Genomic DNA, 256,293 nt, shown 5'->3' with positions numbered 1-256,293 from the left:
TCGGCAAGCTGCCTCCTGATCCCACGTCTTCACGGCCACACACTGAAGTTCAGTTGCGCCAAATTCCAGGCGTCTCTGGGCAGGCTCACTGGACCAGAGCCTCCTTTCAGAATGTGCTGCTGTCTGTTCAGCACAGACAGGGTCTGAGTACCCAGGTGCTGCCCCTAGGAGGCCTGTGTCTGGCACCTGAAGCCCAGGCCACCACCTCCCCCCATCACAGCTTCGTACACGAAGCAGCCGTGGGCTGGCCTGGCCCTGGCTGCTGCAGTGCGGATTCAAATGCAAGCAGGTTCCAGGTGCTCATTCCTTTGTGTCCTATAATCTCCTGTGACCCTCACACGGAGCTAGGGAACCACCTTTCCTCAGGGAACAAAGTGACAAGCTTTGGAAATGGAGCAAAAGGTTGTCCAAACCTTTGCGCTTTCTCTGTCTCCTTTCAGAGGAGCAGCGTCGGTGGCCCGGCTGAGGGGCTCTGCTGTCTCACTGCCTGTGCTCAGGGCTAGGAGTGGCTGCAGGCAGAGGCTTGGCGTAGGTAGTGCAGCCACTTGCTGGCACCTCCAGTCACAGTAGCATCAGGTTGCACTTAGAGTGGCTCCCCATCACTGACCTGCAGGCTCCAGTGGCACAAAGGCCACTCGGTCAGTTTAGGGTGGTCCTGGCCCAGGAGGCGCCACAACAGCAGGGCTGGGGCTCTCGCGCAGACCCCAGCAGAGCCCCTGCATGCTCTGAATTCACGGCTGGGCTCAGTGTCATCAGAGCATCCTCGAGCACATCCTGAAGGATCCTGAAGCCAGGACAGGGCAAGAGGCCAGTACTCCCAGGCTGTGCTTAGAGTGAAGACACACAGCACTCTCAGAATGCCCCCTTTCCCCACAGATGCACCCCACGTTCAAAAAAGGGAATTAAACCCCCAAAGAGACTGGGGTAGACGCAGGGCAGGGTTCCAGGAGGCCAACACGAAGGGAACCACCAGCCATCTGAGCTGAATCAGGACCTGAGCCCAGCACCATGCGGGACACTCCCAGCTCTCAGTTGCCCAAAGTCTATCAGCCTGTGCAGTGGGTGGCTCCCACTCCAAACCCGCCCTCTAGGCCAAGCCAGGAGTCCCTGCTGCCCACAGGCCAGTGCCTCAGGCCTCGCCTAGAAGACTATCCTGGATGCTGTAGGCACTTGAAGACATCAGTGAGTGCTTTCTGCTTGTGCTTTTAATTCTGTCCAATATTTACACTTCTAAACACCCATAAAACCAGCCTTCATCCCACAACTGGAGAGTGTCACCCACTAACGTGTCTCCTTAAACATGAACCATTTAAAGCCAAGTGGCAGCCAGTTGAGAAGGAACATCCCCGTGACGCTTCTCAGTGTTCTCTCCGGAGCTCTCAGAAGTCGACCAGCCCACACACCTCCAAAAGGAAACGTAACAAACATGTAAATGCAACGTCCAATTAGGGTAATTTGTGCTCCGAATGAATAAATTACTTATCTTTTCCTCTGCCTTTCCCCTGGGAACACTTTGATGAAAGGTTGACAGATCAATAAGCTGCAATTATCATTAGAAAAGCAACAAGGGACACCAGGCGCTAATGAAACAGTCTCGGCTGGTACAGAACCACGAGGAAGGACGGCCCGCGTGCCCCCGGCCTGTGGCCACCTCGCCTCGAGGACAGGATGCACGCACGGTCTGCGCGCGCACACGCCTGCGTCCTGGGCTCGCACTGGCCCCTTTGCCACGTGTCACCCTCAGCTAAAGGGTGATGTTCTGATCAGACAAGTGACACGTGACCTGACTCCCTCCTCCTTTCCTCCTGTTCTTGATGTTCTGGTGTATTTGGTTTGCAGAACATGCCAAAAGGACACATGCAACTAAAATAATATAATGTAAAAGGAAGTTATGCCTCAGGAAACAGGAAATGCAAACAAACCTGCACCCCAGGCCTGCTCTCAGGCCTTGGGTATCACAGAGAACAGAGGCCCCCTGGTAGGATGGAAACCAGGTGTCCCAGGAGGAGGAGACAGCTTCCCGGTCCCACAGTCCCTGAGGTGAACAGGAATTGAAAGCCCGGCCTCCAGAGGGGTCAGAGGGTGGGGCCCCTCATCTTCCCCTCCCAGCTCCCCAGCCTTTCTGCTGCGAGGTCCAGGCTCCGCCCGTAGTTGCTGGTCATGCCGAGGGGGACTTGTCCAGAGACGTCCGTCCAGCTCTGTTGACCACACACCAACAATTGTAAAGATTTGCTCGTGGAACGCTTGCAAAGTAGATTCTTCCAAAAGGAACTTATACATGTGTGAACTTTAAAATATAAAATATGTCTTCGTTTTGCATTGCCTACTTTGAATTTTAAATGTCACCTCTAAAAATGTAGAAAGGCACCCATGATAAGTCTGATTTGGAGAAAGAAAGAACAGGAGGCCAAAGGGAACTAGATGTTTCTTATTAAACATCCACTGTGGATGAAACTGCCTCAGCCCTCAGAGAAGGAGGAAGCGCCCAAAGGCGGGGTGACCTCCCAGCCAGTGAACCCAGCCTGGGCGCGTCCTCGCTAAACTCTGAGTCTTAAACCAACGCCTGAGGTGTCTGCGCATCGCAGGGAACCCCATTCTGATGTGTTATTTGGCTTAATGTGGGAGCGGGGATGTATGTGTGAATAAAAACCGACAGATAAGACGCGTCTGAACGGAATCTGCCTGACCGAGGTCCTGGGGACTAATGTACTGTGACTCGGAGCAGGGACACGGGGCACAGGGCGTCGCTGCAGATGGCACTGCCTTACGATGCGGTTCTCGGCTCATGCTGCTCACGTTGCTCTGTGCTCCTTCCAGGATTTGAAGACTGTCCTCTCCCTGTCCCAGCACCCAGGGGAGTTCCTGCACCCCGTGGTGTACGCCTGCACGGCCGTCATGCTGCTCTGTCTCCTCGCCTCGGTCATCACCTACCTCATGCACCAGAGGTGAGGCCCCGCTTTGCCCGGAGACTTCCTGCTTCCCCACCAAGAGCAAACCCCAAAGTGAGACCTCCTACCCTCATGTAGCACGAATCCCTGGAAGGCACTTCACAGACCGCCGGCCAGCTTGAGCCTGCCCAGCCTGGATGGCCCTGGGGGTGGCCGAGGCTGGCTGAGTGACAGGGTCAGCCATGCCCCTCCATTCCGGGCGTCCGTGTTCTTATCAAATCGGGTGAAATGAGTTCTTCCTCCAACGGCACAGTGTCTGCTCAGCACCCGAGGGCCCATGTCCTGGCGAAATTGGAGCAGCCAGCAGACCCTAAGGCATGTCTGCATTTGTTTTCTAGAGAGAGGAGTCTAGTTGGTTCTCTGCTGAGCTGGTTTCCTGGCCACCTCTTCCTGGGAGTGGGGAGATGGCCTGGCTGTGTCCCCATCACTTGACAATGCCCTGGGGAATATGTGGAGGGGTCCCGGCCATGGTCAGGGTCTAGCCCACAAAGCAAGTCATGGGCAGAGCCCAGGCCACGGCATAACCACCTAACCACGGCCACGGGAAGAGGCGTGGGTGGGTACACAGCACGGAGAGGCTGTGGCCACAGGCACAGCTGTCAGCATAGGCTAGGCAATCTAGTCGTGGCCGTAGCCAGGGGCGAAGCGTGGTCACAGCCATAGGCAGCATCCGAGTCCAGGTGCCAGCGTGGCAATAGGGGTCACCGTGTAGTCAGTCACTGTCACAGCCTCCTCTCAAGGGACCAAACATCTGCACAGAGAGGGACAAGCTCTGTCCTGGGAACAGGAGACCAGGAATTTCTGCATCCTCACCCCCCATCTCTGTGACTAGACAGGTGTCACCTGTCAATGGCCAGGTTGTTGGAGATTTCTCAAAAACCTTCCCAGTCCTCATGTTCCAGGGGGGATTTAACACCAAACCCCACGAGCCACACACTAAGGGTGGATTCCACGCAGCCCATCCATCCTTCCCTTGATCTGGTCCTTGGGGTGTGTCTCCCTGCCCGGAGGCCTTCAGCCAGGTTCCCACACGAACAGATGCAGGGGAAGGGCTCTCGCCACTCTGCTGAGGAGCGGGTTCCTGACGGGACACCTGTGTTTCCTCAGCGCCATCCGGATCAGCCGCAAGGGGAGGCACACGCTCCTGAACTTCTGCCTGCACGCGGCCCTGACCTTCACGGTGTTCGCGGGCGGCATCAATCGTACCAAGTACCCCGTCCTGTGCCAGGCGGTGAGTGCTGCTTGCGTCTTCCTTCTGCTACAGATTTTAAAGGGTTTATCAGCTCTCCTGCCAAAGGGGAAATCTGTGATCCTTGTGTCATTTATGAAATCTCATTTGAGTATCTGTTCAGGTGTTTCTCCTGAAAGAACAGTTAGGTGTCCAGAGTGTCCGTGTTGCAGACCCAAGTGAGTCTGCTTACGTTGCTCCATTTGATCATGTAAATAGTCTATTTTTCATTTCAACCAACTTGCTCCAAGGCCTGTGGTGACAAGACTAGAAGTTCACTGCCCCACAAACAGTGCTCTTCCGAAAGTAGGGATGCACCCTGCGAAGGCTGGTGGGGCAGGAGCAGGGGACGAGCAGGTAAGAATCCCAGGACGCTGATGCAGAGACTCATCAACAGGCAGCAGAAACTGTCACCAGCAGGCTACCATGGAGTCTAGGTCACAGAGACCCGTGTAGAGGCCACAGAGGAGTCCGTCCTGCCCCCTCTTGGGTGAAAAGAGAGAAGCTTAAACTACCCTTCAGCTCCTGACAGGGCTCAGAAGAGGCCCTTCCACATCCACAGACCATATCCCCAAGGACTCACCCCTTTGGTTTCTGTCACTTTGTGGGCACGTCCGCCTGGGCTCTATGGAGAGAACTCTCGCAGCCGACACCCTCGAGGATGTCACGCTGATCTCCTTACAGCCTTGTTGCTGGGAATTCATTCATTGGTGGTTGTGGGGGCTGCCACAGTCTCGCCACCTGGGACCGAGTACTGGCGCTGACCTCGGTGGCCATCTGTCCACAAGAGACCTGTCCACCTGCACAGTCAGCAGCGACTGGTGACTTACCCTGAGGATCAGTGGACAACATGCTGCTCCCGCAGGGCTAGCTCGGGGAATAATGGGGCTCTGAGCTCCCACTCCCCACACCCGCCCATTCGCATTAGGCCCATGAGAGAGCCCCCTGCTCCAGAGCCCTGGCACCCCAGGACCCAGCCCCCAGGCTCCTGATGCAGGAGAAGTCACTTTTCTGTGACTCCACATCAGGACCAGCCATCCAGCACAAACCCGAAAACCACGATGAGGGGCAGACCCTCCTCCTCACACCTTTTCACGGGCGTGGAAACCGCTGAGGCAAGTGCCCCAGGAAATCCAATTTATGATCCGCCTGCAATGCTGCCAAGGAGCAGAGATCCAGACGCATGACTGGGGTTGTTAACTTTATGTCCACACTTCTCCATGCGAGTGCCCTTGAGCTGGGCCCAGCAGGGCGTAGCTGCCAGAATCACGGTGGTGCAGTCCCCCCACCCACCTCAGAGACCCGGTAATCATGGCACTGGGAAGCCCATGCCCTCCCGAAAACCCGGGAGGTGTCTGTGTCTGCCAGGTGTTCTCATGGCACCTGAGGCCTGGCCTGTTCAGCAGGGTGGACGGCCAGGGTGCATGGTGAGTGTGGGGCAGGCGTGACCCAGAAGCTACCATAGAGGTAAGATCTGTAGAAATCATGTTAGTCTGAGAAATGCCCGATTCTCTCGTGGTGACAACCTCAGGACTCCGACAGAGGCAGTCAGCCCTGTGCTCTGAGCAGACACTGTCCTGACCTCCCCACAACCTTTCCAGAAGGTAGCAGGGCACCATTCATTCATTCACTCATTTACTCACAAAAATGCATTGGGGGCCTGAGGGTGCTGCGGGTGCAGCTGAGAACAAACCCACTGGTTGCCCTGCTGTGTGGACCTGCCTTCCAGTGGGGAGGGATAGTAACCTGCCCAGCGCTTCAGGGAAAACGAGCTGCAGAGCAGAGGTGAAGCCAGGTGCTCCTGGCCCGAGTCCCTCCTCCACTCACTGCAGGAGACCGGGAGGCACAGGAAGGAGTGGTGGCTACTTCATGTGTCCCTTTGATGGGGTCACAGGGCACCCACACACATCAAATATGATTCTGGGTGTGTCTGTGATGGTGTTTGGGGTGAGATGAGTGAAGTGGAGGGCCTGGTGTCGGTGGCATCCAATCCTCCAGGGCCTGAATAGAATAAAAGTCTGAGTGAGAAAGAGCCTGTCTGTCGCCAGCTGCCACATCCAACTCCTGCTCTTGGATGCAGACAGGGACTGAAATTACACTGTCATTTTCCTGGGTCTCCAGCTTGCCGACTGTAGATCTGGGGTTTCCTCAGACTCCCTCATTGCATGAGCCGATTCATTATAGGTACCCAGGCTGGCCCCCACTTTGACCAGTGACACCTGTGCATGGCCCTGGTGCCTGACACAGGACCCTCTGGCCAGCTTTTCCTGTCCAGTGTTGCTCCTGGTGATTATGAGTGATGTATGAGAAGTGGTCCAAGCTCCGGATAAAGAGAACAGACGGTTGTCATGGCAACAAAAAATGACCGTGCGCCTCATTAAAGTACAAAGTGACATCATGAACACAGAAGGACAGCCAGCATTGTCCTGGGCCCGGAAGCATGGGATGGCAGTAGAGTGCTGTCTGAAAACCAGGGCGGGGTCCCTGTGACCTCTCCGTGTGTCCAGCCTGCGTCGTGTTTGGGAGACAGAGTTCTGCGTTTACATGCTCTCAGAATCCCCACACGTGTGGTCTGTCCGGGGCTCAGCCCCACCCCTCCCCCACATTCTCCTCCCTGCTCTGGGTGCTCCCTGCCCTCCTCGCCTCTGAGGATGTGTCTCTGACTATTTCTTCTTGAAAAGAAAGTCAGACCATCCTTCAACCAAGGGCCAGGTGACACAGTCCCCCATTCTGCTCCTCCTGGTGCCAAGTTTGTTCCCTGGATTCCTAGCGCCTCCTCCATCATGGGGTGGGGTAAAGCTGTGCGCGTGGGATGGAACTCAAGCCCCGGGGAGGCCAGGCCAAGGAAAAGGCTGGACGGGCCCAGGTGCAGGAGCCCATCCAAAACCCTAAATACTATTCTGGGATTTACCCCCCATCCTGATGTTCTCATCAATTATTATGGAGTTTTCTCATAGGTAAAACTGAACTCCGCACTTGATAAATCATTATAATGGTGCAATGCTCACTTTATTCAGAGAATCTCTGTGTTCCTTAAACATTTATGTCCTTTCCAATTATAGCCATATTTTACTTGTCGTTGCAAAATGTCAGGTTATTACTTCAAAGGTAACCTCATTCTCTAGAACCACATGGAGACAGAGTGCAGAATGCGTGATTAGCTAATGCAGTAAGTGCTGGCGATGGGATGGACCTGGCACTGTTTTCATAGTAACAAGCAACTCTGACTTACGGGGAGCGGACTTGCGAGTCTGATCCAGAAGGTGGTGCTGATCTCACAGGCAGGGCCCAAAACATGGGCACCTGGGAAACTGCTGCTGCACCTCCCACCACCTTCACCTGGTAGGAAGCACCGTGCGGGGAGGGCCTGGCACATGCGCTCCCTGGAGCCCTCTGGGTCCGTGCCTGGGCCACACCCACCACAGGGACTTGTGCAGGGTGGTGTGCATCCTGCCCTTGTAGCCGGCCCCACGTGGACCACGCCCAGGGGCAACATGCGCCCAGGCCCACGGACTCCCAGCCCATCGCTCTGCAGGAGAGCAAAGCTGCTCAAAGACACCTGCAAAGCGTCTTTGCAGCCCAGGCATCTCCCTTGCGCTCAGAGGCCCCTGTGAAGTGCAGTGTTGCTGGAGCCTGGAGCCTTTAGTTGCCTTATTTCCTGTCACTGCTGAGATGCCTCCTGAGGACGCAGGGGAGTGGGAGGGCTAGATGCTCTGGGACATGGAGTTGGGAGGTCAGTGTGCTGGTGGGCAACCGCTGACCTGTCTCCCCCGCCAGGTGGGCATCGTGCTGCATTACTGCTCGCTCTGCACCATGTTGTGGATCGCCGTGACCGCCAGGAACATCTACAAGCAGGTGACCAAGAAGGCCCCACCGTGCCCAGGGGCAGACCAGCCTCCATACTCCCAGCAGCCCCTGCTCAGGTACCAGAGTGTGTGCATGTCCCCTCCACCCCCCAGGCCTGCTGCAGGGGTCTAGGCAAAGTGGCTCACAAGGAAACTCGGAGCCTAAGGATGAGGTGGCTGGGGGTTGGGGGTGCTGGGGGTGTCAGGGGTGGGCAGTGAGCTAGGGTTAGAGCCTGGTCAGCTGGTCTGGGGGCCAGGGTGTCCAGCCAGTGCTGCTGAGCTCCATGCTGTGGGTGGGCCATGGTGCAGATGGCTCCAGTGGGGATCAGTAAGTGGCTTCAGTTATTCAGGGATCTCTGAGTTAAGATGCCTACTCATTAGCTGGGGAAACCAAGGCAGCTCAGTTGCTGGAGTTGCTGGCTTCAAGATGATTGTGCCTTTGTCTGGGGCTCACAGTGGTTTTGGGAATAGGCCCCAGCTGTAGCCAGACACCCTGTTACTTCCTCAGGCCAGGACACTTCAGGGTGCGCGGGTGGTCCCATGAGGGACCGTGGCTTGTTAGGGGTCCCCGTTACAGCCCCACCCAGGTGGTCCTGTAAGAGGTAGCTGCTGCCACTGTGAGGTTGTGGCCCATGTTTGGGGACCGTGGACACCCAGCCCCTGGGACTGAGCTCCATTTGACTCCAAATTTGAAGGGCTACCCAGCAACACCTCCAGGTGCCTGAAAGTCCTCAGAAGAACTCTTTTTGAGGCAGTGCTCTGTGTTGTTTGCGACACTGAGGTGACCTCCCCCAGAGGTTTTCCAACATTGGTTGGTTTTCAGATACAAGCAGACGTGCTAACCAGGGCCCATGGTCCATGGGCCACCAACACAAGCCAGGGAGGCAGGATTTCATTATCTTGTCTGTCCTCCCGGAGGTCCCACGTCCCGTATCTTGGTCTGTAATTGATGATTGAAGGGTGCCTGGTTTTTTGACGAATGAGATGAAGGCCATGGAACATTTTGATCATTTCCTCTGACGGCTTCAAAATGCCCCTAACCAAGCCACGTGCCCAGGCCCTGCCAGACTCAGGGCCGCAGTGTCATAACTGCAGGTCACTCTGGGACTTGCAGCTACTCTTGCACTGCCTGGAGGTCACTGCCACCTGCTCCTCCCTCTGTGTCTCATCCCTTTGTACAAAAAGACCTGGATGTAGGTTGGGGGTGGGGAACACATGGTGCTGAGACCCCAGCAACATTGCCCTTGGTCTCCAGTGTGCACACCCCTCCCACAGGCGCAGACTCGTGTTGGGGGGTCAGCTCAGGGCTCCAGTGTGGGCCTCCTCTCCAGCCCCTCCCAGCTTTCCCCCAGCCTCTGGGGTCCTGAGGTTGGAGGTGACCATGCTGGGCCTGGGATTTCCCCAAGGAGACCAGAGGCTGATCATATTGTAGTAGGAGGTGGCACCCCACTGGCCGGACCCCTTCAAGGAGGGTGTCCGAGCAGACAGACCTTCCCTCTGGCTCCCACTGGCTCCATGAACGTTGTAGTTTGAGCTAAAAGAAAATACCTCGGACTGAGGGCTTATAAACAGCAGACATTTATTCCCCATAGTTCTAGAAGCTGGAAGTCTGAGGTCAGGGCCCTAGTGCAGCCAAGTGAGGGCCCTCCTCTGGGTTGCACATTTGTCACTGTGTCCTCACATGGTGGAGGGGCAAGGAGCTCTCAGTGTCTCTGTCACAAGGGCACTGATCCCATCAAGGGGCTCCACCTTGTGACATGATCACCTCCTGAAGGCCCCACCTACCACCCTCACTTTCGGAGTTAAGGCTTCACCATATGGACTTGGGGGTACACATTCAGACCACAGCCTTTGGACAGAGAGAACCACTTCAGAATCAAAATAGACTTTCCTGCTGTGGTTTTATAGGTGCTCAGAGGCTAATTCCCAATTTAGCTTCATGTAATTATATCCTAATTTTGCAATCTGTTCTGCCCTTTCCAACAAGTACCCCTAACTACTTCCTAGTGTTTAAGGTCTGCTGGTGGCTTTTCCGTTAGAAAAATGCACTCGCATTAACACCAAGGTACTTACATGAGTCCAGCGTGACCTGAGTGCTGAAGGGCCCTTGCTGTCCCTTCGTCCAACTTGCCCAGGGGGAGGAAGCTCTTTGGGGCTCCCTCTGCAGGAACCTTCTCAGCAGGAGGACAATTCTGATGAGAAACCTAAGCTTGGCATTCACGGCCACTCCTCGGGACAGGAGGCACCACAGCCCCTTCAGTGTGGCACCCAGGTGCACTACTGCCCTGTGCAGGGGCACAGGGCTCCAGGGCCACTGGTGAACCAAGCAGGATGCACAGGGGCCAACGCCGGTGTCCTCCAGTGACCCCACAAAGCCATACCTGGGAACAGATGTCCTGGTTTACAGTCTAGGTTCCGGAACGCAGAGCTCTTCTTAAAGCAAAAGTGATCACGCAGCCCTATGTGCTGGCCCCTGTCCCTGAGTGAGCCATGGCAGACGGTGCTGGGTCATGAAGTGTCCAGTTACATTTGAAATACCAGGACACAGTTCTGGACAGGACACCGCATTGCAGCCTCCCTCACGTCACTGTGGGCACGCAGGACAGACGCCGTTCACCTTCTCTGTGTGAGTCCCGAGGACTTTGTCCACCAGCTCTTCTCCCTGAGGACCATCACCTCCACCCACCGTGGTCAGTGCAACCTGGAGAAGGGAGGTCAGGAGCGAGCTGTGATCTCAGAGGCCCGTGTGCCCTTACAGGCCGAGTGCTCACACAGGGTGCAAACGGCTCTTTTACTGGACTCACCAGGCTGATTTCCTGGAATTCACAAGTCCTGGTCACACAGAGAAGCAGCTGGGCCAGGAGATGGATGCCCCTTAGGTGGATCCCCTGTGCGAGGGGTGGGCACACTCGCTGAGCCTCACGTCTACACATGCATCCTCATGGCTCCTTATGCTCCACTGCACTTTGTCCTTACCTTACCTAGACTGGCCGTCTCTCCTGTGACAAACGGTCCTTGTACATGGTCGCCTCTCCAGGGGCTTTGCCTCCTCCATGGGGGGGATGCTGGTGGGCAGCAAGGCCGGGCAGTCAGAGAGGTGGCTTCCAGGTATCGGGTGGCTTAGGTGAGGGGTCCCTAAAGGCTGCTTGGTCGACTTCAGAAGTGCTCCTGGGCCTTATCACCCTCAGGCAGCAATCTCATTCCCAAGCTCCCCGCACCATCCAGGGCCCCTCAGCTCCCCAGGCCCGGATGGATGTCACCTTGGGCAAGGTGGTCACATGCACGGTCTGCCTGGGTGTTCAGTGGCAGGTGGAAGATGGGACTCCAGAGCAGAGAGAAGTGGCCAAAGGCTTTGATGGCTCAGCCCCTTGGGGACATTTGGATAAAGGCAACCATAGGTGGCCAGCACTGAGGCTGAAGGACACGCAGCTTCCTCCATGAAGACTTATCACCAGTCTAGGCAGGTACCATCATTACAAGCCATCGAGGGAATCTGAGGGGACATGCGGTGAAGATATCAGAGTGAGACCACAGTAGCGGGATAGCTTCAAAGTCAAGGGTGAAAGGCTCATCACAGGGTGTCTACAGACTGCAGGGGACAGTGGTGCTCACAGCAGGGACCGAATCCACATTCTCACACGTGAACATCACTTACCCCACCCCACTTACTGATCAGACTCTCCGTGTCTCAAGACCAAGAGTCCCTGTGCTCAGGGCCATCCCTGGTTCCCGTGCTGCCCCTCGGTGACCCCAAGGCCAGGTGGTCTCCTGGCTGGGTTGTGCAGGGACACAGGAGTGCAGGGAGCACATGGTCCTAATGGGTCTGGAGTCTGCTAGGGGCTGTGTCAGTGGAAACAAAACAGAAACTCCACTGTCGCACAGAGATCCACGACAACGGATCCTTGTACGACAGTACAGTCCCCGATAGGGATTGCATGACAACGACAGGAGAGGGGCTGTGACCTGGAAGTCCCCAAAGTTGGTTCAGACCTCACTGCAGAGGATGTGGCTGGAGCCACTGGGCAAGTGAGGCTGGTGCAGAGGGGTAGCTTCGGGCTGGGAAAGGATCACTGGCCTGGGCAGGGCTCCACACCACTGACTGCCCAGCAGCTGCAGCAAGAATAGCTGTCTAAGCCTCCAGCGCCCTCTGCTGACTGTGCCATGCCCCTGAGCTGTGCCCAGGAGCCACGCTTGGCCACTGTCCCCTCCCACCATCCTTATGCAGCAGACTCCAGATAGATTACCCCTACATAAGTCATAAGTGCCACAGGCAGAGGTAACATTTTTTCTTTAAACAGTCATACATATTTTGAAGAAGTTAAGAGGAAACAAAATCTTTTATATTTACCCTAATACTTAGCATTTTTATATCCTTCCTTCCTCCAAGTGTCCCTCTGGTACAAGATCCCTTCAGCCTGAAGCATTTCATTTAGCATTTCTTGAAGTGCAGGTCAGCTGGTGGCCAATTCTCTTAGTTTTATTTCTGTTACAATATGTCTTTATTTCTCCTGCATTCTGAAGGGTGTGTTCTCTGGGTATAGAATTCTGGGAGGCACAGTCCCCAGAGGTCACCAAAAGTGACCATAGGCAGGGTCATCCTGCTCCCACCCAAGGACCTAGGACCTGTGTCATTCTTCTCATTGGGGATGTGGCACTGGGGCCTGGCCAGGGCCATCTCTGCAGCGGGACAGCAGCCAGCGAGCTGGGAGTGCAGGAAGGGGGCAGAGGAGAGGCCAGGCCCTGGCAGTGGCTCCCTGGTCAGGGAGGCTGGTGCTGCCCATGACTGACAGCTACTTGGCCAGGACCCCTGGGCCATGCCTCCCTCCTTTGCCCCGAAGGTGGTGCTGTCCTTAGGTGATCCAGTTGGGTTCAAAGGGCAGTGAGCGGCCTCCTGATCTCCGGCAGGTTCTACCTCATCAGTGGAGGGGTTCCTTTCATCATCTGCGGGGTCACGGCTGCCACAAACATCAGGAATTACGGGACGGAGGACTCAGACTCGGCATAGTGAGTACAAGCACTGAGGGGTGAGGGTGGCCGTTGATGAGGCTCCTGTGCAGGAGCGCCGCCCGGGGCCAGTCCCCCTGGCTGCGCGCTATCCAGCGGCAGCACCTCCGCTGGTCACAGACGCTCATAGACAACAGACTGAAACAGTCTGGAAATGAGGTGCAGCCTTGCTGAGACCACGCAGGGCAAGGGTCCTGGGGCTGCCCAGGGACTGTCCCCAGGTGTCCATGAGGTGACAGCACAAGCCCTGGTTGCCCAAAGCTGCCCTCCTCCCTGATGGACTCAGTTTCCCCCTCGCTCTTTCCCTGGGTACTGAGGGTTGGTTTGTGGAGATGGAGAGGCCCGGGGAACCAATACACCTGGGCAGCATGCCCGAGGCCAGCAGAGTGGACCCAGCTGTGATAGGAGCTGAGTCAGACCCGCAGGCCCTCCCTGCCCTGCCCAGGCCTGGGGACCTCACTGACTCTCCCCACTCTCATTCCCCACAGGACGCGCACCCCCAGCTCCACAGGCCCCAGTGCCCCAGGACACTTTCTGATCACCTCTCAGCCTTGGGCCGCCAAAGTAGCCTGAGTGCATCAGGGTGGCCCTGGTGGGCAGGGTGGGGCCCCTTCCTCATCACCCGACCATGAGGCCACTTGCTGGCCATGCCCAGTAATGATTTCCACGGGCACCTCAGGGTGCAGGTGGTAGTCAGCACTGGGCTCTCTCCCCACAGCTAACCCCTCCTGCCCCCAGGAAGGCTAGTGTCACCCCCATGTTCACAGAAGCCCCACTCTGGGCCCAGGTCACAGCACAGCCCTCAGGCACCCCCTCGGGGCCCTCGAGCTATGCCTACCACCCCCCACACCTTCACTGGCTCCTACTCCTCCCTCAGTTTCCCCCAAAACTAAGCCCCACAGGGCACAGGGTCCTGTTGCCTCCATGGTCACCCATTCCGGGGCCTATCTGGGGAGGGAGGAAGGGACACAAGAAAAGTGGTGGCACAAAAAGTGGCAAGCAGAGAACATAGAGCAGCTCCACATGTGCTCCTCACACCCCAGACCCCCTCCGCACTGTCCTGGTGACTCATGCCAGTGCCGGCGGGCCTCTGATCTGCACCACGCTTCAGTCTGTGTTTGTTTGTGTCCTGATCACACAACTGCACTCACTGACACTAGGAAATGGCAGCATCCCCATGAGCTGAGGGGGACAGTGGCCTCACTTCACTGGTGCTCTATGCAGTGTGACTCACACTCACCCACTCTCCCCCCGCAGCTGCTGGATGGCCTGGGAGCCCAGCCTGGGCGCATTCTACGGGCCAGTGGCCTTCATTGCCCTGGTCACCTGCGTGTACTTCCTGGGCACCTATGTCCAGCTGCGGCGTCACCCGGAGCGTAGATACGAGCTCAGGGAGCGGACGGAGGAGCAGCATCGGCTGGCAGGGCCGGAGGCTGGCCACAGCCCCAGGGCCCCCCGGGGTATGCCGTCCACCTGCGCCACCCTGGCCGCCTCGCTGCTGCAGAATGAGCACTCGCTCAAGGCCCAGCTGCGGGCTGCTGCCTTCACACTCTTCCTGTTCACGGCCACGTGGACCTTCGGGGCCCTGGCTGTGACACAGGGCCACTTCCTAGACATGGTCTTCAGCTGCCTGTACGGCGCCTTCTGTGTGACGCTGGGGCTCTTCGTGCTCATCCACCACTGCGCCAAGCGGGACGACGTGTGGCACTGCTGGTGGTCTTGCTGCCCTTCCCGCCGGGACACTCAGGCCTCGAAGCTCAGTGCCCACCCTACGCTTGATGCCAATGGGGACGCACTGGGACATGCCACCTGCCTGCAGGATTCGCCTTGTGTTGGCAAGCCACGGGGTTTTGGGCACCCATCGGCCAGCCACTGCAAGATGACCAACCTGCAGGCCACCCAGAGCCATGTCAGCTGCCTGTCGCCAGCCACACCCTGCTGTGCCAAAATGCACTGTGAGCAGCTGATGGAGGACATGGCCCATGTCCACCTGCACGAGGAAGACGAATTTGGGCACGACCCACACCTGCACAGGTGCCTCCAGGGCAGAACTAAGCCTCACTACTTCAGCCGGCACCGGGCAGCCGCGGCCGAGCAGGAGTATGCCTATCACATCCCATCCAGCCTGGACGGCAGCCCCCGCAGCTCACGCACAGGCAGCCCCCCCAGCTCGCTCGAAGGCCCGGCGGGGATGCACACGCTGGCCTGCTGCGCCCAGGGCGACCCCTTCCCCTTGGTCAGTCAGCCCGAGAGCGGCAACATCAGTCCCACACTCTATAGCTGCGCCCCACGGGCCAGCAGGGAGGTAGGCCGCGGCCCAGCCCACTTTGAGATGCTCCGGAGGACACAGTCCCTGTCCTTTGGTGGCCCGGAGAATGGGCTGCTCAAGGGTGACATGTGCGAAGCCGTGCCTTATGGTGCTGACATCACAGGCAACATCCGAACCGGGCCCTGGAAGAATGAGACGACTGTGTAGTTGCCACGGCACCTGCCCCGGGAGAGCATCAGAGCAGAGCAGGGACCCTCTGCCACGTGAGGTCGGTGGGGTCACCAAGTGACAGAGCCTCTCAGAAGCACCTGGCACCCCAACTGACCCCCTCATTATGAAGGGACTCAAGTGGGAAGACGCTTTGAGCCATGTTGCCTCCCTAACCCCGAGGTCAGACAAGCTGTCCATGTCCACTCACCGCTTTCCAACCTGAAGCACCCGGTTCCCGGACAGCCCGGCCACGCAGCAGGCAGAGGAAACAGCCTCAGCGTGGGGAGCCCTGCCCGCCTGTGATGGCCACAGCAGGAGGCACCACTGATATTTTCTCGTGTTCAATGTGTGTGTTAAGTTTTGCTCCAAGGGGCCGGCAGCCTGCTGGTCAGTCCAGTGCGCTCTGGACCTGAGGACCCATGTTCGATCCTGCGCCCGATGCCATCTCCACCTTCAGCCTCCGTCCTGGATGCAGCCCAGCCCTGCAGGCCCGAGAGCCTCACAGACGTGGGGGCACCCAGCTGTGCTCTGGGAGCACATGGCCTTCAGAGGGGTTGGAGGGGGCCACACAGCTCTGTAAATGCCCAAATGTCCTTTAATGAATATTCAATTTCCAAAGCCAACCACTGTCATGGGCATTTGCGGAAAATAAAGTTCCCTGCCCCCAAAAGAGGAGGGGCTGGCATTTCCATGAACACAAAGCCCTGACTCAGAGGACAAAAGTGCCCCATCCCACGGGCTGGGTCAGTGGGTCCTCTCAAAGGCAGAAGCCTGGACATCCAGAGGGACGTGATGTGCGTGTGAGACTGTGCCCGGGAGCCCCTCCCTTTCTCCCTCCCTCCTCCAGGAACTATGACACGTGTGCAGACACACACACATGCACACTCACACACGTACATATACACACGTGTACGTGCACGCACCACCTGCGTGCACATGCCATATGTGTGCATCACATGTTCACCCCATCCATGCACAGTACACCATACCTGTGTACGCATCACCACCACACGTGCACACAGCACATCGCTCACAGGCAGCAGAGCCAAGCAGTCAGGGCTCTGCACAGCTGTCACGGCTGTGACTTGCTGGTGTGCTCTGCCGTCTGGGCGGGAGGCCATCACCCAGGGCAGCTCCTTCCTTCACACACACCGGGAGGGGCAAGGAGTGTGTCGGGTGCCCCAGGTCCCACGCTCAGTATCTGAGCACAAGGAGCCTCACTTCCCGGGATTCCTGCAAACCTGACCGTGAAGTTGTAACTTCCCAGTGTCCATACTTGCCACAAACCCCATGTGTCCTCACTGGTCAACCAGACAGGCAACCAGATGACCGCTGGGCGGTTCCTGTCTCCGGCGCTGCCCGGCTGTTCACCTGCTTCTGTAGCTGATATGAACCGAGACCCGACGCTGTGCTGTGTACACACTGTAGATGCAGAACCGTCAGGTGAAATACAGTGGTTTACATTGTTTGTCCTTTGTGAGGCTGGTTAATGGCATCCACGTGCATCTCTGACCCTCAAGGGGAGAGGCCCTGTCTGTGCCCCGGGGCCTGGGGCAGGGCTGCTCTTCCCCGGCACCCCCCACCCCACCCTCCCGGGTGGCCAGCATCCCTCCCACCCTCAGCAGCCCTGGCAGAACAGACAGCACACCTCACTCTTCAGACCAAAGCAGCCCAGCGCTGAATAAACCTCGGGAGTTACAGTATTGACACAGCCTCCTGGGCCCAGCTGGGAGCAGTGTTGCGACATGTCCCACTGGCATGTAATGTTTCCACAGCACAAAAGTCCACCGCACGACTGCAGTCTGGTGCTCCGTGTGGAATGAGCTTCCAGAACAGCAGGGAGCTGGACAGAGCTCAGGCTGCCGGTGGCCTGACATTCTCTGTCCCTTCCTTGCTCTGTGCATATGTGTCTGCATGTGTACACATGTGTGGGTGATGAAGAGGAAGAGTTACATGTGAGTGTGTGAGTGTACGGCTAGAGTAAGTGAATAAAGGTGAGTGTGCATGTGTGTGAGAGGCGAATGTGTGTGTTTACATGTGTGCTGCATGTTTGTGCACTGCATGGCTGTGCGTATGTGTGAGTCCATGCACATGTGAGTGTGAGTTTGTGAGTGGGGGGGTGTGGGTGTCTGAGTTGTATTGTGTGTGTGCAGTGAGAGCGCATGTGTGTACATGAGTGTGTGCATGTGTGTGTACGTGAGTGTATGTGCATGTGTATACATGAGAGAGTGTGTGCATGCGTGTGTGTGCTCTTCAGATAGTTGGAAGGTCAAAGCTGAGAGCCCTGGCCATCAGGGGGCAGGTGGAGCAGGAAGGGGCCTGAGAGGTGCATCCCTCAGACACGCCCCGCAGCTGCAGGGTCCATCCCAGAGTGGAAGTCGGGCTACAGGATGGGGGTCGGTGACAGGGTGAGTTCCCAAGCTCCACCGTGCCAGCTCCTGTGGGACATGAGGGAGGGGGTGCTGGTGGACACACAGACACATGTGACAGAAATAAACCACCTGAGAAACAGTCCTCCAAGGGCACCAGGCAGCAGCCCCTGCCAGGCTGTGAATCCAAAGGTGTTGGCCTGACATCACAGAGGTCATATCAGTTCGAGGACCAGAAACCCCTGAGCCCGGACAGGGAAGGTGCAACAAGGTGGGGGGAACCTCTCCAGAGCACCTCTGTGTAATGGCGCCCACCGTCCTCCACCCTCCCTCCGCCTTCACACCCACCAGCTGGCAGGTGTCAGCACTACAGGGTCCTACCCACGGCCTTCCTCACCCAGGGGGGCAGCCTTGGCTGCCAGAGGGTCCCCGCTTCCTGTGCTCAGGGGTTCTGGCATCAGAATTTGGGGGTTAGAGACTCCTTCCCGATCAGCCCCAGCTGGGCACTGGTTTGTCCTCAGGGGCATGGGGACAGCAGCCCCCTTCCCCACTCTGCCCACCTCTGTTGCAGCGCTGTGCACGCTTCACCTCATGGACAGTTTCTCATGGAGCAGGAAACCCCAGTCTTTCTCCAGCTACCCCAGAGTGAGAAGTCACATTTGGGGTCTTTGAGTTCCCAATTCAGGCACGTTCTAGAGCAGGGCAGCTGGACTGGGGACCGTGGCCACGGTGACCTCATGCCTTCATCCCCCAAGCTCTGTGAAGAAGCACCATGAGTCCCCAGGAAGGCAACTTGAGCCGGGCAAGCCCACACTCCCCCAGCAGCGGCAGGCCAGTGGTCTACCGTCCAGTTTGTTCCCATCTCTAAGAGAAACAGCGTCACTTACTTTACCCAAAGACCTCAGTCATGTGAAAGGAGTCGAATGGTCACTGGAAACAGAACAAAAAGAATTCTTTTATTTATTAAATATTCAATTTATTACAACTTACATGGGTATTTGTTGCCAAAAAGTGTGATGGGGCCCTGGCTGGGGGACTCAGTTGGTGGGAGCATCCTCCCACACACAGAAAGGTTGCAGGTTCAATTCCCAGTCAGGGCATGTACCTGGGTTGCGGGTTCAATCCCAGATTGGGGTGAGTACAGGAAGCAAACGATCGATGTTTCTATACCATCGATGTTTCTCTCTCTCTTTCTCTCCCCCTTCCTCTCTCTCTAAAATTGATTTTTAAAAATGAAAAAACATATCTTCTAGTGAGGATTTTTTTAAAAGTGTAATGGGATGATCTATAGAAACTTTCAAGCATAAAAATATGTCACGGTAGAATAAAATTCTGCGCAAAACTGGATGACCAGAATGAGTTTAATGAAAAATGCCATGATGAGGATTTCTGACTGTTGAAGAAAAATGTGTGTATGTGTTTTTTGTAAATGATTGATGGTGGTTCCAAAACCACTTTGGTATTGAGCTTCTCTCATACATTTACAAGAGTGACTAACAGCTTTATTTCAAAGTGTCAATATTTACACCACACCAGATATTACATTCATTGCAATTATTTACCTTTTTTTTTAATTTGGATGTCAACTTCAAAATGTGCAAAGGGCTTCACAGCTCTTCAAATTGTTTTAGAGAAAATGAGAGCCATGGCTTTGAAGACCCTGCTCCATTGGCCTCACATCAGCCTCGCCAAGCTGAGCATCAGCTGCATGCCCTGAGACAGGAGGGAGCCCCCACCTGCGGAGAGACAGGGCTCAGAGAACAGGAACAAGTCCTGGCAATGTCCAAATGTGACAATGACCAGGGACCAGCAGGGAGGAGGCTTTGCAGGAGACTCCGTCCATGGGGCCTCCTGTCCTGGGCACTGACCAGGAGGAAGGTCAGTGGGAGAGTGGGTCAGGCCAGGTGCTACAGCAGAGGCAGAAGTGGCCACGTGGAGGGAAGGTCCTGCAGGAAAGGGGTGGGGCAGAGATTGAGTAGACCGGTCATTGAAGACCAGTAAGAAGATTGAGCACCACCCGCCATGGCCTTGCAGGATTCAGACAGCCAAGAAGAAAGTGTGCTGCTGGGCGTGTCCTGGACACTGGGGCACGGTGCAGAGGCAGGTGCAGAGGCCAGGCCAGGAGGCCAGTCTAGTGGTCTGCTCATAAGGATACGTGACCCTGTTTGGAACTGCGCTTGGGATGAGCTCTCAGTGGACATCTGGGGCTTCTTGGATGTCTTTGTACATGCCAATGCTGTTCCATCGGCTCTGGGAAGATTTGGAGTGCCTAATCTAGATGGCTCTGATCTCAAGAATCAGGCCCTCGTTCAACAACATCAATCAACCATCTACTACATTCAAAGACCCAGGACCCAGGGCCCCTCTCTTGGAGTGAAGCTTGCTATAAAACCAGGCAGGTGTGCAATGCTCAGAAAGGCGAACACACTTCCAGCAGGAGTTTCACATTACTCCACAAACAGAAAGACCTTGACCACAAACTCTGAAATGAAGGCAGGCAGATAGGGAGAAGGACCTGCAGTGTGCCCTGCCCCAGGCCCCTCCCCGAGGCCCATGCGCCCTGGTTCCTGGTCACCAAGCAGCAGTCCTCGAAGTGCTTTCAGGCTGCAACAGCCAAAGCTGATTCAGCTGATGTCAGCAGCCTATTTGTTTCGTATTTCACCCAAATTGGATGCATCTTTTCCCAAAATAGACAATGTTTCATTACACCCAGGAGCACATGTGATGTCACTGCTCCCTCAGCTATGGGGTGACCTTTGCCCTGTCCCATTCAGTCCTCACCCTAAACCTTGGGCTCTTGGTCAGCTGCACAGTGATCTGAGAACCAGGTGACAAAGCCCCACACCCTCCTCCATGAGGCCCCTGCAGCACACCCTTTGTGCCCAAGGCTCCCCCAGAGGGCCACACCCTATGTGGTGTCCACAGAGAGATCTCAGGGACAGCAGGCCCAAGTCACACATCTGTGAGAAGCCTTTTCTCCAATTCCTGCTGCCTCTACCCCATTCCACCCACCCTGGCTGCTGCTCTGAGCTTCCAAATATCCCAGGATGGGAGGAAGCTGCCCCTGATTTCTGCTCCAGTTGAGCTGGGTGGGCCTAAGGATCAGCACTTGGCACAAGGCTGCCTGGTACCCATCTCGGCCGCCAGCCTCAGGCTTCATTACCCGTCTGTTTCTCCTGTGACTCGAGAGCCCCTCACATCCTTGGGTGTCACATCCAGGGCCCGGGGCCACAGCGATCTGACCCAAAGACAGAACGGTAGGAATTCGTGTCCCTGCCCACTGCACCCTTGGACTTTGAAGAGCCTGTCACAAGCCCTGCCTCACTCACACAAGGAGCATTTATGCAGTGCCTGCTGTGAGCCTGGCCAGGCGAGGCTGTGGGGACAGGGCTGGCCACATGGGGGAGCTCTTCTGTGGGGGACCGCAGCCACAGCTCTGCTCTCTAGGGGGTTGGGGTGGGGGACACCTATGTCAACTCAGGGTGGTGTGATTTCCATCCACCCTTCTGTGGGAAATGTGGGTGGGGGCATTCTGGCCCTTTGCCCAACTCCAGGCCCCAGCTTGGGGCAAGGCTCACGTTGGTGCTGAGCAAAGCCCAGCTGGCGGAGCCTAATGGGCAGTGAAGGGCTGAATCGTGAGCAGGCAGGACTGCCCAAGGGGGAGGGGCTGGCTGGTCTTCGGGCTTCTGTTCCACACCCAGAAGGCTGGCTCGCAAGGTGCGGGGAAAGCTGTAGCTGTTGGTCCCCACGAGGCGTCCATGGGACCCTAACTCGAGCGAGGGGCTGGCCACCCTCCAGCCGCTCGGCGGGTCCCCGCCCGCCCCGCCCGCCTGCGCGCCTCTGCGGCCACCACCCCAGCGGGGACTGCGGCAGCCACGCCCCGGGCCGGCGGCGGGGGCAGGGACCCGACGGAGGGTCGACGCCCCCCGCAGCGATGTCCTTGGGGTGCGCCACGGCCCTGGCCCGTCGTGCGCCCGGGTGGGCGCGGAGCCCGGCCGCAGCCTGCGCCGCCTCTAAGAACAAATCACCGGCCGCCCGCTTGGCCCCGCCCCGAAACGGCCCCGGCCCCTCCCCGACGGGCCGCCCCCTCCCCGCGGCGCACACCCACCCCGCCTCCCAAAAGCGGCCACCGTCCCCCCGGGAGTCTCGCGCCCGCCACACTGAGCGGGGCCGTTCGAGTGCCGGGCCCCGCAGCGCTGCCCCAGGTGTCCCTCCTCCCGCGTCCGGGCGACACTGCGGCAGACGCACGGGCGGGGCGCACCGAGGACCCGGCGGGCAGGGGCCGCGGGGCGGGGCGGCGCGGGGCCCGTTGCCATGGCGCCCGGGCGCGCGTAGCCAGACCCGCTCGGGAGCCCGCTGGGCAGACCTGGGCGCGGAGGCCGGGGGAGGCCGGGCCGGGGCGGGGCGCGGGGGCGGGGGGCGCCTGCGGGGCGCGGGCGCGGAGGCCAGCGGGGGCCGGGGCCGCAGCGCGGCCGGCGCGCTCGCAGGATGCAGGCCATGGACCCGGCCGCGGCGGATTTCTACGAGGTGGACGGCAAGGACCTGGACTTCTACGACTTCGAGCCGCTCCCCACTCTGCCCGAGGACGAGGTGAGACCCCGGCCCCACGGTGGGACCCCCCCCTTCCCTGGCGGAGGGATCCGCGGAGAGTCCCGGGGAAAGGTACCTCGCGCCCCCCGCGCCCCGCCCCTGGTACAGGTGGGGCAGTAGGGGGATCCCCCCCCCCCCCCCCCCCCCCCGCCTCCCTGCCTTCCACCGACCGGCCTTAAACATTTTCCGCTGGAGGGGGCAGGACCCCTGGAATGCCGCATGGGACAGCCATGGGTGGACTGTCGCTGAAGTTGCTGCTCTGTGGGAGGTGGGCTCAGGGGCTGTGGGGGCACATTTGGGGGGTAGAACACTGTTTTCTCTTTGCAGCTGACCTAGGGGGTCAGCAGGAGGCGCCGGCAGAGCCCAGTGAGGCCTGACCATTGATGTGCTTGGGCGGGGGGGGGTCAGACTGAGGGCTGCTTCCTGCTCACAGAGGACAGAGTGAGCCCCCACCCAAGGTGCATAGGGGTATCTGTCACATGGGGTTTCTGGCCATTAACCCAGTCAGATGCCCACAGAGCCAGGTTGCCTGTGACTGTGGCAAACAAGCCAGACTCCTGTGCATGACAGATAATCCCAGAAGTTGCAGCTGCTCCCAGAATGACCCTCTTGTCTCCAAAGGCTGTAGGGCCTGGGCAGAGGGCCTTCCGAGCCTCCAGCAGGCAAATGCCCTGGGCTTCCCTGCTGGCTGTTGAGGACCATGCAGCCAGTAGTGAGATGCCTTCCCTCCACACACTGGTGCTGATGGAGACCCCCCATGTGCCTGTCCGAGTGAGTCAGACTGGCTGGTGCTGCCAGGAGTACAGAAGGGGTTCATTGCACCTGCAGTCTCCCGGGCCTTCTGCCCTTGGCCCACCCCCCAGCCTGTCCCCCCAGAGCTCAGGCTGCAGGAGCTCAGGCTGAAACAGCTCAGTCCTTTCTGGGCAGCAGAGTCTGTCTCAGGAAGCCGCTGCTGGCCAGGAGGGACCACTGAGCCAGTGCCCCGGGGGTTGGTGCTGCCCCCCCTTCCCCCATGGTGACCTGGATTTGGTGAGAGAAGCTGCAGAGAAGAGAGGCAAGGTAATAAATAAACCTTTGGACATCTCCATGGCTTTGATGGAAGAAGAAAGGGTGCCCCTCGCCCCAGCCTTCAAAGCTCCCCAGAGGACGCATTCCAGTGCATCCTGAGAAGACTCGCCTCCTGAACCCCCACAGCAGACACGGAAAGAGCCGCCCACACTCAGCCTGCCTCCTCTGTGCCGCCCACGCTCAGCCGGCCTCCTCTGTGCACCACGCACTGAGCAGTACTGGGCCAAGTAAACAGGCCGGGAGCCAGGATTGGACCCAAAGTCGCCACAGTCTGTCCTCCCACCGTGTCCTGGCACCTTCTCTTGGGAGGTGTCCCTTGTGCCCCTCTGTGCACAGTGCATGGGGTCAGGGATCCCCATCATTCTGTAACCAAGGCCTCAGGTGAAGTGGCATGTCGCCTTGTCCTGCTTTTGAGCATCCAGCAGGAAGGTTCAGGGGGCTCCTCAGACTTCTCGCCACTCTGGAGAGACAGGTGCTGCCTTCGGGTGTGCTCTCAGAACAGGAGGCCAGTGCCCAGGGCCTGAGCCCTGGAGCAGGCATGACCTGTTCCTGAGAACACACCAGGTCCAGACTTTGACTCCACACACACTCGGCTTGGCCAGCGTTGAAGGTTTTAAATCTACATCAGGGACACATGACTCTGCCTGTTAAAGCGATACGTAGTCAGGTGGCATCCCGAAAGCCATTTTGTGCAAGGCGAGGGAGGAGCCAGGCTGTGTGTCACCTGGGCAGGCTTGCTGAAGGAGCCTGGAGAGCCAGGACAGCGAGGACATGAGCAGCCCCAGTGAGGGACAGCAGGCACCAGGCCCAGGACATGTACAAACCTCCAGAGACACAGGAGTTGGCCACTTACAACTGACTGTTCAATGAGGTCAAGAAATAGAAGCCTATGGACCCCCCAGGAGCTCCTGGAATGTCGCTCCCCAGTGTCACCTGAGAAAATCCAAATAGCCCATGAATGTATGAAAAGATGTTTGACGTCATTATAATAGGGGATAGAAAATACTCCCACTGTGAATACCTCTCCAGGTTGGCAAGACCCAAAAAGCTGGACGGCGGCCTGCCCTCCCTGCTGGAAGAATGAAGGGACCAGTCTTTGGAAAAAACTTGGCTTTCATTGTGAAGTGGAGGCTGCCACAGCCTGTGTCCCAGCAGTTTTACTCTGGCGTGTGCCCTGTGGATGCCAACACGTGGGAGAGCTCTGCTGGAAACCCCCAGGGCACATGGTTAGGGGCTGGCACCACCCAGCAACGCCCTGGGGGTTGCAGCCCAGGCGGTCTCTGGTCACCTGCAGGCACCACCACGTACAAGCAGAGGATAGGGTTTTGGGATCAGGCAGAGCAGCCAGTCAGGCAGGACAGTGGCTGCCAGAGGGGCAGATGCCAGCCATCGAGAGGCAGGTGGTGCCATTGTCCGTCAGGGACATTGGGGCGGAGAGAACGAAGGCAGGCTTGGACAGAAGATGGCGTACCAGTTTGGGCATGGAGGACAGGGTGTCTCCTGGTCCCCAGACTCCGTTGAGGGGTAAGGAGCTTTCTTATCCTTCCCCAGTTCAGCAAGAACCTCCCAGCATTTGTGGGCTGAGTACTGAGCTTTAGGATTTGAAGGCAGATGGGGACCTTGTCACTGGGAATGCCCTAGGAAGGAGGGACATTCCTGCTGTGCCCTAGAGGATACATGTGAAGTCTGTAAAGAAACGAGCTCAGAGAAGCAGGCAGCTGGAGAACCAAGGGGGAGTGATAGTTAAGAGTGGGAGAGGCTCTTTAGGGTAAGTAGGCAGACCCCCAGCGGGGCGCCGTGCAGAGCTCCCCAGGCCTGGGGGTCTGGCAACTAGAGGGACCTCAGCAGGCATGGGGACTGTTGACAAACCTCAGCAGTGACTGGGTTTTGTGTTGGCAGGCCCCATTCCAAGGTTAAAAAAGTAATTGGTTATAAGAGAGTACATTTAAAATGCCCAAAAGGACCCCTGGGTCCCCATGGAACCCTGGCTCATGTCTGTGTCTGTGTCTTTGAGACACAGAAGCCCCTGAATGGGCACTTTTTTGCAGCCAGAAAACAGCCCTGGGTGGGAAGCCAGCCCTGCCCAGGGTCCCAGGGACTGATCAACAACGGGCTGTCCTGGGGAGCAGCCTGCCCTGGGGAGTCACCTCCACCTGCCTTCCTGCACCCCTCCTCCCAGCCTGGAAGGGTTGACTTTGTGTCTGTGCAGTCGCAGGGTGGGGACCACTCTTTCCTGCCCCACAAGGAACAGGACTTAGGTGGTCCCGCCCTCACACCTACCCCATGGCCCACTCAAGCACTGCCTTGCTGAGGGATGGTGAGGGGTGGGGCACAAGACCCAGTGGGGCCCAAGGATCAGGACCCCTCAGCATGCGGGAGACCCCCTCTCAGGCGAGCCAGCAGCGCCCCTGGGCTGTCCTGGCCTAGGCTTCCAACTGTTCCCCCTTCCTGTTGCAACAGCAGAGTGTCGGGGGCTCAGCCACAGGGAAGCAATGACTCGAATCCATGGATGTCACCTCATAAAATCATGCAGACAAGCCCCCGATTAGCTGCTCCCACTATGAATAGGTGCAGGGACTATAGGGCAGGGGGTGGGCAGGGCCTGGACCTGAGCAGGAGACAGAGCAGTGGGCAAAGAGATGCCCCGTGGGCACAACTGGCCTGGGCTCCCCTCTCTTGACAGCACACTCAGTCACCAGCTATGTGAGCCGTTGGGTGTGCTGGCCACACGGGCACACTAGTGGATGTGCGCAGGGCCCTGTGGGGGGCTGGCACAGACTCACACACGGATTAGCCTCGTTCTCCTAAGGCACAAACCCACGTGGCCTTTGGATAGTGTATTAGTGTGTGCGTCTTGTGTAGATGTGTGTGTAAGTGGGTGCTATTGCGTGTCCCTCGATTGTGCTGTTGGACCCGCACATTAGCCCTGTGTTAATGGCTCCCGGTGCATAGAAGTGCCTTCCTAGGCATCGACTCCATCCTCAGTTCCCACGTCTCTCTCTTCTGCTCACGGCCTAAAACAGCTAGCATCTCCGTGTCCCCGAGCTGTGGGTGATGATCTGTGGGTCAGTGATGTCTCAGCAAGTGGGTGACCAGCTCATGGGACTGCAGGGACAAAGGCCCAGGTCCCGGCCACAGGTGCAAACACCTGCCCCTGGCAGCACCTAATCATCTCACCAAATGTTCTGTGTCTTCTGACATCCCGGAAACATGAGGTGGCTTCTGTTGGCTTTTGTTAAAGAAAGCCTCACCTAAAACCTTGTTCCTGACATAAAATGAAATTGCCATGCGTTGTCTGCCTCCCCAGAATTAGTCTCAATGCTGGGGGCCGGTCCTCCTGGGGAGGGAGGCCTGTGCCCACAGCCATGTCAGCGAGGCCTGTGTTGGCAGGAGAATGTGTCCCTGGCCGACATCCTGTCCCTGCGGGACAGTGGCCTCAGCGAGCAAGAGGCCTGGGCCGTGTGCCTGGAGTGCAGCTTGTCCATGAGGAGCGTCGCCCACTCGGCCATCTTCCAGACCCTCTGCATCACTCCAGACACCCTGGCCTTCAACACCAGCGGGAACGTGTGCTTCATGGAGCAGCTCAGCGGTGAGGCCCAGTGAGGAGCGGGTGCAGAGCGGATGGAGGGGCCCCTCCCTTGGCTAGGGATAGTCACACCACCCAGGTTTCCATGGTAGCCTGATGGCATCTCCAGCCCTGTGGTCTCAGGCCCTGCTGGTGGGTGCTGGTATCTGCAGCTCCATCACACAGCCCCTCAAAGGACCAGGGGGAGGCCCCACAAGCCCTGAGAGCAACTAGGATGGGCCTGGCACCTCAGCCGGCCCCCTGGGTCTGGCTGACCCTGCAGCCAATGGGTACAGGGCCGCCCCTACCCCAGGGTGGGTCTGAGTGGAGAGGCCTGGTGCCATCAGCTCTCTCCTCTGGGAAGACAGCACCCTTTTCTTCCTCTTTGGAACCATGTTCCCACACTTGCAGGGAAGGAGGTGGTTTCCCTTTCTTCAGGGACCAGGACAGGGAAGGGGCAGGAGGCAGAACTGCCCTGGGAGAGCTCAGGGCTGGAGTCTGTTCCTCACCCCAAGCCGTCTCCTGGCCGGCCTGTGATCACAGCATCTTCTCTTTCCTTCCCCAGATGACCCCGAGGGTGCCTTTGTTCCCCCGGAGTTCGATGTGACTGGGAACACTTTTGAGGTAAGTGGCTGCGTGTGGTTAACAGGGAAAGCGCTTCAGTGGAGACTGTGTGCCAGGGGCGGTCCTGCTTGGCTAGCTTTGGGCACACCCACCCTGTCATTCCCTCTGGCAGCTCGGCTCCAGTGACAGCTTGGTGTGCAGACACATGGTTGTCATTACAGTTTGTGTGTTTTCTAGAGTGTGAATTTTCTATATTTAACATGTTAAAAGTGCCTAAAATTACTAGTGGTGGCTGGCGGGAACTGGCATGTCTGTGAGGACTCGCAGATGGGTCACAGCCTCTGGATAATAATTCACAAGGCAGCCACAGCGACTCACTCTAGGGGTCACACATGGCTTCGGCCACCAAGGCCTCTGGGAGGCCCCTCCTCAGCGGAGTGGACCCTGAATCCCCTCAGTGCATGGCCGCAGGGCTCCCTCTGCACATGGCCCTGCAGCACCACAGGGGGCACTGTCTGTCTATCCACTCAGCACTGTCTGTCCACCGAGTCCCATGCTGGGCTCTGGCCCACGGTGGAGAATGGCCATAGAAACCAGTATTCGTGGTTTCTCTCTTCAAGGTGCCCACAGTCTCCTAAGATGGTGGAGAAAAAATAAATTCATCGTTAATAAAGAAATGAGGAATTACAAACTCAAAAATCTTCCCAGTAAAAGCCTCATTAGCTTAGTGACATGAGTTTAAATTTTTACCCCAAGTAAGAGTTTAGGATTGGCCCCTCCTATACTTAATTTTACTTTAAAAGAAGCCAGTCTCAGGCCCCTGGCCCTCAGAGGCTGCACCCCAGCTCCGTGGACCACAGGACCCGGGCCCATGAGTCTCCGGTAGACCCCACTGTCAGGTCTTAGGGATTTGGGGGCCTCATGGGTCAGAACTATTCGGTGTATACAGTTCCCATTACTGGCCCGTGCACGGACTTCTTTATTTTTTCATTGCATTTTTGGTGAGGGAACCGAGCTGCAACAGAAACGCCCTGGAACCAGTCCTGTCCTGTGTTCCTCCCATCCCCTTCCCCACCCCTGCCCACAGTGACCAGCACCCAGCACTGCCCCCTGAGTTCCTTTTGTCTTCATCTCACAAGTATGGAGCCCTGAAGTCATTGTTATTTCACTTGTGCTGTTTTTAACTTTATAAAATGTTATCCTGCTGCATGGAATGTTCTGGAACTTCCTTTTATGGTTTTGCTGAGACTCATTCGCATGATCCTGGGCAAAACAGCAAAGCTAACCTGCCACTCATGGGAGCCCGAGGTGCCCTGGCCCTGCCGGGGTCAGGCTGCCCTGCAGGCTCTTGGTGGATCCTGGGCACGAAGGGGTGGTGGGCTCACCTTGTGTCCACAGGGAGCCCAAGTGGCAGAGGACACCACTGAATACTGTGTGAGGTGGGGACAGGATTGTGCTGTCTGAGGTGACGAGTTTGTGAGCCTGACATCTAAACAACTTCAGTGAGAAATGATAGAATCAAAGACTTTAGGGGCTGAAAACAAGATACAACCCAAAAATAAATAGCTTCTGCCTGTGTTAGTAGTTACCAGTCAGAGATGGAAAATGTTCGGTTTATAATGGCAACTACCCTGGAAAGCCCGCGAGTAAAGACAGCAGGCGGGCTGGAGAGGTGGGGTGAGAAGACAAGCACACAGACCCTGTGCCCGCACCACGCTGCTTCCCAGCTTTGCTGAGACGTAACGACACAGCATCGTGTGAGCTTAAGGTGCACGGCCTCGTTTGCCCTGTGCAGTGATACCACTAGCAGGCTGTTAACACCTTCATCTCCTACTCGCCCTTTCTCTTGGTCTTGAGAACATTTCAGACCTCCTGTCTCAGCAACTTTGGAGTATTCAGTGCAGTGTTGTTCACTAGCGACTGTCCTACGTACGACATGCAAAGGACCGATTCCTCTTGTCACTTGAACTTTGTACCCTTGACCAGCGTCTCCCCATTTCCCCACCCCAGCTCCAGGCTACCTCCCTTCTACTCTGGGTCAGTGAGTTTGACTTTTTTCAAAGTCCACATCTAGGGGTATCAAACACTGTCTTTCTCTGTCTAACTTATGTCACTTAGCAGAATGCCCTCAGGGCCATCCTTTCTTGGGCTGAGTAATATCCCAGTGTGTACAGATACCACGCGATCTTTGTCCATTCACCCAAACACAAGTACTGAGGTTGTCTCCATTTCTTGGCTATTGTGAATAATGCTGCCCCATGACACTAATGGGCTCTGGTGCCACAGGCTCACATCTACTCTCTGGGGGCCACGCTGAAGGCTGCACTCGAGTATGTGGCAGAGCCAGGGCTGGAGCCCAAGCTGAGCCGAGATCTGGAGGTGCTGCTGGACCAGATGCAGGCTGAGGACCCCAGGGCCCGGCCAGACCTTGAGGTAACTTGCGGGCTTTCCCCTCATTTCACCCCAGAGGCTGTGCCCCAACACCCTCCATGTGGCCTGATGCCTTGGAGCCACATGCACGCACTCTCACAAATGCACACATGCACACTGCACACACACGGGGCCCTCCTGTCCTGCCCCATCACATGAGCTCCTCCCTGGGATTTAGTGGCATTGCATTTTATTTAAATAAGTTGATTTTTTGCCCTGGCCGGTGTGGCTCAGCTGGTTGGCATGTCGTCCTGTACACAAAAATGTGGCAGGTTCGATTCCTGGTCAGGGCATGTATTGGGGTTGTGGGTTTGATCCCCAGTTGGAAAATCAATAAGCAAATGTGCATTTGCGTCTAAGAGAAAAAAAAAAGCTTGGTTTTTTAACACATTTTGTGAAGAGGTTTGTCTTGAAGTTCTCATGGGCTGAACAGTGTCCTGAATATCTGTCATCCTGGACACGTTGCTTTTTGATACCAGAAAAGGGGCACGGAGGGCGGGCGGGTGGACATCTGACTCGCGTGTGTGTGCAGAGCGTCATCGCACTGTGTGAGGAGAAGATGCAGCTCATGTCCTCCTGGCGCCTGTGCCGCAGCCTCTCGGCCGTCGGGAGGAGGGTGCTCTCCATCGAGTCCTTCGGGGCATTCCAAGGTGAGCACTCCACACGCATGCGCGTGCTTGCATACGCACACGCTCCCAGGCGCGCATATGTTCACACGCACACGTGTATGCATGACTATGCAAAACATTAACACTGATCACACGTTCACACCGGGTACTCACACTCCACATAAACACCCACATTCGCGTGCACACACATTCCGTCACACACATGAACATACACGTGCAAACCCATACACACCCATTTATACTGCACACTCATGCACAAGCACTGTTCACCCACTCACACGCACAGCGTACACAAACGTGCACACACACATGCGACAGACTCGCTCTGTGCAGACAGCATGCTGGTAGAGGTGAGAAGCAAGGTCATGCTGAGAAACAGCTGAGCTTGGAGTGGGATGCCTGTCTCGGTCGCATGAGCATTTCAGCAGTGGGACAGGGTGAGACCATTTCCGGTCCCCACACCACACCTCGTCGGAGGACACATCACTTCCTGCCGCCGTGCAAGCTGTTGCTGTAGCGTCTGGGTTTCCACGGCTCATGTGAGATGCTAGTGTCAGATGGCGTTTTGAACAAATGCCAGCGTCTGCTCTGCCCTGTGCCTGCGGGGGAGGGGCGCGTGGCATCCTGCAGGTGACGGCTGTGACGCTGCAGCACCAGGTGCCGCTGGGTGGCTCTAACAGAGCCAAGGAAAGAGTCCCCTCGGGAGGGGCCGTGTGTGGGGCAGTTCACAGGGAGACGGGCGCGTGGAGGCTGCCGCCAGGACGGGTGGGGCCTCGGCCACAGTCTTTTCTCTCTGGAGAGTCTCACTTGCGTTCCCAAGCAGAGCTTGATGTGCTTTCTGGGCGAGATAATTAGGCGCCCCTCTGGGAAGCTGGCCTGGCCCAGGGGCCCCGGCAACCTGTTAATTAGTTGGGATTATGTAATTAACGAGGCATCGAGGATGTTTCTGGGCCAGTTCTGAGGGAAAAGGCAGCTGGTTGGGGGTGGCCGTCCAGGGCTGGGTCCCTGGCCAGAGGCAGTGCTCTGTCCTGCTTTTGCCCAGATGTCAGCGAGAGTGCCTGGAGGGGGAGACTTGCTCCAAGAAGTGTGGGGCCCAAGAGGCAGCCTGGGGACCACGGCGCTGACCTAGAGGCCCTACCCGCCCCTCAGGGCCGGCCCAAGACCCCCGCCTGCGACCCCAGGACCCTACTCTCCAAGCCTCTGCTGTCACCCCCTGTGAAAAACGGAGAAAGCCACAGCCGGGAGGGGCTGGCCAGCCTCTTCCTGGACACCCAGCGCCCCGCAGAGAGGGGCCGCCTGAGGAAAGTACAGACGGTGCCCCGGCTCCTGCCCGAGGGCCTCGAGGCCAGTGCCCTCTGCCTGCCGCAGGCCAGCGTGAAAAACCAGTTGCCCACATCTGAATTCTTCCCTGCAGGCCCCAGGAAGGCTTTTCCTGAGAGGAAAAATGGCCTTTCCAGCTTCAGAGCCCAGCCCAAGTCCAGACTGTGGCCGGAGCAGGAGCCTGAGCTCCAGGGGGAAGGGGCTCCAGGTGTGGGGGACGGGGACGGGGCGGCTGGGGTGCCTGACCAGAACCCTGGGCAGAAACACCACCCACCCTCTTCTGAGAACCCTCAAGATGCAGGCGGAGACCCAGGGACTTTGGGGGCCGATGAGCAGATTCCAGAAGGAGCCGGAGAGCCGGGAAGTGCAGCCTCAGAGCAGGTGGGTGAGGGTGTGTTCTGTGTGGCCCATGGCCCGGGAGGGTGTCCCTGCCTGGCGCTGCCCCTTCATCTGCAGTGAGGGACAGGGGACTCTGTTAGAGCCGTGTTCTGGGAGTTTGGGGTGTGCTTATCCCCACGGGCACTCTGAGTGGCCCTTTGTGGCCAAGGACACAGGGCAGAGCCCAGCCTAATACACTGTCCTGCTTGGCTCCCAGCAAGTCGCTCCCTGAAGTTCTGTGTCCCTGTGAACTCCTGGGACGAAGCCACCTGGAAGACCGGTGGCCCAAACCCAGTGTGTCCAAGGGCAGCACCGGGCCTGGCACAGTGGCCGACGGGGTGGCACGGAAACCCTCATTTCCCACTAGGCTTTGTTGACCCAAGGACCAGGGGGAGGAGCCTGCAGTTTACATTTTTATTCACATCCTGACAGCCCCGAGGGTGATTCACGTGACAAGCATGGTGGCTGAAAGACCAAGTCCACCCTGGACTCGCTCGCCTGCCCTGCCCGGCTGCCCCACCGAGCGCAGCGGCCCCCTTACCTTTTTTAGATCCATCAGCATCTGCCGCTGCTGTTGCTTTCGCCCCGTAGCTGTTGTGAATGACGCTGCTGTGAACTTGGGGGTGCAAATACCTGTTTCAGAGGCAGCTCTCAGTTCTTTGGGGGACGCACCCAGAAGTGGAGTGCCAGGTCCTATGGCAGCTCTGTGTTTAGTGCTTTCAGCCGCCCCATACCATGTTCCATGCGGCTGCTCCCAGTGCACGGGGCTGCACCTCTCCACAGCCTCCCAGCACCTGCTATTTTGACCTGGGGACGTTTCCCAGCTCATCTGTCAGGAGAGGGTCTCATGGGAGGCACATCCCACCGTGTTTGAAGTGGTTCTCACCCTGTCGCCTCCCCCAGGGTGTCTCCCTGCAGGACCTCCTGTCGAAGCTGGGCCGGCCCTTCAAGGAGTATGAATTATGGGCTCTGTCCCACGCCTGCCTCAGCGCTCTGGGCACCCACCGCTGGCACCCAGGTGATACTTGCTCTGAGGTTCCTTGTTCACCTATGTGGGCCGTAAACGGCAATGTCCACACAGCCAGGGGCACCCTAGGGGGTGTCTGCTCCAGACTCAGGACCCCGGGAGTCAGGGGACAGCAGGGGGCAGATGCTTAACTGTGGGCCTTAAAGCAGGCGACCCAGCTGGCCCACACCCTCTCAACAGGGAGACATGTCCCCAAGGAGGGAAATTACCTGCGGGAGATCTTGGACATTACACTGCTTTGTGGCCCCCAAATTCAGCCCTGTGGGACAGTGGGACAGGTCTGCAGCCCCTCTGCGGAATCAGCACTTCGTGGGGAGGACAAAAGCTGTCGTCTGGCTGCCCTCAAGTCCCAGGATCTGCAGGCCTTTGGAGTCCAGTCAGGCTGGGCCCCCAGCCTCCTGCAGGACCCCTCCAAGGGGCACAGGGTGTGGGCCATGTCCCCCCATCACCCTCCTCTTCCTTCAGCTCCTTTTTGTTTCCAGCTTCCCCCTTGCTGCATCTAGTGAGAGACCCAGTGTCCTTGCATCTCCTGGGTGACCCAGGGGGCCTTGGGGTGGTAAGGGAGCTGCCCAACCCAACCACATTTCTGAGGCTTCTTGGGAGCAGGTCTCTGCAGTGAGCCCGGCTACCCTGACCTCACTTTCTGTTGCAGCCTACCTGTGTCCAGACTCCGTGCTGGTGGCAGAGGATGGGGCTGTGCTTTTCGGGCCACCCCCTGCCAATGGTGGGTACATGGGCGGGCATGGACTCACCCTCTTGCTGTGTTCCCACATAGACCACCAACCACCGAGGTGGAAAGGAGAGCTCAGCTACATTTGGGATTTTCTCTCTTAGGCGTTTCCAACTCGTTCTTTCTGGCCCCCGAGGTTGCAGAGCAGAAGCTGGTGACTGAAAAGGTACCTGGCCCCACCCCCTTCCCCTGGCCTTCTGCCCACCCCACCCCACCCTCGGTGATGCCACCCCCTTCTGTCCAGAGAGCTTGAGGGGGGAGAAAGGAATAGGCATGGGCTCAGGGGGATGACAATTTGCAGATGACAATTTTCTATGTAGAAAATTCCAAAGAATCTACCAAAAAAACTTCTAGAACTTATAAGTGAGTTCTGAAAGATCATAGTATATAAACATTCAAAAATAAGTTGCATTTCTATACACTGGCAATGAACATGTGAACACCAAAATTAAAAATATATTGCATTTCCCTGGCTGGTGGCTCAGTTGGTTGAGTGTCCTCCCATGCACCAAAAGGTCGCCAGTCAGTCAGAAGACAACAGTCAGGGCACATGCCCGGGCTGGGGTCCGGTTTCCGGTCAGGAGGCAACCAATTGATGTTTCTCTCACATTGATGTTTCTCTCTTTCTCCCCATTCCTCTCTCTAAAATCAGTAAAATAATATTAAAATATATATATATTGCATTTAATATCACTCCAAAAAATGAAATGCGTGGATGTAAACCTAACAAAGCAGGTACAGGACTAAGGCTGAAAACTACAAAATGCTGATGAAAGAAATCAAAGAAAATCTTTGGGACAGAGGGCTAAGCAGAGAGATCCTAGGACACCAGAAGCACAATCCACAAATTTGTCCACAAAAGGAAAAATGGATAAATTGAACCTCATTGAAATTAAAGACTGACAACATGGGATTTATTCCATGTTTGGAAAGCTGACTCAACAATTGAAAATCTGTTAATGTAATTCATCACATTGATAAACCAAAGAAGAAAAATTGTGTGTTTATATCAATAGATGCCTACAATTTGACAGACTCCATCACCCATTCATGATAAAAACTCTCAACAAGCTATGAGTGGGGTGAACGTTGTCAACTTGCTAAAGAACATCCACAAAAAACCTACAGAGAACATGATTCATGGTGAGGAACTCGGATGTTTCCCCTTAAGATTGGGGAAAAGACGAAGATGTCCCCTTTCACAACCAAATACCACACTGGAAGTCCCAGCTAATGGAGTAAGTCAGTAAAAGGAAATGGAAGGTATACAGATTGAGAGGGAAGAAATAAAACTGTCTTTGTTCACAGGTGACATGATTGTCTCTAGAAAAATCCCATACAATCAGCAAAATCCTCCTAGAACTAATAAGCAATTACAGCACTGTCACAGGACACAAGATTAATATGCAAAAGTCAGTTGCCTTTCTATACACAAGCAATGAACAAATGGAATTTGAAATTAAAAACAATACCTTTACATTAGCACCCAAAAAAATCTTATGTGTAAATTTGACAAAATATGTACAAGGCCTATATGAGAAAAACTACAAAACTCAGGTGAAAAAAAAAAACAACAAAAACCTAAATAAATGGATAGTCCATGTTCATGGACAGGAAGACTCAATATTGTCAAGATGTCAGTTCTTCCCAATTTGATTTATGTAACCTCAATAAAAATCTGAACAGACACCTCCCCAAAGAAGATACCATGTAGCAAATAAGCATATGAGGAGAGGCTCATCACAGGCTGGCTGCACACACACAGTTCGGTGGTAATCAACCAAAATTCAGTGAGAATCGGTTGCTCTATGGAACTTACAAAAAAAAGAATACCTTTCGTTGTTTTTAAACTGCGTGCTACACATCCTTTATTTTTTTAATTAAATGTATTGGGATGACACTGGTCAACAGGATCACATAGGTTTCAAGTGCAGATTTCTATGGTACATGATCTGTATACTGCATTGTATGTCCACCACCCAAAATCAAATCATCTTCCATCGCCATATATTTGGCCCCTTTTACCCTTTACTACTCTCTGCCCCCTTCCTGCTGTAACCACCACACTATTGTCTGTCTATGAGTTTTAGTTTTATACCCCACATATGTGTGAAATCATATGGTTCTTAGCTTTTTCTGACTGATTTATTTCACTTTGCATAATATTCTCAAGGTCCAAACATGTTGTCGCAAATGGCAGTGTTTCATCTTTCCTTATGGCAAAGCAGTATTCCATAGTGTGTGTGTGTAGATAGATAGATAGATAGATAGACAGACAGACAGACAGACAGACACACACCACCTCTTCTTTATCCAGTCCTCCATTGAAGGACACATTGGTTGTCTCCCTCTCTTGGCCACCATGAATAATGCTGCATGCTGTGCATGCTTTATATTAGTAAAATTTAGAATACACTTACATGTGTACACAGAGGTGGTTTTGTTCAGAGAGCCTGTTGTTAACTACTTAGCAGCACAGCCCTGGTTCAGGGGATTCAGGCACCCAAGTTGCCGCCTCCCCTTGTGAGATGAAAGGTGTGAACGTCCTCGGAGGCCTCCAGTGACAGCTCACACCAGAGTGTTTAGGATCTGTGGGCACTTAAACATGAACCTGGGGACTCTGGGCTTCAAGTAGGCGTGGGTGGGGTCCCAACGGGCGGCTCTGTGGGAACAGGGACCAGTCTTCTGAGCACAGCTGGTTTCTCTCGTCCCCAGGCCTCAGTGTACTGTGTCGCCGCAGTGCTGTGGACAGCGGCCAAGTTCAGTGTCCCCCAAGACCACAAGCTGGCCCTGCCACACAGGCTCAAGACCCTTCTCCTGGAAATGGCCAGACGCAGTGCCCAGGAGCGGCCATCTGTGGCCGAGGCCATCAAGGTAAGACAGCGGTTGGGCATAGCTAACATCCAGGGCCTGGGTGGTGCCCACAGGAAAGAGGCTTCTTGTTTCCAGGAGAAGTCGGCATTGGGTGGGGAGGGCACGGGTTTCATTTGTGGAGGGCCCACCACCCCAGCATTGACCCCAGACCGCCTGGTCAGAGAGTGGGCACGGGCTATCCTGGGCCAGCCCAGACCCCTGCCCCGAGGCCCTGCCAGAGAGGAGGAGAGTGCTCCGTACACCCAATATCCCCACACCTCCTCTGAGTCCTCCTGCCTCCTCTCCCTGTCCAGGCTGGAGTTGGGGGCCTCGGGGCTGGGGAGACCACTTTGGAGCTGCGGCCTGGGTGCAAGGCCCTGTCTGCCCCTGACTACTGTCAAGTGAGGACAAGACCAATTTTCAGAAATAAACAAGGGAGGCGGGCTGTCCCCAAAGAGCAGTGTTTGAGTCTGTGAAGCGTGTAACTTGACTGAGAGGGACAAGTGTTTCTTCCTGCAAAGGCACAGATCCAGGGACAAGCGCCTGCTTAACACTCTGAGGGGCTCAGAGGCCAGGTCTGCATTTATCCTCCCAGGGCCCCTGCCTTGCTGTCAAGGTCATAAGGGACTCTGGTTTGCCTAGGTCAGATTACCTTCGTTGTGATTGCAGTTTTTCTCTGTCTTAGGTTTCGATCTTGGGGTTGTTTTGTGTGTGCGAACTGACTGGTTCTGCCCTGGTGGTCCTGTAACATCACCCTTTCTTGTAGCTTTTAGAGGGATGGCTGGGAAGGCTATGTGTCCTTGTGCCCCCATCTCAGCACTGGGCGCCTGGCAGCCGGCCCCTCCGTGCAGGTGGCCCTCAGCAAGGCAGGGTGGGGAGAAGCCATGGCCATTTCTGTCCAGTTTTTATTCCCAGCTCAGGACATCATGGAAGGACAGCCACTAGGTGTGTGGACCCAGACATTGATCACAGGCTGGCTGCCTCCAGGACATCGCTTAAAAAAGCCCCAAGACCCTCCGCAGCGTGCTCGCTGACGGACTCGTGTCCAGCCTGGCGGGAAATGGGGCTGGTGACTGAGCCGCCTGCATCTCCGTGTGTCATCTGTGTGGCCTGTGTCCTTGCTTTCAGATATGTGGCAGTTACCTCCTTCAGCGAGGCATGGACAGCAGAAAGATTTTAGCCCACCTGAGGGCATCTACCTATAAGGTAAGGTGGCACCTTCCAGGGCAGGTACAAACCCTGAACCTGCCCTGGGGCCTCAGGGAGACGAAGGTCATTGTTTCCACCGTTCGTTATATAGATGTACAGAGTGTAGGGAAGGGGATAGCTCTGACATATGTTCTTCTCAGCTTTTCCGATCATCTTGAATGGCAGCCCCACACCCTGGCCCCTGTTGACCCAGGGCAGGAGGCGGGGCACACCCCAAGTGTCCTGCAGCTGACCTTCAGGTAGCTGTATCATTTACACACATTCCTATTGGCTTCCTGGGCAGCTGACCGGGGTGGACCACATCAGGGTCCCTCAGTCAGCAGACAGGCACACGCCTGCCAGGGTCTTGGGTGGTGCGTAATCTTCCCGTGCCCCAGAAACCTACCCAACCTTGTTGAATCAGGATGCAAGTGCCCCGAGGGGCTCCTTCCCCCAAAGACAGGCAGGCCCAGCTCTGTGAGGTGGCGGGGGCTGGAGTGCGGTGTTGACTGTGGGCCCTGGGCCTGGTGTCACCGGGGGGCCCGTGTCCTTCTGCCCCAGGTTTACCAGGAGGAAGAGACCATCAGTCTCCAAAATGTGTTCTCAGTGGTTGAACTGACCCCCAGTGCAGCACCCACTCCCGGGTCCAGCTCAGGTGGGTTCCCCTGGTCCAGCCTATCCTGCCCCGTGGCCTCTGCTGTCCACCAGAGTGTGACATTGCACACGGACATCCCCAGGACCCCCGGCCAGCCTCCCCCTCTGCCTTAGTCTTTTCTAAATGCCCTGTCGCTCAGGCCTCGGCTCCAAAGTCTTTCCCATCTTACCAGCCAGCCACCAGAGCAGCAGCTCCAACCCTGCTTCCACTCCCACACCCTTCCGTGTCCGCCCTGCCGAACCCCTAGTTCTGGTCTTGCCCCAGGTCCCCTCCACAGAGCCCACTGTGCGCCGTCTCAGTGGCACCTACCCCATCCTGTCTGTGGACTCCATGAATTTTCCCTTCCCCTTGTGCTGGGAAGTCCCAGTGCGCTTGGGAATGGTGGAAGGGGTCACAGGATGCCCTTAGGGCTAGAGGAGTCCCCCCACCCACACTTACCCCAAGTTTGTCCAGGCTTTGTGCAGGTCGGCAGTGACACCAGACTCGTGGCTGTGCAGGGGCCTGTGCCTGGTCAACCCTCCTGCTGCGAGGGGCCCTTGGAGCTGCCCGAAGCATTCACCTCCCCAGCCACGCACTTCAAGCCCATCGTCCTCGCACCAGACGCAGGTGCGGCCAGGTGAGTCACACGTGTGGCCAGGAGCGGGCTGGGTCGAGGAGCCCCTCCTGAGTGCTCTCTCCTGCTCACAGGGAGGGACTTGCCAGGGCCTCAGGGCCAGCAGAGAGGCCAGAGGAGAGGAAAGGCAGGCTGGATGGGGACATCGATGGGCAGAAGGCTCCTGAGGCCCACACAGTGGCCACCAGCTTGGAGACACCTCACCAGCAGGCGCCTGGTCCCAGATCATGTGGCACAGCCCCAGGACCCTCCAGAGAGTTGGCGCCAAGAGGGTTGGCCCAGGAGTGCCCCCATACCCCAGCTCCCACCTCATCAGTGATACCCCAGTCTTCTGTCCCAGCCCCACCCCTGAAGGCACAGGAGCCACCCCAGGAACAAGAGCCAGAGGAGACAGTCCCACCTGCAGCTTCTTCCAAAGGCCTTGGGCCCCATACACCAGAGCCCACTACAGCCCGCCATGGCCTGCATCACCCGGCCAAGCCACCCAGGAGCAAGGCCACCAAGGGCCCAGGCCAGGAGCCCCAGGGCCCCCCACTCAACCCCTCCCTGGTCAAGGCGAGTCCAGACAGCCCCAAGGGTACCCCAGACAGTCACCCCGAGCAACCCCGGCCAGCAGACCGCAAGCTGTGTCTATCCAATGCGGACGCCTTGCTTGTCCCGAAGAGCACGTCCTGCCCATCCCTGCAGGAGGCCACACGCCTCATCCAGGAGGAGTTCGCCTTCGACGGCTACCTGGACAATGGGCTGGAGGCTCTGATCATGGGTACTGGGGGCCACCAGGGCTGAGAGACACCCCAGGACCGGGGAGAGGCTGGGGGGGACACAGTGCATGGGGAGGGTCAGCGTGAGGGGGACTTCAGTCACCACATAGAGGGGCCCCACTCCTCTGTCTGCACAAAGAGCCAGTGAGCAGAACCCAGCGCCCCCCATGGGTCCTCTGGCAACAAAGAAGGTCTCAAAGCTCAGCTGCCTTCCCACCCCAGCCCCTGAGACCAGCCTCATTCATGCAGAAAGTGAGGGAACCCCCAAAATTGCTCACCCACATTTTAACTTGCCCCAATCATTTTGTAAAACCAGGGGAATATATTTACGCCTTGAAAGATCTCACCTACGCCACTTTCTGTGGGGCCATCTCAGAGAAGTTTTGTGATCTCTACTGGGGGGAGAAGCTGCTGCAGAACCTTTTCAAAGTGGTGAACGAGAGGACGTCACCCCCCAAGAAGTGAGTGCCCCTCCTCAGGCCCCGGGCTGCCCCTACCCAGGCCCCCAAGGCAGACCCTCTGTGTTCACTGGCTGCTTTCTCCTCCTGCCCCCAGCATTCATCTCCACTGAGGGCCCCTCTCATGACTTGAAGCCCACCCTCCTTCCTTTAGGGAGGAAAGGGGGCCTGTGGAGTCGTGGGGCCGGAGGCACATCTCCCTGCTCAGGGACCCCCTGGAGGAGGCAAATAACCAGCAATCCCAGAGGGCGGTTCCCGCAGGGAACAGCATCTGCCCGTGTCTGACAGGCCATGCATTTTCATAGCATTGGGACAGGTGTCTAGAGCTCAGAGAAGAACACACAGGGAGCCAGAGGTCCCCTATGTACCCTGGGAGGAGGGTGCCCCGTGATGCCGGTGGCCTGCAGTTGGGTCGTCCTGGGAAGGGTGGGCATGGATGGAGCTGCCCACAGCAGAGCCTCAGTTAAGTGGGCGAGTGTCAGGGAGGTGCTGGGGGCAGGTGGGCAATGGGCTCCTACATCAGACCCCAGTGTATTCACACTGTGGGGGCTGTGGGATGGCGGCCGTTCCCTAGTAAGAGGGAGGTTTCCCTTGGAAGATGTTGCAGAGGGAACCTGCGGCATTGGGGGGTGGCCTTGGGGCAAGGTCATGGAGGCTGCAGTGTCCTCCATTCTGGCGGCAGCATTTCAGAAGAGGCCGGGTCACAGCCCGAGGGCGGCAGCCAGGCCAGTGCACGAATCGGTTGCTCACCATCCAGCAAACGGCCCTTGCTGCACGGAGCAGGTGAGGGATGCGGGCTGGGGGACGGGGCACTTTCCACAGCAGGTTCATCTCTGTGTGGCTGGACAGTTATGGGAAAGGCTTCCCTTTGCCCCCCTCCTCTGGGGAGTCTGTCCTGTGAAGGGGGCTTCTCCCCACCCAGCAGGCGGGTGGGGGGCAAGCAGGTGCCCAGGTGGCCTTGGGGCCCTCGCTCCCCTTTCACAGTGTGAACCCGGGGATGACGCGTCACCTGCTCTGGCCCCCCCTCTGCGGACTCAATCTTTATTGTGTCCGTCTATTTGCACACAGTCGAGGGTTCCCTCAAATCTCCAGTCAGCCTTGCCCCCACATGACAGCCCATGTTTTTGAGACCCCACTCCGGACCCTGAGGACCCTTGCGGCCCCTCTAGAGCTGAAATGGGACCACCTGGCCATCCCAAAGTAGCCTCTCTGTAAACAGTTCTTGTTGGACATTCTGTGTGACCTGCAGCTGCTGCCCCCAACTCTCTGTCCCCTGTCCAGGGAAGGACACACTGGCCACTCACAGCAGCAGAGCCCCCTGCCCAGCCCCCTCTCTGTCCGACGTGGACTCAGATGAGCTGTCCCGGGGCAACTTGGAGGTGGGATTTCGGCCTCAGAAGTCGGTAAAAGCCGAGAGGGAGCAGCCGCCAGAGACTGAAGCGGGCCAACCGCAGGCAGGAGGCCCAGAGCCAGCCAAAGGGACCTCAGACTTGGAGGCAGTGGCCCAGCTGGCCAGGCCTGAGGAGGGTGGCCTAATTGTGAACCCGGGCCCAGCGGAGTTCCAGAGCTGCAGCCCCGGCTGGAGCAGCGCCTTCTACGAGGCCGACTGCTTTGGCGCCGACGTCCACAACTTCGTGAAGGAGCTGGAGGGGCGGAAGGCCGATGGGGCCCCTGACACGTCAAGCCCAGTGAGTTCTGGGCCTCTGTCTACTGCAGGGCTGGGGGAGGGGGCCGTGTCCAAGCAGGAGTCCCAGTCTCTCCAGTGACAAAGGGTCCCTCCTTGTGTCTCCCATTCCCTGTGCCCTACTCACCCCCAGTGACCTCCATGCCGGCTGGGACACCCACCCCGTGCTCATCTGCACGTGTCCTCCACATTTTGGGATAGGAAACGGCTTTTCTCTCCTTGCTAGTGGAGCACATGGTTGCCAGGTGACAGTTGGCAGGAGGTCGCCTAGTCCTGGAGAGCTTGGTCAGGTTCAGGCCGTAGCTCTGGCTGTGGAGGCACAGCTCTCTCTGCCCCGTCAGCCCTCCACGCTCTTGTCCCTTTGGCAGCATCCCTTTGAGAAGTGCCTCTCAGTTCAGCCTGGGCCCCGGCAGTCCACCTGGTCTGGGTTTCCATGGTCCCTTAGGTGGAGGGCAGGAGGGTCAGCCTGGTCCCCTGTGCCTGCTGTTAAATATTAAATAGGCTTTGCTTCTAGGATTTGGGTGAATGGCCCTGACTCTGGACCACCTCTTTTCTCTCTAATTCCTGGTTCTGCCAACTTCCTTCTGACTTGTTTTTTTGCTCCCCAGTATTTGGCCACCTTCTAACCTTTGTATCTTGGCTTCAGTGTCCCTCCTAGGGTCACAACAGGGTCCTCGGAAGGCTTTGTGATAAGCCCTGTGTGCCCATGTGCTGGCATGTTTTCCATGCTTTCATTCTGTGTGGGTCCAGCTGAAGTGTGAATTCTGGGACAACAGAGGGAAGTGTGTCCTACGGGTGCTGAGGCCACACTGGCCCCACCCTGGGACCACCAGCTCTTTTCTCCCTAGGAGCTGGAGCAGCAGCTCATGATGGAGAAGAGAACCTACCGGAAGACCCTTAAGTTCTACCAGAAGCTCTTACAGAAAGAGAAGCGAAGCAAAGGTAGGGTCGTGTGTGCTCAGGGTCGCATAGGTGCCCCACAGGGCCAGGGCCTCTGGGTGCTGACTCTGCCCTGCCCCCAGGCTCCGAGGTGAAAATGATGCTGTCCAAACTCAAGGGGCAGCTGGAAGAAATGAAGTCGAAGGTGCAGTTCCTCGGACTGGTCAAGAAGTATCTACAGGCGAGTCGCCCTGCATTCCCACGCCCCTCTCTAGTGGGTTTCCTATGGTTACAACCTTGGGAATCCACTGTAAAAACAAACCCTGAGCCCCGGCCAGTTTGGCTCAGTGGTTAGAGCATCTGCCTGCAGACCGAAGGGTGCCGGGTTCCATTCCAGCCAAGGGCACGTACCTTGGTTGCAGGCTCGATCCCCTGGTCCCGGGTTGGGTAGCATGCAGGAGACAACCCATTGATGTTTCTCTCCCGGCCCCCCACTTCCACTCTTTCACTCTCTGAAAAGCAATGGAAAAATATCCTCTGGTGAGAATTTTTTAAAAACCCTGACTTTTGAGGGGCCATAAGCTGTGCCACCATCAGGGCTCAGTGACAGGGTGACGAGGAACCAGTGTCCCTCACACACCTGGTGGCAGCAGCTCAGCCAGGCAACAGAGACTCACCGCCCCTCAGGTCCTGTATGCGGAGCGGTGGGGCCTGGAGCCCTGTGCCCTGCCTGTGATCGTGAACATCTCCACGGCCCACTGCGACACACTGGACTTCAGCCCCCTTGATGAGTCTTCGTCTCTCATCTTCTACAACGTCAGCAAGCACCCACGCGGCAGCAGGCAGAGGAAGGCCCGCGTCCTGCAGGCCGGCACGCCTCTGGGGCTCATGGCCTACCTCTACTCCAGGTGCAGCCCTGCCCGAGGGAGCGGGCCCACTTTCCCGTCACCTGTCGCCTCTGAGGGTGGGAGGGAGACAGAAAGAAGCAGGCCCTTAGGAGGGGGGAGGGGAGTGGAAAGTCTTGCCTCCCCTCATCTGAGACGGGTTTGCACTGTTTTTACTTAGAAAGGAATTTCACCCAAGCTTTTTGACTTGCGGTAACTGCCACACGCCTCCTTTGCTGGGCTCCTGGTTTGAATGGCCTCAGAGCCACAGGTCCTACCAGGCGCAGATCTGTAGACCCAGGCGTCTGGATCTCCGGCGCCCCAGCGAGGCTTTGGAGGAGAGTGTGTGATTAACTGCCAAGCAGGTCTTCTCAAATTAAACACAGGATCCTCGGAGACACGCCTGAATCCTGTCCACTTTACCAAGTGAAAATGCCCCATGACTAATTGTCTGGCTCCCCAGGGGCTTCCGGTGCATTTGGGCTCAGGGCACTCATTGGAGTACTTATGCAGCTGCCACCAGTGGGTGTGAGCATTGCTTAGGTTCATCACACATCCCAATTAGTAAGCTTGCCCTGCAGCAGGAACATCTGTCCACTCACACCCAGTGTCACAGGAACCCCCTAGGTAATACCCAGTACCCCTCCACCCCTCTGCCCACCGTGTCCATAGACGCACCGTGTCCTGCATGGGCCCCTCAGTTCCACCTGGCCCCCAGGCTCAGGACCTCTTGGCTCACTTAAACCAGATAGCTTGGCTCACACCCAGGCACGGGGCCACCGCCCAGGCTTGGCTTTTGGAGACCCGTGACACACCTTGGAGCCCCCGAGGTCCTCTTTGAGCTGGAGGTTGTGGTGACCCCACAACTGATGGCCAGTGACGCCGCGGGAAGCTCTCAGGGTACAAAGGCTCTTGACAGCCAGTGAGAAAAAGAGAGATCCTTTCTGCAGGGGCTCCCAGGCTTCCTGGGACAGTCGCTGCTTCCCACTGACCCGGTTCTCCAAGATGCGCTGCCCTGGTTGTTCCAGGGTCCCCAGGCTGCCCCTCAGACTCTGGCCGTGGCCTCCTCTTCTGTAAAACAGTGCCTCACACGCCCCCCTCAGGCCCACTGTGCTAGTGCAGGAGACGTGTGCGTGCAAGCAAGAGAAAGACAGCATTTCACTGAGCCCTTTGCAGGGCACACTGGTCACCTGCAGCTCCTCTTGCAGCAGTAAGGAAGCAGCTTTGCCAGGACTCCACCTGTTTCTCACTCCCAGACTGTCACAGACACACATGGTGTCACCTGATTGAAGCTTTCTGGGGCACCCCTAAGGGGTGGGGTTACCCTTGAACACTCACCTGCCTGATTTCACCCTAACAACAGAGCTTCGGGGCACAAATTGTTGCTCTTCCCTAATGCAGTGACTTCCACTTTGGGGCTGGTGACTGCACATGCACAAGCGTGAGAATTAATAGGTTCTAGAAGGAGACTAATGGGGGCCTTAAAAAGTGATGGCCACTCACACATAGAACTCACGCACGTCACACTTATATTCACACACATCACACAAAACACACATCACACACCACACATACATCACACAAAATACACACATCACACACATCACATTCACACACACCACACGAAACACACACCATTCACATCACACGTTCACACTCACACCACACTTATATTCACACATCACACGTTCACTCACACGTCACACATATTCACACACACGTCACACTTATATCCACACACACATTCCTACTCACACTCACACACACATTACCCCAGAACCACTAGCGAGGGCTGTGGGTGGCAGCAGGGCGCCCTGCGTACCTGGAGCACAGGCAGGTGCGGCGGGAGGCCTGTGGCCGGCTCTGACGGGCCCCTCTGCGCAGCGACGCCTTCCTGGAGGGCTACGTGCAGCAGTTCCTGTACACCTTCCGCTACTTCTGCACACCCCACGACTTCCTGCACTTCCTTCTCGACCGCATCAGCAGCACCCTGTCCAGGTACGCCCACCCAATGGGCAGCATCCCACAGGGTGGGCCCCAAGCCCCTCGTCTGGTGACCTCGACAAGGAAAGAGGGCTGGAGAAGGTTGGGGGGGATGGAGGAGGCCAGGGGGGTCACTGCTGCAGAGAAGGGAGCCAGCATTGGCAGGAGGAGACTGTGACCTAGCCTGGAGAGGCCACTGGAGGGTAGGGATGGGGGAAGGCAGAGGGTGCATATAGAGACAAGTGGGGAGGGTCCTGCAGCCCACCCACAGCCAAGGGGCTGGGGTGCTGAGGGAAGGGGTGGTGGGCAGTGGGTGGATACACTCAGGCTGTTCTCTGAGCTGTGACTCCCCACCCCTGTGCACCCTCTCACCAGGCTGGGAGCCCTGGCAGTCTCGGTTCATCCTTGTGGGAGAGGGGTGCATGGGAGACCTCCCTCATTCCTTCCACAAGGGGAGCCAGGCTCCCACCCTGACTGTTGAGAAGTGCTCTCCCTCAGCTTCCTGCTCCCTGGTATCCTGGGCACTGGCTATGAGGGTGGCAGGTGCCCCAGGACAGGCACTAGGGCAGGTGCAGAAGAGGCCAGGTCCTGCCCTGTGACGCTGAGCCCTGGACCCCCTTGTGTGGTGGCTGCTGTCTCTCCCCTATTCCTGGTCGGGTAAGGGCTAAAATATCTCCTTGAAGACAGCTGCATTCAGACCCCACACACACACCCTTGCTTGGCCATCTGCCTCCAGGACCCACCAGGACCCCACCTCAACCTTCACCAAGATCTACAAGCGCAGCCTCTGCCTCCTGCAGGCCTGGGTGGAAGACTGCTACACTGTGGACTTCACCAGGAATGCCGGGCTGCTGGGGAGGCTCGAGGACTTCATCTCCTCCAAGGTGACCACTGGGCAGCACTCGGTAGTGGTAGCCACCACCCTACCCAGGACACAGCCATGACCCCTCTGCTTCTGTCCAGATCCTGCCCCTGGACGGCTCCGTGGAACACCTGCTGGGCCTCCTGGAGGTGGGCACAGACCGGAGGACTGAGGGTGCCCCACACAGCACAGACCTGGAGGACCCCAAGGAGACCGAGGAGGTCACTAGACCCCTCAACGCCCTCTGTAAGAGGCTTTCGGAAGACAGCATCTCCCGCAAGGTGGGGGCCTTTCCCAGGGGTGGGCCTCCCATGACAGGTGCTGCTCCCAGCCCAGAAGACCCCATGTGCTGTGCACCCACACGCAGACATGCACACACACATATGCACATTTGCATACACTCACGCATGTATGTGCTCATGTGGGCACATCACACGTGTGCCCTGTACATGCACACGCATGCATGCATGCAAATTCTTGCAGGCACGTGTGTGTGTGTGCATGCACACACAGGTACACAAGCATTCAGAGGCATACATGCACACACGTGCACACAAGCACATATGCACACATACTCCATACTGCCAGTCCTGGGGCTGGCACTTCCTGTCCCCCCTCACCCTGGGCAAGGACAGCAGAAGTGCTAAGATGACCTCACCTTCCTGAACCTTGGACCAGAGATCCAGGTAGAAGGAAGCATTGTCAGGAAAAGTCCTGAGCCAAGCGCAGCAACTGAGGGAACCTTTCCATAGATGTACTATGGAAAGTTTTGGGGCAATAGCCCCAAACTCAGTGGCTCTGTTTACAAGGGATCCCCTGAAATGACCAGGGAGAGTGTCCTCGAGCCTATACAGCTACAGGCAGGAGGGATGTGTTCTCTGGCTCTAGCTGAGCCAGGCTGAAGGGGCCTGGGCCTGGGTCCTCTCCCACCCCTGCCCCCCTGCAGAGCTTCCCCTGGAAGCTGCCCCGGGGCAATGGGCTGGCACTGCCACACCACAAGGAGCGCCAGTACACCATCGCATCCGCCCTGCCCAAGCCCTGCTTCTTCGAGGACTTCTGCGGCCCCTACGCCAAGGCCAGCGAGAAGGGGCCCTACTTCCTGACTGAGTACAGCACCCACCAGCTCTTCACCCAGCTGACACTGCTACAGCAGGTGAGGGGCCAGCTAGGCTGGAAGGCAGGACCCACGCAGCTCACCTGTGGGGCATCAGCAGGGATGCTTGGGTGCTTACAGGCCCCCACAGATGTTTGCTGGAGGGGCACACTGACACACAGTGAAGGGAGCCTGGTTGACGTGCACAGGCCAGGGTGGGATGCCCCCTAAAAGGGACCCAGGAGGGACTTTGGCTCTGGGCGCACAAAGGACACACCAGGCCTGCTGCCCACCCTCTTGTGTCCCTGACACTCCCACCTCTGAAGCACCACAGGGTGCTCTTCACACCACCATGGGTACCACCTCGAATACCACCACCTCCCTCCTGGATCTGGGCAGATGGTCATTCTTTGTGCCCTTGCACCCAGGAGCTCAGACATCTCTAGGCCCCTTTGCTCCCCACTGGGCCCAGCCCCCAAGCATCCCCTTCCCACCATCCTGATACCCCATGTCACTCAACAAGTGAAAGTAGTGACATCAACCCAGTACAATCACAACAGGGCAGGGGCCAGGCCCTACAGCACACAGGGCAAGCATTGCAGAAATGATCCCCACCCCCAGTGCCCAGGACAGTGCCTTGAGGGTGAGGTCCCTGGGAAAGGTACCCTGACTGTCTGTGTCCTTGTCTCCTCAGGACTTGTTTCAAAGGTGCCACCCTGTCCACTTCTTAAACTCGCGAGCCCTGGGCGTAATGGACAAAAGTGCGGCCATCCCTAAGTGAGTGTCTTCCCAGGGTGTCCTCCCGCAATCCTGGGATGGATGGTTGGCAGGAGGGTGTTGGCAGCTTCACCTAAGTGTCTCATGGACACTCTTGGCTGAAGAGAGATCCTGGTGTCAGGAACGGCCTGGGAGCTGGAGCCTCTACAGGTGCACAGCCCATCCTGGACCAGGCCCCAGCGTGGGTCCTTGCTGTGACACAGACCTGTGTCTCTTCCAGAGCCAGCTCCTCCGAGTCTCTGTCGGCCAAAACCTGCAGCTTATTTCTGCCCAATTACGTCCAGGACAAGTATCTGTTACAGCTGTTAAGAAATGCAGATGATGTCAGCAACTGGGTAGCCGCCGAGATTGTGACCAGCCACACCTCCAAGGTCGGCGCCTCTACAGCTGTGCGCTCAGAGCAGGGTGTGGGGTCTGGCTGCACAAGCGAGCAGCCTTCCTGAGGCGCCCATCGTTGGTCTCCCAGGGCAGGGGCTTCACAGGCCTTGCCCCAGGCCACGCCTTCTGTCAGCCATGACCTCAGACACACCATCCAGCCATCCAGTGGGCACGACCTGTCACACTCAAGCCTGGATGGCTCTTCACTCTCCTGGGGATGCACACTGGCTCTGGGCCGCCATGACAAGGCTCTGTCCTCCATGGAATCTGCACACGTCACACACACATACACTGCCTTATACATATAGTTCACACACAGACACACACACCCCCCATCCTGCTCGCACACACTCAGGGCTCAGAGAACACTCCCTGGGCTCCCTCCACACTCCTGCCTGAGCCATGTCCCGGGCTGAGTTGTAACTCCCAGCTGCCCCACTAACCTGAACTCTTCAAGGGTGGGGATTGACTTGGTCGCTGTCACATCCTTGCAGGCAGCACCTTGTATGTCCTAAGCCAGTTGGTAGAATAAATAAAACTCAGGTCTGTGGTCTGGTCAAGGTCAGCCTCCCACTTTCCAGGGGGCCAGGCCCAGCCTCTTCTAACCCCTGAGGCTTGGGCTAGACCAAGAGTATCTCAGCCTGAATTAACCCACCTGCTTCAGGCAGGGCACTGGGCAGGCCAAGGGGAAAAGTCACTGGGTCAAAGCCCCAGGAGCTGCCCCAGAGACCACCAAGGCCACTGCCTCCCCAAGGTAACATCCACTTCTGGCATTAACAGCCTCTGTAATTTGTTTTCCTTTCCCGATACTCCTTTGTGTCCCCCACCCTGAACCTGGCAGGGCAAACCCAAGTCCCATTAATAAATGTAGTTTTTTACTTCTTTCCCCTTTGGGGAGAATTTTCGAGCTTAGGAGTTTATTAGTTGACAGACTGATCCACCCTCACTTCTGCCAGAACATGGGAACAGGGAGCCTGGGCTCACCTGGTTTGTCCTAATTTACGATGTTACAAATATCATAGCATCAAGCGTAGCTTTGCTATGTGTCTGTTATAACCGGAAGACGCTGAATGCACCGTTTCCCATGTCAGTTGCAGGTAAATCTGCTTTCCAAATTTTTGCTGATTGCAAAATCATGCTACGAACAGAGGAACTTTGCAACCGCCATGCAGATCCTGGGTGGCCTGGAGCACCTTGCCGTGAGGCAGTCCCCGGTGAGTCCACAAGGGCTGCTGGCCTGGGCCGTGTGTCCTGGGGGCTATGGGCGCCAGCCCACTGCAGGGTCTCACTTGTGCTCTCATTCTAGGCCTGGAGACTTTTACCTGCAAAGATAGCAGAGGTCATGGAGGAGCTGAAAGCCGTGGAGGTACTCCTGCTTTGCGTGAGCTTCCTGCAGCTGTTTTCACCTGGGGCTCCTCCTTAATGATGCGATCTGCACAGCTTGGGGGTGGCACCTGTCAGAGCCAGCATCAGGGCCCCGGAGCAAACAGCTCCCTCAGAGTCACGCATGGAGCAGCCCAGCTTTGCCCACCTCCCCACGGGGCCTCTGCCACTTACCTGGACAGCTGGGAGTTCAGGGGCTCCAGAAGCCCACCTGCTAGGCCAGTGGCACAGGATACCGGTGCCCAGAGGACCAGAGCTTGGCTGGCTGGCCAGCCTCCTTGCCACCTGGCAAAGTGCAGAGGCGGCCTCACAAGATCATAAATGAGGAAACAGCATTTGGGGCAATGGGGCATTTCCCCCAAATAAGGCGGCAGAAGCAGGCCCCAGCCCGGACACAGCTCCCCGTGGATGAGAGGGCTGTGTGTGTCCTCGGCTGACACCAGACACGGGGGCCCCTGCAGCTGGCCAGCCCCATCTTGGTCTCATTTGGGGAGTTGGGTCACCAGGCTCTTTCCTGGAGCCCATGGGAGATTGAGTTAAGGAAGGAATTTGCCATTTCAGTAGTGGGAAGTGTCCAGCTTTCTGAGGGGGCCAGTGTTCCCTTTGTGGTGTCCAAGCTTAAGACATCTGGACTTTCGATCCCTGGTCTAATCTGAAGTGCATGTGGGCAGGTTGTAAGTCCCAAGGCTGTAGCGCCACGCTGCGGGAATACAGGCACCATCCGGGGTGGACTGGGCTGAGCCAGCCCCTGGCTGAGCACCCAGGGCTGACCTCTCGCCTGTCTCCCTTATCCACACCCCCGGCTGGGCCATCAGGTGTTCCTGAAGAGCGACAGCCTGTGTCTGATGGAAGGGCGACGCTTCCGGGCCCAGCCCACCCTGCCCTCAGCCCGCCTCCTGGCCATGCACATCCAACAGCTGGAGACCGGGGGCTTCACCATGACCAATGGGGCCCACAGGTGGAGCAAGCTCAGGTGAGGGGCCCATGGGTGCAGCAAGCTCAGGTGAAGGGGGCCCACAAGTGGAGAAACTCAGGAAAGGGGCTCACAGGTGCAGCAAGCTCAGGTGAGAGCCTCCCCCGTCCCCCTTGCTCCTCTGAGGCCTGGGCCCCCTGATCCTCACTCAATTCTCATCCCAGCCCAGGGCCTCCCAACCCCCTACCCCTTACCTGCTGCCACCTCTTGCTCTACAAACTAAGTGGTCTCAAAACATTGCGCCAAGGTCACTCCGACCTTCCGGTTGGGAGATCTAGGCCTACCTTGAGGCTCACCTTCAGTTGGCATGTGACTGCCCTCCCTGACCCGCAGGTGTCACATCTTCCCTCTCTCCCTGCCTCCACTGTCCCCTTTGGGCACCTCTCCCTAGAACTGTCCATGTAGGACTCATGGTCAGTCCCTCAGCCTGCTCCTGCAGTCCCACTGCTCACTGCCCAGCACAACTGGGGACTCACCTGGGAAAAGCAGACTGGAGGCCTGGCTGTAAAAACCACCACCATGACCCCAGCCCAAGAGGACATTGCTCCTTTCTGCCTCGGTAGGGGCCCTCAGAAGCTCCACCTCCAGCCCTACCTGTCCTCAGAGTTTCATGCCCATGTCTGATGCCACCCTGGGCCAGCCCAGTTCCAGGGGCATCCTCACTCCCACAACCTCCACCACACCCTGTTCTCTCCCTGCCTCTCCTCTCACCCTCCACACAGGCAAGTGGGGGCTGGTCAAGACACAGTCCATCCCCACATCCTCAGTAAATATTTGTGAAATGGAAAGTGGATGGATGGACGGATGGACGGATGGACAGATAACAGGCCTGAGTAATGAAATGAGGTTTGGCTTTGTCAATACAGACAGCTCAGAGTTTGTACTTTGAAGAGCTTTGGTCCAACCATTGTGGGCACGTCGGGAATTCAGGAGCCGCAGAAAGCTGCCCAGTGACCCATGCAGACTGGTGACTAATTTCTTTCCCCAACACAGAAACATAGCCAAGGTGGCGAGCCAGGTGCACGCGTTCCAGGAGAACCCCTACACCTTCGCTCCCGACCCCAAGCTGCAATCCTGCCTCAAGCAAAGAATCGCACGGTTCAGTGGGGCTGACGTGTCCATCTTAGCTGCAGACAGCAGGGCCAGCTTCCACCAGATGGTCAGCGAAAAGCATTCTCGGAAGATTCAGGACAAGTTACGGAAAATGAAAGCCACGTTCCAGTGACGGAGGACGGTGGGTCTGGATGTGAGATTCCACACCAAGGACAGAGCTGGGAAGAAAGGAGCCCACCTGCTCACTGCTCCAGGCCAAACGGCCCTGCGGGTGCAGCACCCGCCGCCTTAGACTAGGGACCCCCAACACGGGCCCAGCCTGGGCCTCTGGGTGCCAGGATGGGGGAGCATGAGGCTCAGACCACAACCAGGAGGGAATGAGCACCAGTGCAGGTCAGGGTGTTTCTGTTAGAAAATTTAAAAAATCTTTTTAATGAAAATAGAGTAAGTCAGGACCCCAGGATCAGAGAGAAACGGCTCTCACCACTTCTCCAGTGATCCACCCCACCCCCCAAACCCCACCCCCACCCACCCAGGCTCAGATTTTAACTCAGTTGCCCACTTCATGGGTCTGGCCTCCATGTGCCCAGCAGCAAAGACCAAGATTGACCTCTGACTCCCACACCAATCACAGGTTCCAAGGGGTTCTGAACCCTTCCATTGGGGCCCCTAACGCTTCCCAGTGGCCCCAGCCCCAACCTGGTTCACACCCCCACCCCCCCAGACCTTCCCCACACCAATTTCTGGCTCACCCTGTCCCAGCCGAGTGAGGGTCCCAGGCCCTACAGCCCTTCCTGCCACCCATCCCAACCGGCCTCCTGTTGCTGGCAAGCGCCTAGCAGCTCCACACTGGCAGCCTCCCCAAGTACCCTGTGGCCCCACATGCCTGCTACCCCCACCACTTAGAACAGCTCCTGGTGGGACAGGTAACGCCCTGGCGAAGTCTCTGCTTAGCAAAGCACGTAGGACACAACAGCTCCAAAGCAGAGGCAGCCTCAGGGGCCCTGAGAGGTCACAATCCTGTCTTGTGGCCTGGGGACCCCTGGGCTGTGGCCGCTGCCCACCTGCCTTCAGCAGCCGTGCATGCCACACACACACACACCTGGGCTCCCACAGCTTGCTGTCACCAGCAATTTGTCAGAACCAGCAAGGAAATGAAGTTTGCTGCCTCAATGGTGCCAAGCTCTTCAAGGCTGTTTCCAGGTGGCTGGTGCTGAGCATAGCTCTGTGAGTGGGGGATGCCCTCTGAGGGGGCCTGATATCACACCCCACACAGGGACTCTTCCCCACCACAGGAGGCCATACCCCCTGGCACCATCCCAGGCACCCACGTTTTTCCATTACAAGTCACTGCAAGACCCACTATAGCTCTTCTGAGTTTTAGAATTAGTAATTCTTGAGAGCAACCAGCTATATTTCTAGGAAAACTATTACTAGTGATAAAACGCTGCTCTTTCAATATCAAGATGTGTTTTCCCACATAAATTCATTTCAGACACCCAGGTCCTGCTTAAATGGAATACAGGGGACTCGGCATCTGTGGCCATGCAAATGTGGCTTTATTTGTATTTTTTTTTAGGCTTTTATATGAGGATTATGTTCTGCCAATCAACTCTTACATTTTCAGGTTTTGAATTTAACAAGATAGTGTCACAAAGCCTGAAGCAAAATTAGTGTCCAGCACAAATAAACATTCCAATTGTAACACTTTATTCAGGGGAACTGACGGGCTTTTGGCTTAAGCACGACGTTTGCATGGCGCCCCCATGTCATGTAGCACAGGTTTCTAAATAAAATCATTTCTACCAAGACAGCTTCCCTGTGGCTCATTTTGTTTGTCCCTAAAGTGACACTTGCTCTGTAGGTCAGGATAAGGTCTCCTTCATGGACAGATGGAGACAATCAGGGTGCTCATGAAGGGGTAAGGGTCAAGGGGTGCTTGGGCCACAGCCAAGTCCTAGGATGGCACAGAGAAAGGCAGGTCAGCCAACTCCTTTCTCATGCAGGCCCCCTACAGCATGAAGGTCTATGAAGAGCAAACTCATTCTGCAGTAAATACCTGCCTCTGGACAAGACTACAAACCACCCAAAATAACTGAGTCCTTAAGGCCTCCCAGTGCCACCACCCAAAGCTGCTCTGCCACAAACTGCCCAGCCCCAGCCACTCCCACCTGGGAAGCCCATGCGCACACGGGCACCCAAACCTCACTGCACCTTCGTGCGGGCAGGACAGTGGTGGAACGCTCCCAGGGCACAACCTCACCAGTGCCAGACTAGGCAGGGTACTCACGGAAGAGTTTGGGATTGGTGGACACCACAAAGATAGGGGTGGAAGGCCAAGAGCTCACAGAGTTTAGGGCATAAAGTGTTAGAGGAGACTAAGGACACCTTGGGACAGAAAAGGACATTGATGGAAAACCTGGTGCGACCCAAATAAAGCCTGTGATTTAGTCAATAGGGCTATACTGATGTTAATTTCTCAGCTCTGACAAAGCTACCATGGTCATCTGCAATGTTCACGGGAGGAAAGCACAGGAACTCTGTGCTGTTTGCAACCTGGCTGCAAATCTAAAATTTTCCCAAACTAAAATGTTGTAAAAACTATTGTAGTCCTGTCTGCATGGCTCAGTGGTTGAGAGTCGACTCATGAACCAGGAGATCATGGTTGGATTCCCAGTCAGGGTACATGCCCACATTGTAGGCTCGATCCCGGTATGAGTGTGCAGGAGGCAGCCAATCAATGATTCTCTCTCATCATTGATATTTCTATCTCTCTCTCCCTCTCCCATCTCGCTCTTAAATCAGTAACACTTTTTTTATATCTTGATTGATTTCAGAGAGACAATGGGAGAGGGAGAGGGAGAGACAGAAACACCAATGATGAGTCATCAATTGGCTGCCTCCTGCACACCCCCAGGCATGTGCCCTGACCGGGAATCAAACCGAGATCTCCTGGATCCTAGGTCAAAGTTCAATCACTGAGCCACGCCTGGCAGGGCCAATAACATTTTTTTAAAAAACTATTGCAGCTACTATACAGAAATAAAATTGATTTTTGTTTATTCATTCAATGACCTTGCTAAATTCAGTTATTAATTCTAATAATGTGCTTGTAGATTATTTTGTACTTTCCGTGTATACAATCATACAATCTGCAAATAAAGATGGTTTTACTCCTTCCTTTACAATCTCTATCCATCTTATTCATTTTTCTTGTCTTATTGCTCTGGCTAGAACTTTTAGAATAATGTTGAACAGAAGTGGTGGTGTTGGGCATTGTTGTTTTATTCCTAATCTCAGACAGTAATGCTCAAAACTTTACATTGACTATAATGTTGGCCAAAAGTTTCTTTTTCTGCAGTGTATGTGTGAATTATTATACTAATTCTGACCGCTGGTCGTATAGCTCTATTAGATCCAGCCCTAAGCCACCTGAACGCAGTGATGAACGCTACCTCCTGTGTCTCCTGTGCACATACTAAAACCACACCAGAAGGTGGGAGCAGAACCAGCGCACAAGACCTATCTGTAAGCACCACCCTGCGGCGCACCAAAGGCAAAAAGGAGGGGAATCGAGGCGGCCTTCCGGCCAGAACTTTCCAGAGCTGCTCCGCGCAGCGGCGAGCGGGCACGGCACATGCATAAACACGAGCTGAAACTTTGTGCCTAACGCACGTCGCGGTGTTAGTTTGCAACTCAATCAAACAGTTTAAAAAGTACTACCAATTGTTTGGCAAGTTCCTCCCCGTCGGGCCGGGGCGGAGCTTTGCTCTCGGCACTGGCGGCGTAGGGGCCCGGAAGGCTTTTGGAAAAATCTAGGCGCAAAAACAGACGGAGTTGAACTTGGCGGGGAGGGGGCGGGGAGGGGCGGGGCGGAGGGAGGGCCGCGTAGACCCGGCTGGGCTCGGACTCCGACGGAGGGCGGAAGAGCACAGAGTTCTCAGAAAGCGTGCGGGCAGCCTGGCGGGCTGCGGCCCGGACCCCGGCGCGCTTCCCCTCCCCACCCGGCCCCAAGATGCTCCTCCGACCCCGGCGGCCTCCCCCGACCACGCTGCCCGCACCGGACAGCCCAGACCTCGAGCTCGGGGCGGCCGGGGACTCCCCAGGAACTCCGCCCGGACGGCCCACCTCGCCAGGCGCGCCGGTGGCGCACGACCTCCCCGGGTCGCCAGTGTCCCCGGGCTCAGCGCAGCGCACGCCGTGGAGCGCGCACGAGACGGAGCTGTTGCTGGGCACGCTGCTGCAACCGGCCGTGTGGCGCGCGCTGCTGCTGGACCGCCGCCGAGCGCTGCCCACCTACCGGCGCGTGTCGGCGGAGCTGGCCCGCCAGCAGGTGCGGCGCACGCCCGCGCAGTGCCGCCGGCGCTACAAGTTCCTCAAGGACAAGCTCCGCGACGCGCACGACCAGCCGCCCGGGCCCTTCGACGCGCAGATCCGCGAGCTCATGGGGCTGCTTGGCGATACCGGGAGTAAGCGTGGCCGCCGCCGCTCTCCCGGACCCGGGCGCCCCCCGCGCGGTCGCCGCCCTGTCCCCAGTACGCCCGCTGAGCCCGGTAAGTGGGGTGGGGGAGGGGAGGGCTACGGGGGTGGGGGGAACCGGGTGGGTGGAGAGGGTACTGGAGGTGGGGGAGCGGCGGCAGCCCTAGTGCCCAACCCTACACTCGCCCCGGGTTGCAGACGCCCCGTTGCTGCCTGCCACCCGCGACCCCGACGTGGACCCCGCCTGGACGCTCAGATTCAGCTCGTCCCCGCCCAAGTCTTCGGAGGCCCCCTGCGATTCCGGCTCCCCGACGGCGCTCCCTTCCTTAACCCCCGCCCCCGGCCGCCCCGAGGACCACGCGCCCCTCCAGGCCCCCAGCTCCCCGCCGCCCCTCGACCCCGCCTGGGAAGAGCCCGACTCGCCGCCCAGCCGCCCCGAGAACCACGCGCCCCCACAGGCAGCGCCCCCGTCGCTGAACGCCGCCCTCCTGCAGACCCTGGGGCATTTGGGCGACATCGTGGCCATCCTGGGCCCCCTGCGCGACCAGCTGCTGACCCTGAACCAGCACGTGGAGCAGCTGCGCGGCTCTTTCGACCAGACCGTGTCGCTGGCGGTGGGCTTCATTCTGGGCAGCGCCGCCGCCGAGCGGGGCGTCCTGGGGGACCCGCGCCCCTGAGGCCTGGCCCGCGCCCGCCCTTTCTGTAGCGCCTCGGCTCCCTCGGCCCTGACCCCGTCCTGTTGCCCTTCCCCCCACACCTCTAGGTACGTTAAATAAAAAAGTTGCTTTTCCCAAATTAACCACGTGAATGTGTGCAGATCCCGCCTAAGGTAGGAACTGGTCCCCTGCCGGTAGGGCGAGGTTAAAATGGCCTTGGGGTCCTCGGGAGGGACAGGGGGACCCGAGGGGCCTCTGCCAGGGCGGGGTTGACTGGCCCCAGTCGGTGGGATTGCTAGCGGGGGCCTTACCTAGGCCAGTCTCCGGGGGGGGGGGGGGGGGGGGTGCTGCGGAATCTGAGGTTGGGGTCCTCCAGGTCTCTCCAGACTGCTCACGGGGTCTTGGCACCAACACAAACCAGCCTGAGGGCAAGCACTACCTCCATTCTCCCTTGCTGAGTAGAATATGGGGTACGCTGGGCCCGGCCCAGAGAATCCGAGGGCATGGGGAATGGCAGGAGCTCTGCCTGAGCCTGTGGGGGAGGGTGGAAGGTGTCAGCAGTCTCTGGCCCCACCACAGGCACCCAGACCTTTGTAGATGTGGTGTTCCCAGACTCCCACCTTTGTCAGCCCTGGGTCAATGGGCTGAGTTCCGTCTGGGAAAAGGGACTCCTTAAAGGCGCCTGGAACACAGGCCAGAGACCTGTGCACACCTAAGGAAGGGGCTGGTTCTGTCCCCAGGGAAGGTGACTGGCCTGGGTGGGGCCGGGTGGGAGGGGTTGAGGGGTCTGAGACTTGACATTGACTGAGGCCAGGCTCCCTGCAACTTTGAGAGGATTTTTATCAAAATTGTTGGGAATGTTTTCCCAAACAGTAATTGAGGACCCTGCTCTCGACCAGTGAGTCTGGCTGAGAGGAGACTGGGTGGAGCCAGAGGTGCCCCCTGCCCAGGCGAAGATAGGAAGTAGCCTGAGGCGCCTCACCAGCATAACAATACCCGCTGGAGCAGAATGTGGGGTGGGGAGCATTTCACCATCTAGGGGCTCATTCACAGAGACTTCAGCGAATTGCCTGGGGTCAGAAAGCTAAATGCAGGATAGGGGCTCCTGCTGGCTCTGCAGCTGGTTCTGACTGGTGGGGTTGCAGCCCCTCCCCCAGCCCTATTCAGGAGCCGCTGCAGAAGAGGCCACAGTTGCACCCTCAGTCAGCAGGGTCCCCTGGTGAACGAAGCTGAGCTGTGTTGATGGCAGGCCCTGAGGGCTCTGAGAGACCAAACCCATAGGACTAACTCCAAGGGTCACTTGTTTAAGACTTCCCTGCCTCAGCTCCAGGATCTCCAAGCTGCTGGAAGCCCGTTGTGTGAGGAGTCTGGCTTGCAAGTATACTCCCAACACCCTCCTGGGTGCAGAATCCCAGCGAACCTGCCCACCCCCAGGGGTGGGGACTTGTCGTTTGGTATGTTCATCACTCTAGTTGCTAGGTACCCTCTGCCCTGGAGAAGAGCTGTTTTGAGGCCAAGAAAAAATCAACCTAAGTCTGAGTTTGAGATTGCGAGGCCACCAGGAAAACCTCTTTCATGTTGACTGGGGCCAGGTCTGCAGGTTTAATCTGCAGAAGTAGATTACGCTGGAGTAATCTGCACACTCCTGCCTGGACAGCAGTAAATTCCTCCAACCTGGAGGGGAGAGATTTTGGCTGTTCATGGTTCCCTTGGCCCACTCCAGCTCTTGGCTAGTTTCTCTAACACCTTTGCCCTGGAGTTGCCCAAATCTCTTACTAGCCCGGCCTGTGATTCCCTTCACTCAGGGCTCTTGTGGGTCTGTGAGGGGAGGCATGTCCCCATTTTGCTCTGTGTCTCATATTGGGTGTCCTGGGTTTGGCTCTGGGCGTGTGAGGTAGACACACCCCAGTGGGATCAGTGTGTCCCCAGCCCTTGGCACGTCTCTCCCTATGCCTGACCACGAGTGCTGGGCAGTGTCTCCAGCAGGCCTCCCAGGGCCACTCTTCAGATTAGTCCCCCTTTCACCTCACTAAGGGGCTTCTTGGTCAGGTTCTCACCTTTTTCTTTCGTTGTGGGAAATACACGTACAGTTCACATTACCCATTTTCAAGTGTGCAGTTCAGTGGCAGTAAGGACATTCACACTGTCGTGCAATTGTCATCACCATCCATCCCCAGAATTCATATTCCCAAACTGAAACTATGTCCCCATTAGACACTAACTCCCCAGCCCCTGGGAACCATCATTCCACTGTTTCTGTGAACATGACTCCTCTAGGGACCTCGTGTAAGTGGAATCACACAGTACTTGTCCTTTTGTGACTTGGTTTATTGCACTGAGCATAATGTCCTCCAGGTCCATCTGTGCTGCGGCGTCAGAATTTCCTTCCTTCCTAAGGCTGAATAATACTCCAGTGTGTGTACAGACACTTGGGTTTCTTCTACCTCTTGGCAGCTGTGAACCACGCTGCTGTGAACATGGGTGCACAACCACCTGTTGAAGACCCAGCTTCCAGTTCTGGATAAGTACGCAGACGCGAGTTGCTGAACGGGGTGGTAGCTGTATGTCGAATGTTCTGAGGAAAGCCCCATGCTATCTTCGACAGCAACTGCACCGTTTTACATTCCCCCCAGCAGTGCACAGGGTTCCGATCTCTCCATGTCCTCGCCAACTGTGTTTTCTGTCTTTTTGACGGTGGCCGTTTTAGTGGGTGAAGTCGACACCCTTTGGTGACCCTTACGGCACCACACCTGATGACGCCCCCATCCCGCTGCTTGGTGGGCCCATCTAGCGAGTTTCTACCAGATGCTGTCAATTCCCTAGTGAGCGCGTCTGCGTCCCTACTCATCTGGGGTGTGCTGAGGCCCCGAAAGTATACACGTTGGCTGTGTCCCTCACCAGCTCAGATGACCAGCAGTGACCATGGGAGGGCACAGCTTCAGGGACGTGGGACTGGCTTTGCTTTTTTCCCTGTACCCCACGTTCTCTTAGTGCCACCCCACTGTGTTCAGGACTGAGTCAGGCCCTCACCTGGATCCTTGTCACCCTTCAACCTATCCTGCAGGGCTGTGGCACCAGCATATTCTCGGGCCACTTTGCTTCTGGGTGGGCAGCGAGCTCCAGCCTTTGCAAAGAGTCAAAGGTCCTGTGTCCCATGCCTGAGCTCCCGGCTTCACTTTCCACAGCCTCCTGTGTGGCAGCTCTGCCTTCCCAGAGTCAGGGCCACCAAGGCTGTCAGAGCTATGTGGATTCTCCCTCTTTCTGTATGTTCCTGACTGTGATATGACTCAGTCTGGTACTCACACATCTGTGTGTGGGCTGTCCCGTTTCCCTGTCACTACACATCTCTTCCCATGGCTGTTGCCGTCTGCACTAATTGTCATGTTTGTCACAAGAATCTCCCAGGGGTCACTGTCCTCACCTTATTTATCCAGAGGCGGCACTGCTCCTCCTGTTGTCTGAGTTGTCTGGTGCATGGCTGTTTTAATCTAAATTAATTTAAATCCCCACATATGCCTCAGATTCCACATTCAGTCTTTACGTAAAATTCTATTGTAGTTTAGTGTTACCTGTCCTTGGGCCCAGTCACCCTCTCCCAAGACAAGTGGGAGGCAACTTGAAATCCTGCAAGCAGGGGATTGGGACCAGCGGCCCACAATTGCTGGGTCTCCGAGGAGGGGCAGCCACCCCAGCGTGTTGCGGGTCCTAGAACCGGGAGGTGGGGGTGGAGGTCCGGACGTCCCCTAATGCTCCACCAAAGCCAAGTGAGGAAGCTGCAACCAGGCAGTGGTGGCACAGTTGTCACTGGCTCTAGTAGCTGAGGTTAGAGGGAGGGACCCCACTGGACAGAAGCCAGCCAGGTGTGGGGGACTGTGCGCAAGCAGGAGCCCAAGGCAGTGCTGAAGGGAACGATGGAGGGGCCGCTGGGAAGGGACAGAACCAGCCCAATGAGCGGCCAGGAAGGCGGGGCTCTCTGACCTGCTGAGGCGGGGTCACCTTTGGTCTGCGGAGGGGGGTTTGGATGGGGGGGTGTAGGCAAGGGAACCGGGAAGGGGAAGGTGGGGAAGGGGTGGGGGAGGGGTATTAGGGGGTCCCAGTTAGGGAGGAAGTCGGCCTGCAGAGGTGGGGGTGCTGGGGAAGGTGTGGGTATGCGGTCAGGAGGCCAAAGGACTGGCAGTGAAAGATCAGGAGTGAGGAGGTGCTAAGAGTGACTTTGGAAAGCTAAGGGCATGTAAATGGCTGACGTGTCATAAATTAGAGCTTTGGGCACACAGTGCGGTGATTCTCAGCAGGTGTTGCTCTTATCCCGAGGCCCGTCTGTGCCTGTGGCGCAGTCATGGGGCGGGGGATGACTTCCCTTCGCCGAGTTTGTGAGGCACCCCCACCCCGTCGGCCCCAGAGGATCTTCGCAGGCCCCTGCCGGCTCAGCCTTTGTCCCCACGCCCCTTGGGACACAGGCGAGTGATTCAGATCCTCAGGCTCACCCCGCAGGGTCTGGTGACCGGACACAGTCGGTACAGGGGTCCGAGGAAGACCTGGGTCAGCGCTGGCCGGTTCCTGCTGTGCTCATGAGGGTCTGGCTCCCACGTCCCTGGTCCCCAGAGGCCGGAGAGGCTGGGGAGGCGGGGCTCGGGTGTTAATCCCAGGGCAAGGACCACAAGCCCTTTGATTCCAAAGGTGGGGGTAGGGGCCCAGGACCACCGTCGGTGCCTGGCCCAGACTGGCGCCGGCACCCCAGGAGCTCAGGCTGCTAACCTGACAGTCGGCACTGAAGCCCTGACATTGGCTTGGGGGCTGGACCAGTGCCTGCACCCGACCCCCGAGCCCATTCTCGAGGGGCACTCAGGGCTGAGCAGTAGGTTTCGGTCTTGGACCCAACACTCATGAGTCTGCCCAGTGGCATCCAGGAAACAGATGCAGTAAGGCCAAGGTAGGAAAGGCCTAGGTGATGTGTGGTCTTAGGGTGGGGCCTGTGGTCAGAAGGGCAACACCTACGCTGGGCCCACCTGGCTGCACCCAAGGCCTCCCGGAGAGCACCAGCACCCTGGAAGCAGACCTGGTCAGGTCAGGAGTGAAGCAGCATTGGGAACAGAGTGACTGTCCCTAGGGTAACCCCCTGAAACTCGTGCTGCATACCCTCCCCTCCAGCCGCAAAAGAGGCAGCAGCTGAATCACGACCTTCAGAGGGTGATGGCTCTGCTGTCCTTCCTGCTTGGTTCCTCCTGGGAGCAGAGGGAGATGCCCACTCCCGAGCCAGCAGACCCCTCCTCCTTTGTGTCACGGGAATCCACAGGCAACTCCTAGGGCTCCATAAAGAGCCCCAGCCTAGAGGCTGGGTGGGGGCTGGTAATAGTGAGACAGAAGGGCCTCTGGACAGCCCCTCCCTGCCGTGTCTGGCTGGCCTTACATTCCCACCCAGCCAGACAGCCTGGATGCGACACGCGCTCATTCTCACTGGCCAGGCCCACCCTGTCATAGCAGCAGGATGCTGACTCCCTCAACGTGAAGCAACCTCTGTCAGTTGTACACCTGTCACCTCCAGCACTACAGACCCACAGGGCTGGCTGGAGAACGAACCAGGGGAGAGAAGGTGGACCCGGGACCCCACATGACAAGCCCCCAGCATGGATGCTGACATTGGAAGCGGCCATCCTCACCTTCCTGCAGCCTAGGCCAGCTGGGTGGGGGTGGGAGATGAAAGGATGTGACTAGTCCCCAGCCACACAGCCCCACCCCTCCCCCAGACATCTTGGAGCCAGGGGAGGTGTGAATGGCCTCCTTTGTGCCTCTGAATTGAAGGCAATTAGATGCTACTTATCTAGGGGGGATTTGAGCCATCCATGCAAATCCGATTCCCACCCCCTCTTCCTCCTGAGTTATAAATGCAGCCCAGCCCTACTAAACCTGAGGCAGACCCTGCCAAAACGGCGCCAGCCCCCACCGTCTGTCCTGTGGAAGACCCAGAGTCTGGCTCCACGTCTGTCCTGCAGAGGACCCCGAGCCCGGCCCCCACCTTCTATCCCGAGGCGGATCCTGAGCTGCCCCCGCGGTCCAGGCATGCCTCCCTCCTCTGACATGCCCCATAGCCAAAAGCCGACCTCCAGCTTTGGCTCTGTGGACTGGCTCTCTCAGAGCAGCCACGCAGGGCCCTTGCACACCTCCAGACCAACTGAGGTCTCCTGGGGGAGCCTCTCTGCCCCGGCCAGGGTGCCCAACAATGGGGAACCCCCTCAAACCGTGGGCATGGAGGAGGTGAAGTCCTCAGCTGTGTCTGCTCCAGGGACGTCCACGACTGGTAGGTCTAAGGGTGGGGAGAGGGATCTTTTCTTCCCAGACTGGGCTGAGAGCTGGGGAGGGTTCGGGAGGAGAGAAGCCAAACACACCCTGAAGCATCCTGTGTGCTGCGGTGGGAGGAGGGGCATTCTTACGAGGGCAGGGGTCTGGGTTTCTGCCTGATCCCTCTGGAAAGTGAACGCAAAAGCCGCCCTGGGAAGGGCGGGTCCCTCCTCTGGCCCCTTGAGTCTCCTCTTCTGCACCCTTCTCCTGGAGGGGCTGGCCCTTGCCCTCTTGCCCAGGCCTGGCTGCCCATGGACTGTGTCCAGGAGTCCCCACCCTCGTCCGGGTTCTCACTGAACCATCACGCCGACGTTAGCACTTTTGTGCACATGATTTTCTAGTCGTAAGAGTCCTGGGCCCATTTCTACGAGAGTCACAGGGTCTCGGATAAGTACCTCTTAAAGCTTGTGAAACCTGCCCAGGTCAGAGGGTGGTCGTCCCCCTGCACCGCCCCAAAGCCGAGTGCCCAGTTTGGCATCTAGACTGTCACAGTTTACCTAGAATCCTGCAGGTTTGGTTGGGGGCAACCACGACCCCGATTCCTGAAGACACAGCCTCTACTTTTCAGTACATGTAAATTGTACATGTGAATTCGCTGCCTTCGACCCATTCTGCTCTGGAAGGTCTAGGTGACTCCTGAGGCTTATCTAACCCTCTGTCATTTGCTGACTACATTTTCTAAGTTTGTCTTTCACTCGATGTGACTTTTAGGTTTAAAGTCTTATATGGTTGAAAGTGAGGGTTGATATTACCTGTATGTTTTTATTTTTAAAAAGTTTAAATAATCTTTATGGAGTAATTTTATACTTTGATCAGGTGAATTTTTAAATTCTCAGCAACCAGGAGCCCCCATCCCCCAAAAACAAAAAACTGCCAGTCACCCCGCATCAGAATCCTTCATGCTGGCTAATCATCCCCTCCACTCCCCAGAGCCCCCTCCAGAGTGAGTGTGTGCTCCTCTGGTGGATGCTCCAGGAAAGTGTTAAAACTAATTTTGAGCCTGGCTGGTGTGGCTCAGTGGGTGAACGTTGACCTATAAACCAGGAGGTCACAGTTCTAATCCCTGTCAGGGCACACGCCAGGGTTTCGGGCTGGGTCCCCAGTAGGGGGCGTGCAGGAAGCAGCTGATCAGTGACTCTCATTGATGCTTCTATCTCTCTCTCCTTCTCCCTCCCTCTCTCTGAAATCAATAAAATTAATTTTATTGATTAATTAGTTTAAAAGAAAACTAATGTTGTAAAATCTGCTTCTCCCAAAACAAATGATTGGCAAATTGTGCTCTATAAAGACCGTGTAAAGGATCTCCACCACACTGGCTGACCTTACCTCGTGGTGGGGTGCTGAGTGCCGTCCCCACCTCCTAACTTAGAAATTAGAAGACAGGCTTCCAGACACACGGTGCTCGCAGCCTGGTTTGTGGTGATGAAGGCTGCTTTCCCCTCAGCCCCTCATAGGCCTTGCATAGAGTGGACTCCCCCCGCCCTACCCCCACCTGCCTCTCTCACCTGGTGAACAGGAGTCCCTTGTCTGCAAGCAAAATAAACTGCTTTCTGGAAGGAGGTGGGTGGGTGGAAGTCATTCTTCTGGAAGGAACCAAGTGCCCTGGGATGGTGGGTCAGGTAAGGGTCTGTGTCACTACTGCTCCATCAGTAGTCATCTTTCTTCGGTTTCTGAGTCCCCGTGCTGTCCTGAGCCACAGCCTCCGGGCCCTGTTGCACACTTGACTGGGCAGAGGGGCTGTCACCAACACTGAGTAGGACAGCAGAACACTGGAGGTCTGTTATAAAAAGTGAGGCTGGAGAAGGCAGTCTGCCCTTCTTCAGGCGCCAGTCATATTTATCACCGTGTCTGTCATCTTCAGCCACGGAGCTTGTGGCACCTCCTGAGCAAGGGGAGTGTGTCTCTTGTGGGCCAATGTCCCTTGGAGCCAAATGGATTGCGTGCCCTTCCATCCTTCCCCAGGGTCCAGCAAGGAGGCGGACAGCACTCGGCCTCCCCGTGCCCGCACCGCCTTCACCGGGGAGCAGGTCAGCACCTTGGAGAGCTCGTTCCAGCACCACAGATACCTGGGCCCCCTGGAGCGCCGGAGGCTCGCCCAGAAGATGGGGCTTTCGGAGGTGCAGGTGGGGTCCCTGGGTTCAGCGAGCCAGGCAGGGCTAGGGAGGTGGCCTGTTCGTCTGCTCTGATCTTGCTTTTCCCACAGATAAAAACCTGGTTTCAAAATCGCCGAATGAAACACAAACGCCAACTGCAGGACTCACAGCTGAACATCCCCTTCTCTGGAGCTGTCTACACGCCCCTGGCTTTCTGCCCACCACCCTCTGCCCTGGGCAGCCACCTACAGCTGCTGCACCCTTGGGCATCCCTGCTTGGGCCCTTGGCACTAGCACAGCCCCCTGGATACTTCTGGGGCCCTTGCCATGTGGAACAAGCCTCGCTGGCCTCAACGTGGGTCTCTAGCAGCAGACGGCCTCTGATGTGCTGCCTCCCAGATCCTGGGAACCAGGCACACATGCTGGGCCCAGCCTTGTCCAGGGGAACCTGGGGCCTGTGTGTTCTGCCGGAGACCGGGGATGCCTTTTGAGGAAGCAAGAAGCCCAGTAGCCCGAAGCTGGGGCATGTCAGAAGCCAAGCCATCCCCCCACACACACACTGGGTGCGTGCAGAGCATGCCTGGCATCTACCTGCAGAGATAGTCCACATGTCTCTGTCTGTCACACTGACGCCCTGGTGTGGGCCTTGTGCTGATGCACAGAGGGGACCCGGACCCACCTTAAGATTCTGGAGGGTTTACAGTTTAAGACATTTTAAAACCACTCCTTCACTGAAAGCTGTTAAAAGGTCTGTGATGGCTCAGTGAACAGAATCAAAAGCCAGAGTGGACTTGTTCTGTGCTGGGCTGTTAGCATCTGATGAAAGGTAATCTACTCAATCTAAGGTGTTGGAAAAAATAAAGGTGAACCCTTTTTCTTCCAGGGCCAGGCACATGTCTCCAGCCTGAGCACCTCCCTCCCCCCAGTTTTTGGTGCCCAGGCTGTGATCTTGGGGGTGGGCAGGGAAAGTTGCTCAGGGGGTATGAACTCCTCCAGGCCCCCCTAAACCCCACAAGGAAAGTGGACATGGTGGGCTTCCTGAATAGATACAGCCCCTTAGGACACTTGGGGTGACACTGCACACCCCTTTCTACACTTAATTTTTTTTTTTTTTTACACTAATTTTTTTAATTGTACTCTCCAGGACACTGGGCTGCTCTGCCCAACCTCCTGGTTGGGACTCCAGTGCCTTTCTCGCTGCCCAAGAAGCTGTCAGAAGAGCCCCTACCCCTGGGTTGGGGTGCAGCATGTGACCCACAGGCCAGTCAGGGACCCAGGGGAGCGCTGTCAGGATAAAAGTGGAGAGCAGGGCAGAGCCTTTGGCATCCTGGACTCAGCCATGCCTACAGCCCACACAGGGGACACGGGCAGCTAGATCAGTGCAGCTGATGGATTGGGGTACAGTGATCTCTGCTTCCCTTCTTTTCAAGCGTCCCACCAGAGCCTCGTGGGGCTCAGCAGCAGAGCCCACCCCCAGCCCAGCTCCCTAGCCCGGAAGGATGGAATGAGGGGGCTGCTCTGCCCAGCATCCCTGCTGGCCCCCCCAGCCTGCGGTCCTTCGAGGGAGGAGCCAATTCTTATCAGTGAGATTAGAGGAGAGGCCGCCTGGGCAGGGCCTTGGCTGATAAAAGAGCTAATCGCTTCATTTGCTGGACGTGGCCGACCATTGTTTAAGCTCCCAATTCACAGGGTTCCCCTGTCGTTTTCCTAACCAGAAAGCTAAGACACGGGCCCAGGCTGCAGAGCTGGGGGTGCTGCGCTCTCCTGGTCTGGCCCCGGCATTCCTGGCCCGCCCATCGCCACCTTCTGCCACCAGGCCTCCTGGAAGTGTCCCGCTGCCAGTGACCCTGGTTATCAAGGTCAGGAACCACCCGGGCCCTGCGTGGGAGCCCTTTCTTCCCCTTCCTGTGTATTTTTGATTCCTTCCTCCACAGGACCACTCTGACCAGTGTGACCCCTCCCCCAACCAGCACTGACTAGAGGAAACCAGCGCACAGCAGTCGCAACTTTGTTTTAAACTCTTATTGTCAAAACAAGGCCACACTGAACTTCCCTTGCAAATAGCTTTATTGACATTTCTGGTCGGAACATCAACTCTGCTCATTATTACAAAAGTATAATGAAGGTGTAAGTAGGACCTGTTGACGTCCGTGTCACACCCTGGCCTGCACAGGAGACCCAGTCAGTCACCCCGTGTGGCCCCAGCCCCACACCCCCAGTGAGGCTTGTCTAGGAAGGGCTCTCAGCTCCTGGGCAAAGATCAGGCGGAGGGGAGGGGAGGGGAGGGGTGGGGGTTCCAGGACCATCCTTCCCACACCTTTAGGGCTGGTACAAAAACAAGCCTTTCAATTTCTCACCCAGCAATATCTGACCCACCCCCGAGGAGGAAGGCAAGGAAGCCCCCAGGGTCCCACAGCCTTCTGATTTGAGGGACGTTGAGGTGGGTCAGGATGTGGTGCAGCGGAAGGAGAACCTCGTCGCCCCATTTTCCCATGCCCTACACCTCTTTAGGCCAGACCCTCAAAGAAGTATATGCATAGGAAAAAGGAACCACGAGAGACTGTGGGCGGCTGCAGGGCACCGGGGTGGCCGTCCTGGCGAGGGTCCTGCGGGGTCGGCTGGAGGAGCTGCAGGAACTTGGCGAGTCCTGTGGGTGTGAGCTGATCCAGGCAGGGAGGCAGGGAGGCCTAGAGCCTCTACCTTACCTGGTCCAGCCTCCGATCTCAGGTCCTGGGTGGCCGGCGAGGCCAGCGGGGCCTGGGAGCACCGAGGAGAGCTGCCTGCTGATCACGGAGCTCTGCAGCTGCCGGCCTCTTGCCCCTTTTATGCAAGGCAGAGACCTTGGCGGCTGGGCACACCGGGCAGCGGCTGTCACATGTGGTTGCAGGCTGCGCCGGCCAAGGACCTGGCCACCCCCGCACCTGCGAGATCGGGGCACAAAGACCTGCTCTGAGCAGAGTGCTAAGTTGCACCCTACAGGCGGGCAAGCAGGAGGGCGGGCGGTGAGGCCCACGGATCCTGGAGGCAGCTCGCTGGGACCTGGGACGGGGCCAGCACTGGCCGGGCGCCCTCCTCGGGCACTTATCTCCTGAAGTGCGGCCGCTTGTGTCAGGGCCGGAAAATGCACACAGGCGTCCCTCCTCTCCCCTCCCCTCCCCGCTCCTGGCTCGGGGATGTCAGCACCCCTGCCCCAGGCACTGAGTCCCAGGACCACCGCTTCTCCCCCAGTCTACCCAAAAGATCAGGGGGCAGTTTTCCAAGGTCCACGGGCACCTGACGTCTGCTCAGTTCTGCTCCCAGAGCTCCTGGGGGTGTCCGGAGGGCAGGAGCTCTGCAGTCTTGGGGACACGCTAGACAGACAGCACCGAGGGGAGAGCTGATCAAAGACCCAAGGCTGCCAACAGACAGAGAGACACAAGCCCACGCCACCCCTCCTCCAGGCAGGTGCCCTCAGGCAGGGCAGCTCAGCCCCTGTTATGTGTGGAAGTATGTGTCCGTGTGTCTCGGTGAATGTACAGCAGCCCCTGGGGCTCTTACCCCACCTGTGGGGTTGGGAGCTCATCGGGCTGCTGCATCCATGTCCCCAACGGAGCTGGGTGGACAAAGACAGGCCCCTCAGGTGGAGGTATAGGTGGACAGGTGAAGGAAGTCAAGGGAGAGAGTGTTACCATCCATGTCCCTTGGGCACACCCAGGCCCTCGAGGCAGACCTCATGATGGCCTGGACCCCTGTTTGGGCCAAGGGGTGTGACTGAGAAGCTGCAGACCCTGGGCTGAGTGGGACAATGGGAAACTACCCCACCCGTGTCGGGCTTGTGTGCAGACCATGTCCTCTGGGAGAGATTGGTCTCCCCCAAACACTGGCTGGGACTTCAGGCCACTGTGCTGTGGGTGATGGGGGCAGAGGAGTAGAGACTAATGGGTCAGTGGGTCAGGAGCCTCCTGGGTCAGGTGGGACCTCTGGGCTGGATGCCCCCTGAGGCTTGGGGGTGGAGACAAAGGGGTGTCCCACTTCCGCTGTGGGTGATGGAGAGGAAAGCTCTCCAAGAGCTCCGACATGCTCACGCTCGCTCACTCACACTCACGCTCATACTCTTGCATTTGGGGACTCAGACACTCCCCACACTCACCTACTGACACACACACTCCTCACATTCATTGAAGCCCTAGAGGAGAACCACCTACTGAGTCTTAGGAAGCCCCCTCCCCCGGGGGGGGGCATGTAAGGGGAAGGGTCCACAGTCCCACCCACCCTCCCTTTCACAGCTGCCTCCAGGGCTTCTGGGAGAGCACTGTGGTTCATGACCTTGGGCTCCTGGGGCCAAGGGTCTGAGGGAGGGAAGGAGGCCAGAGGCAGAGGAGCAAAGAGACAGACCGGGAAAGGGGTGGGGAAGGGCCCTGGATTGCCCGAAGGCCTAGTCCTTCACTTCGTTTTCTTAAACTTCTGATTATAAAATTAATGAGCCTGGTTATAAACCACTTTTAAAATCAGAGAGGTGTAAAGATAAGGACCGGCACCCAACCCGCCCTCTGGGGTGTAGCTGCCCCTCACTGTACCCTGCCGCCTCCTTTCCCTTTGAAATTGAGGAGCCAAGGACTTGTCCAGGGGTGGGTGACCGATTCCCCACCAGCTGGGAGGAAGGGACCTGACCCACTGTGTCCAGGAGCCTCCCTCTGGCCGCCCAATGGAGCTGGTAAGAGGGAGGCGGTGGCTGTGGACCCAGGCACTCAATGCAGGGTTCCAATCCCAGCCATGTGGCTGGGGCCCCGGAGAGCCCTCACCCTCAGGGTCCGAGCCCCCTCACATGCCTGTTCTGCAGATGTGGGAGGTGAGGGATGGACTCAGGGACAGCTTCAGCGCTGGAGAGCTGAGGTCAGGATGCCCCAGCAGGTGGACACAGGGGCCACTCACTGCCCCACATGTGGCCCTGTATGCCCGCCCTACTCCAAGCTCAGTGCTCTGAGTGACACCCAACACTGAGCCACACAGCCTGGTTGTACCTGTCCAGGGACCCAGGCCAGACTTTTCCAGGAGCAGCGTGGAGCAGGAACACTGGGCAGAGCCCCCTCCTCACATAACGAGGACGGTCCTGCTAGGCAGACGTGGAGGCCAGATTCCAGAGGCGGGATGAGGGACAGTGCTCCAGCTCACATGGGGTCCTGCCCACCACTCCTGGGGCTTCCAAATGGGCCCCCACCCCCAGGAAGCTTGGCGTCTGTGCTGGTCCTAGTCACCTGGGGCAGGGCTCCCTGCAGGGTCCAGCCGAACCCTGGGCACTGTGGACTCCAAGAATGGCCCCTGTAACATCAGACATGCCAGGCCCAGCCCTCCCTTTGCCTATGAGACAGTATCCTTGTGCGCCCTGGGAGGACGTTCTTGGCACGAAGCTGTAGTGGACGGGTGATAAGGGGTGGCCTTCAGGACTCACACTCCCTCTCTGCTCCATTCCTAGGGGCGGGTGGGGGGTTCCCACAGCTGTCTGCTTAGCTCAGGCTGCAGCTGCCAGCCCCCCGAAAGGTACCCTGCTATTAACCCTTGGTGGATTCTCCAGGCCTGTTCCCAGAGTGTGGCCCGCCGATCTGTGGGACACGGGGACCTCGGTCTCTGCACTGGCTCTCAGGTTGCCCTGCACCCCCCTGGAATTCACTGCACCCTGGTTTACTGTCCACTGTGCTCTCCACCGGAGGGACAGGCCAGGCAGCTTCACGGGCCCTTCCACAGAGCAGCGGCTGAGGCCTGGATCGGGGCTCCTCACCAGGGCTGTGCTGTGCAGACCTCTCCTGACCTTAGTTTACCCACCTGTCAAAGCAGGCTCTGAAAATGGCCAGCCTCTTTGGAGCCATAAGATTAGATGTGTGTCTGCTCTGTGACTTGGCAATTCCACTCCCAGGTGTCTCCCCAAGAGAAACAAAAGCATTGACCCCAAGTGGACTGGACAAGAATGTTCTCAGGCCAAACGGCTCCCCAAGGCCCACTCTGAGCGAGTGGACTTCAATGTACATGACTTGCCATGGACAAAAAAGACATATTCACAGTAAATTATTGCTTATCTGAAATTAGAATTTAACTGGTATCCTGAATTTTTATTTGCTAAATCTAAAGAGGACTTGGGCCCGGCCGGGCGTGGCTCAGCGGTTGAGTGTCGACCTGGGATCCAGGCGATCAGGGTTCGATTCCTGGTCAGGGCACATGCCCGGGTTGGGGGCTGCAGCCGATCAGACTCTCTCATCATTGATGTTTCTTTCTCTCCCTCTCCCTTCCTCTCTCTGAAATCAATAAAGGTATTTTAAAAATAAATAAATAAATAAGAGGACTTGGGCTCGAAGAGGTGAAATGACAGGAAACCAGGTCTGGGCCTCAGGCCTCAGCATGTGGAAGGGGGCCTGTGGGCTGGGAGAAAGGAGAGGCGGCAGAGATCCCTGTGGCTCCTGGGCCACCTGGGCACTGGGCTTCCTCAGCAGGGGTCTGAACTGGGGAAGCAGGGACTTGAGCTGGGGGTGTCTCAGGAGGGCAGTACAGCCCGCGTGATGGGGTCAGAGGCTCCTGCGGCCCTGGGTACCCATGGAAGCCCCGTGGGTGCTGGGTCCCTGAGACCTGTGCTCCAGGCGGGGCCTGTGCCAGGGCCTCCGAGGTGGAACGTGATGGGCCTGTGGGAGGGGTGGGAGAGGAAGACAAGGAGTTAAGCCTGAGCCCTGGGAGGCCCCCGCCTCTGCGTCAGGGCCTCAAGGCTGGTCTGTGTGACTCCCTCTGGGGGAGATAATATTGGCTTCTTGATATTTTCTTTCTCTCTCTCTGGCCATATCAGGAACACTCACCGGCCCTGGGAACTTTCCTCTGCCCTCCAAGGCCATCGTGCGGTGCGGACGGCCATTCCCAGGGCACCCTTGGCCTTTCCGGGAGCCCCCACCCTGTGGAAGAACTGTAGCCACTTTGCTGACCTGGCAGCCCCGGCCCTGGTCTTCCAGGAGCCACCCTGGGCACCTGGCCCAGAAAGCCTGGACCACTGGCTTGTCACACAGGCTTGCGCGCCTGCGCGCGCACACACACACACACGCATACTCATGCTCGGCCTGCCCCTCTCCTACCCACCCCTGGGGTCCAGGCACCAGGCTTAGCCCAGGTCCTCGGCTGGCTGACCCACAGGGGGATGCTCTCCTTCGGGGCCCCAGGGTTTCCACAGCTGCCACAGGCCCCCCAGCAGTGGCCTGAGGAGTCAATTAGGGATTGGGAATGCTGGAGTGGGGCTCAGCCTGGGACCAGCCAACCTCTACCCACTTCAGCGCTTGGCCAGGCCTATGGGCCCTGGTCCCAACTCCCTCACTTTGCTGCAGAGGAAGCTAGGACCCAAGAGGAAGCTAGGACTCCTGGATCCTAGGTCAGTGCTCAACCACTGAGCCACGCCAGCCAGGTAGGAGTTTTTATCTTTTTGACGTGAGTGTCCTCAGAGTGCCCGAGAGACAGGCTCAGCTGAGCCAGATTCCAGAGATTGGTGGGGAAGCAGCAAGACTCCCACAGGCTTGAAGGAACACAATCCCCATTTTCCCCAATTACAGAACGTGTTGCTACCATGGAAATTGCAGGCAGTACAGAGAAGAAATGACCATTTTGCCTTCCAAGGGAACCTTGTTAACTATTTTGGTTTTCCGTCAGCCTGTTTTCTGGCATCATTTTACCAAGTGTCTACACAGGCGTGTACCCGCCACCCCCTCCTGTGACAGTGCTCTTCTGGGTGCCCACAGTACAGGGTATAGGTCTGCAGCAGCTGTGGGTTTCACAGAGATCCTCCTTCCTGGTCCTTGCCTGCCGGGTGTCTGTCTCCCTGTGCCCAGGCTGCCTCCACACAGTGGCCATGATGGCCCTGCCAAGCCTCTCACTTGCCCAGCCCCCTCCAAGCTCCCACCCTCCTCAGGGCAAAGTGCCCCCACCGTGACCACAGCCAGCACACCACCCCGTAAGCCCCCTGACCTCCGGCTTTCTGCCCCAGGCCCTTTGCACCTGTTGCTCCTCTGTCTGAACCCCCAGTCCCCTCATCAAGTCAGTCTTGGTGGGCACCCCAGCCACACACTCTGAAGTGTCAGGCTCTATTTTATTTCCCTCTCCCACCCCCACCCCCACCCCCACCTGGCGGTGCTTTCCACTTCTCCACGTGCCCTTTGTGTGCTCCGCCACTGGAGGGCGTGCGCCTCGAGCAGGCGCTATCATTAGGGTTTCCTGAGTCCAGAGCCAGGCAGAGGGTCCTGTTTCCACACCACTGGCCCCACACGGCCCATTTGAACTGACTTTTCTGCTATCCCTGAAGCCATTAAGGAGTCCACGGGCCAGCCCCGCCTGGAGCCCCTGGAGCAGACTGTGTCCAGCCCGGACAGGGTCGGCGCTTCCCCAGCCTCTGCTCTCTCAACACATCTGGCAATGAAAACTTGGATGCATGAGCACTAACAAGCTGAATCAGTTGTTTCAAAATTCATGAAGACCTGCAAACGCAGGAGCTGGGGTATTGGGTGGGGACCCCACAGAGCAGAGACTACCAAGGGTCCCGTGTGTGTGCCCACACTGGGGCCACCACCTGACCTCACGTGTTTCCGGCTGAAGTGGGAATCTCCAGTCCTTCCCCGCAGAGAGGGGCTGAGGGCAGGCCTGAGGGCCCAGGTGTTGCCAATTTCTCAAGCATCAAGGTGTGATTCACACACCGGCCACATGGGGCCACCCTTGGGCCAGCCTGTTGGGGCTCTGAGGGCAGAGTGGGTGCGGCCAGGCCCTGCCCAGCCAGGCGATGCAGGAGGCCCTGGGGCGCTTTTTTTCCCCATTTCACAAATAAGGAAGTGGCTTCCCACAGACCTGCCTTCCAGCTGAAGAAATACCTACTCTCACACCTCAGGGCTGGGGAGTGGGGGGAGCTGGTACTTTTTCTTAAACTTCTGTTCCTCTCTGGGTTTATAGCAAGAGGAAGTGGGAGTGACCTGAATCTGAGAGGACTGATTTGAGCCCATGGAAGCGGCTCTGTGGGTCTGAGCCGAGGAGGGATGACCACTGTGCCTCACGTTGCTCCAGGGCCTGCCAACCTCTCTTCCGGAGCAGCAGCCCCGGGTGCTGCAGGAGGAAGGGACCCAGGCCAGGGGGGAGACGACTCGTGGCTCCTGCACTCGCAGCGTCTTCACCCCCTTTGCACTGCTGCCTTAATCTTTGGAACAGGGACAAAGGTTTCTGTCACCGTGATTGCTTTCGCGGACACTCATTCGGTTCTAGTATTTTCCATGGTGCCTGAAAGGTTAACATGGTAGTGTGGGTAGGCTAAATAGCCGTCTCAGATGGATGAATAACAAAAATTTAAATTTATTAAAAGGGGATGGGATATCCAAAGGGAAGGGCTACACAGCACTGAGCCAAAGGGTATTGGGTCCATGATGGCAGCAAAAATATACTTGGGACAGTGAAGCGAGGAAGGGCACAGAAGCAACAGGAGACACTGGCTGGGCTGCTCTGGCTCGCTGAGAGGTCAGAGAAGGGGGCCTTGCAGACAGGTTCAGGGGGCAAGCCTGGGTTGAGGTGCCACTGCCCACTGCTCCTCTGGTTGCAAGTCCCGTAGGGGTCCCCTTGGAGGGATGGAGATGGCGCTGGCATGTTCCCCTGGTGGGGAGCACGCACTGGGGCCTTTGTCCCGAACGCATCTTTCTCTTGCAGGTGAGAATCTTAGGGGAGGGTCTCAATAGAATATTCATGAGCTCTCCAGGGCTGCTCTTTCAGGGTCGTGGTCTCCAATGATTGGTCAGCGCCAGGGCGGGGTCATTAGTCAGTGTAGCTGGCGGCACCACTTACCTGTTTTCACTGCTTTGCTGGGCCTGGAGCTGAAATACACCTGAGGCCTGGATGTTATCGTTAGAGAGGAACGCTCAAGGGGTGTAAACCACAGGATCAGTGATATGCTGGGGAGGACAGGTTCCCCTGGGGACAAGGTTCTTGTTTTCCCACAGGTTCCCCTGGGGACAAGGTTCTTGTTTTCCCAGTTTCGCCCCTTGCTAGGCATCAGGGCTTCCTGCCTGGTGAGTCTCCATACCCGGGTTTCTGTACCTGGCCATGTAACAGCACCTATGTCACCGAGCACGAATAATAGAGGGTCGGCCCTCACTGCCACTCCCTCCAAGGTCTGGGCACTTCTCTGCCTCAACACGAAGTAAATACTGAACCAAAGTGAGAACGAAGAGCAGAGCAGGCAGCACCTTCAACCCGCGGGACAGGCCTGGCCTGACTTCTCATTTTTTCCTAAGTTTGCCCTTGAGGCCAGGTTCTTTCTAGGGTGACACAGGAAAGGACGATGGGGAGTGTGACTCACCGCATGGTGATAAACACGGTGCCCGTTTCAGGGCTGTTTCCTCACTCAGGAGTCAGGCTTCTCCTGAGCAACTGAGGGACCGGCAGCAGCCCAGCTGGCCTCCTGGCAGGCTGGAGACCCAGGCCTGAGCCCCTTGAAGCTGGGGCGGAGCAGGACGGGGCTCTGGCTGAGATCTCAGAGGCCACCTGTGGGCTTGTCTGCAGCCAGCGAGCCAGAGCCTGAGTTTGGGGTGTGTTTGGGGTGCAGTGCTCCTAATCCTCAGCCTTCAGGCACCTCTTGCTCAGCACCTGCTCCCAGGTCCCTGCCAGGGACTTTCCGTCACCCCAGGTGGATTCCCCAAACTCCTTCTGTCTCCACCCCAAAGCCCGGCCCTCGGGGAATGGCAGGCAGGTGCTGGATGGAGGAGGGGACATGTGAGTCCTTCGCCAGCGCTGCTGCTCAGGGCACCTTCCCCACCTCCTCCCTACAGCCTCTGGGCCCTCCGTGCCCACCTCAACCCTCCCCTGGAGGCCACCCCCCTGGGGAACACACGGATGCACAGGCAGCCTCTGCTTGGCATAAGGCCCAGCAAATGTGGGCCATCCTGCTTCCACGTGTGTGCATGTGTGTCCATGCGTGTTTGGGCTCTGGAGCACAGTGCAGCCCCTTGAGGTACAAGGGACGCTGAAGGGAGAGTACAAGCTGTGCCTACCATGTCCTGGCTCCTCGGCTCCGCCCAAGTAGGCAGCCTGGCCTGGGTCGGAGGCGACCTGGGCCTGTCCTGATTCAGGCTCTAGGCCAGGCCCTCTCCAGCTATTTCCTGCCCCTCCCCCAGCTGCCAAGCTGCTGTGAGCTGAGCTGTGAGCTGTGGGAGCCCCCCTCCCTCATCTCTGTGTGGATCCTCCTGCTCCTGACACAGGGACCAGTGGTGCGGTGCTGCTTTTAGCACAGATTCCCACAACCAGATGGTCTAGACCCCCCACCAAGGCTTGCACACCCCACCCCACCACCACCTATTGAGGCTTGGTCCCCTCACTGAGGCCCATTGGAGCCTTCCTGACCCTTGAGTCTCAAGGTTGGGAGAGCAGATACTCTGCTCCAATCCTCTTAACAAGGGCTGGGATCCAGTCCTGGGAGCTGTGCAGCTCTGATCTGTGCTGTGGGGGGCAGGGGCTGCTGTGGGCCCCCCCACCCTGACAGACACACCATCTGACTCAGGGCACACATGGGCTGTGACTCAGGCAGAAACCCTGACGGAGGCTTGCGGTTCTGAGTCTGACGCTGCTTCTGCGGCCATGGAGTAGGAGCTGGAGGGGGGGGGGGGCACACTCAGCCCAGGAGCATGGGGGACAGGCAATGAGGCTGTGAAATCCCAGAACAGAACAAAGGCTAGGGTGGGCCCCAACCCCCCACTCTGGGTGAGAAAGCAGCAAGGAAGCTTGAATGCCAGGACAGAGAAGCCTTTGCCTGTCCCCCAGCCAAGCTCAGTGTCCGGGAACATCCTGGCTGCACCAACACACTGCCCTGAAGCCCCATCTCAGGGCTAGGAGCTGCTTGCCTGGCACCTTCCTGCTCACCCTCCAGGCAGGGCCCAAGGCAAGCTCCTTCCCAGGGGCCAGGGATGCCATGTGGACTGTGTGGGGCCTATGCTGTAGGCCTAGCTCCACCCTGACCACCCAAACCCCAGAGCAAAGCAGGGTGACCTCTCCATCTCAAGGGAATGCAGCAAGGTACCTAGGACCACCCAGCAAGGACAGCAAGCACAGCCCGCTGAGGGCTTTTCCAGTCTTCATGGCCCCCAGGCAAAGTGGACCACCCGAGGGACACAACTTCCCGTGAGCAGGTTCTCCCACAGGGATTCAGGTTGGTGGACACACGATACTGACAGCCACCCTGGGGGCAGGGGACATGTTCCATGTTCACAGACACTATGACAACAAGACCCCTCAAGGCTGAAGGCAACCAGACCCAAGATTCACCTCCAAACTTGGTGGTGGGGCAAACTTCAGGTGACACTGGCCAGGAGCCCATGAGCAGCCCCGAGTCCCTGGACTCCACCCTTGTGAACTCTTCATACTGATGCTACCCCAGCCTTTGTTAAAGTTGTCCCTCAGCCTGCTGGACAGTGTGCAGCCACATCTGCAAGAACCCTGGTCTGGGGGAGGTCCACGTGGGTTCAAGTTCAGGGTCTAGTTGACTTGGGAGCCTTTCCCTGTGGCCTCTTGCTCATTGGTGCTCAGCCCCACGTCTGGTCAGCTCCCTAATCCGCTGGTCCTTCAGCTTCACCAGGTGCTCCAGCCTGACCACCTTCATCTGCAAAACCTTAAAGAAAACACACATTTCTGAAAGATTTTAGCACAACCGATGCCCTGTCCCCCTGCCAGAGCCAGGCAGCTCCAGCCCCCGAGCTGAGTGTCCAGTCAGCCATACTACAAGGCCACATGGGACTGTCATACCCAAGGCCATTGAGTGGTACACCCGGAGGGAGTGCCTCGGGAAAGGTCCTGCAGAGTCACGGGAGGGCTGGCTTTCCCCCCACCTTGCCGCCTGTCCCTCTGCAGACCCAGGAGCAAGCCCGCGTTAGTGCTCTGCAGTCACTGTGGATGGATGGTGTGCGCCAGGGTTGCTTCTAAGTTAATAGTCAAGACAGCGTTAATGTGCAGGTGACGTGTTGTAGAATTGTACACGTGAAACCTCTATAATTTTATTGAGCAATGTAACCTCAAGTCAAATTTTTAAAAACCTGCCAATAAACCCAGTTTCATCAGAAAAACAAAAACCGTTTCATGAGGAATGAGGGCCTGGCCCGGCCTCCGTCAGGGACTCCACGTCATCGGCCTTCCCTCCTGGAGGCGCGGACCCACCACATGCCACCACGCAAGAAAAAGGGAAAAGGGGATTTGAAAAGCCTCATCTGCCCCCAACACCATGTCCAAGGTGACGTCAACAGCGTGACAGCCCACACTACAGGCTGCTCCAGCCAGCCAAAGCAGGGAGTCAGAGTTCCTCCATGAACCCCGGGCAGCTTGGGCCAGCAAGTGCCCATCCACACTGCCCAGATCCTGGCCACCCCCCAGGGCCCACTCCTCAGCAATAAGCTGTGAAGGGCAGGGGTGGCCCGAGGCTGCCCACTGTGCAGACTTCCTCCTTGGGCCAACACGGAAGGTGCCTATCTGCTCCCCATGCGCAGGCCCTCAGCTGCTGCCCCGCACGGCCCCTGGGCATCTGTCACCCCACCTGAAATATCCACACCAACAACAATCACTGAATGACAGGTAGAGCTGCTGTCCCCACTGGATTTCGTAAAATAAATAGTTAAAATCCACTTTGCTGGCACATGGACCAGAGAGCCAGGCTAGGACAGACCTTGCTGAGGCAGCAGCTTCATGTCTCATCACTTCCTCTCTGCTGTCCATCAGCAAAGGCAAACCACACGCTGATATCACTTTCCTGCTTTCTCAAGAAAACAGCTCACGAAGACCACGCACAACATACATCCGGGAACCACCCTGGCATCACAATTCCTGGTGGCCCCTCGACTCTGAACAGATTGGCGCGGTCTGCACCCCCACCCCACCCCTACTATCTCCAGTCGGAAGCTGCAGCCTGTGCTCCCACCAGGTGGTCATTCTCTGGCAGTGAGGGACCTGAGCACTTCCTGAACTCAGGACCACTGTAGACCCTTGGTGAAGGCACATGTCCTTAGAACCAGGTGTCTGTCCTTGGAATTAGGTGTGCACCCTCAGAACCAGGTGTGCGCCCTCAGAACCAGATGTGTGCCCTCAGAACCAGGTGTGCAACCTCAGAACCAGGTGTGTGCCCTCAGAACCAGGTGTGTGCTCTCAGACCAGGTGTGCACAAGAGAACCAGGTGTTTGCCCTCAGAACCAGGTTTGTGCCCCCAGAACCAGGTGTGTGCCCTCAGAACCAGATGTGTGCGACCTCAGAACCAGATGTGCGACCTCAGAACCAGGTGTGCAACCTCAGAACCAGGTGTGTGCCCTCAGAACCAGGTGTGTGCTCTCAGACCAGGTGTGCACAAGAGAACCAGGTGTTTGCCCTCAGAACCAAGTTTGTGCCCTCAGAACCAGGTGTGTGCCCTCAGAACCAGATGTGTGCGACCTCAGAACCAGATGTGCGACCTCAGAACCAGGTGTGTGCCCTCAGAACCAGGTATGTGCCCTCAAAACCAGGTGTGCGCTCTCAGAACCAGGTGTGGGGCATGGAGGGGCATCTGGTCACCGTACCTTGACAGTCTCCTGCAGAATGGCCAGCGCCTGCTCTTTTTCCTCTAGCAGCTGCTGCACCCCAGGGCCCGGGTGCTCCCAGGGCCCCCCTGGATGGGTCCCGACTGAAAGGCAAACACCTGGCCTTTAACCCGGCAGCTGGCAGGAAAGGGTAGCTGGGGTGCAATGGCAGAGTATTCAAGAGACAGGGGCCCACCCTCTGCACGCACAGTGTCCCATCTTCTCTACAGCCCGCTCAGTCTGAAGAGTCTTCACGCCAGAGGGCACTGGGAGGCTCGGCAGGCCTGCAAGACAAACAGACAGGGCTCAGGTCCCCACCTCAGAGAGAAACCTGGCCAGCAGTAGCACACAGGATGGGGATAGAGCCCACACAGACAGTGCCATGTGGGCATGGCACGGCCTAATGCCATCCCTGGGTGCCTCCAAAGGCTTCCACTTGGAGATGTGTCCACTGAACAGCGCCAGCCCTATGTGGCCCCTGGACAGCAGCTGTGAGCTCCCACTCAGGAGGCTTCAGCCCGGGAGGTGATGGTGTCAGGACTCTCCTCTCAGGCCCCTCAGAGTGAGGAGCTGCCCTCCTGGGGGGCGCTAGCCCCACTGGGCCAGTGTCACCTGAGCATACCTGCCCTCCCTTCCAGGTGTGTGAACACACCAGTCTCTGCGGTGCTGCCCCTTTCAGGAGGCTGTTTCCCACATCGGGTTTGGATATTACCAGCGTGGGGGGTAGTCGTGAGCCCCATCCACAGTCCATTGGCATCAGCACTGGAGACTCCTGGGTCCTGCAAAAATTTCAGTTTGACAGTGAGATGCAGCCCAGCAGTGCTCACACCAGACCTCGTAGCCAACTTGCCTCCCTGCATTTCCCAGTCACAGAGGGGAGGGGTGGGTGGAGGGGGTGTGACCTGCGGAGGCCTGGGAACAAGCATTGTGAAAAGTGAGTTTCACTGTCCCAGACGGGGGAGGACCAGGGGCTTCATCACCACTTATTTCCTGGTACCACTTTCTCATTGGCAGATCATGAGGCAATATCCAAACATGACACAGTGGTTCAAAGGTGGTACGTACAATTGCACGGCCAAGCACAGCTGCATTCGGTGGGTCCTCACAGACAGCGCCATCTACCACCTTTTCCCTTAGCAAACACAAGATGGGCTCGATGGCCCCAGGCGTGTTGGCCACCACCTTTCGGATATCCGCCTCTGAGACACAGAAACGCAGCTTGTGAAAGACTTTCCTGTGGAGAAAGCGGAACGGGGGGGGGGGGGGCCCTCAGAGTGGTGCGCCCTGGTTCTCCTTGGAGGGGACATTGGGCTAGGGCTCCTTCTTGACCTGCACCTCAGAGGCCTGGTGGCCATCTCGTTCCCACCCATCCCATCAGGGTCATCAGGGTCACAGAATACTGGGTGCCCTGTGTGGTCAGGCCTGGCGTTTCCTGCCTAGGTCACCATCTCCCTGATAAGTGGCTCCGGAACACTGAGAGATAGAAGTCACTTTCCTGCTTGAGTCACCCTTCACCCTGAGGAAGTCCTGCTGGCTCACCTCCAGTGCTCAGAATCTGATTTCTCACCACTGCTATGGCACACGCTGCCTGCAGCCGCCACCTCCCCCTGCATCAACCTGCCCTCTCAGCCCTCTGATATGAGGCCTCAACCCTGCAGTGCCTCTCAGCCCCAGGCTAGGAGCAGGGTCCTCAGCATGGTCTCCAGAGACTCTCGGTGGCTCCCAGTACCCTCCCCACCCAGCTCCTACCCCTCGGTTCACCACAAGGACTCGGGGACTCTGCACTCTGCTCCCCACTGCAGCCCCCTTCACACCCACAGGTCACCTCACTTCACTGACCTGTCATGTGCGCAGGAGTCCTGCCTCATCCTCCGCTGTACCCGTCACACCGGACACAACCCCTTCATCTGCCCTCCCTCTACTCTCAGCCCCATGAAGGCAGAGGTTGCTCACTGCCATGTCTGCTGTGCCTGGAGCAGAGCCCTGTACCCAGAATTACTGTTGAGTGAGTGAGAGGTGTGGTCAGCATAGGCTGGACACACAGAGAGCAGGACTGATACCCTGGAGAGTGAGTCTCAAGCTGACCAGTGCTGTCCTCTTGGTGGGGAACCCCCAGGAGCCCCAGGCTGATGGTGAGATTCTGATGGACAAGACCGCAGCCACTGACAGGTGTCAGGGAAACCCACAGCAAGGACACAGCCCGACAACTTGTCCTGGAGACCAGCGGGGGTGCAGGAGAGGCTGCCCACCCAGGGAGAGGCTAGCCTTCGAGGGAGGGCCCTCCGGGAGCGAGGGCTGGGGGCTCCAAGGAGAAAAGGCAGGGAGGTGGAGAGCCTGCCTGTTGAGAATGCTCCAGTTGCTGAGCTTCTGGTCCGTGTTGCAGGTGGGCACGTAGTTGTGCAGGTCCACGAGCCGGGGATGGAAGTGCTTCACAATCTCCGCCAGCATCACTGGGGGTGCAGGGCGAGAGGTGAGCCTGGCCTGTCGATCTAGGACCCCTATTTCCTCCCCCTTCCGTCTTCACGGCCCCGAGGTGGGTGAGGACACAGCGGAGTCCTGGGGGAGCGGTCGCTGGGGCCACGGTGTGGGAGACGGGCTGGGGTCGGAGGTGCTGGGGGGGCCGGGGTCCGCGCCACCCGCCCCAGGGGATGCGGGGGAGGGTAACTGCAGAGCAGCGGGGCTGAATGCACAACGCGGCCCCTCTCCGCTGCCACCTTCTTGTCTCCCCTCCTCTCTCGCGTCCGCAGCGCCCCTCACGCCCTGCTCGGGGGCTTCGACACTGCGCAGGGAGCCCGGGGAGCTGGGACACTTCGCGAGGCAGCGGCCCCTGCCCGGCCACGCCGCGTGGCCCGCCGCCCCCCGCTCCGCTCGGGGCCCGTGCCTCCCTCACCGCCGTCGCTGAAGTCCCGGGCCAGGTGGCGCTTGGGGCGGCTGAGCGGGAGCCGGTCCAGCCAGGCGTAGAGGCCGCGGAGCGCGCGCGGCGACAGCGGCGACCGGCCAGGGGCGCTCGCCCCCGCTGCACCTAGCATGGCTGCGGGGCTGGCAGCTGGCGCCGTTGCCTGGAGATGGCACCGGAAGGGGCGGGGGGCGGTTGCCAGGAGACAGGGGGCGGGACCGGAAGGACTGGCTTTTTGCGGGTGCAGGTGGAGTTCTACCCCTGGGCTGGGGCCTGGGGTCCCCGCGTGGGTGCGGCCAGGGTGCTCAGTTTAGGGGGTGTCTTTTTTGTTTTAAATGCCTTTACTGATTTCACAGAGAGGGAGAGAGAGAAACATCAATGATGAGAGAGTCATGGATCAGCTGCCTCCTGCACGCCCCCTGCTGGGGACCGAGGCGAAACCCTGGCAGGTGCCCTGACAGGGAATCCAACCGCGATCTCCTGGATCCTAGGTCGATGCTCAACCACTGAGCAACGCCAGCGGGCAGGAAGCAAAAACAAGTCAGCAAGGATGAAAAGTCGCCATCCTTGTACAGTGCACATTTTATTTTAACAAGCATTGGACCCTTAAATATTACAAACTGAATTTCACATTGGCTTGCTCCAAATTCCATCCAATAAAAATCTCCTGTCATTTAAAAGTTGATCAATAATTTAATCGTAAAAATAGCCTTTTTCTTCTTAACTATCAGGGAAACAGGCTCCGGAGATTGAGGGGCTTGCAGTCTGGGTGTACTAATCTGTGGTTGACAGCACTGGCAGGAGGGGCCTTCCTGGGACACACAACGCTCATAGGCCTTCCACCGGGAGGGCCTGGAGCAGCGAGAGTGCAGCAGGCCCGACAGCAGGTGCAGTTGGCCTGGAGGAGCCTCCTCAGCACCCTGGGGAAGGCCATCTGGAGACGTACACACAGTAGCTGACCCCTCTTCCCCAGCATGGCGTAGCTAACTGTGGCCAACGCGGGTGAGAGGTCGGGAACAGCAGCGCAGTCCTGACTGAGAGGCCCTTGGCTGTGACCGGAGGATGCTATAGTGAGGCCTGGGGATGAGGAGGTGGCTCTTCTGCTGGGACTTTTCACAGTGGACCCAGCCCAGCGGGGCACCAAGGGCCTGGGCAGAGGTGCTGCATCGGCTGGTGCAGGGCTCTTTCAACATGAACAACTCGCAGACAGGTGCGCAGATGCCCCCAGGGCACTGTGAGCTCGGACCCATCACCTCCTTTGGACAGGGGGTTTCAGAGCAACCTTTGGGCCAACAACTCCCTTGAAGGAGGAAAAAAGAGATGATAAAAACCACCCACTACAAAGAGTACAACTGAATCTTATTTCCTTTTACACTTACTAAAATTTAGATTCTTAGTTCAGCAAACAATACGATGGCCCTGTGCACACAATAACAGTGACAGCCACAGTGCTCACAGCTAACATTTTATAAAGGACAGACTTTCATACTTAGACCAGTAGGTGAAGACAAATTAATAGCCAGTAGAAGTAGCAATCCCTGAAAAGTCCTCTGGCTGAGTATAAAGCAGAGGTTAGAATATACCTTCAGCTAACATTTCTCCTTTCAGCCGACAATGTAACCCTTAGGGCAGTGCCCCAGTCAGCCTGCTGGAGGAAGACAGCTGGATCCACTGCCCCTGCAGGCAGACACTGCCCTGGGTGAGGGGCTCACCTCAGTGGGTCCAGGGTTGGCCCCTCCAGCCCTGGGCTTGACTGGTGGCATCGGGGGCACAGAAGTTGGCTTGACCACCTGGGAAGAAGCAGACACAGTGATAGTGGATGCCACCTAACCATCCTGGCCAGGGCAGAGCACTGTCTTCACAGCTGCTCTGCTCTGCTCCAGACAAGCCCACAGACTTCTCTGCTGAGCTCTCTACAGAAAAATCCCATCCAGCATCCTCCCTCTACCCATGGCCACCTGCAGAATGAAACCCAAACCAGCCAGACATGGTTGCTCTCTCCCCAAGGCCCCCACACCACTCCAAATTTTCAGTGAAAAGCTTTTAAACTGCCAGAAGTTCAAAACCAAGAATTAATGACTATAATTGGCATTTTTTTTTCATTTCAGCTTTCCCAGGGTGACCGGAGGGGGCACTCAGGATGGAGGTGAAGGCTGACTAGGCCTAACCCAACCATGCTCAGCCCTGGCCACGTACCCCAGCATCCAGGACGCCTGGGTGAGGCCCAGCATTTATAATTTTCGATAACCCAAAAGGACCCTACTGAGCAGTGGGGTTCCTCCTAGCCTATGCCTGGCTATCACCACTTCCCGGGCTAGAAATCTTTCTGCCCACCCTGCCCCCCCATCTGGCCTGTCAAAACCCCCCTTTAGACCATTTTTTTTAACTTCCTGTAAGTCTAAAATTAGTGCTAAATAAAAAGTTTAAAAAGGAAAGCAATAGAGAATGTCTGTTAAGCAAACACCACAGTAAATGTTGTTGCAGGGAGATCCATGTGGGTCAGTTTAAAAAGTAACAGGAGTCACATCTCTCAAAGTATCTCCAAGACAAGAGGCCACAGAGAGAAACCTGCATGAGTCAACATCACTGGTGACAGACAGGTGGATACCGGGAGCTCCCACAGACACCTGGTGGGTGGAGCCTTCCCCGGGGGGGGGGGGGGTGACAACTGGTTGAGAAGTCTGGCTGTTCCTGCCAACCCCACTTTGCCAGGAGCAGAGGCAGCCACCTGCTGCAGGCAGGTATTGGTCCAGGGCTAAGGTAGGCGGTGAGCAAGCCTCACCAGGGCCAGACCTCTGTGATCTGCAGAAGGGACTCCGGGGTAAGCCCAGAGGTGGTCAGGCCTGCAGGGGAGTACTCCACAGGAGCACCCCCCCTCCTGTGGAGTTTGGGTTGAGGGGGAGGCTGGGATCTGGCCTGAGGGGAAGGGAACAGGCATAGCCAAGGAAGTGTAAGTGTACTGAGTGGCCGAGTGGCCAGGTCCTCTCACCTGTCTGGGCTTCAGCTCCGGGAGGGGCTTAGTGGGAGGAGCAGGTCTGAGCTGGAGGAAGGAGGAATAGTCAGGAGCCCAGGCCCCTGAGTTAATGTCCTCACTGGGCCCGGGTGATCAGCCTTCTGAAAGTGCGGTGGTCCCACCCTGGGGTTCCCAGCCTACCAGATCCAACCCTTGGACCTTCCACCTCCTGGGGCCCAATTTTCGCCACCTAGACTGCCTGGTTGCAGGCGCACCACCACTCACCTGGGCTGGGGCCTGCTGGGTGTACACAGGAACTGGGAAGGGTGGGCTGGACATGGTGACCGGAGGCTGCAGGGAACAGGGCCATGAGCCTGGATCTCCCCTGGCTGTTCCCCCACCCCTGCCCCTCAGCTCACGACCCAAGGTTTCTGCCCCTCCCAGAACAAGAATAAAGCTCCAGGTGTGTGTATGGGGGCTCTGCCCCACCACCAGCAGGGCCCAGAGCCCGAATATGACCTGTACATTCCCTTCTCTTAGAATGTGACCCGCACATTCCCTCTTCTCAACCATGTGGACATTCTGAGGTGCTGGGTCACAGCAGAGGGAGTCTGGGCCTCAAAACTGTCCTCAGACCCTGCAGAGACCTCAAACCTCAGATTCAAGTTCAATTCTGTCATCAGTTCCTGTGGGTCTCAGACCGCCAATTCTGTCATCAGTTCCTGTGGGTCCTCAGACCGCCCATCATAAAGCCTCCTTCCTGCCTCCAAACAGGGTGATCGTGGCTGCTGCTCTAAGGCCCTGGAGGAGCACCCTGGTTCCAGGGATTAGGTGGCCTGGGAAGCCGGCTGGTGCTTACAGCAGGGAGTGGCTGTTTAGAGGTCACTGTGGAAGCTGTGGGCCTGGGGAGCTGGCCGGGGTGGATGGTATGCATGGTAGGGACTGGCGCTGGGGAGCCCACAGTGGGGGCCGGAGCCCTGCCCTTTGCCGCCCCAATGCCCCTCTCGTGGAACAGGGGGTTGGAGAGCCCCACAGCGGTCTTGGTTGCCACGTTCCTGCAAAGAAAGAAAGACGCATCAGTGTATCCTGGCTTCAGGGTTTGACCCAGGGACATGGGGTCCCCTGGGTATGAGGTCCTCTGACCCGGCCAGGGTACCTCACAGCTGCAGTGCCTGCCACCCCCCACATAGTGCCAGTCATAGCCATTCAAAAAGGAGAGGCAGCCTCGTGTTTTTCTGCGACTGGCACAGAAGGGGTCAAGTAGCTGACAGGGCAGGTGGCCAACGAGTGGATGGTGTGGGCGGCTTCTCTGAGCCCACATTATCCCAAGAGTGCCAACGCCTACCAGGGTCAGTTGTGCATGGGGGATGGGGGCCATCTCTCTGGGTTTACCACATCTCCAACCTGTCACCAAAGCTTGTTACCTGTTCCCACCCCAGCGAGAGGCCCTCGAGGACTGGCTGTGGATTTTCTTCTTCCTCCAGCAGCAGCAGGGTTATTTCCCAACAGTGCAAGGAGGGGATGTGCTTGTTGCACAGGGACGTTTTACAACCCCAGGGAACCCTCACCTCCGTTGGATGCGGCTCTCAGTCTTGCGGTAGATGACCACGCCTACCACGATGAGCGCCAGAGCCACCAGGAGCAACACAGGCACCAGCACACCCATCAGGAGGCTCCCAGATGCTGTGGGGCACATGAGGCCAGGTGTCAATGGGACAGTGGGGGCTGGGAGGGTGGCCAAGGGCCTTCCTGGGGCCCCTCCTGGGCTGGAGCCCTGGGCCTCTCCCCCACAGCCAAATACCCATCTGAGGACCCTTCTCCTGTGCATTCGAGGTGGGGTCACAGGCTCGTAGGCCCTACCCTACACCTGTGAGGTCAGGATACCCGGGACTGCAAGTCTGAATCTTTAATGATGCACCCATGGTTTGGGGGCACACAGCTTCCTTCTCACTGCCCAAGTGGTCCTGCTGGATCCCATCAGGCTGTGCGGGTGTGAAGGCCCTGGGGGCAGTCGGGCCCTACCTGTGCGCATGTTGGCCAGCTGGTCTGTGCAGTAGGGTGGGGCCCAGCCCGGCTGGCAGTGGCACTTTCCCTTGTGGTTGCACACCTGGGGGACAGCCAGGTGTTAGGAACGGGCCCCCGGACCCTTCCTATGCTGCATTGCCCGGTGCCCACATGGGAGTCACCAGGCCCAGTTTAGGCCTGCGAGGGGCTCTGTTATGACCCCTATTGACGGGGACAGGCTGGGCTCCCCCACTGGTCTGGCTCCTACTTCTAGGTGTTCAGAGCTGTAACACACGCTGACAGCAACAGCTCCTCCCCTCACCCAGGGGACCAAACACCAAAGCAAGGGTATGGTACCCTGCCCTCTCCAGGCGGCTCAGGAGGGATGCTCCAGCCCATTTCAAGCTCTCGGTGGTCTGACATCCCTTCATCGCAGATGCGGCAAGAAGAGCTGAGTGCTCTCTCCCATCTCAGAACAGAGCCGCCCCAGCCCACGTGTCCATAGGCACTACCAGCACCTAGAACTCAGGGTCCACGTGGGGCCCACAGATCCTCGCCAGCTCCAGGCCTCTGCCCTCTGTCCACCTGGGTTTGCCCTGAATCGGGCCTACAGTCTCCTTCACCCTGAAGTCCCACACACCCCGTGGCCGTTGCACTGGGCAGAGCAGTTTCTGGACCTGTAGACGTGGAGGCCCTGGCATTGTCCTTTCCAACACACCTAGAAGACAAGAGGGGTCTGATTAGGCAGCCAGTCTCAACCCCTGACCCCCACTCTCCCCCAGCAGCAGAAGCCCACCCAAAACCTGCAGGTGAGCTTCAAGGGGGGCGGACCACAGCCACCACAGCCAGGAAGGCCTTGTCTGCAGTCCTTTTGCTGGCCATCCGGCCAGCCTGCTGCTGCCACCAGGGTCAGAGAGGACCGGCCCCACCTGTCCCCTGGGGGGGACTTGCAGATGAAAAGATCTTCAAACCACGTTATCTGAGAACGGCTTTTCTGGCTTCTCCCCATGCACTAAGTTTCTACTGAGAACAGGGGTCCATCTGTCCACACAGCCCTCCAGCTGCCACCACCCTACTTTGAACCACATGAGCTCACATGTGGGACTTACTCCAGGACATGGGGTCCAGTGGCCTGACTGCCTCAGGGGGCATGTCCAGGCTCATGTCTGGTCACTTACCCTCTCATCACCGCACTTGGTGCCTTCGAGCACCTGCTCGTACCCAGAGCCACTGTCAAGGTCAAGAGCCTGGCAAATGCCTGAGTTGTAGGTGATGGTGCAGGAGCTCCGCTCTGGAGGCTTCTCCCCACCTTCACAGAACAGGATGCCACAGTGGGCCCTGTGAACAGAGGGATTTGCCATGGTGCCAGCTCTGTTGGGTCTCCTGCTCCGTGCATGCTGATGTGCTCAGTGGGGACCTAAGGAGCTGCCAGGAGATGAGGCCCAGGACCCTTGGATGGGCTGTGGCATTCACTAACAGGGCAACCACACCCCCAGCCAGAGTGACCCATCCACCCTCCCACAAGGGCACTGTGGTTAGGCCTGATGGCCCTGGAAGGCAGGGTGAGACCCCTGACTCAGGCCCCTATTCCTTTGTGCAGAGGGCTCTCTTGGGAGACCCCACCCATGAGGACATCCCTGGAGCCAGGGGAGTCGGGCTTGGTTGATGCTCACCGGTAGGGACCACGGGTGACACTGCTCTTGCAGCCTGGTGAGATACTGTAGGTGTTGCACATCTCCATGGCAGCCCGTGCACCTGCAGGCCAGGAGCAGGTCAGTCCTCCAGCTCAGGACCCAAAGCCACCCTCGGCCTGTGGGTCACCTGCCACCGACCTCACCTGGTCCCCACAAGTCCTGGCACCTCTGGGCCATTGTGGGACAGATTCCGTTGTAGCAGTAGCCCCCCGGGCATGGTGTGCCGTTCTCCTGGAAGGTGTCCTCTGGGCAAGCTGGCCGCTGGCCATCACAATACTCTTCCAGGTCACAGGCGTCCTTGTGGGGGCGGCACAGCTTGCCGGCCGGCTTCACCTGGCCCAGCAGAGTGAAGCTAACCATGGGAACAGCAGGTCCCAACCAGACCCAAGCCTGCTGTTCCATCACCACCATCCCTGGGGCCCCCTTCCCACCCGCTGACCTTGGGGCACAGCTGGATTGGGGGCAGGGTGGGGCACCTGGAGAGCCCTGTGCTCACCTTGCACTCATGGCAGCATTCACCATGGGCACACTCGGCCCCCTTGGCCAGCTGGCAGGTGGTGGCATTGCAGCAGTGATTCTGACAGTCCTGAGGAAGGAGCAATGCTGAGGGTCTGAGCACCGAGCTCCAGAGTGGCCCCGGGGCCCCACCTCCCTCCATGACTGGCCCTCAGTTGGGCTGGGGCCTTCCCCTACGGGTCGATGGGGGTGTCAGCAGGCAGGAATGTGTTCGGATTGTGGCTGTGGGCATGCAGGGTGCCTGCCCAGTCAGGAATGGACGTCCTAACCCGTAGGATTGAGACCCGGGGTAGGTGCAGGGCAGAGGGTGGCAGTGCCTGTACCTGGGGGTGGCCGCAGTCACACTGCTCCCCGCGCTCCACAAACCCATTCCCGCACACAGGACCGCCCACCAGGCGGTCGGGGTCTGGAGCATTCCCGATGCAGTTTATACGGGGCTTCTCCGCAAATGTCTCCAGGTCCTCCCGGCTGCAATGGCTGAACTTTCTGGGGAACGAGGAGCTGAGGGGAGAGGTGTCTCTCAGGGGAGGGCGGGTGGTGGGCAGGCCACCTGCACCTCAGGACAGTCTGCCCTGCAGGTGCCCTCAGCCGGGCAGGATTGGGGCGAGCCTCACCCGATGCTGGCTGCCATGACGCAGCCGCCGCCACTGCGTGGCACGGGGCAGTAGCAGCCCTGGACGTTCTCATCGTGGTCCATGCCCAGGTTGTGGCCCATCTCGTGGGCCATGGTGCACGCCACGCCGATTGGGTTCTGGCTGTGGTCCTGCAGTGAGAGGCTGTGCTCGATGGTGCCCCCGACTCGGCCCAGTCACCTTCCTGCTGCCCCAAGCAAGGCTGGCATCCCTTCCTGCTAACACTTCTTATAACACAGAACACCACCCTGGCTGGTGTGGCTCAGTTGGTTGGAGCATTGTCCTGTACACTGAAGGGGCGTGGGTTTGATTCCCAGTCAGGGCACACACCCAGGTTTCGGATTCAATCCCCAACTGGGGTTCGTGGGGGAGGTAAGCAATCAATGTTTTTCTCTCTCTCTCTAAAAATCAATGAAAAACATATCCTTGTATGAGAATTAAAAACAAACAAACATAAAGCATCAATGCATTCTCCTGAAGAGGCAGCCGGTCAGGTGTTCGTGGGGACAGCTTGGGGACCAGCAGGTGCACCTGAGTCTTGAGGTCTCCCCCGCATGCATTTCAGCTCAAGCTTCAAGCCTGGCTCCCCACATGGGCTGGGCCCCTCCATACCTGGTTCACAGCCCCTGAGTCCCGAGAGCACATGGTAGACACCTTGGCCAGTCCCACAGTGGACCCGGTGAAGTCGATCCCACTGGAAACAAGAGAAGTGTCTGAAGGTGGGCCCCCCAGGAAGGGCTATGCTCCTGAGTGCCCCCTCGCTCCCACAGCCCTTCCTGGCGGTGGCTGTTGTCGCTGCCCGTCGCCAGCTGCCCACTCACGTGATGAGCTGTGCGTTGTCGTGAGGGTACCGCCCCACCAGGTTCTGTGCCCGCCAGGCCAGGAAGTTGTCCAGTGTGGTGCTGGCCTCGGGGCTGACCTGAATCTTGTCCACGTTCCAGATATCCAGGCCCACGAGGACCACGCGGAAGCGGAGTTCCTGATAAAGCTGCAGGAGGACAAGATCCCGCAGGTGAGGCTCCAGGACAGTGAAGCCCGCACCCGCCGCAGAGTGGGCAGGGCCTGGGCTGTAGAGAGGTATCCGCTGAGAGTGGCACGGGGCCAAGCTGCCTCCTCGCCTGCTGATGGCTCTACCACCCCACACCCCTCCCTCCAGGTGCCCCCTCCACTTCGACAACCAGGGTTTCTGTCAGGCTGGGTGACGCCTAGTCCAGAATGGATCTGTGTTGCTTGGGATTCTGGCAGCCCCTGCTGGGCGAGGAGCCCCTGGGAGGCCCCCCTGGGTGGAAACGGCCCCCACCTTGTCCACATGATTCACCACCTCCAGCACCCGCCTGCGCACAGCCTCTCTGCTCCTCAGCTGCTGGAACTGGATGACAGCAGACCTGCAGTCAGCAGCCTATAGGCGGCCCGCCCCCTCCTGCCCACCCCACCCCACCCGCCCGCCCCCCCTGCCCACGGCACCTCTCTGCTGTCCGTGACCACATACAGCTCCACATAACGGGTCTCCTGGGATACTGGCCGGTTCTGTGAAACGGCAACGAGAGGCTGGTCAGCAGCCCCAGCCACAGCCCTCCTGACCTTGGCCCAGGCTCCACACAGACCATTTCCAGGGGCCCCTGCTCAGTGTTGGGGGACCTGTCTAGGAGATGCCAGCACGGACTAAGGAGCCATCTCTGCAGCTGCTGGGCAGAGTCAGGCCCACCAGCCATAGGGACGGCAGGCAGCACCCTCACTTGCTGAGCACACAAGGAGACTGGGGGACACATAGGCCCAAGAGGACAGGAATGAAGATGAGTGGGGCCTCCTCACCCGGGGCCTGAAAGCTGCCGAGGTCCGAGGGCCCAGGATGCTCTCCAGGCTGGTGTTGCTGACCCCACAGGTCCCCGCCTTCTGCTGCAGGTGCTGTGCCTCATAGAGCGCGTGCTGCCCCTTGTCGCCACCTCCACCCAGGGGCTCAATCAGGTGGACAGCTGAGCCCGCCCGGAAGAAGCCCCTGTGGGTAGAGGAGAACAGGTGGCCCTGAATCAGTGCCCCGCTCCCTGCATGCTGCCCAGGGAGGGACAGAAGGCCTGGAAGGACAGGAGGGGCCCACTCTGCTCTGGGACATGCAGGGCAACAGTGTTTAGGGCCCAGTGGGAGCCTTGTGGGTCAGGAACCTGTAACTTGTAAGAAGAGCCCAGATACCAGGTACAGAAAAGTATCCCTAAGTCTGGCCCCTCTATTCTCAGCTTCAGCTCACTTTTCTGGAAGGTGAGAAGTGCGCTGGGGCCCTGACATTCTGATCAACCTTGCCCGGGTCTGGAGCACCCACCTGAGGCCATCACAGGTGCTGAGGCTGGCAGCAGAGAAAGGGTGCCCCTCCACGTGACCCTGGTAGAAACAGTGATCCTGCGGGAGGCAGGCATGAGGGCTCTGCAGGCCTCACTCCCAGAGCCCCAGCCACCTTGGGGAGGCCCCCGGGGCCGTACCTGACTCTGCAGCTGCTCAGTCACCTGGGAGCCATTGGCAGCCGTATAGGTTTCCGTGTAGCCCGAGCCCACCAGGTCCCTAGAAAAGAACCAGTATAGCTCCCTGGGCCCCACCTGCCTCCCCCCATGGAGGAGAAACTGCAGGGGAGCTGAATGCCCAGGATACGGGTGTGCTGGGGCAGGCCCAAGCTCCTGCTCACCTGTTCTTCCGCAGGTGCAGAGTGAAGGTGTGCCCTCGGGCACCAAGGACATAACTCACACTCTCTGGATACAGGCCCTGAGCCAGGAAAACAGGAAGGGTCCAGGGTGAGGGGCCTGGCCTCAGGCCATGTCCACCTCAAACCTTGGGTGGAGCTCAGCTGACAGGGATGCAGCCCAAGGCCAGGACCCCCCAGCCTGAAAGCTCTTCAGAGGACCCTGGGAGTCACTCAGCATCAGGCTAGTGAAGGATGGTGGGCCAGGCTGGGCTGTAATGCAGGGGTCCTGGGCAGGCCTTGGGCCTCAGTTTCCCCATCTGTCCACACAAGGTCAATGACAATGATGCCCCAACCCCAGGAAGCTAGGGGAAGGGGAATGTAGCCCTACAGGCAGCAAAGGAGGTATGGGTGGGTTAGCCCCTCCAGACCCAGGTGCCCTCCCCACCTCTTGTCAGGGACAGTATTCACCTTGCCCTCAGGGTAGGGTAAGGGTCCAAGGGGCTCACTCAGTGCTCTTCCCAGACACCAAAGACAGGACAGGGCTGTCCTCCAGTATACAGGTAGGCATATCCATTCACACATACACACACACTCAATGTACACACCCACATGGGTTCTAAGAATGACTCCAGGCAGCTCTGGGGAATCTCAGCCCAGCCCTAAAAGTCCCTACAAAAGGTGTGTCACTGCAACCACACAAGGCAACAGGCCCTCAGGGAGCCACGCGCCCCTCTAGTCCAAGAGGAATTTGACTTATCACTGCTGAGCAAAACTGGGGAGTGGCCTGAGCCAGTCCATGGCCCTGCCCACAGGGAGAGGCAGGATGTAGGAAGGTGAGGCCTTAAGGGGGAAAGATAAGCCAGGAACCAAGGACATAACTCACACTTTCTGGGTACAGATCCTGAGCCAAGAAAACAGGAGGAGTCCAGGATGAGGGACCCAGGTGGGCAGTGAGGCCCCCTCAGGGGTCTGCCCCAAAGCCCCGAAGCCCACCTGGCCCTTAGCCCCAAGGCTGGCCCCTGACAACTGGCTGGGACACACAGAAGCTACATTCCTCTAACAAATGGGGCCAGGGAGGGATCTCCCCACACCACCACCAGACCATTTTCTGGCCAAGACTCACCAAGTCAGAGGGCAGGGCTCGGCGGGCACGGGATCCTGGCAGGCGCTGGGGCCACACTACCTCATACTGCTTTACATGGGGCAGGCGGGCACTGGGGGCCACCACTGTGGGAAAGAGGGGCATCAGTAGGTATACAGGGCACCCACCCTCCTGTCCTGGAAGGCCCCTTCCTAGGTGAAACAGTGTGGGGACCAGACTCAGATCTGGCATTAAGAAGACAACAGGAGCCTGGCTAGGCATGGCTCAGCAGTTGAGCATTGACCTAGGATCCAGGAGATCATCAGTTGGGCACATGCCCAGGTTGCAAGCTTGATCCCTGGTCAGGGGATGCGGGAGGCAGCTAATCAGTGACGACTCTCTCATCATTGATATTTCTATCTCTCTCCCTCTCTCTTCCTTTCTCTGAAATCGATAAAGATATATTTAAAAAAAAAGACAACAGGACCCCCGCTCTCGGTGGGGCCAGGCAGACCCTGTCCGGAGCCAGTCCCTCCAGGAGCCAGCCAGCCTGCCCTGCACTCTCTCTTAACTTGTGTGGGCAGTTAGGCAGACATGAGCAAAGCAAGTATGATGGGCGCTAGGTACAGAAGGTCACCAGGATGGAAAGACCTGGATGACTAGCAAATGACAACTGTAGGGTGGGACCTCGCCCCTAGGGTGGCCTTTCCTCTCCTAGCGTATTGCTGGTCATGTGGTTTGGACCCCCTGACCTCTCCTCCTTAGAGATAATAGCTAGGCCTCAGTTGTATTTCAGCTCCAGGCCCAGAAAAGCAACAAAACCAGCCAGAGCTGCCCTCAGGACCAGCTGCCTTGGATAATGACCCCCACCCTGGAGCTTAAAACCCTTAGGATGGAGGACCCTGTGCGCTCTGCCCCCCCCCCCCCCCGGGAGCACACCTGCACCTCCCCCGCCAGGCGCCTTAGCATGACCTTCCTCACTCCCAAGCTCCAAGGACCCTTCCTTTGCCTCTATAACTTTCCTAAGCCCCTTTCTTCTAGGAATTACTTCGTCCACCTCTGTGATTAATGAAATAAATGTTCTCTTATAGTTTAGGTCTTGGCTCTGAATTCTTTCCCAGCCAGAACCCAAGTCCTGAGGTTGCTGAACCCAAGTCCGGTCTGACCCCCCTGGACTAACACCCAGCGTCGTTCCTGTTGCCTACAACAAACTCACCACATCATTGCATCTAACTGGGGAGCCGACCAGCCTCCCTGGCATCTAGGAGCTTCCGGGTATTCAACAACAAACAGCAGGGCAGGACCAGAGTTGGGTGCTGGAGACCAGCCACCCAAGACCCTGTCCTTCCTCTTTTAAGGTATTAATAGGTGTCTCTGTGACCCTTATCTTGCAAACTTCCAGGTGTAAGAGGCCCCGGATGGGTGGGGGCAGCCCAGCCCTGTCTGCCCCCAGTCACTCTCTTGGCTGCCTCCAGAGTGGGGCTGGGACCTCACTCCACAACCCCAGCCCAGGAGGTTTCGGGAGCCGGGGTGGGGCCAGAGCCAGCAGCAAGCTCGGTCCTCCCTAGGTGGGGCCGGTCCTCATGTGGCTAGAACCCCCCAGTTCCAGGCCACTGCTCCGCAGTCCTCCCTCCCCCGCCGCGGTGAGGGGTCCCGGTAGGAGGGGGCAATCACTCCCCAGGAGGACCTGCTCTATACCAGCCCGTCCGACTAGGAGCCCAGGAAACGCCCCAAGCACCGCTTCCCCCTTCCCTTTAGAAGGCCTGCTGGCCTCGGGGCCTCCCTGCTGAGTGCCCACCCAGAAGGAGCGCAGAGCAGGCGCCGGAACAGGCCAGGTGCCGCCTCTGGCGGGGCAGCAGTTCCCGCACACCTGGCACAGCCCATGCCCAGTACTCACCCTGCAGCCACCACACACCCAGCAGCCAGAGCCCGAGGCGGAGCATGGCCAGGGCCTGGACCGGAGTCCAGGGGTCTGGCGTTCAGACTTTGGGGTCACAAAGATTTGGGGGTCTGGGGATGGGGAGGGATGTGGATATGGGTCCAGGAGTCTGGGTCCGAGGGCACGGATGGGGATTCCGGAGTCAGCAGGTGCAAACAGAATCCAGGGATCCAGGATCCGAAGGAACAGGTGAGCAGGAATGTGGCTCTGGGCTCGGACACCTCTGATCTCGGCGCTGGGTTTTGAGGCTCTTTCCTAGGGGCCCCGCCCCCGGCACCAGCCTCGCCCACTAGGATCTGTCCTCCGGAGGCCGGGAGGGGCGGGGTCTGGGGCACCTTAGTAAAGGTGTCCCTCCCTCCCCTTGCGTCCTTCCTGCCCTGATACTCCTTGGTATTCCTGTGGCTACTTCTAGAAGGTCCCCAGGGGGCTCCTGGACCGTGTCCTCTGTCCAGCACATGGAAAAGCTTCACAAATGTGGGTCAAATTAGGTGAGAGGGAAGTGAACAGACTAATCTAAGCCCCTCCCTTCAAGGCTGGGCCTTGGTGGGGAAAGAGACTTGTGAAACGCTGTCTGGGAGAAAGAGGGGTGGGGCCCGAAGGGGGGGTATACCCCGACTTCCTGAGGAACAGAAAGCTTGTGCAGCAGCGTGAAATCCACCCAGGGCCCCGTCTTGCTCAAATGGGGGCTAGAGGCCTCACTGAGGAGGGGAGCACCTGGGGTTCCAGTCCACTTCACCTTCAGACCCTGGTGGGCTTGTCCATGGGGATTACCCCAGCCGGGCTCTGGGGGTCCCTACACAGCAGTGGAGGCAGCCTGCCCACTGGGACCTCCTCCTTTCTGCCCTCCCTGTCCTGCCTCATGGGGCAACCCCACGCTGGCCTGACATTGAGGCTTCTCCAGGTGGGTCTGCACCTGGGGATCGAGGCTTCCTGCAGCTGAGCAATATGAGTTTGCCCCCTACTCCAAACATGCTCCCTGGATTGCTGGGGTGAGAGCATGTCAGGGACTCAAGTGAGAGGTTGTGGTGTCCACAGGTGGTTTCAGACCAGAGATCAAAATTCAGTGGCCCATTATTTCCCCCAAAGGGAATGGCATAAAAAGGCATTAGGGCTGGCACAGATTTTGGGGGCAGAGGTGACAGGAAAGTCCTGGCCACAGCAGCAGTGTGGACACAACTGGGCCTGGACGCAGGGCTCCTGGGGAGGCCCATGGGGATTCTGTCCCTGAGCTTACACATGACTGTTGTAAATGCCATGTGATCCCCAAGCCCTCCAGCAGTTTTTCTTGTTCCTTAGTCACATGTTCCAAGTTGTTTGACAGCAAAAATTTAGCAGCCAGGACCTATTCGGGCCCAGGGTTTTCCTACGACACAGGAACCCCCATGCAGCCCACAGGACACACCTAACTGGTCCCCACCAACCACTGGCAGGTGCTGCTGGATGTGTCACCACCTGCAGCCTGGAGGTGCAGCCCAAGGCAGGGACAGGGTATCTGTGCCTCAGGGCCAGGCAGTAGGCCCCACATTGAGGGCCAGGGCATTCCTCTGCTCAGTCCCCACATTGCTAACACCATGACTGGCAATGTGGGTTGGCAAATAAGCTTGCTTGCTCACAGGTCACACCTGCACAAAAGTTTGTGGCTTGCCCAGCTGTGCAGGGCAGCAGCCCAGGATGAGAGCCACTCACTCCCACACCCCAAGGGGACAATGTCTGTGTGCCCAGGCTGCTTCTGGGTCTCATTCCTCATTTGCCAAAGAGGCCACCTGGAGCAGGTGGTTTGAACTGAATTTCAAAAATGACATGCATGAGATCCAGCAGAGTGGCCCAGAGGTGTTCATGGCAGCACCACTCAGGGCTGGTGTGCCACCCATTGACAAACTGAGGAGGTGGGAATAGTGAGGGCAAGTGACTGCCAGATGGGGAGGCCACAAGTCGGTTGAATGAGATGGGGTGGGCATGCCCCCACCTCAGGGCTGTCCTGCATGGGCAGTCCTAAGGGGACAGAGGACTATGCCACAGCCCCAGGCTGCGTATCAGTGGGATAGCCTCATGACTCACTCACGTATAGGACAAGGAGCTGCTGCCCCCTAGTGCCAGAAGCAAACCCCAGCCCTCGAATTTAAGGGGTTCTGGCAGACTCCAGGGAGCCCAGCCTGTCTCGCCCCTGACAAGGCATCTTGCCAATTATCTTGATGTTGTTCAAATGCACTTTTTCTTTGAGGCCAAAAACCAAAATCCCCAAAGTGCCTCTGCTCTACTTAAGTGGGCTCACAGGTAAGCACACTGTGGAGGACGCCACTCTGGTCTGGGAGGCTGCTGAGCCCTGAGAAAGAAGACAAGCTGAGCACAGATGATATTCAGACTTTATACTTAAATGGTAACAGCACACATGACACATGTATTTCAGGAATATTTATTTAGAAACCCTGAACTCATTTATCCGCAACAGCACCCACCAGCCCAATACGTCCCTCTTTCAGTTGTGGTGGGTGCAGGGCTCCGAGAGCTTCACTGTGCAGTGACGGCAACCCTGGGCGCTGGTGCTGGGGGCCCCCGTGGAACGGGCACTTGGGGGGCTGCCTTCTGGCTCCTCTCTGCAGACAGGCGCTCCAGGCGCTCTGTGTAGAAGCCATTGAAGTCGAGCCTGTGGGGTGAGGGTAGGGCTAGGGTTGCTCCTGCAGATGCCCGGGTGTGAGGGCACCCACCCTGTGGTGGCCAAGAGATCCCATTTCCTCCCCATGGGTGAAGGGCTGGCTCTGCATTGGGCACAAGGGGCGCATGAGCCACCAGCATGCACACATTCATGCACACACATACACATATGCACGTACACATAGACACATGTGCATTGATTAGACACTTGCTACGTTTGGGCACTTGGGGGGCTGCCCACACCTCCAGGGTGGTGACATGGGAGGTGTGGGCAGCCCCAAGCGCCTGAACATGGCAAGTGTACCAAGTGCTGCCCTGACCCAGACAGGCCTCATGTTCCACACAGCCTTCACCAGTTCAAGTAACACTGAGATTGGAATAAAAACACATGAAAACTAAAAGCGAGACAACTGAGACCTCTAACTAGACGTTTAAGTACAACTGTCTCCAGCAGAGCACTGGTCCCCCCTCTCAGCTCCTGGATGCTGGGCTCTCTAGTCACCTGGTCTTGCCCAGTAGCAAGGGCCTGAGGGTACCATGGGCTGGGGGTGCCTCCAAACCCCCTGAGCTCAGGATGCCTGTGGTTGGCACAGGACACTGGGTGGTCCCAACATTCAGTCCTGAGGTCACCAAACAATAGGCACCTTCCCAGGACAAGGACAGCCTTGTGGGAAGCTAGAGAGCTGGGCACCTAGGACTCTAGCCAGCTCTGTGGGGTAGCAGGAATTCCCAGCCCCAGAACCACAAACGCTAACCAGCCTGCAGGCCCACCTGCCCTGTGGTCTCCATGCAGATCTGTCCTCCTCACTGGGAACTCCTGGGTTCCATCAACTCCTCCTCACCCATGGGACCAGCACACTGGCCGCTCAGTCTTGAGGCATGCACCCCCATATCCAGGGTGGTGATATGGGAGGTATGGGTAGCCCCGAGCACCCAAACATGGCAAGTGTACCAAGTGCTGCCCTGACCCAGTTGCCCCCAGTGATTTCCTGGCCGGCTGACATTGCCAAAGCTGCATTAGGTGGCAGGGACACCCCTCCGGTCCCATCTCCCCTGGCCCCCTCCTCACTGCTCATCTGACTCTGGGGATGACACTGTTGCTTGGCACCCAGGGCAGGAGGCTGAAGGGGGCTCTTCCAGCGTCCTGGATCCTGGCTCAAGGAGCACAGCGGTGAGTGAGGCTGCCGTAGGCCCACAGACACGAACCAATGGTGGGGGCACTGCCAGGTGGCCTGCCTCTTATTGGGGAATGCACAAACTTGGGAACAGATATGTGTTGTCACTTCAGGGAGTGACGTGGGAACAGCAGCAGCATAAGGAGGCCAAGGACAGACGCCCTCACACCTGAGCAGAATTGGCCTCAGGTTCTCTGTAGTGACCCAAGGGTGGGTGAAGGTGAGAGAAGGCAGCAGGAAGCCAGTGAGGGAAGCCTGGGCCTCATAGTCACAGGGGACAGGGACAGTGTCCCTGAATGGAATGCTTCCCATACCCACCTGGAGATTACACTGGCCATGCCATGCTCACAGTCGCTGGTACTGTAGATGCTCAGTCGGGCCAGGAGGTCAAGAAGATGGGCTGAAAAATTCTTATCAAACTTATTGATGGTGGCCTCAAAGCTGGAGGCCAGCTGAGGCGTGTCCACATGTTCGGCCAGGTGCTGGAAGACAGGAGCCAAGCTTGCCTTTACCTTCTTTTTGTATTCTTTCAATAGGTATTCTTTCAATAGAAGAGTGGATTTCAGGAAGTTTTCAAGTGGTAAAAGGTATAATTAGGGCATCATAAAAGTTCCCGAGACCACAGGACGGAGCCGCGCTGGGCAGCTGAGCCCTCTCCTCCTGGCCACAGGGAACCAGGGTTTTCTTTGTGCAGCTCAGACTTCAGCACAGTCCATGTTCTCTCCTGGCTGCCCCTCACAAGGGGAATAAAACGGGGACCATGAGAGCTGGCACCTGAACCCACCCGCCCCCTCCCAACCAAGGTCCCACATGCTGACACCTGAGTGGCTTGACCTTCAGTTAAGGACAGACTCTAACCTATGCCTGCTGAGCGCCAGGCTCTGCAGGGCGTCCCCACAGCTCAGCCCTCAACCACCACCAATTCTGCCTGATAAGCTGGCTTCCCCCTAGAGCTCAGCTGGGCTGGGGTTTGGGGGAGGTGGAGAGGGAGGGAAATTTTCTGTAGCTTGTGTTTGGAACCTAATTTTAAGATGGCCATCTTTTAAGCAAATGAAAGACAGAAATGAAAGGGGAGTAGCAAGTTTAGTTTTTAAGTGTTAGAATCCTAACTCTCAAATCTCTCAGGAAAACGGAGCACTGGCTAGACTAAGCCGAGGCCACACACCTTCCTGGCAAGCTCTTTCCGCGTGCGCTCCTCCGCCCGCTCGGCCTCGGTGGGCGGCCCCAGCATTGTGCCACGCTCCAGAGTCAGGCGGCCCAGCTCATCGTCCAAGTTCATGCTCTGCGTAAATCTCTTGGGGGCAGAAAGAAATGCTTTCATTACAACCAATCTGCTCCCAGGAAAACACTCCCTCTTTGTGCCCAACATCTGCAGACTTGGGGACAGCAGGTGCGCCCTCACAGGGGCTGTAGACCGGCGAACACCGCTTCCAGTCTGCCTATCACAGGGCTTATGGACTAATTTTTCTGAAAACACTTGCTTTTCCTGTTGTTTTCTGGTTTGCAACCCAAAGTGGCTCCTAAATGTCTGAAGAATCGAGTTCACATGCTCCTATCCCTTGTCATCAACCTCCACGTCCTGAGCTCTCTCACTTCCACGTTCTCCCACTGGCCCAGCTGGCTCAGAGGCCCCAGTGCCCTTGAGCCCTGGCAAACCCCCATGTCACCCCTTCTGCCTCCTCACACTAATTTTCTGTACCAGCAGCTTTTGAGCCACTGCTTGTGACAGGTGCCCAATAAAAACTAAATCAAGCAAGTTCTAAAAAAAGAATGCAAGGTGTTCAGAAAGTTCCTGCCCACAGGCCAGGAGGGGTTCAGAAAGGACAGTCAGTGGCACCTGCTGGCTGACAGAGAGGGAGGCAGTGTGGGCAGGGCTGCGGCCAGCGTACCTGCATACAGTTAGTGAACATAACGCACACAGACATGAGCTTGGAGAAGACCTTGAGGAGCTCGGGATTGGTCAGCATGCAGTCCTTCAGGCAGTTGTCCAGGAAGCTTGTGTGGTGCCCCAGCACATCGTCGATGTTGGAGGCCTGCATGGAACACACCCAGACTGACCGCAAGTGTGCCTGGGGCTTCAGTTCTGGTTTTGCACACTTCCACTTTATTTCCATCTTAAAAACAATCCTGTGGTCTTTTGAGGGAAAATTTCTACACCACTAAAAGGAAACAATACTGAACATGCCCCAAAAGTCCAAGGTTTTAATTCCTAAAGACAGGAAGCAAGAAGAAAACACTGTCACTTGCCACTTTCTGCTCCTGGAATTTGGTGACAATTGATTTCCTCTGGCTGAGAAGCCCCAGAGGACCCAGAACGCGCTGGTGGGAGAGCAGGGCTGTCCCCCAGCTCTGAAGCTCTCAGAGCTTCCGCAGACGGCAAGGTGCCCACAATGTTCAAACAGCTTGGCCATGGGACTACATGGCATGTGGGAGCAGATCCCCCCACACCACACAAACCACCCTTGTCATGTGAGGAAGGACAGCGCGTGTGCAGAAGGCATGGCTTCTCCTGATGAGATTCTGAGTGCGGCCTCACTGACAGCATCGCCCTGATCTCCAACCCAGCACCTTCCTCTCTGAGGATTCTACAATGTAGACACATCCTGGTTGCTGTAGAGCCTTTAAGTGTTATAGTACATTAAGTTAGAACTCACGGATTTCAGGTTCTTTTCGAGGATGTGCCAGGTCGGCTCCATGACCTCAAACATCATGTAGTACTGAATGTTCTGAACAAAGTTCAGCATCCGCTGTCGTAGTGTGAAGGCACCGGCGAACCTGAGTTAGCAGAGACATCCCAGGAGATGCTGTGGAGCTGGCCCCTGTATGACCCTCCTGCTCCCTGTCCCTCCCCAGCCCTCCAGCATGTGCAGGTGGTCAGCAGGTGTGCCTGCTCTGAGCACAATGCATGACGTGGCTCCTGAGGCTGAGATACAGGCACAGACAACACCTGGGACCACAAACCATCAAGCAGAGTGCCTCAGGCTTAAATGGAGCAGAGTACGGACACCACCATCAGAGACAGCGGCCACTTGACCACGTGGAGCAGAGTACGGTCCCACCCCGGGAGGAGGCTCGAGGTCCTCAGAGGGCTCCCGCCCAGACAGGTGGCCAGCCCACAGGTCTGTGCAGGCGGCTGGGGGACTGAGCCAGCGCACCTGGTGGTCAGCAATAGCCCAGCACACCTTGGGTGTGCATCCTAGGACCTTCCCTGTGTGGACAGAGAACGCACCACTTGGCGGAGTGCAGCGCATGCTGCTTGGCGGCCTTGTTGCTGATCCAGACGTTGCAGAGCTGCCGCTCCACATGCTTGCAATAGAACATATGCCGGAACAGCATCTGGTAGCGCGTCAGGGCCTTCCTGCAGAGGAAAGGGCACAGGGTCCCACCGACCCTGACATCATAAACGAGGCTCTGGCTGGGCCCACAGCCAGGCAGTGATGTCACTGACACACAGTTCTGTGTCCAGGCCACCAGGCTGCCAGGTAACCCCCACAGGGCATAAACAACTACAGAGTGATGCAGCGGGTAGGCACATCTGATCCTTCTCTCCCTGCAAACATGAAAACTGTTCACTGAAGCTGGTGCCCAGGGGAACCCAGGCTCACCTGTTAATGATCAGAGACAGGGGCCACTTGACCACGTAGTCAAAAGAGAAGGCCTCCAGGCCGCTCAGCGAGAGCTCGGTGGGGTCAACCTGCACCATCGCCTTCTCCTGCTTGGTCTCAATGGCCAGAACCCGCAGAAGCTGAGTGATGAGGTCATGAGGCATCAGGTCAATCTTGGGGAAGAGAAATAAAAGAACATCAAGTATGATCCCTTTGTCAAGTGTATAAATATCTAATCACTGTGCTCTCACCGGGAAAAAGTGCATTATTGTATGGTAACTGTAATTGAAAAAAATGTTTTAATTTTTTAAAACTTAAAATAATTTATCATAAAAAAAGCACCAAGACATGACCCCTACTCCACCCCACTTGTGCACACCACCTAGAAAAAGCAAATTCAGTACCAAGGTAAGTTTCTCTAAATATGGATTCTAAACCTTGGAGGCTGGCTTTAAAAAACCAACCATTCGATAAATACTGCTTCAAAAATGAAACCACTTTCACCCTGACAGGCTGGCTCAGCTGCTTAGAGCATCATCCCAATACACCAAGCTTGTGGGTTCGATCCCTGCTCAGAGCACACACAAGAACCAATGAATGCATAAATAAGTGGAACAACAAATCCATGTTTCTCTCTCTCTAAAAATAAAAAAATAAAATAAACAAAAACAAACTACTTTCCATTAAAGTGGAAAAAGAAAACTACAAAGGAATTTATGTAAATGAGGGTCCACAGGGTGCACCAGGTAAACCTGAACCCCTTATGACAGAACCTTTCACCACACACACCAGGCCCAGATCAGAGAGGACACGTCTGGTGAAAGAGAACAGTTATTATAGGTACTACTGTTCCCAATGTAAATTTATTCAAATATTTATTAAGTGCCAATCACCTGCCTGGGACAGTGTGAGAGCTCCTATAAACTGATTGAGTGACAGAGAGTAAGGGAAGAGAAGGATCACTCAGCATCATCACTGGGCCAACAGAGGTGGACGGGATGTCACGTGCACAGACCAGGCCTCCCACTGTGCGCCCAGGACCACAAACTAAAGTCTGAGGTCAGCCTAGTGAACAAGGGCATATATTTCAATCTAATAATTTTACTTCCAGGAATCTGTCCTATGAAAATACTCTCGCACCTAAAGCACAAACCCCAAATACACAGAGCAAGAATTGAAGAATTAAAAGGAGAAACAGCTCTACAATCACGGAGACCTCACTCCCCACTTTCAATAACAGATGAACAATCAGACAGCAGACCAGCAAGACGTGTGCAGAACACTCCCCACACAGCAGACATTGTTCTCAAGTTCAAGCTCAACATTCTCCAAGCTGGGCCACATACGAGGCCACAAAACAAACCTCAAACTTTACAAAATTCAAGTCATATGAAGCAATCTCTGACAACAATGGGACAAAGTTAGAAATCAACAACAGAAAGAAAACTGAAAAAATCACGACACGTGAAAATTAAACACTCTTAAAAATAAACAGGTCAAACAGATCACAATGGAGATTAGAAAACACAACGAACAGAAACGCACAGGACACAATGAAAGCTGTGCACAGAGGGCAACTCACAGCGGTAAACACCTACATTACAAAAGACAAGAGACCTCAAGTCAATAACCTAACTTTGCACTGTAGAAATTAGAAAAAGAAGAAACTAAACCCAAAGCAGCAGAAAAAAGGAAACAGACTAGAGCAGAAATAGAGAGTGGGCACTCTCTCAGGAGCACCCCGTACCTTTTCCCACCTCCATCTCCCAAGCCCATTTTCCTTGCCTCTCTTTCCCCTAAGCTCCAAGGGCCCTTTTTTGCTGTAAATTGTTTCCTGAGCCCATTTATTCTGTGGGTCACTTCTATCTCTGTGACTTTCTAAATGTATTTTCTTATAATTTGAGTCTTGACTTTGAATTCTTTCTTAGCCAGAACTCAAGCGCTGAGGTTGCTGAAGTCAGGTCTGACTCCATGGATCTAACACCTGGTGCCGTTTCACCACCAACAATGTTATGCAAGTAGCTAATTTATATCAGTGTGAAGGAAGTAATGACAGTGAAGACGTTCACATCGAAACACATTAAAACAGAATGCTTTTCAGCAATTATTATGTAATAGGCACTCTGCTAAAAGTTCTCTTCCTATTGTGTCATTCGAGAGTTATAAACATCTCTCGAAGAAATGTAATCTGATGGTATCACTGGCCCAATTATAAGGTCCGAAGAGTAGGAGGCATTATTTTGTTACTGACTGTCCCTTCTCCAGTGTCTGACAAAGACTGTGCTCAATTAATATTTAATTACTGAATGACTGCTGTCACCCCTGCTTTATAGATGTGGAAACAGAGCATCTGAGAAGGGGAAAAAAGAGAGAAAACACACATACACACAGAGAAAATGAAACCAAAAGTTGGTTCTTTGAAAGATCAACAAAACTGAAAAACTTTTAGCTACATTAACTAAAAAAAGGGGAGAGAAGACTCAAATGAGAAACTGAGAAATGAAAGCAGGGACATTACTGTCAACTTTACAGAAATGAAAAGGCCATGAAAGCTAACTCCAGCACCAACTCTAGGTACACAAATGACCTGACTCGAGAAGCAACACTCGGCACAGACCTGCAGCCAGCAAGGAGACTGAGATGACCACTGGCGAATTCTATGAAATGTTTAAAGAACTGACACCAATCCTCCTAAAACTTCCAAACACCGCAGAGGAGGGAACACTTCCCAGCTCAATCTATGACGCCAGTGTTACCTGGGAACCAAGCCACAGACACCACAGGAACACTACAGGCCAATGTCCCCGCAGAACAGGGATGCAAAAATCCTCAGCACTAGCAAACTGATTTCAGCCGCACAGTAAAAAAATTACACAAGTGGGACTTAAAATACAAGGATGGTTCAACCCACAAAAATCAATTTAATACACAATGAAGTGGGGGGAAAAACAAAGGACCATCTCTACTGAGGCAGAAAGAAAACCTGTCAGGCGCTGGCCTCTCCTGGGCTTTACTTCAACCATTTTTCTTGGGTGGAGGCCCACCTTGAGGTCATCCTTGAAAGGGTCTGTGTTGGCAGTGCTCATGCGCAGGGCCAGTTCCAGCAGCGCCTCCAGGCGTGTGGGTGTGATGTCATCCACCGGCTTCTTCAGTTCTTCCTCTGTGAGGTCCATGAAGTGCACAAAGAAGTCCCCCTGGTCCATCAGGAAGTAGCGCTTGATGGACCTTGGAGAGGTGACAAGCAGACATCAGTGAGGCCACCTGACACACAGACCAGCCCAAATTCTGGAGAAATGGTGGCAGGTGACTGACAAGAAAAAGCCACATGCACACAAAGGGCTCGGGCCACAACAGGCAGTGTGACTGTGGTCAGCTTACAATGAGCTACAATGAACAACTGTCTTGGGCATGGGCACAGGACTACTGTGCCAGGACCTGCAGGACATGCTGCCAGAAAGGGGTCACTGTAGAGCCAAGGAGGGGCCTGGGGCCCCGGGCAGGGAACAGGACTGAGGAGGACATGTCCATAGGCATCAGGCAGTAAGGTTGGAGATGACCTGGCCACATGCCCATTTGTAAAAATGACAGATGGAACTGCTGAGAGCTCAGGTCTCGGCCAAACCGTCTGCACATCACTCGCCCGTACTAATACATACCTCAGGTGCGCCACGAGGTCCTGCTCCTCCATCAGGAAGTCTAGCAGGACCTTGCTGGCATAGTTAAATGCCTTCTCAATTTGTTCCACATATGCCCGCTCCTTCAACGTGTAGATGACCTCTTTGGCCACTGGGCAGGTGACATCATGACCACATTCTCTGACCACATTTAGGTATTTTCCTGAAAAGAGATGGAAGGCAGATTAAAAATTCTGTTTCACATAGAGGAAGTTGTGGCCCATATACAAGCCAGAGGATCAGACACAGAACACACTATGAGAACAACTCTGGAAACCTGCTCTAGCCATGGTGGACACCACTGTCACCAACTGAGGTCGGAAGCAGTCACTGCTACGGTTTGCTGTGACTGTTTATATCTGATCTCTCTAATCAAGAGCACGGAAACAATCTCAAGAAGCCTTATGAAAACCAGATGCTAAATCATCTCCAACCCTGTCCCAGACAGCCCTGCTCTCACCAAAGTGCAGAGACACTGCTGTCAGCCCGTCTTCATCTCTAAATCAGGTTCCAGTGGGGTGACTAAGAACATGCCAGCCCAGTGGGCCTGTCCTTGATGGTGTTTCCTGTAATGTGTGATACTGTGACATAACAACAAATATTTGATTTTCATCCCAGCTTCTGGCACTGAGCTCCTAAAACCCTTGGAATCTTGTTATTCAGAATCCCCTCCACCCACACCTGAGTTTATGCTAATGAGGTGACTCTTGGCAGCCCCCAGAGCTTTAGGATAAGGCTGGTGGCCAGAGGAGCCAACCAGGTAGTGAGAAGGCTGAAACGTTCAGCCCCAACCCAAAGTCTACAGAGGGGCCAGGGGCTGGGATTGAGCTAATCACCAGTGGCCACTGATTTACCCAACTGTGCCTATAGGATGGAACCTCCATAAAAACCCTAAACAAAGGGGTTTGAAGAGCTTCCGGGTTGGTGAACATGTCCACCTGCCAGGAGGATGGCACACCCCAGCTCCACAGGGACAGAAGTTCCTGGACTGAGAACCCTTCCAGACCTTGCCCCAGACCTCTTCACCTGCTGTTCATCTGAATCCCGTATCATATCCTTTATAGTAAACAAAAAACCTAGTTGCTAAAGTGTTTCCCTCGGTTCTGTGAGCCACTCTAGCAAATTATCAAACCTGAGAAGGGGTCATGGGACTCCCCGATTTGTGGCCAACTTGGTGGCCTAGGGACTGATACTCATGGCTGGCATCTGAAGTGGGGCAGTCTTGAGGGACTGAGCCCTTAACCTGTGGGGCCTGCGCTGTGTCTGGGTAGTTAGCGTCAGGACTGAATCAGATTGTAGGACACTCAACTGGTGTCCACAGAGAACAGGCCCTGCGTGTTGGTAGGGAAATCTGGTGTCAGTGTTGTGAGTAGAGAAAGTTTTCCTTTAAGTAGCGACAGAGTTCTAAAAATGTAATAATTAACAGGAAGGAGAGGCATCTATTGAGACAACCTCCTAGGGTCAAGGAACAAAAGGCTGTGTTCAACCAGAGCACAGGAACCAGACCCAAAGCCTGCACAGCCCAGGGACACAATCACAGAGGACATGTCCAGGAGGATGGGGCCCCTCTTAAGGTCTGCTGTTTCCCCTCCCCACCCCCAGGCATCACCTGTGCTGAGCACCTTGCCCGCCATCTTCTGCAGGAAGGACGGGATCTGTCGCTGCACCACAGTGTACCGCTGGTCCCAGTACCTGTCGTTGTAGTCCTCCTGGATCTTCTCTTTCCGCAGCTCGTGCTCTTCAACCATGAACTCGCTGAAAGCATGAAGGCGTCTTGGGTCACAATCATAGAGGCCAATCACGGAGGCCAAGCACAGTCTCACTACCATTAATTCTGTCAACCTCACTCGGGGTAGCAAGGTGACCTGGGCACAGACAGAGCTGGGGCCACAGAGCAGGATAGGAGGCTGGTGCGTCTTTAATGTAGCCTGTCACTGGAACCAGCACTTCCTTCCACCATGCACGTGGGTAACAGGACAGACACACTGGGGACACATTCCCGTCCACTAGAACTCACACCCCTCACATCTTGTCTCAAATATCACCTATGCACCAGAAGCTCACAACTTGGTCCCTTACTCAGCCCCTCATACCAGCTTTTGTTATTTGGGTCATTAGAAGAGAAACTATTCTTAGACCACAAATCTATTTTTAAGGTATTTTGACAAATAATGCTTTTCCACCTTTTGGCTAAAATCAAGTATAAAATATTTTCACAAATAAATCTCAACAGAACTCTTTGTGAGCCGCCATATTTCATCTAATGTGTTCATATCCATCACACTGAGGAGCCCACACAAAGGAGGCTAAGAGGCCAATCCGAGCGAACAGAGTAAGAGGAAGAGCTGTCTGCCCGCCCCCAGCCCTCCACGTCCCCAGCCCCACCTGTATGGGTCATTGATGATTCCCCTATAGATCCACTTCTCCAGAATCTCAAAGTAGGGCACGCTGGCGGCCTTGGTGAGGTACAGGCATAGCTCCTGCGCCTGGCTGTCACCCGTGTAGTTGAAGCTCCGGTCATGGAGGAGGCTGAGGGTGGACCCCCCGACACACTCACCTTTATCCACCGAGGTGGCTGTGAGGGGAAGAGGCGCTCGGTATCAAGAAAGGGTAGGCCACGCAGAGCCTCACCTCCAACCTCTGCATGGGACAGGTGCCTCTTTAGGGGATATACCCAAAGCTGTAGTTGCTAATAAAGTTTAACAATTAGAACTTCAAGTTTCCTCCCACGAATTAGTAAAATGAAGCACCACAGCTTTGGCCTCACCACCATGGTAACAAAAGCAAGACACAAATGACTGGCACACTGGCCCAGGCAGTCTCTCCCACGACACTACCCATCTCATCTTCACACGACAAACTTTTCCATCATAGGATCTGTCTGCAGCCCTGTTCCCTACAGGTTCTCTTGGCCTGGTGAAGATGTACCGAGGGAGGCCAGGATGTCCACAGTGCGCATGGCCGGCTGCACATAGAACCAGAGCTTCTGCAGCGACAAGAGGCCTTGCCTCTGCAGCTGTTCCAGCTGCGTTACCAGGATCAGGTACTCCTTCACCAGGGTTCTCATGGCAGCCGCCAACGCGTGGTTCACCTGCCCATATTCAAAGGAAGACTTCTCCTCGATGAACCTATGAGGAAAGGAAGTACCAAGCACCCTTGAGAAGCTGCAAGCTGCATTTTCAGATAAGGTTAGACATTTTGCATTTGGAGCAAATGCCTCACTCATGCTCTCATGCCCAGACTGGGCTCCCTGCATCTGTCCCCAGGCCCTTCACATCGTGCCAGAGGTGAAGTTGGGTTGACATGTGCTCCAGGGCCTAGTGTGTCAGGAAGGCTGGTGTCCAGTGCCTACCTGGTCACAGTGGAGTAACTGGCAGCCACTGGGAGGATCCTGTTCACCAGCTCCCTGATGGACAGGTCCAGGTTGGGGTCCACGAGGAAGGTCCGGCTCTGTCTCCCAGTGAGGGGCTGGGCGGTGATGTATCTGCCATCCACACCTACCAGAACATAGAGCAGGTCCTCCACGATGGCTGACTCCTGGGAGGCCAGGGGCAGAGAGCCTGTAGGTTGCAGATACCAGCTGGGGTCACTCGCCTTGACTCAGAGCTCCCCATTCCCACTGGCCTCTCTCCTGACGTAATCTACCAGCAAAAAGTCACGCTCTCACTCATTTTCCTCTGTGTAATTTCCTCAAACAACTATGGATATAAGAACTAGTTGTTCATTTGGCTTCGACAGATCCCATTGGGGCACCAAAGGCTGAGATTCCAAAACCACCAGGAAAAACAGCGCTGACCATCCAGCAGGCTGGAAGCCTGGATTGGCCCATTGGAGCCTAAAAGCACTAAGCAGGTAGAAACCTCTACACTCAGGTACCTGCTTGACACTTGAAAGGATAGTCAGGAATCTGAAAAGCACTTCCAATGGAAGGTGTACATACAGTGTTTAGTACAACTTGGTGTGAGCTGCTCTGAGATAAAAAGGAGGTTTTCTTTAAAGACTTTAAAATGCTGACAATTTCTATCATAAACACACAGTGTGAGATGACCACCCAATGGATGTGAGAATAGTCCCAGGTCACTGAGTAGCGCTGCCACCAAATGCCTCATGGCCCAGGAGGCTCCCAGCCCTAGACGACCCTTGGAGGCAGCACCAGGAGAAAGGTGTCTCAGAATCGCCCCCGCTGCCCATGCACGAGCTGCCCTGGGGTACCCGAGACCAAGGCCCAGCAGCACAATTGCACGGCAACACACTCTACAGGTTACAAGCACTGCTAGCAGCACATACAACACACCCACTCGTCTACTTGTGGGCTAGGATGGGCTCTGAGCACAGTGGCCACCTGTCCATGGCGTCACCATGCAGGTAGTTAGAAATAATCACTTCCCATACCTATAGGCACAGCTGTGTCCGTACTTAGGCCTGAGCCAGTGAGGAAATCCCCGGCCAGTGTAGGCCTCTCGTACACCCATGCAGGGAAGATAGGGAGGAGCTGGCCCGAATTTTTTTTGTTCTGCTTGTCTCGAAGCATCTTTCTCGTAAGTTCCAGAGACTGGTAAGAATATTTAAAACAAACAATTAAAACTAACATCAATAGCATCGAAAAAGCCGGTCACTAAGCACATAAGGGTTTAAGAAGTACGTGTATAAACGATATGGATTCGAGCCCATCACAGTGCGAGGAGTTGGGGGCAAGAGAGATGGGGACCAGGCCCTTGACAGGGTGTCGGTCTGTGCAGGGCCCACAGATTAAGCAGGAGCACTGGCAGCAAGGGCACTTCACCAGGGCAGGCAGACTCTCGGGAACACCTGTGCTTTCTCCTGGTGGTTCAAAGTCTACACATGACCTGCTGGGTGAAGACACTGCCCCAGTGACACATGGTTGGAGAAGGGGTGCCCCCACCTGAGCCCCTTGGGGATAAGAGAAAGGCGGAGAGGGTCACACTGGGAAAGGCTGGTTCCAGGCACATGCACGAAGCAGTGTCCCCCTGAGGGACTGGCTGCTAGAGGCTGACCAGAGCTGTCAGGGGGCTTTCAGAAGCACCGGCTCAGGAGTGGGGAGAAAGGCAGGTGCAACTCAGTTTCCTCATCTGTCACACGGGGTATCAGCATGAGGGCTTTGTGAGGTGCTGGACCCAGGGCATGCCCACCAGTGCTGGCCATTGTCCTTGTCACAGCTGCTGTGCTCAACAAGCACATACTAAGCTCAGACCCTCACCAGGACACAGATCTGTGGGGCTTGAAGGCCAGAGGCAATGCTGTGAGCAGACAGACACACATTAAAAGGACAGGGCAGTACATAAACTCAAAAGCAAGGAAAAGCTGGTAAGTATAGGAAAAATAAAATGATCTAGAGAAAATTGTCTATAAAGTATAATTTTTAAAAAAAGTCAATAATTAACAGACGGAAATGGGGAATGGCAGTTTGCATTGGCTGAACCAATACAACTGCCCTGCAGGAGGTGAGCCGACTGCCCCGGTGGGACAGAACCTTTGCTCCACTGTTTGCCCACCTCGTGCCCATGATCCTTATCCACACACAGCTAATTCCGATCAACGTGTCCACGTTCAGGTTCCTCTTTAACAGACAACAGTGAGACGTGTACCCCTGCTGGCACTCCCTGTGCCCCTGCTGCAGCGAGTGTGGGCCTGCGGGTGGCGGGTCGCAGTACCTGCTGCAATGTGGAGCCCGTGGCCACACTGCCAAGCTGCTTCCTCAGCTCCTCGAGCTCCTGCATAGAGATCCTGGAGGCTGTGGCAGGGGCACTAAAGCTGGTGGTGCTGCTGGCTGTAGCCGCGGCTGCTAGCTCAGCTCTTTCTCTCGCATTCTGCTGTAAATACTGCAGAGTCTGCAAACACAGGCCTGAATGACACAAGGCCGCACACGTGTGCACACTCCCTGGCACAGCCACCCCCACCCCTTTCTTTCCCCACCCCAGTGACCACGTGGAGGGTGAGGGAAGGGGCTCCTGTCAGTCCTCAAGCTGTAGTCTGGTCTTCCAATGCTTCCTGCCACAAGGTGCACATCCTCTACTCACAAGGAGGAAACCCTACAGCTGCTTTAACAGCCAATTCCCAAACTCCATTCCCAGGGGCACTGCCTTTTCTCTACACTTGACTAGCCCTGTCTGTCCTTGGCACTGGAGGTCAATATGTGCCTGGTTGCACCTCCACCCCTGAATAGACGCTGAGCCTTGGGAAGCAGGAGGAAAGACCTAATGCATTCTTGGACCTAATGCTCCCAGGTGCCATGGCTCCCCCAGCTCGACACATGCTTTTTTCAGTATCACACATATTAAGTATACAACTTAAAACTAACAAAACACATGACACAAGATAATGAAAAATAAAGCCCCCCCCCCCAAGGTAACTACTATTAGTACTTCCCGTGTTTGTTTATCATCGTGAAAGTTATTTTCATTCTGATGACAGGTGGGCAGAGCAACAGGAGCAGCACCAGTGACAGCACTCTCGAGGTGTTCCCTCTATTGTGCTACCCTGTGTGCTCACAACACTCGCCAGAACTGCCCAAGGCAAGCTCCCCACTCGCCTTCCCTGACCCCCAGCATGACCGCAGTTACCTCTCTGTCCTCCGTGAGCTTTGACAACAGGTACACCAGTGGGTCAAGGTTCCTTGTGTTTTTCGATTTCAGCTCATCGTATTTCTTTAGAAAGTCTTCTGGAGTACGAGAAAATTCTGCTATTTTAACCTCAAAAACACAAACACGAGTGATTTAGTGATAATAACTAAGAACTTTAAAAAAGTCTTATAAAAATTAAACACAAAAAGATAGAGTAAAATAAGGTAGGCTAAATAATCTTTTATTGCTGAAATAAAACTAAGAAGACTCATCAAATATTTTGTGAAACTATTTTTCCTCCAAGGTTTCTCTCACGTTACACTTCCTAAGCCTTATGTCAGAAAATAACCACATATTTTTTTTCCTGGAAGCTTATGCCTTCATTTTACTCTGTTCCCTAGTGAATTTATTATCACGTACAGGCTCAGGGGTTAGGTTTGCTCCTTGATTTTTAAGGCTCCCCGTGTAATAGAGTAACTGTAATATCTGTTCCTCAATCACTGTGCTCAGTGAGCTTTTCATTTTGTTAATCATCATCCAAGGATATTTTTTCCACTGATTTTTAGAGAGCAGAAGGGAGGGAAGGGGAAAGAGAGAGAGAAGAAACATTGATGTGAGGGAGGCACATCAACAGGTTACCTCCCACACGTGCCCCAAAATGGGCCAGGGATTGAACCTGCAACCCAGGTATGTGCCCTTGACTGGGAATCGAACCCACGACCCTTCAGTGTGTGGCCCACCCTCTAACCACTGAGCCACACCAGCCAGGGCTCAGTGAATTTTTCTAATTATCCTTGTGCCACAATTAAGCTGTTTAAATAACTGAAGCTTAATGTCTTTTCAAGAAGATTTCAAAATTATCTTTTACTGCAGATCTATAATTTTGAATCATACATTTTTTGAATAAAGAAAAATAGTCCACTTTAAAGGGATTTCAGTGTGGCTACTAACAGGAGCTTTCTTCAACCAAGGAAATGTCTGTGTCACGATGTGACTATAAATCGGAGAAACAACTGCATATCCCTCACCATGGATGTGGAGGGCATGGTGAAGAGCCTGGGCTCTGAGGTCAGGCTGACAGCCAGGGCTCCCTGAGCTTCCATCTACTCATCTGTCTGGGTTGAGGGGCCAGAACCGCCATGGGGTCCACAGAAGCACTGAGCTGAGCAGACACTTGGTCCACGGAAAACACTTGCCAAGGTTGTCTGATGTCATCACTAGCACTGCTAGGGCCACCAAGTCAGGAGTCAGGAAGGTGAACTCTGTGCACATTACAGGACAGGCCTGCCTTGCCCAGTGACAGCACAGTGCAGGGATGGGGCTGTCTTACCCAGTGACAGCTCAGCTCAAGGATGGGCACTCACCTTGGCACTGTGTGCAGACACAGTGGTTGTGACATACGGGGTCCTGTTCTTCTGTAGCAGGTCAATGTAAACCTCGGCCCCATCTCCTCCATGCACACGCAGCAAGCTGAGCAGCTCATTGACATCGTGGTGAATCCGAAATTCACTCATAGTTTTGGTTCTGTGACATCACAATATGTTATCCTAAAGGTAAGAGAAAAACTATTTATAAAAACAAAACCCTATTAATAAGAAACGTTAAAGCAATAATTTTGGCTAACGCCAGGTCTTTAAGAAGCCAAATCATCATGTGGGCCACACAATGCCCCTTGTGGACACCACCATAACCACCTCTTACTAATTGTCCACCCATGTTAGGGCTCGTTCCTAGAGTGAGTTCTCCTCTCCCTGCAGGTTTTACTCCCTGGTGGATTCTGTAATTTCTTAATGGGCACTGTCCCCAGTGGACATGCTCCCTTTAGGAATCCACAGCTCTAGCCAGTTTCTAGGCCCATGCCTCAGCTCAGGAGGTGCAGACAGTGTGGACTCGCAGGCCTGGGCCCTCCTTCACCCTTGGTGACTTCAGCCACGCAGGGCCCTGGGTTAGTGGCTGGCAGACAGTTTTCTTGTCCCGGCTGGGCAGACACAGTGGTCCTGGATCTATGCAGGGAGCTCTGCAAAGGCCTAAGTTACTGCCCCCTGGCTCAGCATGGGTATTCAAACCCCAGCTCCAGCCTATGAGGCCCACACCTGGTTCTCAAATCCTGTGCTCTTCAGGTCTGTGTTCTCTCTGCACTCTATGGTACCTAGGACATTTCCTTCTCCTGTCCAAGTCTGGCTATATATGCAGATGATTTTGGTAAAATTGCTACACATTTCCTGTGCATTTGAGTTGGGTGGGGTTCCACTTCAGCTCAGTCTGCCCTGTGGACCAGATGTGCCAGGGTCTCACCAATAGACCCAGAACCCTCTAGCATCAAAATCATAACTGAGATGTCCCCAGGGGGGCAGTAGCGGCCTGTACGGGGGCTTGTTCTCCCACTGATGACTGGTCCAGTTAGCCATCACCATCAACAGTACATTATATAAAAGGGAGTGAACAGACACACACAGGCAATTAGTTATAGATTAAAAAAATAAAGGTGAATAAACTACACACTTCATATAAACCACTATGCAAGTCTCAGTATGCAAGGTTCTTAACTTTGGATCCATGAACAACAGAAGAACTGTGGGAATCAAAGGCAGTCATTTCTGCCTGTGAATTTCCTGAGAGGGTTTTTCAACAGGTTCTCAAAGGCTCTGTGACCCCAAAAAGGTTAGGAAGCACTGTGCTGACAGCTGCAGCGAGGACACCACAGGTCAAACAGAACACCAAGTAGAGATGGCCCAGTTCACACTCCACAGCTAATTACTAATGAATATTAATTATAACTGTGATCTTAGGGGATAGAAAACAAGTTCTCTGGATGTAATCACAATTCACAATGCATACACATCAAACACTGGCCAGATGCAGATCTCCAAAGATGAGGGCAGAAGAGTAAGCACAAGCTGGCACCTGGGTTGCCAGCGCAGGAGCTGCTACAAGAGGCACTGACAGTAACACAGCTGCGGCGTGAGGGGTGTGAGGGGCAGCAGGGCACAGGCTGCAGGGCCTGGCTAAGCTTGTCTTCTCCCAGCTCCCTTCTAGGGGTGACTAGTAACCCTCTCTCAGCTGCTGAGGAGATGAAATACAACAGTTCCTCTAAGCCTGCACTAAATAAGTTATTAGGAAAGCAGGTCAAACATTGCTGCTGTTACTACAAAAAGCCAACCAACTGGAAATGTTCATTTTACCTGAGAAATGGCTGGTTTTACAGGAGGAAAACAGGACCTGACTCACTGACACCCTAAGCCACTGCTGCCTCATTATTACTCCCAGAGGGCCCTGAAGGAGGTGCTGCAAACCACAGCAAACAGGAGACAACACAGAACTTTCTCCCGGCAGCCTCCAGTCCAAGGGAACCAGTTTCCCCACATCCCATGCGGTTTCTGTGGTTGTCCTTGTAAGGGCTGGACGCAGGATCCTTTGACCATGTAAATGGCAAGGGCACTGTGTTTACCACAGCAGGCAGACACACCTCCCCCCAGACACAAGCAGGTGGAGAGAGCTCTTCTGAAGAAATATCATGATTATTTGAGTGAATGTTTATTTAAAAACTATCTTTGTGAAACTCAGATGTCCCCACACCAGACACCTGCTATTCTCTGTGGATTTGGGAACAATTTCTGTAAGAATAGGGGCTCTCACCTGCAGGCAGTGCCCCTGAGGGACTTTTGGTTATCATGGTGACTGGACGGGGCAAGAGGCCAGGATGCTAAACATCAGCAGCATCTGCACTAAATGCAACTCTGAGGAACATTTCATAGCAACCGCTCACTTGACCTCTGTCACACTCCAGAGTTCTCTCCATCAGTCACCACAGACAAATGGACAGACTTCTGTGCTGGACAAAATCTACCTCCTCCTCACACATGTGAGCCATCCTGTTGGCGGGCAAAGACGCCTACTTCACACAAGCTGGTGAACACAGGTAAGTGACAGAGTCCCTGCTGAGAGCTCAATGCTAATTGCTCAAAATGGCTTGAAAAACATTTTTTAAATGGTTTTTATTTTTTTAGAGGGAGAGATAGAAACATCATTGGTTGCCTTCTGCACGCCCCCTACTGGGGATTGAGCCTTGAGCCCCAAACCCGGCTATGTGCCCTGAGAGGGAATCCAACCTGCACACCCAGGGCTTGAAAAACATGTGAAAACTTGTGAAAAACGTCAAAAGCCCTAATGCTTTTTCAGAGACAGAGAAATAAAGTATTAAGTGATGAAAAGAGTCTGGGTCTGTCCAGAGTTCTTCTTGGGCACCTGAATGACTGGCTGGGGATGTAGCCACACCCTTTACTTCCAGAATGAAATGACCAAAATTTATTACACATTTTTAATTGCTTGGAGAAGCGCACCCCCTCTGGCCCTTACACATATGCAGGCGCACATCGTGCTCGATGTTTAAACGTTCCGAGTGCCAGAGTCTGTGAGCACCTGGTCCACTCTCCTCCACAGTAAGTCTCAAGCACCCCTGGGTCCCTCATGCGTCATCTATCACATTTTAATCGGGACTGCTTGAGCCCCTCCGATTCCTGAGCCGTAAGCACTTGGCACCGAGACCTGTGCAGCTCAGCAGCTGAGCGGCTGGAGGAGACGGAAAGGCAGGCAGAGCCGTGCAGGGCCTGACCGGGGGACGAAGGTAATGAATGGGAAGCCGCCGAAGGATTTTAAGCAAAGAAGGCTTCCAATAAAACCTGAGTTTTCCGAGGATCGCTTTGGTGACTGGTTTGGAGACGAGAAATGACCAGCGGCCGCAGCAGCCGGAGACAAAGGCCGTGCGGCCGAGGGTACCGGCAGCGGCTCGGGAGAGGATGTGAGGCTCTGCAAGCAGGGACCCTGCACCAGTAGGATCTGAAAAGGACCTCGACGCCCGCTTCGGCACTGAGCGCCCCGAAGCACTGCTTCTGCTCCGCACCGGCGGGGCTCGGGTCGCACCGGAGCCCCGCCGCGCTCCGCCCCTCCGCGCGCCTCCACACTCACCGCTGGCGCCGCACCATCGCCCGAGCCCTCCCGAACCCGCCGGAACCCGCCGGAACCCGCCGGAACCCGCCGGAACCCGCCGAAACAGCCGCGCAGCCCGCGCCGGAAGCGGACGTGACGCGCGACGTCACGTCCGGCCCCGCCCCTGCGAGCTCGACGACGGTGGCCGACAGATTGTGGCTACCCCGGCGCACAGAAGAATGCAGCTGCCACCCGCGGTGCTCGCTCGCCTGGTGGCGGGGCCTGGGGCGGCTGAGCCGCTGCCCGTGGAGCGAGACCCCGCGGCCGGGGCCGCGCCTTTCCGCTTTGCGCCGCGCCTGGTGCGCTTCCCGCGGGAGCACGAGTTCTTCGAGGTGCGTGAGTGGAGGAAAAGGAGTTATCTAGGGGCAGAGCCTACAGCTGTGCGGTCGGAGCGTGGGCGGGGCTACGGCTGTGGGCGGGGCCTACGGCACGGCGGGGTGGGGTAAAGGTTGGGGCGGGGCCTACAGCTGCCGGGGGGCGGGGCTTTGGCGAGGCGGGCCGTAGCCCTGGTGGGCGGACCTTCAGCTGTGTGCCCACTGCACGCGTGTTCTGCAGGACGGGGACGTGCAGCGTCACCTCTATCTCCAGGACGTGCTCACTGGGGTGGCTGGGCCGCCTGAGAGGCCCAGGTGAGCTGCTCTGCTCCCAGTGCCGCCTCTCCTCACCCCACACCTTGCCCCCTTCCCATGCCTACCTCTCCCTGGTGACCTTTCACGAGCCCTCTGCCTGGACCACCGGCCAAGCCCCGATTTGTTGACCTAGCCACCAGACGGCTGGTCTGTGAATATTTAATTATTAACAAAGTAAGATTTGAGCCCTGGTGGGAAAGCTCAGTTAGAGCGTCATCCCTGTGCACCAAGGTTGCAGAAAACCTGGTCAGGGCACATACAATTAACCGATGAATGCCTAAATAAGTGCAACAGCAAATCCATGTTTCTCTCTCTCCCACTCTCTCACCCCCTTCCTGTCTCTAAAATCAATAAATAAATTAAAAAATTAAAAAGAATAAGATTCGGAATTGCAAAAGAAGCATCCAGAGCTTTATGAGGACATTTAAAGGGAAGTTGTCAACAGCCTAACGTTCTTTGTCAGCAGTGGTTTCCTTTGCCAGGGTGCCCGAGTTCACCTGTCAGGTGGCGGGCTGCTGCCAGGTATTCGACACCCTGGAGGACTATGAGCACCACTACCACACTCTGCACAGAAACACGTGCTCCTTTTGTAAGCGAGCCTTCCCCTCGGGACACCTGCTGGACATCCACATCCTGGAATGGCACGATTCCTTGTTCCAGATTCTGTCCGAGAGGCAGGACATGGTGGGTGATACAGTCATCTTCGGGGCTTGGACTGGAGCTGTCTGCCTAAGGGTCAGAACTCCCAGCTCTTGGGTGGGGCAAGTCCAGAGGCACCTTCCCTCCCCTGGCTCCCATCCCTGTGGATGGAGGGGACACCATTTCCATTTCAGTATCAGTGTTTGGTGGAAGGCTGCACAGAGAAGTTCAAGACCAGCAAAGACAGGAAGGATCACCTGGTGAGGCGTCACCTCTACCCTGCGGACTTCCGGTTTGATAAACCAAAGAAAAGCAGAGGGTATGTGTGGCCACCCCTGGAATTCAGAGAAGCCTTTTGAGTATATAGATACCATAGTTCAGCATCCATGGCACTTACTGTCATGTTTAGCTGCAGGTAATGGAAACCCTGACAAGTCAGAGCAATTTATCATAGGGGTTAAACAATTAGGGGCCTGCTCTGCAAGCAGCCACCCTTTTGGAGGGAACACAGGAGGGGATAACCTGGCTTCCCAACTCTGCAGGGAATCACTGGGGTGCCATCGCAGTATCTTCCCTGGTGTGTTTAGGACATCACCATGTTTGCACTCACACCTCACAAGGTTGTACTAGACCTGCGCCTGGCACATCAGCTCCACTCACACATCACCTGCTATGTGGGCCTCTGGATATTTGCCCCAGCCTATGAGTCTCCCCTCATGTGGGGCCCTCTGGCTTTTCATTTCTCAGTATGTTGATGAATCTGACAACAACCATTTCTTACACATGACTGTTTAGAGTGCATTGTTTGGAGACACCTCTGGGAATAATTCTCAAATTTGTGCTGTGTTTCTTTGCCTCTTTTTTTTTTTTTTTAACTGATTCTTTCAGGTGAATCTTCATAACCATATAAAAATTGCATTGAAAGTTGCATTTGCAGACAAACTTGTTTTCTCCGGACAGGACTTTGCTGTTTAAAATAATTGTGAGAGTCCACTGCAGTGTGGGAGATTTATATAAGGCCTTGAGTATGAGGGAACTCCCTCCTTCCCAAGGGGTCATTGTTGGAGAAAACCCCCACAATGCTTTGTCAAGACATTAGTATTAGGGAAGAAAGTCTCAATATTATACAGTTAACTTTAATACATATCTCATTGATGGTTGTGAAGAGACATTTGGCACCCTTCATTGGCATTTAGCACATGGCACCATAAAAATACATTTTTTTAAAGGCAAAGTGTAATTGTTACACCTAAATTTATAAAATGTGGCATTTATCTTAACATTCATGTATGACCTTGCCATAATCCTTCTCCTTATTCTGGTAGCCTAAAAATTGCACGATGCCAAAATAGTTGTAAAGTGTCTTTGCAGGAAAAAAGTCTCTTCCGGTTGAGATCATTTCTGGGGGAGACAGGGCTGCACCCACCACCATGTGGAGCCCTGCTCACCCCTCTGCTTTCTACAGTCCAGCCACTCCCATGTCCACCCTGCAAGTGTCAGCAGAAGCCCTGGGAGATGACGGGGAGCAGTTGGAAGGGGACACCATGGAGGTCTGCTCTGAACACGTGGCGCCCCCCGCAGAGCCCTTGGGCGAGAGGCGCGCCTACAGCCACAGGTCAGTAGCTGTCATCTCTGAGGTTCTGATCCTGTGCTTTACAGGGAGAATTCTGGGTTTGACACTGGCTCCACTGTGGGCTTCAGTGGGAGGTGGGAGACTGGCTGTTGTGGCTCTCGGGAATGACTTGGTGTCTTGCTCGCTCTGCCTTTGGAAGCCCTGCAGCCCAGGAATGCAGAGCACTGCCCCCTTTTCTTCTGGATAGAGAGAAGCTCAGTTATAATTGCTTAAGTTACAACTGTAAATCTGTCTTTCTGTTATTAACTGCACTTTTATTGAGTTTAACTTGATTTCAAATCTAAATTTGGGAAAAATGTTGGACAAACAAAAAAAAAATTGCCAATGAATCCAAACTGACAGGAAGAAGGACTTGTGTTCCTCAGCTGCCTTCGTGCAGCTGCTTGGACTTTGGCCAGAGAGTGAGTCCAGATGCCAGTGGGCAGTTAGGGTTTCAGCAGAGGGAGGGTGATAGGAAGTCAGCTCTGGGGAGCTTGGCGGGAGCTGGTCCCCACAGGAAGCAGGTCAGAAGCACTGCAGAAAGGAACTGCCCAGGGCCCCAGTGCAGAGTCTGCAGTAAGGAAGAGCCGCCATCAGGAATGTTCCACGAGTGAGGGAACATCCTGAAACAAGAAAACACGCACAACACTGCTCTTAGGAATTGGGGCTGTTTGTTGGTAGGAGGTATGATTCTTTAGTATGAAAATTTTTTCCATTTCAGAATACCTTCCACCATCTGTTTTGGTCAAGGTGCATCACGAGGATTTAAAAGGACCAGGAACAGAAATAAGCACCAGTGACAGCTGAGCCAGAGCGCGGACCTTTGCCACCTTCCCTGTCTCGGTCCCTTGGGAAATGGCTGGATGACGCCAGTGGCCAGTATCAGCAGAGAGACCACAGATTTCAAGAGTGACCCTGACAGGTGCTCCAGCCTGCCTCCCTCTGTAGGGGCCATCCTACAAATGTCCTTTATAAAGCAAATATTTTTTATTAATGGTTTCTAGTCATTTGTGTGTTGAACGGAACAGGGAAACGAGCGTTTTCTCTTCTGCTTTCAGAAAGATTCCCTTATTTTATTACTTGTCCTCATCGGAGGACATTTTTCTTACTGATTTCAGGCAGGGAGGGAGGGGGGAATGTGAAGTTACCCAACTCTGACAGCATGCCCAAAGCCCTCGGAGACCTGAGGGAGTTTCTGATGGTGTCACATCACACAGTGGCTTCACACACTAGAAACTCGGTGGGTCACCAAGTGCTCAAGGAAAAACCTTAAGTTCAGGTCCTAGTATAGTATGTTGAAAAGAGACCTCACGAACACTCCCAGATGGACAGTGGCCAGCCTCGGCTGAGGGGTCATGGCACGGCTGCCCAGGGTGCCATCATAATGGGGCTAACATGCAGCAACACTTCTCGTCTGTCTCCCTTGGAGCCCCTTCCTCCTCTAACTCTGTGTGTCCTGGGCAACGCGAGCTCTCCGCATGAGCACGCTGGCCTGTCTTATGACAGCACATTTTGCTAAAATTCTCTTGTCCACACTTCAGCTGCCATGTAGGACTGTTTCACAGTCCTTGGGGACTGTCAGTTCTGGGTTCCAATCCTAGCTTCACCCTACCTAGAAAGCTGCTTGTTTTTGTCTCAGTTTTTCTTCTGAAAAACAGAATGTAAAACTTCAGTGTGAAGAATAAAAAAGACCGCCAGCATAATTCTGAGGAGATGCATATATTTTTTTCTTTTTTTTAATTCTCATTCAAGGATATGTTTTTATTGATTTTTTTTTTTTTTTTCCAGAGAGAGAAATATTGATCAATTGCCTCCCGCATGGGCTCTGACCAGGGATTGAACTTGCAAGCTAGGTATGAGCCCTGACCGGGAATTGAACCCAGAACCTTTTTGGTATAGGGGATAACACTCAACCACTGAGCCACCTGGCTAGGGTGAGATGTTCAAAGGAATAGTGTACTGTTTGGTGTGGTTTTTAAAAACACACGCTTCAAGCACTGCCTGGGTAGCTCAGTTGGTAAGAGCATCGTCCCGATATACCAAGGTTGCAGATTCGATCTCCAGTCAGCATGTACAGTGAGCAACCAGTAAATAAGTGGAACAACAAATTGATGTTTCTCTCTCTCCCCCTTCCTCTTTCTCTGTAAAATCAACTAAAGAAAAACACGCTTCATACGCGCTGATGCAGTTTCCTTCCATATTTTATCGCCTCTGAAATTTAGCATCTTACGACCACTGGCCATGTCAACTTAATTTGTCACATGGTTATTTTTCTTAATGGTCTAATTGATGGAAATACAGCATACAATGCAGAATATCAGAAATAACAAAAACTGTATATTTAGGTAAATGAGACAACACTAAAAATGAAAGCACTAGAACTTTAGGCATCTGGATAGTGTTATGTATCATCACACCAGGAAAGCACAGTGTGGCCCAGCTACCCAGAAACACTTCCTGAAAGGCAGGCACAGATTTGGGACTTGGCGGGGGCGGGACATGAGGGCCAGGAGAGAACCAGGGATGTGGGAATGGGGTTTATCCACTCAGTCTATCAGGATGAAGTGCTGCCCTATAGAGTTTTTTCATTGTGAAATATTTCACACGTACAAAAACATTTGCACATTCAGATGTCCTGGTAGAGAAAGTCCCACAGTCCCACCACCGAGCTTAAGAAGCCCCTGGTGTTGCATTTTGAGGAGTTGCACAGGGTATTCTCTACCCTTGAGACAGCTGCTGCTTTATGATCATTCAAGATCTACAGTCAGATTTTGGAAGTCTGACCCTCCAGGAATACTGAAACAGGACTGACCCGGCCCCCCCGTTTGAGTGGTCCTTGAGCACAGGACCTATGGCCTGGGATCCATGCCTGGGGTGGGCTAAGAGCAGCACCCCAGACATACAGTAGGCAAGGCTGGTGCAGGGGCACTTATGGCTGGTGCATGTGGCCAGCAGGGGCTCTGAGAGCCAATTTCCAGGAAGGGACCCATAATCCCAACATGATCCTCCTCCGGGAACCAGAGTAAATGAACCCTGCCTCCTTCACTGAGGTGACACTGGTGTAGGAGCCTCAGGGTGGCCTCCCAGGGCTCAAGTGAGATTCTGGTCCCCTAGACCAGTGAGGCCTATTTGTTATGCCTCATTTAATGAGACTGATGAAACACACTGTCTGGGGTCCCCCACGGTCCTGCCCTCCCCATTTTGGCTCTACCCAGGGTCACCCATGCTGCACACCATTGTACAACTCAGCCCACTCCTGGTCCCCAGATCAGGTGGCCCCTGTACCTCCAAAGGTGTGGTCTGCCCTGAACTTCTCTCCTGTCCCCCTCATCCAGTTGGTTCCCCAAGGACAGGGCTGGTCTCTCCAAATCCACCAGCAGCAGATGGCAGGACATGGACAAGGAAGGGGAGCCAGGACTTGAGTTCAGGTTGTCTGCCCTCTGATGAGGGGCAACAGAGGTCCTGGGCTGCTCTGCAGGGTCGTGACAAGTGAATGGCTCCAGGACTCCTTAGAGCCTTGGAAACCTTCCACACTGGCTAAAGGAGGTGTCTGACAGGCCTCACAGTACCAAGGTCTGGCTCAGGAGGAGGACAGCCCTTTGGAACAGCAAGAGAGTCCTGGTCTTGACAAGTTTGCTTCAGCCTTGCCCAGCAACAAGGGCACTCAGCTGGGGTCTCTCACGTGTCTGGGCCCCACAGGTCTCACTCACCCTTGGATGGTAGACTGGCTCAGTGAAGGTATCTAGGTGGGAGCCTCCCCAGGTAGGTGTGTTGGTCAGAAGTGGTCGATTCAGCAAATTCCTCCACCAGCCCTGGCTGCCCTATGCTGTAGGGATCAGCCAGCACCGAGGGGACACTAGGGGCCTGTGAGGTGGCAGGGCTATGTGTGCAGACCTCTGCTCCACTGCCCCCGTGGAGAGCAGGGGTGCCACACAGGGGACACCAGGCGCTCCTTTTCCTCCTATGCTGGTGTCATTGTCACCTTTGCTTGGGATTATCTCATAGTTCATGACAATTCCCAAACTATTTGCAAAGTGAGTATTGTTGTCCTGGCCCAGAACTTGGTCCTGACTTTCTGGTGGGAGTCTCTCAAGAACCTCAGATGTGAAAAAGGGATCAAGGTACTGAGTGGCCTTAAAAAGCAACACCTGTGCTCTGTGAGGTGCATGGTACCCAGGTCAGGTCTGGTTGCAGGTCATGGCTCTCAGGCCCCCTCCTTCGTTCTCGAGCTCTCTTTGCACCTTGGCCCCACCACCTTCTCTGGTGTATTTACAGGGCAGGTCTGTCTCCTTGAAGACCCAGACTGGAGTTGGGCTCTGAGTTTAAACAGCACAGCTCAAGCCCCATGGGCACATGCCTGGGAAGGATGGGCAGCATGGGTGTGAGGATGCCTCTCTCAGTACCAGCAGCTCATACTTGGAGAATTGGGTTCGTTTCCATTTAAAACCCATCGAGAATTTTCATTTTCCAGAAAACACAGGAAGAAAGGTGGTTAGTAATAGGCAATTTAATGCAATATCGTTATTATTTCTGGGACTTCTCTGTGGCTGTTTCCTGTGGGGCAGCTCCTCAGCAGGCCTCGAGTAAAACTAGTCCAGGATGGCAGACCCAGCCAGCGCAGCCTGCGGCCTGTAAGGAGAAAGGGGCTCTGAGTCCCCTCCTCATGGTCACCTCCGTGTTCTGGCTGCAGCTCAGAGGCAGGGTGAAGGTGGGGAGGGGGCTGCCCACAGCGGGGACCAAGCTGAATGGCCATGTGGGCTTTCATCTGCCCCAGGCACCTTGACTGCCCCAGTCTGGAGTCGAGTGCGAGAGAGAAGGCAGCCGGGAGAAGCCTCGGAAAGGGTCAGACCGTGGCCTTCCTCACTCCGGACCTTAAGAGCGTGTTGCAAAGAAGCCGAGCAGGATGACCAGTATGTCCCTGGCCATTCTGGCCCCGTCAGCCAATGTTTGGATGGACCCTGCGCCCTAGCACCGCGGGCCTCCTGCGGGAGCGCCAGCAAAGCCTCCTCCCCAGCCCCGCACCGGCCTGGGTCCCAGCGCCAGCCCAGCAGCAGGCCCGCGGTGCACACAGCCCACCACGCTCTCCATGCCCATCGGCGACTCCGTGGCTATCCGGCCTCTCTGCGTGGACACCCCCTACACACACCTCACATCCCCACGCTTACAGACACACGCCCCACAGACAGCATCTCCCCTCAGCCTCCCGGACGTTCTCTAGTAAAAAATAGATTCGGGGGGAAAATTCCCTAAAATCAGGGTGAAAGTTTCCATTCTGCCACGAAGGAAACGCACCTCGTTAGTAATCAGCGCGCTGCATTTTAGCAGTCCTGGCACCAACCTGTTTCCTTTCTGTGTTCGGGAATCAGTTTCTTGCTTCCCCAGCAGTCTGGCGAATCCTTCGGATGGGTGACGTTACCGAAGCAAGGGCGTCAGGGGGAGGTCCCACAGAGTAGGAAACTTCAGATACTTTATTGGCTGCCTTGTACAAAATAGGAAGCTCTACACCGGCCCATTTCCAGGACACTGCTTGAAACTATGTTCACTGTCTTTCAGGAAAGTTTGTCTAGTACGAACATGATTTTTAAAGTTTTTTAAATATCTGTAGGATACCCGCAAATAGGCTTGACGGGTCGATTATAACATTGTATCAACCACCACAACAACAACAAAAACAAAACTGAAAAACAAAACCAAAAAAAGCCCGACGGGACGCGGGGAGTTTCCGCGCGAGGACCGGTGCGCGACTAGGTGCAGCTCGCCCGCGGGGCCCATCGTGTCCCTGCGCCGCGCGCGCCCTCACTGGCGAACCCCCAGGCCTCCACCTGGCAAGGCATATGTCCAAGTCCCCTAGGAGAGGTAATACACGCCATAGGCGGTGATGGGCGCGGCGAGGAGTCCTGGCACCTGCGGCAGGCTGCCCGTGGCACCGCCATAAGCGCCCGAGGAGCCTTGCAGGTGGGTGCCCAGGGGGAAGGGCAGGGCGAACGCCGGCAGCAGCGGCTTGGCCGCCAGCTTCAGCTTCTCCAGCTCGGCCTCCTGCAGCCGCTTGGCCTTGGCCCGGCGGTTCTGAAACCAGATCTTCACCTGCGTCTCGGTGAGGCTCAGGCTGCTGGAGAACTCGGCGCGCTCGGCGATGGACAGGTACTGCTTCTGGCGGAATTTGCGCTCCAGCGCCACCAGCTGCGCGGTGGTGAAGGGCGTCCGCGGCTTGCGGTTGTTCTTGTGTTTTCGGAGGGTGCACGGCGGAGGGCTGGGGGCGCCTGGGAGGAGAGAGAAGCACGCATTGGGCACTCAGACGCCGGCAGTGCGCTCCCCTTTCCGACACTCCCGGATCCCCTTCCCAGCTCCGTGATCGCGCCCTCAGAGGAGACGAGACCCCAGATGCCACAGGGGCATGTGAAGCAAAGCACCGGGGAGACGCTGCGGGTAGGGGCGGGCCGCTGTGGACTCCGGCTCTGCTCCCCAAATCCGCGGCCCCGCACCCCAGGGAGGAGGGGAACTCTGCCCGTTTGGAGAATCGAGAAGCCTGGGCTGGAGGTCTGAGGGCACAGGCAAGGATTCCGCAAAGCGGGAGTTCACCGTCGCGGGGACGGATGGGGGGACAGGGGGCCAAGAAGCCGCAGGGCCTCGGGGTACCGACCCCGCTCCCAGGCAGAGCGGAGGCCTGGCTGCATGGGACGCGGGAGCGGCTGCGGGCTTGCGCGGGCCGGAGGGCTCGGGTGGGCTGGCTTCTTTCTTCGTACTAAGGCGGGGCGGCTGGCGGCGGGTTACTTTCCGAAGTTTAGAGCGACAGCGCCCCTCCCGCCCTGGTCCTCCGGGCTTGCGCCAGGCGGGCTGTCTCGCGACCCGGGACCGTGCGACAGGGCACTTACGTGGGGAGCGCGAGCGGGTGGACGGCGGGAACCAGGCCCCGGGCTCCGCGGCGGCGCGCGGCCTCTCCTCCCGGGGCTCCGGGCCCAGCCGGCGCTGCGCCTCCAGCAGCGAGTCGACACTGAAGGGCAGCGGGCCGGGCCCCGCGCGGTCCCCGCCACATGTCCTGAGCCCAGAGGAGTTCATGACGAGCGACGCCGGGGCCATGCGCGAGCCGGCAGGCGCGGGGCTTGCGGGGCCCGGCGGGCGAGATGTGGGGAAAGCGCGTCGTGCGACTGCCTGGGACTTGGAGGCGCCCCCGCCCTCCGTGCCCTATAAAAAGGCGGTGTCCCTTTCATGAGCCGCTGTCCAATCGCCTCGGCCGCTGTCGCAGGGGCCCAGGCGTCCATTGGCTTTGCTGACCCGAGGGCGGAAAGGATAGGGAGGGGCGGGGCCGCCGCGCGGCACCCCAGCATCCACACCCCGCCCCAAGCCCTCCTTGCGCGCCCCTGTCCCTCTCCCAGCGCCCGCCGCCCTCTCCCGGAGCGCTGCGGGCGCGGCCCACGCCCCTGCCTGTCTGGGAGGCTCCTGGGACAGCCAAGGAGCACGCGGAGCTGGCCCCAGCCTCCCCACCCCGAGGAGCGCTCGACGGCCGCGGCTGGCGGTGTCTCGGCCAAAGCACCGGCCTTGGACCGCGCACGGATCCTGCGCAGCGAAGGGCTCTGCTCCGCGCGCCCCCAGCCCCATAGTCCCTCCGTCGCCGGCGGGCCGTTCTTCCCGCTGCGCCCCAACCCCGAGCTGGAACCCTCGGCATGTGCCTGCTTTGGCCCAGGCGCTCTCTCCGAACGCTGGGGGCCCATTAGACGGACCCCGCGCGCGCACTGGAAACTGGGCGTCCATCGCCTTGAAGTAGGGCCGCGGTGCCCTTGGCCTTGGGTGGCTTTTCATACACCTGTAGCTGCAGAGCGTCCTCGGGGCCCGGGGCCCGGGGCCGCCCCTTCTGCCCCCTGGGCGTCCCGCAGCGCGTCGGGACCTTGGAGGAGGCGCCAGGGCCCGATCTCCTACCCGCCTCCGACGCAGGACTTGGGGCGCAGGAGGGGCGCCTCGTGCATCTCCTGTCTGTCGCTGGGCGTTAGGTTCACCGCCAGCCTCTTCCACTCCGCACTTGCAGGGGAAAATCGTGGTGGGACCCGGGACCCGGGCTTCCTGCCCACCCGGGTCGGCGGGGCTGCTCGGCGAGGCGCCCGCGGACACAGGCAGAGGCGGGATCCCCACCCCGGTCTCGGAGGAGGAGCCGAGCGCTTCAGGGGACAGAGACTTGTGCTTACTCGGATTCTTTTTCCAAAACCGGACCAATCTTTGGTGTAAAACCTTCCCGGGTGCTGCAGTGGAGGCGCCGCTCCGGTCTCTTCTTGAGTTTTAGAATAAATCATGAGATTGGTTTGCGGGTAACGACTTAATGTCTTGTTAATATCCCAGAACACAAAAACAGCAACCTAAACCTATTTATATTTATTTTTTTAAAACCAAAGTTGCTTTAATGAAACCCAGGTTTGGGGGACGGTTTAACAGCCTCGCTCAGGCAGAAAAATTCAATTAGAAAGTTTTTTCTCCATGCAAATTTAGAAGCAAGGCTTTCTGAAAGGGGCCCTCAGACCGGCTCCAGGGCCAGGCCTGGTGTCTGCTGCGGGATCAGCTCTTTCTATATTCCAAGATGGATGGCCCCTTACTAATGTAATAAAGATGTTCTGAGTTGATTGAAGATAATTGCATCATTAAAGCATTTTCTTTGAAGGTCTCTCTCCTGGTAGTTTATCTTCAGCAGGCCACTCACCGGAGTGTTTGAAGAAGAATTTTAATAAGGATGACAGCCAGCTGCCCCAGCCTGCCCCACATCCGCTCAGGACTCTGGGAAGGTGGTGTCTGGGTGGATGAGTGGGAGCCTGAGATGTGGCCTGGCTGGCAAGGGGGAAGGATGGGGTGTCAGGGCCAGGCATGGGTGCCGACCTCCATCAGTCTTGCCCTTCCCTGTGGGTGTCTGATCCTCCCACAGAGAGCAAGCTGGGCCAAGGCTGACCAGGCCCCTATGTGCTGGCAGGGCACCAGCAGGGGGACAGATGAGGGAGGAAGGATGCAGGTGGGGCAGAGCCCCCCCCCCCCCAGGGGCAGGGTTGGTCATGAGAACACAGACCCAATGCTTAGCACAAACAGTATCCAGCCCACCAATATCTCTAACCCCCATGGGGGCCTGGTCAGGAGAGACCCTGGGATGGGAGGTGGGGTATGAGGTGGTAGGGGTGAGAAGGGACCTCACTTCTGTCAGGTGGTGGCTTTGGGTCAGAAATCCATGTCCCATGTGTAAAGGGAGCCTAGATAATGTCCCTGACAATCAGGTGGGACAAAGATGCCTGCAGACACTTGGCCTTGGGACCCAGGCGGAGGCTAGCACACTGTGTTGTATGGACAGGAGGATGGGCGCAGCTGGTCCTTCTTGAAGCTGGTAGATGCTCAGGCCAGTGCTCCCCATCACCGTCCCAGGTGTGCCCCTGAAATGATGGCAAAATCCTGAAGACTACCCCACTCACCCCACACACTGGCAGATACTGTCCCCAGTTTGAGTAGCATTGTTTCCCACAATGACCAGCTGTTTGCTCTGAGTCTGAGGGGAGCCAGGCTGCCACTCCAGGCTTGGTGTTTTTCAGCAATAAAGCCCCAGAGGGAAAAAGAATCAGGCTCAGGGCTCTAGGAGGGCTGGACAGAACAGGACTGTTGTTGTGTGAAGGTGAACTGACAACCCAAAAAAGTCGGCTATTGCCCACTCTGTGGGCAGCCTGAGGCTTATCAATGCTATTGATCTCAAGAGACCAGCTCTCAGATTTGAACATTGTGTTCTGCTTTCTATTTTACTGATTTCCACTGTAATTTTTATTGTTTCCTTTCTTCTACTTAGTTTGAGTTCTATGTGATCTTCTTTTCAGGTTTCTTAATGTGGAAGCCGAGTCATTGATTTTTAAACATTTCTTCTTTTCTAATATAGCATTCAGTACTATGAATTTTCCCCAAAGTACTGCTTTGGTGACATCCTACAGTTTTGATATGTTTTCATTTTCATTCAGTTCCAAATACTAATTTCCCTTTGATTTCCTCTTTGACCCTGGATCAAAGTGTGCTTAATCACCAAGTACTTGGGGATTTTCCAGAGATGTCTCTGTATTGATTTTCAGCTTACTTACATATCAGAGAACATACTTTGTCTCACATAAGTCCTTTTACATTTATTGAGACTTGTGTCATGGCCCCAAATATGGTTCATCTTGGTCAATGTTCTGTTGTCCTTGAAAAAAAATGTGGATACTTCTCTTGCTGGGTGGGGTGGTCAGTAAGTGTCAATTGGATCAAGTTGGTTGATATGCATCTGTCACTGTATCATTGTTGATTTTCTGCCTACTTGTTCAATTATTGAGAGAAGGGTATTGAAATCTTTAATAGTAACTGTGAGTTCATCTATTTCTCTTTATGGTTCTATCCATTTTTACTTCATGTATTTTGAACCTGTCTTACTAGGTTCATAAATGTTTAAGATTGTTATGTCTTCTTGACAAATTGACTCCTTTATCAACATGAAATAGCCTTCATTTCTATAATTTCTCTGTTCTAAAGTAAACTTTGTCTAATGTTAGACTAGAGACTCCAGCTTCCTTTTGACCATGTTAGCATGGTATATCTTTTCAATGTTTTTACTCTAAACATAGTTGCGTCTTTATATTTAAAGAGTGCTTCATGCCCTGGTCAGTCTGGCTCAGTTGGCTGAGTGTGGTCCCTTGCACCAAAAAGTTACTGGTTTGATTCCGGATCAGGGCACATGCCCAGGTTGTGGTTTCTTTCCTCGGTCGGGGTTTGTGCAGGAGGCAAGCAATGGATGTTTTTCTCTCACATCGATGTTTCTTTCTCTCCCTCTCTCTTCCTCTCTCTCTCTAAAAGTCAATAAAGACATTAAAAAAAAAAAAAAAGAGTGCTTCAGCCCAGCGGGGTGTGGCTCAGCCGTTGAGCATCAACCTAGGATCCAGGAGATCGCGGGTTCGATTCCTGGTCAGGGCACATGCCTGGGTTGCGGGCTTAATCCCCAGTCAGGGGCATGCAGGAGGCAGCTGATCAATGACGACTCTCATCATTGATGTTTCTATCTCTCTCTCTCTCCCTCTCCCTTCCTCTCTCTGAAATCAATAAAGATATATTTTTAAAAAGAGAGTGCTTCATATAGGCTGCATGTAGTTAGGTATAGCTCATTGATCCACTCTGACAGCCTCTGCCTCTTAATTGGGTATTTAGACCATTTACATTTGCTGTACTTATTGATATGATTAGGTTTAAATCTGTGGCCTTACTAATTATTTTATAAATTTCCATCTGTTCTTTGTTCAGTTTTTTTCTTTCTTTTTGATCATTTGAATATTTTTTTATTATTCCAATGTATCTCCTTTGTTGGCTTATTTAACTTTAATTCTTTTTCTTTTTTTTAAATATATCTTTATTGATTTCAGAGAGAGGAAAGGAGAGGGAGAGAGAGATAGAAACATCAATGATGAGAGAGTCATTGATCGAGCCCACAACCCGGGCATGTGCCCTGACAGGGAATCGAACCCCGATCGCCTGGATCCCAGGTCAATGCTCAACCGCTGAGCCACGCCCGGCCGGGCTTTTTATTATTATTTTAGTGGCTGCTTTTGGGTTGACAATATACATTTTCAGTTTACCACAACATACCTGCCAGTGATATCATCCCACTTTGTATATAGTACAACAACTTTAGAGTAGTATCTGGTATCTCCATTTCTTCCTTCAGAGCCTGGTACTATTGTCAGAACTTTTACTTCTATGTGTTATTAAATCCCACACTGATTGATGTTATTTGTTTAAATGGTCAGTTATCTTTTAAAGAGATTTAAATAACATGAACAAAGTCTTTTCTGTTTCTCCTTGTAGTTACAATTTTTGATGTATCTGCATCACTCAGAGCAGAAGCCACAGGGAGGCCAGCAAGGCGGTGCTGAGAGTCCATCCCAGGGGCAAGCTGTGCAGAGCAGCCTTTGTACAGGTCTGCTTGGGAGGAGGAATGGGAAAGCTGGGACAAAGAGAGATGTTGAGGGCAGAGGCCAGGGCCACGGTGCTCAGAGGAGGGGCGACAGAACTCACAGAGGAGGGTTCACAGTGCTTAAAGAGGAACATTAGGTGAGCCTGGAGGACAGGACAAAATAAGCACAAAAGTGTCAGGCACTTTCTGCTCAGAAATCTGTGACTTGTCCCTGACCCATTAAGCACTTTTCCTGTTATTTGTCCAGAACACCCCCCCTACAGCCCTCCTTTCCCCACGGGCCCAGGACATTCATCAGGTAGTGAATATGGTATTTGGGCAACCCAGGGACAAGCTGAACCCTTCTCCAGGGGCCCTGGATGGGGCTGGCCCAGCTGACCCCCTGGGGAATGGGGAGGGGCTAGGCCACAGCCTCCACCCCCAGGGGCTGAAACAGGAGCAGAGCCTTTCAGAGTCTGTTCCAGGGTCCCAGGGCTCTCTTCCCCACAGGTCCTGCCTTGGGGGGGTATGTTACTCCAGTTTACAAAGGTGGAGAGGGGTGGAGGGAGTGCAGAAAATGGAGAGGCAGGAGAAAGGCTTCTGCTGTTTTGTTTGTTTTTAGAGCCTTCTTGTTCCGGGGTTCCTCGCTGTGTCAGAGTCCTTTGAAGCCTGGGCTTTTTGGGGTCGTCCTGGAGGAGGCCCAGACCCTGGCCTCAGCCTCTGCAAGGATGTGCTGGCCTTAGGGACAAAGGAAATCAATTCTGGGTTCTCCCAGCAGCTAAGTGATCTGCTGCCCCAAAGCGATTTTCACAGCCCGCGATGCCCAATTGTATTTTCCAGCTCATTAACCCTGCGCACAAAGCGCCGTGTCCCCAGGCCCCAGTCCAGGCGCCTCCACTCCAGAGCCCAGGCAGACTCGGATTCCACTGGTCCCTCCCCGCCTGGAGACCAAGCTGCCCATTGTCCCCTAAGGTACTGCCTGTTTTTTCAGTCCCTTTGAACACTCCTCCCACATTGTAGGCAAGTCTGGGAGAACCCTGCCTCCCCCAGATGACACCCCTGGCCATGATTAAAGGGGACAGGCACTGCCAGGGGCAGAAACTAGGATGCAAACTTAATGAAGGGCTGGGGTACTCCAGGTGGGGCTGGGAGAAGGCCTTTGGGTGGGGAAATGTGGCCCAGGAAGACCCCTCTGTCTCTCCCTCAGGTGGGGTTTAGAGTGTCTGCCTTCCCAATCCATGCTACTGAGCTGGCACCCATTAGTGGTGCATTTGTCCATGGTCCTTGGGGGCTTGTGAGAAGTCCCTTCAACAGTGAGACTGCTGGGAGGTGGCAAAAAGGCTGCCTAGGGTGGGTCAGTTTTGGAGGGCTGGCTTCTGTGGACCAACGTGTCCTGGAGAACAGTCCATCCTTAGGCCTGGGACAGGGCAGCTGGCCTCAGAATTCTTGCTGCAGGTTTGCTGGTGGTCTGCAGAGACTGGCCAGCCAGCTGAGCCCCGGGTGAGGGACTGTGCTAGGGAGGGCCACAGGACTTCGCCTCTGGCAGAGCAGCTGAATGCCAGAACCATGCCACAGAGAGGCCACCAAAGGCAATCGACTCAGATCTTCAGGTGGAGTCCAGAAGACCTGCTGGTCATTTTCTAGTTGGGCCTGGAGTTCAGAGGTGAAACCCTGGTACCAGAACCTCACTCCTGGGGTTTCCAGAAGCCCAGAGAAGCTAGAAGTGGTTTAAGGAAGGCCTACAAATCCCAGGGGAGGGATCTCAAGACAGAGGGGTGAGGAGGGGCTCTAGCCTCAGCTGGGTGGACCCTGAAGTAAGACAGGAGGACAGTGCCACCCCTCAGAATTCGATAACCACAGGAAGAGAAGAAGCTCCACAGCCTTACTGACACAGTCCCTTGTTGAATTCTCCTTATTGCTGGTCACTGACTTTAAAAACCACATAGTTTCAAAACAAATACAGGCTTAACTTTACTAATTTTCATTTCCTTCAAAGGTTTTGTTTCCTTCTCACTCCATCCCAAGGGAAGATCTCTTTCTTCCCCCAGTAATGAGCAACATCAGACTGTTAGAAACTTGAGGTTGAGGGAGATACCTAGGAGCCCCTGCACGGAGCTACCCACCTACCTGGGCAAAAGGGCAGGACACCTGGACAACCAAGCTCCGCATACTAGGACAGGTGGCAGGATCTAACTGTTGAGGCCTGTGGGCATGAGTTGACATTGGAGAGGGTGCCCAGGTTTCAGATGCTCACCTACCCTGAGCTCCACTCCCCGGCGTCACCCAGCATGTGCTATCTCTGGTCTCTCCCACCCTCCTGGAGCTCAGAGCTGAGAACAAAGGGCTGGTCGCATATGGGACTCAAAGGGGTAAGAAGGGGGTTCCAGGGTGGTGCATGCATACTCCAGACCTAGAGCTCAAGTTGCATTCCTGGTTCTAGTCCTGGCTCTACTTAGGGGCTGTGACACCTGACCTGCCATCTTAACCCCTCTGGGCCTCAGTTTCCTGTTCAGTCTCCTCCACATAAGCAGAAGCAAACTTCCAAAGCAACCCATTTGTCTGGTTAGCAAGGCCCCTGCCAACTTCCCTCCCACCCCCTCCAGTCAGCCAGGCCCAGAGGCCCTGAGGAGAACTGGTAGCCAGCAACAGACGGCAGCAGGTGGGCTCACAGAGAAGCAGGTGCTACTCGGTCCTACTGCTCAGAGGAGGGAAAGGTATAGCCATCCCTGTCCTGGGCCTTGTGCCAATGGTGCCAGCTCTGGTTGCCTGGGCTTTGAGTGGAGAGGGTACCAATGGCCAGTCTCTGAGTCAGCAGACCGACAACAGTCTCTCTACCCACCGAGAAGTAGGGGTTCTGCAAAAGTGCCCTCTGCCCTCCCTGACCCACCTTGCAGCAGGGATAGCACCCAATCAGGACAGGCAAGCGGAGGGCCACTCGAATTGCTGAGCCTCTGTGGGAGGCTTGTAATCCTGCCTAATCCTGTTGGGCCTTAGATCCCTGCAAGCTGGAGGAAGACCACACACGTAGCCTTAGGATGATGGAGGCTGGCTGTGGCCACAGGCCAGGGCAGTGGTCCTCATTCAGCCCTGAGTCCTTGGGGCCCTGGGTGTCTGGGTCCAGCACCCAGACACTCAGGCATCGAGCTGACAGGCTGGCTCTCTGTAGCTTAGCCTGGCGAGGTCCAGGACCTACAGACTCCAGAGCTAGGTGGGCAGAGCAGGACCAGATGGGAGATCTTGGGGATCTTAGGGCTGTCCTGGAGTTTCATTCACACTGGACATGGATCCTACCTTGGGAAGTACATGAAAAGAGGTGTGTCTCTGAGCCAATGGTCTTAGTTTGTGAAAATGGCCAAGTTGGAGACAGTAACTTGGGGTGTGGGAGTCAAACAGGCCAGTCCCAGAAGGGACAGCCTCTCCAGCCTACCCCTCACTGCCTGGGCCCATGTCTGGTCATGGGAAAGGAGGCCTCAGGCCCCTTGGGCTCTGTCCACCCGTTAGAGTGGCTCCTGGGTAAGTGCCTCCACCTCTCCAGGGATGGAGTAAATGAGGGCAGTGATGAGCAGACGGTCACACCCGCGCACTCCCACACTCAGGAAACGTTAGGGTGGGGGAACCCAAAGAGTGAAATCTGAGCAGAGACTCTAATTCCAGGAGTGTTGTGGGGACAGAGGCAAGGCCAGGGAGGCTGCACCGAGGGGAAGGAGGATCACAGGGTCATGAAAAATATGGCTGGGACTTTGAGTTTGGTTCTAAATGTGTGTGTGGGGGGGGGGCGGTGTTAGCATCACTCTGGTGCTCAGGTCAGAGGGCTATTACCTGCTTTTGCCTACCAGATCACTCCAGCAGTTGGCATAGTCCTCCTGTCCTCGGAGACTACTGAGACCTGACCCACAGCCCCACCCCCTCCCTCAGTGGGTAGGAGGAGGGGCTGCAATCAAGAGTTCTGCAGGGAGTAGGGGCCAATTAGGGCCTTAGGAATTCCTCTTGATCAAAGAGAACAGGCAGTAGTTTGCGTCTGCAGATGGTTCATGGCCCAAGGCTTGTTACTTTGAAAACAATCTAAGATACAGGGACATTAACAATCGAGTATCTAATTTAATCCTGGTCTAAAGACCACTTAAGACTGAGCGGCTGAGCAAACTGCGGGTCTGCCTGCCCACTGCCTTTCTTCCTGGGGGCATGAGGCTTCTGGGTGGGTGTCTGGGCTGGAGCTGGGGACAGGCACACTGTGGTGCTTCCGGGCTGCAGATAGGATGGGGTGACAGGCACTTAGTGGGGGAAGCTCACAGCCAGCATGCAGGGTAGCACCTGTCTGCCCGGAGTGTTTAGGCTGCAGGTGAAATCATGAGTCCCAGACCCCTGACCCACAGGCGTGGTGCCCAACAGCCAGCAGCACCTTTGCATGGTTGGTCCAACCATAGACTGGGCCCTGTCTAGAGCCCAGGTTCTGGATCATTCTTTACTCCCCTGATGGCCAAGCCTGAGCAGGTGTCCCATTCCTTGAGCTCCTGTTAACCTGTTGCCCCTTGGCCTGGCACCAAGTCACTGGACCAACTCTGGGGCACGCATAACATCCTGAGGGTGCTCATCAACCAGAAGCTGGCAGCAAGGAGTCCAGGATGCCAGGGTTGCAGGGCCAAGGCCAAGGGGTCCCTGTGCTCTGAAGGAGGGTCACGGGAGACTTGCTGGGGGTCAAGGGCAGGGGTAGGACCCTCAGCTGAGGTTCGAGTTTCAAGAAGGGGCTAAGGCCTAAGCTGAGGGATGTTCTAGGCTAGGCCTGAAGGCTCCAAGGGCTGAGGCTCTTGCTGCCACGTGTCTCTGAGTCAGCGAGAAGCATGTCCCTCTCACCCTGCCGGGGCAGGGCTGGGTGGCCTGCAGTCACACATGACCCAAGGAAGAACCCAGGTTCTTGCCTGTGAGGTGTGCTGAGCCCCAGGAGGCAGGCAGCCACGTCCTGTGAACCCCCATGTTCACGGGGCTCTAAAGGGCACACACAACCCATCCATACAGGATGGGGTGTGTATGGGAGGCAGAGTCCAGCTCAGGCAGCAAGCTGAGGCTGCGCCCCAGATCCCAGGGGGAGGGGGTGAGCATGAGCTTAGGTGCCCCTCCCCAGGGGGCTCCCTGTGTCCCCAGTGAGGACACTTTGGTGAGGAGCATTTCCACTGCCCTGCCTCTCCCCAAAGCCCCCAGGCCAGTACCCCGTTCCTCTTCGACAGCGTGGGGTTAGGAGAGAGTGGTGCTGAGCTGTGGGAGGACAGGAAATCCGCTCAGGTCCAGTACCTCTAGGTCTGTTAAGTGTGTTGGGGGACGGGGGTTGCTCTCCCCTCTCCCCTCTCCCAGGCTGGGGGTTGTACTAGAGCCTCAGCCCTTGGGGCCTCCGGAGGCCACTGCCTCACCGTCTCTCCCAAGAGCATCTCAGGGGACAAAAGGAAAACCAGGCTCCCTGCTTCAGGGCGCTGGGGTCACCAGGGGTCCCCCACTTCCACTTCTTTGTGGTTACTGAACAGGCAGTGCTGGTTTGGGCAAAGACGGGCATGGTGACTCGGGCAGCGCTTCTGCCCCCTTCAGCCACTTCCCGAGGGAGGCCTGCGCTGGAGACCGTCGGAGCGCCCTGGGGTGGGGGCCAGGGCCCGGCCCCACCTCGGGAAGGACGCGCCACACTTGAGCGCGCCGCCTCCCGGCTGGGCCGGCCGCCTCGAGGCCCGCGCCTGCGGCCCCTTTGTCATGCACATGAGGCCTCCGCGGCCGAGAAAGGGTCCCCTTCAAACACCGAGTCACCGATGAAGAGCACTTTTCTTTCCCAGCCCGCGGGCTTGGCACAAGCCTGCTGTTTCCAAGTGGCCTCTCATTCATTGTCCCCCTAGGTGCCCCGCCGACAGCCCCTGGCAGCTGCTGCGCTTTCAAAGGCTCTATAGAGCCTCTCTGCAGGTGAGCCCTCCCGCCAGGGGGCTCCCCGTCAAAGGCCCTTTGAGACGTCACCGGGGAGCGGGCTCTGAGCGTGTCGCCGCTCGCAGCGCGGGCACAATGGCCGCGCCACTCAACGGGCGCCCCGGCGCGCCCCGCCCGCGCGTGCTTCTGCGGGGAGGGCCGGCAGCCCCGGCGGAGGGCGCCCGGCCTCCCCGGCCTCCCGCGGGGCCCCCGCCCCCCGCTCGGCCTCGCCGCCCCGCCTCTCCGGCTTCCCCAGCCGCCCGCCCGGGGTAATTGCTCCTTTGAAGCCCCAGCCGGCGTCGCGGCGCCCGGAGCGCTCCCGCCCTGCGCGCGGGGCTGCCGTCGGGCGCTCGGGTTCAGCTCCTCTTCTTCTTCCCTTTTCAACTTTATTAAAACCAGCCCGGCGTCCGAGGCTGCAGCTCTGCTCAGCCGGTCGGCTCCGCAGAGAAGCGCGCCGGGGAGGGGCGGGGCCAGGCCTGGGAGGGGCGGGGCCAGGTCTGGGAGGGCGGGGCGAGGGCGGGGCTAAACTCTGGGGGCTGCCCCTCCTAGCCCGCGAGTGGGGGAGCTGTCCAGAGGCCTCCATATGACCAGATGACCTTCCCTGGACTCATGGCCCAGAAGCAGCCTGAGAGCTCAGTGCTCTGATCATCCTGGTTGTTAGTGTTTGTTGAAAAAAAATGAGAAGGGGAAGAAGAGAGAAAATTCCGAGAGCTTTTGGGGACAGTGCCACTAAGCCGCCCACCCCAATCGTCCTGGTTGGGATCTTAGGTCTCAGAGGCTGTGCTGGGCCCACCTGGAGGGGGTGGGTGAGGAGGACCCCATAGTTACTGCCCCTGGAGCTGGTGGCTGAAGGGGAATTTAGCTCCTATCTCCCCAGCACCCAGCTCTGCCCTCTGGATTGAGGCCTGGTTAGCAGAGACTGGGGAGAGGTTGGAGGTGGCACTGGCTGTCTGCACACTTATTCTTGGGAAGTCTGTTCACCAAGAACAAATCAGCTCTTCCTGCAAGTGCACCAAGTGTGTGAGGGTGTGGTGTAAAATCACGTCTTCCATTCATTCACTCATTCATTCATTAGTCAATAAACACCTGTGGGGCCTCTGCCTGGGTCTGGCCAGGCCCTGGAATGCAGCCCTGGACAAAGGCCTTGGCTCCAGCCCTCTGGGAGCCAGGAAATGGCTTTGGAGGAGAGCATCCCTTTGGGGCTTTGCCCCCAGCCCCAGCTACATGTAGGGTTTTCCTGCCCTGGGGTTCTGGGTTGGAGGTCAGTGTCAGGGGCTCTGGGAGCTCAGGTGCCACCGTCCAGGGACTGGGTCCTGTGGTGAAGACCAGCCCCCCTGGTCCCAGAGGGCAGCTCAAATGGTGATGATGCAATCCCAGTGGCCACTTGTCAGAAATTATCCACTCAGCCTCCAGAGTCAGAGGAAACCACAGCACTAGTTTGTAGGCTCGCCTGAAGTTTGTTTATTAAAGTTTATTTTTAGAGTCGTTTTAGATATACAGGATGTAGTAAAGGTAGTAGAGAGTTCTGTGGATTCCTGTACACCCGACACCTGCGAAGTTTGCTTTTAAAGATAAATTTACTTATTCCAACTCGGAATCTTGGCCTCCCTGCAGGGAGGGGGAGTCCCACTGCCAAGAGGCCTCTGAGATAAGGGTCCTGCTTGTTACCCGAGCCTAACCGGCCCAGTATGTGGGAGGAAACCCTATAGCGTCCATAGAGAAGGACTGGTCTGGCCACCTCCTGGAGAGGCCCAAGTGTGGAGCAGGTGCTGCTACTGGAGGAGCTGCATTAGGATGGTAAAGGATTAGCTGATCAGACCTGTGCCTTGTCCTAGTGAGGCCCCATTCTAACCCGCCACCTTGCGTTCCCTCCCCTGGGCAGGGCAGCTACGCACAGGCACAGGGGAAACTCCTTGCTGGCCAGATCCCTTGCCCAGGAGCAGATCTGTGTGGCCTGGCCTAGGGGGCACCACCCAGGACTAGGTGTGCAGGCAGCACTGGGGGTGGGGTGGGGTTCCAGGCCTCTCTGCCTCCAGCCCACAGGAATTCCCTTCCGCAAAGTGGGGGCAGCTCCCATCCAGGAGGCAGCTGTTAGCTCAAAGAATGAGAGTTCCTCCAGGCCAGTCCTGAGTCTCTGCCCACCCTGTCGTCTGAGCATCATGAGACCCTGCCCATGCTCCCTTGCTCTGCCCCCCCATAACCTCTTAACCCTGCTGAAGGGGGGCTGCTGCCCATGTGTCAACCCCTACCCCCAGGGCTCCAGGCTGCCCAAGGGCCACCAAATTAAGGCCCTTCCTGTCCAGGCAGGGGCACGTGGTTGAGGGCCTGTTTCCCCCAATGATCTGAGGATACAACCCACATGGGGTCGCCTCCAACCCCACTTTGGGGAAGGGGTAGAAGCACCATGGGGCAGTGGCCACTGGGCCTCACAGAGGGCACTGACTGGCCAGGCTGTCCGCAGGGCTATGCTTGGTGTTCTCAGCAGACACTCCCCCTGGTAAAGCAGGATCATTACTGGCTGGGATTCTGCCCCAGGAACTTCAGTACCAGTGTCCCCTCCAGCAGCCGCCCCAGCCTGGCTTGTGGAGCCCCAGCCTTTTCAGCTTTTCTAAAGTCGCACTCAGACTCATGGGGTCCTGCCCTGGTTGCTACTCACCTGCCCAGGGGAGCATCAGGACAGCGCTGGGGCCCACTGAGAAGGAACCCCTCACATCCTTCCTGCCCTCTGACCTCAGGGCTGGCCCTTGCCTTTTCCCCCTACTGATCCCACACTCAGACACGGCGCCACAGATGTCCAGGTGGCACCTTGGTAAGACAGTAGACATCCTCGACTCCTTGGAATGAATCCTTGGAGAGTCTTCCCCAAGAGGAAAAACCAGGGCCAGTGCTGAGAGGGACACCCCAGTCATGGGCCTCTCTCTGCTGTCCAGAGCTCCTCCTCTGCCCCCGTGGCTGTGACTGGTGAGGACACTCAGCCCCCTGAGTGACCCTGATGAACTCAGCTACACTGGCCTGGGCTGTGGGCAGCACACTCTCCTCTCTACCTGCCACTGGAGGAGAGCCCAGTGCCCAGCGTCCCTGCTTGACAGAAAGTTGACTTGCGCTGCCCATCAGGAAATGCCAGACTTGGGGTTGGGGGCAGCATCCTGCTGTGGCCTTGAAAACAGAGAGGAAGTCCCCGCAGCCAGAGCTCCTCAGGAGCCAAAAACTGAGAGGCCTGCATGCTGAGTCAGGCACAGGCGGGGCTGGGGGACAGGAGGAAGGACATGCTGGGACAGGCCATGCTGGGGCCAGATACTTAGACATGGTGTCCACGTCGTGGAGCCCAGCCAAGCAGGGCAAGTGAGCTGGGATGCAGCACCTGGGCTGGGGATAGGGTAAGATACTGTGGGGCCTAACTCAGAGGCTGAACCTGGCATCTGGAAGCAAAGCGAGAAAGGGCACCAGCAGATGGAATGAAGGTGGCAGAAGGGATGGACCTGGGGACAGAGCACTTGGTATGGCTGCAGCCCTGAAAGTGAGGAGTGTGGAGGAGGAGAGGGCCATGGGACCCCAGGAGCCCAGGAGAAGCTCATTCTGGGTACTATAGTCCAGTGGGGTCCCACTACCCACCCCCAGCAGTGCCCATGGCTGTCCAGACAGTGTTCAAAAAGGCTCAGAGAGCAGTGGGCTGAGGTCATCCAGTCCAGCCTTAATAAGAAGGAAGGAGAACTGACCACCACCCTCGGGAGGGAGCGATGAAGTGAGATTCAAGGCCAGGATGGAGCAAGACAGACAGGCTGGCTGGTGGCTGGCCAAGCCCGTGGGGGTGGTGTTTTTCCAGGTCCAGATGGTCAGGGGAGGCAGAGGAGAATTGCAATCTCAGCAGAAGCAGGAAAGCCCAGCCCAGTGGAGGCGGAGCCCTCTTGGCTCTGTTTTAAGAAAACATGGGAAGCCCCAGAGTGACCGTCCACTGGGCTTCAGCAGGTGGCACTTCCTCTCCTCGGACTCCAGTGGCATCTGCAAGGTCAGCATCTCTGAGGCTGCAGGGTTCATTCAGTACCTCCCAGACACTGGCCCTGCAAACCCAGCTGCCCAGCCTACATCTCCCCATAGCCACTGGGTGAGGGGTCCCCATGTCTGTGCCACCAGGGCCAAGGGCCCAGAGCTTCCCTAGAATTAGTCCCTGGGACCAGATGGGTTCATCTGCCCCTTGGGGCAGATTCACAAGGAGAGGGGCCACAAGGTGCCCACCTGCAGCCTTGTGCCTCATTAAGCCATTGATGCTGCCCACCCTGGAGCCTGTGATTTATGCCCTGACCACCCCACATTTGGGCACAGGTAACAGGAGCAAAGAGTAGTGCCACCTTTCCCTGAACCCACCCCTGCCCCCCTTCTAGATGGCCTGCTTGCCTCCCTTCCTCCCTGGGTGTCTGCAGGCATAAACCACCCCTGATCCCCATTAGCCTCTGCCGAACGGATGAGGAAACTGAGGCAGGGCCCAGAGGGACACAGATGGCCAGTCCCTTGGGTTACTGAGCAGAAATAGTGAAGAGGCCAATTACAAGCTGTGGGTGGGTTTGGGGGAGACACTAGGAGGGGCATGGATCCCAGGCTGCTGCCTGTCTTTGGCCCAAGGGGGCATGAGCCCAGAGTGCAGCTGTTTCGGGAGGGTCGCCTAGCAGCCAAAATCTTCCCTTGTTGAAAGCAGCCAGCTCTGGGGACACTGAGGGTGACTCCCACCCAGGTCCTGGCTAGATCCTGATGGAGCCCAATCAGTGACCCTTCCTGTCACTGCCTCCTGTGGAGGGATAGCGGCTCCGATGCCCCTCAGGGCATCCAGCGTCACCAGCAGACAGATTTGGAGGCTTCCTGGCTACCTTGGCTCAGATTCCCGCCACACACCTCGGACCCAGGCAATCTTTTCTGCGCCTTCCCCCAGTCAGACCCCTCTCCCTGCCACACTGACCCCTCCCTCAGTCCACTTCCTGTTCTCATTTTTTCTTAGTTTCAGCAGAGATGCCTCTAGAAAGCAGCTCACATACTTCCTTCTGTCTGGGGACAGCTCTGGGGGAGGGTCCCTGGCTGCCCCCCAGCCCCTCTGAGGACTGAAGCGACACTGGGCAGTGCTATTGCCTGGGAGACAGTGACATTTTGGCACGGTGCCTGATCGGGTGAGAAGACGAGGCTGTGACACCGGGATTCCACGTGGAGGGCTGCAGTCCTTGACCTGCTGTCTGGAAGGGCTGGGACATTGGAGGAGGAGCACCCTCCCTTACCCACTCGGATTGTTCGGTGAGATCACCGGCAAAGGGAGGGCGTTCCAGTCGTGCCCTCAGAGCTTTGCTCACCTAATGCTTACCTGGCACCTACTGGAAGGGACAGGGTGGGGGTCAGAGGAATGGTGACTGAGGCAGGTGGGCTCACAAGTCAAGAAGGGTGGGCATGGTGGCCTCTTGCAAAGACTCCTGCTGGACTGTGCTGGGTGGGCTAAGGGAACGAGCCCTCTCCTCATCACCAGCCTTCCTCCCAGCTACCAGGTAGAGTAGGCGGGGATCAGACACCCTGTGGAAGTGTGGAACGGGCAGACGGGCTTCCTCCGCCTTTGTTTCCCAGAGGGACGGCTAGAGGTAGAGGGCATAGGGACATTGCAGGGCTGGTCAAAGATTCCTCTTGATTCCCTGCTGCTCACCTAAGTGGGAAAGGTTCTCAGCTGGGGACCAGCAGGCAGAGTGAGGTCACAGCCTGCTTTGTCCCTGCAGAGCTGGCTCTGAAGCCAGGACCACTCACCGGGTCCACTGCACCTGGTTGTGGGCGCATGAGTAAGCCCCTAGCTGTGAGTCCTGGGGAGACAAGCAGACAGACCCTAGCTGCGCCCTCCACTCACAGGGTTGGAGCTGCAGAATCTCTACTCGAGGGTCTTGGGCTGTGTAGAGAAAAGTTCTAATGCTTTCTGGAATGTGTAATTGCTCTTCCCAGAGCAAGTGTTGTAGAGGAGGACCTGTCTTCATCCGCTCGGGCTCCTTAACAACCAAAGACAGGGTGGCTTATGCAACACACATTCGTATCTCACAGTTCTGGAGGCTGGAGGTCTGAGGTCCGGGTGCCCGTGGGTTGGGTTCTAGAGAGGCCCAAGTCCTGGTTCCTCTTTTATAGGGGCACTAATCCCATCACGAGGGCCCAACCCACAATCTAAACTTCCAAAGGCCCACTTCCTACCACCATCAGGGGTTAGGATTTCAACATACAAATTACTTAGGGGGGACACAGTCTATAGCAACCCCCCATGACCACATGAGCCACATCTGAAGAAAAAGAAAGGGTTGGAAAGTGTGGCCTCTCTGTGCCCTAACCCTTTCAAAGTCAAATGTCTTGTGGACATGAATGAAGACCCCAGGTGAGGACAGCAGAGACTGACACCTCAGAGCTGCATGAGGCTGGGGCCAGCTGTTAGGTCATTACAGGGGTTGTTTGTAGCTTCCTGGGCTGGTTGCTGTACGTTGTGGATCTGGTTCCACAAGGTCTGCCTTGTCTGTCTGCATAATCAGTCCATCTGTCCTGATCTCTTGCAGCCTGAGGGTGCTTTTCTCTGCGGGAACAAAAGCAGCTCCAGGGCAGCGCCCATGGATTCCAGCTCTGGGGAGGAAGGCACGGCCCTGGCCATCCCCCCGCTGCGGTCCAGCGAGAAGTTCCACCTATTTGTCAGTTACAGCAGCATGGATGCCACGTGGACCCACAGCTTCATCGGCCGCCTGGAAGCCAACCACGTGGGGCTGAAGGTCTGCCTGCACGAGCGGGACTTCACCCCGGGCAGGAACGTCCTGGAGAACATGGCCGAGTGCATCCACCAGAGCCAGAAGGTGCTGCTGGTGCTGAGCCAGGACTTTGTGCAGAGCAGGTGGTGCCTCCTCGAAGCCGACCTGTCACTCTTCGGCTACTGCCTGGAGAGGAAGCCGGTCATCCCAGTCCTGCTGCGGCCCTGCCAGGTCCCGCTGCACCTCAGCCACCTGACCTACCTGGAGGCCACAGACAGCCGCTTCTACAGCAAGGTGGTGGGGCTCCTGTGCACACCCAGCCACCTCATGGCGCGATCCCTGCCCGGACTGCGCCCAGTCCCTTCCCTCTACAGCGGGAAGACCCTCGTGACTCTGAACTGTGTGAACAGGGACAGCCTGCCTTCATGGAAGGTGGGGAGCTTCAGCACCCTAAGCGTCCCAGACCCCTTGAAGGAGGTGTTGCAGGACCCCGAGGTGTACAAGCATGCCGTGGGCATCCTGAATGGGGTGCAGTCCCCCAAGTCCTGCCTCCGGTACCTGGGCTGCAGGATCCTGCTCAGCATCTTCCTCTTCCTCCTCTTCTTTGCCTCCATCTTGCTCCATGTGATTCTCAGCCTCCAGAGCACTCAGTGGGGTCAGCACTTCCTGATAATCACCACCGGTACGATTCTATGCCTCCTCTTCTTGGCCTTAGCAGTTAACAGCCTGTGCTGGTTCAGAAGGTTTTCTCGGAGGAAGAAACAGGAACTGGTCCTCAGAGTGGGGGAGGCCAACCTGCTGCTGGCACCCCACTCGGTGCTGATGGGCTGCGAGATCATGAACCAGCTCTCCTTCGTGTTCGTGCAGCTGGAGGACTGCAGGCGCACCTTCCTCGAGGCCCCCGAGGGCGAGGCCCTGTTCCAGGAGGCCCTGCTGCGGTTCTCCTGTGCCTATGCCTGCTGCCTGGTCCAGGCACACTTCCCCCACTGCGGGGATGACACAGGAGCTCGGGGCCACCTGGAGCCCGGCCTGTGTTTCTGCCAGTATGTCTCTGTGCAGCTGCAGAAAGCTGAGGGGGCTCGGGGTTAACCCCATGTGATGGCGGAAGGGCCCTGGGGTAATCCCTTGTGTTGGACATCCAGCCGCCCCTCGGCCAGCACTGTGGACGTGGCTACAGTGAGGTCCGGCTGGCGTGCAGCCTCTCACCTCTGGTTAGCTGTGCAAAGCAGGGCAACCAGGGGCCCCGTACTGCCTGCTCTGAGGGCAGAGGCGACTGCTGGTGTCCTGCTCTGGCCTGACAGTTTGGTCAAACTACTGGAGAGGAGACCAGGGAAGGAGTGGGCTCACCTAGGAACCTTCAGGTACCCTTAGGACTGGCCTACCCCTCAGAGGAGACAGTCACTGCCCCTCTCTGGACGGCTGGTTAGCGTCCAGGGGCCAGAGCAGAATGCAGCTCTTCCAGGTACCTGCCGCTCATTCTGGGACACAGAGATGGGAACAGGCTAACCCCTAGGGACTTGGGCGCACACACACACACACACACACACACACACACTGAGCTCCTGCCTTCAGTGCTGAGAGCCTGCGGGGTGTCAGCCGCAGCCATTCCTGGCTGGAATTGGGGAGACCTGCATTGCACTCAGCGTGGACACTGTCAGACCTGTGTCTGTGGCTGTTGACTCCCAACTGGGCCACCCTTTCTGCTCTGCATGGCCCCAGGTCCTTAAATGAAGACCCCAGCTTGTCTTCATCATCCTCTTCTGGGGGAGGGGGAGGAGGGGCTGCAGCGCCCCCCAGGGCATGGCCAGGCACAGTGGTGCCAGCATCTTTGTCCCCACTGCTGATGCTGATCACCCCACAGGAACAGGGCATTACCCCCAGGAGGTAACGGAGAACCGATTCTGCACATTAGGGACAGAGCAGGGAGCAGCAGCAGGCTGAGCTGTCCTTGAGCTGCATGGCCCCCATCGCTCTGCCCACCCCAGAGAATGAGACTCCCACACCTAGGCCTCATGCCTCTCCCCAAAGGCCCCTTCAGATGTGGCCCAAGCACAGGCAGGACCTGTGGAGGTGAGGGGTGGCCCCGGGACTCTGCCTTGGGCCTCAGGTTACGGATTTGTGAATGAGCAGTTGGCAAGTGATGACCTGCCAGACTTGAAGCCCCATGCTGGGCAGATGTCCCTGACACCCTGGGGAGCCTTGGGCCATGTCCAGAAGCTATGCTGGCAAGAGTAGCTCAGCAGCTCTGTGGTTTCGCTGCTTTGCATCCATTGCGTTTGGCCTTCAGGGCCCTAAACTGACCCTCCTCCCCTCCCACAGGCACAGGCCTGGACAATAGATGCAGAGTCCCGAACAAATATAGGTTTTTCATACAACTTCAGGGCAGCCCTGTGAGTGACCTTCCTGTGGGATTAGGCATGTGGCCTCCCAGTATGATCCCGACACGTGACCCACAGTGTGACCTGCCCAGTCCCACAGAAACCTGCAATTCTAGGAGGTTCTGGGCACGTGGCACAGGCATGGAGTCATCTCATGAACTGGCCTCCTTCTGACACTCCTGCCCCCCCAGACTCCCAGGCTCCTTTTCCTTCATGAAGCTTCTTCCCAGATGTCTGGCAGACCGTGCTCTGTGCTGGGGACTGACCATGCTGGGGACTGATCTGACAAGCTGACATGTCTGTCTCTGGGACAGCGACCTCGGAGAGGGGCTGTGACGACTGACTTGAGTAGGGGTCTCCACCTCCTGGATCTGGTCCCTGTGTCCCCAGGCCTGGCCTTTAGTGAGTGTTTGCCTAATGGGGAAGGGAACTCAACTTTGAAACAACCTTGAGGACGTGGGCATCTGAAGACTGTGACAGTGACTTACTGTGAAGAGGTGGGGGATGTGACAGGAAGTGGGGATGCAGAGTGGGAGGTGGCCGTGTTAGGTCAGCTCGTAAAGGACTGACATGTTGCACATGTTCTGACCCTTAAAAGGGTGACCCCCAAGGCCATGGTTCCCCCTGCACTACTGTCTGCAGCTTGGCCTCTGAGGGTCCAAGGTCTCTTCTCAGATGAACACATGGAATTTCTCACACTTTCCTTGAACCCATGGCTATCATCATTGGATCCCTCACCAGGGAGCCCATGGACTTGGGACACACTCTACATGTAAGAATTGTGTGTTTAACTGTTGGCATTTTATCTGACATTATCGAAGCCTCATCAGCTCTTCTACCTTCTTTAAGAGACTCCTCTGGGCTGTGAGCTGGACTCAGGGTCTCCCACACCACGCCACACACCTCACCGATGAGACCCAAAAGTAAGCAAACTGCAGTGTCTCAGTGTTGACTCATCTGAGGGCTAGGCCTGAGACAGGACTGTGGGCAGGTGGCTGACCTGGCTTGGGGTCCGGTGGGGGCATGTCATCCCCACCACTCCTGCAGACCACCTGATGGAAGCAGGCTCAGGGTTCCACTCCAGGGTGTCTAACTTGTGAAAGAGTTTTAACAAGAGGTTTCTGTAAAATATGAGCGTGAACAAATGTAAAGGGTGCCTGGAGGATGCAAGGACCCCTGGGTTGCCAGCTGGAGCCTGACCCTGACTGCAGGGGGCTTGGCAGGGGCCCTCCCCACACCCTGGCCCTGGTCACACCCACATTCAGATCCGTCAGAGTGCCAGAAGGGACAGTACCTGCCCTCCTGAGGGATGCTAGGATATTGTGCCACAGGTGATAGGTGACAGGTGACAGGCATCAGGAAGGCGTAGAGCTCTGTTCTCTCTGCCTCGGGTGAGGTTTGCCCAGAAGTCATGGGAGCCTTCAAATTCATGCTGTTTGCTACTGAGAGCCTGTGAAACTCAAGAGGGTGTAGCACCCTGGACCTGTTTTAATTTGAAATGGTTTAAATTTTGTAACCCCAGGCTTTACTTTTAGAATGAGAGAATTTCAGGTTAGGATCTGATTGGACGGTGCTCACAGAGGTTTTGTGTGATAGGTTTGGAGGTGTGCGATACTGCATGTTCAGAGCGCGCAGGGAAGTAGATGTGGTCATTTACGATTAGCGTCCAATGCATCTCGGGAGTCAAATTAATCAAGCTTGTCACGTCTGTGAAATGTCTTAAAAACTGTAGAGAAATTGATTAGATCGAGTGTATAAGTTAACAGGATATTAATTAAAGAATCAGTGAAGACACACTAACACAAAAGTTACTAAATTTATAAATAAACTTTTAAATTGAGCTTTAAAACTTGAGAAAAGCTGTTTTTAAATTTATATTTATAAAATTTTATAATTTTATAAAAGCGAAAAAAATTTAACACAGCAATACTACTTCTAGGAATTTACCCCTGAAGATAATTCTCCAACAATAAAAAATACATATGCAGCCCTGGCCAGTTTTCTCAGTGGTTAGAGCGTCGGCACATGGACGGAAGGGTCCCAGGTTCAGTTCCGGCCAAGGGCATGTACCTCGGTTGTAGACTTGATTCCGGGCCCGGGTCAGGGCACATTCAGGAGGCAACCAATCTTGTGTCTAACATTGATGTTTCTCTCTCTCTCTCTCCCTTCTACTCTCTGAAAAGCAATGGAAAAAAATTATCCTTGAGTAAGGATTACAAAAAAATAAAAATACATATGCAGCCCTGGCCGGTGGCTCTGTTGATTAGAGCATCTTCCCGTACACCAAAAGTTTTCAGGTTCAATTCCCGGTCAGGGCACATACCGAGGTTTCAGGCTTAATCCCCCGTGGGATGTGTATGGGAGCAACAGATGGATGTTTCTCTCCGTTTCTCCCTTCCCCTCTCGGGAATCAATAAAGAAAACATATCCTCAGGTGAGGACTGAAAAAATGCATAAATTACTCATTGTAGCATTGTTTGTTTTGCAAAATATTATAAACAACCTAGAGGCCGTATGTAGGAGGGTAGTTGAGGAAACAGGGTACACTGTCATGGGCTGCTAGGCAGCCCTGAATGAATGCGGAGAATCTGCGCACTGACACGGAGTGATCTCCAGTATATGTTGTTAAGTGAACGTGATATAATAAAACATAGATTTGGCTTTTGTCCCAGTTCCTGGTACAGGGCTCCTAAAATCCTTGGCATTTCCTGAGTGATAGGGATGTCTTTTGTTACTCATAAGCACATCTGAGTTTATGCTAATGGGATGTGATGGGGCAGACAGTGTCTGGATGGGGGCGGGGGGCGCTGGTCTCCAGAAGACCAATGCATGAGAATGTGGGTACCTCTCTCTGGGGAGGGGGCTGGACACTGGGTTATGAAAACTCTTGAGCTAGGTGATTTGGAAAGCTTCCCTTTGGTGGACACATGGGGTGCCTGAGGCTCGGTGCCCCACCCCACCCAACCCCTTGCCCTGTGCATCTCTTCCATCTGGCCATTCCTGAGCTGTATCTTTCTCATAAACTGATAATCTAGTTAGTGCTTTCCTGAGTTCTGTGAGTCACCTTAGCGAGTTATCAAATCTGAAGGCAGATCCCCCAAAGTTGTAGTTCAGTCATGTAGAAGTGTGGTGGCCTAGGACCCAACACTTGTGAATGGCGACTGAAGCGCGGTGGTGTTGTGGTTGAGTCGTCTCTGGGTGGTGTCAGAATAGGACTGTAGGCCACCCAGCCAGTCCTAGAGAATTAGAAAACTGGTTGTCGGTGTGGAAGGAAACAAAACCCTCTAGTGAAAATGTGCAGTAGGAGAAATAAGAAAATTCACATGCATCTGATTGTTTTTGCAAAAAGACATAAGAAGGCGGAACTAGAAACTGACCAGACTGATTTCCTTCGGGGGTGGGAGGGGTGACTTCTCTGAGACAACTTTTGTATAGTTTTGCCTTTCAGAACCATGTTAATGTTTTACGTACTAAAAGTAATAAAATAAAATAAATAGAAATGGAGGAAAGGCCCTAAAATGGAGTGCAAGCAGCAGTGTGACTGCATTACATTTCAGAGGAATGACATAACCACACTAAAAAAAAAAAAGCACAAACACAGTTAACTCTGAACCTAGCATGCGGCTATTAGCCTCAGATTAAAGACATCTTTAAGCACACGCCAACCGGTTGTAGGCTTACTTTGTGGTGTTATGGGATGCCAATTCTGAAATGAATTCCAGTGCATCCTAAGACCGAGCAAATAAATACACTGAGGATAACAGGAACCAGGTTCCTCCCTCGGAGAAGGGCATAGTGAACATGGGAGGGGGCGATTAGAATAAAGCCTGAGGTTTGAGGTTGGGGTTGGGAGTTTCGCTATGAACTCATGGAGATCCATGTGTATCCTATATGCACACAGACACTGTGCTGATGCACTGGTTAGACTTATATGCATTGCGTCTACATATGCATGTGGACTTACACATGCACACACCTGTGTATGCGCACATATACTTCAGAGGGGAGGGAGATACAGAGAGAGGGGGGCAGGAAAAGGCCGGCGGGCCGAGGATGCGCGGGATAAACAGGAGACCAGGTGGATGTGAATCTTTATTTAGAGAAGAGCGACAAGGCTGGAGGCTGGAGGCTAGTGGCGGGCGTCAGCTGGGTCCTGGGGACAGGGGCACGACCACGGGGCGGGGCGGCGTCTGGCGGGGCGGTCACAGGTGCCGCGGGCGGGGCGCTGCGGAGAAGGGCGAGGGGGTGGGGCCGGAGGGGGTGAGGCCGCCCGTTTCCGTGGGGAACCCCGCTCTCCCCGTCACGGCAGCCGCGCAGGCGGGCAGCACCCTTACCCTGGGAAAGGCTGGCGGGCGGGGTGGGTCCCCAGGGGGCGTGGGCAGGGTCCCTGGCTCTGAGTGGAGGCGGGGGCCAGAGTCCCCGTCGGGGGTCACCTACCGGGCTGCGGGCGCGAGGCCTCACTGCGCGCCCGGGGCTGGGGGCGCCGCGCTCCCCTCGGCCTTGGGCGCCGCCTTCTCTCCGCGCGCCGCGGGCTTTCCGGAGGGCTCGGAGGTCGCGGCTGCGCCCGCGGGGGCGGACGCCTTGGGCCCCTCCTTGGGCCCCTCCTTGGGCCCCTCCTTGACGGCGCGGCGGCTCTGCCTCCAGGCCGACGGCGGCTCGGTGCCCTGCTTGCGGCTCAGCGGGTAGGCCCCGATGGCCGCCAGGATGCTGCGGTGGCGCTCGGGGTCCATCTCCGCGTAGTACATCTCCAGGGTCAGCGGGGTGCACGTCTTGTGCTGCGGGGGAGGCGGGGGAGGCGGGGCCCGGGCTCAGCTGCGCCGAGCGGGCGGGTGCGGTGAGCGCTGCTGCAGGACGCGGAGCGGCCACGGAGCGGCCACGGAGCGGCCACGCTTGTGCGCCACAGGGCGGAGCGCCGAGACCTCCAGGCCTTCCCCACCTTTCTGCTTTTGAGCAGCTCGGCCGCACTGCACACAGTGACCCGAAGTACATTTGTTTCTGCCGCGATTTCAAGCCGCCAGAAGCCAGCCTGATACAGAAGTAGGGAGGGCTCCATGGAGAGCCAACCCCTCTCAGAACCAGGGTGACCAGCTCCTCAGGAGTGAAAGGGGGGGCTCCACCAGTACATCCCAGCCCACCCCCTCACCCAGAGGACACCCGAGGGCATCCCAGTGAGTGGGGGACTTAATCACCGATAGGAAACCCCTGGGAAATACAGAAAGGCCTCCCAGGCCCCTGGGTGTGTGGGGGGCGGGGGGGGAGCACTTCTATCTCATAAACACTAGGTTAGGGGGAAAAGAACAGATTTCACTACTGAAAAATCAGATGCTTGCCAAGCCAGTGTGGCTCAGCGGTTGAGTGTCAACCAATGAACCAGGCGGTCATGGTTCGATGCCCGGTCAGGGCACATGCCGAGACTGCAGGCTCATCCCCAGTAGTGGGTGTGCAGGAGGCAACCCACTGAAGATTCTCTCTCATCGATATTTCTCTCTCTCCCTCTCCCTTCCTCTCTCTGAAATCAATAAAAACATATTAAAATTTAAAAACATAATTAAAAAATTAGAGGCTTTAGAAAAATACACTAAAAATGATAAAAATCCTTACTAAAGTTAAGAGAGAAAAAAGAGAAAGGAGAAAATATTTGCCAACTATGGAGAAAATGTTAATGCCATATTACATAGGAGCCCCCGCATAAGTCCGTGAGGAAGAGACCAGGGTAGAGAGATGCTGAACCAGGGAGGCCCGACCACCCCACTCACCTCTGTCTGCTGCACCTCCTACCTTAGGGTTTACTTACTTTTAACTTACAGGAAGATAAAACTTCTTCCTAAAACACCTTTTCTTTTAATCTTTCAAAAGAGGATTTGAATATGTTCTGGGAACACAAGGAGCTTTGGAGATCACATTCCCACAGGAGTGGGACACACCCTGGGCTCACCTAGGGGCACCCATCCCCAGGCTTCCACAGGAGAACACAGGGCCCCCCCTGGTACTCTTCCTGGGGGCCTTCTCCCCACCCTGGAGCCAAGCTTGCCTGCTTACCCGCATCAGGAAGCCATCTGGGCAGGTGAACTGGTCATACCAGATGGCCTTGTACATGATCAGGACACAGCCCATGAGAGCCATGACGAAGGCGAGCATACGTGCTGTGGGCATCTGCAGGTGGGGGAAGGAGAGGAACCCAGTGTGTGGTGGGCACTGAACCCAGCCTGGGCTCCTGGGGCAGCCCTCAGGGTGGGGCTGCACACACAGATGAGCCCCTGCTCCCTGATAGCCCCCGCTCCCTGATAGCCTCTGGCTGAGGGGGGCGTTTCCATCTCAGAAACAACAGGGGAAAGGGGCAGGTTTTACTATTGAAAAATGAAAGGTTTTAGAAATAGTACAGGAAAAAATGAGAAAAATCATTAATAAAGTTAAGAGCTAAAATAAGGATAGGAGAAAATATTTGCCAGAGTACATAACAGGAAAAGTGACTTTCCATAGTATGTAGAAAACCAATGAGTCACTAAGGAACAGACAAATGACCTTCTGGGAAGACGGATGCACAGTGCTCAAGCATTGCCCACAGTGGCTGTTACCCACTGTACAGCAGGAGGGAGGCTTCGGGCCTGGCCAGCCACATGCCAGCCTGGTGCTGCTCAGCCCCAAGTCCCTCAGCACCTCTACCCCTAAGCACCTGTCCTTAGTCCCCACCCCACCCTACCTCTGAATGGGTGCTTGTGTGTCCAACTTCCCTGACAGCAGGAACCTGAGCGAGGGCGATCAGCTCACATGGCCCAGCCCCGGGCAATCACAGGCCTGTGGCTGCCTCAGCACCTTGACCCTGATCTGACTTCCCACAGGATTGACCCCGCAGCACTGAATGGGGAGGATTCAGTTACCCCACGTCCTTCCTCTGGGTTGGTGCAGGCCAGCTTCTGGGCCTCCAGGTCCGGAAACTTCTTCAGCTGGTCTGTGGAGGGCAGCCCATATTCTGTCTGTGTCTTGATGACCATCTGTGCAAAGAGATGACCCAGGAGGACACTGAGCTGGGAGGGCTGGACAGGGAGGGGGCCAGGGCTCAGCCGCCCGGCAGTGGTGTGGGTGCTGACAGTCTGCCAGGACTGTCTAGTAGTCGGGCTCCAGTGGCTACAAACTGAGGCCAAGGGAAAGTGGATGCTGCAAGTCTGCTGGGTCCATGGCAGACACGAGGCCTGGCCAGACCATAGATGGAGCCCCTCCATACGCTGACTGCCTTCAGCTCTGAGGGTGCCACCTCTCCTCACAAGGAGCTTCCCCTTTTGTGGACCCACAGCTTTGCCCCCTCTTCCAGGAAGTCAGCCCTGACCTCTCTTCTGGCTCACAGAGTATCAAGGGCCCTTCCACAGGGGGCATAGGTAGCTTGCTCTGTGTGTTCCCTAGGAGCAAGGACTGAGCCTTCCCATGGTGTCCACTGAGAGCTGGGTCCAAAACTGTAGTAGATGCAGCAGAAGCCCAGATCCCTGGAGAACTGCCCCCAGCCAATGCCCGGAGGGGGGCTCTCCTCATGGTCCCCAACCAATAGCTGACAGACATGGGTACAGATGGCCACCTCCTCACCCCTCCTAGAGCAAGTCTTGGTGCCACTCATACTCCGGAGCACACATGGGACCAGGCAGGGCTATGTTTAACTCTGCTTCTCACTGATTTCTGCTGAAAGCTCCCTCTCCACCACACACTTGACCAGGACTCTGTCTCAGACTTGACCCAAGACACAGTGTGCCCAGCAGGGAAGGGTGGGAATTTTGCTTGATGAGCACCCACTGGGCAGCACCATGGGCTGGGTGCTGTCTTCTAAACAGTGCACAAATTTTCAGTCACCTGTGGCCAGGTTACCCTGTTTACAGATGAGGAAAGGGTGACTCTGGGTGACAAGGGAGCTGATTGCATGTGGCCCAGGGATTTCCACCCAGCTGGCCCTTCCTCTGCCTGCTCTCCTGCACCTTGGAGGAGGCCACATCTAAATAAATCTCACTCCACGCCCCTTTGTTCCCAGTGCAGGCTGAGAAGGATCCCCCACTGGCCCAGGCCCCTCACCTGGTCAGAGAATGGTGGCTGGAGCTGGCTGACATCCAGGGGGCTGATCAGAGGGACGCTGTCCATGGTAGCCGTGTCCAGGTACCCGGGGTCTCTGCCCAGCTTCCCAGAGAAGCTGAAGCCCAGCTTCACCATGGTGGATGGTGGTCCTTGTCCTGTCCAGAGGCAGACACAGAGTCATTACCCACTGGCCACCTAGCAGATGTCCACCCCAGCTGGCTCTGGACAGAGAGGGCCCACAGAGAGCTGGCCCCAATGCTCCTCACACTAGAGCTGGGATGGGTCGTGGGCGGTCAGGCCAAACTCCCTAGGACAAACCTGGCAAGTCCAGCCACAGGCTTCTAGTCCCTTCCTGGCCCCTGGGCTCCCCCCTGGGCCCCAAAGCAATGCAGGGAATGGCACCACAGACCAGTGACTGCCTAGACACACAATGACGACAGTCTTCCACTGGCTGACCTGCTAGAGGACATTCTAAGGGCAGCGATTCCAGTCAACAGAAAACAATCCCTGATAGAAGCCTGAGATAGGGTGGCCAGACTTAGCAAATAAAAATACAGGACATCTCTCTCCCTTCCACTTTCTCTGAAAAAGCAATGGAGAAAAAACAAAACAGGACAGCCCTGGCCAGTGTGCCCAGGGGTTAGAGCATCAACCTGCGCACCGGAGGGTTGCAGGTTTGATTCCCGTTGCAGGTCAAGGGCACATACCTGGGTTGCAGATTGGCTCCCCACCCCCGGTCGGGGCATGTGTGGGAGGCAACCAGTCGATGTGTCTTTCTCACATTGATGTTTCTCTCTCTCCTCCTCCCTTCCCCACTTCTACTCTCTCTGAAAAGCAATGGGAAAAAATATCCTCAGATGAGCAAAAAAAAAAAAAAAAAAATACAGGACACCCAGTTAAATTTCAGACAAAAAAGATGCTTTTTTTTTTTTTTTTAGTATAAGTACATCCCATGCAATTTGCAATATAGGACATACTGGTTCTAAAAAGTTATTTGTTGTCTATTTGAAATTCAAATTTAAGTGGGCATCCTGTGTTTTAACTGGCAACCCTCCTGAAGATGCAGGAAGTAATGAGTTACAGAAGATGTCGACGAGTAAACCCAAATGCTAGCTGGGCAGAACAGAGTAGCAACTGTGTGCACAGGACTGGGCCACCTGGAAAGCAAGCTCAGTCCCCAGTAGGGGGCGTGCAGATGTTTCTCTCTCTCCCCCTCCCTCTCCTTCCCTCTCTAAGAAAATCAATAAAACATATTAAAAAAAAAAAAAAATCAGGGCGGAGACAAAAAGGCCCTTTACTATGAGTTCTGTAAATCATAGTGCTAGAGGACTTAGCCAAGCTGTGGGACAGGGAAAAGAAGGGAGAGGAGAGGCCTGGACAAGAGAAGGTCATACATGCATTATTCACAGATAAAGCATCTCTTTGAGTAGAAAATCCAAGAGAACCTACAGATAAGTTATGAAGACTGAAAGGTGAATTCAGCAAGTTGATGGACTTAAGGTATTCAGAAATCAATTCTATTTCTATATATCAGTGACAAAAAAATAGAAAATACTTTTCCCCCCCAAAAGATTCCTTAAACAGTATCAGAAATAGCAAATGCTGAGGAATAGATCTAACAAGAGATGAGAAGGATCTCCATGTAGGAAACTATGGAAAACTCAGTCAAAACATTAGTGCCTGAGACCATATAAGGTCCAAATTCCTTAAATAGATGGGGAAAGGGATTTTGGAATGTTCCATTTTAAAATATCAATTCCCCTTAAAATGTATATGTGCAATCAATAAATCCCAATAAGAATTCCAACAAGATTTTTGTGTGTGACCTTGACAAGCACTGTAATTTTATATGGTAGTGAGAGGAACAAGAACACACCTGGCCTCTTGAGAAGGACAAGCAGGATTCGTGCCAGCTGTCCAGCTTGTTACACAGCAGTGGGATTAAGCTGTGTGGTATTGATGTGGTAGATAAAGACCTAGGTAACACACCTTACACACTGGGACCAAGGATTTATGACAGATGTTGCTGCAAAGCAAGGGGGCTGGCCACCTTTTGATAAACACTCATCCATGTGGAAAATAACAAACTCAATCCCTACCTCACACTGCACATAGAAGCCTACTCTCAATAAGTCAGCCTAAGTTGGAAAAATGTCTTGAAGATAATACAGAATATTTTCCTGGTCTTGGGGAGGGAACCAGTTCTTCAATATGATAAATAAGCACTAATTATAAAGGAAATATTGATAAAAGGATTGCATTAAAATAAAAACTTCTGCTCATCAAAACATAGCTTTCAAAGAACGAAAACAGAAACCAAGAAGGTATTTGCAACCCCAAATACCCCAAAGTGACAAAGGGCTTATTGTGGATTCAAAAAGCTCTGTCCACATCCTGGACCCATGGCACCTGTGAATGTGGCCTTATTTGGAAATAGGTCTTTACAGATATGATAAAGTTAAGATGAGGTCACACTGGACTACGATGGGCCCTGATCCAATGACTGGTGTCCTTCCTTACAAGAAGTCGGAAATCTCGACACAGACATGCAGGGAGGAGGCCATGTGAAGACGGGGGCAGAACTGGAGTGATGCAGCCACAAGCCAAGGGACACTGGAGCCACCAGAAGCTGGAAGAGGCAGGAAAGAGCCTCCCCTGGAGCCTCAGAGAACATGACTCTGCCAACACCTTGATTTTGGCTTTTGGCCTCCAAATCTCTGAAAGAATAAATGTCTGTTGTTTCAAGCCACCCAGTTGTGGTAATTTGTTACTAAAGTGCAAGGAAGCCAACAGCCTCTAAACACAGCCCCTCCTTCTCCACCGCCTGCACCCCCCTGCAAAGACTGCTGTGCCTCTCAAACCCCAAACTCCTGTCCTAGGGTGACCTCACCATCCCCAAACGCTCTCCCTGTAACAGCTGCACCAGCACCGTACCCACCAGGCCCTCAGGTGACCACTCTCTCATGCCCCAACGGGTCCCAGGTGTGGGCAGGCCGGGTAGGAACAGAGGAGGAGGCCTGCCCAGGCAGAGAGGCAGAGAGATGCAGGTTAGAGTGTGGCAGAGGGAGGGCAGGGTGTCCAGGGCTGTGGGGGGCCTGTGTGTGTGTGTGTGTGTGTTTGGGGGGGGTGGGGAGGAGTGCAGTCTGGAACCCACTGCCACAGGGACTGGAAGCAGTGGGCTGAGCAGAGAGACGGCTGCCCCCATGGTGGACTCCCTGCGCTCCGGAAAGGACGGTCCTCCTAGGGCCCTGAGTTGGGGCACCTCCTTGGATGTGTGCGCATAACCTGGGGCCCTTACTGGCCCACAAAGCGCCCCCCACTGCCACCCCCAGGCTGGGGGCTGGGCTCTTCCCGAGGAGGGGCGGGGCCTGGCCAGGGCTCAGCCTAGGAGGGGCGCGGGCACCTCGGCACCTGGCCCAGGCCGGAGCGCATTCTTCACCCGGACTGCGCCCGGTGAGGCGGAGGTGGTCTTGGAGCCATCAGAATATAAAGAGGTCCAGTGCGAGGAAGAAAATAAACTCCCCCCTAGAAGGGACCGATGGGAGACTGCAGAAGAAAGGGTGGGGCACTGCAAGTGCCCAGGGCTTGCGGGGAGATGGGAGGGTAGCAGGGGTGCGCCACCCAGGGGAAGGAGCCTGGAGGTGTTCACGGAGAGGACGCCCCCGTGGCTCAAAAACCCGGTCTGTGGTTTACAGAACTGAGCACGGTCGGTCTCAGGTTGGTGGCCATGCCCGCCGGAAGGCCGAGGGACTCCCCCCGTCCCCATAAGGAGCTCCGCTTCTGGGGTCGGTCCCCTTTGAGCCAAAACGTCAGGTCCGACTCCTCTAATGCACATGACTTCCACCTTCCACCGTAGCCGGTTTCCATGGCAACGGAGATGCGCTGTTGACGCCTCCTCTTCACGAAGAAAAGTAGCAATTTGGGGCCCTCTGGACCCTCCGCGTCTCGTTCCAGACCCCGTGCCCGGGGCGGAACGCTGAGGGAGGGGCTGGGCTCAAGTGGGAACCCCTCCCCCCAACATGCCTTTCCTTCGCTGTCACGGGACCCACTGGGAAGGCTGGCTGAGCTTATCCACACGACAGACACATAACTAACTCCGCGGAATGGGGGCGTCGTCCCGACTCCTCCCGCCCGCTCCTCTCCCTCCACGCAGCGCTGTCATCGTGTCTTCTCCAGCGGGTCACCTGCTCCCCACCTGCTGTTGACTCCTTGGGCTGCGGGACGTGCAGGCCTCTTCTCCGAGGCTTGGGGAGGGGGTGCAGGATGAGTGGCAAGTCTGTGCTGATAGATGGATGAAGGGGGGGCACACGCACTCGTAGGTGAAAGCCCACGAAGCTCGGGTGCAGGTCACGTCACGGACTTGGTTTCGCACCCCCCCCCCCCCGGGATGCTGCGTCAGGAGAGGCGCGCGCCAGTGCGCACGGCCAGCAGCATCCTTTGCGCGTAGGGCGTGCGACTGCGGAGCCCAGGGGCCTGCAATCTTCGCTGAACCCCGCAGACAGCCCTCCCGGACCCCACCCAGGTGCCCTCCGGCCCCTCTCCCAGCAGGCCGGGCGTGGGTTCGGCTCCTGCTTCAAGGCCAGGTTGACTGCGGGCTAGCAGCCCAGCCTGGGAGGGCCCAGGAGAGGGGGGCGGGTCAGGAGGCCTAGGGCTGCACCGGCCTTTTCAGCTTTCCACGTACCAGTCACCTGTGGTCCCGCATCCAGAGCCCGCGTTCTGAGAAACGCCCCTCTCCCCGCTCCTGGCCGCCTCCAGCCTGCCACGCAGCGTCCCCACCCCCTCCAGATGCCAGCAACGTTTCTCGCTGCTGTGGTGCGACGCACCTTCTGCCAACCTCCTTCTTCCCTCACCCTACTCCCCCACACAGACAGAGCTGGGGTTCTGGAACTGGCACCCCTCCCCATCCTAGGATGCCCAGCTCCCGCTGGCTCTCTCAGATCTGCCCGGGTGGAGCTGGCTCAAGGGGAGGGGGGCCGCAGTCACCCTGGAGGGGGGAGGGCTGATGTCCAGCAGCCCTAACCCCACCCGAGCTTCCCACTCTACTGAGGACGGGAGATGTGTGCAAGGCTGGACACCGCGGCCCATCTGGAAGGTCCAGGCAGCAGTTCACCCCGAGGGGGACCCCGGTCGTCCGAGAGGCCTGGGGACAACAGCTCCACTCGCGCCAGCAGAGACCCCAAAGGAGGACCCGGCCTCGGCTGCCCGCATCCGGTCCGCCGCGGAGCCCCCCATACAGTCCCCCTGCACACGCACCTGCACGTCCGCGCACACACTAGCCCCCCACCCCCCAGGCTCCACAGGGAGAAATGTGGAAATGGCTCACAGGCGGCTCCAGCGGGCTGCGGCAGCAGGATGCAGTCTCAGGGCGCTGTGCTTCCAGACCCTTCGCAGCCGCAGCCAGCCGGGGCGGGGCGGGGGAGGGGCCGAGGCCCAGACCGAGGCTGCTGTTGCTGGGGAGATGCAGGCTGGGGGAGGGGAGCCCGGGGCCTGCCCCCCACCGGATCTGCACCCGCGCCCCACTGCCTCACATACCCGCAGACGCTCACACACACACTCACTGCAGGGGACAGGCACCCTGGCCAGCTGAGCCCTTGCGTGGGCACATCTGGGCTCTGACTTTCTCTCCAACCCTCTTTGGCCAACTGGGTTGAGGTACAGCCGGGTTTGGCCCCCACCCACTGGGAGGAGGGTCTCATGTCTCAGTGTCTAAAGCTCCTGGACTGTCAGCTTTCCTTGGGCAAGCCAGTCATTCTCGGTCACTTGTGCTCCAGCACCTGCTCAGCGGGAGGCAGAGAAGGCGATCAGTAGCTCCTTGGTGTCATGGCAGACATGACTCCCCCACCCTGAGGTCTCAGCGGGGCTCACAGCTGGAGGGCAGCAATGGCTGCAGCTGTACCGGTGCCCCACCCCTTTTGCTGCTGAATAGCCTCCCATGTTCCGATGTACGGGCCTCTGGACTGTTGCTGGCTTTGTCTTAGTTTTGCTGTGGATGCTCTTGAAGTCCTTGTGTGGACACACCTTTCATTTCTCTTGGGTAAGTACCTAGGAGTGGGGTTGCTAGGTAGGATGGTAGTTCACATTTCACTTTTTAAGAAAATGCTAAACTTTTTTCCCAAAGTGGCTGCACCATGGTGCGTTCCCACCAGCAATGTGTGAGGCTTTAGTTTCTCCACACCCTCATCAGCACTTGTTACTGTCTTTTTTTAAAAACTGGTCATCTGTAGGAGTTTGCTAGTCCCACCCCCTGACCTCAGGGGAGGGGAGAGGGGCTGGAGGTTGAATCAATCACCACAGCTAAGGATTCAATCAACCATGCCCAAGTAAAGAAGCCTCCATAAAGCTCCAAAAGGAAAGGGTTCGGAGAGCTTCCAGGTTGGTGAACACATGGAGATTTGGGAGGAGTTGCACTCCCAGAGGTGACACGGAAACGGCAGTTTCCCCAGGCCTTGCCTATGCATCTCTTCCATCTGGCTGTTCCTGAGTTATATCCTTACTATAAGTAAACCGGTAACCTAGTGAGTAAAATGTTTTTGAGTTCTCTAAACTGCTCTGGCAACTTAGTCGAACCTGAGGAGGGGGGTCACGAGAACCTCCACATTTAGAGGCTATCAGCCGGAAGCCCAGGTGACAGCCTGGACTTGTAACTGGAGTCTGAAGGTGGGGCTGAGGGATAGTCCTGTGGGACTGAGCTCTTACTGATGCCATCTCCAGATGGTGTCAGAGTTGAGTTGAATGGTAGGACATCCAGTTGGTGTCCTAGAATTGCTTGTGGTGTGGGACACCGCCCCCCATTGTTATTGGTGACTAGATACATTAAACACCCTGGTGCCAATACAAAATGGGCAAGAGGCTGAATATTCATGTCACCAAAGAAAATAGATGGAAGGCAAATAAGCCCATAAGAAGATGCTCACCACCGATAATCACCAGGCAACTGGAGGTGACACCACCACCTGCCCACCCACCAGTGCAGCTGACAGGAAAGACCAGTACCCAGAGCTGCCAGGATGAGGAGGGGCCAGAACTCTCACTTCCTGTGGTGGCGATGTCAACTAGGACAGTTACTTTGAAAAACAGTTTGGGAGTTTCCTAAAAAGTTACAATACACCTACCATATGACCCAACCATTGCACTCCACGTTCATCTGTCCAGACTTGGGTGTGCATGATCACAGCAAGCATATCCGAAACAGCCACACACAGGACACAACCCAGCTCATGCGTCCACATGATGGGAAACCCACTGCTCAGCAGCAGAAGGGGGTTATTGACACACACAACATGCACGATCCTATGACAACCGTTGAGTCCAAGGAGCCAGCCAACAGAGCACACACTGTCCCACTCATGTGACATTCCAGAATGTGCAAACTGACCTGTTCTGACAGAAAGTAGACTAGGTGGGGGGACAGGAGATGCAGGGTGACAGAGGTGCTGCATGGTTCTCTCAAGTGTAGACAACATTCAAATATATAAATATATTTTAAAGATTTTTTTTTTTTTTTAGAAGGGGAAAGAAACATTGATGTGAGAGCAAAACACCAATCAGCTGCCTCCTGCACAAGACCCCACCAGGGATCGAACCCGCAACCCAGACATGTGCCTTAACAGGGAATTGAACCCGTGACATTTCTGTGCACAGGATGACACCCAAACAACTGAGCCACACTGGCCAAGGAGATGTCCACATATATTTAATTGTATACTTGAAATGTGTAGTTTATCATGTGCCAATTAAAACTCAATAAAGCTGTTTAAAGAAAGACCCTGGTGTGGCCAGCAGTGACCATGGGGTCTGAGCTTAAGGCCTGGTAGTGATGGGCTCAGAACAGGGTTTTTTTCCCAAGGCTGAGCCCCAGATCTCCACTCAATGGGTTTGCCAGCCCCCCAGCCCCCACCCCGGAGCCTCTGTCAGGCCCTGAGGGACAGAGACCCAGGAGCCCCAGTCATCCCAGCTCCCACATTCACATGGCTGGAGGAAGATCTGGAGGAAGAAGGATCTCAGGGAGAGAACCTAGAGTCCAGGACAGTGGCTGGTGGAATTTCTTCTACCGAGACCCAGTCTGAGCATCTCGCGAAGTGCCACCGCAACCTCACAGGCTCCCCTTTGGGCCAGCCCTCTGCCTGGGCAGCCCTTATCCTCCCATCCTTCGCACCCCCCCATTTCCCAGGATAGCTCAGGCTTCTTCCTATTCAGCAGGCACTCAGCCACTGGGCTGAGGGAACACAGGCGTGGGGCCCAGCCGGCACCCCAGACAGCTCGAGTCCTCCACCCAGGGCTGCCCCACCCCATCCCACCAGCACTGCCTCCTGAGTAGCCCCTGCCACCTGCCCTTCTGCCTTTGGCCTGAAGGGCCTTGGTCCCCTCTCTAAGGACCACCCGAGTCTACAGCCTGAAGGACTGATGCAGAAGCCTCCACCCCACTCAGGGCCATCTGGACAGCCATTGGACCCACCTCCAGGCCTTCTGCAGTGTACTGAGTTACCACAGCCCCCAACCCAGGGCCCCTGCCCTGGTCCCCAGGTTCCTAGATCCTTAGGGTATCTACCTGTGTGAGCTCGTCTCAAATCCAGGGACTCACTGAGTCAGGAGGCCCAAACCTATTGGGAGGTGGAGGCCTTACTTCCCACCTGAGGCTCCATCTCGGCCATCTGGAGGCTACCCTCTGGGGAGCCAGCAGCCTCCCTGCCCTGGGCACAAACAAGCCTCTGAGTGAGAATGGTGTGTTGTTTAAGACTTTGGACTGAACGTTGACGAGTCGTTACACTTTTCCATCATTTTTCAGATCAAGAGAATCCCAGCCTGTCAGCACCCCTCCCCCCGCCCCAAGGACCTGCCTGTGCCCAAGCCCTGGCTGGGTGAGGTCTGGGTGCTGCTAGGCTGGGCAGGGCCTGCTGGTGGGGTTGTTGGATTTAGGGGTCCTGACTCTTCACCAGCCTAGAACAGGTCTTCGGGGGCCAGCACTCCCTTCTTGAGGATGAGGTTTCCGTAGAGGGCCGTCTCCCTGCATAAGGAGCTGAGCTGAGCACTGAGCCAGGCCAGAGTGCCCAGACCCCTGCTCTGCACCACCAGCTGGACAGCTCAGCTCCCCTATTCCCTGGGGCCCATCTCTCTCAGTGGGGCAGGGGCTGAGCAGAGGGTGGGGGGAGTTCTGGAGTGGGGAGGGGGAGGGCCTCACACCCAGCCCAGACCCAGTTGGACCCAGCCAACCCATCAGGACCCAGTGGATCCAGCGAGAACTTACCCAGTTGCTACAACAGCAAAAGCCTTCTTGGCCTGCTCATAAAACTCAAACCTCTCTATCTTCGCTAGGGGGCTCTGGAAGACAAAACCAGTGTGGTTGCCCAGAAACCCTCATGGGCCCAACAGGGGCATCAAGGGGCATGGTCTCTCTGAGCTTCATTTCTCTAGTTCTCCAGGCCGGGGTTCCAAGGATACTCGGCCTCCTACCTGTAAGGACCAGGGACTCAGGGGAGAGAGACAGGCAGGCTGTGGTGGGTGAGATGCCTGCTGTGCTTGGTGGCTGCCTGCCTGGGGCCCCTGAGCCCCTCTGATCTGCCCCAGGGGGTGGGGTAGGGGAGCCACTGTCCAGGATGGGAGACCAGGTGTCCTCTCTTCAGGTAGGTCCTGCCCAAGACCTGCCTGTGTGGGTGGTCCTGGGAGGACAGGCCTGACCCCTTGCTGGGTGGGATGGGGTGGGAAATGACACACAGAATCAGACCAGGCGTCTGACTACAAGATGGGGGCCTGGGGTATCCTACTTGCCTCAGCTCCACTTGGAGAGGCTGAGGTTGGTGAAGGCTCCCGGGTAGACAGGTGAAGATCCTGGGAGCATGTAAGAGGCTGGGGGCAGGGGGAAGCCACACCCCCAGGGTCACTCTTCTGCTGTGGGTGAGTAGGCGCTCACACAACCGTGGGGCAGAGTTTGGGGCACGTCTTCCCTTCCTCCCAGGCCTCCAAAGAGGTGCAGAGGGTCCCAACCCCATTCCCAGTGGGGGCAGCAAGCTTACCGAGCAGCCAGCCTCCAAGAGGATGGACTGGTAGCTCCACCACACCGGGGTCTGGAGGCCCCTTTCCCTGTCGCTGGACACCAGCTCCATCACAGCAGCCTGGGGATAGAGGGGTCAGCTCAGGGGCCCATCCATCCAGCTTCTCTAGGTACTTCCAGGCCCCCTTTGTTGGGTGATGGTTAGGGCTCCTCTGATCAGGGTGAGAATCCTTTGGGGACACATGCCCCCACCATGGCAAGTAGGTCCTCTGAGGTCTGGAAAAGGGGCCCTCACCGGGCTCTCCACATAGGTGTCCAGTGGCAGCAGTTTCAGCATGGCCTTCAGGAGCTGCGGGATGCCCAGGCCTGAGGGTAGAGAGTGCTGGCCTCAGACTCCGACCCTCCCAACCCAGCTGCCCACAGCGCCACCTGGTGGCCTCGTCTGGGCAAATCTTTCACACTGGGCCTCACTAAACCAGCAGGGACAGACTTGGGCTTAGAACAGAGGGACCACAGGCAACTGCTGCCCACCTGCTGACACCCATCAAGGTCACACTGATGTCTCCTCGCCTCGGCCACTGCACCTGTCATTGTTCTGGAACTGGGCCAGCCCTGACCATCCCCTTTACTCTGCACCATGCAGGTTGTTGGCTGTAACCTCAAAACACCTATCCACCAGGAGGGGTGCCTGGCTACCTCCTTGACCCCAGAGGCCCGGAGTTGCCACCTTTAGCCTATGACAAGGACACTGGAGTCTGGAAAGAGGCCTCTCTTGCCCAATGTGGCCCTAAACCTGTCTCACTTGACTCCCAGGCCCTTGCTCTTCCATAAAGTGGGTTTCTGATTGTTCAAGTAACACATGCTCATTGTACAAAATCGGGAAACACAGAAGCCTATGAAAAGAAAGAACTGGCTGTAATCTTACCACATATAAAGGAAACCCCGCTACCATCGAAGTTCATCTTCTTCTGCCCTTTTTCTTTGCATTTCTACATGATGAGACTTTTCTGACTGTTTGACTCTGAGTCCTACTTGCTTGCTCTCCACTAATGAGCAGTGTGTGTCTCTTTTGGTGGCTGTGCTGTGATTTACTTAAACACTCCTTATGTTCCATCATTCTGGCTTTTCCCATGGCCCACCCTGTCCCACCTTCCTTGGGAAGGAGAGCATCCGGAGTCACCTGACCCAGGATCTAAGGCACATCAGTTTAGCTCCCTGAGTGGGAAGTGGTAGCCAAAGCCACTGGGTCAGGATGGGGTCCTCAGCTCATGGCCCCCTTACTCTCAGTACTGCTAATTCTGCTCCTACCATCACCTCTGGGACCTGGCTCAAGGTCCCTCCCAGCCTCACCTCCCATCCACTGGTGAGGGTCAGAGGGTCTTTGAACATGTGGACAACTGGAGCCTGTGAGGCCAGGTACGAGAATTGGGATTTTTATGTCAGGGTAAAGGCTGAACACCTGACCTGACCTGGGGGAGGAGGGGGAAACCACTGCTCAGTCAGCCAGCAAGGTGCTTAGCTTCTATTTTCCCATTTTCAAGAAGTCACCAAGTGATATCTGAAATGGAGCAGGAGGCCCAGGTCACCTCTGGGGGCTGGGGGCTGCGGGGAACATCCTGAGGGCCCTGGCACATGGGTCACTGGTGAGTGCTTGGGGAACGGTGGAGGTGGGGGCAGAGCTGTAGCGCCTGGGGAGCTGGAGCCAGGACCACTGCCCACCCGCCCTAACCCCGCCTTGCAGGAGGTGGCACGCTCACCATCTGCGCGGATCTCCTCTGGGCCACACTTGCAGATGGAGGAGGTGGGGAAGTTCACGTCTGCAAGAACTGAAGAGCCAGCTGCGTTAGACATCCCGGCTCCGCATGGGTGGACGCGGACAGTGGGGTAACCGATGGCACATGCCAGGCCACGCCCACTGGCCTCACCCGCTCCCTACAGGGAGAGGGGGAGGGGTGGGAAACCCAAGGCCTGGGAGGAGAGGGAGTTACCAGGCGTAGGAGAAACTGTGCAGTTGTTACCAGGACGAAGGCGGAGCTTGGGACCCGCAGCCTTCACCCTGAATCCAGCCCACGGCCCCAGTTAAAGGGAAGCAGCCTCAGGCACAGGGGGATGTGACTGCTTGGGGGCCATCTGGGGAGGGGTCTCGAGAAAGAGCAGCACACTGGGCCTGAGGGAACCAAGGCCGTCAGGCACCTCCCCCAACGGAGCCCAGCCGGGTCAAGGGACACGTCCTCGTGACCGCCTGGGGCCAACCAAAGCCTGGGCTGGGGCCGGGGCCAGCCGCAGCCACGTGGGCGGGGGTGGAGTCCTACTCGATGCCCTCACCTGACCCCACTCTTCCGCACGGAAACAGCTGGGTCCAGGACTCCCGGGGGAGCCCCCACCACCACCCTGGCGAGCCTCCTCTTACTTCTGCCCTGAGGGTGGGGGTTCCCGATCCCCAGGCTGTGTCCCCTGCCGACTCACCGATTGTGTCTCCGTGCCCCATCCGAGCAAGGACGTACAGCAGCTCTGGGGACAGCAGCGCTGGGATGCCCTTCAGCACCACCATGCTTGCGGGAGGAAGGGGCGGGGCAGGGGCGGGGCCTGCGGGGCGGGGCGGGGCCGCTGGAGCTGGAAGCAGGGCGCTGCGCTAGGGTGTGGTGGGAGAGGTGGGGTGACATACAGTCCAGCCCCTCACCAGGTTCAAGACCCTGACACCGCTGTGTGTTTGGGGTCGGGGCTTCCCACCCCGCTTGGTGTCCTGGGGTGGCGGCCAGGTGGTGGACTTACTCCCGGAGCCTACCCGCCCTGGAGGGGACAGGGAGGACTGGCGGGGGTGGGGGGTGGGGACTCGGTCTGTGTGCTAGGAGCACCTAGATGGGGCTCTCTCCAGCACCACCCACCAGCTGAGAGCCACTGTAGCCTGTCTGGATTCCTGACCCACATAGACTGTCAGAAAGAATAACTGATTTAGGGTTAAGGCCCTAAATTTAGGGATCATTTGTTATGCAGCAATAGCTGACTAACGCAGGTGGCTCCTGTACCCTGTGGCACTGCCCTTGGCCTCCAGAGCCCTGTGTCTGTTCTCTCCCAACCCTCTCCCCCCACTCAGGCTGTGGGGCAGACACCAGCACATGTGCCCGTGAGTGCACTGGCCTGGTCAAACCCTCGCTTAAGAACCCACCACCAAACTCATTGCCCAGCCTACAGATGGGCTCTTGCTGAGCCCCAGTGGGCCCTTAGCCCTCCCTGCTCTGCCTCCTCAAGCCTCACCTTGGAGGGTTGCCCTGCTCACCTGCCCAACTACCTGAGTACTCACTGCTGCCTGCCCAGCAGGAAGTGGCCTAACCCACTGTTGCCCTGACAGGTGGAACCATCTCCACAGAGCAAGTATGATGGGGTAGGACTTGGGGGCAGGTGGCAGCCAGCAGGGCCTCACCCCCCCTAACCTCAGCCCATCTGTTAAGTTGCTCTGCTGCATGCATCAGTATGGAAAACCAGTGGGGTCCCCGGAGTGCCTCACCTTGGAGGGTCTGAGGATGTTCTGAGGCTTGGGGGCTCTCATCTAGGGCAGTTACTGCCCCTTCACCTGTGAAGCCCTCCCAAGTGGTAGGAGGACATGGGTCTTGGTCCCATACCCCAGGACTTGTGTGACTCTCCCATTGGATGTTTATCTGAGAGCCTGGTTTAAGATGGAGGGTCCAGAGTTCTGAGCTGGGCTGTGATGTGAGAATTAAATGGCAGATGTTCAGTGGGGGCAGGGGTGGTTTCCTATAACTAGGGTCACTCCGCCACCCAGTGTCCTGTGAGGTGTCTGACAATGCACAGCAATCCAGGGGATGTGGCTGGCCCTCCTAGAGTCTGAAGCCCCCAGAGGGACCTTGGTACATAAACTCTGTCTCCCACAGCAAATGGCACTAAATATGACAGCCACCACACACAGGTCTGTTCAGGCATCTCCTACACAATGCATGCACCAGCTCTAATCCAGGCCTGGAAATGGGATTCAGATGCAAGTAGTCCTGACATCAGTCTTGGAGACTCAGCCAGCCCAGCACTGAGAAGAGGCCCTGCTGACGTACAGCCCGAATTCCCACTTGCACAGCCCTGCAACGTGCAGACTCACTTCTCACAATCTCAGATATGCTCCACTTAAGAGCAAGGTTTCATGCACACAACATTCACCAGTGTTATCAGTGATAGTTCCGAAAACTAAGAAACTGGATGCAATCTAAATACTCAACACCAGGGAAAAAGTCAATTAGCCAAACATACCAATATCATAAAACATTCCAGGGCCATTTAAAAGAATGCTAGCAGGAATTCTATTGAGCAATGAAAAGAAACTATTACATGTTGCGACCTTGATGAACCTTGAAAACATTATACTAAATTCACAGAAACAGGAAGAAAGTAGTGTAGAGGTTGTGGGGTGGGTGGGGGGTGGGGAAAGGGGAGCTGGAGTTAATGGGGATACAGCTTGTTTGGGTTGAAGAAACAGTTCGGAGGTGGACGGTGGTGATTGCTGCAGGACTCTGCAAACACACTTAATGCCACTGAAACGTACATTTTAAAATGGTCAATTTTATGTTATATATATATTACCACAATTAAAAAGAATTCTAGTTCGGCGGGCGTGGTTCAGCAGTTGAGCACTGACCTATGATCCAGGAAATCAAGGTTCAATTCCCGGTCAGGGCACATGCCCGGGTTGCAGGCTCAACCCTCAGTAGGGGGCGTGCAGGAGACAGCCAATCAATGACTTATCATTGATGTTTCTATCTCTCTCTCTTCCTCTCTCTGAAATCAGTAAAGATCAAAAAAAAAAAAAGATTTCTAGTCAAAGAAGAGAAGAGGGTGCGGCGGTGTGACAGACACAGATAATGAGTGTGCTTTGCAGAGGGTGAGCATGGAACCCCATTTCTGTAAAAAGAAAACTGAACTATACACTTGTGCATGTGTGTGCGAGCACGTGTGTGCGAGCATGTGTGAGTGAATGTGTGTGCACGTGTGGACATGTGTAGGCACCAAAAAATCTCTAGAAGGCTGCATGCCCGTTAACAGTGTTTCCCTAGGAGTGTGCCAGGGGTGGCTTACTTTAAGGACTTCTGTGTGAATGTTGTCACTTATAATGACAAAAAAAAAGTTTAAAGAATTGCTAGGACATTCAACTTTAGAGAGGATTAAAAGAGAGGGGTAATGTGACTTGAAGTCTGTCATTTAGTGAACAGTAAGTCTCTTTAAAGAGCCACCAGCCAAGCCTGCCCTCTGAGTCACTTTTACCAACTCTCAACTACAGGCAGCCAAACAGGGGACGTGCCCTGCCTGAATGCAATGTGCTGTACAAAGGGACAGTTTGGCACTGAAACATCTCTCAGTTTCTAAATCAAGTAAAAACTTAAATACACTGAAGGCTCATGAGTGGAACTGTTGATTAAGAAGCTCAGGTCAGAAAGCGAACATGTTCCACACACTGATTCTCACGACCCAGCACCATCGAAGAGAAAGTGCACGTCACCTACACTGCCCTTTAAAAGAGAGTTTATTTGTTCTAAAACTATTTTTCCTTTCAATGGAGGTTTTAAGGCTGAGGCAGCAGTTCTTACTGGTCTTTGAAGTTGGCCTTTCTCTTTTCCACGAATGCGGTCATCCCTTCTTTCCGGTCGTCCTGGTGGGAGAGAGAATAAAGCTGAGCTGGATGTCACATATCCTAGTGGGTCAGGCACAGGCTCTCCACACTCACAGGTGGGAGGACAGGGAGGATTCCGGAAACCCGGGAATGGTCCAGATCCCCTGACTTTAGAGTAGGGCCGGCCTGGGAATGGGTGTTTTCACACCACCCCCTCACCCCACGACGTTCACTTAGGAACCACGAACGTGTGAGTCAAATAAAGTCTCATCTACTGAGAACCTCAGATGCACGCTATCTGAATCATTTGCCAAATCATCACCTGGATTCAGCAGTACCTGGGGTGTCACGGGGCAGGAACCTACTCTACCTCTGCATCTTTTCCTGTGTGTACATGTGTGTGTGCACATGTGTGTGCACATGCACGCGCACACACACACAGGCACACACACATCTTCACTTCCTCAAGAGCCAAAGCAATTTCTTATCTTTTTTTCATAAAACACATATATATGACCCGGTAATAAAAGAGATGAATTTGAATGACTGTTAGAAGAATGATTTTCTTTACATCGCTGGCAGAAATCCTAGAAAACATTGCCCTAAACCCCATTCCAAGTGACTGGAGTGACAGGAAATCATGGGTAAACAGACTGCATTTAAGAGCCAATTCGGAAGTGCTCTCGTGATAGGAAACGGCCCTGGCTCTGTCTGTCCTTCTGAACTTCCACACACTGATCGAGCCCCCGACCCAACTACTGGCGCTAGCAGCTCTGACCAAAGGGGAGTGGGGCTGGGCGATAAAATCTACGAGGAAATTCTCAGCAGCATGTATGGCTGGAAGATGTAAGAGTCTTTACTTGAATGTTGTTTACTCACGGTAGCAAAAGTTGAATAGAAGAGTTTCTTTTCCAACTTATTTCCCTCTGTTAATGTCATTTCAAAAGCTGAAAAAGAAAACCCTGCTGTTATGGAGATGCTGGAGCTGGGAGTACTTCTCTGTGGTGACAGGAAAAAGTCTCCACAGCCCCTGTACTTAAACCTGATTTAAAATGTGGCCTGGGAAGCCCTGACGCCCCAGCTCAGTTCCTCTCCTGGAAGAGAGGGCGAGAAACTGCATGAAAGGTGGAACGTAAACTGTCCAATCACAGAGGATCTGAGGCAGCCCATAAAATTGTACTTTAAAAGTATTAAAGGCCCTGGCCAGGTAGCTCAGTTGGTTAGAGCATCTGGATACGCCAAGGTTGCAGGTTCCAACGCTGGTCAGGGCACATACAAACAAAACAACCAATGATGCATAAATGAGGACAGCAGATCAATGTTTCTCTCTCTCTCTCTCAAATCAATAAAAATTAAAAAATAAATTAAGTATTAAAAAACAATAATTAAGGCCCAGCCAGGTGTGGCTCAGAGGTTGAGTATCAACCTAGGATCCAGGAGATCACGGTTCAATTCCTGGCCAGGGCACATGCCCGGGTAGCAAGCTAGGATCCAGTTCAATTCCAGGTCAGGGCACATGCCTGGGTTGCGAGCTCGATCCCCAGTCGGGGGTGTGCAGGATGCAGCCGATCAATGACTCTCTCATCACTGATGTTTCTATCTCTCTCTCTCTCCCTTCCTCTCTCTGAAATCAATAAAGATATATTAAAAAAATATATACTTTTTTAAAAAAATTAAATTAAAAAAACACAATAATTAAGGATGAAAAGCAGAAAAGGGAACACTGTGCCAGAACAGAGTGGCCCTGGGCTACCTTTTTCTGGCAGCACCTAGAGCTATTTGTCCTCGGGGAAGGCAGAGTCAGAGCAGGTGCCATGACTATGGACACACACACACACACACACACACACACACACACAGTAGCAGCACCGCCTCTTAAGTGCGTGTTCTGTGCAGTCCCTGTCCTGCCACCTCACAAGTACCAGCTCACCAAACTAAGGCCGGCAGAACACCAGAGGCAGGACCATTTTCCTGAGGACAACTACAGACTCAGAGGGCACACGTCTGTCCCAGGCTCCTGTCTCTCAGCAAGCAACAATGAGCAAACGGACAACCTTAACTCAACGCTGCAAATAAATGGCCACATTAAAACTCTGGGAATTCTTAGTTGGAGCTGCTGCACCAGGGGAGTGCTCCCAGGGGGTCCAGGGAGCCTGCACCCCTTAGGCCAAGCTGCTGGCTATTTGCACAGCCCTGACCAGCTGAGGAAGAATCTCTTCACTCAGGCTCCAGAGGAGAACTGAGTTTCTCAGGAGCTGACTTGTTCCATGTCAGGCCTTCTCCCTGCACAGCCAGTGCCTGTCTCTGTCTGTCCCCCAGGATGACATATTCTTGGTCCCATACCAACAGGAGCTCAGAACATTTCAACAGAATTTGTGAGTGAGCAACTAGAAACTAAAATTCTACAAAGAGCCAAATTCAAAATACTGAGAATCCTAACAATTTTTGTCCAGGATGGGTGCCTAATTCAGAGCCTACCCCCTGAAGCTGTGCAGTCCTGGTGGCCCTCTCCTTCCTCCCTGGCACAGCCCTACCTGCATTCACTGATTCTTTGGCCATTGCTGATATAATTTTAGAATTGCTGGCAATTTTTTCTGCACACCGGATGGCTTCGTCGACCAGTTTCTCAACAGGAAAAATTTTGCTTACAAGACCTAAAACACGAAAAGGTGAACAACATGAGGAGACAGCACTGGTTATATTTCTCTTTGAGTGATGATGACACTTTGAGAGCAGAGGTCTTTCAGGGTGTTAACAAGGGGCTACAGCAACACAGGAAAGGTTGCACCCTGTCCTCAAGGTGGGGCAATGCTCTCAGCTGCAACTATGGTCACTCGACTCTGACAGAACCACATCACTCAGTGGCGGGGACAGGGTGTGCCTGTCGGGTCTCAGAGAATCCCCATTGCTTACGTTGAGCTTTAGGAAATGCCTTGGTTTAACATTACTCTGTAACCTGTGTGTATGTTTTAGCTACTCTTTTTACATACGGGGTGTCAATAAAGGTAGCAGTCCCCTGGGTTGTCAGGAGCCCTGAAAGCACTGTGCTGATCACCTACAGGAGCAGCTGGAGGCACCCCTCCCCTCTCCTCATGAGGGGGCTCTATAGGGCGACCCTGGCCCGTACCTGCTTCCTTGGCTTCCTGGGCTGAGATCCGGTCACCAGTGAGGACCATCTCCATAGCCAGAGACTTTCCGACAGCACGGGTCAGCCTCTGGGTGCCCCCCGCACCTGCAAGGACAGAAGGCTGCAGATCACAGCTGGCTCTGTGGCCAGTATAAGCCAGGATGCAGACACACTGCTGGAAAGTTCTGAGGGGCTAAAAATGGGCCTCTCAGGTGGGGCAAGGCGGCCAGCAGTGGGGGAGGCAGGAGACCCGAGAAACCCTGGGGGGCCTCCTTTGCATGCTCAATCCCCTCTACCTGGCACCTCAGTCTCCTGCATCAGCACCTCTCGTACATGAGTCAGATTCCAGACAGATCACAGAGCTTGTAGTTTCCAGCCTCAGACCCAGCTTGGGGGGCAGCCTCTGAACTGACCTGCTCCCCTCAGGGTCTGAGCCCAGAGCAGGGCTCCTGCCTCCTGGGACATTCTGAATGTCCCTTTCTCTCCCAGTGCTCTGTAGGTGCCCAGCCAACAATGCTCCCCTCCACGTGCCCCGACACCCTCCCAAAAGCTGGAAAGAGAGCAGTCTGCCCAATCATCTGCCCCATGGTGAATCCAGGGCACCAGGGCAAGTCAAGGAGCCCACCTGAGGGAGACAGCCACAGTGCAACAGACTCAAACCTCTGGCACTGGGATGGGAAGAGGCCAGTGATCAGCAGAGCTCATGCGGGGCTGCCCTCACCCTCAGCCAAAGGGATACACTTTCCTGCCCACCCTGTCTGGCTCAGGAGATACTCTGGGCAGAGACCTTTGGGGGCATAAGCCTGGAGTCTTGATTAGGTGGACCCCAGGGGCAGAGGCCACACTATTTGCCCACTGCTCCTGTTGACCTCTGTGCATGGGGGTCTGATTACCTGCTCTGCTGAACTTGGGTGAGGCCATAAACTTGCTCTGGTCACTGGAACATGAGCAGATATGACATGTGTCACTTTGGGCACAAGCTCTCAGGGCTGGCCCTTGGTCACCATGTTCTGAGCTTCTAACCTACAAGGACCCTAAGCCAGTGTTTGGTCACCCCTTCCGAATGGCATCGGACACAGGATCTGGTCATCACCCAAGGAGCTGGCATAGCTCCATGACCCTCATGGCCTGGCCATCTCTGAGTGCTGTTGTGACCACTTACACTTAATGTGTTAGGAGGCAGAGGGAGCAATGGGCACAGACACACAGCCGCCCATCCAGTGCTCACACAACAACCCCAAGCCCCTTGTCATGTGCAAGCTGCGTGCTTCTGTCTGTTCCTGGAGAAGCCCTCAAGCCCCTACAAGGTGGGCAGACTCTGGGAAGCGACCTGAAGAGCTTAAGCTGGAGATGTCACCCCTCTTTACCTGGGATGGTTCCTAGTAGGATTTCCGGCTGTGCAAACTGGGCTTTCTCTCCAGCATAAATGATATCACACATCATAGCAAGTTCACAGCCGCCACCAAGCTGCAAAACATGAGGTGTCACCCAGGGGACCCAGTCATAAAATCACTCTATTTGCTTATTTAAATATTCTAGTAAAATGAAACATAGTCTGGGGTATAGCAAAGATTAACACAGTGGTGCAAAGTTAGTTAAGTGTTCCCATGAATTACCTACAAATGACTGATGCTGGCCACTCTCTGTAAAGGGCCAAACAGCAAACACTTTCGGGGTTGTGGGTCCTAAGGTCTCTGCTGTGGGGGCTTGAAGGCGGCCACAGGGAGTGAGCAAACCAACGGGCATGGCTGTTCCAATAAACTTGAGTCGCTGACCCTGGCTTACACCAAGGGAGCCTTATTAAATAGTCACAAATTGAAATGCTCTCATCACTTCTCTTCAGGCTATGACAAACCCAGCACCTCTGAGCAGTACACGCCTGCAGGAGACCCTGATGCACCAAAGAGAGGACACAGAGCTTTCAAAGGTAGCTAAAGAGGCTAGTTTATATTGCAGCGCTGGTCAGTCATTAAAACTGTACAAAAAGCCAGCATGTGCACCCTTAACATAGGAGAAGAGAGAAACATTCCAGGGAGTCACAGGGGTCACTGTGAACACTGGGGGATCAGCTGACAAAAGCAGATGCTGAAACACCTCCTCTTCTTACAGTCCTTGGCTTGTTAGCATCGAGTGGGAAAGGTCTACTAGTCTGGGAACTAGACTTAGGCCTTTTCAAAATAAAAACCATTTATATGTCACACTCACAAGTTCTAGTCTATAAGGAATTCTGAGTGAGAGGGAGACTCAGGCTGACACTCACAGCATAACCATTGACAGCAGCTATGACTGGCTTCTTGACCCGGGTGAGGTGGTCCCAGTGGCTCAAGAACCCAGTGGAGTAACAGTCCTGGAATCTTTGGTTCTGCATCTCCTTGATATCGGCTCCAGCTGGTAGAAATGAGGCCCCAGTTACCAGAGTACAAAGACCCCAATAGGCAGCTACTGGGTGTCCACCATGAGCAGACATGAGGGCTCCTGGGGATACCTGGTTTGTGCAGTGATGGACAGTGGCAAGTCTCTGTGATACGTGTTCAAAGAGGTGATACAGAGGGACCACGAGACAAGAAACAGACTAGAAGTGGACTCAGAGAAGGCTAGGTTATTCATCAGTCACTTGAGCCCTCAACACACAATACCTAACTATGGAGGACCTGAATCACTTTGAATAAACTTACTTTGCTGGCAGAGCACACCTGAGTGTTAAATATACCGAGCACCTCATCCAGGCAGTTCCCCAGCTCTTTTCCACTTTACATGTAAATAAACCCCAAGTTGTATGAGGTTTTCTGACCCTACCTCAGATATGTAAGTCTGTTTGCAACACCACACACCATGAGCATGATCATGGTCAGACCACCCTTGCACACCTGGGTGACCTGCCACCATGCTCCCACCACACCTGCAAATGCCTTCTCCCCGCCGGTGAGGACGATGGCTCCCACGGCTGGGTCCTTCTCGAAGGCCTCCAGCGCCTGGTTGAGCTCCGTGATCAGGCCATTGCAGAGTGCGTTGAGTGCTTTGGGGCGGTTCAGTTGGATCAAGCCGACGTTGTGGTTCTTCCCCTTCTTGTCTGTGATGATGTACTCAAAGTGAGACCCTGGGGCAAGAAGAAAATAGGAGATTTTTATTCATATAGGCATCAAACTGGGGGGATGTACCCTCATCCATGGACACAGCGATCCCGGCAGGGTTGAGGGACTCCTGACCAGTCCCCGGCGGCTGCCGCACGCAGCTCTCAGCTACATGTGTGGCCTCTGTACCACTTTCTGCTTCCACGGATGTTTGAATCTTTCCTATGTTAAAAAAAACGGCAATGGCCAGGCCAGGCGTGGCTCAGCGGTTGAGCGTCGACCTAGGATCCAGGCGATCGGGGTTGGATTCCTGGTCAGGGCACATGCCCGGGTTGCGGGCTCGATCAATGACTCTCTCATCATTGATGTTTCTCTCTCTCTCTCTCTCTCTCTCTCTGTCTCTCTCTCTCTCTCTTTTCCTCTCTCTGAAGTCAATAAAGATATATTTTTTTAAAAACACACACAAAAAAACAAAAAACAGCAATGAACAACAGCCCACAGCAGCCTTCTTTCCATCAGCACGAGACCTGTGATTCCACAGAAACGAGGGAGGAATTCGTTCTTTCAGTGCCAACTGGGTGAGGGGAATTGAGCTGTGAACAGAACAGAGCTCTGGCCTTGCTGAGTGGAGTGCACAGTCTGATGGGCGGCACACACGGGCACAGGTGACTTTCCATTGCCCGGAGGGCACACCGCTCAGATTTGGGGGTGCTGGAGAGGAGGAGGGTTAACGTGAGAAGACAAAGGCGCGCGTCTGCATGTGCAGTGGCTGCTGTCTTGGACGGTAACACGGGGATCACAGTACCTACACCCTGGGCTTCCTGGGGAGTAACTGGAAGAGCAAGTGTTCGGCCGCAGCGTGGCGATCAGAAGACCCAAACCGATTGCTGATTACAGCCAGGGAGCAGAAGCGGAGGGTCAGAGAGAGATCGGGGTGACACCGACACGACTTGGTACTGGGTGGTGAGCTGGAGGCAGGGGTGAAGGAAGGGGGCCGGGCGGCGGGCGGGCAGGAGGCGGCGCGGGGCGGGCGCCCCCTGCAACTCCAGCGGCGCCTCCCGCACACCCCCTTCAAGGCAGGTAAACCCAGCGGACGTGCAGAGCCAGCTCCAGACGCGACGTGACCCGACCGAGGCCCAGGGCTCAGCGAGCTCGGCGCTACGGCGGCGGCCCCACCCGCACTCACCCGAGGCGAAAGGGCGCAGCGCCGCGCAGCCGGGTCGGGGGAGCAGCGGGACGCGGGCCCGCAGCAGCAGAACTCGCGCGGCGGCCATGGCGCTCCGGGGACGACTCGCCCCGCCCGCCTCCCGCGGCCCGCGGAGCCGCCCCCGGAGCCGCCCCGGGCCGAGCCACTCAGGGTCCGCCCCGCCCATAAGCCGGCATCGCGAGACCGCGCCCCTATCGCGAGATCAGTCCTGGAGATTGGGGCGGGGCCTGAGCCGGATGGAAGGGGAAGACAGGGTCAGGGGTTAGGACGAGAGTCGTGGGGCAGAAGGCGGGTCGTGGTGTCGCACTCTCGCCCGGGCCTGCTGCTGCCCGACTCCGAGGGGTTGGAAGTAGCCCTGAGACCGCTGAGCGCGTACCGGTCGAGCCCCGCACCCTGGGGGGTCTGTCCGCGCGTGGGACCCGCGCCCCCTGCCGAGGGCCGCCCCGCGTCCCGCCTGGAGGCCACCCGCCCGCCCCGCCGAGCCCTGCGGCGTCTAAGTGCCCACGGGGCCCCCTCGGCGACTCGGACGGACCCAGGCTCGGGACGCCCGGCGGCGTCGCCTCCTCGCTTCTCCTGAGCAGAGGTGGTTGCTAGGTCGGCCCTTGGCCCTTGCCCCACCATTTTCCCGGGTGTCCGCGAGCCAGGCACGTTCCCCCCACTTCCCAGGTGACCCACCTCCAGCCACACCTGGAAGCCGCACACAAGCTGTCGGGCACACAAATCCAAACACATTAGGGAAGGCATAGGTTCTGCAGCCCCTCAGTGCTGGCGGGACACAGCCTGTGACCCTGAAATCCGCTCTCAGGATCAACAGCTCAGGCCCCAGCACTTCCCTTCTTTTACCCCTTGTCCTCCATGAAAAGCAAGCGGCTGTCTGTAGCAACCAGGTAAATTTGCGGTGGGGAGAGTTGAGTGCTTAGACAAGGGAAAGACAGACATCCCTTTTCTGTTCCTCTGCCTGTCTTCCTCATGGCCCAGAGGTACTCATGAAGTAGTGCATTATTCACAGCAGTTGTCCAAGGTGACTAAGGAACATTAAACAATTCATATCACTCTGAAATGTATGTATTTATAGGTCTAAATGAAACAGGCACGAAGCACAATGCTGATTCTTTACAATGGCAACTAGATAGCTATTGAATACTAGATTATGAATAGTTTTATTTTTACAAAAATAAGATTTAATTAAATTTTAATTAATGAAAACATTTATTTAAATAACACTTTGAACTCAATAACAAAAAGATAAACCAGTTAAAAAATGGGTAAAGAATTGAACAGACATTTCCCCCATAAAAACATACAAATGGCTAATAAGCACACGAAAAGATGCTCAACATCATTAGTCATTAGGGAAACGCAGATCAAAACCGCTATGAGATATCACTGCATACCTACCAGAATGGCTGTAATAAAAAGGACAGGCAATGCTAAGGTCTGGGGAGGGTGTGGAGAACCTGGAATCCTCATACACTGCCAGTGGGGATGTTAAATGATGCAGGCACTTTGGAAAACAGTGTGGCAGTTCCTCAAAAGTTAAACATAGAATTATCATGTGACCCAGCAATTCCATCCCTAGGTATATACCTAAGAGAAGTAAACACATATGTCTACACACAAATTTGTACATGAATGTTTATAAGCAGCATTATTCACAAAAGCCAAAATGGGGGGGGGGTGTCTATCAATTCATGAATGGATTAACAAAATGTGAGCTATCCATACAATGAGTACATGAGAATATACAATGGAATATTATTTGGCAATAGAAAGAAATGAAGTGTACTGATTTTGGTTGTATAACATTGTTTTTTCTCCAATCACCCCCTACTTGCATCCAAGCCTTCCATCCAGGTGTGGTCAGGTATGAGTGGGACCAGGGCATTTTTACGCCTTGGCTTGTGTGAGCCACCATGGGGAGACAGGTTGAGCAGGTACTCAGCCAAGTGGTCCTTGCCTTCCTGGAGTAGGATCGTGTCAATCAATAAGAAGAGCTGGGGGCTGAACCAGAATGAAGCTGGAGTCCTCCAGCCCCTGTTTTGGCAGGGTTCCCACTCAGGAATGGTCAGGGTGGAATCTTGAACTTTCTAAACAGGCCTATGTAACCCCTTATCCTGAACTTTATAGGAAAAGGAGAGGAGATGATGACCCAGAGGAGGTGAGAAAGACAGAGCCTGAAATCTTGGAGGCTGTCCCAATTCTGGGAGATACCAGGTGCCTGGGGCAGAGCATCATCCAATACCTTGACTAGGGCCAGTTGCTGGGTGGCCACTGGCAAACTGTAAAGGGATATCAAAGCCAAACACATGACACAGGGTAGTTTCAAAGGAGACAGAGCCAGCCAATGGCTTGAGGACAACACTGCCATTGAAAGGTGGGTGCCAGCCCCCAATCTGCCTGGAGCAGCCAGGGCCTAGGCAAACAGGCCTCTTTCACTGCAGGATGAGCATACAGAGGTGACCCTCACAGCCCCATAGGCTGTGCAAGGTGGCATTGTGCTGCCAAGTCAGGGACAGTGGGCTGGGCCATGTGGGCTCCACCAGGAGGTTGATTTCAGGGCATTCACCCAGGGCATACCTGTGAGAGACTGAGACCAGGTATGCAGAGCTCAGGACCCAAAGAGTCTTTAATCTGCTGGATGAAGTGTCCCTAGATGGTCACATTGACAGCAGCCCAGTGACAACCCTGGACTTCAGCTTTGCTAAACCTTGGGGGAACAGGGCCCAGGCCTGTAGGAGGAGGGAGCTCCCACCCAACCAGACACTGCTTCAGACAGTGAGGGATGAAGTTTTCCCCAAAGGGAGGGCTGACCCCCCCCTCTGCAAACAGATGACACTAAGGCCAGGGTGGCTGCACTCCAGACAGCAGTTTTGCTGGATCTCCAGCTGGCACCTCTTTCTTTCTTGTGGGATGTCAGGCTGAATGAAAAAGCCAGGGGACAGGTGGTCAGCTTTTTGGAGAGCTGGTCCTAGGCCCAGTGCTTTAGCCAGAAGGTGGTGCTGCTGATCCTGGACCCACCTCTGAAAGGTCTCCTAGGTCACCGCGGCCAAGACCCTAGGGTTTCCTCCCAGGACTTTGTGCTGCTTTTGCCCCCACCCAGTGATGTGCCTCGGTCGGGTAGGCTTCTCCAGACACAAGGTGCACCTCGGGGGACCAGCCCTAGAAGTTCTGGTGGTCTTGAACTCCAGCCCTGGCGCTTTCCCTGCAGGACATCGATGTAGTGTGACTTCCAGGTAGTCAGCGAGCTCCTGCGGAGGAGGCAGGAGTGCTGGGTGGGACGTGAGAAGCCCAGGGCCACCGGCCCAGCTAGCGGCAAAACTTGCAGCGAGCAGCACACAAGCCACCTTCCGCCCCTGTGGGTCACTGCCGCGGACCCTTACTGGTGGTCGGGCCGTGGGCTCCTTGACCTGTCTGATTGCCTGAGTGATAAGCTACAGAAAGTGCTCAGTGTGGGGAGACAGGTCAGCCTGAAGTCTGGGCATTCTGCAGGGATCTTCAGGCTGCTGCAGGCACATGGCAGCACCTCTCCCAATACCCTTCTTTGGAAGTGCGCACATCCCTTGCACTCACATTTCAGTGGAGAAAACTGTCATATACTTATTGTCTATTTTCTGCCTCCCCCTACTGACCTCCATGAACCTGGGCTTTTGTCCATTACTCAGGGTCGAGTCCTCAGCACATTTAATTATTCGAATAGGTACCTAATTCTCAGGCTAAAGTACTCAGATTCCTAGACCCCCTTCCACCTCCAGCCCGGCCAGGCCCCGCCCCCTGACCGCTCCGCCCCCTGGCCGCCCCGCCCCACAGGCCCCGCCCCCTGGCCGCCTCGCCCCCTGGCCGCCCCCCGCCCCCTGGCCGCCCCGCCCCCTGGCCGCCCCGCCCCCGACCGCCCCGCCCCCGACCGCCCCGCCCCCTGGCCGCCCCGCCCCACAGGCCCCGCCCCCTGACCGCCCCGCCCCCTGGCCGCCCCCGCCCCCTGGCCGCCCCCGCCCCCTGGCCGCCCCGCCCCTGGCCGCCCCGCCCCCGGCCGCCCCGCCCCCTGGCCGCCCCGCCCCCTGGCCGCCCCGCCCCCGACCGCCCCGCCCCCTGGCCGCCCCGCCTGCAGCTGGTGCCTGGTCTCCGCACCACCCACACCTCGCAGCGGCGGGAGCACGCGGGGACTGCCCAGGACGGCGCGATGGAGTCGAGCGGCGGCAGCCAGGGGGCTGCGGGCGGCGGCCCGCGGGTGCTGGTGGTGGGCGCCGGCATCGCGGGGCTGGGCGCGGCGCAGAGGCTCTGCCGCCACCCGGCCTTCCGGCACCTGCGGGTCCTGGAGGCCACGGCCCGCACCGGGGGCCGCATCCGCTCGGAGCGCAGCTTCGGTAACGGTCTCTCCCCGAACCCCTTCCCGGGGCCCCTCCCCGGCTCCCAGCCGGTGCCGCCCGGCCTCGGGCCCGGCCTGCGCCCGGGTTACCCGACGCGGAAGCCCTGCTCGGCCCGGCGTGAACCCGCGCCACGCCCCAGCTAACCACCCCAAGTTCACGGCCCCGGAAACGCAGCTGCCCGCAGCTGGCAGGGCCTCCCCTGCGGGAAGGTGACCTGCCTGCGCCGCTGCGGCCTGGTGGCTCCCGGGCCCCCTCCAGTGTCCCCAGGCAGCTGCCTTCAGGTAGGTCTGACCAGGCCCTTCGGGGAGGGACTGTGGTCCTCGGGGACCTGTGGTCCTCGGGCTGGTGTTCACAGCCTATTTGGGAAGGGCAGAGCTGGCTGTGATTCAGAAGAAGGGTTCAAGGGTCACCTTTGTGGGGACAGGACCTCAAGGTGGCATCTCTGTCCCCTCCCAGGTGGTGTGGTGGAGATAGGTGCTCACTGGATCCATGGGCCCTCCCAGGGCAACCCAGTCTTCCAGCTGGCTGCCAAACACGGGCTGTTGGGGGAGAAGGCGTTGTCAGAGGAGAACCAGCTGATGGAGACAGAAGGCCACGTGGACCTGCCCTCCGTGTCCTACACCAGCTCCGGGGGACGTGTGAGCCTTGAGCTGGTGGCTGAGATGGGCAGCCTGTACTACAGCCTCATAGACCAGTCCCGGGAGTTCCTGCACGCGGCCGAGGCCCCCGCGCCCAGTGTTGGGGAGTACCTCAAGAAGGAGATCCGACAGCGCGTGGCCGGCTGGACCGAGGCTGAGGAGACCCAGAAGCTCAAGCTGGCCATTCTGAATAACTTCTTCAACCTAGAGTGCTGTGTGAGTGGCACCCACAGCATGGACCTGGTGGCCCTTGCACCCTTTGGGGAGTACACCATGCTGCCTGGGTTGGACTGTACCTTTCCTGGGTATGTGTATGCTGCACCCACCCAGTCAGTCTTCCATGTACCCTAGGCCCCCTCCACACTCCCCAAGCCCCCTCCATGCACCCCAAGCCCCCTTAACGCATGCCAGCCTCTCCCCACATTCCCCAAGCCCCCTCTGTGTACCTCAGGTGGAACTTTGGGAGGCAGAGGAGTGGTGGTTGGGACAAGGGGGCCTTTTGTAATCTATTTTTTATTTTATTTTATTTTAAAAATATATCTTTATTGATTTCAGAGAAAAGAAGGGAGAGGGAGAGAGAGATAGAAACATCCATGATGAGAGAGTCATTGATCAGCTGCCTCCTGCACACCCCCTATTGGGGATCAAGCCCTCAACTGCAACTGCAACCGGGGCAATTGCCCTGACCAGGAATCGAACCAGCATCTCCAGGATCATAGGTCAATGCTCAACCACTGAGACATGCTGTCTGGGCTTGTCATTTCTTTTTAGAAAGTTGGTCATTTGTTTCCCTAGCTTTTCCCATTTAAAGAAAAGGAAATAATTATTTTCAAGAAAAAGTGATTAAAAGAAGGAAATGCATCTTGCAGTGCTTCTTTTCTCCCATGTTTACGAGGCCCCTTATGTGCTAAGCACTGTGTGAGGGGCCCTTCCCTGTGGCAGGGTGGCTGTCCCCCCACCAGACACTAGTGAGACATCCCCAGGACTGTCCCCCTGGGCTCTCCCAGGTGTTCCCTCCAGGCTTCTGCCCAGGGGAGGGCATTCGTGACTGAATGCTCAGAACCAGAGCACTGGGCAGACAGGACGGGCCCTCGTTCACTACCTGGGTAGCTTTGAGTCCATTGCCCATTCACTCCTCCCATTAACCAGGAGGCAGGTATTAACATTCCTGTGGGCGATCAGAAGCCACAGGGTGGAGCCTGGCACAAGGCTCCCCATATCCTCTTTGCCCCCTTCCCAGCCTCCTCTGCTGAGCCTTGAGTGGGGACCAGAGCTGCTGCAGCTCCTTGGAAGGCTCTTCCAGCATCTTACCTCCAGGCGATTCCTCTAAATGCCAACACCCTGTCTCTCCCAGGGGCTACCAAGGACTCACAAACTGCATAGTGGCCTCCTTGCCCCAGGACGTGATAATTTTTAACAAGCCCGTGAAGACTATTCACTGGAATGGGTCCTTCAAAGAAGCTGGGTCTCCTGGCGAGACGTTTCCAGTGTTGGTGGAGTGTGAGGATGGAGGCTGCTTCCCAGCACATCACGTGGTCCTTACCGTGCCCTTAGGTAAGGTCACATTCCAGGCAGGTTTTCCTCCCTTCCCTGTCCCAGGCGCCCTTGCCTCTGGCTCTCTCCCACAACTCCATCCCAGCAGTCATCAAGGAAGGACTCAGGTACATGATCTATTTAATCCTAGAGCTGATGCTTTCGACGGAGGCTTTGAGTAGGAATTGGCAATTTGATAAAAGGTGGAGATGGTCGAAATCCAAGTTGTGCCAACATTGTCTCATTTACTTTCGAGGCAGCCTGAGGAATTACCTGGCCCCATCCCCTGTTTGAAAAATATCAACAGAGATAAGTTACTTAACTGCCCAAGTTCACAAAGCTAGCAGGTGCCAGAGCTGACGTAAAATGAAAAGTCTCCTCTGTGTCCCACAGGTGGAATCATACGGACATATTACCATCTTGTTCTGCTGTTCCTGCTCCGTTTGCCCCTCCCTCCCTCCCTCTCTCCCTCCCTCTCTCCCTCCCTCCCTCCCTCCCTCCCTCCCTCCCTCCCTCCCTCCCTCCCTCCCTCCCCTTTTTGGCTTAATAGATCTTTTTGCTATTGTTTCCACATCAGCACACACTATCCATCAGTTTTTTGTTTTTCTTTTACCCCAATGGCTTTGTTTATTCATAGTTGCCCGTGCTTACTGAGCCCATGCTGCGATCTGTAGGAGCATTGTTATGGCTGTCCATACTGGTCACAGGGAGCCAGGTCCCCTGTCACACTTGTTCTTTACAGCCACATAGAATTTCCTTGTATGTAGGTATCATTGCTTAATATTACTTAGTATGGATGGAAATTTAGGTTGCTTTCACTTTTTCTGTTTCATGCGATGTTTGCATGTGCGTTTAAGAACTCTGGTGCGGAAATGTCTGTAGGATAAATTGAAGTAGGGGGACCTGAGTTGAAGATCTGGAAAGGTGGGGATGGCTGTGGAGGGTGTGACGACCCCTCCTGGTCCTCACCACCCCATGCCTTGCTTCCTGGGGGTTGTACACACTTTTCTCACTGAATAGCTAGTGAGTTATGTGCATCTTAAGGGATTGGCTTGTGCTATGAATATTTCATCCCATTTTTGTTTGACTTTGGGCTAAATTGTTTTATTCAGCAGATTAGTTTTTATGTAGCCCCTGATGAGGCCTGTGCCTCTTACCTCTTCTCCTCACGGATCCTGAGTAGTGTACTTTGCAGGGGTTGAGAGGCAGAAGGTTCAGACGCTAGACTCCGTCCTTACAGAGCATTTGGGGTGAGGCATGTGAACTGTCCCTGCCTGACCAGGTGGCCATGGGGCCTTTCATGTCCCTCCACTTCAGTCCTGGCCCCCTGAGGCTGTGAGTTCTGATGACCAGCCTCTCATGGGTTCTGAGTGGGCACAGTGTGTTGGGAGGCCTCTCTCTGACTCCTCTGATGGGGTCAGGGTGGGTTCCTGTGGTTGTTGATTCCAGTTTAGGAGGTTTATATGGTGTAAGTCAAGTCCAATTATGAATTCCAGGTTTTCTTAAAGAACGTCTGGACACCTTCTTCGAGCCGCCACTGCCAGCTGAGAAGGCAGAAGCGATCAGGAAACTAGGCTTTGGGACCAACAATAAGATCTTTCTGGAGTTTGAGGAGCCCTTCTGGGAGCCGGGCTGCCAGCACATCCAAGTGGTATGGGAGGACACTTCCCCCTTGGAGGACGACACTACCCCGCTGCATGACGCCTGGGTCAAGAAGCTGATTGGTTTTTTGGTCCTGCCTGCCTTCGAGTATGTACACTCCCCATTTCTCAGGCCTGAGTGCTGAGAGTGGCTGGTTCCTCGGCCTCGTTTTGGTCTAGGATCCAGCAGTGTGTCTATTCACTGTGAGGTGTCTGGAGGATTTAATGGTGGGGATTCTGAGGGCACCCTAAAGCACTGATGATAGACAGACACCTTGCGGGACAGATGAGCGCCCACTGTGTGCAGCTTGTCAGCGTCCCTGGGGCCCAGAATGTGCTGGTGGACAGAAGGCATGTTCAGTCAGCAAGAAAGTATTTGCTGAAATTGTCAGGAAGGCGGGCCTCGTAGGTTACAGAAGTTGGAAACCTGGAGGTGTCTATATTTGGGAGGCAGTACTTAAACCCGACTCAATAATTGAATAAAACATCCTTATAAGTTGTGGGATTATAGACCCACACTTGAAGGGCTAAGTTGTGTGGACCAGACATACATTTCTTTTGCCCCTTGTGTGTGGAGGGGAACGCTGCTCGTACGGGCCATCGTGGCCTCAGTGCTGCTCAGGGTCAGCAGTGTCCCCACTGCTGATCTCACACATGGGCACAGCAGGCACCGTCCAGTGTGACAGAAGGACCCCCAGGAGCTTGTGGCCCACACTTGCAGCACCCTGACCCGAGGAAAGCCCCCTGGGGGACACTGTGTGGATGCTGTTGGCTCCCTGTATGGTGCCTGGGTCCTCGCTAAGAGACTCTGCGACAGGCGTAGGGCTGGGCCCAACATGGGTTGTCTCAGCGGTGTGTTCTTCATGTAGGTCTTCGCATGTCCTCTGTGGGTTCATCGCTGGACTCGAGTCCGAGTTCATGGAGACGCTGTCGGATGAGGAGGTGCTTCTGTCTCTGACCCGCATGCTTCGCCGGGCGACAGGTACTGACCGCCCACGGCCACGGCTCTACCTTGTGCTCCTTGTTGGCTAGTTTCTTTCATTTTAAACTGTTCAGTCTTGAAAATGAAGGCCCAATTGCAGATGTGGTAGCAGGAGTCCTGAGTTCACATGTGGCATCTCTGTGGTTCAGGGAATCCACAGCTTCCTGCGCCCAAGAGCGTGCTGAGATCTCGTTGGCGTAGCGCCCCGTACTCCAGGGGCTCCTATAGTTACGTGGCCGTGGGCAGCACCGGGGACGACATTGACCTGCTGGCTCAGCCCCTCCCTGTGGACAGAGGGAAGGCCCAGGTATGATGTGGCCCCTGGGCGGGAAGGCACTGGGAGTTGGCTGTTTGGGGCCGGTTTCCATGAGCAGCACCTGTCTTTATTTTGTGGCCACATTAGGGTGTGGGATTAGGTGAAGAACAAAGCTCACCATCACCATCAGCTCTGTACCTCAAAGTGGAAGGCATATGGTTTGCAGCTTGACCCCAGCACCCCTTTCTAATCTCACCCTTCTCTGCAGCTCCAGATACTGTTTGCAGGAGAAGCCACACATCGGACGTTTTACTCAACCACACACGGGGCTCTGCTGTCTGGCTGGAGGGAAGCTGACCGACTCATCGCTCTGCAGGACCCCCAGGCGCAGCTACAGGGGTCCAGGGTCTGAGCCAGCCCGCTCTGCCCTTGCCCGGGGAGGCTGCCACCATCCTTTCCTCTGTTCAGCCTGGCTGGAGACTTGGGATGTATTGTAACAGGGCATAATGTTCTAAATCTTATTTTTTAAATACATGAAGATTCTTTTATTTAGCATGATTCCTCTTTCTTTTCTTTTTTTAAGTGTTTGTTGTTGTTACCCTCATCCGAGGATATTTTTTCTGAAGAGTGGAAGGGAGTGAGGAGAGAGAGAGAGAGGGAAACATCAATATGAGAGAGATGCATCCATTGGTTGCCTCCCATACCCGCCCCAACTGGTGCTGGGGATGGAACCTGCAACCCAGGTACATGCCCTTGATTAGGAATTGAACCCACCATCCTTTGGTGTGCTGACCAATGCTCTATCCACTGAGCCATACCAGCCAGGGCTTAATGCTCTCATTTTTCATGACTGTCGCTGGGTCTGGCCCGAGCTGAGCAGAACTGAGTGGGAAGTCTTCCTGGAGAAGTGAGACACAGCTGTGACCAGTGCTGATGGCTCGCACATAAAGTGTGTTAAAGCTTCTATGTCCAGAGTCTTCCTTATGCCTCATGGCTGCAGCATCTGTGGCTTCTGCCTTCGGCTTGCCCCAGGCCCAGGTTATTGCAGGGCTCTGTGTCTCTGGTATGTGGCCTGCCTGCCCCCCTAGTCCCTTGGACTCTGGGTACTGTGGTTGGGTATCTTCACGGGTTTCTGAGGGCCAGCAAGTCCCCACTGGGAGGGCACAGGAGGCACCCCGTCCTGAGGATTTCTGGAGAGGAAATGAACAAACAATGAAGCCTCAAGAGTTTAGAGAGACAGGATAGCCAGGTGTGTCAGGGTGAGCGAGGGGAGCATGTTGGGGGTGCACTGAGCAGTGTTGGGGTGAGTGTGTTGGCACAGCACCTTATTCTTCCTGTCTTGGGTTAAATTACCCCTCCAAGGGGTCTTCCTTGCCCCCTGCCCCAGAGTTGTATGTATGTCCACTGCTTTGTGTCACTGGAGTGGTATTGCTTGGACAGTTGCAGTCAGAAAGCTGTGAGAGGAATCCAGACTTCAACAGGGTTTTGTTTTAGTTTCATGGTGCTAGAGCTATGAAACAATGCAGCTCCGATCAGATGGACAGGTCCGTATTATTGACATCCACAGTTTCACCAAGCCATGCGCCTTAGAGAGACATTTCTGTGTCCCAAGAGGCAAAGGCAGGACACAGGCTGCCCCCTGGGTGGGAGGTGGCTCAGTGAGAAGGGGCTGTGCGGGCTGGGTCCTCACCGGTGTCTGACTCATCAGGAGGCTGGATGGTTTCACTCAGCGGGGAAGCCACCTGCAGGGCTTGTCTCCGGGGGTGGGCACTTTCTCAGCCCCAGTTTAGAGCTGAGTGTTAGGAAGTTTAGGACGATCAAGACCACAGTAACGATGCTTTTGGGCTGAGAACCTGAGCATGTTGAATTTAAGGAGCTCGTTTCAAAAATTGCATCATAGTAATAGTCTTGTAACCCCATGTGCGGTTGAATAGTTGCTGAGACTATGTTCGTTCCTGGGGGTGTTGGGACAGTGAGGACTTCAGGCTCCGTGTATAACTGCAGTGAGCATTTGCAGAGTGTTTGTTACATTAAAACCTGGGGTGGTTGGAAAAGAAAAGAAGGATAATACATTTATACGGCAAATTACTTGAAGATTTTAATCAAGTTTGTGAAAAGAGACCAACCGTGACTGCACAAGACCCTCGACGGTTCGTAGCCCCGCCCCCCGTCTCGTAGCCCCGCCCCTGGGCTCCAGCCGCTGCTCGGGCAGCGTGTGCGCACGCGCGGGTCGACGGCTGAACCTTGGAGCCCCGGAACCTTCGGCCGGGGTTGCTGGCCCAGCCGAGAGGTCCGTCGCTGGAGCGGTCCCCCGGCGCAGCGCGGCGCGCGGGGACGCGGCGCGATGAGGCTGATTTCGCGCGCGGTGTGCAGCGCCGCTGGGGCCGCCTGGCGGGAGAGCTTCCCCTTGGGCGGTCGCGATGTGGCGCGCTGGTTCCCGGGCCACATGGCCAAAGGTGAGGTCCAGGCGGGAGGGCGCGGCGTCCCCGCCGCCAGGCTCCTTTCTGGTCGCCCGCGAGCGCATCGGGATGCGGCGCGGCTGCGGGGATGACCCGAGGTGACCTGATCCCTGATTCCCAGCAAGGCCCTTCTGCCACTTTATCCCCCGAAGCCTCAGTTTCCACATCAGTTTTTTTTGTTTTTTAAATATCTTTATTGATTTCAGAGAGAGGAAAGGAGAGGAAGAGAGAGAGATAGAAACATCAATGATGAGAGAGTCATTGATCGGCTGCCTCCTGCACACCCCCGACTGGGGATCGAGCCCGCAACCCAGGCATGTGCCCCCGCCGGGAATCGAACCCCAATCACCTGGATCCTAGGTCGACGCCCAACCGCCGAGCCACACCCGGCCGGGCTCCACATCCGTTTTAAAAAGTAACATTCCTGGATATTATTTTGAGGACTAAAAGAACTAGGGGTAGGAAAGTACTTTCCAAGTGCTTTCACTTCAGCACCTTAAAACATAGCGTCATTTGTCTTCCGCCTAAACCTCTATGGGAGTTTCTTAGTGTTTACTTGTCAAAATGTGGCCTTCTCCGTGTTGTGGTTGCCACTGTCCTTCCTGCTCCAGCCTCGGAGTCGCTCAGATTCACCCTAAATAGTGACCCAGTGCCCGCCATACCAGGCTCCTCGCCAATGCTGTGCGCGTGTGTTGGGGGGGGGGGGCACTCGCGGGGTGAGGATGGGAAGAAGGGGTGAGGTGAGATGTTTGAGGATGTGCGTGAGTGACAGGGCCGGCCGTGTGAGGGGAGGCGGAGCGGTGGTGTCACCACCACTGGGTGGAACACTGTGGGGAAAGAGCATTGTTACTTTCCCGATGTGTTCCTGGTTAGGGGTGAGTTGGGTGCATTGTGAGTGGAGACATCCAGGGTGAATGGCTCAGGTCGGTTTGTACAGCATCATCATCTCCACACAGTATCGAGGTGCAATGAGTTGGTTAGTTGGCTTTATTTATTTTATAGCCCAGACCAAGAACCATAGAGGTTAAATCTTCCACCTGGGGTCACGAAAAGGTCAGGTGGTGGAGACAGTCTGGTTGCCCCTCAGGCAGGGCACTGCTGTTGAACTTGAAGGAGAGGCCCAGGAAATGGTTATCAGTTATCATTACTTAGAGCACATCACTCAGATACATTCTTTTTAGGGAGATTGTGGTGGTGTGTCATTCTCAACATCATCTTAAATGTTCTAGCGCTTTTGAAAAGCTATGGACCCCTTACCTTTGGTGTTCTGTTTTCTAGGACTGAAGAAGATGCAGAGCAGCCTAAAGCTGGTGGACTGTATCATCGAGGTCCATGATGCCCGGATATCCTTTGCTGGTTGTGATGCTGGAATTTATAATAAGAAATACATAATTTGACCTTTGTCCCCATTCCTGGCTGGAGCCCCTAAAACCCTGGAATTTCCTAATCGATGAGACATTAAGGTGTCTTTTGTTATGTTAATGAGGTGACTTTTAGAAAGTCCCCCAGGATGGGGCTGGTCCCAGGGAACCCACCTGATATGAAAGTGTTGGAACTTTAAGTTCTACCCCATGACATCCAGGAGGGGAGAGGGGCTGGAGGTAGAATTGATCTTCAGTGGCCAGTGATTTCATCAGTCTTGCCTGAGTAATGAAGCTGCCATAAAACCCCAAGAGGACAGGGTTTGGAGAGCTTCTGGGTTGGTGAACACATGGAAATTTAGGGAGAGTGGCACTCCCAGAGAAGACGTGGAAGCTCTGTGCCTGTTCCCCAGACCTCGTCCTGTGCATCTCTTCCATCTGTTTGTCTTGTATATCCTTTTACAGTAAACTAGTGACCTAGTGAGTAAAATGTTTCTCTGAGTTCTGTGAGCTACTCTAGCATATGAATCAAATCTAAGGAGGATACATTGGAACCTTTAATTTATAGCAAGTCGGTCAGAAGCACAGGTGACAACCTACACTTGTGACTGGAGTCTGAAGTGGGGTTGCGGAGACAGTCTTGTGGGACTGAGTCCTTGTGGGGTCTGATGCCATCTCCAGGTAGATGGTATAAGAGTTAGTTAAATTTTGGGACACCCAGCTGGTGTTGGAGAATTGCCTGTGGTGTGGGGGACCCCCCCTCATTGGATACACTTCCAGTTGGGGACAAAATTATAGCGATGCAGGGAAGGCCCTTCTTTCTGAATCAGGCAGTGCTCAAGGCTGCAGGAAGCATTCCTGGCTTGTTACCTTGTGACAAAAACAAAAAACAAAGCTCTGAGAAGTTTTATAACTAGACCGTTTGGTTGTCAGGATACGAAAGTTCAAAATGAATGATTTGATCACTCAAAAAAGAACCACCCATGAAGTCCTAACTAGTGGATCTCAAAGCACCACTAGTGCTTTCACCCACCTCCTCTGCCTGGTCCCTGCCCTGGTCCAGCCACCCACCAGAGTGGCCAGCAGCCTCACCTGTTGTAGTTATTGGCATTTAAAGCAGTAGTTTTCATTCCTTGTTACACGTTAGAATTCCCCCAGGAAGCATTTATTTATTTATTTATAAAATCCCCACCTGAGTATATTTTTTCCATTGCTTTTCAGAGAGAGTGGAAGGGAGAGAGAAAGAGAGAAACATCAATGTGAGAAAGACACACCGATTGGTTGCCTCCCACATGTGCCCCGACCCAGGCCTGGGATCGAGTCTGCAACTGAGGTACATGCCCTTGGCCAGAATCGAACCCAGGACCCTTCAGTCCATGGACTGATGCTCTAACCACTGAGCAAAACCAGCCAGGGTTAGACATTCTGCCTTCTTATCTAGGATGTGGCAAGAAATTGGTTAACCTCTGAGGGAAGAATGTGGTTTATGGAAAATCCCTTTGTTACATGAGTGAGGACACAGTGGCCAACTGGGTGTCTAGACATGGGGCAAACCAGACTCCGTCAGAGATGAAGCACCAGGAAGGGACTGAGTGCCCAGAGATAAAAATAAAGGCCTCCCATCCTGCCTGTGTTAGTGTCACACAAGGTGGAAAAAGGGCCTGGCAATGGTAGTAAAGAGGTGGAACCTTCAGTGACGGTCTCCATGGGGGGGACCCTGTCTCCTCAATGGTCACCAGAGGTGGCAGTGATGCCTTGAGGCCCACTATTTAGGACTTCATGGGCGGCGCTTTTTTGAGTGATCAAATCATTCATTTTGAACTTTCATACCTTGACAACCAAACGGTCTAGTTGTAAAACTTCCCAGAGCTTTGTTGTTTTTGTCACCATCGTTCCCATTTGAGAAGCCACGTGAGAGCCACTGCCCTGCCCGTCGTCTCTTCTCTACAGGAAGCAGCGCCAGTGGCTCCGTGCTGTGAGGGGAGGGCAGCACGGGCTGGTATCGCAGCTCCACGGACGGGAGGCTGGGCGTGTGCTCACCCGAGACAGCGCCGGTTCCTTTTAAAGATTTCCTTCGGAAGTCATGCAATCTGGGCAACAAGACAGAATAAATTAATTGGCTGGTAAAGGCTCTGAAGGTATTTTTGCCTTAATTTTGCCACATTCCACTTTCGGGCCGCAACCCTCTGTTTCAGGAAACCCTCGGGATTAAGCCTCACTTGCTCGTCCTCAACAAAATGGACTTGGCGGATCTGAAGGAGCAGCAGGTGAAGCCCCTCTCAGCTGCGTCAGCACCGGGCTGGCTCGGTTCCGATGACAGTCACTGCTGAGACAGACTCGAGTTTATTCGCCAGGCAGGCTTACTTTGGCACTCTACCCTTTGTCTGCATGCTTCCTCTAATGTTTAATTTATGGTCCAGATCATTCAAATGTCCACATCTCCCAGGGGAAGTGGCCAGGATGTGCTGCTGGAGCCCAGGGGCCACATGTGACTCTGAGCACTTGAAATGTAGCTCCTTTGGTGGTGGAATTGACTTTCACGTTTTTTCATTTTAATTAGTTTAAATTTCAGTGGCCACATGAGGCTCTTGACTGCAGGCCTGGACAGTGCTGGCCTGGAGGTCTCCTGTGATGGCTGCTTTACCCCCAGGTGTCCACACTTACCAGTTCCATGGTCTCCCAGCCCCCCAGCCTGGCCTGCAGGTTGCCTTCTGCCCACTGTGTGATCTGGAAGGTGGGGGAGTCCCAGAGTAAGTGAATGGATTTCTCTAAAGCCAGGCAGGACCCAGGGATACAAGTGATCAACTGCAGGACATTTCCTGTGGGTCCCAGAGGTAGAGAAACATGGTGACTCTGGAATGTTATTTGTGAATATGCACCTCTACTTTTCTTGCTCTGTTGTCAAATCCTTTGCAAAGAGTACGTGTTAGAATCTTTTGAATTCCATTTGTTTTCAAGTTGTTAGTGGTGCAGAAATTTTCCTTTCACTGCAGCCACAAGAGTGCATTTCTGGTTTCTTGGTAAGTTTGAGTTACTTAAACCCCAAACACAGCCTTCAGCATAGGTTTCCAGGGAAACATCACATGCTGAACCACAAGAGGGCTTTGTTCATTGAGAATCCTTCCCTGGCTCCTGCCCACTGCACAGCCCATAAACCCACCTCTGATCAGTCCGTCCTACTGTGCAAGGCTCTTGGCTTCATGGCTTTCCATGACTTTATCAGTGAGACTTGAGTCTTATCAGTGATTTCTTCTGCCCTTAGATGCTATTTTTTATAGAGTGCTAGGTGCACTAAGGTCACCTAACACAGGACAGAGCAGTGTTTCACCTGGTTGGGACACAGGTCTTAGAGGGGACAGGAGAGGAGAGGTTCCCAGTTGTGGCCCTCTATACAGTGGGTGAGGACATCCGTGTGAATTTATACTTTTCAAAGGGGCTTCAAATATGTCTGTTTCAGCTTGTATCTTAATCTGCATCATTATACTGAGTAAGTGAAATCCATAAATAAAACTAACTGAATTAACGTGACTTTTCTGTTCATTTAAATATCAGTCATGTTTAGGTCAGCAGCAGACCAAACAGTACAAAGCTGGTTTTAACAAATATGACTCATATGCTGATTTCACTTAGTGTTAAGACTAGTAAACTCCTATTAGCTATAGTTTACTTTTGGACTTTTAAAGTATTCCATGTACCTTGTAATCAGATTGGGTTCAAACCTTAAAGTGGAGTTCACTTTGTGAAAGCTTGTCAGAGTACACAAGAGTGATGAGGCCACTAAGGGAAGATGAAACTGATTTCAGTGCCTCAGAAATAATCGAGTTTAGCCTCATACTGTAAGAAGGGCCTGGAGTCCCAAGAGGGTGGGCTGTGACTGCTCAGCGCTCACCTCTGGGGGAACCTGGAGCCCTCGCTCTGAGACTAGGGCCCTTTCCTCCTGTCCTCACTCGGAGCCAGCTGCTCTGTGCCACCAGTGGGGCCAGGCTGCCCTCTCAAGTCCCCTCACATAGTCCGTACTGCCCATGGTGCCGTTGCCTGTGTCCATCCCACGTCTGCCCCATGCCGGTGCAGTGCTCCCTGTATCCCTGGCCCCAGTGGCTCCGAGCCCAAGCTTGTGCCTGGCAGCCTCAGATCCGTGGACTTTAGCGTGTTGCACCATCCCTAATTTTATTTAGTATTTAAAATGGAAATGTCTCTTTCAGAAAATTATACAACACTTGGAAAGAGAAGGCCTAAAACATGTCATTTTTACCAACTGTGTGAAGGATGAAAACATCAGACAGGTGGGCTTTTCTGTTTACACTCGAACACTTCTGCTGAAGGACATTTGGGAAACACTACAGAATGTTCTATGCTTTCATAAGAGGCAGGGTTTTAGAGATGAGCCACAAATGTGCTGGGGTTCCCAGGGCACACTTGTCCCCTGGTGCCCAGAGCAGATGGGCCTGGACAGTCCAATGGTCTGAAAGAGCAGAGCTAGGCTGTAAAATATGCTCTGGGTTAGAAGTAGTAACGGCTTTTGGAGAGTTTAGGACCAGTTGTGTTTGGGAAATTTCACTGGTCAACGTGCAACTTTGTTAGAAGGGGCTGTTGTCACCCTCCTGGGATGGGATAGGATAGGGCACAGGTGGTCCCCCACCATAGCACAGTCTAAATCCGTGATATGGATAGAAGCCAAGTGCGCCACCTCCAGAAACCAAGGGAGAAGCCGGTTTCCCCAAAGTGCCTTTGTGGTTGTTTGTTGCAGGTCATCCCAATGGTCACGGAATTGGTTGGGAGCAGCTACCGCTACCACCGAGGAGAGGTAGGTTGGTGGGGCCCAGTGCTGGCCCTGGAACATTCCCTCCTGTTGAGGAGCCTGAGGCTCACCTGCTAAACATGGTGGGCCGGACTGAGCCCTTGGCACGGAGATGAGCTTCTCACCTCGGTGCTCCCTAAAGGAAGGGGGGGGGCGTTAGGGGGGGTAGGGCCTCGGCAGGGACCTTCCTTCCCCTTCAGCTGACCTAGACTCCTGGGTCCCCGGTGGGGGCTGGGGGTGCCCCTGACTTCTGGCTGCTCTTCTGCCTCTGTAGAATATGGAGTTCTGCATCATGGTGATCGGCATCCCCAACGTGGGCAAGTCTTCCCTCATCAACTCGCTCAGGAGACAGCACCTCAAGAAAGGTACTGCCAGCCACGCTGCTGCTGGTGTGACATTCTCATCTTTCCTACAGAGCAGTCACTCTTGTCCTGAGATGAAACTCAGCCCATAAGTCCTGGGGCACTCCTCGGGCTTGTCTCTTTCCACCAAAAGGACCCAGTTAACAGCCTGATGTGATTACACGGTGAGACAGAGTCCTCCTGGTGACATTTTACACTCAATTTGTTCTCTTTCTGTTTAATATGTGGATGACTTTTCTAAATTTTGGTGATTTTGCCTTTTCATTTATTTAAGTTTTTGATCCATTACAACCAAAGCATTACACAGCCGATGGGGTCTGATATCATGCAGGAGTGTTCCCTCAGGTCAGAAGCCTGTGTGGGGATCAAGTCTGGGAGCCCATGGCTATCTCCCTGCTTCATGTTGGTTCTCTGGTTTCGAGGCACACAGGAGTGTCCACAGTACTCTAACTGTGCCTGTTCCCCTTTTTTCTTAAGTATTTGAAAGTTTAAAACCATGTCTGCATTGGCGTCACCCCCACATCAGCGTGTGGTCTTTATTAACATACAACCTGAAGGCTGTAAACTGCTCTGAACGGTGATTGACAGGCACTGCTTCTGGTGCTCCTTGGAGCATGGTTACAGTCATCTGTTTTTTAAAGTTCATTTTTCTTTACTTGTGGCTTTAAAAAAATTGGTGGTATTAAGTCGTGTAACTCAACACTCCCCTCTCTCCCAGCCCTGGGAACCTGGATTCTCCTGGATCTGTGAATATAGCATCTCCTGTGAGTGGAATCACACAGTACTTGCCCTTCTGTGATTGGCTGATGTCACTGAGCATAATGTCATCTAGGTCCATCCAGGTTGTGACAGTGGTCAGACCTTCATTTTTTTTGGTAAGGCTGAATAATACTGCGCAGTGTGGATGGACCACATTTCCTTACCATCTGTCAGTGGACATACATGTCCCTTTTATGCTCTAGTTTACTTGGCAGAGGGTGCAGAGTCTGCTTGGGACACACCTTGAACTGGGCCCCAGAGCATCCAGTATTCAGGGCACAGGCTGACCCCTTGGTCAGGTCAGCTCCATAGATAGGCCTGCCCTGGCTGGTGCTGTGGGGCAGATTTGCAGCGTGCAGGGTCAAATTTAGAAGGGAGGAAGGTGACTGCTGAAAGGAGCAGCTGTGGGCTGACCTTCACAGTCAGGTCCTTGCCTCTTTCCCTCAGCAGGTCTTGGCACACCTTTCCAGGCGATGGGGAGGCGTTGCTGGAACCTGGTTGAAAAGGTCATTGCTGTGAGCTGGTTTGGGGTTGAACCCTGAACACAAGCTGATTTGGGCCTTCATAGGTTCCCATGTGCTTCATTGCCTAATCTGTACCTGATATGCCAGGTATGTTTAATGTATATTTGACAGCCCTGTTTGTCCTGCAGGAAAAGCCACCAGGGTGGGCGGTGAGCCTGGGATCACTAGAGCTGTGATGTCCAGAATTCAGGTAAGGGCCTCAGCTCATGGGCCCAGAGCTACACACACACAGACGCCTGATACCTCCTGAGCACTTGCGAGGTGGTGTGCCCGTCTCTGTCCTTTCCCTCAGTCTCCGTTCCCATGAGTGCTTGCCACATGCCAGGCACTGCAGCAGCCTTACAGCAGACCTATGGGGAAGGCACACTTATCCCTATTTACAGATGAGCAAACTGAGGCACAGAGGAGTTGCATCACCTGCCCAAGGTCACACAGTGGTCAGGGCAGAGCCGAGTTGAGCTCCTCTCAACCACAGTTCAGCATTTCTGCAGGTTCCCTTCCTCCCAGGAGGAGAGAATGGGGCTGTGGGGGCTTTTGCTGTTATTTCCAAATTAAATGGGAGTGGATTCCTGTGGGAGAGCCATCAGGGGCAGGTTCGTGGGGGTCTCCTGCTCAAGGGGCTGTCCAATAGAAGGCCTGGTAGGAGAGGCTGCCTGACGCTTCCTGAGTGGTGAGCCAACTGCCCTCTGTGCCCACAGGTGTGTGAACGGCCACTGATGTTCCTGCTGGACACTCCTGGGGTGCTGGCTCCTCGGATTGAGAGTGTGGAGATGGGCCTAAAGCTGGCCCTGTGTGGTGAGCCACCCTCAGGGCCCCACCTGTGGCCTGGGGCAGCCCCAGCCCTGTGGGTTGTGCCACACTAATCCTCTGCCATGCTAATCCTCAGTGCTGTCCCTTGTACAGATGGGCACAATGGTCAGGTCTGGGGCATGGCCTTCTCCTTGCAGCCTCTGGCTGAGACTGAGGTTATACACTCACCTTCGGCTCCCTGTTTCCAGGAACCGTGTTGGACCACCTGGTTGGAGAGGAGACCCTGGCTGACTACCTTCTCTACACCCTCAATAGGCACCAGCTCTTTGGGTGAGTAAGGGATGGGGGACAGGCAGGCCCATCCTCTTTTCTATGCAAATGTAGTTAAAAAAGTGGCACAGTTAGGGTATTGCTGACGGTGCTCTGTGCAGGTATGTGCAGCACTATGGCCTGGGCGAGGTCTGCGATGACATAACAAGTGTGCTGAAGCGCGTGGCTGTGAGGCTGGGGAAGACGCAGAAGGTGAAAGTACTCACGGGCACAGGTGAGATGCAGGGCTTGGGCCAGTCTGTCGAGCAGGCCTGGCTGTCTGGGGGAGACATCGGGGAACATGAGGCTGCCCTGGGAACGAAGGTTCTTGTCTAGCTCATTGCTGTGGGCCCAGGCAGTGCTGCGTGCTCTCCATGTCTACCCTTCCCTCTGCAGCCTTGGGAGGCGCTGTTTTCTTTTTGAGTAGGCCCTGGTGCCCAAGCTCCATAGATACCCACCTTAGGGTCCCTGTCCCTGTGGGTGGGCTAAGTGGGGTCCTGGGCCTGCCCTGTGTGGAGGCTCCTTCCTCACCAGACCCTCCTGTCTCTCCCAGGTGACGTGAACGTCATCCAGCCCAACTACCCTGCAGCAGCCCGTGACTTCCTCCGGACCTTCCGCAGTGGGCTGCTGGGCCCTGTGATGCTGGACCGGGACATCCTGCAGAGGCTCCCCCCAACAGATACCCTGCCTGGCCCTCAGCCCCAGAGACATGTAGTGTCCTAGACCTTCACATCTGGGTTTTGACACTCAGGGCTCCCTCTTCCATGATCTCTGTGCTGGTCACTGTACACTAAAGTCTCTGCTCCAGGAAGAGGGCTGCACCCTCCTGCCCTTCCAAAGCTAGGCCAGTGCTTTGTTCCCAGGGACAGTCCCTGGGGTTTCAGAGCACTGACATCCCTGAGCAGTCCTCATGCCTGGCCTGGTGAGGACATTCACTTGTGCTCACTTCTTACATGGAGAAGCTGACATTGTCCTGGAAGGAGTGAAGCTATAATCTATAATTTAAATGTTTTAAACTCAAAGCCTCATCTCTGTTGTAGACTTAGTCACTGTGTACCCTCAGAACCTTGGGCACTTATATCAGGGCCCCCATAACCGGGGAGAAGTAGGAGACGAACTGATCAGCAGCTGAGGGCTATGGTGTCATATGATGCAGGGTCCTGGGTCCTGCAATGAGGTGTTGCCAGCACAGTGTTTATTTCACAACGATACTAAAATGCACACACAAACGTAAACAGAAGGTTCCAATACTCATGGCAGAACCCAAGGACTGGCCTATCCCCTCAGTACTGTGTACTGGCTGGGAGGGTCTCTGGTGTCAGTGGGGACCCACAGCTCCCACTGCTTCTGAGCACCTTCTAGCTAATGGGACAGTGGCACTTCCCAGAGGCACCTCCTGGCATTTACATTGCACCTAAAGGGGTCCAGGGGCAGGAAAAGGGCAGAGGAAGAATGGGGGAGGGGCAGGGGCCGATTCCCTGGTCAGTAGCCCTGGCTGCTGTGTGTCTGGGGGTGGCCTAACCTTCCTGGAACAGCCAGGGACCTCCATTCCTGTAGGTCCCACTACCTGCATGGGTTTCCCACACCACAAACTGGCTAACCCCTCCTGAGATCCGCCCTGAGCACCCTCTGCCTCCTGCGGGAACCCTGAACATGTGCGGGGGAAGGATTCAGAGATTTGGGGCCATACCAGACCCCAGACATGCACCCAGAGTTGGGAATGAGATGAGCTCTTGACCTGAGTGTGGCATCTTTCCTTCCAGAGCCTGCTGATGGCTCATAGCCTGTCGTCTAGGTGGGCATCTGAATGGCTGAGTATACCCAGGCTGGGCCCACATGTCAGGGCCCTTGGGGAGGACAGCTCGCCCCAGGAGCTGAAGTAGCCGCCCTCATGGGTCTCCCTGTGCAAGATGACTTTCCTGCCACCTGCATATAAAGTAGAAGGATGGTCACACTGCCTCTGGGGCCCAGGGCAGGGCATGGCCATAGCTCACTGGTCTTTGGTAGCATGGAGCTTGGTCTGGAATGGACAGAGTATCTGGGTTTGCACCCCAAGAATACTGGCAGTGTGAACACAGGAAGCTGCCAAGGCTTCGTCCTGCAGCTTAGCACTCCTGTCTTTGGAGAAAAACACTTGGTCCGAAGTCCTGCGGAAAGCCTGGAGACCCCTCCCCCCCAGCCCCTGACCTGAGCCAGCTGTGGTAGAGCCAAAGTGGCAGCTCTCTGCGATGGACTGGTCTCAGAACTGCTGTGGTCCAGGGGGCAAGGGTACATTCTGGGAGCCTGTTGAGCACTAGGAGGGTGAAGTCTGGAGGAGCCAGGCCCTGGAAGCTGTGTTGCCTTGGGATGCGGTGGTATCAGAGCTGGAGAACATGGCGAAGAGCTGAGGCCCCTGGGGCTGAGCTCACAGGGGCCTGAGAGGTGTTGGGTGCCATAGCCAAACCCTGTATTTCCTTAGAAGCTCCTTGGCAGGTCCTGTCCTCAGAACGTCTGGGGTGTTTAGACACCCCCAGATGGTGTTGGAGGAGCTCCGCCTCCTGGGTGCTTCCTTTTACTGAGCGAGGCTCTCAAGTCCAGTGTATTTGCTGGGTGCTGGGGCTTGGCCACCTCCGCCTTCCTCCAGGTACCTGCCTATGACCATGTGGGTTTCACTGGAGCTCCCAGCCTCGTCCATTCGCACCACAGCCTCACCTTCCGAGGGCTGCCGCCCGCTGAGGGTTGCTGCTGCCTGCTACCTGTCTGCCCGGATCACGGCCAGCTGGGCCAGGGAGGGCTCTTCAGTGGGGCGGGCAGTTGCAGTCCCTGTGCGCAGGCCAGGGCTCGGGGCCCAGAATTCAAACCTGAAGTTCAAAGGGAATGGAAAGCTCTTCAAGTTTAAACAATGTTGTTTTTTCCAAAGTAGGTCCCAAGAAGAATTAAATGACTTGTTTCAAGTCAGAGCACAATGGCTCCAAGGGAGTCCCTGGCAGTGGGTCTCACTGAGCATCTGCACAGACAGGGGGACAGGGCCATGGGCCCAAGGGCAGGGCAGCCCCTGTGGGCCGGGTTCTCCTGGGAACTATCCACAGAACCAGGATTGGGCATGCCTGGGCTCTGAAATCCAGACAGGGTCAGCACCTTACGTTCTCCATGCTTCAGCCTGTGAGCAAAACCTCTGCCCTTCCCCCAAATCCTCAATTCCTTTGGTCCATTCTGGAAGCCTCTGGTGGGGAGGCCACCACAGTCCTCTGTGTGCACCTCTCTGCCTGGTGGTGAGCACTGTCCACACCCCTCAAGTGTCCAGGGTGGGTTCCGAGGGGCCGGAGTGGCTTGCACAGCCTGACCTTGGCACTTGTCTTTGAGGCAGCTCTGGAGAGAGATGGTAGGCAGCTGGCCAGGGTGGTACAGGAGCCACGGGACACCTGCCTTTCTGGCAGGAAGGACCCTGACCTGTAAGTGGTGGGTGGGGCATCCTGGAGCTGATGGTAGGGTGGGAGTGGGGAGGCTCTAGAGGGGCTTGGGCAGGATGGTGAACAGGAGGAGGCACCTGGGCCACAGCTAAGAGAGGTGCAGCTCCTGCTGGGCGAGGCAGGAATTACCCAGGCAGCCTCTGGGCGCCGGGACCTTGGGCTGCGGGCTGCCGCGAGGGCCCGGGGGCGGCCGGTGTGGCCTCCAGCCTGACGGGCCTAGGGCTGCAGCAGGCCCAGGGCGCCCAGGGCGCCGCCAAGGAGCAGGCAGAGGCGCAGGCTGCACGTGGGCCCCGCGCCCGACGTCCACGCCCAGTAGCTGTAGACAGCGGTCCTGTTGCCTCCGGATGCAGGGTCCTCGTCCCCCAGGTCACTCTCCCAGGGCCCCTGGGCCCTCCTCCAGCCTGAGCCCGACGCCGCCGCCGCTGCTCCTGTCCCCGCCGCCGCCCCCGCCGCCGCCACGCGCAGAGAGGAGCCGGAGTAGCGGGGCGCTGGCCTTACGCGTACCCGAGGGACCCCGCGCGCTCCTCCGCGCAGCCCTCCACGGGCGCTGCCGCGAGCCCCTCCACGGCCACCCTTAGTCTCACCGCTGTCGCAGAGGAAGGTGGCGGCTAGCAGCAGAGCCCAGCACGTCACTGCCATCCAGTTCATCCTCGTGGGCAAAACCTGTGGGAAGTGGGAGGAAAGGACCTCAGCTTCGGGGCCCAGGGCCTGGGGTCAGAGGACTACCCTCCCAGGGCTGGGGGTCTTGCTCTATACCTGGGAAAGGGTGGGTGGGGGATGAGAGGTTCAGCACCTGGGAGTTATTCTGTGCCCGGGCGTGGAGCGGGGGCAACGCTGGGGGGAAGTGTGCGCCACGCGGTGGGCGGCGGAGAGCCCGGTAGGGGGCTCCATACCCTGGGCGGCTCTGGAGAGAACCACCCAGGCCCGTGCTGGGGTGGGGGTTGTGTCTGGAGGCCGCAGTCTCATGGGCAGAGGGCCCCCAAGGACCCAGCTCGGGGTGTGGAGAAAGGACCCTGTGCCTCTGCCTGGCTTTCCCGGGCCCTTCAGGGCGAGCACGACCGTCGCGGGGCCCGGGTCGCGGAGAACGCGCGGCTGGTGACGCGGTGCTGGCTCCACCCCCGCAGGCCCGCACCGAGCGGACCGGCCCTTCCCCCCAACTCAGGCCCCGCGCTCCACCCCTCCCCCGCAGCCTGGCCCAGCTTCCCGGACCCGCACCCGCACCGGCGCGGGACGCTGGGGGTCCCTGGCGCAGCGACAGGGCGGCGACTCAGCGCCCTTCCCGGGCGCGCCGGGCCCCTCGTGGCGCCTCCATCCCTAACCCCACGGGCGCCCGCCCGGCCTCACCCTCCAGCGACTTCGGTCGGAACCGCGGGCCGGGGTGGCCGCTCCAGGGCCGCAGCCGAGAGGAAAGCCGGGGTCTGCGGCGGGGACCCTCCGCCCGAGCGCCGAGCGCGGGAGCCCGGAGCCGGTGCGAGGCTTCCGCCCTAGGACTGGGGGCGGGCAGACGCGAAGGCGCGTCCCCCGGGAGACGGGAGGGGGAGGAGACAAAGGCAGGCCGTGGGAGCGCACAGCCCCTCTCCCTTCCCAGCACCAGCACCCTCGCTGCGCGCGGCCTCCTTCCCACCCACCCCTGCCACCCTCCACAGTCCCACCTACCCTCCATTCCCCACGCGTCTCCATCTCCATCCCCGCCGTGCGCTGTGCCCACATCTGTCCTCGCTTCACTCCCCCTCCTGCCCACCTTCCCCCCCTCCACCCCCTTCCCGCCCCCCCTTCTTCATCTTCATCGCCGCCCCAGGTGGATGTCCCAGGCGCAGGGACCACAGCATGCCAGGCACACCTGAGCTGCGGGGCCTGGCGTCCAGGGCCCAACAGTGGCTGCACTGCCTGGACAGCAGGCCCACGCCTGGGATATGGGCCCCTCCTCCGCCCGCAGTGCATTGGTCAGGTCCGTGGGGGTGGCCGTTCCGTGGCAAGGTCACCTGTAACGGGACTGCTCAAGCCCACAGGCCTCCCAGGTCGCCGCGAGGTGGGATCCTGGGGCCACTTCCTGAAAAGGTACCTTCTTGCCTCTTGGCCCCCTTCCCCCTCCACCTAGGCAGGTCTTCACCCCAGCCACTGCCTGGGGCTTAGGAGTGGGGGCAAGGACCTCCCCAGCTGCACACAGTTGTTCATGCGTTTAGCATTTCTCTTAGGGCCATCGGATCCTCATGCTCCCAAAGGCCTAGAACCGCTGCTCCACACCAGCTTCTGGGCAATCTCAATTTCAACCCCCCCCCCCAGGCAGCATCTCCTGGCCAGCGCCTGTGCTGTCCCCCAGGGTCAGCGAGCAGGTGAGCTCAGCTCAGGGCGCTTGGCCTTGAGTGCAGGGACTGCTGGGTGACTCCTGTGTTCCCAGAACTTAGCCAGCCATACGGGAGTGCCCGGCAAATATTTCATGACTGGATAAATCAATATTCACCTATGCCTGGCCGGGCTAGGCTCAGAGGTTGAGCATCGACCTAGGATCCAGGAGATCGTGGTTCGAATCCCAATCAGGGCACATGCGGGGGTTGCGGGCTCGAGCCCCAGTCGAGGGCGTGCAGGAGGCAGCCGATCTATGACGACTCTCTCATCATTGGTGTTTCTCTCTCTTCCTCTCCCTTCCTCGCTCTGAAATCAATAAAGATATATTAAAAAAATATTCACCTATAATAAATGTCTTCTAACTTTCTGGATAATTTAGAAGGAAACAGTAAGGGGATAAAAACCAAGTTTATTATTATTTTTTTGGTTCTGTTTTGTCGTCAATTATCACCTAAGGATATTTTTTCCATTGCTTTTTAGAGCGGAAGGGAGGGAGGGGGAGAGAGAGAGTGAGAAACATCAATGTGCTGGGTGCCTCCCACACACACCCGCACCACCGAACCTGCAACCCTTGTATCTTAGCCTTTCTGGGTGAGGCAGGACAGCAATGGTTTTTGAACCCCGGGCAAGCAAGGGCTGCGAAAAACAGGTTTGTTGGCTGTTGGTCTCCCCGGGGGCTCCCCTCTCTTCTGAGATCTGATGGGAATCACAGTAAACGAATGAGCAAGGAAAACAGAGGGGCCTTGGGGAGATTTTCATCCGTTTCTGGGCTGCGAGGCAGGAGGAGGGGCGCGGGCTCCTCAGCACAGGAAGACGGCTGCCTGGGAGAGTGCGGCAGGAACCGGCCCATGGCACCTGCTGTGACATGCCCTGCGGCTCTTCCCATGCAGTCTGAGCTTCAGGGAGAGAGGCCACTGTCCTCCCTGTGACTCTGAGACAGGAGTCCGAGCGTGTCGCCGTCACACCTGTGGGACCGAGCCAGCAGGACAGGCAGGACTAAGAGGAAAGGGGAGGGGGCGGTCCTGGCCACTTTGAGCTCTTGGATCAGGCCGCACCAGAGCTGACCTCTTGGACCTTATTTAGATGCGAGCTTTCGGTCACCTTCAGTTAGAAGGCTTCGCAGCCCAATGGCGGGCTCCCTGACAAACCCAGAGAACACCAGGCAGCCGCGGTCAGATATTCACAGAAAGCTGTCATATAACAGAGAAAGACCAAGGTAAAGAAACAGGGCAATGGATCTATAAGTTTGAGGAATCAGAGGAAACCTAAAAAAAAAAACATTAAGAAAATACCCCAATGCATAGGTTCAGAAAGCCTGAGGGAGATGTTATATAAGAACAGGATGCTGTGAAAAAGGAACAGAGACTAAGGACGAACTTCTGAGAAGCGTGATTGCAAAAGACAAAAACCAACAGTAGAATTGTTTTAAACGTGTTCCCTTAAAAAGATGCATCAGAGCAGGTCACCCACCCCAGAGGGGATTTTCTGTTTGATTTTACTTCTTCCAGACACATGGTGGTGCTAGTTGTCTAGAATCATGCGACTCCAAGTTCAAATCCAAGTATCTCCTTGGATATTTCGCCAGGACTCAAAGTCCCAGGGAGGGTGGAGTTTAGGGTGAGAATGTCTTGGGGAGAGTCCAGTGAGCCCCAGGGTGGGGCTGTCACTGTGGGTCCGAGGGGGGCTCCTCACAGCTCTGCAGTCTAGCAGGGAGACTCCCTCGGGTCCCTGGACCACAAGGGCGTTGTGGCCTCAACAAGAGCCCTTTGAGGGCTGGGCCACCACCCTGGAGGCATCTTCCTTTCCAGCGGAGGCGTCCCGGCATATTTCCTGCATCCCAGTCCCGCCTAAACTGGGGGCTGTGCGGCCCCTCTGTCCCTTTCATCTCAAGTCCTCCCCTCTCCAGTCCTTTCTGGTCCACATGTAAGTGGGTAACCCCAAGGGGGGCCATCTTAACACTAGGAGGAACCAGCCGTCTGCCCTCCCTCACCTCTCCTCCTCTCCCACCACCTCCTCCATGCCGCTTTAGCCCGCAGACACTGCTGTCCCCACACGGATGCGTGGCCCTTGTGTTGACAAACCCGGAGGAAATGCCCAGTCCTCGTTTCACCTGTTTCTCACCGGGCTCCTCCGAGCGCCCTCCAGTGTCCCCTTTTCTGCCGGACGCTTCGCTGGCCCCTTCTTTCCCAATCACCCCCCTTCCCTGGCAACCTCACTCATGCCCCTGACTTTGTTTACCCTCTCTGCGCTGCTGAGTCGGAAAGTTTGATTCCCAGCCCACTTTTCTCCCTGGAGCTCCGGGCCCAGGTGTGGGACATTCACAGAGCTGAACCCCGCGTCTTCCTCCCCAAACCTGCCGTCCTGCTGGGAGGCGCTCGCCTTCTAGAAGGCTCCCTAAACTACGGCTCGGGCTGGGGTGCTCACCTGTGCTTCCCCGGCCTCAGACCTTGGAACATCTCGGGTTCTAATCTCGAGTCTAACTCTTTCCAGGATCCTCACTGACCATCGCCGAGGCCGAGGGGCCTGGACTTTTGCTTTCACCCCTGTGCTCCTGCACCCCGTGTCCCCTCCAAAGGCAGAGCAATCTCTCAGAAACTCAACTGTGAGTCTGAGCCTGAGGGGCTCAAAGTCTTTCAGGGGCTCCCCGTTGCCCTAAGTGCATGAACCCCACCCTGGCTCCTCGTCAGACCCCTTCCGCTCCCCACCCCATCTCTGTCCGGCGGTCTTTCCGTTTTCAGTTTGGGCCACCCCGTGTCCCTGGCGCCTAGGAGACCCCACTGTGCGGCAGGCGCCGACCGCAGCCGCACCTGTTGCTTCCTGGTCTCTAGCAGATCTCTCTAGAAGGCTTCCTAAACTCGGCCCCTTCTCGGAAAACCATCCAGGGCAGGAACACCACTTCCTGCCTTTTCTGCAGACTTTATCTTACTCACACACCTCCTGGGGCCCTCCTGCCAGAAGGGCAGCGCTGGCCTCCTCCCCACGCCCTGAGGACCCTTCCCCGCCTTTCTCTCCCAGCTTCTAACAGCCTGGAAACAGGCCCCAGGCTCCTGTCTTATAAACAAAAGGGAAGGACACTCCCCCAAGAGCCTCCCGCTCTCTGCCCCTTGGGAGGCAGCATCCCCACCCCATGACCCCCTGCTCAGGCCTACTGGGCAGGACATCCCCAAACCCCTGTGACTACCCTGGAGGCGTTCAGACTGTCCCTGCTGTCCTTCCATCCCACACTGCAGCCGACATGCTTCAACCGTTGACCCACATGGGGCCTCCCAGTCCTGCTGTGTTGACTTGAATGGTCCACCCATTGGCATTGCCACATAAAATGTAGAATCATTTTGCCAGGTCCAGCCCCCTCCTTCAATAGTTTACAGCTTTGCCAATGGAGTCTCCCAGCGGGTAAACTGGGCGCATTGCCTCTAACGCCTCTCAGCTTTCTGCGTGAAGGTCTCTAAAACTTTCTTCAGATTATTCCTAGATACTATTTTTGTTGTTTTTTAAATAGCTAGTTATTTAAAAGAATTCATTTTCTGGTTATTGCCTGTATATAGAAAAAACAAGTGACTTTCATTTATTGACTGTGTCCAGTAAGCTTGCTAAATTTCTTGTGAATTCTAACTTGTGTATAGATTCTTCTCGATGTTTTACATCCCCAGTGGCAGGGTCTGTGAGTGAGGATGGTTTCACCCTCCTTTCCAATCCTGCAACTTCTCTGCTCTAACTGGTTAAGTACCCTGGTTAAGACCTCCGGGGCAGAGCCCAGGTGAGAGTGGGCCCTGTGCTGTTGCTGATTTCAGAAAGCAGGACGTTAGCTGTGGTTTATGTTTTGATGATATTTGTTATCAGATGTCCCTCTTTTCCCCCACTGCCCCCCTCCACCCCACACCATCTCCCCCTCCAAGCCCACCGCACTATTGTCTGTCAGTGGTCATTTTCCATATCTGCCTCCTTCCAGCCCCGGCAACCACTAGCTCACTTTCTGTGTCTTTGGATTTGCTTATTTAGGAAATTTCATATAAGTGAAATCATATTTGTGGTCTTTTGAGTCTGACTTTTTTCACTCAGCATAACTAACATCTTCAAGGTTCATACCATTGTAACCCGTGTCCATACTTGGTTCCTTTTAATGGGAAGATACTATTCCATGGTATAGATGTACTGTGCTTATTTATCTGTTTATCAACTGGTCAACAGTTTTTATTTTGTTGGTTACTATAAATAATGCTGCTATGAACATTTATGTACAGGTTTTTGTGTGGACGTGACTTTTTATTTCTTTTTGATATACACCTGGTAGTGGAGTTGCCAGGTCATAAAGTCCCTCTATGTTTTTACATTTTGAAGGACTGCAGGACCATTTTCCAACCCTATCAGCAATGTATGAGTATTCTAGTTTCTCCACATCCTTGCCCATTGGCTCATTTAAAAAAAATTATTATTATTTTAAAAAATATATCTTTATTGATTTCAGAGAGAAGAAGGGAGAGGGAGAGAAAGATAGAAACATCAACGATGAGAGTCATTGATCGGCTGCCTCCTGCACACCCTTGACTGGGGATCAAACCCAGAACCTGGGCATGTGTCCTGACCGGGAATCGAACCTCGATCTTTTGGATCCTAGGTTGATGCTCAATTGCTGAGCCACGTCCGCTGGGTGCCATTGGCTCACTTGTTAAAACTTCTATTTCTTTGCTGAGATTTTTTATTTTTTCCATTTGATTCAGAAGAATCTGTAATTTAGGTTGGAAACATTTTTATGAATTTGGTTCATAATTCCGACATCTAGTTCACGTTGGCATTGGTGTCAGCTGATTGTCCTTTATTATCAAATTGTGCTCTTCACATGGTGAGTGATTTTCATGTGTATCCTGGACACTTTGGTTATGATGTCGGGAGACTCTTAATTCTTTTTCGATGTTTGATTTCAGCAGGTGGTCACCTGTTTCAGCTTAGGGTATAGGTTTTGGCCTTCTTCTGTGGACTTTGGCTCCAATGACAGTTTAGTTTTCAAAGCCCTTGCAAAACTATCCTGGCCTGTGTCATCTTCTGATGTTGCAGGGCCCCCACTCAGCCCCTGCCGGTCCCCAGGGTGTCTGGTGTCACTGTCTATGGTTGGGATCCCAATCCAGCAGGCCTGGGTTTTCCTGCTGCTGTGGCTGTGGGAAGATTGGAGCACTTGCCTTATCGTGGGGTCAGAGTGAAGCAGCCCTGTCAGCACTTATCAGCATGAGGGGAAACCCACAGCCTGGGCCCCTCGCGCATGTCTGGCAACGCTCAGAGCTGCTGAGGCCATTGGCTGCTCTGCTCACAGATTGAGAGCAGGAGCCACTGATGTGCTCTGCAAAGGTACTCGCTGTCTTCATTGGTCCTGGGCGGCCATTGGCAGCTCCCACTTCTGTATATTTGACTCTGAACTGCCATCCCTGCCATTGCCCCAGCTGAGTGACAGGAGCTGGTTGAGGCCCTGGGGGCTGAGGGGCCATGAGGACAGCTCTCTGGGCCTTGGGAGTCGGGCCCTTTCTCCTCACTCTCTGGGCAGTCCCCACTGGTAAGTTCCTTCTTCCTTCATCCATGGAACCTTCTGGAGGCCGCGGCTCTGTAGATGCTGAGACCCTGAGTGTGAACATCCCCCACTGTGACCAGCTACCTAGGCCTCTCTCAGCCCAGAGGTGGGAGAGATGTCCTGGAGCAGGAAGGTATATGGGTCCAAAGTTTGGACCCCTGGAGACTCTTATCCCAACACTGAGCAGGTCTTGTCCAATCCCAGAGTGAACCCAGGGTCTCCTGCCCCACTGCTCAGAGCACAGGGTATGGGCTGGGGTCAGAGCATGGAGGAAATGAGGGAACATGGCTGGCATCTGGTCTCAGTGACACAGACTGACAGGTGGTGCTGATGGGCCCAACAGGAGGTGCTGCGCTATCTCCTGTCCCCTGGAGCAGGGTGGGAGTGGGGTGGGGTATGGGAAAACTGCTGCACCTGGGTGTGAGGCTGAGCATCGGGCGTGGTGCTGAGACATGGAGGACAGCTATAGACTCAGGGAGATGCCAGCCAGGCAGGGGGCACAGGGGTATGGGGAGCTGCTGGGTCCGGAAGCCAAGAGGCAGAGTCCTGAAGGAGCAGCATGGAGAGGCTGGAGGCGAGGGTGAGCCCCTGGGAGACCTGCCTGCAGCAGCATGGGTGAGTGTGCATGTGTGTGTGTGAAAGAATGTGAATGCGTGTACGTGTGTGTGTGTCAGGGCATGGAGGCAGGAGAAGGTAGCAGCGTTCAGTGCCCTGGAAGCTGATGGCCCCAGGCAAAGGCAGAGGCCATTGCCACGCAGCTCAGGCTTGACCTCCCCCCACTTGGCACCCAGTGGTCTGGCCCCTCTGAGGATGGCCTGCCCCTCCGCAGGCGGACCCCCCAACCTGAGGCTGGCGAACAGATACAGTGAGTGTGACGGATTGGTGCTGGTCCAACACGAGGGGGAGTGGGGACACGTGTGCAACCAGGAGTGGACACTGGCGGAGGCATCGGTGGTCTGCAGGCAACTGGGGTGCGGCCAGGCTGTAGGTGCCCCCAAGTACGTCCCGCTGCCAGGAGAGAGGGTGCAGCCTTGGCTCCACAACGTGTCCTGCAGAGGTGACGAGTCTTCCCTCTGGGAGTGCAGCCTCGGGGCGTGGACGAAGACCCAGTGCCCGCACGAGTGGATGGTGGTCGCGCTGTGCGCCAGTAAGTGGTGCTGGAGGGGTTGGGAGGAGAGGGCGAGTCAGGGAGAGGAGTCTGGGGAGGGGTAGAGGGAGGGGAGGCAGGCGAGGCTGAGGGCTCTCTGCGTGGGCTCCTTTTGGGCACAGTGACCCGCCTGACCCCTCTAGGATGGCCCAGTCTCTCATCGCGTTCCTTGTCCTTGCAAGACACCATTTTCGGTGGGGTGCAGCTGCGAATAGGCCGGCACAGTCCTGCTGCACAGAGCCTGGCTCCCAGGGAGACGGGAAAAACGAAACTCAGCAAAGCAGCAGCTGGAATGAGCAGAAAGCAGACAGAGAGGAGCGGGGTGGGGGCTGCCTGGCCTCTAGGCACTTGAGGAGGCCCGAGGGGCGACGCGGGTATCGAATCAGGATTTCTGACCCCAGTGGTGAGGAGGTCTGTCTTAAGGGTCTTCAGCTGCCGGTGGGCACTTAGGTGGGTGAGAGCTGAGGCCCCTCATAGCGTCCTGCCTCTGAAGCCGACCCACTGCTTGGGTTGTGGGGTGCAGGCGCCCTTTTCAAAAGCGATGAAGGTAGTCAGGAGCTTGACAGCCGCGCACCACACCAGTCACGGCCCCTCTGAGTGGGGTCCTTCGGAGGGAGGGACCCTCTGTGACCGCTTGGCCAGAAAGCCGCCCTCTTCTGAAGGGGTGCCCTCAGCCCAGCACTGACACCCTAAGGAAGGAGCAGGCCCGTTTCTGGGGCTGTGACCCCTGGCCTAGGGCAGAGTGCCTAGGAGCTGCCATGAGGTCATCAAGGCAGGCCACAGGCTTCAAGTGACCGCGGGGACAGCAGAGGCTGCACCTTCTGAGTGTGGTTTGTGCTTTGCAGATGGCACTTTTCGGGAGATCCAGCTGGTGAAGGGCCGAAGCCCCTGCTCGGGACTCCCCGAGATCAGGAACGTGAACGGAATGGATCGCCTCTGTGGCCTGCACAAGGAGGAGGCCACGGTGTTCTGCCAGGAGCTGAAGTGCGGGCCCGCGCTCCAGGCTTCCCGCCAAGATGTGGGCGTTGGCGGGAAGTACATGACCTGCCAGGGCACCGAGCCCACCATCCGAAACTGCAGACTCAACAACAACCTGCGCAGCGGCTGCGACTTCCAACAAGACAAAGAGGTGATCTGTGCAGGTGAGGCCGCCTCCACGCCCGGCTCCTTCCCCTCGAGGACACCTGTGGGCCACTTGCTGCTTCAGAGGACACGGAGCAGGCAGGGGAAGGGAGAGGAGAAGAAGAAGGAATGCTGCTCGAGAAACTGGCCTTTAGCTTTGGGGGAGACCTGGAGGCCGGAGCCCCAGGAGGGCGGGGGCCCTGGCTGTCATCGGTGTCTGAGCTATTTTAGCTGCCGCTGCGGTGGTGAGTCACGCCCTCCCAGCACTGTGCAGAGGTGGGACAGTGAACTGTCCCCGCCCATCCTAGAATTAGGGCAGGCAGTGCTCTTTGGCCTGAGGATGCCTTGACGCTGCCCCCGATATTATACAGGGCCTTGATGCCACCACCCTGGACGGGCAGAGGCTGTGTGACACGCATGGGCACCTGTAGCAGGTGACCCTAACCTCTGACCTTAGGGAAGCGACCAGGGACTCCTGCTTTGTTCTGCGTGCAGGGCGATGGGCCTCTGGCTGTCAGTTCTGTCCAGTGCTTGGTGGACACGCTGCCTGGATACAGAGGACCTCCTCTGGCTGGAGCCCCTGTGGTCCAGGGTGGTGACTCCAGGCTGAGCTGTTTACCTGAAAACACCTGCCCCTGAGAATTTGTCTCCTCCCCCAGAACACACTGAGTCCCGGCTGGTGGCTGGTGAGCACCCCTGTGCTGGGCGTCTGGAGGTGAGGCGTGGCCTGACCTGGGGCACTGTCTGTGACGAGGACCTGGACCAGGCCACAGCCCACGTGGTGTGTCAGGAGCTGCAGTGTGGCATGGCTGTGGCCACACCTCAGGGTGCCCACTTTGGCCGAGGCTCTGGGTTCGTGTGGACGGAGGCCTTCCGCTGTGTGGGCAACGAGTCCCTGCTGTTCCACTGCCCTCGGAAGCCGGGGCACCAGTGTGGGCATGGCCAGGATGCTGGGCTCAGGTGCTCAGGTGAGGCCAGAAGGGTGGGCTCTGAGGTTTGCCCCTGCCTGCTTTCCTGCCAGCCTTCCTCTGGGACTCCGCCTGGGTGCTCCAACCCCAGATCACACAGATGCCTCCAGCCAGGAGGGTGTCCTGTTCCACTAGAGGAGGTGTTACTGCTGTGGGGTGAGGGAAGGGGAGGAGAGGGAGGAAGGAGCCTAGTCCTAGAAGAATGCCCACTCCCCCAAGACCAGACCACGAAGTGTGGGCTTCTCTGCACGGATGTGTGAGCCAGTGCTGAGCCTTAGGGGGTGGGGAGCTGATATGAGCCAGGTTGCAGCCCTGTGGCCACCACACTGGGTGCAAAGAAAGAAGTTGCCCCTTGCTGGGTCTTCAGGTCAAAGGGAGCCTGACACACTCTCCCCACAGAGTTCCGGCTGGTCAACGGCAGCAGCAGCTGTGAGGGGCGCATGGAGCTCCTGGTTGAGGGGGCCTGGGCGCCCCTCTGTGCCCACCACTGGGACTTAGCAGATGCCACTGTCCTCTGCCACCAACTCAACTGTGGCAACGCGGTGGCCACACCTCGAGGGGGCCATTTTGGGCACGGGGATGCTCCCATCTGGCCAGACAGGTTTCACTGTGTTGGGACAGAGCCCTATCTGTGGAATTGCCCAGTGAGCACCCTGGGGGCTCCCGCCTGTGCCCCAGGAAACTCGGCCTCCGTGGTCTGCTCAGGTGGGTCAGCAAGAGGGATGGACAGAGGGGCTGAGCGTGGACGGGGCTCCAAGGGAGGTGGTGGTCCCCTTCCCTTTACAGGCTCAGGGTCCCTTCCCCTGACACCCTGGCAGCCCCTCCCAGGTCCCGCCTCTGCCCCCAGGTCTCCAGGATGCCGTGAGGCTGAGGGACGGACAGAGCCGCTGTGATGGCCGCGTGGAGGTGTCCCTGAATGGCGTGTGGGGCCGTGTCCTGGACGACGAGTGGGACCTGCAGGGAGCCAGTGTTGTGTGCAGGCAGCTGGGGTGTGGAGAGGCAGAGCGAGCCTACGATGCGCCTGAGCCAGAGCGCGGGGCCCGCAGGGTGGGGCTGAGCCGGGTGCGCTGTCTGGGCACCGAGACCCGCCTGACCCACTGCAACGTGTCTGCCTCCCTGCTGGTGGTCGCGGGGGCCTCGCAGGACGCAGGGGTCGTTTGCTCTGGTGAGTGAGGCCCTTGGACCCCAGCCCATCCACCTGGGAGCTCGGGTCTCCCTGACTCCTGTTTTTTCTGCAGGGAGCCGTCAGGTGCGTCTGGCCGCGGGGCCAGGCCGCTGTGCGGGGCGCGTGGAGGTGCTCCATAGGGGCACGTGGGGCACTGTGTGCGATGATGGCTGGGACCTGCGGGACGCACACGTGGTCTGCCGGCAGCTGGACTGTGGCCAAGCCCTCAGTGCCCTGGGGGCTGCGCACTTCGGGGCCGGGGCCGGGCGCATCTGGATGGACGAGCTGGGCTGCGAGGGCAACGAGTCTGCGCTGTGGCAGTGCCCGTCGCAGGGTTGGGGCCAGCATGACTGTGGGCACAAGGAGGACGCCGGAGTCCTGTGCTCAGGTCAGTCCTGTAAGCTGAGTTCTTTCATGGGGCAGTTGGGTGTCTTCCTGGGTAACAGTGCACACTGGCTCTTTGTGGGTTCACTTATATCTCCGGGGATTCTGCTCTTCCCTGTAGGGAGAACTCCTCAATGGATCGTGTAAGTGTCCTCTGGCTCTGATGCTGCATGAAAGAGCACCTTTCCTTGTTTTGCAGGGGTGTGGGGTGCGCGGGGTGGGGGGCTGGAGAGGGGTGTCTGCTCCTATGGTGCTGGTGGTCCTGGACCCACGGTGGTTTTTCTCTCCTTTTCAGAAGCTCACCTCAAGCTCCTGCTCGAGTTCCCCTGTGTCAGATTCTTTGGATGCATATTATAGTGTGTTGCAGGACTTTTTCTAGAGTATTTTTAAGGTTTATAGCTCATACATATCTGAGGCTCTTGTCTGGATGTGATGATTTTTGAGTGACAGAATTTTGTCATTGATTTGGGGTGTGAGCATGTGAGGGGTCTCAGTGGCTCTCCCTCCCCAGGCAGCTCCAGGCAGCCCTCCAGGGCGGGATTGGGGGTCCAAGTGTGATCTCTTCTCGTTGATTTTGGTTCCTATTTTGCTTTAGGAAAGTTTTCCTAAACTATGTCTGAGGTGTTCCTCTATTTCAATCATTGTTTCTTTTTAAATAACACTGAGGTTCACTGCTTTGCATTTCCCCTTCTGCTCTCTGGAAGTGTTTCTCCAGGTGCTTGCTGTCCGTGTCGCTGATTTGCTGTTCTGTCCATTCTGGTCTATGTTCTTGCATGTACACTTCAGTTTGTCACTGTGTTTTTAATTTCCTTGCAGTTCTTCCTCTGTCCCAGCAGCTGCTGCTGCTAGGGGCCAGCTGTTGGCAGGGGTGGGGGACCCTCTGTTTCTATTAGGACTGAGCCTGGCATCAGGATTCCACATGCAAGAGGCCCGGTTGTGGAACCACACAGTCACTCTTGCCTCATGCATTCAGTTGGCCAGACTCTTGAGGCCAGCCCAATTGGGTGGGTGGGGAATAGACTTGTTCATTGCAAGGGGTGTGGACACAGGCAGGATGTATTTCACGGATGTATTTCCTTCCTGTGTTTCCTCTAAGCTTATTTTAATTAGTTAAGATTCTGTCATATGCAATTCATACCCAACTTTCTTCATTGATCCTGATATATAGGTATTTTTTTATGTATTTCAGGCCCTTGTAACATAATTTAAAAGGATTGTCTAATACTCTGATATGTGGCAATATTTAGTCCTCCTGTTGGAATTACACTGGTCAGTGGTGTTATGACAGGCCATGGGGACTGGCCAGCCTGGACTGATGCTGTGTCCTAACATGGCGCTTTGGGCTAATTCCTTTCTTAAAAAATTTTTAAATTTTTTATAATCACTGCTAAATTGATCATCTTATGCAAAAATATTATTCTGTATTTCAAGTAATTTCCAAGGATGGGTTTCTGGACAATCAGCTGCTAAGACGTTACAACTGGGGATTAACTCTGGTTACCTGTTGCTAGCTGCTGGCTGCATCCTGGGGTGGGAGATTGCTGTGGGGCTGCATGGGCGAAGCCAGGGCCTCTCTGGGTCAGGTGGCCTTGAGCGGCATCTGTCTCAGTGCTGGGGCCCCTCCTCCAGAGATTTCCCCTGGCCTGACTGTGCTTGTCTTCCAGAGTCAGTGGCCCTGAGGCTGCACGGTGGCACCCGACAATGTACTGGGTGGCTCGAGGTGTTCTACAATGGTACGTGGGGAGCCGTGTGCAGTAACTCCCTGAAGGACATCTCCTTGTCGATCATTTGCAAGCAGCTGGGCTGTGGGGAGCAGGCCTGGCTGGAGAACAGGCCCGTCCATTCTGGCCTGGGCATCTTCTGGGTGGACAACATTGAGTGCCGCAGGCTGCAGAGCTCTACGCTGTGGCAGTGCCCCTCAGCCCCATGGCACCCGCGCTCCTGTGCCCATGGAGAGGTGGTCTGGATCACCTGTGCAGGTGGGCCGCTGGCGATCTCTGGGGGCATGGAGGGGGCTTCCATATCCTGACAGATCACCCTCAGGGGCTGCCACTGACCCATGGCTGGGGGCCCAGGGATCACTTGGGTTCCATAGACTTCATTCTGAAGCTTTTCAAGGCATTTACCCTGGGACGGCGGCTGTTTAATCCAATAGGATTGTCAGAGAAAACAATGCAGGATTCTGGGGAGACCCTCAACTGCTCATCAACCCACAGCTGCCCAGGTACTCCTCTGTCCGTCCATCTGTCCACTCCTCATTCCAATCCTGCCCTGCAGTGACCACAACCCCCTTTTCCAGAGGAGGGCGCGGTGCGCTTGCTCGGGGGCGAGGACCACTGCTCTGGCCGCGTGGAGCTCTGGCACGCTGGCTCCTGGGGCACCGTGTGCGACGATTCCTGGGACCTGGCGGACGCGGAGGTCTTGTGCCGCCAGCTGGGCTGCGGCAGGGCCATCAGTGCCCTGGCCGGGGCCGCCTTCGGGCAGGGCTCAGGGCCCGTGTGGCTGGACGAGGTGGGGTGCCGGGGCAGCGAGGCGACCCTGAGGAGCTGCCCCGCGGAGCCATGGGGACATACAGACTGCGGGCACAAGGAGGACGCGGGCGTGCGCTGCTCCCGTGAGTGGGTGGGAGGCAAGGGTGTGTTTCGGGGGCTTTGGGAAGAGGGTACCAGGAGGATGCCTCTGGAGTTTCTCCCCACCATGGGTACCCCCAGACCTGACCCTGAGGCTGCCCCTATGCTGGGTCCCTCCGGATGCTGGGGCACAGGCTGCCTCCATGGGTGTCCGATGACATGACAGGCTCAGGCCGAGTGTGGCTGGATGCTGCTGGGAGGGCCCGGGCTGCTCAGGGCTATTCTGCCTCTTCTTCCCTGTCCTAAGGTCTGGCCCATTTCTCCTGCAGGTGACAGGGGGACCACAGTCCTACCACCAACATCAGGTAGGTGTGTTCTCCCTCAGGCCTCAGTTCACACCCTCCTGTCTGGCCCTGACCCAGAGTAATACGGAGGAGCACCCTGGAGTCTCCTGTGGACACCTGTGCCTCAGTCTGGGGTCCGAGGTCAGCAAGAGCAGGACCACAGTGCTGGAGATACCCTGTTCTTGGAGGAACACTGCTGTCCATCCTTGTGCCAGCCGGGTGGAGAGCGGTGGGGAGGGACAGGAAGCCTGGGCCCAGCTATTTCTCTGAGGTCTCTCCCTTGCCAACTGGGGGTTTTGGCCCTGGGAGGCTGTGGCCTCTCAGAAACTGTGGCTATGCCCAGAGGACAGGTGAAGGCAGTGGGCTGTCAGCACCGTAAGAGCCGCCCTCCCGGCCCCTCCCTTCCGTGCCCTCCCCCTTGCCCTCCCTGAGCGGTGTGAACTTAGGGCCATCTCTAGGGGAGGAGTAGGACAGGGCCCATCTCTCCCCTGGGTGCCCCTCCCCCCAGAGACTCGGGTGGTCCAGGCCCAAGGTCACAATTCCCCAGGCAGTGCAGGCACCCAGGGAAGACCCGCCTCTCACTGTCCCTACAGGCCCTCCTTTGGCCCCACTACCTTCCCTCAAGTCTGGGACCCTGTCCATGACCTTCTGCCTCATCCTGGGCACCCTCTTGGGCATCGTCTCTCTGGTCCTGGGCATGCAGTGGTGCCGCAGAGGAGTCTGCAGGGGTAGGTGGTAGGCATGGCTGGCAAGGGTGGCACAGGGCCCTGCGGATGGGAGGGCTGGGGGCACACTCTGAGATACTGGCCCACTGCAGGCCCTTTCTGTCCTGGCTACTGCCCCGCATGCTGGGTCCCACAGGACTCCCTTGTGGTGACTTGTCAGTGACCCACAACTTGTTGGGGACAGGAGACTTTGGGCCCTGCTCTGCTTCTGAGAGGAGCTGGATGAGATTTGTAGTCCTGGGGCTGCCGGGGTGTGGGGACAGGCTTGAGGGTCCCCATTCCTGTGTCATCTGTGTAGCTGGGAGCTCTCTGGTCCTGGGTGCTGGGGGAGGAGTGTCCCTTGTGTGTGTGTGTGGGGGGGTTGCTCTTGATGGGAACTGAGGCAGGAGGAGCTGAGGGTCTGGAGGGTCCTGGCATGAATGAGAGACCCCGCGGGGGCGGCAGCTGTGGGCTTAGGCAGCAGGAGTGTCAAGACTAGAGGTTCTGCTGTGGCCTTCGCAGGTTCTGGAATGCTGGGGAGTCTGCCCTCGGAAGGCGTTTATGAGGACATCGGAGCTGTCCCCATGGAGGAGAAGGGCGAGGGGCCCAGTGTGTCCCGGGACCTGGTGCTGGAGGAAGACTACGATGATGCCTGGGAGCCGGAGCATGGCCCCGAGGAGCAGGAGGAGGAGGAGGAGCTGGAGGAAGAGCAGCGGGGCACGGTCCTGAGCTCCGCGGGTGCGCACCTGTGCGCCCTGGTGTCCGCCGTGCTTGTCCTGCTGTACTGCTCCTACGTCCAGGGCTCTGCTCCGGCCAGCACCTACATTTAAAGACCCTGAGAGCCCCTCTGTGTGTGTCCATAACCCTCACTGCTGTCACAGGCTCGGGCGTTGGTACTCGGCTGTCCCTTCAGAGTTGCTCGTTACCCTGGAATCTTATGGGCAGACGTGGAGTTTAGGGAGGGCCCTACATTTTTATTCAGGTTTCTTTTCATGGCTGTGCACAGAGTTCTAGGACTTTGTTCCCGGTCAGCCTCAGGGGGGTGGAGCAGATGGTGGGGGGAGACGCAGTGTGAGCAGCTCTCTACTCTCACCCCAACTCACTGTCCAGTCCTTGTCTGGCCCTCTGGCTTTGACGTGCAATGACAAACCAGGGCCCAGAAGTCCTGGGCGCCCTGAGGAGTTGCTGCGGGCCCAATGCATGTCTCTCTCCTTAAGTACAGGTGGGCTCCCCGCAGCCCGGGCCCCAGAGCGCAGGCTGGGACGGAAGACCGCGGTGGCCCCTGCTGCAGGAGGTGATGACCATGAGCTGGCCATGGGGGACCCCAGCGAGACTCCTGAGGCCTTTCATTTTCCTCATTTCTAAAAAAGATGTGATTAAATTCCCTTTGAACTCATTCATTCATCCATTAATTCATCTCAGAACATTCCTGACATGTAACATGGCCCAGGTTCTGATTTTGCCCCCTTTCTGCCTCACCCTGGTCTGGTGTGGGTTCGTGTGTTTTCCACTGTCCTCACCACAGCCTCTTGCCCGCAGTTTCTACAGGGTGCGGGGTGGGGCTCCCTATGAACCAGCTCCTGACCACCATCCTGTCTGCAGACAGCCCTCCACCTGGCTCAGGTGTTGTGCCAGAGTCCCCAACACTCAGAGCTGTCCTGCTCTGATGACCCCATAAGCCCTTTGTGACCACACTCACCCTGACCACACGTCACCACGCCCTCTCTGGGAATTTCTCTGTATTCTCTCCCTGTGTGGGACAGCGACAGGTTTGCAAATGACCACAAGCGCCCATATTTAGATCTCTGTTGACTCTCACTCTCCCATGTAAAAGTCCTGGGAAAGACCAGGTTTAATCACCCTGCGAGCCCCTCATCTATAGGGTCTCCCAGTGATGGCAGCAATTATCACCCACCTCTCAGGGTTGCCCTCAGGGTCTGACCAAGCCTGCGGGGTATCTCTCTGAGCACTGCCTCCCACCCTCAACCCTTCCTCTGTGCCCACTCCTCTGGGCTGTAAGAGAGGCACAGCTTGTGATCTCAAGGACCCTATACTGCAGGTGAACTTAAAGGTCCCTTTTGGCCAGGAAGCCCCAATGAAGGAGATGGGAGGATGTCCAGAGAGGTCAGACAGGGCCTCTGGGGGTGAAGTGGGTGAGGGAGGCTAGTTGCCAGGTCCTGGGGATGTGGCTGGAACAGCTCCTGACAAAGCCTTGAGGGACGAGAAGGGGTGTCCTGGATGTTTGAGCTCACCTTGCACCCCTGTGCACACACAGGAGCCTCCCTCTGGCCTCGGGAGGTGGCCAGCTTGGCTCGTGGGTACATACTGGATGCTCCTGAGGCTGAGCTGGGAGCTTGGCTAAGTGCGTGGCCAGGCTGCGGTTTGGGAGGAGCTGGAGCCTCAGCACAGAGGGTCCTGCCGACAGGGTCCTCCTCGCTCTCTGGAAATCCATGCTGGTCTGAAGACCCCAGCTGCCCTCTCTTCAACGGCTTCTCTGGCAAATCTTTCGGGAAGTAACTTTCACTGATGGTATTCTGATTAGAAAATAATACACATTATTATAAATTTAAAAACTCATGGAACCAAGAAAGAAAATGAAAAACACTATTCTATCACTGAGAAATGAATACTCCTTGGTTTATACCCACTGAGAACTTGTCTTTAAAAAGATGCACAGATATATAAACACGAATTACAGTAATGCACTGGGTGCACATTCTTGCTTCCTGTGTGTCCCCCCCTAAGACATGCAGCTAACATACGCACTTGTCCACACTGCCATTTTATTATTATTATTATTTTTAAATTAGGTGCTTATCTATTTCCTTTTAATATGTCTTTATTGATTTCAGAGAGAGGAAGGGAGAGGGAGAGAGGGAGAAACATCACTGATGAGAGAGTCACCGATCAGCTGCCTCCTGCACGCCCCCCGCCGGGGCTCGAGGCTGCAACCCGGGCATGCGCCCTGACCGGGAATCTAACCGAGATCTCCTGGATCCTAGGCCATTGCTCAACCGCTGAGCCACACTGGCCGGGCTCGCGCTGTCATTTTAAATGGCGTCCTAGTATCCCTTCCTACGTGTCTTCCATCAAGAGCTTTTTCTTCTTCTGTTGGACATTAAGCTGCTGTTCTAGGACTCCACCCTCACAGAGAGGTGTTTGTGTCCTTTACTGTCGCTGGTCACAGGACATGCACGTTTCAATGGTTTTGATCTGAGCCTCTGCTCCACATGACAGACGACGACACTGATACACCGGGAGGTGGGTGGGGCCCGCCGGCTTCCTCCTCAGAACAGCTCATCACTGAGCTGGAGTCCACAGCCCGCGCCTGGGCTGAACACAGCCCCCTGTGCCTGGGCCGCACAGCAGCCGAGGTGACCGGGGATGGCATTGTCCCCTCTGAGGCTGTGGCCCCTCCTCCTGGCCTGTTGGACTCTCCCTGCAGGTGAGTGCTGCTGTCCTGAGGCTCTAAGGACGGTCAACCAAGGGAGGGGACAGCAAAACCCAGGGTGTGCATCTTGGGAGTCTCCGCCGAGGCCCCAGAGGGAAGGGCTGTCTCAGCCTTTCGCAGGCAAGTGACTAGGACCCATATATGGGGAGATTCCCCAGAAAACGCTCCTTAGGTATTTATTTTTGTTAACATTTTACTTCATAAATGTCATCAACACCATCAAAATAAAGTGTGAGGAAACTCGAGGAAATGGAAGTTAAGGGTACAAATTCGGATGGAAGGCGAAAATTAGATTTAGAACTTTTGAAAATTCTGAACAAAAAGTTCTCGAGCACATCTTTGCCCTGAAGGGCCTCCTTGTGTTCTTGCCCTGAAGGTCCCACAGCAGAGTCCGTGGCTCTGCTGAGAGGTGGGAACCGCTGCGAGGGCCTGGTGCGGGTTCAGCTCGGCGGGCAGCAGGGCCCTGTGTGCGGGGACCGCTGGGGCCTGCTCGAGGCGGCCGTCATCTGCAGGCAGCTGGGCTGCGGCGGCGCCCATGTTGCGCCCACGTACGTGGTGTGGCCCCAGGAGAGGCAGCCGTCCTTGCTGCAGGGCGTGCGGTGCCGGGGCACAGAGGCTTCGCTCTGGGACTGCGCCCCGGGGTCGTGGGAGCCGCTGCGGGCCTGCGAATGTGAATGCATCAGCGCCGTCCACTGCACAGGTAGGCGGCCCTTGTGAGGAGGGGGTGTACCTGAGGCAGCCCCCAGGGTGGAAGCCCATGACTCCAGGACTGAGACCCTCAGGCCCTCATCGCATTGTCATGGCCCCATGTGAGCAGGGATCGGGGTGACACAGGTGAGGAACACCTGTGCTTTCTCAACTGTGGGTTGCACACCCAGGGCAGCCCTTTCTGGGTTCAGCTGACTCCTCCCGTCAATGGTCAAGCATCGGGTCCAAGCGTGACCACATGACCTTCTGGAGTAAAGGGACCCTGTCTCCCTCCCCCACTTGGCCCCTCTGCTCTGGCGAGGGCTCCCAGTGCGCCAAAGCCCTAGAACTAGAGTGCTTGGAGCTCATTCCTGCCGTCCACTGTTGGAGGCCTTTGAGGACAGGGCAGCAGGGAGGGGTGCAGCTGCTCCCCCTCCCCTCCTGAGGGATCCTGCGTGGGAAGGAAGGGCCTCTCTGTAGACAGACCTTGGGCTCTGCTCCCTGAAGGCCAAACCCTCTGTCTGGGAGCCACTGTGTGCAAAGTGGGGTGCATGCCCCAGACCAGCAGGGCTCAGGTGAGCAGTAGGATCGGCTCCTGTGCTGTCTGCAGATGGAAGGCTGGCGAAGGTGGGACTCAGCGGAGGAGGCAGTCCCTGTGCGGGGACCTTTGAGATCAGATTGACCGAAAGCTCTGGTGTGAAGTGTGGTTTGGACTTGGAAGAGGCGAGTGTCTTGTGCAAGGGTCTGGGGTGTGGCCCAGCGCTCCAGGCGTCCAGACCCCACTTCGTCAAGGGCTCTGAGGACTGGGGACCTAAGATCGTGACCTGCCAGGGAACAGAGTCCAACATCTTCAACTGCAGGTTCAATCTGAACTTTCAGCACCAGTGCAACCTTCTGACAAATGCCCAGGTTGTGTGTTCAGGTAAGAATGCACAGTCTTGGAGAGGGAGGCATCTTCTCATAGCTGTGCTCGGGGGACTGAAGGGGACACCACTGACCCGAGGAGAGGCAGGGGGGGTTGTCCACCCCCTCCCTGTCCACCAGCCTGCATCCCTGCCCTGGGAGGGACTGCATGTACTGGGTGCGGCTAGGCGCTGGGGTTTGAAACTGACCAGGCTAGTCAAGTGCCAGCCAGACACACAGTCTGAAACTGGGGACAGGGCAATGACACAAATGTGGGAGCTCTGGGTTCTGTGGGTGCATGGCTGAGGGGGCTGTGCTCACTTACCCCCCACCCAGGCTTGGTGGAGCCTCAGGGAGCAGGAAATGAGTGTTCACTGTCAGAATCTGAGTGAGATGCCGAGGGACACGTGGGCCCTCCCAGCCTGCAGGTCCCCAGGTATCCCAGTGCCCCTCAGGGCTGTGCCAGGCCAGGTGGTTCTGGTCCTCCTGTCCTTCCTCCCCGTGAGACTAGAGGGCTGGCAGGCTGGTCACTTCTCCAGAGGCCTGCAGATCTTCTCCCCTGTCCCTGAGAGGCTGTTCACTCCAGTGTCTGCCCCCAGGACACACTGAGGCCCGGCTGTCAGGCGGTGAGCACCCCTGTGCTGGGCGTCTGGAGGTGAGGCGTGGCTTGACCTGGGGCACCATCTGTGACGAGGACTTGGACCAGGCCACAGCCCACGTGGTGTGTCGGGAGCTGCAGTGCGGCACAGCCTTGTCCATTCCCCGAGGCGCTCACTTTGGCCCGGGCTCTGGGTTCGTGTGGACGGAGGCCTTCCGCTGTGTGGGCAACGAGTCCCTGCTGTTCCACTGCCCTCGGGGGCCCGGGCACCAGTGTGGGCATGGCCAGGATGCTGGGCTCAGGTGCTCAGGGGAAAGTAAGTTTTCATGTGATTGTAAAGGGAATTGTTCTCTTACTTTCCTTTGGGATTGTTTATTGCCAGTATATAGAAGAAATACAACAAATTTTTGTGTATTGATCCTGTACCCTCAACATTTCTGAATTTTTTATTAGCTTTAATAGTTCTATGTGGAGTCTGTAGGATTTTCTATATAGATCATGCCTCTGAATGCAGGTAGGTTTACTTCTTTCTTTGCAACCTGAATGCCTTTTATGTCCTTTCTTGCCTAATTGTTCTGGCTGGAACTTCATGACGATGTGGAACATACGTTGGTACCCTTGCGGTTGGGACACTTGCGGTTGGTACACTTGATGTTGGTACACTTGCGGTTGGTACACTTGAGGTGGTCCCATAGATTTTTGGGATCTATTAATTTTCTTTCTTTCTTTTTTTTTTTCTGTGCCCTAGACCAGATAATCTTAGCTCACTTATTTTCAAGTTCATTGGTTCTTTCTTTTGCTTGTTCAAATCTTCTGTTGACGCATCTAGTGAATTTTTCAGTTCCATTATTGTTCTTTTAAGCTCAAGAAATCCTCTTTAGTTCCTTTTTAAATAATTTATATTTCTTTATTGAAATTCCCTATGTGATATCATTAAACTGGTTTTCTTTAGCTCTTTGAGCATATTTAAGACACTTAAGGTCTTTCTCTAGTTAAGTATAAGGTCTTAGCTTCCTCAGGGACAGTTTCTGGTGGTGTTTTTTTATGTGAATGTGTCACACTTTCTTGATACTTTGCGTGTATCTTACATTTTGCTGAGAACCAGACATTGTTAAATTGCTGTAATATGGCCACTTTGCAATCAGGTCCTCTCCTCACCCACAGTTGGTTGTTGCTAATTGTTATGGGTCATAGTTATTTGTTTAGTGACTTTTCTAAACTCTTTCTGTAAAGACTACTCTTTCTCGTGTGTGACCCCTGAGGTCTCTTTTTTTGTATCTTAGTGGTGATACAGCAGTTTGACAGAGATTTTCTTAAATGCTTGTAGCCAAAAACAAAGAAATAACACTTAAAACTCTTTCGGTCTTGGCAGATTAGCTTTGTTGGAGGCCACTTTTGAACTCTGCCTTAGCATTCACTTCTTGCCTGCCGGAGCCAAATTTGCCAATTTTTTGCTTCATTAAGTGTTTCTCAGTTGTAAGTTTTTGATTAGATACTCGAGTTCCCAAAAAGTTGGTTAAGACAGTTTTACAAGCCTAAACATTATTTAGAGGAGAGATGGAGTTTGGGGGCTCCCTCCTCTGCCACGTGCCGGGCTCCCCTTCCCTGTTCCAGGGCGCGGGGTGCACTGAGGCCCATATTGGCTGGGGACTGGCGGGCGGGGCTGCTCTAGAGTTGGGGCTGGTCACAGGAAGCAGCAGCTCTGCCAGGGGCCAAGCTCTGCCCTGGGCTCACCCCCCCAGGCCCGGAGTCCACGCTCCACACCTTCACTTCTCGTCAGGATTCCCGGGTTTGCCAACACTCCAGGTTACTGAGAAGTTGATTTTGCCCGTTTTCCCAGCTGAACCATTACTGTAGCGGAGGGGTACATTTTGGTGTTCTCTGTCATTTACAGCGACGTCACTCCTCAAAGTTTTTTACTTGCTCTCAGCTGTCCCTCCCAGGTGTGGGAGTGGGAGTGGGCTGAGTTTAACAAGCTTGCATTAAGGACAGGGTCTACAGGGCCAGGGAGCAGTGCTGACACCCCTTCCCCCCCCAGGGTTCCGGCTGGTCAACGGCAGCAGCAGCTGTGAGGGGCGCGTGGAGCTCCAGGTTCAGGGGACCAGGGCACCTCTCTGTGCCCACCACTGGGACTTAGCAGATGCCACTGTCCTCTGCCACCAACTCAACTGTGGCAATGCAGTGGCCACACCTCGAGGGGGCCATTTTGGGCACGGGGATGCTCCCATCTGGCCAGACAGGTTTCACTGTGTTGGGACAGAGCCCTATCTGTGGAATTGCCCAGTGAGCACCCTGGGGGCTCCCGCCTGTGCCCCAGGAAACTCGGCCTCCGTGGTCTGCTCAGGTGGGTCAGCAAGAGGGATGGACAGAAGGGCTGAGCGTGGACGGGGCTCCAAGGGAGGTGGTGGTCCTCTTCCCTTTACAGGCTCAGGGTGCCTTCCCCTGACACCCTGGCAGCCCCTCCCAGGTCCCGCCTCTGCCCCCAGGTCTCCAGGATGCCGTGAGGCTGAGGGACGGACAGAGCCGCTGTGATGGCCGCGTGGAGGTGTCCCTGAATGGCGTGTGGGGCCGTGTCCTGGACGACGAGTGGGACCTGCAGGGAGCCAGTGTTGTGTGCAGGCAGCTGGGGTGTGGAGAGGCAGAGCGAGCCTACGATGCGCCTGGGCCAGAGCGCGGGGCCCGCAGGGTGGGGCTGAGCCGGGTGCGCTGTCTGGGCACCGAGACCCGCCTGACCCACTGCAACGTGTCTGCCTCCCTGCTGGTGGCAGCGGGGGCCTCGCGGGACGTGGGCGTCGTTTGCTCTGGTGAGTGAGGACCCCGGGCCCCAGCCCATCCACCTGGGAGCTCAGGTCTCCCTGACTCCTGTTTTCTCTGCAGGGAGCCGCCGGGTGCGTCTGGCTGCGGGGCCAGGCCGCTGTGCGGGGCGCGTGGAGGTGCTCCATAGAGGCACGTGGGGCACTGTGTGCGATGATGGCTGGGACCTGCGGGACGCACACGTGGTCTGCCGGCAGCTGGACTGTGGCCAAGCCCTCAGTGCCCTGGGGGCCGCGCACTTTGGGGCCGGGGCCGGGCGCATCTGGATGGACGAGCTGGGCTGCGAGGGCAACGAGTCTGCGCTGTGGCAGTGCCCGTCGCAGGGTTGGGGCCAGCATGACTGTGGGCACAAGGAGGACGCCGGAGTCCTGTGCTCAGGTCAGTACCGCCTGCCAGCCTGCCGGTCCACTCCGCTGAGAGTTGGTTCTCCCTGACAGCCTCTCCCTCTGCAGGGCTCACCGACCTGAGGCTGCAGGACAGCAGCCAGCCCTGCTCTGGGCGACTGGAAGTTCTGTACAATGGAACCTGGGGTGCCGTCTGCCAGACCCTGAGCCCTGTCTCTCTGGGAGTCCTGTGTGGGCAGCTGGGCTGTGGGTCCCAGGGGCAGCTCCAGGCTGAGGCGGTGACCCAGAAGGCCTCTAGGGCCCTCTGGGTGACCTCCATTCAATGCCGGGACAGGCATGATGCATCCCTGTGGCAGTGCCCATCAGCCCCCTGGGACCAGCATTCTTGCTCCAGTCAGGAGGAAGCCTGGGTGGTGTGTGCAGGTGAGGGGAGCTGTGTTTGTTGGCATCTGTAAGGGTCGTGTCCCAGGGCCGGCATGACACGGATTCACTGCAGAGATCATGGCTCAGGCTCTTTTCTCTGAGGGATGAAACTGCCACCTTCACTTTACCTTATAATTAATTCTGAGGTGTGCTGGTCCAGCAAGGGGAGAGTCCTTGCCACGAGGGGCTGAGCTGGGGGGGGGGGGTCATCTGGAGTCTTCAGAGCCCCCGGACTGCCCCGCAGTGGGGAAAGCAGGACCCCTGGCTCCACAGGCCTCCCGCAGGGAAACACGGGCTTGGAGAAGCCCGGGACAGTGCGTGGAAACCCTCCACCTGCGTGGGTGCCCCTGGCTAAATGGATAGACCTCTCCTCTTTTAGAAGCAGACATTCCTGGTGCTGGGCAGAGAAAAAGGAAAGGAAAAGTATTTCACATAATTTGAAGCTGCCAGCCTTGCTTATATCAGATGGCTTCGCATTTCCTACACAGAAAGGGCAGGAGGAACTTCTCAGGACCCCGGGGAGACCCGCGGCTGCTCGGCCACGCGGACCTGCCCAGGTGCGCGCCTCCCTCTCCTCTCCTCTCCTCTCCCCTCCCCTGCCCTCCCCTGCCCTCCCCTGCCCTCCCCTGCCCTCCCCTGCCCTCCCCTGCCCTCCCCTGCCCTCCCCCTGCCCCTCCCCTCCCCCCTCCCCTGCCCCCGCCCGGCTGACCCGCGCATCTGTTCCGTCTGTTCGCAGAGGAGGGCGCGGTTCGCGTGCGCGGGGGCGAGGACCGCTGCGCCGGGCGCGTGGAGCTGTGGCGCGCCGGCTCCTGGGGCACCGTGTGCGACGATTCCTGGGACCTGGCGGACGCGGAGGTCGTGTGCCGCCAGCTGGGCTGCGGCGGGGCCATCAGCGCCCTGGCCGGGGCCGCCTTCGGGCCGGGCTCGGGGCCCGTGTGGCTGGACGAGGTGGGGTGCCGGGGCAGCGAGGCGACCCTGGGGAGCTGCCCCGCGGCGCCCTGGGGACGCGCCGACTGCGGGCACAAGGAGGACGCGGGCGTGCGCTGCTCGCGTGAGTGCGCCCGGGGCGCGGTCCCGTGGCGGCGGGGAGTTTCCCCTCGGCGCCGTCAGCCTCCTGGGAATGAGCTGGTTGGCTGTGGTCTCTGCTAAGGGTTTCGGGACACTCTTGTTTTTTCCCCGCCGTCCATGTTCACCTCGTGTCAAGCCTTGCTGTGCCTGTGGGGGACATCCCAGCTCTGGGGTCTGAGCGCCAGCAGCTCCCTGCGCGCCCCAGGTCGCCTGGGGTGGCGCGCAGGAGCCTCTGTTTTGGACCCACCATAGTCACTGTTTTACTGAGGGTGGGACTGCCCCATAAAAGCAGAGACCAGCACACACCAGCCGAGTGTAGGGTACTCAGCCCAGCAGGACCCAGCAGGTGCCCCCCACCCCACCCCAGTACTTCCGAAGTCACATGGTGGCCCGTGAGGGTGAGGGTGTGGGCCTTGGGGGCTGCCTTCTCCCACTGGGGCTCGCTGAGGGCTCACCCTCCATGAACCGCTCCTGGCATCTCCCTCGGCAGAGCCTGGCCCCGGCCCCCCGCCGAATCCAGAGCCCTGCCTGATGCTCAGGGCCGTCAGCACAGCCCTGGGAGCACTTCTTGGTCTTCTCCTCGTGGGCCTCCTGGGCCTCCTGATCCTGCTACGAATCACACGAGCCAAGCAGAGAGGTCGGTACACCCACCAGGGTCCCGACGGCCAGCGTGGTAGAAACCAGTGGAAACTCAAAACTGGTGTTGGGGCCCCTGACACGGGGTTTCACTTTGAGTGGCCTTTTATTGGCCAAACACAGTGACTTAGAAATTACTCAGCCTCAGGCCCCTGGGACTCTGAGCTGCACCCTCGAAAGTCCCACCTAGAAACCACATTGAGACTCACTGGGCAGCAGCATCAGGCTCTGCGGATGACGGGATGGCGGCCAGGGTTGGGAGGGCACTGAGGGGCCTTGTCTCTGATCACTACAGCCTCCCAGGTCCTTCCTGCCCAGAGCATTCTGCCTTTCCTCTGCCCAAATGTCCCCACCTGGAAGCTCCCCCCCCAAGGACAGGCCCATACTGGGGGTCTGTGTGTGACCCTGCTCCACTGTGCCTCAGGTCTGGGAAGTTCTGAGGTGTCTCCTGGAGAGCCCACCTATGACATCATCGGGGAACTGCCTCTCACGGTGCTGTACGAGGAAGTTGGGGAGGAGCCCCAGGGTGAGGAGCCCCAGGGTGTGGTCAGGGTGGCCCTGGCAGGTGTGTCTGTGCTCTCAGCTCAGGAGGCCAGGGGGGGTGGTCCCCCAGGTGGGAGCCTTGGTGGGGGGTGGGGCGTACTTGTGCTTCTGCTGGGCTGAAGCTCCACCCCTCACTGTCCTCACCTGGAGGTGAGCATGACTGAACCAGCCATGTGCTGGGACAGAATGATTGAGGAGCCCCAGTATCCGGATGCTCTGAGACCCGTCCAGTGTGACATTGCTGTGCTTTCCCACCAAGAGGGATATCATCAGGCCAGGCCACTCGTGATGAGTCAGATCCGGCCTCTGGGCCATACGGTGACATGGTGTCCCGGGTGCCTGTTTCAGAAGGGGCAGCGAGCCTCACAGATGGACAGTCTGTGCCCGAGGAGGGTTACGACGAGGTCGCATTTCCTCTGGCGGAGATGACGCTGTAAAGACCCCGGAGACGATACACCGCCTGCCAGTGTTGAAAACACAGTCCTTCGTTCCCTTTGCAGTTGTGTTGAATTCAGAACACAGGAGCATTTCGGTGCCTGTCCTCAAGCCGCCAGGTGAAATCCACGTCTCCGCCCCGTCCCCTCATCCCCATCGCCTCTGGGAGACGCCCCTGCAGGCTTCCCGTGCACCCATGACAAGCACAAATGCGTGTAGAAATCCATAGTGATGTTTCCCGTTCCTTTAAAAGCATATTCGGCGAGCCCTGGCCGTGTTTCCCACTGGTTAGAGCGTCGGGCCCGCCCTGGGTTGCAGCCTCGATCCCGCCCGGTGGGGCGCACGCGGCAGGCAGCCTGTCGGTGTCTCTCTCACATCTGCGCTTCTCTCTCTCCCTCTCTCTAAAAAAAGAAAAATCACTGGAAAAATATCCTCAGGTGGTATTTTTGGCAACACCTTCACGCGTAACCTTGCGTCTGTGAGTAATGTCAGACTCACCCTTTCCTTTCCACCTTTAATCTCTTTTTTTGCGTGTGCGCCTTGTTTCATGGGCCAGGCCTCCTGTCCCGTGGTGAGTGTGGCAACACAGTGACCGCGTGTCTCATGACCTTGGAGACGGAGCTCCTGGTTTCTTTTCACCATGAAATACAGTATTTTATTTTTGTAAATGCCGTTTATCAGATTAAGGGAAATCAGCCTGTTGCTCGTTTTCTAAGGGTTTTGGTTGTTTTCATGAAGTGTTGAGTTTAATCAAATGCTTCTTCAGCATCTGTTAAGACTGTACATGATTTCCTCCCCTTTGTGGTCCATGTGGTGAGCTGCATTGGTTGATTTTTCAAATGTTAAAGCAGCCTTGGGTTAAACAAACTAAACTTTGTCACAACATATTTATTATTCTTTTCATATATCACAAGAATCAGTTTTGCAATATGTGAGATCGATATTTAGAAGGGAGTCTGACGTGTAATTTTCCTGTTGCCTTTTTTGTAAAAGCTTCTGTTTCATTGGTTGGGATGAAGATTACTTAGGTCTCGTAAAAATGAGATTTCCGTCTTTTAAGAAATAATTGCAAAATTTTATGCAGCACTGGTTTTATTTCTTCCTTAAATGTTTGGAAGAATTTGACAGCGAAGCCATCTGGGCCTGCAGTTTTCTTTTTTGGGAATTTTTCTTTATCAGATTTAATTTTTTAAATTGTAGATAACTGAATTATTCAGGTTTTCTGTTTCTTCTTAGAAGTTGTTAAGTTCTTTGTTATCAATGAATTGACAATGTTATCTAAATTTCAAATTTATTGACATAAAGTTGATAATATCTTTATACTATTTTTTGATGTCTACAACATCTGTACTTAGGTGCATTTTTCAGCCCTGATACTGGTAATTTGTGACTGCTCTCTCTTACTCTTGATCAGTGTTGCTAGAGGCTTAATGATCAGCGTTGCTAGAGGCTTAATGATCAGCATTGCTAGAGGCTTAATGATCAGCATTGCTAGAGGCTTAATGATCAGTGTTGCTAGAGGCTTAATCATTTCATCAGCATTTTCAAGGGCATATGGAACATGTGCCTTTGACTTTCTTCATTTTTTAAATTGAATATCTGGTTTCTATTTCACTTATTTCTGCTCTGATCTGTATAATCTTTTTCTTCTTACTTATTGTAGCTTCTTGATAAGGATATTTAGGCCACTTATTTTCAGCATTTCTTCTTTTTAATGTATACATGTAAATTTATAACCTTTCCTTGTAGCATCACTTTAGTTACATACCAAGAGTTATAGGCTGTATTTTTTACTTACTTTTAACAGCTTTATCGAGGTTAAATTAGCATACAACAAACTTTAGGTATTTACAGTATGCATGGCAATGTCTTGACATATGTATACATGCAGGAAATAGTCACAGCAACCTTGAGAGTGGACTTGTCCATCACTCCCCAAAGACTTTTCATGTCCCTTTATATGTCACAGCTAATCACTGTTCAACTTTTTGTCACTGTCAAGTAGTTTGCACTTTTGGAAACTTATATAAGGGGAATTATACAGTATGTACTCTGGGGTTGGGGAAGCAGCTGGCTTTTGTTCACTTAGCATAATTATTTTGTTTAGAAAATCTGCTTAGAAAATTTTGTTAAAGTTTGCAGCTAAATGTAGGGGAGGTACTGGTATTAAGTTGTCTCTTTATGTCTTTCTCTGGTTTAAAACAAGGTAACACTGACCTCACAGAATTGAGTTGGGCAGTACTCTTTCTTGTTGAATTTTATGGAAGAGTTCGTGTAGAATTGGTTCTATTTCTTTTTTAAATTTTGGGTAGATTTTACCAGTGAAGTCATGTAGGTCTGGAGTTTTGTTTGCAGGAATGTTTTTAAGTATAATTTCAATTTTTAGTGGATATAAGACTATTCATGTAATCTGTTTCTTTTTGCATGAGCTTCATTAGATTGTATCTGTCAAGGAATTTGTCCATTTTGTGTATGTTTTTGTGTTTCCTGGAAAAGCTGAGAAACTGCTGGCCAACAGGACCCTAAATGTCATGTGTCCTAGATGGGATCCTGAGGCAGAAAAACGACTTTGGGTAAATCTAAAGCCATCTGAATAAACTGTGGACTTTAGTTGATAATAATATATCAATATTCATTCATTAATGACAAATACACCATACTGATAGGTGTTAATGATAAGGGAAACTGGGTGTGAGCCTCATATGTACTCTCTGTATAGTTTCCTCCATTTGTATGTAAATCTAGAAACGTTCTAAAAAACAGTCTGTTGAAAATAAAATCCCATCTTTCCTGCAGGGATTGGTTGCACACGACTCTTGTCTGAGATGTGTCCAGGGGAGGGACCCTTGGCAAACCAGTGGTCAGTCAGCTCAAGCTACCCTCTGAGGCCCCAGGTGCTCTGGCCCTGCTCTGTGCCCTCAGGGTGCTGGCTGTACTCAGCCTGGGAACTGTGCCCACAGGGCTCCCTGTTTACTTGTAGGTGGGAGTCACTGCTCCCAGCACCTCAGCATCCACCCCAAGGGGACAGACTGTGCTTAAAGGTCAGCAGCAAATGAAGGAGTCGCCAACCTGGGGAAGGCGGTTCACACTACGTCTCATTTTCCACCAGAATAAGAATTTCCTGTGTATTTTCATGAAAATGTGAAAGTCTTATGTTTAGGAGGCAGTCTGGGGCCCCTACAATTCATTGTGAGTACCTTTCCCAGCCTTGCATTTTGGACAATCTTCCCTAATTTTCTTCTCGATGTTGCTGAAAAGACAAATTTGTTTTTGCCTTGATCTATTTTATTGTGGAAAAAAATGATACCAAATCGCTTTGCTATGTGTTTTACTTCAGTTTGAAATGGTAGAACGTCCAGGGACTTCCAGCGCATCTGCTTGTCTGCAGCTTATCTGTGCCACAGATCAGTAGGAGGGAGAAACCCAGCGGTGTGGTTTGGTCTCTAAGTAGGTCATGCTCTTTAAGAGAAGCCTGGCCCAGCAGGGAGCCTGCACCAGAGCCAGGCCCCCGTCCAGCTCCCCGAGGCCCTGGGGGCTGAGATGAGTCTCAGGACAGGTGTACGAGGCAGTAGGGGGGCTGGTACGGGCCTGGGAGCTGGGTGGGGGTGTAGGCCAGGGTCATAGGACTGCACTGAGCTGAGTCTGTGCCCTTTTTCCCTGTACCCCTGCTCTTGGCCCAGTCTCATACTCACTGAGGGGACAAGCTTCCTGCCTAGCCCAGGAGCACAGGATGGGTTAGAACCAGGAACCAGGAAGACCCATGCTCCTCCTGACTCAGGGGAGTCTGACCTCCACGAGGGAACAGGCTGGAGTGGGCCAGGCAGGGTTGGGCAGCTGTGGTTCTCACTAATGGGCTGTGGCCAGGGATGACCTTCCCAAAAGAGCTGGAGGAAGGGAGAGGGAGAGAGAGAGAAACATCGATCAGCTGCTTCCTGCACGCCCCCTACTGGGGATCCTGAAACCCCTGCATGTGCCCTGACCGGGAACCAAACCTGTGACCTCTCAGCTGAGTCACACTGGCCAGGGCTAAAAGACTGGTAATTTTAGAGGGCCTAGTTATAAAAAAAAAATCACAAATGCTGTGAAAAGATGGCCCAAAGAGTGGGGAAAAATCATCACAACACGTACAACTTAAAAAGGACCATTAACCAATATGAAGTGTTCCCACGAACGCTGGGCGACAGAGACCTGGTGAAACGACTCAGCGCACGAGCAGGCACGTGACGGAAGAGGCTACAATTTCGATGAACAGGATGCAGAGGAGGTTCTGCACTTTACTCACAATCAGGGAACGCAAATCGGGGCCACAGTTAAATAGCATTTTATACTCACCAGATGTGCAAAAATGAAGAACTCTATTAGTATTAAATGTTAGAGAGGCTGCGAATCAACAGGACCACTGAGACACGCTGGCAAGGGTGTAAATGGGTTAAACACTTGAGAGACAGCGCGGGTCACGTGTCCCGCTGCCTGTGCCCACGGGGGCCTAGAGGGAGCCCTGCGAGGTGTCCCAGGGGACATGCGTGAGCTCAGGCAGGAGAGTGAGAAGCCAGGGAGACTCCTGGGCAAGCAGAAGGCGGGAAGCAGACAAAATTATTAAACAGGGCCAAACAGTTTCAGCAATTGACAGCCAGCTAATGAATCATGAGGTTTTATCTTCGCTAACCAAGGACACTTAGGAGCAAATTGTTTACACGTCCCAGACCATTTCAGGGCAGGCTGGCCTCAGTCCCGGTCCCTCTTGGATTAGTTCTTTAAAAGTGAAAATAACTAGAGACTAACCCAGACCCCTGTCCGCACACATTTTGATGAGTCAGCATATTAAAGGGCACACCTGCAAAACTAATGAATGTTCTGTCAAGACTCTCCCCCAGACCGTGCCTAGGATTCCTGTGGGCTAGAGAGAGATAAACCGTCTAAGACAAAGGACCCAGTGCACGCTGTCTCTGGAGCTCATCCACGCCTTTCTCCCTTCGTTGTGTAGCTCTGCTCTCTTTCTCCTAAACTCTAAGGGTCCCCATGAGACTCACAACCAGGGAAGCAGTGGGCAGTGGCAGCTTGTCCCAGGCTTACCCCCTGAACCTGTCCCCAGGACCCCCTTTTTCTCTGACTTTCCAATGAGCTAACGGCAGCCCGCCTTGGCTCTCTTCTGTCACTGTGACTTTTACTTCTCAGTGAGTTCATGCAGCCCAGCGTGGCCTCTCCTTTCCTACAGCGTTTCTAGGGAGCCAATGCAGGCCCACCTAGGCTCTCTCCTGTTGCTTCTCCCATCCTTAGCCCTTCCTTGGTTTCTGTCCCCAGCTTTAATAAATGCATTCTCAAAATTACCTGGACCCAGGTTGTGAGGTCTCTCCTGCACTCATGTTGTGAGAGCTTTACTGCAGGAAGTTAAGAATCTACCCATCACTGGCCAACTTCCTGTAGGTTCAGGCCGGGTCCTGGTGTTCGAGGTGCGTGAAGGCTGGTCCTTGTGTCACTGACACTCTTATCCTGAAATCCATTCTGTGCTTCCCTTCAATGGGCAGAGGGCCCAGCCTGTGTTAGGATGCCAGCTGCCCCAGCCTCCTCCCACCTGGCTCTCGCCCGTCCCATGCCTCCTGCTGTCCCTGCAGAGAGGCATGTGTGTGGAAGCAGCCTGGCTCGCATGGAGCTGTTTCTCTTCCTCGCCACTATTCTGCAGCGCTTTAGCTTGAGGTCTCTGGTTGACCCCAAGGATACTGAGCCCAGCCCCACTGTGAGAGGGTTTGCCAGCATCCCACCGATTACAAACTGTCCTTCCCCGCCCGCGTGCGCTCTGGTGCGCTCTGCAGATGGTAAACAGGCGCGATGGAAGCTGCTCTCGGCTGTGAGTGAGGCGGAGCAGGCAGGGATGCAGAGCCTCCAGACAGTGTGCACCTCTCCCCCCAATAAACTATAGATTTCTCTGCATTGTTATTTTGGGTCCTGTGCCCTGATATCTACACATCAATTAGATTTTTAAAAATATTGACCTCTATTTAGCAAACATATATACATCTAGCTATTCTATAACTTATCTGTAGATTCACTTCTAAAGTACATCGGCATAAATTCTCATGCCTTTTCTTTCCTCTTTCACTGTCTAGAACTTCCAGTAGGCAAACAGTATTTGAATATACTTGAAATGCTTTAAACACATCATGAATGAGTATAAAGAAAGTTACCTTCCATCTTTTTTTTTTTTTTACATAAATAGGTATTGCATGTTGTCCATGGCCTTTTACTCATCAATTGAACTACTTATTTGTTTTTTGTTTTTTATTGTGAACTGAATCTACAAAATCTCCTGACTCCGAGGGGCTTTGGATTGGCCTTTGGGAGGTCGGGGTCTGAGATGGAAGTCTCCATGCATCCCTGTAGTTCTACTCATGGGCTGAGTCAAATTGCAGCTTTTAAAAGTGATGTTTCCATTTCCTTCAGGTGAATATGTTGTTTAACTTCCTGAGACGCACAACTGGACGGGGTACTGCCATTCCTGTGTAACACAGGTGTGATTGATCCATGTCAGCCGGAAAAACAAGTCTGGGTTTCAGGTTTGATGCCTCAGCTCTCCAACTGACTGGAGAACTTCCCACTGAGGCCTGTTCTTCCTCTCCCACGGACACAATGCTCTTCAGGCTGGGGGCCTGTGTGGGTCTCTCTCCAACCCCACCATTGGCTGTCCTACCTGGGTGTGGGAGCCTTTCAAGACAAGGAACCTCTTTGTACTTAATTCACTGTATTTTGACCCGGGAGCACAGACTTTGACCCCCAAGACTGCCCTTAACTGGGATGGTACATTTTGGTGAATTTGAAACATGCCTCAGAAGCACATAATAGTCCTGACTCCCAGCGCACTAAGGGTTTCTAACATTACGCTTTTGTAACAAGGGTCTCAGTTACATATTTTGTACCCATCAGAGCACAAACTGTACTTGACCTCTAATTACACTTCTTTTTCTCAATCAGTGGGGCTGTGGGCATGTCACAGACCGGCTGAGGTCTCCAGCATCCTGGTCCTCATTGTTGGGATTTCTGGGATTCTGTGTAGTCCAAACCTGAATAAGGAATGGAAGAAACAATCACAGGGTGGGTTCTAAGAACCCCTGGGCCTATTGTGGGAGGTCCCAGGCCTGCATCCCTCTGCCTGGGGACCCAGAGCAGTGGGTCCTGGAGATGAGCAGACCAGAACCTGTGAGGTGAGGGAAGTATTGAATGCCCGCTGAGGCCAAGAGGCAGAGTATGGCCAAGGCTTCACCTAGTTCCAGGAGCCAGGGTTCTTGGGCTGAACAACCCCATCCCCCTAGCATGGACTAAGCAGAGGCAGCTGTACAGAAATACTGCCTTTATTTCCTGCAGCACAGGCATAAGCTCCAGGGCAGGGTGGGACCTCCTCGCCTAGGAGGGTATCAGGCCCTGCTCCGTGGGCAGCTCTGGGTCTTTCTCCTCATTGACTCCGAGGGGCTTTGGATTGGCCTGTGGGAGGTCAGGGTCTGAGATGGAATCCTCCATGCATCCCTGTACCCACACCTTCCCTGGGGCCTGCCCCTTCCCACCCCACTACTGCCAGCCTCTATACCTTTGCCTTGGCTGTGTCCCTGTGGGAATGCCCTTCCCTGAAGACTATCCTCTGAGGACTCCCCGGATCCCCTCCTTGCCCCCCCCCCCCCCCAGTTCCTTTCACAAGCTGTCTCTGCTTCCTGCCACTTGATTCCAGGGCTCACAGCTTCTCCTGGGTTGGCCCCATCCTCTTGTTTGTTCTGGGCTTGAGCAGTGACCTGCACTCCAAGCTTTTCCAGTTCCTCCTTCAGCCTGGATATAAAGGGATGGATAAGAGAGGGGAGGGGGAGGGGAAGAGGAGGGACAAGAGGGCGTGAAGAGACCAGGAGAGAGAGATGGGACAGAGACTTCCTCAGCCACCCTCCCCTTATGGACTCGGGGAGGGGCTCCATGCCCACTTCTGTCTCTTCTGCTGCAGCTGCTGGCACTCCTCCTGCAGCTGCTCATGGCGCTGGGCAGTATCCTCCAGGAGCTCCTGGGCGCTTCTGGTCTCCTCTTCAAACAGATGCCTGAAGGTGAGGCCATCAGTGCTGGTAGCTCCCTCCCTTTGTCCCATTCCCCCATCCTGTCCCTGTCTTACACTGCAGCTGCTGCCTCCTTGCTACGGAGAAAGAGCCCTTCAGTGATGGCAGAACAGCCCTTGGTCCCAAACTGGGAGCACAGACGATGCTTCACATCCTCCAGCTTTGCCTCCACCAGCTTCTCTGTAGCAGGAAGGGACAAATGGGCAGGGCAGGGCAGGGCAGGGCAGGGTAGGGCAGGGCAGGGTAGGGCAGGGCAGGGCAGGGCAGGGCAGGGCAGGGCAGGGCAGGGCAGGGCTTCCCCATTCTCACCTTCCTTGAGCAATTGCTCCTTGCTGCTGTCCAGGGCGCCAATTTCCTGGGCCAGCTGCTCTGGCCTCTGAGTGGGTAGAAAGGAGGCCCATGCACATCTCCCACTTCCCGCCATTCGCCTCAGAGAAGCCCACATGGATCTAGTCTTGACTCAGCATGCCTTGCTTGCTACTACTCTCCCTCCAAGCATGCCAGGCACAGTCCAGCCTCAGGGCTCTTGCACTGGCCATTGCCTCCGCCTAGAACTGTTTCTCCCAATACCTATGGTGCTGTGCTGGAGAGGCTCAGGAGGCTGTCCTCTGGAGACTCGGTTACTAGCCCACATTGTTGCTCCTCCTCTTCCCTCTGAGTGGACCCCTCACTGAGCCCTCCCGTCCTGACATTCTATTTTCTGGTTTGGAGGCTGGGATCTCTTGGTGGCAAACACTGACAGGCCCCCGCCCCCCATGCCTGTGACATCCCCAAACATATCCAGGATCTCCTTGATGAATGACCCCTCCTTGGTTTATCAGGATTCCTCCTGACCGCTGAAGGGCCCTAAGAAGGCAGCAGGAATGGATGGGCAGGACTAGCAAAGAGCACGGAATCGGGTAGCAGTGAGGGTAGTGAGGATCTGACTGAAGGTAATTTTGACGTGTGGCCAGGAGGGCTTGCTCAGGCACTGGGTGTGGGAGGTGAGAGGAAGGAAGCCTGGAGGATGACTGAATTTGGGGCCTGGTTCTGCAAAGGAAGATGGGGAAGGTGGGAGGGGGGACTTTGAGTGACTCACGTGGAATTCCCAGAGGTTCTTGTGCTGGCCCATCAGATCCTCCAACTGTTCCTCGAAATCCAACCTGGGGGTAGACCATACTGGATTGGGGGGGCTTGCCCATCTCTTTGCTCTGCTTGGAGCAACTTCACCACCTTGACCCTCGGAGACTTAGCTCAGCCAGTTCCTCTTTTAACCCCCATCCCTGTTATCACACCCACCTATAATCCATTCCAGCTCCACCCCCAGGCCAAAGGCACTGGGCTTTACCTCAGCTGCCTCTGTTTGCTCTTCTCTTCCTCAATCTGGAAGTTGAGGGCTGAAATTCGCTCCTTGCACTCCAGCAGCAGGGTTTGCTTCCTGGAAAGAGGCAAGGCAGCCCTTAGTCTTGCTCTCCAAATGTCTCCCCAGGAAGGGGCTGGGGTGGGGCTTCTGCCTTCTTCTCCTAAAGCCTGTTCTAGCCCTCTAGAGGGAGGTCCTTCTCTAAAACTTCATGGGGACACACGCGCACATGCCCCCTGGAAATATCTTGGTGAAGATTAGGGAGATCAACATGGACATGGTCAAATGCAAAAGAACACACACATTAATCTCATCTGAATTTCCCAAAAGTTCTAATCTTAGGATGCCAGGGCTTGGTGCCTCTGACCACAAAATGAGCTAAATAAGTTTTCCGGAGGAGGAGAAGTAGATGCACAAATAGTTAGGTGGATGGAAAGATAATGAATGGTTGGTGAGAGGCTGAGTGGACAGACAGTTGAAGGGACAGACGGGCAGGTGAGTGAATAGACAGCCATGAAGCCTGTGGAAAGAGTAAGAGGCTGATGCCTGGCTGGTGCGGCTCAGCGGTTGAGCATCGACCTGTGATCCAGGAGATCGAGGTTCAATTCCTGATTCCCAGTCAGGGCACATGCCCAGGTTGCAGGCGTGATCCCCAGTCGGGGGGCGTGCAGGAGGCGGCCGATCAATGACTCTCTCATCATTGATGTTGCTATCTCTTTCCCTCTCCCTTCCTCTCTCTAAAATCAATAAAAATATATTTAAAAAAAAATAAAGAGTGAAAGGCTGAGAATAAAAAGCAGCTAAAAGAATTTAATTGGTATTCTAGCAAAAGAATGATTATCCCAGTGAGTGAGAACACCTGTAACAGGACTGCCTACTGTGAGAGCTGAGGTGAGAAGACACTCATTTGGCTTTTCCATGTGACAGAGGGAGAAAAGGAGAGCTGCAGTATGCATTTCCCTCACTTTCTTACCAGAATGAAGGGCAGGGCAGAACAAGGCCCAGGCGGGGTGCTTACCTCTGTGCTTCACTCTCCTTTTCCTGGCAGTGGAGCCGGAGGATCCTTAGGGTCTCTGCAGGGAAAGGAACCGTCAAGGCATTAGGTTTGTGGAGAGGTAACAGGGTCATGTGTCATCTCGTGGGCAAGTGATGGGACTTTGTCATTTACTGCAAGTCTGGTGGAAGCCACAGGAGGGATGCAAGCTGATTCAGGTTTCAAAAGGTGTCAGCTGGTCTGAAGAGAGTGAGCTTCTACAGGGTGGCAAAGGCAGAAGCCTGGGGATAGTGTAGTTGTAATTACCTTGCTTTTTGTTCAAGATCTCTTTCAGACGCACTTTCTCTCCACCCACTGGAAAACACAGTGACACGTTAAGGTATCAAGGACCACCTACTGTACCCTCAGGGACTGGGCTTGCCAAGGGTTACCTGGGCAGTTTGGTTCAACCCTACCCCAAAAAACAAATATGAACCCTTCAAGGCAAACCCCCCCTTTTGTGTCCACACACTCTGTGAGCACCAAAGGGCCCTGATGTTGATAAAGGGTGGCTGTGAGGACTCTGCAAAATGCAGGTGTGTTTACATGGAGAGGAGAAAAAATAAACACATCATATGAAGTGGGTAAAGAATGAGGAAACACATCAAGCAGCAAGGGGCATGTAATCAGATGGGGCAGGGTGCTGTCTTTAGATGGGGTGACTGGTGAGGGTCTCTCTGATAATGGAACATTTGAGCTGAGAACTGAATGATGTAAAGCAACAGGAACCTATATTATCTGGGGAAACAGCCTAGCAAAGGCCCTGAGGTAGAAGTATGCTTGGAGGATGTTTAGGGGACACTCCTATCCACAGTGGGCGAGGGCGAGTTTGGTAGTACTTGAGGCTGGAGACGGGGCAGGGGCCCTTGGCCACAGCAAGGATGCTGAGTGTCTGGAATACTGGGTTCAGGCAAGCATGACTTGGGGACATCTGAATGAACCTCGGCAGACTTACGTGAGTCCAGGTCCTTCTGCAGCGTCTCCCAAACAGTCCGGGCCTCTCCTAGCTCCTCGCTGGCTTTCTTTTTTGCTGTGCCAAAGAGAAGAACAGACATTGTGTCAGTGCAGCCTCCAGCTGCACCATTCCTTGCAAACTGTGACATTTCACATTTGTCTTCAAGCAAACCCAGAAGAGCGCAGATTTTACAGAACAAGAAAATGAGGCTTCCAGAGGTCTTCTTGCTGGGCTCTGTTGGCAGCAGGGCCAGGATAACAGACCTGGGGCTATAATAGCTGCATTTGGACTGACCCGTGCTTGGCTTAATGCTCTGCGATTGCTGTTGTGAAATACTTAGTAATTTCTGAACAAAGGATCCTGCATTTTCATTTTACACTGGGCCCTGCAAATCATATAGCTGCTCCTGGCTGACAAACTACAGTTCCTGAGCTCACCTTGTTGAACCTCATTAATCCGGTTAATAAGGACCTCAACCCTGGGCTCTAGGCTTCCAGCTGCAGGGAGGAAAGGAGGTTGAGTGAAGACGACAGGGCAGGCAGAGGTGGGATGGAGCCCCCCAGGGGCTCATATTCCTGGTAGGGGAGACAAGGAAGAGATAAACCGAGATACCTACTCAGGCCATCTTGACTGTAACTGCAGTCAAGAGAAATAGTGGGGCAAGGGATTAAAGATTGAAGGAGTGGGATATGTCTCTTTAGATATGGGAAGGCCTCTAGAGGGCTCTAAATCAAGTGAGGGGGCAGGCCCTGCCCTCCAAGTGGGAGGCAGTCAGTCAGAGGTCTACCCTGAGATGGCAACATGGCTGGGAGGAGCCGGATGAGCAAGCAGAGAGTAGCAGAGGTGAGGTGAAGGCAAAAATCTGGGTTTAACGTTAATCTCTTTTATGCAGTGAGTCAAGTGGGTGGTTAGTAAGGGGGTTGTTCTGAGCAAACGTTTTGTCTGCTATCCTCTTATACTTTAATTTTGGATCATGGGTCTATAATTTTATTTCAAAGAATTAAGTTTTACAAGTAAGAGTGCATGAATTAATTTCCCAAGGTTGTGAACTGTGGGGCCTGGAATTGAATCCACTTCTGTCTGAGCCTCAGTTATAAAGGAGACATATGACCTTTCTGCAACTTCTTCACCATTTCCATCAAGCCTTCAATTTTCTGTGAGGACTTGGCCTGCCCTGTGGAGACAAAACGGAACATTTCAGAACCCTGCAGGAGTGAGAGGCTTGAGGAAGGATCCCACAATCTTGGGCTGGGACTGAGGTGGGCTGATGGCAGGTCACCAGCCAGAGCGGTGCCCCTGCTCCTTGTCTTGAGGTGGACACTGCACGAGAGATAAATTGAGCCCCTTCATGATCAGCTTTTATGAAAGGGTAAAATGACACTGCAGATCTCCTCTTAATAAAACTCAGGGCACAGGAAGGCATGCACTCTCACTGCTGATACATTTCAAGGCTGGGTCAAGGTTGTGATTAATAATGAAAGAAAAGAAAGGAGGGATATAAGAAACTGGGAGTCAGAAACCACTGTTTCATTTAAGCATATATAAATACAAACAGCTTCCCTATATACAATCAATTGTTATTCTGAAGCCTCCCATTTACTCCCTAATGAAACAGACCTAGGCAACTATCATTAATCGCATTAATATCACTATAAAGATAACGAACATTATGAGACACTTAAGTAAAAATACACTGTAAGATTCTTGACCAAAAATGACACATACTTATTAAGCTTCTCAACTTAAATACCAACTCAGAGGAAATACGGGGACAGAAGAACATGTTAAATGGCTCATGGGTATGAAATGAGCAATATTCAGATTGGGAAGCTCCACAGGAAGAGCAACCTAGCTTCTTTAACAAATTTTGAGGAAAAGGGAGAAAGGAGACTAAAAGGGATTAAAGAGACATGTTAACCACTCTCAGTAAACAGACCACATTTGGATCTTGATTCAAACAAATGCACTTTAAAAAATATTGATGACACAATCAGGGAAATTTGAAAATTGGTCAGATAGTTGATGAAACAAAATAATTATTGCAGCTATTATTCATATGTCACAACGGTATTGTGTTTAGTTTTCTGAAAATAGTACTTATCCTTTCGGTAACTTTTAGGGATATACATGGAAGTATTTATGGATTATGTGCTTTGATGCCTGAGATACTGTGAAATGACAGAGTGGAGTGGGAGAGGAGAAAGGAACAAACCAGACTGCCAAACGCCGATCGTTAGCGCTGACAGGTGGGTTCGTAGGGTAATTGTACTTTGCTCTCAACTTTGTACATGTTTAAATTTTTTCATAATAAAGTTTTCAAAAAATCAACCAACCAACCAACTAATCAATCAATATAGAGAAGCTAAACAATCATTTCTACAGGACAGTAGAGACAGGAAAAGAGTGGTTAATCAAAACTGACACCAATAGCCAATAAATACTTGAAAAGATGCACAACGTCGACCTTAAGAGATGGAAATAGCATATTGTGTCGGGCAGGTGGGTAAAGGTGGGGGAGTGTGAGGACACCAGGGTCTGCGGTCAGGATGCGGGTCGGCTACGCTCCTGCGCACGGGCAGGCTGGAAACCCACGCGGCCTCCTGGAGGACAGTGTGGCTGCAGCAACACTTTGAAGACAATCCCACCTCTAGGAACTTACCCCGTCAGGTGTACTCAGTTAACTGCTCAAAAGCGTGTGAAGTGACACTGCAGCCCTAGCTTGACGTCAAAAGCGGGGAAGCGCCGTGAACACCCGCCAGTGAACTGGGGCCACCGCCGCCGGGCTCCGCGCGGACCTCAGCCCGGAGCGCGCCCCACGCGTCTCCAGAGCCTCCGGCGGGCGGCGCCGCGAGGGCAGGGAGGCTGCCTGCTGTTCAGCTCGCACCCTTCTGCATATGGTTATATTTTAAAAAGTTAATTTCCCCGGGACCCAAAACGACTTTTACACTGTTTCTTCGGGTCTTCTTCGTACTATGTCCACCCTCCAGGGCTCGCCGCAGGAAGGGCAGGATGGGAAGGCAGCGAGGATCTGTGGGAGGAGCCCGCCAATCTCACAAAACAGCCTGTGTAGCGTGTCTCCTACTTTTGACTTTATTTTTAAATAATTCCAAATGTACTTCAAAGTGGCAAAAGCAGGACCCACAGCTCCTCCATGCCCTTGACCCGGCGCCCCATCTGCAGCCGCTGAGCTGCAGACACAGCACTTCGTTACCCAGCACACCCTGCGGGGGCCTCCGAGGTCACTCTCCCTGCAGTGACCCCTTGCGACGGGCATTAACATCTGACCCTCAACGACGGTTATGAAATGCCCCCAAGTAGTAACTACGCAGTCCCTGTAGAAAAGTCAAGCAATAAGATGAAAAATGTCCCCTCACTTCTGCGTTCCCCTCAGAATCCAAACCCCTTCTTCGCAGTCACCAGTCGCACGTCCTTCTGTGCAGCCCGTACCCCCACGATTACAGCCCCCCTACCCCCACGCTCGGCCAGTGCCGGCCCCACCGGTGGATTCTGACAGGGAGGCGCCCGCGCTCCCGCCCGCTCCCGACGGAGGCCCGCGCAGCCCAGCACTACCTCCGGCCTTCCCAGCCTGGCCTGTTGTCCCCGTGGGCTCTGCCCTCGAAGGCCCCGGCCGCCCTGCCATTTCCTCTCAGCTCCGGGGCGCCCGCCCGGTTGGCGCCTCCGCTGGGATTGGTCGAAACCGGCGCGGGGGCGGGGCGCCTGTAGCACGCCTGCGCAAAGCCCTCCACACCGCCTTCACGCGAGAGCGGACAGCGTCGTCAGGGTTTTGGGCCAACGCTTGTAGGGAGCGTGCTTACGGCCAGCGGCCGGAATCCGGGGTAGACGAGGGGAGGGCGGGTGTGCAGACCTCCGGGCTGCCCACTGGCCAGTGTGAGGAATCCGATCTGCGCCTGTGTAGAGGCCTCCCGAGCGGATGCCCCTGGACGTCGCTGGCCTTGCGACACGTGCTCCTGTGCGGTCCTTCCGGGAGCCGAGCTCCAGCCCCATCTGTCTACCACGCGCCTCACTGCGCACCCATAGCTCCGCCGCGTCCCCGGCCACTCCACACACGCGTTGTGGAGCGAGGCCGCCCGCGCCGGCTCCACGGGACCAATCTGGGGCTGCTCCTCCCGGTTGGACACAGGGAGAGCGCGAGAGTGGAGCGTGACCCTCCCAGCCTGACCCGGTGGCTGGCCCTGCCTCCCTGTGGACGGAGGGGCCCAGACGGTGAACTGCGTCGGGGCCCGCAGGGAGGGCAGGGGGTGCGGGAACGCCTGACCTGCAGGTGACGAGGGCCCTGCCCCACGCTGCCGGCGGGCACCCGGGGCTGCGCGGGCGCTGGCGGAGGTGGAGGCGGAGATGAGCCTTCAGACGGGCTGCCCCACACCTCGCCTCGCCTCGCCAGTCTCGCTGCTGGGCCGAGTTCCCGTTTCTGGGGAGAGGCATGGCTGCGGGGCACGTGGGTGCAGGCAGTGCGGGGTAGTTTCCAGCCTGTTCACTGCACACAGAGTGTGCTCTGAGACATGCCAACCATAAGGAGCCGTTTTAAGCACTCGTGTGCAAAGCCTGCTCCAAGAGCCAACTCAGTTTCCTTCGTCTGTAGACAGGGACTAGTAATAATAAACAAGAGGAAACATTGAATGGGCGCTTCCTAGGCGAGGGTTCCTATTCTCGTCATGGTACAGGATTATTTCACTCTTATTTACCCAGCCAGGCAACACCCAACCTGACCAGGCTCGCCCTCGTTCATTCTGCTGTAGCCACCAGCCGCCTTCTGGCCCATTTAGGCCTCAGTTATGTTAGAATCAGTCTTCAGCTTAAATACCTGTAAAATGGAGATAACAAATGTCCCTGCCTCACCTACCAAATGGGAGCAATAGGTAAGATGAGCATGTGAGGGACTTAAAATAGGAATTATATCAAAGTGAGCTTATTACCAGGGGTCTGGATTCTCATTTTAATGCAGAGTGAGCAGAGCCCTTAAGGCAGGAAAATGATCTTTTCTGCCACCTAGTGGTCATCTTGGGAATAACACCTGAGTGAAGATCAGCAGGAAAAGTTTTTCTCTGTTGCCATCTATTGTACATCTTGAAAATAACAGCTGAGTGCATGTAATCAGGAAATGCTATTGTTTGCGACCATCTCCTGTGCATCTTGGAAATAACACCTGAGTAGAGGTTACCAGGAAAAGCTCTTCTCTGCTAGCTCCTGTCCATGTTGAGAACACTTTAGAGGGGGTTACCAGAAAAAGCTAGGTTCCGAGGTGAGGCAGGGTTCCTAGACCCCAAGACTAGGCTTTGATGCTTGGCTAGGCTCCGAGGCTAGCATCAGGCTTTAATGATGTCGCATTGCACATTGACAAGTCACACACTTTGGTCCTGTGATTGGCAGTGGCAACTTACAATGAGTCTAAAGGTCTGAGAACCAGACTGGCCTGCAGGGAACAGACACTCATTCCATAACTCACCCCTCACCCCCATTCCTTCTGAATTCCCTCATGGGCCTTTAGAGATCAGATAAAAACCCTCAGGATGGAGGACCCAGCCCTCTTTCCCTCCCTCTCTTTCTGTCTCTCCTGAGCCTTTCTCTCTCTCCTTCCCCCCAGGCACCTATATCCTTACTTTCTTTCTCCTAAGTTCCAAGGGCCCTTCTTTTACCTCTGCAACTTGTTTCCTGAGCCCACACAGCCCGGCTGCCTCATTTTTTTCTACCTATATGACTTTCTAAATAAACTTCTGCTTGTATTTGAGTCTTGACTCTGAATTCCTTCTTAGCCAGAACTCAAGTACTGAGGTTGCTGAACCAAGGTCCAATTGCCAGTAACATTCTGGTGCCATTTTGCTGCCAAAAGATCAAGGCTAGATGATGCAGGGCCTTACAAGTTAAGGGGAAAAGGGAATCAAAGAAGGGTGTAAAGGAGGGTGGAGAAATAATAATATTGCTTTGTAGAAAGTCCACTCCAACTTCAGTGCAATAAAACAAATAAGGAAAGGGCAAGCCTGGGAGTAGGAGGAGCAGCTGGCAGGCTGCTGCAGTGGACCAGCTCAACAATGAGGGTGGCTAAAATTAGAGTGATTTCAGTGGGAATGAACAGAAATAGGAGTAATCCCCAGGAAAGATGTTAGATATTGAACAGCTATATCTTCATTTTCTTCCTCCTGAAACTGTTAAAAACACAAATGGGATTGTTTGTTTTTTAAGCCTAAGTCCATAAGGAGGAGAGTGGGAGAGGAGAGGCTGCTACAGCAACATTTTGGAAAGCATCAAGAAAATGGACAAGTACTAGATTGTTTAGAAAATCAGTAATGGGGAAAACACAAAGGCAATTTTATTGGCACCACATAATCACCAAAAGGTTTAGAACCTGATTACCTCAGGCACCTCTGGAAGTGGCAGTGAAGGGGAAGAGAGAAGTCCTACAGTTAGGATTCGTTAAAACTGTTTAGGAAGCACTTAGGTGCCCTCCCCGACTTGAGTAACTGGAATACTAACCACCACCGCCACCACCACCCACCTCTTGGAAAAAGTCTGTAAATTTTCCCTTCTGGAGAGGGTAAAACAAAAAGGAGATTAAGCAAAAATCATACATTCTGAATAATAAGATAATTTCTCCCCCATCCCCATCCCAATTTCTCTACTAAACTCCAAGAACGCTAGCTGCCAAGTCTTTATCCTCTAGGCAGGAGGATATTAGAAGAATCTTCTTTGGGTCATGGTGCTGGGGACAGAAATATTAATCATGCCCTGTTAACCATGATGTTAACTATAGTTATAAGAAATATTGACCATGCTCTGTTGACCGTGATTGTCCTGTTCTGATTAGAGAAAGCACATTCTAACCTGGCTGAGCATTGTACACCCCGGGACGTGGGAGTTAACTGTGGAATGCGGCCCATACTCCTTTTATCGACAAGGGAGGATTAACAGCCTGTTCCCGAAACAGTGGAACCCCAGAGGCGCCCACCCTTTGCTATCCCTGCCCCCGCATAGCCTATAATCTGGTCCCACAGGAGCCCACCCAGGGGTCCTGGAGGCACTCACCGTTCAACCGCACCAGGCCGCATAGCTTGTAACCAGTTAGCATCATACCTTGCCTACTTCCCCATGCCCGTGATTCCTACTTTCCCAGGTAATCTTTGTCCTACCCAACAGAAGCAGCTGGATTACTGATGGTGGGGGGGCAGTAGAGCAGATTTTCGTGGATGACCCTTATTGCTCTCCCATATTGCTGGCAATATTGGAATAAATGCTCATATATATGATTCAACCCTGTCTCTGCTTAATTGGCTCTAATAGTGACAGGTAGCCCGGATCCATTACTGCCTGGGTTCAATGGGAACAAAAGAACTAGAGATACTGAAATCAGGGTTTCCCAATAAGATGGCCCAGCCAGGTCACCCCATAGTTAAGCTCACAACAAGCCCCAGAACATACCTTCCACTAGCCCAAGTACGGCTTCACCACTTGCTTTGGACCTCCAGTCTCACCTCGGCTCGAAATAAACCCCAACAATTTGTGCTGGGTGGTTCCTGTACTTGCATTTGCACTGTTCCTGCAAATGCAAAGGGTACAAATGCACCTCCTGCAAAAAAAGCCACTGTTCCTGCTACTCCATGTGTTGTACCAAGTGCACCCAGGGCTGTGTCTGCAAAAGGGCATCAGACAAGTGCAGCTGCTGAGCCTGATGTTGGAAAAGCCAGTTCCCACATGTAAATAGAGCAACATGTAAAAACCCATATTTTAAAATTGTTCTTTATTGCCCTGACCTCGCTTGATATGCTTCTGTTTCTCTGAAATATTTCTCCAACAATAAACTCATATAGACTAAACAAAAAACAAAACTCAACCAAGGCCTATTTATGCTCTGAGCTCCCAAACACCTTTTTAGTCCCCACTTTAAATATGATCTCCACTTAGTTGAAAATATCCTTTAACATGAAAAAGAGCAAAACAAGACACACAAAGAGGAAGAGGAAAAGTCAACTTAGAAGAAGCAGCCCACACAGGAAGGCAGAACATTAAAATATCTATGAATAGTATCTTTGGGAGGGTAGGAGGATCAGCAACCAAGAACTGCATCGGGTACATTTAAAAAGAAATTTGGGAAACAAAAAATAAAGTCAACACCCCCTGGAGTGAAGAGAGGCCCCACTTTTGAGTGTTGTATGTTAATAACAGTGTTGTGTCACCGGTGGTCATATTGATTAGTCGAAGAGAATAAAGGAAATGTGATTTTAAAAAGAAAGAAAAGAAAAAAGAAAGCCAATAGAAGAAAAATAAATACAAGAAAATTCACAAAAAGTAAAGCCAAAGGACAAACATGGAAGCTGAGAGACAAACCTAAGAAAGTTAGAGTGCTAGGCAAAGAAATCTCATATTTGAATATTAAGAGTTGTGCTAAGAATAGAGACAGAGAAAATGCAGAAGAGGGAATTATCAAAGGGAAAAAATGTTTTATTCCCAGAAATGAAGGATACAAGTTTTCAGGTTAAAAGGGTGGAGTACCCAGCACAGTAGGTGAAAATAGACATAGGCAAGAGCATGGAAGCACGATCCCTAAAGGTTCCAAAACGATAAAAACAGGTCAAATGGAATGGAATTCAGCTTCCAAACTATTTACCTCCCAAGCATACTTTCTAAGAAAGCATATAGAGAAGATGATCCACCCAAATAAAGGAATAAGCTGAGAGAGTCTTCCTTTGTGGAATACAAAAAAACATGGTATTGTTAAAGAAAAAGAAACAGGCCCAAGGTGGAGTCTCTCACCCCTAGAACAGCAAACCAAAACTTAATTGCAGTTTCAGCTCCTCCCAGGAATGTAACCTTAAACCAATCAGTCTGGAATTTCCTGATCAACACTAGGGAGGTAATCTGCTTGATAAGATCGTGCAGCCCTTTCCCAAAAGGTAGGTGACCTTGTCTGAAACAATTCTTTTTTTTTCTTTTTTTTCCTGAAACAATTCTTTTTTCTTTTGCTAATAACTTCCTTGTCCCATCTTCCTGCATATAAAAGCTCCTTGAAACACCTATTCACTAAATAAGATACTGCCCAATTCATGAATTATTCAACAAAGCCAATTAGATCTTCAAAATTTACTCAGTTGAATTTTTGTTCTTTTAACAGATTTGGTGGCAGCAGTGGGATTTGAAGCAAACGTCTGAAGGCATTTGGGGACAACAAGAAACACAGGCATGGGACCCCACAAACCCTTTGAGTTCAATATCTTTCTAGCCCTTTTGGAGGGCAATGGATAAGATCCTCAAAGTTCTGAGCTTGGCTCTCTTTGTGTCGAGCTCCCAGTCTAATTGGCTTTTTGGTTCAGGGCTTATCAGATGACCTTGAGCTGGCAGACAGTTTCATCCAGAACCTAAGTCCTTAGTCTTTGGTTCAGTCTGCAATTCTCTAGTTGTTTGGAATCAGTTAGATGACCTTGAGCTGGCAGACAGTTTCATCCAGAACCTAAGTCCTTAGTCTTTGGTTCAGTCTGCAATTCTCCAGTTGTTTGGAATCAGTTTCCTCAGTTCCAGTCCGTAATCTATACAAGTATTTTGCTTTCCTAGTCTTGAGGCTTGGAACACTTTCCCATCACTTTTCACCTAGCTCTCATTTATCGTTTAAGTCCTAGTGTAAATGTCATATTTTCAGGAAAACCCTGAAGCATCCTATCCCTTCCCTGACAATCCTGCCTCCGGAGAGTAGATAAAGCAGTTCATCCCTCTGACAGAACTTCACCTTTTCTTGCCTGGCACCTATTATAACTGTAAATGAATAATTATTTAGTTATAAGTCTCTCACTGGATTGTACATTCTATGAGGGCAAGGATGGTCTCTTCTTTTTTCACTCCAGTATTTCCAATGTCTTCAGTAATTACTATAGACAGAGTTACTTAATGCCTGCCTTAAAAAAAATGCAGACTTGGAGTGGAGACAGAAGTATGATTACTGGTGGTGAGAAAAAAAATCTTGCCATCAAGGTGTACTCTCATGGACCTTCCCTGGCCTTTTAAGTTCTCATAACTACTTATTGGTAATATCAAAACATCTTGCCCCAGAAAAATTAGAGGGTGAAATTATTCACATTATAAAATAATTATATTTTATAAGGATCACAGTGTCTCTTTAAGTAAAATCTGATCAATTATTTATTTAATTTATTGGGGTGACATAGGTTAATAAAACCAAACAGATTTCAGGTATAAAACTCTATAAGCAATTATTTATTAATCACTAAATATTCTACAGAGGGAGAAACTCAACAATGAACTGTTCCTAGCCACTGCTGAGTTGGTATCCAGCTGCAATTTCATATAAAGTAAATCTGAAATTATGATTTAAAAGCAGACATTTTCATGTTGACACTTGAATAGGGGGATTAGAGGTGCTGACCCCCACACAGTTGAAAATCTGCACATAATTTTTTAAAATCTTCACCTGAGGATATGCTTATTGATTTTAGAGAGGGTAAGGGAGAGAGACATAGAGAGGGAGAGAAATATCTGTATGAAAGAGAACATTGATCGGTTGCCTTCCATATGTACACTGACCAGGAATCAAATCCACAACCTTTCAGTATATGGAACTATGCTTCAATCAACTGAACCACACTGACCAGGGCTGTGTATAACTTTTGATTCCCTTAAAACTTTAGCCATCCCAGGGTATTAATGGGGAATTGGTTCCAGGATCCTGTCCACCCCATACTATAATCCACAGGTGCTCAAGTCCCTTATATAAAATGGGCATAGGGCTACCTGTTCAGGACCCCTCTTGATGCAGCAGGAGCTTTTGTCTGTCCTTCAAAAAACTTTTGCTTTCCTTTAAATAAATAAAATAAAATGGCATAGAACAATGCATACAGTTGGCTCTCTGCATTGTGGATTTCCAACCAGACTGAAAATACTGTTGTTGGCAGTGAAATGGCACCAAATTGTTACCAGACCTCTTGGTACTCGAGTTCAGCAAAGAAAGAATTCAGAGCCAAGGAACTCAAAGTATAAGAGAAAGTTTATTTAGAAAGTCACAGAGGCTAAAAAAAGGTGAGTCAGCTGGGCTGTGTGGGCTCAGAAAACGAGTTACAAAAGCAAAAAAGAAGGGCCCTTGTTGCTTAGGATAAAGAAAGGCAGCGAGAACAAGCCTGGGGGAAGGAGAAGGGGAAAGGCAAGGTCCTGTTCAAGAGAGAAAGATCGCAGGCTGGGTCCTCAGTCCTAAGGCTTTTTATTTCCTCTCTAAAGGCGGGGATCTTAGGGGAGGACCCAGGGGAGGATCTCCATAGAATATTCACTAGCTTTTCCAGGTGTGTTCTTTCAGGGTGTAGTCTCTACTGATTGGTCAGCACTAGGGGAGGGAGTCATTAGTCACTGCATCTGGTCCTGATATCAGCCATGGTGTCACTCCATCTGGTTTTGCTGCTTTTCTGGGCCTAGAGCTGGAAACACGACTGAGGCCTAAATGTCATCTCTAGTTTGACCAAAACTCTGACTCTGTGCTCAACAGACCTAAGGCTTTGTTCTTAAGATTACTTGGTGTGGGTGAGAACTCACTGTCCTGAGGACTTAATGCTTAAGGCAGTGGTTGTGCAAGGGTTTGTATGGGAGTTCTATGAGGCTTTTCTCCCGTTCCCTTATTCCTCCTCTGAGGGCATCTACTACAGGACAAGCGACATGCCAGGGAGGGAAAGGTCAGGGGAGGGTCCTAACCACAAGACCAGCAATAAGAAAGGGCAGGGGGTCTAAACCACATGACCAGCAACATGCTAGGGGAGGAAAGGTC

At 55.3% G+C, this 256,293-nt stretch overlaps 17 protein-coding genes across 29 annotated transcripts in view; 8 read left to right on the top strand and 9 right to left on the bottom strand.

Annotated features, from left to right (window-relative positions):
- Positions 1-16,972, top strand: part of ADGRA1 (adhesion G protein-coupled receptor A1) — a 19,788-nt gene extending 2,816 nt beyond the window's left edge. The window contains exons 3-7 of the mRNA XM_081158023.1: positions 2,818-2,945; positions 4,056-4,179; positions 7,954-8,099; positions 12,927-13,025; positions 14,283-16,972. Of these exons, the coding sequence (XP_081014149.1) occupies positions 2,818-2,945; positions 4,056-4,179; positions 7,954-8,099; positions 12,927-13,025; positions 14,283-15,501 (1,716 nt within the window). The 3' untranslated portion in view covers positions 15,502-16,972. The remainder of the gene's footprint in view (positions 1-2,817; positions 2,946-4,055; positions 4,180-7,953; positions 8,100-12,926; positions 13,026-14,282) is intronic.
- Positions 16,973-22,361: 5,389 nt separating this feature from the next.
- On the top strand, positions 22,362-54,463 carry KNDC1 (kinase non-catalytic C-lobe domain containing 1; the record flags this gene model as incomplete). The annotated part of the gene is made up of 30 exons (XM_081158479.1): positions 22,362-22,463; positions 26,922-27,120; positions 27,662-27,720; positions 29,947-30,093; positions 30,623-30,740; positions 31,762-32,420; positions 33,321-33,435; positions 34,097-34,168; positions 34,279-34,340; positions 36,890-37,048; positions 38,156-38,233; positions 38,777-38,870; positions 39,324-39,486; positions 39,558-40,246; positions 40,561-40,705; positions 41,385-41,485; positions 41,984-42,390; positions 43,235-43,328; positions 43,409-43,506; positions 43,953-44,173; positions 46,034-46,147; positions 46,869-47,016; positions 47,096-47,275; positions 47,941-48,147; positions 48,782-48,864; positions 49,085-49,235; positions 50,334-50,456; positions 50,549-50,608; positions 51,441-51,598; positions 52,592-54,463. The coding sequence occupies 30 exons, from the start codon at positions 22,362-22,364 to the stop codon at positions 52,821-52,823; spliced, it is 5,238 nt and encodes a 1,745-aa protein (XP_081014605.1). The 3' UTR covers positions 52,824-54,463.
- Positions 54,464-56,666: 2,203 nt separating this feature from the next.
- On the top strand, positions 56,667-57,807 carry UTF1 (undifferentiated embryonic cell transcription factor 1; the record flags this gene model as incomplete). Its single annotated transcript, XM_081157889.1, has 2 exons — positions 56,667-57,204; positions 57,329-57,807. The coding sequence occupies 2 exons, from the start codon at positions 56,667-56,669 to the stop codon at positions 57,805-57,807; spliced, it is 1,017 nt and encodes a 338-aa protein (XP_081014015.1).
- A 6,036-nt stretch (positions 57,808-63,843) lies between these two features.
- On the top strand, positions 63,844-66,706 carry VENTX (VENT homeobox; the record flags this gene model as incomplete). The annotated part of the gene is made up of 3 exons (XM_081158135.1): positions 63,844-64,081; positions 66,085-66,245; positions 66,326-66,706. The coding sequence occupies 3 exons, from the start codon at positions 63,844-63,846 to the stop codon at positions 66,704-66,706; spliced, it is 780 nt and encodes a 259-aa protein (XP_081014261.1).
- An 8,820-nt stretch (positions 66,707-75,526) lies between these two features.
- On the bottom strand, positions 75,527-83,822 carry LOC308566760 (sperm flagellar protein 1-like). 4 transcript variants are annotated; one of them, XM_081157437.1, is made up of 7 exons: positions 83,658-83,822; positions 83,106-83,217; positions 81,833-82,001; positions 81,390-81,546; positions 80,964-81,051; positions 80,768-80,871; positions 75,527-78,843 (listed from the first exon to the last, which is right to left on the bottom strand). In XM_081157437.1, the coding sequence occupies exons 1-7, from the start codon at positions 83,794-83,796 to the stop codon at positions 78,782-78,784; spliced, it is 831 nt and encodes a 276-aa protein (XP_081013563.1). In that variant the 5' UTR covers positions 83,797-83,822; the 3' UTR covers positions 75,527-78,781. The 4 variants fall into 4 exon arrangements, with proteins under 4 accessions (XP_081013563.1, XP_081013562.1, XP_081013564.1 ...); XM_081157436.1 differs by having other exon boundaries at positions 80,977-81,051; XM_081157438.1 differs by having other exon boundaries at positions 80,977-81,051; positions 81,480-81,546; positions 83,658-83,798.
- Positions 83,823-84,227: 405 nt separating this feature from the next.
- Positions 84,228-97,381, bottom strand: ADAM8 (ADAM metallopeptidase domain 8). 2 transcript variants are annotated; one of them, XM_081158403.1, is made up of 24 exons: positions 97,109-97,381; positions 95,254-95,357; positions 94,134-94,210; positions 93,934-94,012; positions 93,777-93,853; positions 93,275-93,458; positions 92,927-92,989; positions 92,763-92,831; positions 92,284-92,450; positions 92,075-92,156; positions 91,445-91,593; positions 91,154-91,331; positions 90,811-90,900; positions 90,458-90,647; positions 90,294-90,375; positions 89,799-89,958; positions 89,261-89,338; positions 88,639-88,723; positions 88,185-88,299; positions 87,476-87,671; positions 86,902-86,967; positions 86,653-86,703; positions 85,376-85,453; positions 84,228-84,963 (listed from the first exon to the last, which is right to left on the bottom strand). In XM_081158403.1, exons 1-24 carry the CDS (start codon positions 97,152-97,154, stop codon positions 84,913-84,915), a joined length of 2,517 nt encoding a protein of 838 aa, XP_081014529.1. In that variant the 5' UTR covers positions 97,155-97,381; the 3' UTR covers positions 84,228-84,912. The 2 variants fall into 2 exon arrangements, with proteins under 2 accessions (XP_081014529.1, XP_081014530.1); XM_081158404.1 differs by lacking the exon at positions 86,653-86,703 and having other exon boundaries at positions 84,229-84,963; positions 97,109-97,240.
- A 2,166-nt stretch (positions 97,382-99,547) lies between these two features.
- Positions 99,548-120,116, bottom strand: TUBGCP2 (tubulin gamma complex component 2). Of its 5 annotated transcripts, none has more exons than XM_081158765.1 (18): positions 120,033-120,116; positions 116,202-116,384; positions 114,838-114,966; positions 113,929-114,105; positions 112,649-112,808; positions 111,609-111,816; positions 111,185-111,384; positions 110,642-110,831; positions 109,866-110,011; positions 108,239-108,419; positions 107,627-107,807; positions 104,583-104,755; positions 104,207-104,335; positions 103,632-103,752; positions 102,867-103,010; positions 102,143-102,271; positions 101,296-101,459; positions 99,548-99,794 (listed from the first exon to the last, which is right to left on the bottom strand). In XM_081158765.1, exons 2-18 carry the CDS (start codon positions 116,349-116,351, stop codon positions 99,659-99,661), a joined length of 2,718 nt encoding a protein of 905 aa, XP_081014891.1. In that variant the 5' UTR covers positions 116,352-116,384; positions 120,033-120,116; the 3' UTR covers positions 99,548-99,658. The 5 variants fall into 5 exon arrangements, with proteins under 5 accessions (XP_081014891.1, XP_081014889.1, XP_081014892.1 ...); XM_081158763.1 differs by lacking the exon at positions 120,033-120,116 and adding an exon at positions 119,803-119,943 and having other exon boundaries at positions 102,867-103,091; XM_081158766.1 differs by lacking the exon at positions 120,033-120,116 and adding an exon at positions 119,803-119,912 and having other exon boundaries at positions 114,838-114,935.
- On the top strand, positions 119,986-124,404 carry ZNF511 (zinc finger protein 511). Its single transcript, XM_081158768.1, has 6 exons — positions 119,986-120,155; positions 120,379-120,452; positions 120,935-121,136; positions 121,286-121,410; positions 122,557-122,706; positions 123,425-124,404. The coding sequence occupies exons 1-6, from the start codon at positions 120,003-120,005 to the stop codon at positions 123,501-123,503; spliced, it is 783 nt and encodes a 260-aa protein (XP_081014894.1). The 5' UTR covers positions 119,986-120,002; the 3' UTR covers positions 123,504-124,404.
- Positions 124,405-128,497: 4,093 nt separating this feature from the next.
- Positions 128,498-130,010, bottom strand: LOC308567113 (homeobox protein MSX-3-like). The gene is made up of 2 exons (XM_081158410.1): positions 129,576-130,010; positions 128,498-128,963 (listed from the first exon to the last, which is right to left on the bottom strand). The coding sequence occupies exons 1-2, from the start codon at positions 129,778-129,780 to the stop codon at positions 128,551-128,553; spliced, it is 618 nt and encodes a 205-aa protein (XP_081014536.1). The 5' UTR covers positions 129,781-130,010; the 3' UTR covers positions 128,498-128,550.
- A 23,733-nt stretch (positions 130,011-153,743) lies between these two features.
- CALY (calcyon neuron specific vesicular protein) lies at positions 153,744-163,361 on the bottom strand. 3 transcript variants are annotated; one of them, XM_081159026.1, is made up of 6 exons: positions 163,045-163,125; positions 157,722-157,876; positions 156,548-156,661; positions 155,709-155,822; positions 154,107-154,444; positions 153,750-153,894 (listed from the first exon to the last, which is right to left on the bottom strand). In XM_081159026.1, the coding sequence occupies exons 2-5, from the start codon at positions 157,854-157,856 to the stop codon at positions 154,127-154,129; spliced, it is 681 nt and encodes a 226-aa protein (XP_081015152.1). In that variant the 5' UTR covers positions 157,857-157,876; positions 163,045-163,125; the 3' UTR covers positions 153,750-153,894; positions 154,107-154,126. The 3 variants fall into 3 exon arrangements, with proteins under 3 accessions (XP_081015151.1, XP_081015152.1, XP_081015153.1); XM_081159027.1 differs by having other exon boundaries at positions 153,823-153,894; positions 154,103-154,444; XM_081159025.1 differs by having other exon boundaries at positions 153,744-154,444; positions 163,045-163,361.
- Positions 163,362-165,225: 1,864 nt separating this feature from the next.
- On the bottom strand, positions 165,226-170,276 carry FUOM (fucose mutarotase). Its single transcript, XM_081159031.1, has 6 exons — positions 170,176-170,276; positions 169,467-169,535; positions 168,005-168,075; positions 167,732-167,830; positions 166,966-167,039; positions 165,226-166,725 (listed from the first exon to the last, which is right to left on the bottom strand). The coding sequence occupies exons 1-6, from the start codon at positions 170,258-170,260 to the stop codon at positions 166,659-166,661; spliced, it is 465 nt and encodes a 154-aa protein (XP_081015157.1). The 5' UTR covers positions 170,261-170,276; the 3' UTR covers positions 165,226-166,658.
- Positions 170,277-173,215: 2,939 nt separating this feature from the next.
- Positions 173,216-180,863, bottom strand: ECHS1 (enoyl-CoA hydratase, short chain 1). Of its 2 annotated transcripts, XM_081159023.1 has the most exons (8): positions 180,705-180,863; positions 179,347-179,544; positions 178,708-178,835; positions 177,815-177,914; positions 176,448-176,552; positions 175,855-175,974; positions 174,200-174,267; positions 173,216-173,359 (listed from the first exon to the last, which is right to left on the bottom strand). In XM_081159023.1, the coding sequence occupies exons 1-8, from the start codon at positions 180,790-180,792 to the stop codon at positions 173,294-173,296; spliced, it is 873 nt and encodes a 290-aa protein (XP_081015149.1). In that variant the 5' UTR covers positions 180,793-180,863; the 3' UTR covers positions 173,216-173,293. The 2 variants fall into 2 exon arrangements, with proteins under 2 accessions (XP_081015149.1, XP_081015150.1); XM_081159024.1 differs by lacking the exon at positions 175,855-175,974.
- Positions 180,864-184,828: 3,965 nt separating this feature from the next.
- Positions 184,829-190,695, top strand: PAOX (polyamine oxidase). The gene is made up of 7 exons (XM_081158261.1): positions 184,829-185,086; positions 185,546-186,032; positions 187,082-187,281; positions 188,757-189,009; positions 189,770-189,882; positions 190,032-190,189; positions 190,407-190,695. Exons 1-7 carry the CDS (start codon positions 184,903-184,905, stop codon positions 190,548-190,550), a joined length of 1,539 nt encoding a protein of 512 aa, XP_081014387.1. The 5' UTR covers positions 184,829-184,902; the 3' UTR covers positions 190,551-190,695.
- A 1,661-nt stretch (positions 190,696-192,356) lies between these two features.
- MTG1 (mitochondrial ribosome associated GTPase 1) lies at positions 192,357-202,482 on the top strand. Of its 2 annotated transcripts, none has more exons than XM_081158263.1 (11): positions 192,357-192,594; positions 193,876-193,940; positions 196,121-196,225; positions 198,161-198,241; positions 198,706-198,762; positions 199,031-199,121; positions 200,530-200,591; positions 201,100-201,196; positions 201,400-201,481; positions 201,583-201,695; positions 202,014-202,482. In XM_081158263.1, the coding sequence occupies exons 1-11, from the start codon at positions 192,483-192,485 to the stop codon at positions 202,181-202,183; spliced, it is 1,035 nt and encodes a 344-aa protein (XP_081014389.1). In that variant the 5' UTR covers positions 192,357-192,482; the 3' UTR covers positions 202,184-202,482. The 2 variants fall into 2 exon arrangements, with proteins under 2 accessions (XP_081014389.1, XP_081014388.1); XM_081158262.1 differs by having other exon boundaries at positions 192,442-192,594; positions 193,876-193,953; positions 196,154-196,225.
- Positions 202,483-202,633: 151 nt separating this feature from the next.
- SPRN (shadow of prion protein) lies at positions 202,634-206,411 on the bottom strand. The gene is made up of 2 exons (XM_081158267.1): positions 206,254-206,411; positions 202,634-205,572 (listed from the first exon to the last, which is right to left on the bottom strand). Exon 2 carries the CDS (start codon positions 205,555-205,557, stop codon positions 205,126-205,128), a length of 432 nt encoding a protein of 143 aa, XP_081014393.1. The 5' UTR covers positions 205,558-205,572; positions 206,254-206,411; the 3' UTR covers positions 202,634-205,125.
- Positions 206,412-212,730: 6,319 nt separating this feature from the next.
- Positions 212,731-233,120, top strand: SCART1 (scavenger receptor family member expressed on T cells 1; the record flags this gene model as incomplete). The annotated part of the gene is made up of 24 exons (XM_081157911.1): positions 212,731-212,797; positions 213,642-213,959; positions 214,805-215,101; positions 215,741-216,049; positions 216,449-216,754; positions 216,897-217,214; positions 217,288-217,602; positions 219,263-219,577; positions 219,754-219,822; positions 219,898-220,216; positions 221,077-221,240; positions 221,739-221,954; positions 222,439-222,510; positions 225,044-225,367; positions 226,115-226,276; positions 226,857-227,171; positions 228,894-229,199; positions 229,342-229,659; positions 229,733-230,047; positions 230,122-230,436; positions 231,173-231,487; positions 231,995-232,141; positions 232,565-232,705; positions 233,032-233,120. The coding sequence occupies 24 exons, from the start codon at positions 212,731-212,733 to the stop codon at positions 233,118-233,120; spliced, it is 5,832 nt and encodes a 1,943-aa protein (XP_081014037.1).
- A 6,279-nt stretch (positions 233,121-239,399) lies between these two features.
- On the bottom strand, positions 239,400-245,695 carry SYCE1 (synaptonemal complex central element protein 1). Its single transcript, XM_081157885.1, has 13 exons — positions 245,638-245,695; positions 244,964-245,023; positions 244,527-244,601; positions 243,839-243,886; positions 243,557-243,611; positions 242,527-242,616; positions 242,278-242,341; positions 241,509-241,575; positions 241,256-241,379; positions 241,074-241,184; positions 240,840-240,927; positions 240,109-240,173; positions 239,400-239,611 (listed from the first exon to the last, which is right to left on the bottom strand). Exons 1-13 carry the CDS (start codon positions 245,663-245,665, stop codon positions 239,515-239,517), a joined length of 972 nt encoding a protein of 323 aa, XP_081014011.1. The 5' UTR covers positions 245,666-245,695; the 3' UTR covers positions 239,400-239,514.
- Between the last annotated feature and the right edge of the window lie 10,598 nt (positions 245,696-256,293).

The sequence above is a fragment of the Miniopterus schreibersii genome (assembly GCF_964146895.1).
Source record: "Miniopterus schreibersii genome assembly, chromosome: 14".
NCBI lineage: Eukaryota > Metazoa > Chordata > Mammalia > Chiroptera > Miniopteridae > Miniopterus > Miniopterus schreibersii.
This window is presented reverse-complemented; position numbering and strand designations above follow the sequence as displayed.

Excerpts from the sequence above, each read along its gene's own strand:
- TUBGCP2 (XM_081158763.1), bottom strand. The coding sequence starts at position 116,351 with ATGAGTGAATTTCGGATTCACCACGATGTCAATGAGCTGCTCAGCTTG. Across the intron at positions 103,092-103,631 it reads TCGAAAAGAACCTGAAATCC|ATGGAAATAAAGTGGAAGTG; the intron begins GTGAGTTCTAAC and ends ATTGTTTTTAAG. Across the intron at positions 99,795-101,295 it reads ATGGCCAGTGTAATCTCCAG|GCTCGACTTCAATGGCTTCT; the intron begins GTGGGTATGGGA and ends CTCACCCCACAG.
- ECHS1 (XM_081159023.1), bottom strand. The coding sequence starts at position 180,792 with ATGGCCGCCGCGCGAGTTCTGCTGCTGCGGGCCCGCGTCCCGCTGCTC. Across the intron at positions 177,915-178,707 it reads CTGCTGTCAATGGTTATGCT|CTTGGTGGCGGCTGTGAACT; the intron begins GTGAGTGTCAGC and ends CATGTTTTGCAG. Across the intron at positions 175,975-176,447 it reads CCAGGAAGCCAAGGAAGCAG|GTCTTGTAAGCAAAATTTTT; the intron begins GTACGGGCCAGG and ends TTCGTGTTTTAG.
- ADAM8 (XM_081158403.1), bottom strand. The coding sequence starts at position 97,154 with ATGCTCCGCCTCGGGCTCTGGCTGCTGGGTGTGTGGTGGCTGCAGG. Across the intron at positions 91,594-92,074 it reads ACTCAGGGGCTGTGAACCAG|GACCACAGCCAGAACCCAAT; the intron begins GTATGGAGGGGC and ends CTCTCACTGCAG. Across the intron at positions 89,959-90,293 it reads GTCACCCGTGGTCCCTACCG|GGCCCACTGTGGCATCCTGT; the intron begins GTGAGCATCAAC and ends CTCTGTTCACAG.
- FUOM (XM_081159031.1), bottom strand. The coding sequence starts at position 170,260 with ATGGTGGTGCTGAAGGGCATCCCAGCGCTGCTGTCCCCAGAGCTGCTG. Across the intron at positions 168,076-169,466 it reads AGAGGAGATCCGCGCAGATG|GCCTGGGCATCCCGCAGCTC; the intron begins GTGAGCGTGCCA and ends CTCTACCCTCAG. Across the intron at positions 167,040-167,731 it reads TCTTGGAGGCTGGCTGCTCG|AGCCCCCTAGCGAAGATAGA; the intron begins GTAAGCTTGCTG and ends TTTGTCTTCCAG.
- LOC308567113 (XM_081158410.1), bottom strand. The coding sequence starts at position 129,780 with ATGGCCCCGGCGTCGCTCGTCATGAACTCCTCTGGGCTCAGGACATGT. Across the intron at positions 128,964-129,575 it reads CACCCGCTCGCGCTCCCCAC|GCGCCCCCAGCCCTCCGCCG; the intron begins GTAAGTGCCCTG and ends CTCTCCTCCCAG.
- LOC308566760 (XM_081157436.1), bottom strand. The coding sequence starts at position 83,796 with ATGCTAGGTGCAGCGGGGGCGAGCGCCCCTGGCCGGTCGCCGCTGTCG. Across the intron at positions 83,218-83,657 it reads CCGGGACTTCAGCGACGGCG|TGATGCTGGCGGAGATTGTG; the intron begins GTGAGGGAGGCA and ends CTGCACCCCCAG. Across the intron at positions 81,052-81,389 it reads ACACCTGGAAGGGAGGGCAG|GCCTGCCGAGCCTCCCAGTG; the intron begins GTATGCTCAGGT and ends TTTGTCTTGCAG.
- SPRN (XM_081158267.1), bottom strand. The coding sequence starts at position 205,557 with ATGAACTGGATGGCAGTGACGTGCTGGGCTCTGCTGCTAGCCGCCACC.
- SYCE1 (XM_081157885.1), bottom strand. The coding sequence starts at position 245,665 with ATGGAAATGGTGAAGAAGTTGCAGAAAG. Across the intron at positions 242,342-242,526 it reads AGCAAACAGAGGCAGCTGAG|GTTGGATTTCGAGGAACAGT; the intron begins GTAAAGCCCAGT and ends GTCTACCCCCAG. Across the intron at positions 241,185-241,255 it reads AAGGAGGCAGCAGCTGCAGT|GCATCTGTTTGAAGAGGAGA; the intron begins GTAAGACAGGGA and ends CCTCACCTTCAG.
- CALY (XM_081159025.1), bottom strand. The coding sequence starts at position 157,856 with ATGGTGAAGCTGGGCTTCAGCTTCTCTGGGAAGCTGGGCAGAGACCCC. Across the intron at positions 155,823-156,547 it reads ACCCAGAGGAAGGACGTGGG|ATGCCCACAGCACGTATGCT; the intron begins GTAACTGAATCC and ends CCCCACCTGCAG. Across the intron at positions 154,445-155,708 it reads CAGATGGCTTCCTGATGCGG|CACAAGACGTGCACCCCGCT; the intron begins GTAAGCAGGCAA and ends CCTCCCCCGCAG.
- ZNF511 (XM_081158768.1), top strand. The coding sequence starts at position 120,003 with ATGCAGCTGCCACCCGCGGTGCTCGCTCGCCTGGTGGCGGGGCCTGGG. Across the intron at positions 120,453-120,934 it reads GGGCCGCCTGAGAGGCCCAG|GGTGCCCGAGTTCACCTGTC; the intron begins GTGAGCTGCTCT and ends TTCCTTTGCCAG. Across the intron at positions 122,707-123,424 it reads AGGCGCGCCTACAGCCACAG|AATACCTTCCACCATCTGTT; the intron begins GTCAGTAGCTGT and ends TTTCCATTTCAG.
- PAOX (XM_081158261.1), top strand. The coding sequence starts at position 184,903 with ATGGAGTCGAGCGGCGGCAGCCAGGGGGCTGCGGGCGGCGGCCCGCGG. Across the intron at positions 189,010-189,769 it reads TTGGTCCTGCCTGCCTTCGA|GTCTTCGCATGTCCTCTGTG; the intron begins GTATGTACACTC and ends TTCTTCATGTAG. Across the intron at positions 190,190-190,406 it reads TGGACAGAGGGAAGGCCCAG|CTCCAGATACTGTTTGCAGG; the intron begins GTATGATGTGGC and ends CCTTCTCTGCAG.
- MTG1 (XM_081158263.1), top strand. The coding sequence starts at position 192,483 with ATGAGGCTGATTTCGCGCGCGGTGTGCAGCGCCGCTGGGGCCGCCTGG. Across the intron at positions 193,941-196,120 it reads TCGAGGTCCATGATGCCCGG|ATTCCACTTTCGGGCCGCAA; the intron begins ATATCCTTTGCT and ends TAATTTTGCCAC. Across the intron at positions 201,482-201,582 it reads AATAGGCACCAGCTCTTTGG|GTATGTGCAGCACTATGGCC; the intron begins GTGAGTAAGGGA and ends TGCTCTGTGCAG.